The 233,717-nt window shown below is 22.3% G+C and overlaps 10 protein-coding genes across 16 annotated transcripts; 6 read left to right on the top strand and 4 right to left on the bottom strand.

Moving 5' to 3' along the window:
* The first annotated feature begins 14,402 nt into the window (after positions 1-14,402).
* On the top strand, positions 14,403-47,833 carry Eph (Eph receptor tyrosine kinase). Its single transcript, XM_011496606.1, has 14 exons — positions 14,403-14,761; positions 22,854-22,933; positions 33,490-33,775; positions 34,724-35,260; positions 36,069-36,229; positions 36,724-36,988; positions 37,264-37,452; positions 37,545-37,656; positions 37,776-37,846; positions 38,371-38,388; positions 40,466-40,648; positions 40,950-41,419; positions 41,540-41,877; positions 47,248-47,833. The coding sequence occupies exons 1-14, from the start codon at positions 14,665-14,667 to the stop codon at positions 47,510-47,512; spliced, it is 3,072 nt and encodes a 1,023-aa protein (XP_011494908.1). The 5' UTR covers positions 14,403-14,664; the 3' UTR covers positions 47,513-47,833.
* Positions 47,834-56,831: 8,998 nt separating this feature from the next.
* Positions 56,832-59,662, top strand: LOC105359875 (golgin subfamily A member 1). The gene is made up of 5 exons (XM_011496608.1): positions 56,832-56,971; positions 57,075-57,468; positions 57,560-57,648; positions 57,715-57,843; positions 58,948-59,662. Exons 1-5 carry the CDS (start codon positions 56,864-56,866, stop codon positions 59,497-59,499), a joined length of 1,272 nt encoding a protein of 423 aa, XP_011494910.1. The 5' UTR covers positions 56,832-56,863; the 3' UTR covers positions 59,500-59,662.
* A 4,636-nt stretch (positions 59,663-64,298) lies between these two features.
* Positions 64,299-89,147, bottom strand: LOC105359876 (long-chain fatty acid transport protein 4). Its single transcript, XM_011496609.1, has 11 exons — positions 88,868-89,147; positions 80,976-81,187; positions 75,152-75,302; positions 73,640-73,877; positions 72,034-72,256; positions 70,534-70,738; positions 70,277-70,469; positions 69,024-69,170; positions 68,804-68,941; positions 66,229-66,386; positions 64,299-64,905 (listed from the first exon to the last, which is right to left on the bottom strand). The coding sequence occupies exons 2-11, from the start codon at positions 81,152-81,154 to the stop codon at positions 64,597-64,599; spliced, it is 1,941 nt and encodes a 646-aa protein (XP_011494911.1). The 5' UTR covers positions 81,155-81,187; positions 88,868-89,147; the 3' UTR covers positions 64,299-64,596.
* Positions 89,148-96,404: 7,257 nt separating this feature from the next.
* Fatp1 (Fatty acid transport protein 1) lies at positions 96,405-125,653 on the bottom strand. Of its 6 annotated transcripts, none has more exons than XM_011496613.1 (14): positions 125,523-125,653; positions 125,164-125,279; positions 113,937-114,310; positions 110,861-111,011; positions 109,917-110,154; positions 107,728-107,962; positions 107,190-107,391; positions 105,753-105,945; positions 105,215-105,355; positions 104,953-105,090; positions 103,611-103,736; positions 98,729-98,886; positions 98,484-98,637; positions 96,405-96,647 (listed from the first exon to the last, which is right to left on the bottom strand). In XM_011496613.1, the coding sequence occupies exons 2-14, from the start codon at positions 125,236-125,238 to the stop codon at positions 96,493-96,495; spliced, it is 2,340 nt and encodes a 779-aa protein (XP_011494915.1). In that variant the 5' UTR covers positions 125,239-125,279; positions 125,523-125,653; the 3' UTR covers positions 96,405-96,492. The 6 variants fall into 6 exon arrangements, 4 of the variants coding, with proteins under 4 accessions (XP_011494915.1, XP_011494912.1, XP_011494913.1 ...); XM_011496610.1 differs by lacking the exon at positions 125,523-125,653 and adding an exon at positions 125,497-125,521; XM_011496611.1 differs by lacking the exon at positions 125,523-125,653 and adding an exon at positions 125,342-125,496.
* A 6,645-nt stretch (positions 125,654-132,298) lies between these two features.
* On the top strand, positions 132,299-133,430 carry RpI12 (RNA polymerase I subunit RpI12). Its single transcript, XM_011496615.1, has 3 exons — positions 132,299-132,597; positions 133,104-133,317; positions 133,395-133,430. The coding sequence occupies exons 1-3, from the start codon at positions 132,465-132,467 to the stop codon at positions 133,417-133,419; spliced, it is 372 nt and encodes a 123-aa protein (XP_011494917.1). The 5' UTR covers positions 132,299-132,464; the 3' UTR covers positions 133,420-133,430.
* Positions 133,431-133,967: 537 nt separating this feature from the next.
* Positions 133,968-175,196, bottom strand: LOC105359879 (dipeptidyl peptidase 4 omega). 2 transcript variants are annotated; one of them, XM_011496616.1, is made up of 16 exons: positions 175,058-175,196; positions 174,085-174,245; positions 163,888-164,116; positions 161,960-162,054; positions 159,783-159,857; positions 156,611-156,663; positions 153,678-153,877; positions 150,722-150,888; positions 146,174-146,407; positions 145,807-146,042; positions 144,296-144,518; positions 138,838-139,025; positions 136,681-136,875; positions 134,822-134,982; positions 134,291-134,502; positions 133,968-134,122 (listed from the first exon to the last, which is right to left on the bottom strand). In XM_011496616.1, exons 2-16 carry the CDS (start codon positions 174,109-174,111, stop codon positions 134,024-134,026), a joined length of 2,394 nt encoding a protein of 797 aa, XP_011494918.1. In that variant the 5' UTR covers positions 174,112-174,245; positions 175,058-175,196; the 3' UTR covers positions 133,968-134,023. The 2 variants fall into 2 exon arrangements, with proteins under 2 accessions (XP_011494918.1, XP_011494919.1); XM_011496617.1 differs by lacking the exon at positions 174,085-174,245.
* Positions 175,197-199,242: 24,046 nt separating this feature from the next.
* Etf-QO (electron transfer flavoprotein-ubiquinone oxidoreductase) lies at positions 199,243-209,246 on the top strand. Its single transcript, XM_011496829.1, has 8 exons — positions 199,243-199,282; positions 199,455-199,562; positions 202,989-203,337; positions 206,197-206,503; positions 206,710-206,948; positions 208,034-208,428; positions 208,579-208,800; positions 208,980-209,246. The coding sequence occupies exons 1-8, from the start codon at positions 199,243-199,245 to the stop codon at positions 209,141-209,143; spliced, it is 1,824 nt and encodes a 607-aa protein (XP_011495131.1). The 3' UTR covers positions 209,144-209,246.
* Positions 209,247-212,920: 3,674 nt separating this feature from the next.
* LOC105360055 (uncharacterized) lies at positions 212,921-214,624 on the top strand (the record flags this gene model as incomplete). The annotated part of the gene is made up of 7 exons (XM_011496831.1): positions 212,921-213,108; positions 213,175-213,319; positions 213,410-213,618; positions 213,720-213,866; positions 213,964-214,202; positions 214,276-214,452; positions 214,591-214,624. Coding segments are annotated over exons 1-7 (1,101 nt in total), but the record flags the coding sequence as incomplete, so codon positions are not given.
* Positions 214,625-219,863: 5,239 nt separating this feature from the next.
* On the top strand, positions 219,864-222,331 carry Hsepi (D-glucuronyl C5-epimerase). The gene is made up of 5 exons (XM_011496618.1): positions 219,864-219,877; positions 219,960-220,107; positions 220,221-220,349; positions 220,431-221,332; positions 221,762-222,331. Coding segments are annotated over exons 1-5 (1,713 nt in total). The 5' UTR covers positions 219,864-219,875; the 3' UTR covers positions 222,294-222,331.
* A 1,789-nt stretch (positions 222,332-224,120) lies between these two features.
* Rabex-5 (Rabaptin-5-associated exchange factor for Rab5) lies at positions 224,121-226,657 on the bottom strand (the record flags this gene model as incomplete). Its single annotated transcript, XM_011496619.1, has 7 exons — positions 226,415-226,657; positions 225,861-226,219; positions 225,550-225,777; positions 225,234-225,490; positions 224,953-225,084; positions 224,624-224,880; positions 224,121-224,544 (listed from the first exon to the last, which is right to left on the bottom strand). Coding segments are annotated over exons 1-7 (1,833 nt in total), but the record flags the coding sequence as incomplete, so codon positions are not given.
* Between the last annotated feature and the right edge of the window lie 7,060 nt (positions 226,658-233,717).

Here is a 233,717-nt window from a genome sequence, read left to right on the forward strand (position 1 = left end):
TGAACAATAGTAAGGTATATTTCGTTATAAAATAAAATAAATATTGTTTATGAAATTTTTTTGTAAAAGCTTAATCGAAAACGATTAAATATTATTATTACATGAACTGATAGCGGAGTTTAAGGGAAATACTATTACCTACTTATTCTGTTTCTTCCTGCTCAAGTGTTACTGTATATATTTTCAATAGTCAAAAATTAAATGACTTGATTCGATTTCGAACCAAAACTTAAATAAATAAAATTATATATAAAAAAAAAATTTTCAAAAAGTATAGCGAAATTCAGTTAATTTATTAGAAATAAATAAAATATAAAATACCTATGAAGTCTTTTTTATAAAAAAAAAACATTTCTTTTATTTAATCTCTAAAATATGTGTATATGAAATTGTATCTATTTTATTCTTCAAAATTAAAATGAAGTATAATCTATGAGTAAGAGACTAATACTTGATGCATGTGTTTTCTTGATCAAAGATAAGAAAATCTTGAAAATTGTTTTGTTTATTTAGTTGATTAGTTTCATTTAGATAATTAATAATTCTTATTTATGAAAATAAAAAATAAAGCACATAATCTTGTTTATGAGAGTAGAAATCTTGAAAACTGTCGATGTATAAATATCGATGAATAATCATACGAATTTGCGTAACAAAATATCAGATATATATATAAAATAAAATTATAATTATATAATATTTAATATTGCATTAATTGCGCTCATCATAGATTATTTCTTAAACTTTATAATTGTGAAAATATAATTTTATACTAATTTTCAAAATTAAAAAATTCATACTTAATTTGCTTTATAATTTATAAATTATACATTTAAGTGCAGTTTTCACGAGTGCATGTTAATTTGATTAAATTTCTATATTATTATGCTATTATTAATATACCAGAAATTTTCAATTAAAAAGGCTACCTTAAAATGTTTCTAAATAAATATAAAAATAAATGGGTATCTGCTTATATAAATAAATATAATCGAAATATAACAAATATATATATATATATATATATATATATATATATAATAAACTAATTGGACAGACAATAAGAATCCGTATATACGTAAGGTGTATATTACTAGTTATATATTCAAATTAATTGGTTGGACAAATGAATACACTTCATTATGTAGTTTAACCCACATGAAAGTTTATTGATAAAATGAATAAAGAACCAGCAAAAGTGTATGAACCGATATGAGTAGAATTATATTTATAATTGAGCCTTTTTTGTGTACCAATATCATTAATTAATTTTTTTTATATGAAATACACTTTATATATTCCAACATATCTAAAACTTCCACTGGTTACTATTTACTCGTCTTTATTTTACTATAGTACAAATTCTCATTTTCAAATTTATGAGCTGAACTTCTCGCAATTATAACTATTTACAAATTTTTTAAAAAAAATAATAAATAAATTAATTGAAATATTGTTGAAATCACATTTCTTTATATTTTTAATTACAAGTTATTAGTTTCTGAACTACAAAACTATTAATTTACTGACACAAAACTCTGCTGTTTTAATACTAAAAACCGTATTTTAACTTTGCATTCATGATTTACATATTATGTGCATGTTAATGTTAATGTATGCGCACTTTCAATTCAGAAATCATTTTTCTAATAAAGAATAATTATGATTTTTGTAAACTAATGTATGCTTGTTTATATACTTATATAATGATTAATAAAGACAATAGGTACCAATATTTGATTTTAAAGTTCTAAACAGACTTATGAAAAATTTGAATACCTAAATCAAGTGATTATTAGTTAGCATGTAGATAGATATCGCGTAGTATAATTTCAGTCTTAAAACAATATTCTATGTATTAGGCTATATATAATAATACATTTTCGACTATTTACCTAAATGCAGCATTAAACACGTTATTAAACATTGGATGAGATTTACGTTCGTATGGATTTTAAAACATTTTAATTTCTAATAGCGAAGACGAAGTGGCATTATCGACATATATATTAAACCAAATAAAAAAAATTAGTGATTTACAATAGTATTGTTTATACTTAAATATTTAAATGTAAGATATAATGTAATGTTATGTATATTTTAAGAAATTTAAACATAATAGAATAAAAAATCAAAATATTATAAATAGTTAAAGATACACTTTAGGCATATACGTATATTTCAAAACGAATAATTTTAAAACCTCTATTGGAAAATTTATATTAAATACTCATATAAAAATATTACAGTAATTTCTGGTAATGTACATACTCCATTTAAGCGAAGAAAATGTAAAATACTGTAACGATCTTATTTAGTATAATATTTATTGATATTAAACGATTTATTGAAAAAAACTCGTTCAAGTCAGTATGAAAAAATTTTCAATTTTTTCATGTATAATTTGTCGATGTACAATATTTTAGCTATATATTATTTATATATAATTTAGTAGCAATTGAAACATGTATGAAAAACAATGGAAATAATTAATTGTGGTGAATTTTGTTCTAAATTTTAATAGAAAATACGTCATAACAAAAATAAAAAAATTTCTTATTTAATTTGTACATTAAAACTATAATGAGTATAAAAAAATTATACATTCAATTATAGAACACACTTCAAGTCATATTATATTATTATGCATCAGTATCAACTTTATACTTTATTTGAAATATTTATTTTTATTGAAAATATTTTGTCTTAGATGATTAATATAATGAAGTTCGAGCTAATATTAAGTTAATTTTTATTGATTATAATATTTATGGGTTGTAATATAATTTCTATACTTCTGAGAAGTTTTGATTATATCTTTCGTCAAGTGAATAAAATTGTGTGGTACTTAAGTAAATATTTGAATATTTAAAAATTTTCATTTTTTATGATTAGTGAATATTGACATTATATTACAGTTTGTTAGTTCGTGGAATGTAAAAGAAATATTTTCTGGAAGTTTTTTAGTACTGTTTTGGAAAATAGAAAAGTGCAATAGGTTTCTTTTTGAAAATTAGAAAATTGTTGTAAATAAGGTTATATATTGCAGTTTGAGAATTCAATCTAAAAATGAGACAAACTAAAAGATAAAATGAAATTATCTATATGTAAATCTACAGAGAATTAAAAAGTATTTTATCGAAAAAGTCAAAAGAATCATATATGGCTATAATAGCGTAATAATAAGACTGAATACACCTGAAGGCATCATCCGCCGCAAAAGCACTACACTGTACCATTGTAACATTGCCAGCATCACATACATTGGAATTCGACGACATGCAGGGGCGGACGACACGGTATTGGCTCAGACCGAAGAAGGGGAGAGAAATACCGGTTTTTACTTCCTTGGTCCTTTCCTTTCTCACCATTCTACTGCTGCTGCTTCATCTCTACAGTCGTCGTACACTGACCCATGAAAGCACTAAGTGGCTGAATTCCATTGTTTGCAACACCTCGCTTAAAAATTTAAAGACGACTCGATGACAAAGACAAGACAAAATTGACAATGATGGTAAAACAGCAAAGAATATTTCGAGTTTAAACACCGTTAACATATTGTATATTGAATATTATTTTAAAAATTTTCTTTCAATTTAAATATACATGGACACAAAGCTAATAGTTTAGAAATAGAAGGAAACAAGGGTTACTTATGGTGCAAAATGATTGACTCAAGTAAAAAGCAAGTAAGTTTTGCCAAAAGCTGTCGTATTCCGTAAATTTCAGCTGTAGACCAAAGACATATGGATAAAACATAATGCACCTTTGACAAACAGTTATCAAACAACTTTCTGTGCATTTATGAATTTTACAAATAGTGATATGAAAACTGAAATTTATTAGGCTACAACCTGCAAAATTTTAAATACTTTTAATCAATACTGATTTAAGTATTTTCAAACGCTACATACATTACTATAAGCGTAATATATAGTAAATTATTGTTTAACAATATAAATTTTAATGAAAATGAATTTGAAACTGTTTACAGTAAATTTTAATTTAAAAATATTTTTTCTATTAATAAATAACTTTATATTAAAATTTTATTTGTAAGTATTTTGTACGCTTAGCAAAGACAAAACAGGAATTATCGTATACATTGGTTAAGGAATTTTATCAATTATTTAAATTCTAGGTTCATAATTAATTACAATTAATTATACAAAGTTACACAATAAAAAAGTGGCGTGATACTTAAAATTTTATAGTTTTGAATACTCACATAATAGAAAATGTATTATTATACCAATGCCGACAAAAAGATGAAATAAATAAAGGTCGAAATATTGTATACATTTTGTTTAGATTCTGGTTTGGTAAATATAAAATTCTTAATAATCATGAACGAAATGAAATAAACATGCAAAATAATCATGCAAAACAAACTCATAAACAGAGTAATATATGAGATCAATGGAAGCGGTACAATAGAAATAAGCTAATTATACAATATTAGTGTTCTGAATATCGTATGTTGATGTGTTTTGCTATGAAAATTAGAATTTATTTCGATCTAATACATTAACTCTAGTAGCTAATAGTTGAAACCATTTCGTATTTTTAGTAAATGCAGCTCTGTATGAAATTATTTGTTATCATTTTTAATAGCATATTATTATTCTGTTGCATATTACTAAGAATCAAAAGAAATTTACTATGGTTTCATGCTTTTTACGCAGATAAGGAAGCAAATAAAGAAGCAGAGCTGTTATTCTTTCTTTTGTGTTTTTCTAGATTTTTGCTGTATTTAACTTTATTAACAGTGAAACAATTACAACGAAGCTTTATTTCTTATAAACAGTCGAACCAAATGGAGGAAGTATCAAATTTTGTAGTAATTATTTTTTTCTTATCATTTGGTTTTCTTTCTAGTTGTATTATCTTAAATACCTACATGATGTTTATCACAAAAATACTTTTGTTCACAATATTTTTTTTTTTGTTATATTTTCAACCTTTTTAATCTTAAGTTTTCTATGGAATTTGTAGTTCATTATAACGTTTAAAAGTTTTCAAAGATAAATAAAATTCTACAAAAATTACACGTAATTCAGGAACTCGAAAATTTCATATTTGTCCATTTGATTGATAGTTTAAACATTTTTTTAGATTTCATTCTCTTTTATATAAAATATTTTCATTTAATCTTATTTTATCAAATATTTAAATTCTAGGTTCATAATTAATTACAATTAATTATACAAAGTTACACAATAAAAAAGTGGCGTGATACTTAAAATAAAAAATAATTTAAATATTTTATAATTATAATATAAAAATAAATTAAATATTTGTAGAATTATAACATTTTATTTAATCATATAGCTATTTAATTAATTAATTAGCTTATTGTTCTTGGTTTTATATATTATTTGTATTACTATAGTACATACATATAGTGATTGAAAGATTTAATTAAAGTACATTAAAGATATGTAAAACACTATTTACAGTAAATAGATTTAAAAACTTAAATAATTAAGATATAATATCCGACGTATATTGAAAATAAACAATGAATAAAATTTTGATTATTCTGTTTTATCAATGTCCATGCTCACATCCATATTTCTTTTTTCAACATGTTTTTCTTTTTTTTCCTTTCCTTAAAATTAAAATGAAATTAATTTAAATAAATTCTAAATAGAAAATTGTACAATAATGAATTACTATGTAATAAATAATTTACTAGCAAAATGCTATGAAAGATGAGTCAGTCAATAAAAAATAAAAGAAGAAAATGAGAAATAAAAATAGTTAGTACACGTTTGTATTTTATTTGTAAAAAGATCAATCATTGGTCCATTAAATTTAAAAGTAAAATGGAATGGCTAGTAAATAAACTATAATCATCTATTTTTTAAGAATTTGATATTCAACTATCTTTCTCCTCTTTTTCCTACCTCATTTTCTAACTACTTTCCTACATCCTTTCTGGAAGTTTTTCTTTCTTTATTTTATATTATTCTTCAATACTTTAAGCATTACACAAGATTATTATAGAAAAATGATGATACAATTAATCCAATTTAATAATTTTACTCTTTCACTATATATAAATATAACAATTTGAATGAATAGAAAATACGAAATTTTATCAGTAAAAAAGAATTTGATATAGACACTGATAACCAATTATACCTTGTTTTTTGTATGTATAACGACACATAAAAAAAGCTCGACATTATCTGTCATAAAGAATAGTGCTTTTTATAATGATTATATTTTTATAATTTTTTATAATTGATTAAAATGCATCTTATAATCAATCCGAGGAAATCGATGATTTTACTTGATTTTTTATATTTTAAACATATATAAAACCAAGGCAAAAGCTGTTTTTAAATTTTCTATACCACCATCTCAAACTTATTAAACTATCAAAATTGAAAGCAATATTTTTTTTTCGTAGACGAATATTTAAAGATAACTTTAAATTAACACAATTGACTTCACACTTACCTTGTAAGCTTTGTATTAAAACATATTTCATTTATTCAGTATATTGCATGTAATATCTGTAGAAATAATTAAAACAAGTTTAAAATAAATTTAATTTTGCTGTTTTTTATTTATATTAAAATGTTTACACTCTCTTGTATCGTTCTAGCTATATCATCAATTATATATAATGTAGTCTTATAAATTAATATTAATTTATTTGAGAGCAATAAAGTTACTGTATATACTATATACATTATTTAATGAAAACATACGTAACTACATTTATATTTATTGAGACATTATCCGCAAAGCTTTGCAAAGGATCATTTCTGCGACACCGTATAAAACAGCTCATACCTCAAATGAAATCAGATCTTATCAATAATAATCAGAAATATAAATCAATGTTTTTAATAATAAAATCAATATAAACATCAATTATTAAAATACTGTTTTATAAAAAAGGTTTATTTTAATTTGGTCTGTTGGCAATTTTATTAATCATTCTGATTAATATTAACCTATATTTATAAAAAAATTGCAATAATAAAAAAGCATATTTCGCATGGAAGTTGTATGCCATTTCACTACTTTTTTGTATACATATGCTATGATATTGTATTTATCAAATATTTATCAAGCCATAATTTTTTATTTTCGCAATACGATAAATTGACACTGCATCTACTTTTCGAATATTTAATTACCTAATGCTAAAATATATAGATATATATTTATATTCAATATGCAGAAATATATAAGAAATCAAAATTTTGAAAGTATGTTCAAATAATGCACTTATGTGCTATTATTTAATTACGTAAGAAGATTATCACTATCTTTTTTATCGGATATTTATATAATATTTATTGTTGCAAAATCTACATAAAATGAATACCATGCAATTCATACCAATATTTTATAATGAAAAATCGTCGTTACTTTAAATAATACAATGTGAATTATTCATACAAAAATACTTAATTGTAACACGTACTGAATATAATGAAATATATTTTTCAATCTTTCTATAGTTGTATTTATTGATATTCTACATTTGCCATATATATTTATGATATTTATTTATTAACAATATATCTAATATTAATTTCACTTAAATAACAAAGATTAGGTGTTTGATTGTTTGCTAACGATATAGTCTTGAATTATATTTAAAATTAATGAATCAGAAAAAATGATTATTGTTATGTTTGTTAAGTACAAAACTCTAATCAAAACATGAATCATTTTCTTTGACATGACAGATTTTAATCAATAAATTTTGACAATATTGATCAAATTTTAAATTTGATAGATAAACAGAAGAATAAAACCTTAAGACAGTTTTCGCAATGCGTTTTCACACGTCAGTCATTTGGTCCACTGTGATATTCGTTATCATTAAATTATTTTTTATTCTACATATGCCATGAAAGGAACTATTCTCTTTAAAATTATAATTCATGATTAATTTTTAAGATTTTGAAAATCGTAACTGATATAGATTTTATAATTGTGATTTCAAAAAATTCTTGCTTACACAAATGATTAAATTATTATATAGTTAGTAGAGCAATGCATTTATCATAAACTTTTTATATAAATTTACCAATATCATTTATTTAAATACATTCTTTATAATAAGATTATTAGTTATTGATATTTATCTTTTTTTTAATTAATTTTAAAGCTTTCAATTTTCGTTATAATCTAATAGTAAACAATTTGAATTTATTACATTTTTTGCATGGATTATAGTTTTAATGAAGATTATTTAATTATTTTTATTGCAACTCACATATTCACACTTGTATTAAAATGCTATCCACTTAATATAATACAAAAAATGTTCCTAAAGTTTAATTCATTAGGGTAGTCGAGAATATTGTTATTATTGTTGGTATTTTTTTTTTGTTTTTTCAATTATATATTATAAAAATATAGGTTTAACATATTAATATGCTAATAGTTGTACGGTCAATCTTTTTAGAAAAATGTTTTCTGAATGATTCTTGCTTTATTTTATCAAATGTTATATATTTTTATTATTTTATAATTATGTAAAATATGTAAGCATCACAATGCTACTTGTCTTTAGATAAAAATTTTTTATTTAGAACAGAAAATTTCTCTTCATTTGAATTGTCAATATTTATATATAAATTAAATTCTAATTAAAAAAATTAATATAATATAAATAGAAAAAATAGAAAATGGAAAGAAGCAAGCGGTCAACAAAAACTCATTAAAACAACTAAATGAGAAGTAGTATACGAATGAATAGAAATATATGAATCAAGTAAATGTTTAAATTCATATTGAATTAAATGAAAATCTTTCACATAAAATCAAAATCATTTAAACATTTATACTTTATTTATCGCCTTTTGCCCCTAATGTAAAATAATCAGCTAGATTTCTTTAATTTATGGTGTACCTTGTTTTGTTTTTGGCAATTCCATTTATGAAGGTTGTATTTAAATATCAATCTTGATATGCTCCACATTGACACCAAAGGAAATATTATAAACTAAATTTTCAAATAATAATATATATTGGAGATAATGATGTATTATAAGATCACATATTAATTTATAGTTACCTCGAATTTACAATGTTTGGCTGATGTCCATCTTGTTTTTTTAATAAATTTTACTTTTATGTTTATGTGAAATCCTTATCTCTTTAATATTAATCTACGTAAATAATTGTTCTCGATGCTCTTGCACGGCACTTTAACGGGCACAAAAACTGTTTTCCTATCGAGATTGTTATAACACCATATTACAGAAATAAAAATGTTTTTAAACAGGCCGTAAATTTAAACGTACCTCTGTTATCAACATATCTAATAAAAAAAATTATATTTAATTTACTATACTATAAAATAAAAATTTTCTTTTAATATTTTTCCTTTTTGTTCTTATATAATATACTAGTTAGTTTATTGTATACCACCGTAGTATATATAATTACATTATTATTATTTTTGTTCTCGGTTTGATAAAATTCAATTGCATTTTGTGATAGACAAACTATTTTCGTATTTATCTACTCATTTACATATGGTAATTATAAATAAATCTTTTTAACAACAAATAAGATAGCATTGTGTATATACATACGCTATCTTGAAACAACAGTAAATTCTTAATCCTTTCAAACTACCGAGAGAAGCCTTTACTAATTTAATTAAGGCATCTAGATAATTAGAAATTTTATGAACATATAACGGAATCTTACAAAATGAAAGTGTAACTTTGTAACTATTTTAAAATTACTTGGATCATTTTTTTATATTTTCAGTATTGATAGGTATCTGAACAATACCCCTTTTTCACTATCAAGTGGGTACTATTTTCAACAGTGTTTTGAACGATTTCATTATTTTGATTTTCACACTAGTGCAAGAATTTAAGTGAATGTTTGTAGTATTTGCAATTATTGTTTAATGTAATTTATTTTAAAATAAATGAAAGCATAAGGTTATTTTGAAAAAACTATTTTATGGATTATCTAGAGCAGTCTAAGAAATTTTTAATACTTATTGAGAAGAAAGGTCTCCATGAGAAAAAACTCGAGATTGCATGCGCACGATCAGAAAAAGTCTTTCAACGAAAAAATTCAGAGAACTATTAATTATTAATATCATTCTATTAATTCTGTTAATTCTGAAGCTGTTCGTATTCACCATAAATCTAGTCCCGCGGTATCAAGATTGTATCATTATATATGAGAGCACCCTTTTGTCCTTCAGAGTTTTTACTCGATTATCTGTTTTCTTTATTTTTGTTCATTTTCATTTATCAATACTGTTATCCATTCTACACGAGGTCCTCTATTAATGATGCAATATGCTCTTTGTCCTTCGTTGCTACACTCAGGCTGAAAAGTAAACATACGTGATGCGAGTAGCTTCATTTTCAACTTCTACATGTGCAACTCTTCTATTTAACTGATCTTAAAAAGTTTTTTATATCAGTCATTTATTATTCGCTTATATTTACTAAGATTTATCATGATATAATCTTTATTGAAATTACTTTATACAACCAAAAATTAATTAAACAAATATTTGATTAAAAAATATTTGATTTTATTTGAATATTTTTAAAACATTTATAAATCTAATCATCTCTTTTAAGTGATTAATTTAATAGTAATTTAGGCATTTTATGTAACTAATGAAAGATATGCATACGTATTATATATAAACTAATTGGAAATTTTCGATGAAAATAATTGATTTTTGATGACTGTGTAAACTTAATGGTAGTATCGACATCGAATCAACATAATTTATAAATAACAATATATTCTAAGAAATATAGAGACAAAATTAGAAATTTTTTTAACATAATTCAGTATATAGTGAAAAAATAAACAAGAAATAGGTAAAGATATAAAATAATAAAATAAAATATAAAAGTAGAAACATGTATAGAATTACAAAAAACGTACAAAGAGCTAAGTTATGCATACGAAAAAGGCTAGATTCTGTACGTAATTGTCTAATATCATGTCAATACTATAATCAATAATTTTTACATTATCACCATAGGATTTTTGTTTATTTGTTAATTTATCATATAATTATGATACCTAATATAGATCAATCTAATCGTTAGAACAAAAATAAAAGATTTATTATATTTAATATTTAATTTATAATAAATTATTATATATTACTATAAAGAAATATTTTGCAAAACAAATTATTTTAAGCATATAAAGACCATTAAAAATTAATCGGCGTATAAAATAATATTATAGAATTAAATATTTTGTCTAAACATCTGTAACGTTTTATGCATTCAAATATGTATTAAAGTTTTATAAATAAACAAAAACAAGATTCCACATATCTTGCCCTGAAAATTATGAATTTTTTACATCCATGCCCATACGTAAAATATTAAAATCAAACTTGTGTTTTATTATATTTATGTAGAGTTCTGTGACAAAATTTATCATCGATATTATAATTTAGATTTTTCTGAATATAGTTATTAATAATACATATACATCAAAATTTTTTATTATTATAGAATATTATTTCTTAATATATATACATTATTCGAACTAAAATTTTCAAACAATGAAAGTGTAAACCCATTTTTCGGCCTATAAACATAGTTATATGTAACAAATCTATTCATGTTCATAACATTTTATTATACAAAAATAGAATGGCAAAGATAAAATAATTATGAAATTTTCAATTATGAAATTATTCGACTATTATTCGAATATTATATTATGCAATATATATTATACAACATATTTACTATAAATAAATCCATTTTTAATAATATCTAATATTAGATAAATTATAAATTAATTTCATTATTTTTATTCAATGATAGATATATTCATATTCATACTTACATCGAAACACAATTTTTTAATTATAAAAATTAAGTTACGAAAAAAAAAATAATAAACTTAATTTTAACACAATATTGAAAATTAAGTATTTTCTTAATATAGTGTATATCATAATATTAAACTTCCATCAGGATATAGTCTGTCTATATATATATTTATAATCCATATATACAGTCCAAACAGTAATATATAATTCACTTTCATAAATGTTATGTATGTTTGTTAATATTCTGAATCACTGTTCATTTACTGCTTTATCTATAAATATGTACATATCATTTGGTTAATCTTTTTTAATTAAATTTGTTAATATTTAGAGATACTTGAATTAAAAACTCAAATTTTAAATTTCAAAATTTTGTTAACAACTAACATCACAAATTTTAGATTTGATTAAAAAATTTTCAATTATCATATTAGTACTTCAACTGCAATGAATCAGAACTAGTGAATGCTAATATTGTAATTTTAACAATTAAATTATTTCAAGATTTTGAATACATAACTTGTATATAACAATTCATTATAACGATTATACACTAACTATAATTGAATATTCTATAAACATAAATTTGAAGAGAACTGTAAATATTGCTACATGTACACATAGAAAATCAAAGAATATAGTATTGTTTTTTATATATTAAAATAATCTTTTAAAGAATTTTTGGAAATTACTTTTCACGTCGATGTTTAAAATAAAATTATATATTTATATTATATTATTATATTTATATAATGGTTATACATTCTAATTTTTATTAAATTTTGTCTAAATCTTCTATTATTGTAATCAATGCCTTTTACATAATATTTATTTGTATTTATTCTATTTATTCTATTTATTTATTGTAAATTATGTAGAAATTCATTATCATTGTTAGTAAATTTATTTAACCATATAATATTTTTAAGTTTTATATATTTGAAAAATCATGATAATATTGATAGTAATTCTGTTACTAACAATTTTTAGTAATAGTAATGATGGATAAGAATGATATTAACAATTGTAATTTTATGAAAGTTAATAATAAAAGGTTATTTTTACTGTTAATAGCTTACTTAAATTCAACAGTATTTTAACTTCTTAAACTTTTACTTGAATTATTCAATTAAAAATTTTAAATATGTATTTAAAATCAACATTTAATGTGACTCATCATCAAAAATGTTTATTAAAAAGTTGAATAAAAATTTGATATTATATTCAAATAATTGTGGCAGAAATTAGTCATAAAAGATTTTGGTTGTATATGTTATCTAAAATATGTTAACTATTGCAAAAAATTTATATTAAATTTATTTGCAAATTTGGGGATACAATATTCTAATTATTATCCGTAATGAAGATACTTACTGAAGTAAGTGAATGTTAATTTTTTCTTATTTAATAATTAATAAGAATAAAATTAAAATAATATATGTAAATATTTATATATTGAAACATTGTTAAATAATAATATTATGCAATATAATAAATTTATAATGAAATGTAGTACTTCTGTTGCATATTATAGTACAGTACACATTTACATTATTTATGTATATAGATATAGCAGTTACGCTATGTTAATTTACCAGTCACTCAAATAGTGTCAATGTGACGAAGTGTAGTTGATTAACATAAAAGTCTTTAGATTTACAAGAGTTAATCACTATAACAGTTTTTTTATTCTGGGTTTGGTGAAAGAACCAATTATAATTGGTTGGCAGCAAAAAATACAGTTATATATCATGTATTATTACTATATATTTTATATATACTAATAATGTTTATCTCATTTTGAAAATATTTAAATCTATTAAAGTATTTAAACAATTCAATTTTGATAGTTAAGCTATATGATTATTGTAAATTAATGTGCATTAGTATTTAATATTCCATTAATTGCAGAAATTATGTTCATAATACGGATATACCTATATTTTTTTTAGAACACAATAGATAATTTATTTTGTCGATATTAAAGGATTGAATACTTAATTACATATTTTCGTTTACTATAAGTACAAAATTAATTCTATAAAATATATCGTATTTATTTTAATTTTAATTAAAATTTATTAAATTTTCTACAAATTTTTTTATCTATTTAAAAAAAAAATTATTAGTTTAGTAGACTAAGAAAATATATAAAGTAAAGTATTTAAAAAAACTTCTATATTTAATCAAATATTATATATTTGGGAAAAAAGTAAAACTAGTATTTTAAACAATATTAAAATAATTTATGAAATTATTTATTATCCATTGTTATATATTATAACTATATATTATATTTATTATAAGTGTTCAGTGGACAAACTACAAAATAAAAACCTTAATGTAATATTAATTTATTTTATTAAATTTACGTCAGATAAAATAAAGTTATTGTTCTAATGTTATAATATAGAAAAAGATATAATTCATAAAATTAGTAATATTTGTGTATAAATTCTCGATAGTTTGAAAAATACCCAATCAGTATAAATATACTAAAAAATTAAAAATAATATTGCATTCATTATCAAATAGATTTTTAATATTTATTTAATTTATTTTATTTTATTGTAGTTCATCATAGTCTCGGAGGAACAAGTTAAACTGGCTAATACGTTGAGAGCAACGATATCGGGGACTGTGACGATACGGTTGACGAAATTGGGCCTCGGGCATTGTAAGGAATTTCCTTTGACAATGTTCTTATCAATGTGTTACTACCACTGACACTAAAAGTATCCCAGGGATGAATTGGCAAAAGTGTTAGACACCTATTACGGAGAGAAGACAGCTCTACGTCCCCCTGTTACAGATACCAACAGCCGCCGGCCCTCGTGACCATGGTGGAATCAGGGGCTTCCGCTGCCTTCCTCCATATACTGCTATATGCTCTGCTCTCATTACTGTTGAGCCCCGGGGATACCGAAGCCGACCAAGGTAATATATCATAATTTTATTTCTTTTTCAAGGCTTGCCTTTAAACTTACTTATGTTACCTCATATTCACCTTCAATTCTCGTGAAATATTCGCCTCTTAATTGATTAATCAAATTATACGATGCTTTTTTCAACCTTTTCGTACAACATTTCATGATTAATAATTTTACTTTTAAGAATATGTAACACAAAATAAACGAATTATGTAATTTAATTATTACAGTTTGGTTGTTGCGTCTTGGTGTTAGTTAAGATATTGAATTAATAAATATCCAAACAAATAGATGATACTATTGTAAAATTTGTACCTTAATACTTTATATCATTGGTGATTTCATAAACTTTGTCATTTATATTATGCCCCTTTGGAATTGATTGAAATTTAAAGAATCGGATTCAAGTAAAGTACCACGAATTTTAAATGTGTAATTGTTTTTAATGAAAACGTGAAAATTCATAACAAATAAAAAAGTTATTTTTTATAGTCCGTAATACCAATGTATCAACATTTCTATTTTCATTCACCCTATGCCTAAGACTTCCTACAAAGTACATCGATAAACTTTGTAAACTAATCTCGCTATTCTTATATAATACGTTCACATTTTTTATTTGCACGATATGATAATACTTCGGAATTCAAATAAATTCTCTGTGATGAGTCAGAAGCAAGATGAATACACAAATATCGTGGATGTTAAGTAACACTGTAGGTCATATGTACTTGATATGTGATATTAAATTGACGTCTTTGTTTACATTCTGTGATGCTTCATGCATGTTATAACTATTGACTACTTTTTATGATAAAAAATTCACTTTCTATAGTAAAAATAAGATTTGTACAATTTCCTATTAAATAATATAAATTAATAATGCACTTTAGACACAATTTATTTTTGAAAAAAAATAGCAATTGCTTTTTAATTTTATCACATGAATAGAGTTTTAAGGAGATAAAGTGGTTTCATGATTTTAATAAAGAAACAAAAATTTGTCAATACCACAGTAAAGTTGCATAAATACTTTATCTGTATACATACACATTAAACAGCAACTATTGCTAAGTAACTGTAAAATTTGGTTTGAACCCAAAATTTATTTGCAATAAACAGTTTACATTGTTCATTTTTATTTACAGTATTATTTATATATTTACAATACTATTATTTACAGTGATCAATAGTTACAAAAATATTTGTATTATTAATTTGGATACATTTTTTTCCCGAGTTTAAGTTATATAATTTAATTATGGTTGTTTGATATTAATTTACTAAAAACGACATACTTTCTTGCTTGATAATTGTATATTTATAGTTTATAAAGTTTATTCGAATAAATTGTATAAAAAAACTAAGTTATAGTATAACAAAAAACATTTTAACATTCAGATAATCAGTACGCTTAAATAAATGGAAATAAATAATTCCTTGAGTAAGATTCTTGTTCAATACATTCATTTATAGAATGTTATATTTTCGATTCATTTAATGCAAAAACTCTTCAGATATTTTATATTATGTAATTTTTATGAATTGATTGTACTAGAAATATTTAGAAACTATTAATTATAGTTACATAAAATTAAAAAGCAATAATCATTTTCATTTTCTAAAGTTATTAACACAAAACTCCATATTGGCAGAAAATTGAATAATCTCTTTATTTCATATTTAGACAAATAGGTATATAATATATTTAAATCATTAAAAATATGAATAAAAGATAGGCTCAATTAAAAATGGAAATATTAATTTAATCTAATCAACGAGCAATATAAATTAATTTCTAGCCTATAATATTTATGAAAGAACTTTTTCATATTATCATAATATTTCTATATTTAAGTTAACAAGTAAACTTTTATTATTAGGAAAAAAATGAATTTTTAAAAATAATTATGAGAAAAGAAATTTTTTATAACTTTAATTGGAATATCCGCATGATATTTATTTTTTAAAATATTTATTTGAAATTATTGGGATTTTAACATACTGCAAATCTTTATCTATTAACTTAAAGTGGTCAAATCCTAATAACTTAAATTACGTAAGATTTTTTTATCTATCATTATAACTTCTATGAATAATGAACTCGAACATTTTTATGAAAAACATTTTTTTATCTTCTAGAGTTATTATTAAAAACAAAAAATAATACTTAAATGGTAGTTTAAGCTATTAATAAAATATAAAATCTTTTTTATAGATAAGAATTATTACCAAATTTTTTATATAATTTCAATTATTAGGCATCAATTGACAGCGCACATCATTAAATGTTGTAAAAAAACTGAAAAATAACAAATGTTTGAAAACTACTGCTAAATTTAGAAATCAAGCGATTGTTATTTAATTCAACTACATATTAGTATATCTGCACTCAACTTTATTGAAAAATTTTTCGGATAAATCCGATCTGTTTATCTCATACTTCTCTGTATCACTTGCTTTTAATGCTTCTATGACTTTACCATGTTGCGGATAGTTACGCCATTTATTTATTTGCACTATATCTTATTATACAATGCATACAATATAACTTACAAAAAACTTTCCAATCCTCCTAAATAAGAATGTTAAATAATTACATTTTTTGCTGTTTTTATCGCATTTTTCTGTACTGTACACTATCTAAAAATCTTTTTTTCAACAGAGAAAAACACAGTAATTTGCTTTTCAAAATCTAATGGTGGTCATTGTAATACCTTTACTATCTTTGTTGAGATGTCCTTAACAATATCGTTTTAGCCTTTACTTGCAATTATAGTTCTATTGGAGTTTCGGACGTAATATAAAATATCAGTCTAAAGCCTTCATGTTCGGTCACAGATGGCGTTCTAGAAAGGGCTCATGAGTTTGGAAAACCCGACAGGGACGATGTTTGTTCGTTTTTCTCGTTTGCGCTTCAAACTGATCAGCTATATCGGCAAATGCTGCCGAGAAACAACAGATACGGCAACACTGCAAGAATGCTTGAGCGACCACCGTCGTCGACGCCACTGTGTCACATACCTTAAACCACGGCGGTCCCTGACTCAATCTAAGTTCCGCTTACCTGCGCCCGTATAAGAGCATTCCATTCTGTTGAGGCAAGGACGTACTTCTTCGTTTCTCTTAATCATAAAGTTGAATCGCCTTGGATGTCATATATATGGAACGGCATTCTTAAAGCTTAAATGTGTAAGCGTGTCATCTGTCAGGATACAACTGCCTATAAGGGATATGAATGTGAAAAAGTAAATGAGAAATTTGTCGAATGAACAAATGTAGATCAAAAATAAAGTTTTGGGTTTTTTTCTCTTATTTAATTTCACTTAATATTTTCGACTACATCTACTTTGAATTTAATGTTTAGTTAATTTTGTTTATGTGACTTAGGGAAATTACTTTATTTAAATAAGTTGAATTGCATCATCAATTTATAAATTCTGTAAATACTAATGTCTAAAATAACAAAAACCTGTAATTGAACACAAAACTAGTTCAATTTTTGCTTTTTGGACTAATTTTATTTATGTGGAATAAATAAAATCAAAGAATAAAAGTGGTAAGAGAAGTATTCAATTCAATTTAAGTTTAAGTAATTAAATTTAAACACTTTCTCTAATTTTAGAAACACTTGCTTAAACACGAATTTCACATAAATACTAATGAACATTGGTTATAGTTAAAAATGAATGCTTAATTATATAATTAAATTATATCAATTCTTTTTATATGGTTTCTTTTGGGGTGGCTTTGGGATAGCAGGTCAATCACTATGACTATAAAAATGAACAAGTGCATCGTCTGCAACGATACTATGAGATATTTTGTGGAATACTATGACGTCATACGAAATACTTTTAATAAATAATAATTGTGTATATAAGAAAATATGAATAGTTTATAAATCATCATTAAGCTGATGTTCATTTTAAAATAAAAATAGTAGTAGTAGTAACGCATGGCCCAAAACCTATAGTTGATTCTTATTAAAAAATTGGTAAATATAAATCAATGATATAAGAAAATAAGTAAATTAAAATGCAATAATCACGTAGCTTTATCAAAATGTGCTTAATATAAAAATATTCATAAATATGTAGTCAGTTCAGAAATATATAAACAGAATATATATACGCGAATTTAACAGTAATTTCTATTTCTCTTGTTATGCTCCGTACATACAACTTTTGTATTTAAATCTCCCTACATTCTCAATTTAGTTAATGAAATGATAGTTGTAGTAATCAAATTTGCATGCCACTGCAAGTAACGCTTACTTTTACTTTTCCTAATTCTAAATAAACCTGACCATACAGTGCTCTCCAATCAATAATGCAATAAAATCTAGAAATAATTTATATTGCATTAATTGTATATTTTATACATAATTATATTTCATAAATCAAATATCTTAATGGTACAAATATTTCTGTTATAATATATTTTTTTGTTTCGTATGGTATTCCATGACGTAAAGAATCTAGCAAAGATATTTTCAATCATTAACCACCATTATTTTTTTTTCATTACACAAGGAAGTAGCAACAATTCAAGAACCTTTAGAAAACCTTTAATTATTATAGAAATGCTCTGAATTGGATGTAGTTTGAAACAATAGTTTTATATAATACAAAATATTTTAATACATATTATTTTATTATAACTAATTTCTCTTTTTGTATACATTTTTATATTATCAGCATTTTAATTTATTATATTCTACATATTTGTAATAATATATTCATTTTTTAATTTACATTTGTTAATATTATAAAACATTATTATTGTTATAGAAAAATTATGTTTATACAAATTATGTTCTAATCGCAAAGTATGTTTTGTTAACACCAAATTGTTTACTAAGTTTTTTTATGTTTATCAGATTTATCAATAAACTTTACACTGCCTATTTGTAACTTTGCAAAAATATTAATAAAATAATTATGGTTTCAATCTCTTTAAGTTTGAAATCTTTTTGCTCATTTTATTGAACTTTCTAAAGCAACATTATCGACAAATTATTAGGTTGCAAGTACATTGCATTCTCGTATCGAGAGGTCAGCGGTATCTTCTGTGTAGCTCTCGCAACTTTTAACTTTATCGCGTTCGATGTGTTGATAACACGTTTTTTTCTCTGATCTTGCAATGTATGTTAATTTTAATATCTGTTTAAACTTTTAACACTGTTTAATTCTAATTAAACAGTAGTATTTCTAATATTTTATTAAAAGTATTGAAGTTATTGAAAGACTTTATAACTAAAAAATATTATGTTTAAAACCTAAGTATATCTTAGCTATACATTCTAGCCTTAATCTTCTGTTATTAAATATTATCAATAGAATGATTATTAATAAAAATATTACACTATTTAAAGAAAATAAAATATTTAATGAATAATTATTATCGTTATTCTTGCAAATATAAATTTTTATTATTTATTTATTCAAACAAACATAATAAAATTCATTGTTACAAATTTTGGAGTTTATATGCAAATAAAAATTGTTTAATGGTATGTATATTTAAATTTGAAAAAAGGGTATTGAATATTTAAATTGGGGAAGATTTATCATTTATCTTTATTTTTTATTTGTTTTATACAAAACAAAAAGGATAACACATAGATTATAAATATTTTATACATAATCATCGTTACATTAATACGTGTTATAAAAGTATACAAAGTTATAAGACGTGAAATAATTCTATTAATCAACAACGTAGACGCGTATTGGAATTTACGGCCATAATAAGCTAGAATCTGGTATATTCAATTAAATAAAAAAGGTCGATGTAATAATTAAAATGTCATCCATACACAAATGTGAAAAAGTTACCCAGAACAAATATATTTTGATAGTGTTATAAAATATTTTTGTCTGAAACTCATTTGATTCCAACTACTACACAGTGTTATCGAAGATTAAAAATGTTTCCACATTAAAATTTTTGAAGCTGCTTAGTTTTCGAATTATGTCGGACAGTTCATTGATTGTTACGTACTTTTGCCAAGAATTCTTGGGTGCAAGCAATGTCTCCTGTGTTAGACAAGTTAGATATTGAATTCTAAGCTATTCGTTTATTTTCTTTGCTTACCTTCTATTATATATGATCATTACAATCATAAAAAGAAGAAATTTTTGCGAGATTTCTCTTATTTTCTATTCTTTCATTTTCGCTCATTATGGTGGATGAGGCAGGGATAACATTTATATATATTAATGTTAAGTGCGGTTTCTTTATGAGATATATTATATAAAGATACATAAGAATAAAAGATAGAAACCAAAGCAGATGCAATGATACATACAATGTATTAAAAAATTGTGCCACTATAAATATACTTTTATAAGTAAAGTTTAATATAGTATAAATACAGTTTAATAAGATAAGTTATTACTTATAGTTAATTATATATATATATATATATATATATATATATATATCAAGAGAGAAATAGAAAGAGAACACATTTAATATAAATTTGTGTACAATTAGCTCAAAATTATAACATTGTAATGTGATGTAATGTATTTCATTTATATGTTAATAGTTGACATTTAATTTTCCTATATTTATTATTTCGCTATCTTGTAAATAAATGGAATCCTAAACACATTGACTCGATTAAAGCAAAAGTAGAACCGGTCTATATAGAAGAGTGAATAGAAGTCTGTACAGAAGAGAAGATACAAGATATTTTTATGTAAAAATAAACTGAATTCGGCATTCAAATGATTCCTATTAATTATTCGCCTAATTTACAATCGGTAAGAGTAGCTGGATATCTTGAACGTCCGACAAATTTTTAAAATAAATTCCATTATAAACTGCATTCGGATGTAGTATAATTTATGCGCAAGGGACATTATGGATACCTATATATGCTGTGATCTGCAAATTTTAAGATTTGAAGCAATTATATTGATGGTACTAAAGCCTTCGGGAAACATCAACGTCTTTCCGGGAGTGCTAAAAAAACTGAAGAAACAGATTAAAAATTGTTTCGTCTAAAGCAACGGCAGTTGTTACTATTGAGTCCATATCCACAGCTTTCGTTCAGACATTACCGAGCCTACGCCAATTCCCTCATAGATGTTTTATATTACATAAACTTATTAAAAAGTGTTTTCTATAAATATTAAAAATGCTAAAAAATATAAACATATAAAAAGATTCAAAATGTTAAAAATGTTAAAAACAATTCAACAGAAAAAGCATATTGTTCAATATTGTTTAATGTTATCATCTGAATCAATGCTGATTACTTGACTCAATACAAAGTTGTCACCTAAGTCCACATAGAATATTTCTTTCATCATAAAAATAACGAAAATAAAGTTCTGTTGGTACACCTTAATTTTGGTCATAAAGATATATTGGGACGAGTTCGATACATCAACATATAATAAGATAACATTTGGAAGGCGACTGGTTAAATTACTTTCGCTAGTTATAGGAGGTAATATTAGCCGACTATATTGAAAAAATTATAAATTGATTGTTTAAAATTAATTCTTAATATTAAAAAAATTAACCTGAGTAACTAATTATAAAGAAAATACAATTTTATAAGACGTTAAAAATTTTATTTAATGCAAATGATTTGATATCCTGAGCTATTTTATTGTTTCAAAAATAATGATATTTATTAGTATAAATATAATAAATAATGTGGGTCTCATTCGATAATTAAAAAATTTCATTTTTACCAAATGAAATCTGATTTTGACAATACATTAAAAATAAATTTTTAAATTAAAATTTTATCTTAAATTACATTAATTTAATTACATTAGATACAATTTAATTTATTAGATTTTAATATTAATCTTATTTCTTTACATTTCAATGGTATAAAAAACATGTTTATCTTATTTATATAGTTATTTTTGCAAATAATTTTTGTGATAAATTATTATTTATGTTCTGTGAACAATGTTTATTTTATATTCAATTTTTATAAGAACTCTTAAAATTATTTGGTAATAAATAAGAATTTATGATATATTCCATTAAATAAAAACATTATCGTTATTTTCAATAATAGAAAAAATAATATATTCATCGGACTATATATGATGATTCTTTTATAGTTGTTCTCTTGGATACAACAACAGAAGGCAGTCTTAAATGGACAAAATTTCCTTTCGGAAAGCAAGCCAATACACCCGGTGTAAGTATTTATATTTTATATTTTAGATAATATTTATAACATTTTAAAAATAATAATTCATATTAACAGGTTTCCATTTTACTTATTTTTTATAAATCAATAATAAATACTTTAATATTCTGATATGCAACATCTTTAATTGCAACTTTTTTTTTTTTTTTATTATTTCTAAGGACAATTTGACCATAATCAGTGAATAATTGGAATTTGAATTATTTTATATATAAAATGATTGTTTAATAGATTATAGAATATTACAGAATTGTTCATAAATTCTATATATTCATTTTGTACTCTGAATTACTAATTGAATTGGAATGTGTTAGTTTCTATATATAGTGTAGTAGAATGTATACAAAAATTATTTAGTAAATTCAGAACAGGATTATTAATTTTTATTTGTAAATAAAAATGAAGTTAGATAATAAATATTAAATATATTAAATTTTGAAAATAATAGAATACCCTTTTTTAAATTAACTAAAAATTTGGATAATATTAATGACTAAATAATAGGTTAACTGTAGTGAAATAATGTTCAATTCATAGTTAATTCTATATTATATATAATGATATTTTTTAGTTTTCATTGTAATTTCATTGTAATTGAAATTATATTAATATTAATTTTTTTGTTTTTGGATATATTGAATAGAAGATAATGTCATAAATTGAGATTTTCAATGTCTTTATAACAAATATTAATATGCATTAAAATTGTGAATTGTCAAATTAATAATTTCATAATTTTTCAATATAATTATAATTGCTCGAAACGTTATAATAGATTGGGAAGTAACAATAGCTTTTTACAAATTCCTTTTTAAATATAAGTATATCGGTTTCAGGTTTAATATAATACATATTTACAGACATGTGTTTTTCACATTTAGTAAAGTTTTTCAACAATTATCGTATAATAAACAATAGATTCCAAATTAATTTTACGACAAGTATTATCATAATTAAGCTATAAATAGTATATTTTTAGTAAATTACTATATTAAACAATAATAATTAAGTATTACATAAGAGAATCACCTTGTAACATTATTCGTAAATAATGACTTTGTATAATATTGAATTCAATTTTTATATTGATAATGGTTAGTATTTTTCCACATTTAGTGGACATATGCTTTTATAAATACACTCATGAATTTATAAAGTTTTATAATTATACTTGATGATAACTTTGCGATATACTAGCGGTAATACTTACGTTTCCTATCATTTTATGATAAACAATTAGTCCAGATCATGAAGCCTGAAATAATATCGCAATAACGTTTCACATGTTTGCTCCTTCTCTCCCCCACCACCACGTTGAATAATAATGAGTGGAAGATCAAGGGTTATAGAAAACAGTGGTAAGGGTACGTCAAAGAATATTGTTGAGATTCTCGTCTGAGGTACAACCTATTTTAATTATGCCATCGAATAACGGTAATAAGTGGATATCTGATAGTACCGGGTAATGAGGAACGGGGTACTGGTAAGACCGGTTAGACAGGCGGTGAGTCGAAAAAAGATACGGCTTATGGGCCTTTATACCTGTGGCACAACTTTGCTGTCTTATAGGGTTTACTCCGTTGGCGGTGCGTATATAATGCTGCGAAAATGAGGTTGGTATTACAAATCGTTTATATACGTTCCCACTCATATGTTTGATTTATAAGTTTTTTGAGCCTGCAGTAAGTGATTTGTTCGCTTGCCTGTGTAAATTAGAAATGCTTATTTGTAAAAGATGCTCGTAAATACTTATACAATATACTATTATATAACATAATATAATATGTATCGTATATATTATTAATTATATTCTCAACTCGTTAGCATAATTAGATTAACAGTCATTATACAAATATATGTTTTTTAATTTGTTATTATACATTTCATACATGGCTTCATATGATCCATCGCGACAATTCCTATATACAGGATTTTCATAATATAAAATTATTTATGGCTATTTATTGATCATAAAATCATTATTTTCCTTTATAAATAATATATAACCTTTGAAATCAAGACAGCAAATTTTATTCGTAACAGGGGTTACATCAATATTTTTTACTATTATAAAATGTTTTGATATATACGAATTATGTTATTTATATAAGGTCTATCAATCTTCTTATCAATCTAAAATTCTTTCACTTGCAATCAGTATTTTCATTAGTTTATTTTAAAGTTTATATTTGACATGCATTTGTATATAGATAAGTTTGCATAGAATTCACATGAATTATAACTTACAAAAATACTCTTATTAATTATACGACAAGTGGTGATTGAATCTATTATAAATTTGATGAAATCTTTTTTATTTATTCTATTATGAATTATCAATATAATATTACTTATACTAATATATCAGGTCAGTGGTACAATAACTAATCTTTTTTGTGTATCTATTGTATTATTTTATTTATTCTTGATATTTTATTATTGCTTTGATTTCAGCGATAGTTTTAATATATAACAAGAAATTTATTTATTGTTGCACTTATATTTGTCATATTTAATACGTTTTTTATTATAATAATTTTCTTTATATTCTTAAATGGTGAATTGTTATAGGTCTAAAGTTCCCAACGTTGAAGCTCTATTTATAGTTATCTTTTTTCTTTTTATTCTTTACATTTAATTCTTGATACAAGCAATGCTATTAGGTGAGTATTTGTTCATATTTTATCCACGTATAATGCATAACTTATTTTAATATAAAATTGAAATCTTATTTTAATTTCTTTATCACATGTCATAATATTTTTATTTAAATTAAATTGTGAAAATTTTTTGTTGAATATTGTTCGAACTTACAGTCACCCGGAGGTCGAGAGACCAAGATGATTGGATTAGACCGTACCCACCATTTTACTGATGGCATAGTGTGAGAATGAATGCGAGGGTAATGCTTCAATTCAGTAATCAACACAATTGGTTTTTGTGACATTTATTTCGTTTTGAGTTATAAACATGTAAATGCAATTCATCTTTGTTAGGGAGAATCGTTGAGACTGTACCACTCCTTGTTGGTAATTGCGTGGAATTAAGCGGACACTGCAAGTCGATGATGGAGGTTATAGATTTCCAGTTCCTCTAGTTGTAGTGTGCTTGCTGGACAGCAATAGAAGACCTCATTATGACGCAAAAGACCACTAAAGGGACTGCATAACTGTCCATCAACTAACGCAGGCTCACTCAGCGTACAAGAAAACACTGTGTTTTCTGCGTTATTTGATGGACAGTTATGCAGTCCCTTTAGTGGTCTTTTGCGCCATAATGAGGTCTGCTATTGGTTCAACCTCATCTTCTACTCATGATGTGTTGGCACAGAGTTGATCCAAGTAGGATTGATCGTACAATCACGTTTAGCTTGTCGTGTGCAGCTTGTCGTGTGTAGCTTGTACGTGGTTTTAGCTTCTGAGGTCTTCTATTTTCGAATTACAGGAATGATTATTGTTGATAAAGTTATAGATGGATCCTTGTTACTCTTTGGTGATTGGAACGTGGCTTAGTGGTGCCGTTGATATGCCTTTGATAATAGGTTGCTTTGATAATTTGATAATAGGGTTTTAAAGCTCTCGCAACTTCTTCGAGTACCACATAGGGAAGCTATGACTGCGTCGTGCCCTTAGGCACAAGCGGCTTTTAATTACAGGTTAGGCTCAACACAGTGTGGAATTAGAGCGGGGATGCAGACTTCTCGCGTCGCGCGGACACTACAAGGCGTAAATCTTTGATACTACTTGTATAGAGCCACGTATGGTGCTTTTGGTACGAGTCTCCTCTTGATGTTAATATATTTGAATTAATACCTTAGCGGATCCATCGCAGTAGGCATTTGCAGAATTACATACAGAAAACGCAATACCTTATCCGTAGTATGAAAGGGAAGATTCGTCTTGCAGGAGGCGTATGGCGAAAGCACAGAGCCTCCTCCGGAGTATGAAGAGGAAGACAGTAGTTAGCACTACTCTTCGTGATTGACTCAACAAAATGCCCTTGTAGCTGGTGTACCTTCGTACGGCTTTAGCCGTTCGCGAGAGCTTTGCGATCGTATAGTGCCTATCGCGGCTGGTGCATTCGCAATGAGTGCCGTACGAGGCTGGCGCGTACGTGCTTTCAATATTTGGTTTCTCCTTCGATAAATTCACAGAAATTCGTTGTCTTACCTAATTCTGCCATGAGTGCGTTGGTGGTGCACTTCTTATTAAATTCACTCTTGTAATGTAATCAGCACTCTAGACTGCTTAACTATGGCGCACTTAAATGGTTATAAATGATTGTGGTTTCACTGTTGGCTTACTAGTTTATTATTGTAGAGTCTGGCAAAATTATGGGCGCATATACTGTAAAATTGACTGACTGGTATAAGGCGGAATTTAGTTGCTGTGCAGAGTAATAATTGAAAACTGATTGATTGAGTAACTTACAGTGAGCCTACAAGCCTGTTGAATACGCGTACGAAACTGATGGCTTTGTCGCTCCGCGTCGGCTCTGATGAGATGTATTGACTATTCCATGGCGGTCCTGCTAAGACAGACCGTGATCCGTGCCATGGCGTCTTCACTGAGAAAATTATACCAAGAAAGCGAGCTTGTCGCGTGTACGCAAGAAAAGGCTTTAATATCATCGAGAAATTTCGGAGTCAATGTTTAAGATTTTGCGAGCTATAACGATTACAAATTTCAGAGAATTAAATTTCTTGTAAAATGCTCCAATCCTGAACAAATATATATATATATATATATGGTATACTTTAAATTTTAATCGACTTATGCATATATAATTGTCATTTAATGATCAATACTACATTAAATGTAACATTATACTATAAAATTATATATAAAATATAAAAGAATAGAAGTATAATAATAATATCTTTTAATATCGTTTAAAGCTTGTTATATGTTTTTATCGATTTTAATATTCGTTAATTAAAAAGCTGTAATAATATAGATAAAGCTCCTAACAATAAACCATGAAGTATATTTTTAAATTATATGAGTATTATGTGATAGAATAGTGGCTCCTTTAAATAATACTTGCATGAAAGCTTTTTTCTGGTGTTATTTTTACGGGAAGAACGTCTTATCCGACAATATATTCCTTCTTTACGCTAATGTAAATTTTATTGTACATTTTCATTTTTTTTATCTTATATATTTTATTCATGTAGATAAAAGTGAAGTTATTTTAAATCAATATATTTAATAAATCAATAATAATGAATAAATAATTAATCGCGCATTGAAGTAGAATATATCTAAATAAATTTGATTTTAATTTGCTCGTCAAAGATTTAGGATCTATTTTTATTTAAATTTCTTTTGCTATAGTTTATTGATTTATTTAATCAATAGTCGATATTAAGATGAATTTAGAATGACGAATTGTTATATTTGTAAGAACTATATATAGGAAGCATAACAAGAACAACTTTGAATGAGCTGATATTTCGTAAACATATTGCTAAATGTATTTCGAAGGGAAATATTTATGTTATATATTACAGAAGTCAGTATGTTTAAAGCATTTTACTTAAATTTCTCAAAATACAATAAATATGACAATCTCTGTCTTATTCCCATTGGCTACTAGATTATCTTATTTTATTGTAGTCTTTAATCCTTTTAACTATCGCTTAATTTATACGTTATCAATTCATAGTTATATGGTTAATGTCAGAAAGACTGTTATGTAAGTATACTTGACACTTAGGTTAATTTATGTTTGGCAATAGATAGCTATAATAATTAAAATATAGCATTGAGATTTAAAATAAAATTAGAATTTGAATAAAATCTGTACATTTTATGCGAATGAGAATTATGTATGTTGATTATTAATGGATCAGTTTTGTTAAAATTGTTTCCTATCTTTAAACTATCATATATTTTTTATTCTATATGTTTTGTTAATATTTTATGCGATATTAAAGTTATATTTAGTAAAAACAAGTTAAGTAGAATGTCTCCAAACAAATTCTGTAAAGTTGCTTACATGGTTGTTGTTATTTTTAGAGTTGATTTTGAAAAGTCTAGTTTAAAAAAACCTTTAAAATTTTAATATATGTTCAAGTAAGTAAAATTGAGTGTATATGTAAAGATAAATGCTAAAAAAAATAATTTATAAAAATAATTATAAAACAAAGTATATAATTAGATTAAAATTATGCTAATTACAAGATTGTTCAATATATAAAATAAATTTAATCTATATAAGAAACAGAGTAAAAATTTGCCTTGATATAAAATAAATGTCTTATTTCGTTACTATCAAATCGTTACACAACTGAATAAATAATTTGGTACTTATTTAAAAAACCATAATTTAATCATTTATAGTTAAAATGGAGTAACAAGGAATTGTACAAATATATAACTCACTTGTATATCTTAATAGAATGATGTTAAGGAATCTCTTAGCAATTGACAATTTCAAAAATTATAAACAGTATACAAGTTAAAAAAAAGAATAATGTACATTCAATACGTACAATTATACTAATCTTAAAATACATTAATCGGTGTGTACATGTGTGTCCGCTCACGGGCTTGTGTGATATAATATACTAATTGTTTACTAGTAACTAGAACTAGAAAATATAATTTGTAATTTTGAGAATTGTGGAACAAATTTTTAAGATGTTTATAAATATCACAAACTAATAAAAATAATCATAAATTAATAACTTTTTGATAGAAAATATTTATTATTTTGGATTTAATTGGCATTGAATTGGATGAAAAAAATTCATTTCTATTTAGACTATTTTATTTTAAATTATATCTGTTCATATTTAATAATAGATTATTTTTATACCTTGTTCCCCTTTTAATTACAGGTTTCTTGTATATAATTCCTTTAATCTATGTATTTTATTAGTTCTTCATTGTAAGAAAATACTGTTTCCATAAAGAGTATTTTATGGAACAAATAAAAAATTATGTCAAACAGTAATAATTAGAAATCCTGTATAAAAGAATACAAGTAGACGTAAAAGAGAAAGAAGGCTAGTATTATACCTACTCTTGTATTACAAATAATGTGGACTGTAATATTCCAGATACTTTGAAAAAGATGAAAAGAGTATTAATAGATTTATAAATGTATAAAAGAAAAGTATTAAAGAATTTGAAATATTGAACACATAAATTATGATATAAAAATTTTAGAGTGGTGGTAATAATTTACGGAAAGACAGGTAATTACGACTGACAGGCAATACGGTGCTTGTTTTTATTCTTTTTTGTATTGTCCTAATTCATATTATCATTTTTTTTTGTTTTTTGATATAATATTTTTTGATAATTACATGTATTATGACACTGGTGATTTAAGCAAAATCAATGTTCTTTCTCTCCCCCTCTCAGGATCTACTTATATATATATAAAGAAATAATAATATAAAGAAAATAAAGTTTTTGTTAAAAAAATTGGACAAGATGAAAATAAAATTTCAGTTACAATTTTGAAACAAGGCCAAGAAAAATCAAGTAACGCCTAATTACTAGAAACATTTCGACATAAATAAAAAAGCTTAAGAGGAGAACCATTATTATTCTATATGAACTCCTCCTTTGATAACATATAAAACATTAAATCAAACACTTTAAATAAGTAGACTAAGTTAAAAATATGCCCGTGTTATAAAAATACACTAGGAAAGATATGTCTTATATGTTATCCAACGGGGAGTTCATATAGAATAATAATTAATAATTAATAATTAATGAATAATGTTTAGACTGATATATATGAGTTATGAGACTATGTGACAGAATATGTGAACATTTATATTTATAATTTTTTTTTATCTAAATTGAATCGATATTAAAGGTTATTCAACAGTATTAAGTTTTAAATTCTTATTAGAAAATATTGTCATAGTATCGAATATACGTTAATTACATGTTGACATTCTTCAAAATACTGATACAAAAAATTATTTTACACGTAATCAACAAAATGTATTATCAACTTGTAGTTTTCCCCCTTGCTATACATCTATTCTTTTGAAAATGTTATAAAATCATATCGATTAACATTGAATGTATTAATATTATTATACTCCTAATAAATAAATTTTTTATTAATTAATTATATTTTTATATTATTTTATTTAAAGTTAAAATAAATTAAATAAATAATAATAAAGTTGCAGTTTGTTAATCAAGGTATTTATAGTTTGTTCGTATCTCCATTTTTCAAACGTATTGTATTTGAATATGACCCAAGTAATTTGAAGTGAAAAGAGTGAAAATTATAGATCATTTTTTCATAAAAGACTATGTTATCAAAATTATGATTCTATAATAGGTGTTTCTATATTAAGAATTTTTATAATATATTAAAATGAAGAAAAGCTTAAAGACGTAAAACTAGTGAGATATGTACATCGAATTCATAAATTTATAAATAAATTTCATTTTCTTTTCGATAGTTATGATTTTTCTATGAAATTTTTTCCTATTAATCATTTATTTATTAATAATAAATACGACACTTTATAATGATTATTAATTATTATTTAATTATATTTTTTCATATTTTTGTGCTTTTAATGTTATTTGCTTTTTAAAATTATTTTATTGTCGTTGAATAAATTTCGAAGTATATATTAAAAAATCAGATATTTTTATTAATATTATTTTTCTATACTATAAAAGCCAAATATTTTAAAGAATATTTTAACTAATTTTTTATAATATTCTGAATAAAATAATTTTTTAGAATTAATATTTTATAATAAATGTAAAAATTAGAATATTTTTACAATGCAAAATTTTATCTTTTAGAAACTTAAAATAATTTGGCAATGGTTGTGAACTTTTTATTACGTGGTATACAGTAATGCATTTATTACATTTGATATTATTACTACAATATAAGATAAGAAAGTTTATTTTCATCATACATTCAGCGAATTTTATCCTTCTGTAATGTGATGTATGTATTTTATAATATATTTTTTAGTTTTTCTCTCGATTTTTCACGAAATTTAGAATTTAAACTTTATTTAGAATTAAGAGTTTATTCACTTAATTTAAAATTCTTTTTAAAAATTATGTTGATATATGGTACATAGTAACTCTTTAAGATGATATCTATTTAGAATATATTTTTGAAGAATTTTTTTATTATCTATCATTATATTAATAATACTTCGGTTTTTATTATATATTTGTGTAAAATATATTAGGATTGTAAATTTTATGCTACGAGTAAGGTGCAGATAAAAATAAATCGTGTTACGATTTATGTTCTTATCAGTGTGCAGTATATTTTTGTATGACAAATACAGTAATCTCCCATATGTACCAAAGATGTAAGCTAATTAGTATGTAATAAATGGATTATCGGAAAATTCAAACTATCCAGGAAAAATTTTGTTTTGAAGTTTCGGAATATTTAGATAATTATATTTATATTGACCAAGTCGATTCTGTTACCTTGTTTATAGTAATATTATGCAGTAAAATAAGCTATTGTGTGGACATTAACACACTGAAAAAGTTTCATTATATGCTGATATACATTTAGATTATAGTCTAACCCCATTTATATATTTACATAGTAGTACGTAACTTTAAGAAAATAAAAGCAACAACATTTAAATACACCGATTTTACATTTGTAGTACAAAAGTGATCATGGTGTATTTTAGATTAGATTTTATAAATTCATTTAGGTGAAATTATGTAGAGTAAGATTAATATTTTAAAGTGAATATAAAACAAGGTAAGAAAAAGATAAGATAATTTGATGGATAATCTGTAGAAATATACTGTTCTTACAAACTAATTAATAGCGTATCAATATTTAGATTTCCGAATAAAATTTTTGAAGATAAAAAATTTCCAAATACATTTTTGAGTGTGGATGAACTTTTCAAAAATTTGTGGTTTTGTGTCCCACAGTTTCACTTTTCATGTGTTTGGAAATTTTAATTCCAAAAGATTAAAAATTAGCTCTTAAATATATTATAATTATACTCAATGATTCCTTTTACATTCAACTCAATGAATGCCAGATAATAATAGATAATAACATAATAATAATAAAATTCAAGTTTTATATTTTGGATTAATGTGAACATTCTTTTAACAATCTTAGTTACATTTATCATACATGTAAATGTTATATAGATTAGTTTTAATTTAATCTAATCAATTAAATACTATTCTTCACATATTATTATTCTATGTAACATTATAAATTTTATTGAATAACTATATGTTATTTAATTATAATAACTCTATTTTGAATAGGAAATATATATTATAAATATTGCAACAAGTTACGCGCACATGTTATTTATGTTTAAAAGATATTATGTTATTTTGATTTTAGATGTTATTCTAAAATATATTTCTATGTTTATTGTTAATTATGAAAATACTTAATGAATAATAGCTTAGTGAAAATTTTTAAGAACATTATTTAATATATTTGAAGTGTTAAAATTTGTTGTGTTAAAATAATTAAACATTTTGTAATATACTATTGTGTATCAAATGTTATACTTATATTTACTATTTCAGTGGGTTGAAGAGTCATTTACAAATTTTGACAAAGGCATCAATTGGAGGAGTTACGTTGTTTGTGATGTGGCATACAATAATGTTAATAATTGGCTATGGACACCCTTTATCGAACGAGGTCCAGCCAATCGAATGTATATAGAAATCAAATTCACAGTAAGAGATTGTTCGTTGTTTCCTGGAAATGCACTTAGTTGCAAAGAGACCTTCAGTCTTCTTTATTACGAATTCGATGCCGCAACAAAGGAACCACCGCCTTGGGAACCAGATAGCTATAAGCTTATAGGTTTGTAAATTTTCTTTTATTTTTTTTGCATTATCCTTTACCACTGTTCTTGATTTCATTATACATCACATCTTGCACGTCATGCAAAAGTACTATTATATCATTTTTTAAATATAAATATAGTCATTATCAAAAAGTTTTATAATCAATTATTATTATTATTAAGTACGATATAAATGATGTACAGAAGAGATTTAATTATTTTATATTTATTAAAAAAAGGACTTTTATTAAGAAATTTTTCTATTATAATTATTATAATTTATAATTCATACTATTATAAATTTTCTAATTAACATGTAGAAATAGTTTTATTAGTTGATAAAGTTTAAATGATTGTATTATCTAAAGTAATATTTAAATTAATTTAAATATAAAAATTATTTCAAATTTTTTCATATTTGACTAAAGCAAATAAAGATTTAACAATGGATGTAACAATATATCTATACTGATATATAAAAAATAAAAAAAATGAAAACTGGAAAATATGAAAATTAATCTACAACTTCTTAGAGATTCTATTTAAATTATAATCGAAATTCGTATTTTACGATTTATAATGTATAATTTGAAATGTATATAAATGTTTATAAATATTATATATACAAAGTGTAATATAAAATATAATTATGTTATTAACTAGTTTTCTGTTAAATGAAAAATTACAGTTATTATTTGATCCACTTCCAGTTTTTATTGTATAGCAATGTTATAAAATTTTTTAAAAATCATATTATTAATATAATTTAATTCATATTTATATATCATATACATAATTCAAGTAGTTTTATATATTATGAGAAGTTACAGTATACAATGAGAATAAATGCAAAATTTGATAATAATACAATACCATTGCTCACAAAAAAGCTTATTACTTGTGACAATAGAGCCTTAAAATTAATTATTTTTCATTAAGATTAAAAAAATTTTTCTATAATTCAGGTCGAATAGCGGCGAATGAGGGTCGTTTTAATAGCAATACTGAAGTGATAATAAATACGGAAGTAAAGTCAGTTCCAGTGACAAAGAAGGGTGTCTATTTTGCGTTTCGCGATCAGGGTGCTTGCATTTCGTTACTGGCTATCAAAGTATATTACATCAGCTGTCCTGAGATATCAGTAAATTTTGCTCATTTCCCGGCGACACCAACGGGTCGAGAAGTCGCCCTAATCGAGCAGACTCTTGGTACGTGCGTAGTCAATGCTATAAAGATCGAGCAACCAACATACCTTTGTAAGGGCGATGGTAAATGGTATCTTGCTAATGGCGGTTGTCACTGTAAGCCTGGTTATCAAGCCGATGTTTTTAAACAAGAGTGCAATGAATGTCCCATCGGTAAATTCAAACACGAGGCCGGTGAACATGTCTGCGAACTTTGTCCTGCGCACAGCAAGGCACCAGATTACGCTTTTACGGAATGCAGGTGCGATTCTGGATATTATAGACCAAGCAAGGATCCTAAAAAGACACCCTGCACTCGTATGTATAACTTATTTTTTATTCTAATATTACCATTGATAAATTCTTGTTAGTTTATCAGTTTACTTTTACACTACAAATCATTTTGTCTTGCTAGTTTTTTAAACGTGTAAATTTATTAACATAATTAAATTTTTGTTTCTTCACTTGTCACGAAGAATATTTACTAATTATAAAGTATACATTTGTAAAAAATTAAAAAATCACAAAGCAATATTTTTATATAATTTTTTAGATCTCTTTAACTTTATATTTTTCCGTATTTTCAGAAATAAAATCTATTATATAAAATTATATTTTAAATTATCACTTTATATAAAAAGCAGAAAACACTATATTGATAAATTAATAAATAAATTCTTTATTATATAATATATTTTGTAAAAATAAATTAAATTATTTCTTCTATGTATAGAAGCATCGCATATAGTATATAGTATAATTGGAATTATATTATTTTTATGCAAAATATAGTGTACATATTTTATGAAAATATATACATTTTTATGAAATTAACGCATAACTTCATATGTAACTTAAAATATTTGTTACTCGTTTTAATAAATTACTAATAAATTTGCATAAATCATTTTTTAGTCAGTATATTTATAATTAATCACGAAAATTTAGAAAAAAATAATTGAAGAATTAGAAAATACAATTTGTCTTAAAAATGAAGTTAGCAAAAATATCATTGTGATAATTATGTTTTACTTGATTTGCGTTTTCATTTAGAATAAAAATACAGAAAGTACTGTTGAAGTTACTTGATAATTTTGAGTGATACTAGTTATGTTTTTTGCTGCAGAACCACCTTCAGCACCACAAAACCTTACAGTTAATTTTGTTGATCAGTCAACTGTAATTTTATCTTGGAATGCTCCACATATATTAGGTGGTCGAGTAGATACGACGTACAGAGTGGTCTGTGATGCTTGCAGTTCTGGAGTTAAGTACATTCCTAACACTGTAAGTTGACTGATTAATTAAAGTACTATTTGTTTTACATTCTTATTCTTAAATATTATTTAATATAGCATCTAATTGCACATAATTTATCTATTTAACAGAATCTAAAAATATCTAATAAATAAGTCTTTATAATAGCAATATAATAATATAATTAGTATTTAATAGTAATCCAATAACATTGATTTAATAAAAGAAAATAGTTTACCGCCATGTAAACACATAATGAAGTAAATTTCATTAAATGGTTGGTATTTTACCAAAGTATACGGTTAAATTAGCAATTATATTCTACTGATATTATTTTAATATATATAAAATATTAAATAATATTAAAATTAACTCATGTATACCAATTTTCAGATTTAAATAAATATATTGATATAACCGTTTTCTTATTAAATATTTTTTAAGTTATAAAAAGTTATTAAAATAAGTAAATTAATAGTTGTAAAGCACAAAATATAAATATAAAATAATTTTTTTGATTACAGGAAATTTTTAACGATACCAAGATTACGATTACTGGATTAAATGCTGTAACAACTTACCGTTTCCAAGTATTTGCGGAAAATGGAGTTTCACCCTTAGTTGGTAGGTCCGAATACGTCGATATAACGGTGACAACAGAAGCAAGTGTGCCGAGTCTTGTTAGTAACGTTAGAATTACCAGCGTCAAAAGTTCTGAACTGAGTATTAGTTGGGATGCACCGATAAATGATATTGGCGGTGATAGTGACCTTGTTGAAAGATACGAAGGTAAGTATTTTAATTACATATGAAAGGCTTAGAAAAAACGTAACATTTAAAAAATTACTATTATAGAACGTAAAAGAACTGTTTTAAAAATTAATAATTGATTATAATCAATATACATTCGATTTATGTTATAATTTTATATTAGTTACAAACATTTAAAAAAATATATTTAAACATAATAATACTAAATTAGTTTAAAATAAAACAGGCTTTTATTTTCGTATCGAGTTCGAAACGTATGATCGATTTAATGTAAAATTAATTAAAAATTTCAGTCAGATGCTATTCTCGATTTGAGGATGCAACCAATGCGACTGTGATTCAAACATCCGATCTCTCATCAACATTCAAGGGTTTGAAACCTGCAACAGACTATGCAATACAGGTACGCGCAAAAACTACGCGTGGCTGGGGCGAGTATACACCCATTGTTTACAAAAAGACTTCTCACGCAATGGGACTAGGTAAGCCAATGAATTACTATAATTTATTTTAAATAAATATAAGCAACTTAAATCTTTGAAAATTAATTTGTATTCAATGTTTCTATTTACAGATTATGTCGGCGAAGATGATAACATGCAAGTTCGAATTATTGCTGGAGCAGTAGTGGCAGTGGTTGTTCTATTAGTAATAATAATTATTATGACAGTACTCTTTTTAAAAAGGTAATATCTCTTTTAATAGCTAAATAAATTTTTTTAAATAATTTCCAAATTGAATTTTTAAATATAAATAACACATATTAAAAAAAAATACTCTTTTTGATAATGCTTTTTCGATGTAGCAGGGCCTCGGATGAATGTAATAAGAAACAACCAAGCGACTGTGACACTTTGGAATATCGAAACGGAGAAGGTACCTTAAATATTATTCAGATCGTTCTTCGTGTTTTATTTATTATTTTTTTATTATGTAATATTCACAATCCCCAGACAATATAATTTTCACTCATAGTTGTTTCATTATCACATGTCTTGCAAAACTTTATTAAAATTATTTTTAGCTTTTAGCAAATGAAATATAAATTTTAGATTTAAATTTTATACGGATTTTTTGTAACTCAATTAATTTAATAATAAAATTCCATATTTTTTAAGTTGTATTACATAAATTTTTATTATGAAAAAAAAGGAATAAATTAAGGAATTGTAGACCCCTAGTCAATGATAACCAAAATAACATCTTAAAAGTTTGCTTCTTATATTTGTTTAATAAAAAAATCTCTGATTTTATCCTGCAGCTTAAGCATCAGTATCCAACTAAATTCTTTCGATTCTTTCTTTTCATGTGCGAATTCCCTGAACTCTCGAACCTGCCTCCATGAACAAAATCCAATTAAAATCCAATGATTCAATGTACACAATCGCCTGCTACTACAGGACTAGTTGTGACCTACAGTAAGTCTTCTTCCAACACCTAATTTTGACTTTCCATGATTCTCTATTAAATTTAGCCAATGTTAGTACTCCTATAGATAAAACTATAATGTGTTATAGTTAGTTTGTTTGCATGCATGCATCCATACATGTATTATACCTATATTGTACACAGTTATATAAGTAAAAATTTGTTTTTAATGTTCCATTTTATATTAATATAATATGTAAGATAAATAAAACTCTTGTGTATATTTATCAAATAAAATGTATGTCAACCATGGTTGTTATAATATGAATAATTATAATTTATCTATTGGATAATTATATTTGGATAATTATAATCGATAATTATATTTTATATGCATGAGTACATCATTTTTTCAAAACATTGATAATTAAAAAATTAACAAAATTTTCAATTCAGTATTATAACATTTTATTTTAATTATTTTAATTTTATATTCAAATTCGTATCAACATCTTATTACTTAATATTTTTACGTTGCATTTTGTGCAATTTGCTGTCGTGTCATTTTACATCATTTACATTAGATAAAATTGGTTTATATTTAGTATTATTTGACAATTAGTTTATTGTTTGTTATGTTATATCATATACTGCAGAATAAATAGTGAAATTTTAGCAAATCATAATTGAGTCAGTAACTAAAATAAGTTTTTGTGTAAGTTTTACATACTCCATTAGTTATTATTTTCAATTTACAGGAAAAATATAGTCATAATGAACATTTACATCAATGTATTCAAATAATTAAATTTTATGGTTCTACGATTTGCTTATATATCTGTGTGTGTAAATGACAACCTATTTGTAAGAATAATGAGTGATATTCGAATTCTGGAGAAACATGTATCTGATTCCTTGTACATTTGACTATTTTATAAAATCCCTGCTTGATCGTTTGTTAATCTTATTTTCACTTTTTTCTGTGCATAATAAACGTGCTTTATTTATTATTTAGCTTAAGTGTAGAATAACGCATTTGGTATTTATGTATATTTATTTTTTCTAACAATTTACACAATTTCATCATTAAAACCAATGTGTATGGATTTTAAAGTCATATATTTGTATGTTAAATTTGTATTTTTTAATGTAAAACTTTATCAACAAAGTTTTTAATGTTTATTATCAAAGTTGTTGTTATTTATTTTATTCACTATTAATTTAAATTATTATCAATACCAAATTATATATATGGAAAACTTGTTATTTTAAAGTTGAGTAATGTTCTTGCAATTTGTCATCGTATTTATATACTTTAGAAAATTAAAACAAAATATTTAATGCTTAATGGTTGTAAAATTTTATACATTTTTAATTATTTATATAATTTTAATAATTATTTATTTACTATATAAAATATATATAAAAATAGATTATTTATTTATACTAGTTTATAATACAATACATATAAAATAAATAATTCATTAAGTTTCCATAATTGAAATACAATTATTAATTGACCATTATTATTAATTAACATTTAATAATTTTAAAATTTAACGATTGTTCCATTAATATTAATATTAATACAATAATTGTTGAATATTAATTAGTTTTATTTGATTTTAGTTCATCACTTCAAAATGATTGTGCTTTACTGATTAAGAATTTTGCATGTATATATTAAAAAGAAATGAAAAATTAAAATCTGTTATAAAAAGATATTCTTAAAAATTATGAAGATATGCATTTTTTATTGGTATAAATCGATTTTTTTATCTTTAAAATTTATTGAAATCTGTATTACTATTATATACATGTAATAAATCAAGTATTAGTCTAAATGATGAAATTTTGATTATCTACTTACAGCTGATAATGTTTATTTAAAAATTATAAAATTGTTTTATCTAAAAAAAATAAAAAAATTATAGAAAGTAGAGAAAGAAAATTTAATAGAATAATTAGGATAATAAGATAAGAGAGATACACGTGATTAGTGAAAAAAGTTTAATAAGACAAATCAGGGAAATGAGGTAAATGAGGCAAATGAGGCAAATCAAAGCATCTACGAAAGTGTTATTTTTGTGGCAACATGATATGAACTCTGTTTTTGTAATATTACAGTGACCACACCGCTCTTTACACCTGCTGTTGGAGTAGCCGCCTCGAGTAGTGGTGCAGGTGGTACGAGTGGTGCCAATGCCAGAAGCTATGTAGATCCTCATACATACGAAGATCCGAATCAAGCGGTTCGTGAGTTTGCTCGAGAGATCGACGCTGGATACATCACCATCGAGGCTATTATTGGTTAGTATTCAACTGTTTTCTGTAAGATTATGATTTTTATGATTAATGTTCTCCTTCTAATCAAATTATCACTTAAGGCAACCATTTAAATCTTAAAAATGTGAATGGAATTTGTTCTTGAAATAAAATATTTAATCATAAAGTTTTAGAGTGATACACTGTTTATACATTTGCTTTTTAATTAAAATATTTTTAAATAATTTAAATTGAATTATAGTTTAAATTGTCAAAAAGCACATCTTTAAGTTAAATTGAACCATAATGTGCAAATAGAAAATATGTATTTGTTTACGTATCTTAGGTGGTGGCGAGTTTGGAGACGTATGTCGAGGAAAATTGAAGCTTCCACCAGATGGTAGATCAGAGATTGATGTGGCTATAAAGACATTGAAACCTGGTTCCGCCGATAAAGCACGTAACGATTTTTTAACCGAAGCCTCTATAATGGGTCAGTTTGAACATCCCAACGTTATATTTTTGCAAGGAGTCGTAACGAAAAGCAATCCTGTGATGATAATCACCGAATTTATGGAGAACGGTAGCCTGGACACTTTCCTACGCGCGAATGATGGTAAGTTCCAGGTACTCCAACTCGTTGGTATGTTACGCGGTATTGCGAGCGGTATGCAGTATCTGGCGGAGATGAATTATGTACACCGAGATCTCGCAGCAAGAAACGTACTCGTCAATGCAGCTCTTGTATGTAAGATTGCGGATTTTGGATTGAGCCGAGAAATCGAAAGTGCTACGGAAGGAGCATACACAACGAGAGTGAGTATATCTATATCACAAAATGTTCTTGAATTAAAAAAAGTAAAAATCTTTAAAAATAATTAAGGTAAAAGCTTGGTGTCAAATATCGTAATGAGTTTAATTTACTTGATTACACAGGGAGGAAAAATCCCGGTAAGATGGACTGCTCCAGAGGCGATAGCATTTCGTAAATTTACTAGCGCCTCAGATGTCTGGAGTATGGGTATCGTATGCTGGGAAGTGATGTCCTACGGCGAGAGGCCTTATTGGAATTGGTCGAATCAAGATGTGATAAAGTCTATAGAAAAAGGTTATCGATTGCCAGCGCCTATGGACTGCCCTGAAGCAATTTATCAACTTATGCTTGATTGTTGGCAAAAGGAACGGACTCATCGGCCAACTTTCGCTAATCTTACACAAACATTCGATAAACTCATTCGGAGTCCAGATACTCTCAGAAAAGTTGCTCAGAACAGGTAAACTAATGCAATGTCTTTCACCTTAATTAGTTTGAATTTGATCAGAACTATGTAATTAGATTTTACAATACCCTTTATATACTTTAGTTTAAGAGCCATTGAGCAAACAACTGTCAATTATTAATATTATTTTTTGTTTATTTATTTTATAATTTATATATAGTATAAATTTGAGCTATTTTATTCGTTATTAATAAATCTGATATAATAATAATAATTATTATTATTACTGTTATTATGTTATTATTATAGTTTTGATGAAAGTTTATATAATATTCACTGTAATCGAACTATTGAAAGATGAATTATACGATATTTGTAAAAGTTTATTAAGTAAAAATATGCAATGATAAGAATTAAATGTATTACACAACAATGAATATACATTAAATCGTCAAAGTATTACATATTATATTTATTATGCTGCATGTCACGTGAAATTATAAATGAAATTTGATTAAGCTATTAGATTTATAGTTGATTTGTTTTTATATATAAAGAATGCTTTATGCTCTGGCTTCATTTTCTTTTTGTGCACATTAGCTTTGATGTTACACTGAATTGCAACAAACAACTACTTTCTATAAAATAATTAAAAGCACATGATACGTGTGAAAAAGTCTCGATGTGTGCTATGTAATATTAATTACTTAATAATGGAATAAATCTAATTGGCATTACTGGAACGCACTCAAATCGAAGCAACAACAAATATTTTTTTAATATAAACGTGAATATCTTTTATTTTTACTCACAGATAAAAAGGATGAAAATATTTACGTTGTTATTAATTTTATATTTATTTATAATGGTTTTATAGTTATTTCTTCTACTCAATTTATATTTAGAAAAATCTGTTGTTTATGATATACATACCTTTTGACTTCTGTTAGCTATTTGCATTGAGGGAACAACAGCAGCAGTAGCAGCAGTAGCAGAAGAAGGAGCAATAGCAGCAGTATTGATGCAGCATTAATATTAAAAAAAAAAACAAAATTTAATTTATGATTATTAAAATTTTTTAATTTTTATAAATTTTGTTTTATTTTCAAGATAAAAAAATTATTTATACGTGGTGGCTTTTTAAAGCTTATAATGCTTTTAGCGCTTATGGATTTCTTGAACTCCCTTTTCCCAAAACACTTTCCTTATATTTTATTATAATTAAATTAAACTATATTTAAAATAAATTTCGGAATTTTAAATTTATTTTATATGTTGATTAATATCTAAAATTTCAATTATCAATATAGAATCATGACATCTCAATATATTTTGTCAGTTTTTATTGAACATTGAATAATGTAATAATTGCAAATTCTTTTCAAAATTATTTATTTCTGTATAATCATTTAATGCTTAAATTATAAAAAATTCTACTAATATTTTGTACACTTATCTAAGTTCTGGATCTTTATGATGAAACGTGCGAAAAGCGTGACTGAACATAACGCTAAAATAACATTTTAGAATATTTTACTGAAATAATACTGTTAAATAACTAAATAAATACCTGATAGAGTACCTTAGTTCAGCCATAAAACTTGCCTTTGTATTTTGTTTCTGGGCTAATTCTTTGTGGTTTTGGTTTTGTGGTGTCTTTGGTACCGTACTGGTCGGCCGCTACTGCTACTACGCTACTGCCTACTGCTACCGGGTGAACAACACAGTCTGAGGCCACCTGCTCACAATCCATACTACGTGACGACATCGCATGCCGCAATTGCCCAGGCGGCTGTCCAGGCGACGATGTCACATGCGGGCCACTCCGGTCACGGCTCGGCCGGAAGCCCATTTGTTGAAGTAGTGGCCCATCAGGCTCATTCAGCACTTGCCGTTCCAGTAATGCCAGCGGGAGCCGGACGAACCCTACACTATCACACGCATTCAGCCACACACACACTCGCACACCAGCCGACGCTCACCTATCCTAATTGGGTACCCTTTACCCACTTCGGCTGACCTTTTATTCAGCCTAAGCACTTTAATGATCCTATCTAAATGATGCTCACAGCTCCTTTAACGCTCCATTAACGCCTCTTCAACTGCTTATGCCATACTTTAGTTCTGGTTCAGTCATGCTAATATGCCTTTGAAGATAAGCAGTATTTTTAGGATTCTTTATACTGCTTCAACTGTGCTTTTGAGTATTACAAGAGTTCTTTTGCTCCATTATTCAATTCTATTTTTTATTGCCCTTCCTTTCTCACTTTTTCATTCAATTTTAAACAAATTGTATAATACATTATTTTGTACGTATATTATACGACAGCAGAAGACCGATTCAGTGTCAGACTCTTTCTTACACGTTATCGAAAGTGAAAAACCTGAAAATAAATACTATACTTACACGTTCTTTTATGCCCTATTATTCACTCTTATATAAGTAATGAATTTTAAAGACTGCGACTAAGTAATTATAAATGAAATTGTCGATCTCATTCAGCCGAGCATTAATAAAATGCTAACTAATGTTTTTACATTAAAAGTCATAGTATGATCTGATATTCTTCGTACTTAAATTTCTTATTTATTTCTAAAAGTTTCAAATCTCTTACTCTGATTTAATAAAATAGTATTTTTTTAATTTACGCATGTACCTGCGAATACTCGAAACTTTAAGATTTTTTCACCAATGGTAATAAATAATTTTTCACAAAATATGTAGTTTAAAATAAAAGATGAAATAGATTATCGATTATTGTAAAGCAAATTTCTGAATATAGGCAGCCATATTAATTGTATTAATCATTATTAGAGGACGATAACAACCAACGAGTAGTAATATAAATGTATGTAAGATAGCATTTAGAATGTAGAATTTAGATAGTCATTTTAAATCAGTGTCTTTTGGCTATTCATACTACATAATATTGCAATTATTAGCAAATAACTTATAATTTTTGCAAATACAGTCATTGATACGAATAAGTATGATATTTATCTTAGAAAGCATTCAATTAATAATGCGATTTATTAAAGTGATAAATAATGATAAATTAATTTCTTATCACCATTATTATTATTCTTATCATTACATTTAATACTATTGTTATAATGTTTATAAAATCGATATAATGTTTATAAAAAAAATTTTCTACGATTTTAAGAAATAACCATTCATTTTCATTCTGTTTGGGTAAGTTTTTATAAAAATAGTGTTAATTAATACTGCATATGCAGTTTTAGTCGAATCTCAATTTTACATATAACTTCTTTTATAATATGCATTTATTTATTTATTTATCATTCAGGAATAAAATTACGAACTCGATAATAATATTAGTTAGTTATCTTTAATAACGAATTCTAATGATTGTCAAAACCAAAAAAAGGATATCTTACCTTTCTCCCCACCCCATTCGTCATCTCGACAATCAACGTATTATTGAGGAAAAGGTAAAAAGAACAATAAAACTTAAAGTTGTAAAGTGAAGTGAGAAGTGAGGAATATTTTTTCAATTTATTCCACTTAAAAATAAAACATCAAAAAGAGAAATAAAAATCTTTGAATAAAGAAAGTACGTTAGTAATATAAAAATAAAATTCATCATAATTAAGTAGTATGATTTTTGATTTTATGATATAATTATTTCAAAATATTGATCAATAAATTTATATTCTTTTTTAAATGTATTTAATTAATGATTACGTTAACCGTCATGCCAAATAAAAAAACAATGAACTCGTATTGCTTTCTCTCATCTCACCCACAAAACAACGTATCAAATATTGTATACAATACTCTCCATCCATGTATACAGCATTTATTCTGCTTATATTATTGTAGTGCTTAGTTAATATTATATACTGCACGATTTTATTATCCAGATTAATTTTTATGTAAAAATCAATTTTTGTTTACTATTTAACAGTACATGCCTTATTATATGTGTGTTGACATATACGAACATGTGGACAAATACATATACACAAAGCAATATAACTGTACAAATATGAAAAATTATGTATATAGATGTGAATATGCAACTATACATATATTTAAATAAAAAATAGCATTGTAAATATAGATGTAAGTGTAATCGCCAAACTTGTCGTATCTACATAAATGTGTACATGCATGACACGTTTGTCGTAAAATGAACATATTGTGTAATATTAAATTATTGTTATTGGAATATATCATGCAAATACAATAAATAGTATATTGTTAATATTTACAAAAATTTATCACACAAAATACATGAAAGTATTATATTATAACGGACGACCGCATTTCCTGTATAATTATGTTGCGATCGCTTTTTGTAAAGTATATACATAAATTCGATATTATCCATAATTAAAACTAGAAATTATTTTAAATGCTCGTGCTTAAAATTGTTTAGAGTCGTATTGAGAACAATAGGATAAAATTATTTCTTATATATTATTCATTATTCTTTCTGTTTTTATATTAGTTTTTTATTTCTTTATTGTTTTTCTTTGTAAGTTTTTAATATTTTTATTATCTCCCTTTAATATTTATCTTAAAAATTTTTACTATATAAGCTTATATATTTTCCATTCAATATTCGCATGTATAGAAATTATTGAATAATTATATCAATGCAACCTTTTAGATTTATATTTATTGTATATTTTATATATCGTAATTTTATCACGTATCAACACGTATATGCGTGTACATACATGCACATATAGATAATTTATGTAAATACGAACATTTCAAAACTAATAGAAGAATAAGAAAAATGTGAAATTCATTACGGGTTACTCTTATTACGCATATGTATGATTAAAATGTTGCTTCTCGATGATTTGTTAAATAAATTAATTAATCTCACATTAATACAATTTCCAATATTTTTACGTTAGGTTAAAATTATTCATTTATTTATTAAGCCAAAAGATTTAATAAAATTTGATAGGTTTACTAATCTTATAATGTATAATAATGACAATAAAAAATATAATCAAATACAATAATATACAAAAAAATTGTTTCATTATTTTACTAACTTTTGTTTATAAAATGGAATATAAAATCAATTTATACATTTCATAAATTTCATATATTGTTTAATAAATATACGAATATAATACATAATTACTTAGATTCCTTAAATACCGATGCATAACAATTGACTTCCTTTTTGTTTAATTTGCAATAAATGCGTGCTGATAGAAGTTAGAAAATTATTTAGATTATAGAATCGTTGAGATTAAAAGAAATCTTGTCAACCTATTAAAATAGAATAATATAACTTTATTATTAATTGAAAGATTTCATTGAAAGTATAAATGCTAAAATAAAATAAAAGCTTGACAGTACATAACGTAAAAGAAAAAAACTTTAATTTTTACTCCATATTGAGAGCTACTAATATTTGTTTGATTTGACAGGGGCACGAATCCTTTAGCTCCAGATGCTGTGGATCTGACGCAGTTGACATCAGTGAATGAGTGGTTAGCATCAATCAAGATGTCCCGTTATGCAGAGAGTTTTGAACGGGCTGGAATAACAAATCTTGAAGCGGCTGCACGAGTCACTGTACAGGAGCTCACGGCTCTTGGTATAACCCTTGTTGGCCACCAGAAAAAGATCATGAATAGTGTAACGGCCCTTAGGACCCAGATGTCAGCGACATCACAAGGTTTTCTCGTTTAGCCTTCACTTCCTCGGTACTACAAAGATCTGTTGTCAATCTCTCTTGACTCATCGATAAACATTGATAGAGCTCTAATGGATCTATATCATCGAAAAATTTCAGAATAATGAAATTGATGTTACAATTCATTGACGCATAGTCATACATTGACTATTGAGTCGTGATTCTTGTGACAATATATGTATAGTTGAATTATAACGAAGTCGAAATGCTTGACATAACTCAATTATACATGCAAATTTTCATATAATTTATCACTTAAATAACTAGATAAATACAGACTTGAACAAGTGATTGGGAGCTTAATACTTAAATGTTTAACTAATTGAATCAGATGATAACATGCGAGTTAACCACTTTTTTACGGATTTCATACGTAGAAGGATCTCGGTGTGATTCGCTGTAGTGTTATTCTTATTGCGTATTTTAATAAAATTTTGGACTTTAACGCTATTTCGATAAGAAAATAAATATATACGTATGTCGGAGTGTATATATTCATGTGCATATGAATATGTAAGTATGAGTCAGAAAATTTGTTTTCACATATGTGTATTTACATAATTCATGCAAATATTTACCATTTGTTAAAAAAAGAAACGTGCCAATGATGAAAGCATGGAACAAAATATCAACAATAATAAATAAAAAAATATCACAATAGACAAAAGAGGGGAGATGCAATGAAAATATATTTTCAAAATTCAGTACGATTCGCTCTTATTCTATTGCTATTTTTAATTTGTCATCTTATTGACTAAAAGAACTGAAAATTATATACATAAGACGAATTTTATCTGGGTCTTAGCTATTAAATGGTAGAATAATTAAAAATGTGCTATCTACCAATAGAATTTTTTTATTGTTTTACTTTTATAATCATTACATTTATGGTTAAGTTTAAATAAATTTAATACATAAAAAATTTTTTATGGCAAATAAATTTACGACACATCCGTTAACATTTTAACTTTTTAAACATCATTAAAAATAATAAAAATATAATATTGTAAAAATTAACTTAGTTTAATTCAATGAATTATAGAGTATAAGTTATAATTTTTATTGACTTGTTTATACAAGTTTCATTTATACAAAATACAAATTTCAATGGAAAACATATAAGTTTTTATGTTTTAGGCAATTTTGTTTGCCATGAAAAGCATTATTCTTTGCTTCATGAATATAAAATTTAAAAGATAAATGCATATTTTCTTATTGATTATTTCTGAAATTAAATAAATAAATGACGTCAAATTTTTTGTCAGTATTAAAAAATTTATTAAATAAATATAAGTATTAAATGAAAGTTAGCATATTTATTTATCGATTTCCAACAATATACATTTTCAATAACAGTAACAAGAATTTAAGACTATAAATTAGCCTTGTCAGTCTGCATACCTCTTTCTTCTTCCTGTGTTTTTGATATGTAATAAATATATATATATATATTTCTTTTAAGAGACACAAAATGAAGAAAGAATTATAAGCTAATGAGTATTTACTTTCATTGAATACATTAACGCTTATTTATCAGAGACATCTGGCTGAATAAAAATACTTTTTAATGATGTTTAGATTAATCAGATTTTTCTTTTCAACCTTATTTTTGCAGCATTCTCATCACAATATCATCGTTTTTAATTTATAATTTTTTAAATAGTTTAACTGATTTTTAATATTTAACTATAAGAATTTACCGTTGATATTTATTAGTAATATGTATTGAAAATTTAAGAGATCTAATTTAATTCAAGATTTTTATATAGTGTCAAAGCATATATGATTGAATTTTGATATCTTCTAAGTTCCCAATGAGATATTGAAAATTAAATATTTCAACCATTTTTGTTGATAGAATATCATAATTCCAGTGAATATTTAATATGTATATATACATTAAGTGTCTTTGATATATCCTGTTATCATGAACTATAATATTAAGTTACAAAAAATTATAATTAATTGTTTAGCTCAAAAAATAATTAAATTCGGGAGTTTTATTTGCTTGGTAAAAGTGTAATTTCATAACATCTTTTAGGTGTGCAATTAAAAAAGTAGTGTTTATTAATAAACGTATTGATATTGATTTAATACATAAGTCAATATCTGGTGATGAAAATAGATGATTTTAAATAGAAACAGATAAGAGGAAAAGAAATAGGTATATTTGGTTGTTTTCATTTTAACAAAGCTTTGTGTCGCCCTGCTCAACACTGTGAACTATCGTCATGCTAGATTGATATTGTCAACGATTAATAAAAATGTCTTATTTGAATGTAAGTTATAGATTCAGAAATTTCTTTAATTAGATAAAAAAATTAAATAAATTGCTTTTAATTTAAAAGTGGGTTCTCTACTTTGCAGCATGAATCAAGTCTGACAATGAAACAAAGTAATATCCATTCCAATAAAATAAGCAATATAAGCCAATTGAGGCAACTTAAATTAAATAAAATGTAAAATAATTGGAGAAAGAATAAAAAGTAGAATAAAATCGGATCGTTCAATTTATAATTTTGTCCATAGTAAAGCTTTCTTAAACACTTAATATCATGCATATATCCAAATGTATATTAAACATAATATTTTTAATTTTTGAATTAAAACATTAAAATACTGTACTTTTATCTTCTTTATTTTGGGTGGGCTTGCATACGCGCGTCTAGGAGTTAATGTTCGAAGTTTGTTACTTTCATTCAATTTGTGGATATAGAAAGTTAAATTATTTCTTTATAATTTTGTAAACTTATATGAATGTAAGGAATGAATTTAATTAATAACCCTGTATTTTGGGTAGTACGTTTTTCATTTTATGAAGAACAATAGCGAATGTATATTAAAAGTTGCTTGATGCGACAGAAGTTATGACCTATTGATAAGAAGTTTGTGGCTAGAGATTAAGATTAAATGAGCCAATCGAATATGAAATATAAAAACAATGATTACAAGAAGCAATAAATGAATACATGCAAATATTTATATACCGAATGTTAAATTTTAAATAATATTAATTATTGAATAGCGTTACCTTAAATATTCATATTAGAAATCAAATGATCAATCATAGATAAAATAGAAAATATCGCCAATTTCAATGCATCTATTTGCAATTGAAATCATAAACACATCAATTTTTAATAATTATTTAAAAAACAATTTTATTTAATAAATAAATTTATTCATTGTAAATATAATTTTCGAATAAAACTAAGATATATTTAAGTTCTTTGGGTTGTAATTACTTATATCTAATAAACATTCGGTCACTATCAATTTTGAACATTTTGTATAGTTTAATGTTCATAAAATATCTTTTTCTATCAGTTAAAGGAAAATAATGTTATTGTGTGTTGTAAAAAAATATCTGTCTTCCTTCTGTCAAATTACAATTTTTTATTAAAATAAAATATTGCAATATAACGATTACAAATTTTTATTGTATAAACAATCACAACTACAACTGCAAGCGCACGCGCGATATCTGATAATTATCTTTTTAATATCTAAAACTTAACAAGCATGAAGTAAGCTATAAATAGATTAAAAAATGTAAATTCAAATTTATTTGAAGAATCATAGTAATGTAATGTATTGTATAAAAAGTAATTAATTAATTTAATGAAAAATATTAAACTATATGATAAATACAAAAAATGAAATAAAATAGCAAAGCAGGGGTATAAATTTTTTATTCAGTTTCTTAGTAATTGTCGTTTTTGTATGATTAATTATTAAAATAAAATTTTTTTATTTATTATTTAATAATTTGACTAAATTAAATGAATGTTTATTACATAGATTTATATATTACTAGTGTGAAAAAGAGAAGTAAGAACACGTATTTTATTTTTTAAAGTTTTAAAAAACTTAAATAATTGTAAAAAAAATATAATAGAAGCAGAACAAATATAAATATAAACGGATTGAAAAAATATGAATATCAATCGATAAATAATTTATAGAATTAATTCCGCGACGTGAATATGCATTCTTTAATATCTATACTTTATACTACGTTAATAGCCAGAAATATTTGCCAAAGTACCTACTTCGAGAAACAATTTTCTAAGGTAAAAAAAATAAAAAGTAATAGAACAAACAGCTACCGACCCATATGTATCGTTTATAAACATTATTACGTAGGATATAATTTGAATGTGCATATAGACAGTTTATCATTGATTCTTTACTTTATTAGTACACGTTTACACCAAAAACAGACACATGTTTGTAAACATATTAACATGATTCGTATTAATTTTTTTATATAAAATATTATAAACATCAATATAAATTAATAGAATTCGGAATGCAATATAGAATCTGACAACAAAGTATTAGACCAAATTTAAAGATTTTTCCTTCGATGTTGTCAAGATAATGTTTAATGTAAATAAGATATAATAAATGACATACCTTATATATGTATTTTATTATTTTATTCTTACTGTTTCTTTACATCCTATTATTTTGTCCATGAATTGGTAGTAAAATAAATAATATATTTTTTCAATTAATAAATATTTTAATTATATTAAATAAGAATAATCTTTGATAACATTTTAATTATTTTTCTTTCATTTCATGTTTTGTTTATTTCAGAGAATATATATTATTAATTTTTTATGTAGTTCCTTATTATCGATATTATTATGTATAGAAACATTAATATTGTTATAATTAAAAAATGATAAATGTTTATTCTTTTAACTATTAATTCCGAATAGTTTACTTGCATCGTGTTCCTAATTTTTCAATTTTTTACTACAGAATTAAAATAATAGAGTAAAATAAATATTGTTAAAAATTTTTTAAGATTAAAATTGAAAATTATGTACGTTTAAATACATAAATTATTTTTTACCTATTTTTTTTATCATAAGCCATTAATAATTTTAATTTTTTCTATTTACAAAAATAAACAACTTTATAGTAAAAATAGAAAGTTTAAGAAATTATATTGAAAATAATTTTTATAAAAATCTTGTAATTTATACAAATTTATTATCGATAGGTTTTTTAAATGATACATCATAACGGAAATTATTTATTATTTAACATAATTTTAGCATTTATGATAAAGTATTTTATTTGATTAATAGATTAAATAAAGATGGAGAATTTATTAATTATATGAAAATCAAAAGAGATAAGTAGAACTTGTACGATATAACACGCTTTGTCGTAATTTCTTAAATATAACTTTAAAAATATAATTAAATATAATATAGTATAATTATACATATTAGTTAATATTTGACAAAATTTATTTTTAATTTTAATTGATAAAAGTATGAGTATAATTTATTCACTGTTTGTGTGTATTTTATGATATTTGAATTCTATTAATTAACGTTATTGTGCTAAAAATTTTAGCGATGATGTAAAATAAATATTTTAAACATTATTATCTTCACTTGAAATAATATTAGCATTATACAAAATTTATAATAATGTTTAAACATATGTATGTAATTGATTATTATAAAAAAACATTGTTTATTAGGTGACAACATTATTTATGAAATTAATACCTTTATTATTTTTCACAGTGAATTACACTTTTAATTTACTTATTTACACTACACTATTAATTTCAACTAATTATAATATTAAAAGCATTTAAAAGTTTGTTTATAAAAATTTTCTAGTTTGAAAACAATGAATTTATATACCGTAATCCCTTTATGTGGAGCGATATTACGCTCCTCGCAAGATAAGTTTAAGATTAAGCAGCTTTGTTTGAAAAGTTGCTAAAGGTTGTTGAGCTCAATCATTTTTTAATATTTTCAAAGTTTTTTTTTTAATTGCATAGCAAATCGTTTAATAAATCGTTTTATTAACAATTAGATGAATAATTTCTTCTTATTTAATTAATCTTTCACATTTCTGTGTTTATCTTAATATGTGGTTTAAAATATTATAGTTATTTAAATATATTACTTAAATATAAATTTTATTCGTTAATAACTTAGATCGAATTAGATTTAAGCAAAAGTTTATTTAATACAAATAGATTCAATTCATTACAATAAGTTACAATCTATTATAATTTATTATAATTAGTTACAATTTACAACAATAGATTTTATTTTAAATTACTAATGCCTGATGAGAGTTGAATATGTAGTTTGCATTTTGAAAATTTATTAAGGAATATTTGAATAGAGTTAGAAGTAAAATAGTAATTAAAATAATGTTTTTTCTAATTTGTGCAAGATATATATAAAATATTCGTAATATATGTTAACTATTTTATTAAATAAGATCTACCCATTTTTTAGATTTTTATAATATAAAAATCAAAGTAAGTGATATCTAGAATCTGGAGGTTAAATTACACCATCTTGTAACAATGTTTATTTTTACAATCTTAGTATTTTTTTATCTTATAGAGATTGATAATTCATTAGTGATGATAATTTTTAATAAATATATTGAAAACGTCAAGATTTTTCAATTAAATAAAATTTATAATAGAATTAGGGGAACGTTCAAAATTGAAGATATATATATATATATATATTTAATCGATGAAATATTAAAAAAATTATTTTCTCAGCAAGTTTAGTTTTAATCTAGTTCAAATATGTTAAAAAATCTGCATCTGGATTCTACTATATAGTCTTATTTACAATTGTAAATGTATTACTAGCTATGTCATTCTTTTCATATTGCAGTGCAATCTTTCGGCGCTATATAAGAAATGTCGCATTATGTCATTTTTTATTTAAAATGTGTATATATACTGTTTCTCTTTGTTTTAATTTATGTTATCTCTTACTTAGTGTTTCTTTTTACCATATAAATTATTCACTTCCTATATCTTGCATATTTCCGTGTATGCTCTACATTGTTTCTAGCTATTACTACAATTTTCATATAATATACTACTTATTTGTGTTTAACATATTTATAACCATATGTACTATCTAAATAAGTGATGCTATTCAATGTAATAATATAGTTATATTAAGCTATTAATATAATGGTATATACAATTATATTAAACTATTAAGATAATATAATATAATAATATATCTAATCAACTATATGAGAATAATATAATTATGTTATAGAATACTATTAGGGTAATATAAGAATGTTGCTTTTTGATAACGTTTTTCTGTATTATTTTATGAGCCAAGTTGCCGATTATTGCATGTATAGAACGTATTAAAGTTTTACCATTATTGATTAATTTTAACTTAGAATAATTACAAAATGATTTATAAAATCACATACGTTAAAAATATGTTTCAATGAGATAACATTGATGTTCAATTTCGGCTAAACTTCTAATTCTGATTGACATTAAAGCATTTATTTACTATTATATTTTATTACGATTTTTTCAATATAGTGAATTTTATTTTTCAACGGATGAATGAAAATCATATAATTGTTGCGGTGCTAATTTGATTTAGCTTGTCGTATTAGACAGTATTAAAAATTGTAAGAATACGGGAATTACATGTAAATAGTAATATATAGTATAGTTCATCGCTGGGAAAAGGTTTATTTATATTATTATAACCATAGATGATGTCTTTCATAATTATTAGATTTGTAAAAACCATCAATTTCATTTGTTTTTACACTTCATGTTCTATAAAAAATACACGATATTTCACAAAAAACGGAAGTAAACTTTCGAGTAGTCCATGCTGATATTTTTTTACATTTCATCTTTCACTGTCCTTTAACATTTATTTCAGAAAAATAAAATTACATAACAAAATTATTATTATTAATTATATTATTAAATTACATAGAAAAATAAACTTAACATAACAAAATACCGAAATTAAAATATTTTTTAATAATTTTCATTTTTTTTTAAATTTATCTGTAATATTCTTTTCGTCGAAGTTTGATTTCTTTTAATCGACAAAACATCTGAAATGTGTAAAAACTTACATATTTATTAAGTACTTCATTATAAAATATAAAAAAAACTTAAGATCTACAATAACATTATTAAACTTGATTAAATTATTAATTTTAATCGATTATAAATTTTCTTTTATATAAATTCATAATAATCAAACACTATAATTTTAATATATTATGATCAATTTATAATATTTATTTCAATTTATTTTATCTTATTTATTAAATTTATAATACTTAAAAATAAATTCAATTTATTAGAAAATTTAATAAAAAATAAAGGCATGGTAAAATTAAGATTTTCATGAGAAAAATCTTTATTAAATGTATGTATCAAAGTACAATTTTTTTCTGCGTTAACAAAATGGTTAATATGATACAGGTGAAAACGTAAAATTCATTGACAAGATTTATTAAAATATAACTTTATATTTAATTTTTTAAAATATAAAAAATAATATAATTATTTTTTTACATTTTGTAAATATAAAAACTTCAATAACATAAATTGCAATGATATATCCTTTTTTATATATATTTTATAATCTTCTCAGATACATATATATTATTGGAGATTAACACAATTTCAGACACAATCTCTTTGTATTATTCACACATTCTTTTTGTATTATTTTTTTTTTATGTTCCTGCGTTATCATTTTTGCACACAGTATCGTATTAAAAATCTAACAAGTTTGAAGTAGAATCTGAATTGCTTATATGACAAATTGATCTAATTGTGTTGAATACTTTTATTTTATTTAAGCACAAGCATAATTGAAAAACGTAATACATTTTTGAATTCTACTTTATTAAATGCTTTTACAAAATCTTGAGAAATAATTAATAATACTGTAAAAGTATTTATAATAACTTAAATATTACTTTAATGTAATGTTGTGATTTTTAAAATTATACAAAATAATATGGATTCTATTAGCCTTTTTTGGCTTAAAACTTCATATTTTTCTATCAAATTTTCAAATTTCCCGCAATTGCAATCTACCAACGTTATGTAGATAAATTAATGACATATTTGCAACTTATCAGAAGAATTTGCAATTACACGTATTTGTGCATATAACTTAACATTTGACCAATTAATGTATTATTTAAAAATATAAAATATGGGGAATAAAGGATAAATTCGAATGAAATAATATATAACAATGTGAAAAGTAGGGTAAGTCCTATATGATTAACATATATTGATAAAAATAAACGTTAATTCTATGGTAATAAGCATTTGCAATTTTCAATGTATTTTCTGATGATAGCCTGAAAAGGAATTCTTTGTGAAGTTTATTATATGCCATTGTCTTAAAAAGTTGTCTAGATCTTGTTTAGTATTGCTTGCACAAAGTTAGGCAAAAATATTAACAAATGATAGAGCAATGATCTAGTTTGTTTTATTTTGTACTTATCACTTAATTGTTACTTTTAAAAACATTATGTTTGCTAATTTGAAAAACAAAATTAAGGAAGAAATTGGTAATGATGTAACAACAGTTATCAGGAATGTAGGAAGTGTTCATACTCTAAATAGACATCTTTCTCAGGTTTGATATACATTAACTACTTTCTTATTTTGTCAGTTATTATTATTTAATATTGATTAAAAAAATTATTAATACTATTGAATAATTTTATTTCATTGTATAGACTGTTTCAACAAGTAGCATCAGAGGATCTCAATTTTCATTAGATGAATCAAAGGATGATGCTATTATATGTCATTCACCTTCCATTCATATAAAAAGAGAAAATAGTTTTGATCTAAAATTTGATAATGATATTATGTTATCAGCTAAAGATATTAAATTATTTGAGAATAAAGAAGATGAGTGGAGACGTAAAATGCAAAAGAGAGAAGCAGAGCTTTTAAAGAAAATGGAAAAAAAAGAAGAAGAATATAGAATCAAATTGTTTGAAAGAGAAAAAGAATGGAAGAAAATTATAGAAAAACATGAAAAAGAAAAAATTAAACTTATTGAAGATAGATTAAAGGCAGAAAGTACAAAAAATGTACTAGAAATAGCGTTAACTGATGCAGAAGGTATTGTATTAAGTTCTATATAATACATTATTCATGAATAAATGAACATTTTACATATTTTGTATGAATAAATCATATCAATATATTTTAGAGTATAAAAAAAAATTTTATAGTATTCAAGAAAATGCAGAAGAAATGGAAGGCTTTCAAACTCAAGAGATGGCCAAAATAAAGCATCTTGTAATTTTGTAATATATTAATATTTATATTTAAATATAATAAAGACTAAATATAATAAATTTGTAGTTACTCGTTAAAGAACAAGATATTGGAGATAAATCTCAACGTTTGAAAATGGCAACATCTGAAATTGAAAATTTAAAAACTGAATTATTAAGATTGAGGCAATATGAAGATAAATTAAATAATATACAAGTAAGCAGGATAGAAAATTAATTTTTACTTATTCAGTTATCTGCTTTATATATGTGTAAACATATATATATATATATATATATATATATATATATATATAACATATATATTTTTATCAAGTCATCGAATATGATTTTGATATGGCACTTAATTTAAAATCATTTTTTGTATTATTCATATTACTCATCAATATATTTTTATTAATATGCAATACTTTAGTTTTAAGCATTTTTCTAGTTTAAATTTCTTTGCTTTGTGCTTTGTCATAGTGTGTTTTCTCTGCACTCTATCCTCTATACATAAATTTCATTAAATTATGACCATATACGAACTCACATACATTCGAGAATTTTTGGAAATATCACTTAAAAGGTGACAATGAATAAAATGTTCCATAGCTCAGAAACAGTTATACCAGATATTTTTAAATAATGATTAAAAATAAATATATTTATATTTCAACTTTAATTTCAATTTAAAATAAATATAAATTGTGGTAAACTTATTAAGAGTTATGGATCATGAAAAATTTGTAGCTGAATAAACATGAATGTGAAAAACGCATGAAGAATTGATACATTTTAAATTTGAAGAGTATTGAAGAATATGTACAATGGAAATTACTGCTTATTTTTTGGTGCTACTGCTAATACTTCAGGTATGTCTTTACAGCTTAAATGATATTTTACTTTTATATTTTTTTCAAAATAGCATATAAACTCTTTTAGAAAATATATGCTGAAATAGTATCATTTTTTAAAAAAATTATTTACAAAAATACTTATTAAATTTTAATACTTTTCAATAGAATCTAATTAAAAGAAAATTATTATATTGCAAATTTGGATATTTCTATTGCTTTTTAATTTACAAGATATATTTTTTCTTATTTCACCAAAGATATTTTGCTTACATTGTGTAGGAGATCTAGATATTTATGCATCTAGATACTTTTATGCATTCAAATAGTTTTCGATGCTTTATATTTTTATTATTTTTAATTAATAGTTAATTTATGAAATTGAATTTATAACAAATATTTTTTAACAATTTTTAATTATTTTGTTAGATTTATTAGTTCTAATATTAACTAATAAATTTCAGGATGAGATGGAATTTTTACGTCATTCTACACAACGTGAAAAAGCTCAATTATTAAATAAATTAGCACAAACTGAAGAAGAGGTAAGACACTTAAAAGATAAAATTTTTATTCTTGAACAAAGAGTAGCCTTGGAATTAAGTGATCAAGTAACAGTAGATGATCGGGTGGCAGATCTAATGCGTGAAAGAACACTTTTAGAAAGAAAATTAGAAGAGACATATCTGCATTTATCAGATATAAAAACAAGCTGGTCTAGTAAAATTTTGAGTTTGGAAATGCAAATTGGTAGGTTGAGTAAACAGGCCGGTGAAGAAGGTCTAGAGAGAAAAAGAGTAGAACAAGAAAAAGAGGTATTGAGAGTGAAAATAAAGAAACTTGAAGCTAACATTGAGGTGAACAGTGTTATAATGGCAACAAAAGATGCCAAGCTGTTGCGAATGGCAGAGGATATTGATGAAATGGCTATGGAATTAAAAGAGCTCAGAGTCAATATTGATGATGAGGTTGAAGAGTTTAAACAAAAAATTGTGAGTTACCGTGACATGCAATAATGGTTGATGTGTATGATTTAGATCGAATTTTCAAATGGGTTACATGCCTAGTAATGAATATGTGTAAAATATTTGATTTAGATTGTCAATATCATAATTACAATTTAATTTATTTCAAATAGAACATTTGCTTGAACTTTACATTCCTCCCATAAGAAATTATACCATTAATATATTTTTTTTTAATTAAATATATTTATATACTTTCAAATAATACATTAAAGTTATTTATTGTTTTCTTAGATAATATAAGTTACAGAATTATTTTGTCATATTTTTGCATATGCTTGTGATTTTTATGCTCACTAGTTTTTTAATTTCTAATTATTAAATTTCAAAGTATTATGCTTTTATTATTTTTTTCATAAAGCATGGTGAAAATAGAAGAGATATAAATAGAAAAAAACACTCTTCTGTTATATACTTTAATATATTATTGTATTGTTTGCATATTATTTACCTAATATTATGATATAATTCTTTTTTTTGTTAAAATATACTTTTTAAATCAATTAATATGTATATTTAATTTCATGAATAAAGAGAAACAATATTGTACATTTTGTTTATTTATACCATTCCTATTATTTTATTTGTTAAATTTTAATTCTAATGTTACTCTTTTTTTCAGATATAATTTTCTAATAACAAAAATATTTATTTATTCATTTATTTATATATATTTTTATTTTCACCTCTATTGACATTTATACACACCTGAATATTTCATAAGTTATTTTTGAAAGATTTAAAAATTGTTGGAATTTACATTATGAAATCTGAAAAAATTTGTGTAAATAAATAAATTGATCATTAATTTGAAAATAATAATTTTATATATTAATAGGAACGTTCAACATATGAAATTACTCTCCAACAATCACTTTTAGAAGAAATGACATGCATTTAAGCACAGAAAATTTGAATTTATTGAATCACAATTGACTTTCGATGAGGAATTAAAAAACTCGTTATTGCAATTGGAAGTTGATAGATTAAAAGAAAAAAATAAATATGAATTTTACTCTAGAAAAGAAAAGGACCGAAAAAAATACAGCATTGGTTAAAATATAATTGATTTCTTAAGAAGTCAGCAAGAGACTAAGGCACAACAACCGATAAATATAGAACTACAAAATCAGTTAAATAACCTACAGAAAACTTTAAGAAGTAAATATAAAGATTTCGAAGAAACAAGAATAAGCATGATTGAAGTTTTACGAAACGTTCAAGAAATTGAAATATTAGAAGAACATAAAAAAATACTACAAACAACTTTATCACATTTAGAAGAACAACTAAATGATAAAAATAAGCTAATTTAAGATAGAAATAATTGAAATTGAATTTAGAAATCGAAATAAACTTATAAAATAGACTAAATAAAGCGTTTTAAAAATTATTAGACATATTAATCTTCTTTTTCTTTTTCATATTAACAAACATAAAACATAGCTGTTTTACAAAAGTATTCAAGTATTTTAATAATTTTGTATTTTGCAAGAAAATATTAAAATTATTTTTAATGTATAATAATTGTATTATGAAATTGATTTTATTTTCTATCGAATCTATTTTAATTTTTTAAGTTTTTTAATTATACATTTTTATCCATTATAAAATGAAGACTAATTTTATTATATTGTAAAATAATTAAATATTATGTAAAAAATGTTAACGTTTTTCATCTACATTGTTTTGTAAAAATTTAAAAATGTTCTTTAAATTTATATTAAATGTTTTTATAATTTTTTCAAAGTTTATAATTTAATTTGAAGAAAATAATAAATAATATCATGAATTATCATAACAAATTATCTTTAAGTAAAAGTTGTTTCATAAATTTAAAAATTAATATGTGCCTTGAATAATTTATTTAAATTACAAAGATATTTCTTGTATGATTATTTGTATTTATTATATTTTTCTTCAGACTATTAAAAATTCTTCATTATCGATTAACTGATATGAACAAAACTCTACATAGAGTTAACAGTTCCCTTTTCATTACTGTATAGTGATAGCGAACAGCCCATAACAATTTTTAATACTTGTTCATTGAAAATGATTACCTCCAAGACTAATAATACCAAAGAAAATGATATTAGTTTTAAATATCATAAGCATGTCCTTATGAAGTTTTCAACTAGTATATAATACGAAGTTAGTAAATACTTTCAAATTATATACAAATTATTTATTTATGAGTAGTTATAAATATTTAACTATTTCAAAATAATATAATTATACATTTATTTTAGAGTTTGCATTTAATAAAAGCAGTTGTAGCGCTTTAACCTTTTTATTTTAAGAAAACTTTTACAAGAAACAGTAGAATGGAAAATATCTTGGTTTGGTACTAGACCATTCCTGCGTTTTGGACATATGGCAAAGTCGATTAGTTTCAAGTTGACAAGAAAATACATTTGATTTGTAGATTTAAAAATATTTAAACTTAATTGTACATGTAGAATACTTGGTGTTCAGTGAAAAGAAAATTTTAAAATTCTAGTTTATAATTACATTGTATAAATCTGTGAAGTATTTATAATGTATGCATGATATATTTGCTTTTTTACGAATCAAAAATATTTACTGTTTTCCTTAATAAATTTTAATATCTACCAATACAGAAAGTTATGGATGAAATCTAGCTTTCTCAGAAAATATTTTATACTACTTAAATTACGCCAAAATCAATATTTTTGTGAACAATTATTCAGATTAATATTTATTTTTCTATTGTTTCTAAAAATTGATATTTATTCAATTATATAAAATAGTCTACCCCCTTACTTTGCATGGAAATATAAAATAATTTTTTTATCTTATTATGTATGGTAGTAAATAATAAATTAATTATATAAGATTATACTTATAACTATCAAGATTTATTAGTGAAATTGTTCGAAATAGTGATGTATTCTTGGCTCAAATTTCAAACAGAAATACTATTATTTAAATAATATTGAGTAAAAAACTATTTTAAATATGAAATCTAAATTAATTAATAAAATTATATACAAAAATTTTTAATGTATAAAACAAGTATTGAGAATTTTCATTCCTTATATTTCAAAAAGTTAATTTCTATATAAATAGAAATGATAATTATGTTTACAAAATATACCAATAATCATACAAATATATTAAAATTTTGTTTAAACAAACATTATAATGAAAGATTATAAGAAAATTTAGTTAAAAGTTATAGTTTAATGTTATAATATGCATCACATTTTATACATGGTCTTTTAGTGATTTGTATAAATAATAATTTATAATAAAAAACATTTTATTTGGGAATAATGATGTGATTTATAGTTAATTTATTAAATATTATAAATGAAATTATAAACACTGAACATGAAATTAACATCATAATTAAATTGTTCTTTATTTACATACAACAAAAAAATGTCAACAAATCACTCACAACATTCAGTCTTACCTTACGTACAATAGTTTATCTAAAGTATCCATAAATTACCAGAAACCATGTCATGATTTGAATTACGAAACTACACTAAAAGTAAAAGGTGTTATTTTATAATGTAATATCATGACAATCAATTTATTGATAACAATTTCAAAAACGTACACTGTATTAAATATTTATTCTATTTTTATTTTTAATAGTTTTTTAAGCTATGTTATTTAAAAATGATCATTTTTTCATATTTTATAAATTTACGCAAAATAAAATAAATTTAACATAACTATAAAATTTCTTTCTTGTTCATATTATATATTTTTATTTATTCTTAATGAGTAAATTTTAAATCACTTACAAAAAATTAGACTATATCAATAAAAATTTTGAGCTTTATCTCAATATATCTTTTTTCCAATTATTGTACATATATTTGCAAATTCCTTTGTAAGGTGCACATATGAATATACAAATATGTTCTGTGTTACTATAAAAGCCTAATACATTTCTATTATATCGTAAACAAATGCAATTATGCAAATTTAGTAACGCGATAAAGTAATTCAAATATTTATCTCGCATTTAAATTTATGTTTATTTGAAAACAAATAAATGTTAGGATATAATGCTCGATAGTAAGGTATTAATACAATTTTTGTGAAGTTGATAAATTTTTTTTTCAGTGTCAATTAAATGAAAAGTCATTGATAAGATTTTTTTTTATTAATTGTATCTTTATCTGTTAACAAAAAAACAAGAATTTAAATAATTTTTATCTTATCAATACCATTACTAAAAGAAAACTATGCCTTAAATGGAATTTTATAAAATATACACTACCAACTAATGCACCATTAAATAAAGTTCTTTTAAATATGGAAATATTTATATGTGTTATAAATGTACGAATTTTGTATATTTTATCACAAATAGTAGTATAATTAATGTGAAGTTAGTATAATTCCAATTTGGATTAAACAAAACAAAGTAATTCTAATATCTTGACCAAATATTTTATAACATAAAATGCCATAAAAAAAAAAATATATAATTTCTACAACAAATCCGTTTATTTTTAATATTCTTTCGCTCGACAATTAAAATTACTTTCCATTATTTCAGAAAAAACGCCATTATAAAATTAAAAATACGAAATCAAATAAACACGAATGCGCGATCGGATACTCTTTTATAAAAAAGATTCCTGCTTGTATACGAAAAGTTTGATATTGACGTTTTTAAAATTTGAAATATTTCATTTTTATCGTCAATAGACTATTGAAAAATTGTAAATAATTTGTCCTATTCGAGTCGAAAGATTTCTAAAAAATAATATACGTAATGAAAACCTTATTTATATATTTTTTTAATTCCTGCTTTTTTAGCCTTCATATTTTTTATTTTCTTTATCTTTTACGTAAAATATCACACAAAACACATCACAAGAGCTTATGCTGCTCAGCAGATTCAGGACGCCATTGATCTATTTGTATAAGAAATTAATTTTATTTAAAGTCCTGTGAGTATTGCTTCTTTCCGTCCACGCATACACGTACGGGTGATGGCAATAATCTCACCGATAAGCAAAGAAAGCCCTATTATGTATGTTTATGTGTATTTTTATGTGTTATTATTTGTGAATTTTGGATTTTGTATGATCTAATTTACAGTTTTGCTGTACCGGATATGATTTCTTCGTAAAGCTCAGGTGTGACTTCAACGTATTCTTTATTTCCAGATCTAAAATAGACTTTATCCTGAATTTTATTAGGATCAAAGCCTTCATTTTGCAAATTTATTTTTTTGAGCTTAAATGTCCCAGTGAGCTCCAATTCTTTTACAATACGTAAAAATATTGGTCTGGCGTAAGATGGCAATGATTTATCGAGACCTTCAGCAAGAGCTTTAAAGTCTAGAAGACTATCCGGATCCACAATTGCTGCCATTCCGGCTCTGCCCTCCATTCCAGGTACCTTAAAAACAGCATTAATAATTGATGTTAAGAATATTTTCAAAATACGTAAATCTATTCAATAAAAGTAGATATATCAATTTTTACTAATGCATTTGATTAAAATTTTAATTTAGTAGCAATCTACAATGTATTTTAATTAATTAAAATTCTTACTTACAAAAATTTTACTGTTCACTTAAAAAATACTAATCACAAATGAAATGCATTAATATCTTTTTATTATTAAAAATTTCTAAACATATCAAGTATAAAAATTTTTTTCGATCTAAAATAATGCTATAATTTTTCAAATACTTTAAGAAATAATGTACCAATGGTATTTTATTAATTTAATTATAACTTTAATTATAAATGTGGCATACTTAACTTATGTTATTTGATTGAAAATGAAATTAGTCAATTAATAATATTTTAGTGGCAAACAACAAGTGTAAACTACTTCCTTTATTTATTATGAATACGCAGGCATTGAAGCTTACATTTGGCTGTCATTTTGAATATTTTATTATGAGAAATCTTTGGTTGCAATAGAATATGTATAAGGAAAACCTTCTGGCCATAAAGTTTATATGAATATATAAAATACTTTTAATTTATTTAAAAATCTGACAATTATAAATATACTGTTTCTTTTTTTTATGAAAACAAGAGCTTTAAAATATTGTCGACTTTTTTATCACTATTCATATGATTCATGTAATCACGATATGTACAAATATTTTTATAAATTTTTCTTATTGTTTAGAATATAATGAAAATATTTCATTTGAATCTTTAGATAAGTGGATCCATTTTGCAGTTCGAAAAATTTCATTAAGTTTTTTTTAACTTTGTACAGATGATTTGAATTTTAATATATCTGAATGATAATATATCTAAATCAGATCTAAAGTAATTTTTAAAACATATTTTATGAAATTGTTATTAATATTATTAACTAATATTATTTTAATATTATTAACAATACATATCCATTCAAAATATCAAAATAACTATTTTTTTAATCAAAATTTAATTTAAACTTGTAATTACACAATACTATTTATCCTTGTATATAACTATACCTACACTAATTATATATTCTTGTTCAAATTTATTTAAATGCCTCAAATATATATATCTATAAAAAATATTCATATTACAACTTATATTATATTGATACTTTTGTGAATTATTTCTTTATTAATATTTTTTATAATTACAAACATTATGAAGTAAAAATATATCATTTGTATGATACAAGTGAGTATAATTAATCAACTGTGTTGGTTTCTTATGTTCTAATGAAATTAAAGTTTTGATAAACGAATATAATAGTTACCTGAACACCGTAAACTGTAGTATCTCTATACCCTGCTACATTACTAACTACACCTTCAACTTCAGCAGTTGCCACATTCTCGCCTTTCCATCTAAAAGTGTCACCTGTTCTATCTTTAAAATAGAAATAGCCATATTCGTCTTGTACCAATATATCACCTGTAATTATTCAAATTTATAAATTGAAATTAAATCTATTAAAATTAATATTAATATTATATTTTAACATAGTATTAGGAATAAAATATTAAATATTTTTACTCCATAAAAATAATTTGATATGTTCAGAATTATAATTCAATTTTGAGTATGTTTGTAACGATTTATCATACGTTGTATATAAATGTAAATAAATATTTAAATCCAAAAATCTAAATAAATTATATTTGTTATTATTTTTCTTATGTATCTACTGTAATAAAAATATAAATGAAGAATGGAGACATTTTTAATTTATGGGTATTATTTTTAAAACGGATTTTGCAAAAATAAATTCGATAAAACTTGTTATTACCATTGTCACAATAAAAATACGAATACTAAAGATCAATGTTGTCATTAGAATGATTAAGTCAAGGAATGTGACACTGTAGAATAGAGGTGCTGTACATATAAAATATAAAAATATGTACAAAGAAATATTTACACAAAAAATTTTTCTCTATACGATAGAGTAAGGCACAACACGGTAATCGCACGGTAATCGATAAGTAAATTTTAATTCATATTTTTTATTTATATTTTATTCATATTTTTTAATTTTTAACATTTGTAGGAAGTATATAATATTATGATATAAGTTAAATAAAATATTAAAAATTAATTATAATATATTAAAATTTCAGATTTTATATTATTTTATAATCTACAATAATAATAAAGTATTTCTAAAATCAATTTTTATAATTACTATGAGTAGTTATTATGATTCTTTTTCTATAAATTTCTATAAATTCTATAAGTACAAAATCATAGAATAGAATATAATATAAGCTAAACAATATTAATTGCTATATTCATTGCTCCTTTAAATCTTATACAAAAATAATTATATTAAAATTATGCTTCTATTTTTATTAGAAATACGTTTGTAAATAAAAAAAATTTACAAACTAATACATATTTGTATTGCATATAGTAATTTGATTAATAATTAATAATTTCTTATTGGTTATTAATAAATATAATTACTTGAACACTATGATATAAAGCGATTCTATATTAATTAGCATGGAAAAAACTTGAAATACTAATAGAACTTTTGTATATAATATTTTATGTAAATTATTGTAATAATTTTATAATGACTGTGTAAGATCATTAAGCACTATGAACGAAACTTAATTGTCAAAAAACATAATATAAACCTAAAAATTTCTATAGTTCAATTTGCACCCAGTTTAGTATTGAATTGCGAGAACAACAAAATAATTAATCACTATTAACAGCATAAAAATAGGTCTAAAACGATAAAAAATTATTATTGTACCTGCAAAAAAAGTTAGATACAAAATCGATTAGTTGCTATACGGTTAAAATAGGCATTAGTGTATTAGTTATATATTATTTGTAATAAATAATTATATTAATTGTAATAAATAAATTATGTGGGAAATCTAATATAGTCATTGCATTCAAAAGATACCGGCAAACATAATTTTTCGCTCCTGAAATTATTAGATTATAGATAATATAGTAAAATATGTTTATAGAAGTATTCATGTAATACAAATCATTTGCCTTTATACGAACAGGTTCAGTCAGTCGTATAAGTATATTATAATACAGTTTTGAACATTATTATTACATTCAGATACTACATGTAATATATCTAAGAAGTATGGAATAATATAAAAAAGTACACAGTATTTCAATATTTATTGCAATTACTTAAATATTCTAACTTATTATTTACAAAGCTTACATATATTTATGTAATTTATATACTATTATAATATCTTGAAAGTTTTAAATATTATTATAATACATACTTTAAAAATTTTTTGACGACAGTATTTTATAATGTATTAGAATTTATAATTTAAATCATTTATAATCTATAATTTAAATGTAAATACGAATTTAATCATAAAAATTTATTTCAATAATATATTTAAAAAACAAATTGATACAATGATTATGCATAATCTAATTATATATAATAGTTAATGTCTTAATTCTACATTAGAATTTATTATTCTAATTTAGATTATTATTATAAAATTAAATTAAATTATAGAATATTATTATAGAATGAAATATTATAGTATTAAAGAATTTATTATTATAAGAAATGTATAATAAAAAGTAGCATCTATTCACTTATTTTTAAAATTATATATGTTTACAATACAAGTTTACTTAATATAATATAAGACCTGATATATGAATCTATTAAATATTATAATTTGAGTTTAAATAAGTTCTTATAAAATGAATTGTTTGTAATTTTTAAATAAATCTCACTTAAAAACAATTTTTATGTTATAAATAATACCAAAATATTATAAACAACTTAGTAATCAATTAAATTTATTTTTTAAAGAAATATTATATGAGTAAATCAATCATCTTACCAGTTAAGAAAGCCTTATCTCCTTGAAGAAACACATTGTCTATTGTTTTCTTTTTTGATGCTTCTTTATCCAAGTAGCCATTAAATTCTCTAGAAGCATTGCCTTGTTTTATTAGACCAATTAGCATACCTGGTTCATCTGCCATTAAAAAATAATAAATTGAAAAATAATTTCAAATAAATTTATTAAACGTAAATTTATTAAATGCCACTTTACGTACTTGGTTCTGCTCGTAAACAATAACCATCTGGACCTCTAATGGGTTCACATGTTTCTGGATTCACACGAATTATTGCAACTGGATGAAGTGCCTTTGGTAAAATTGAAGGTACAAAACCAACAGCACCGACAGTATTATCAACATTTACTAAAATATATCTTTTTTAAACAAAATACTAATAATTTAATATTTAAAATTTAATATTTATGATTTCATACTAGTTGAATATATCTGATTTAATTATTTAAATAAAATTTATGAAACTAGAATATTAGAATTTATATATTAATATGTGACAATTATATCTAAATAGATTTATACTAATTACAAAAATAGCCAAAGAATTTTTATGATAATTTTTTGGTGTTAACAAAGCTATTCTTTTATACATTTAATTATAATTTTTATTTTATATATGCTTCATAAATATAGAATATTCAATATTAAACTAGTATTAAAATAATTGAAGAAAATTTTCAATTCAATTATCAATGCATATATACATATACATCAACATTAAATTTATAACTCGAAATTACGTTGACTAATTTTTGCAAATAATAATGAAAATAATAACAATTTCAAATATTCTAAACTTAATTTTATTTTAATACAAATATAAAATATTATAATTTAATTAATTGTTTTATCAATAATAGTTTTCTAATAATATTCACCATTATATTTTAAATAATTTATATTTTAAATAATGCGATTTTTTATATGTGTAAATATATTTTATTATAAATTATATTAATTGTATTGATCAATATATAAATATTTTTTTTGTTTCATAATTTTATTTTAATAGTAACTTAGACTTATTAACTTTTAAATAATTTTATTTGATTAAATTTCGATTCTATCCTAGTATTCTTTATTTATAACGGCTTTCAATGTTTTGTTTTAATTCAGTTTTAAATTAACGCAATCTTAAAGAATATAAAGAATATGTTCTTTTATTGAAAAATTGTTCTAAATAATTTAATGAATCAACAAACTCATATATAAAGAAACAGATAATGAATGTATACATTAATTATATTTATAATTATATTATGATAAAAAATGAATATATAAAAAATTTATATTTAAATCAATATTTTATCATTATAATTATATATTATCAATATTTTCGATTTATTTTTTAATATTACGTTTTTCAATAGTAAATTTATATTATTTAAATATTTTATGGCTAATCGTTTATTGATAATATAAGAACTATAATTAAAGTTAATAATATAACTTACTAATATTTGCATTTCCTTCACTTGAACCATAGACTTCATTAACTTGCTCTATTTTAAATCTATTGACAAAGTTGCGCCATATTTGTGGTCTCATACCATTGCCAACCATTAATCTTACAGAGTGAGTTCTATCTTCTGGACGTGGTGGTGCGGATAATAAATATCGACACATTTCTCCAATATACTGTGATATCTAAAAATAAATTATAGTAGGTAAATCGAAATGCATATTAAAACATTTTTACGGCTTTACAAACCGTGCAATTATACTTGATACAATCAGTCCAATAAGCAGTTACAGAGAATTTTGTTCTTAAAACACTAGGTATTCCTTTAATTAATGCACAGCCAGTTCCAACTATTCCTCCAGACATATGATAAAGAGGAATAGGATTATAGATAATATCAGCATTTTGCTTTAATCCAAGCATATGATACGTCGCAGTTTGTACCAATAAATATCTATGTATTAAAAAATTTACAGTAATTAAATATTGACAACATTTTTTAAAGAAAGAGCAATATTTAATTAAATTATACAAAAACTTATTATTAACAACTGAACAAAATAAACAATCAGAACTTAATTGGATTATGAATATTAATTTTTAACCAATGTTATTAAGACAATATTTTTCTAAACTAATGATTTATATATTTAAATTTAATTTATATTTTATACAGATTAATAATTTTTATTCCCTATTAGCTTCAAATAATTATATAAATAATAATAATTATTATTATTGTTATACCAATGTATGTAATATTTTCTAGTATAATCTTATTTTGCTAATGTGAACTCTTGACAAGATTCTAGATCTTCATTATTATGGGTATCCAACGCTGCTAATAATAAGTTTACATACGTTGAAATTATTAGAATTTAAGTGATAGCAACTTATATTAATAAGTTTTAAGACAATACTTAATAGTTTTAACACAATTAATTTTAGTTCCTTTATTTATAAATTACTATCTAAAATTAAAATTAAAACTTGGACTGTTTATAATTAAATATTTTAAAATTCTAAATGAAATCTAGATATGAATTCAAATACTTGAAATAAATTGTAAACATTTTACTATAGTTCTATACTTCTGTAAAAAATTTTCCAATCAAATATTTACACTCTTAGATTATTACTGTTAATTTTTTATTTTTAGAAATTTTATGCTAAGAGCTACAAAAAATTGAATTGTAATATTTATAAAATAATTTATGCAATTTAGTTTGATTTTTTCAATTAAATTATAGTAAACTAAATTATAGTTTTCTAGATCTTTTATTGAACATGCTAAAAATATCAGACATCTGATATTTTTTTAAAGATATTTATTATTTTTCATATACTCTTATTTATTTAATATCAAGATTAATCATTCAATAAGCAACTATTCAGTAGAAACAAAGTGCAAAGTAATATTTAGATAACTTCTTTAATATCACTAATCTAACTCTAAATAAAATATATTTTTTAAATAAAAGTCTGATTAGTTATTTAATTATAATTACATTGTACTAATACATATATTAAATAATTGATCTTTAAATTTGTTTACATTTATATTGCTCGTCGTTGTACATGCATTAAATTGTAATATATTTCAATTTTTTTTAGATTTATAAGATTTCTGTTTTAGTAAATTTATAATACTCAGCTTTATATAATTCAATTATTAACGTATTCTTGGAAATTAAGAATTTTCATTAATATTGATATTAACAATATGTAATTAATAGTAATTCAATATACCTTGAATTTGGAAATAATGCTGCCTTAGGCAAGCCAGTGGTTCCACTTGTATAAATATACAACAAATTGTCTTTATAACCTGGTTCTTTATCAACTAGCGGTTGTTGATCACTAGCTTTGGCCATGATATTATTTAAGTCAAAAGCACCATCTGTACATGGATTATCACATCCTTGTTTATATCTTTCAATACCTGGTAGAGAATCGATGATATCATCAATAGCTGAAAGTAAAATGAAATTACCTTAAAATTATAGTTAAAATTAAGCTTAATATTAATTTTCTTTAAAACTATTCAAGACGAACATAATATCATCATCTCAAATAGTCGATCATTTCTGAAAGATAAATCAAACAACTATTGTCGAATCTAACAATGACAATCCAATTGCCAGACTAATTTAAAATAGACGTATTTTTTTATCAAATTCGTTATAGTTCAAGGGATAAAATATATCATAACTTTACGATATCTCTGAAGTATCAATTAATTAAAAATAAATTCAATTTTTGAGAAGCATGAATTCATTACATACCATCTTTTTAATATCAACATGATATATGTGTGCCAAATAAAAGAAAATCATTTATCTTTAATCTAACTTAGGTCGAATTTCTATCTACTTTATTATTTCTTGTTAATCTCACAAGAATGTGAACTACTTAATAAAACAATCAAAAAAACGTTTTTTGAAGTTATAATTTAAGTAATGTAATTTAAAATAAATATAAAAAATATTTTACGAAATATAATTAATATAAAACAGCTAAAAAAATTACTTTTGATATAAAAAGTTATATTAGTATAAGTTAAAATTATATAAATTATGTAAGTATAAGATCACTTTACTTAAACAACAATAAAGTTATTATTAATTTAATAAATTATTTATTTATATTGTAATTGAATTAAATATATATATATATATATAGAATAATTCATTAAATATGATAAAAATATATTTGATAATTTAAAATATAAATATAAATAAAAAATTTTTTAAACAATTTTTTTTAATTATTTAATATGGAAATGTGTTATTAAATAATAGTTAAATCGGATAATACATTTAGTTAGCTCACATTTTATTTGATTCAAGTATATTTAATTACATTGATAAGTATTTAAATCATAGGTTTGTATATAATGGAACTATTAATTAAATATTGTTACGAATAGATTTAATTACATTTTATGCGTGTTTTTATAGTTAGTTAGCTTTATTTCAATTAAATTTATCAAAATATTCAAAAACAGTACTTATACAAATATGTTCATTATATTTTGTTGTTTATTTAAAATTTCAAGAGTGTCTAAATACTTTATTTGTTATTTTTAATTGCATTTTTATTATGTTATTCAATTTTTAAGTTTGATTTTTAATAGTTACTTAATATTATTATATATATTAGTCACATACATCGCTTATATTGAAACAATTTCGTAGATATATTAAAATATGAAATTAATCGATTATTTATCATGGCAATCGATACGTTACTAATTCTGAAGGTATGGTTAATTAAATTCTATTCTAAATAAGATATCCACTTTGAATTACCTCTAATTATACTTATTTATCTATAGTTACAATATTTCTCTTACCAAATGCCAATTCATCAGCATATATAACAGCTTTAACTTTGGCTATAGTTAAGCAATGAACAAGCGATTGCATACGTAAATTCGTATTGATGAGAGCTGTTACAATACCCAGTTTGCCAAGACCTAACCAAGTTGCTATATATTCCGGCTTGTTAGACATGAACAGTGCCACTGCATTGCCTTTAACATACCCTGCATTTTTAAACACTGATGCTATTCGGTTACTGTATTTATCGATCTGCAATAAATAATAATGAATTAAACATTTACATATTTATGTACATATTTACTAAATTATTATTTATTGATTGTATGTTAATACGGATAATGAGGGAAGACAACTTCTTGGTAAATATCTAATTTAATATTTATAAATATTAATAATATTTAGTTATATATTAATTATATTTAGTTATATATTAATTATAATGTGGGTAATAACCGATATAAATGAGAAATTTTGTTAACATACTGATTAGGCTATGACTATTTTCAATTTATAATCTTTCCTTTCAATAGTTAATATTTTTAAACGTAAAGAAAATACACAAATTCTTAAATTTATTGTGTACCATTCAATAAGTATTGATGTAGTATTGAAAATAGTATTTATTACGATTTTAGATTTTCAATTTAAATAATTTTGACTGTATACTATACCGTTAAGTAAAAACTTTTATTTGGATTTTGTGCATCATAAAACATCTAGAAATATCAACAAATCCATTTTCTTTATTATTTTTTAATTTATCGATGAAATTAAATAATTATAATTGATTAACATTTATATTTAAATAACATAGAAAAAAACTTAAGTATTGATTATGTAAAAAATAGAATACCAATTTTTAAGTAATTTACATTATTTTAGAAGACTTTTTATTGGACTTTATTGTGTATATATTTTATTCTTAAGTAAATATTTAATATGTTAAACACGAGGATAAGCAAGTCAAAAAATAATTTTATACCAAAATATTAAAATAATGTTATAAAGAAAAAGTAGAAACAGTATTAATTTCTTTTTTTACAAATAAAGGCGTTTACTATATTCTTACTATCGTTTTTATTTTAAATCACTGTATTAATCCATTTATTTACATTACATCATGTGCTAAAAAAGAGCTCGGTATCATATTGACCAATTTTAATTTGTTAAATCTTTAACATTAATCAGTTATAATATAGAAAATAGAACAATAAAAGGTAGATAATATAAATGATAATAATATGTTTTAAAGAGTACATAATACTATGCATTCATTAAATTTTTTATTATTTCATATTTTTTTAACATTATACAAGTGAAAATACATAACAAGTATGAAAATACAAGTCGTGAAAAAATAGAAAAGCAGTTAATTAAATTTATTACTTAATAGCGTCTATATGCTATCTAGAAGCCAAAAATGTAGTAAATTTTTTTTGGTTTTTACAAATATTTTCATGTTTCAAAATCGATTTGTGTGTTAATTTGTTTTTTAAAAACTACTGATTATCAACATCACTTACATCGGCATTTGTCCAAACACGATCTTCATAGATGAAACATTGTTTATTGGGGTAGGATCGCGCTCTTTCTTTGAAAAGTTTCATTACCGTGGAATCATTTTTCATAAATTGTCTTGTTTCTCGATCAGCCCTGATATAACGATAAAGAAATCTGTAAATGAAAAATTAAAGTATTACTTAATCCTAGATATTCCAGTCACAAGTAACTATGACAATCATAGCTTAGAATATTTTAAATTATTATTTTATATTGTCGCTATAGGATGTATGAAAATGAAGAATATTTATCATAAAATTTAGAAAAGCAACAATTTATTAAAAGTATCAAAAACTTTAAAAGTATGTATATTTAACTATTATATTCATTATATCATCTATTTTTCCAGGAATATAAGTTTTTATTTATATTTATATTATTAACTCAATAATTAAAAATTATTATGATAATAATGCTTATCAATTTTCTTTTGTGTTCCTTAAAATTTTATTTTAATTGTAAAAATACGAATATATATTTACATATTTAAAATTTAGAATATCGTAATCTAAACTTAAATCACATACAATCCGTTGTCTTTTTAGTGTTGAAATAGTAGTATACTATTTCAACATTAATCATATAATATACTATCACAGTTAAGAGATTTTGAATATTAAATTTTAAAGAATATATAATTAGAATACAATTTGTTAAAACATTAATTAGTTTGTGGAAAAAATTAATTTGTGGAAAACAAGTTAAGCAGAAAGGCATTAAGTTTTCAATGTGCTTTGGACAAAAAAAACTTAAATTTAAAAAATAATTATCAGTATAATAACTTTATTAAATAATATTACATTTTATTCCGAATAAAAAATATTGATCTAATTATAGTATAATTCTACAATCCTAGCTTAACGGAAGGATACTTAAATAGTATCTTTCAAACAAACGATAAAGCTGGTATTAGTGTTATGTGTAAATCCTATAATATACCTATTCAATGTTTTTAACTTAAATTAAACTTCAATTCAATTCATGTTTTAATATTATGTTTTGATTACGCTGTTTTATGTATATGAATTTTAGCAAAATGATCCTTATGCAATTTCATATAGATCATTTAAAAAATTCATATTTTATAAAAATATGTAATTCATTAACAGTGCTAAGCTAGTTTCTTAGTGAGACAATTTTCATTAACAAATTTATTATGTTTTGTATTTATTAATTCTTTATAACTCTGCAAATAATTGTCTCTAATGTAATTTTTAATGTTTTATCTATCTCTATGTTTTGTTGATTTTTCATGATACAAATATACAAACTTTCAGTTTTAAAATCATGTTTAAAATCCTTTTTAAATATATTCATCCGTTAAATTAGATATTTAATGTTTCATAATTATTAAACATTTCATCACAAATTTTAATTCACTATAAGTATTTTTAATAGATATAATTTTTTGTCAATAAACTAAGAATTATAAAGACATTATAAAGACATATTTAAAAGTCTATTCTAATTAACTAACAGAATACAGTAACATCTCAAAAAATTATTACCTATCCAGACAACGAAACCGATATGAATTAGTAAGGAACGATTATTACTTTGAGTTATTACTTTTCATTTGCAAAGTATAGTAAGCGATCGTGGTTTCATTAATAGTTATGGATCAGTAAATATTTAACTTATTTCGTTTAAATTATTCCATTAAAGCTTTAAAAAAATTAAGTAATGAGAAATTGTTTTAAAAAAATGAAGCTATAAATGAAAGGAATAGTTTTTTCTAACTAGTTGAAAAAGACGAATTATTCGGTTCAAGTTTATTTTAGCATTTATTACTAGAACTTTTCAATGACATTGATGATTGTTTCGATTTTAGGGTATTCCGAATATTTATCATCAATAAAGTGGTTAGAATAATTTTTTAATTTAGTAGTCTTTTCTACAGTCGCATAGTTGAAAAAGATTTCTTAAATATCTTTTAATATAATTTTAATTTACAATGAACATTTATTTTTATACAATCCATAACTATCCAAAATATCCATATCTGATATCAATTATTATTGATTGCATTAAATTTGGTTTTATATAGTAATATTTAGGTTCTGAATAAATATACCATACAAGTAATTGAAATATTAGATAATTAAAATTGTACTAAAAATAATAATAAAAAAATATTTAAACTATTACTAAAAAACTTGTATTTTATGATTTTATTTCATAGAATAAAATATTGTTTATTTAAATTGTTACTAATTAATAATATTAATTCACGTACATATACTATTAATATTACATGATTTTGTTAATCGAAATTTTGGAATAATCTAATTAATAAAATTATAAGTTAAGAAAAAAATTAATTGAAATTTACTATTAAAAAGTTACCAATTTAAAGATTTTTATTTAATATAAAAATAATAACTAAATATTTTATTGTTTAAAGATATATTTTTTATTATTAAAAATATAAAAGTTAAAGAAACACATTCATTTGAATAGTCATCTAACACTAAATTCAGTAATTATTTATTCTTCATTATTTATTCCTACTTTTTATATTATGTCAGAAATTGTATTTTTTAATCATATGATAAAGGATATGTATTATTAAATAATTAGTAATTTTATTATAATACTAACTACAGGAATATTTATAATTGATTGAAATAAATAATTCTTAGGAATATTTAAACAATATTGTGTTAATGTTTCTATTACTTTCCTGGATAAATTCACAAGTTAAGAATTACAAATGTATAATATCAAATTATGTTATAACCCTTCAAAAATAATTTATTGGTCATTACAAATTTGTATACTATGTCTAATTTTTATTTAATATTCAAAATCTGAAAAAAGCATAAAAAATATCAAAATTATAGTTATAAAACGGTATGCACTATTAGAATCTGAACTAATTAAAAAAAATTTCATATAAAAAGGTATGTTTTTTTGTTAATTTTATTTAAATTTATAAAGGGTATATAAATATATATACTATCACATACTGACATGTCAATAAAAAATAAATGATTAATTCTAAAAAAAACTATAAAAAGGTATTATTCCAAATAATAAGCAAAACATCAATGATATAAATAATAAATAATTATAACTGTAGACAATTATAACTGATAACTTAAAAATAAATAAAAATGTTTGTGATTCTATCGTAGTTTCTAAAAAGTAATGTATTCGTAAAACACGATCGAAAATATTATAATTTATATTTAATTACAATTACCATGAAATGAAATAAAAAGTTCATTTATTTTGAAAAACAAAGGACTGTGATATTATAAAAATAATTTTGAAAACTATTATTTAGGATTACTTAACATAAAATGCAAATACACTTTAAAGTATATTGTTAGACGAATATATATATTTCATTTTATTAATTTATATTATATACATTTAATAAGTCCATATAATACTACATATAATAATTCTAAATAATAATAGCGTATATTTATTTATTAATAATCGTCAATATTATTAATAAAATTTTGTTTGGAAAAATAGATTCAAATAGAAAATTTTTTTATTTATTTGAAATTATCTTTCTCATATAGAGGTTATTTTAACGAATGGAAATTAAATATTATAATTTTGAGGCTTGTTTCATGAAGAGTTTGTTATTATTTTACTGAAATATTAGTAACATTGAAAATAGCGGAAATCATTAATCGTGTGGATTGTTAACGACCTTTTACATAATATTTTATGCATAATATTACATAATATCATCAAAATCAACTTCTATTTTATTTAAATGGATTCAATTAATTTAATTATATTATTCTAAAAACAACTAAAATTAATTATGTTCACAGAAGTATTTACAATACTATTTATATACATACGATTTAGAAATATTTCTATCGTTGTTTTATCCACAGCCTTATTTTTTAACCAAATAATAAAGGTAAGTATTTTAACGGTATTTATTCAAATTAATAGAAAAATTGAAATTTTTAATTTAAAATTCAATTTGATATTTACAGTAATTCAATTATAAGCAATTTTATTTCAAATAAATATAGGCTGAACATAGAACGTTGAATTAGCATTTTCTTTTATACCTTCAGAGAAATAAATCGTGATTGTAACAAAATAATATCTTTATTCACATGGTATCAATTACATAAAGTCATAATAAATTTCAACTGCGAAATATTCAAGAAAACTAAAAGTTATAAACATATTATAAGGATCTAAATACTCAGTTTTTTTAATGATTGTCTCCAAGATTCTCAATTTCCTATGTTCCCAGAAAATTGATGTTTTAAAGTTAGTAATGAATTATGAAAACTTTATATTTACAATTTTAACGTTATTACTTAAATTTATATTTGTTATTTGTTTACTAGATATATTATTTAATATAGCAATAAAAAGATCTTAATTACTACAAATTTTCATGGTATTAAGTAAACTAAATTCATTTCAAATTTATTAAATTAATATAAAATTCTATCCTAATAATTTTTTTTATTATTTTTAGCCATCGGTGATTAATACGGACACTTGCAAAATTAAGAAATGTAAAATGCAAAGTATTTACTGTTATTACAATGTTATCAAACAAAAAAATATATTCTTAAAACATCTTTTTTTTAATATATTTTTATAATATATATTAAGTATTTAAATTATTAGTAATATTTTTACAGTACAAATATAGTCAGTCAAACAATTGTCAGACTTTAAAAATAGTTTATTGATGTGTGAATATCAATATTTTCTGAAACATTTACTATGATAGATCAAATAATATGCATCATCCAAAATTTATCGAAATTTTTAAAAGAATAATTTTCGTACAATTTTATGATAAATAATTTTATATTCATAAATATCCATTTAATAATAAAATTCTTATTCATACTTATAAATTTGTAAATAAGTTATGCCTTTAAACAATAAATGTATGAAGATCAAATAATTTTAAATCTTAAATTGATACTATTTTAGAATATATATATTAAAATTAAGAAATAAACAATGTTAATTGTTAGCATTATTTATAATTTTAATATTTTCATGTACATAAAATATAAAATATTAATACAAAATAAAAAATATTTAGAAAATGTATAAAAAATATTGTATTTTTTATTACTACATTTTACTATTTTATTAACATATTGCATTGTATTTATTATGAGATAATTTACATATTGAATAAGTTAAGATCGAATGGTGAAAAATGTAGAACAAATGATTTCATATAGTTATTTTATAATAACTTTATAATTATTGATTTATACTATAAATAATTAAATTTGTATCATTATATAGGTATATATATGTATCATTTTTAAAATATCATTAATTGAATCTGAAGAAAATTTAAACAAAATAAAAGTGATAATACCTACTGCTGTCATTAACCATAATAACTAGTTGAGATTATTAAAGCTAAACATTTTGATCTATTTAAATGGTTTGAATACTTTTTACCCGTAGGTATGCATTGAACTAACCTCAATGCTTTATTCTCAAAAGTTAATTAATCCAAAGTACATTTTGAACAAATAATTCAATGAGCGAAAAAAGTAAATGTAAAATCAAGTAACGTTAAACATATTGTGAAGATTTGGTGGACATGTAAAATGTGTAAAGTTTAACAAGTGTTTATCTACAAGAAAGAAATCTCGAGCAACGTTTATGGATGAAATGAAAATGAAATTCAGTGTTGTCAATACAGCTAAAATTGCAAAGGAACTATGAGTTAATCGTTAATCGGAATCATTATTGTGACAAGCAACTAAGAATGGATTGGTTATTATAGTAACAATGTCTATAATTATATAGACTTACTTGACGTCCCGGGGTAACGTTCTTAGAATGATGTAGATTCTACGTTGGTAGGTCCAGATTAGTGGTAAAATGGCCGCAGCAAAACCAAGTTGAACGATAAAACTGAACCTCGAGTTCAAGCCAGCAGCCATCAGACTGCCAAGAATTGCCAGCACGAGGAGCGCGAATCTGACTTCCATGCCGTGAAGCGGCTCCGCGTTCCGCTGGCTGTTCTGCAACAAGGGGAAGGCATGCGCGACAAGTCGCGCACCCACTAGATTAGAAGAGACTTGCGCAAACGTATGTGCTTACTTTATCTTCTCAGTACACTGATGGACAGCTGCTCGAATACTGCAGTTTTCACATATCATAAGTAGTTAAAGCTACATTAATTTCTCTTTCTATTAACCTAACGAAGCTTAGTATCAAAGATTGGTATTTTTCCTATTTGTAAAATATTTATATTTTTTTATTGTTTCATGTCTTATATTTCCATCAAAACTTTATATACATATACGGCTAAATTATTTTTTTTAATAATAGTCTTTTATAGCTTTATACGCACAAATCTAATTTTAGATACTTAAACGATTATAAACTTTTAAATATACTAAAATATAATCTTAGTCTACCATTAGAGATAATAAAAATCAAATAATTTTGAATGAACCTGAATTTATAATAACTTTTCTTCCCTTTTATACATGCATAATGTATTTAGCTTTTATTTTTGGTTTTCTGGAATTATAGCAAATTTAGAATTCTGGTAACAATCATTTAAAAAACTGAGTTCTTGGATCCTTCAATATGTTTATCACTTATAATTTTCTTGTACATTTCGTAGTTAAAATTTATTTTGACCTTATGTAATTGACACTATATGAATAAAAATATTACTTTGTTACAGTCACAATTTATTTCTCTGAACGTATAAGAAAAATGCTAATTCAATGTTCAATGTTCATCCTATATCTAATTGAAATAAAATTGCTTATAATTGAATTACTGTAAATATTTGTAAAATGTAAGCAATGAATCATATATTTTTATTACAATAAACATTTTAAATTGAAATATGACAACATATATCATTAAAAATAAATTATTTATTAAATAATAAAATTAAATATGCGTAATTATTTCTATTTGCTACTTCAATAAATATATACATTTCTATGTATAATAGAAATAGTGAATATGAAAAGTCATTAAGCAGAATAAAATATAGGCAATGTAAGTAATATGTAGAATAGTATTTTAAAATATTTCAATTGCAAATTATTATGAGATTATTCATTCTTTTCCATTTAATTTTACATTTTCTTCTTTACGATACTTAAACATTTTTTACCATATTAAATTAATATTTACTTATTAAAAAACAGGGAAAATAATGATAATTTTCACTTCAAATACAGTGTTATAATTTATCGTTTTACTTGAAATCTAAATTATTAAAAATTATGCACTTTTTATATATTAATGAAAATTTTAACATTTCTTAATATAAAAAATTTGTAAATGAGTAATTAATATTATTAATAATTTTGTTTATTAAAATAAAATTTGTTGTTTAGAAAGAAAATTCTGAACTAATACTTCATACTTATCTTGACATTTTTCATTAAAAATAAAATAATAATACATGACATCAAAATATTGTAAAATTTGAAATTTTACATATAAATATTGCAATAAAATATTTTAAATATTTTCCAGTACGAAAATAAGTTTTCATAAAATTTTAGAAACGATGGCTTTTTGTCTATGTTAATTTAAAATAGTTTCTATCTTTATTTTTAGTACACAAAAGACTTAAAGTATAATTACAAATAAATTGCTTTATATTGATAACAAATGTCAAATTTATATCTGTAAAATATAAGATATATAAAATCTATATATTTGTTTTTTATTGTTCTAAATTACGTTAAAATTTATAAAATAATGAAAAATTAAATATAATCGCCATATTAAATTATATGGTTTTTACTTGTATAATTACAAATAAAAAGAAAATAAGCTTTGTATAATATTAATAACTCATATTTTTAGATTAAGCATTGCAAGTTCGAATTTTCCTATGATGTCATACACTAATTAACCTAATAATAATGAATCAAATAAAAAATTCTATATTTGTAAAATATAAAGAATATAGATATGATTACAATATTTCAATTTTTACAAATTTCTATTTTTGTACAAATGTTTGTATAGATAATACATGACACACGCTATACATTTCCAGTAACTAAAAACGAAAGTATATAAAATAAAGAATACTAAACTTAAATATATATCATTTTAAAAATAAATTAATGTAGGCATATGTATGAATGAGATAAGCAATCTTATTTAAAGAATATCATAATTTTTATTTTAATAATCAATGTATAATAGAATCTCTATTTCTGTTGATAGATGAATATAATTTACTTTGACAAATTTGTGCTTCGCAAAATTAAGCATCATTTCATTAAATGTCAATATTCTTTGATAATCGTGTATTATTGCAGAGCACACGGCCAAACATATTGTTTATTTATCAGTTGTATTCAATGAAAAATATATAAGTGTTGATAATCATGTTCCAAAAATAATAATAAATGTTTTATCTTAGCTCTAATTTTCTTTCCTTTTATACGGCCTTTGCACATTTGATTATGACGTTTATGAAATACTAGTTTCAATTATGAATCTATTTTATTTCAAACGATCCAAAAAATTAAACAATTATTTTTATTCTTGCTAAAGATTGTAGTAACTCATCTCTTAGTTTTTATACTCCGTGAGATACTTGACATAGTTTATAACTTTATTTTTATTTAATTTCTTGAGTGCACATTTACATATTTCATCCCTGCTCTTAATCAGGTTTAGTCTGTAGTAATGATTTTTTTACTAATTCTGTACATTTTATTTTTAATATTTACCATCTCATTTTTGTCATACATACTCCCTGAAAGAGAGTTGAAAATAGTAATTTTATAATTACAACTCATTAGTATTGAGTACATTCAAAATCTTTAATAGAAGAATCACCACTACTATAATTTATTTGTTATAAAATTAAAAAAAAAGTTAATAACTCCTGGAAAAATTTCTTCACATATGTTTTTGTATTAAGTATTGCTAAATCGTATATTCAGAACTTGTGAAACTCATTACGTATAGATTTTTTAATATAATTCCAGTTTATTTCTACAGGACCTTTATAACAAATTTAAGATATGCATGATATAGCATGGAAAATGAAAATTATTTTTTAATATTAATTTTTTAGTATACTCGGTTCTATTACTGTATATACTTATGTTTTCCATTTTTCCTTATATTTATCATCATGATTAATTATTTATTTTGAACATTTTCTTGTACTTGAGTTTGAAACATAATACTAAATAATTCATTTAATAAATTCCGATATAGGGATATTAATAGTCAAATCGTGGCTTTTAGTGTTAGCAAGATTCATTCTTAAAGGGTTTATATATATATAATGTAAAAATGACGGCTAATGTTTGAAATGAGTAACTTTTTGGAGTTAATCATTTTTATCTTCTTGCATCAAAATATTTTAACATTACTTTTCCTTACACTAATATGCAACTCAAAACTACGCCTTACTTGTAATAAATTGGATACATTTTAAATATTTTTAGTTTCCCATACTTGCTTCCTCTTCATTTCTCTATTTTGGCTATGTTAAAACTACAAGAAATCGGACAAAAAATTATAAAGTTATGTATACATTTAAAAAAGCAACTAATAAAATTTTAAAATTAATTTAAGATTTAATTTTAGAATTATAATTCTAAATTTTAGAAAGGGAAGATTAGAAATGAAAACAGTATTTTTATTAAAAGTAAATATTAATTCAACTTGCCATATAGATTTAAAAATTACTATGAAACTCAGATAAGTTTCTATTAAATGCATCAATATTTCGCCAATTTAAGAAAATTTTTTTTCAATAATTTAATGTAAAAAATACGTTTTTTATTATTATTGATTGTAATTATTTTATTTAAAAAATTTAAATATCTACACTTCTCATATTTAATTATTTCCTCTTTAATACCTAAAAAATATTTTTTTTGTCATTTTATATATGCAATACTAATGTTCAACACATGTTTTTGGTATGATCTATCAATAATGTATTGGTATAAGCAATCAAAGCTTTGGATATTATTTTTATTAATTCATTTAATCAGTGTTATGCACATTATTTTTATTTTTACCTACCTTTACATTTGTTGTTACAATATCCCGTAGTAAAACCAGTTAATTTAATTTTCATTTCAGCATATTAGTAACTCGTTCGTGTGCAATTTCGAAAACGATTTGAAATATTGATTGCGTATTCCTTGCCTTTCTTCATAAATGTATTGATTATTATTTGTTCCTTTAATAGCTTTTTTGTTGAATTTATAATTTTTTAAAAATATGCCCCAATTCAGATAAATTATTACCTATTTTTATCTTTATTTGAGCTATTTCATTTAAAGAGATAGCTTATTTGAACTATGTATAGAACAATTTTACGCGCGAAGACAATATTCTTAAGGTACGATTTCTAGAAAACTTGGAAAGTAAGGTATCAAACACTCGTAGCTGACTCTTCTTTAATAAAAATAAACATTCGTTTATTAGTATTAGCATTACGCCATAAATTAAAAAACTGTCGTCTTAATAATTAATTGGAATTTATCGAACATGAAAAACGATGTCTCAACAACTATTTCAGTATAATCAAAGTAGTCGTATTTTACATTTTCTACTGGATAGTATAATACTTATTTCAAAACTTGTACGTGAACCTTCAACGTATAGGATTTCATCAACATGATAAAATCACAGCCCGAATCAATATGAAATTACACATTATATGTATTCATAAACATGTCAAAGTAGTATGCTTTTTTACATTGGCACTTTGATCTTATGCTTAATGCATTATATAGAATTTTTCCTTAGAGTTTGGAATTTCTCAAGTGCTTTTTAAAGCCATACAAATATTATCAGTAACATGTGTATGTATACTAGTATTAAATGTAAAAATAATTTAAGTATTTATAATTTTGCCTTATTCATTATTCCGCTGTAAGTACGACTTGGGTATATTAGCACATGCCAAACTTACAATAAACGATAGGCAAAAATATAGATATTATGGAATTCAATTTAAACAAATATATTTTTTACATTTCTATCATTATAATTAATAAATTTTTTTTTAATCGTAATTTTCAATAAATAATATCTATATATTCAAATTATATTTCTAATACTATAAAAAATTATCAGAATATTGGGTTAATTGGTGAAGTAGTATTAAAACAATTATAATAGTTATTACATTTTTTTAAAACCAAACTGCTATATATATATATATATATATATATATATATATTTATTTATTTATAAATATCAGAGCTCTTAATAAATTGTATTATATGTAAAATATCTAAATATCAAGATATATAAAAGGTATATTATTTACAAACAAACTATATTCTTTATAAAAATATTTTTTTTATTCGACATTTCACTATATGTATTACTATAAAATTATGCATTTATCCTCTTTCAAAATCAACTAAATACAAATTAAGATCTGCTTTTACCATTATTTATCAGTATTCATTTTAATATAAGAATTTCTGTTTTACGAAGATAATTATAAACGTTTAAATCAAAATAATTCTAAATTATCATTTTTGCACTTAATAATTATTTATTTTCATATGAAAATATGTATTATACAATAATACAATTTATGGAATGGTAGCGATATATATTTTAAACAAATTGGTTTAATATATATTTCATTAAAGAAAGCTCAAAATCAATATGTTGTATGCTGTTCATATATCAAGGAAGTATATTTTAGTAAATATTATAAAAAATATAAAAAATAAGAGAAAAGTTGAAAATTTCATCAAAATACATGTACTGTATGCATATACAGACCAATCATTTTTTCTTTTACAAGTTACATTTTAAAAATAAAATTTTAATTTATTTTCTACTTCTATTCCTTATATTGCTCAAATTTTTAGACAAGTATTTATAATTTAAAATTTTTTTTAATTTTATGTTCATATATTCTGAAAAAATAATCTTTAATTTATTATTATTATAATAAATAAAACTACTTCATATATTTTTTTACAATAATCTTATTAAAGATTTATGGATTTAGACATTCGAAAATTTTAAATATTTATATAAAGAATAATAATAATTATGAAATTAATAAATTCACACACATATATTTATATATACATGTATGTATACGCGTGTATTTAAATTAAAAATAAAAATTTGATTTTAAGTCTTCCTAATAAAAAATGTATTCGTATATCATTGAGATTTTTATTTAATCCAATTACATATACTCTTACATATTATCTGTAAGAGTTTTAGGTATTTATAACATCTCATCATTACTTCAACTTACCTTATCATTACGAAGGGATAATAACAATAAATTTCCCTTATTATATGTTCTGTAAATAAATAACTTTTCTTGTTTTGATTTTAATAAAAAACCATTCTTTTAAATATAATTTATAAACTCTTTTGCAAATGGATTATGTAGAATTAATGCGTCAGCTTTCATAGGTGTCTATTATCATGAAATTGAATTTTATGATAAAATGATTGGTTTCTATTTTCTATTTTACCTTTTTTATTTTATTAGGAATAATTTTAATTTTAATAAAGAATTTCGCAATTAATTATTTTTACGTACATTTATTTATTATTGAATTAGCAATTTGACGTTGATATGTATTTTTTTTTTATTTTATTAAAAACTCATATTATAATTTTCCCTGTATAATACAATCATACTTAGTCGCTTTAGAAATCTTTAATATTACACTCGGGATTTTTCCCCTTCACAAGAGTTCCGGATCTGAATTTATAACTCTGGTGCATTTTAAACGAATGCGTGTCGCGAAAATTTAAGCCTTAATAATATGTTATGACAAAGTAACAATATTTATTAAAAAATTGAAAGCAATAACACCCATTTCTAAATAATACATACACACATACACACACATTAGATTTCTTTTATATTGCTTAAACTTTATAATACTTAAAAAGTGAGCTTCTATTTTACAATTAATTCAAGATATAATAATTTAATATTATATGCGTAACTATCAATATAAATTATAATGTTTAGAAATGAAATTATATAGTTATTCAATTGAAAGTGTGTTTATGAATTTATATTCAGAATTATTTAAATGTAATATACTAAACCAACAAATGGTATAACTTGTTTTGATGATTTTACATTAGTTTTTATCGATATAACAATAATATAGAAGCAGATACTTATAATTCTGATTGATTAAAATAATTAAATTAAAATAATATTAACATCATTTTTAAATATTATTAAATTTTAGAATTCAAGATAGTAATTTACCATAATTTGTTGCACATTTACATCGATGTGCGCATATCTATAAAAACCCAAGAAAAGTGTTCAATTAAACAAAAAGTATATTTTTTATTTAATTTTTTGAAGTTTTACTTTCCAAAAATATTTAAAAATAAAATACATTTATAGTATTTTTTTATTTTTCACCATAATTAAATAAATCGAAGTTTTCATATTAATTATGTACGCGGCAATTGTTGTACTCTACTACAATATCGATTGTATTATGCCAAATAACGGAGGGTTACAAGGTACAGCTATTGCTTGAGAATGAAGTAATGTAAAAAAGATTCACATTTTTGACTGATTTTTGACAGATAATCTATTAATGCAACCTCAATTGTAAAACTTGACTGACTCGTTATCTACATATAAAATAATGCATCTAGTGATATTATGTTTAGTTACTAAGTCTAAAGTTGCATTTATGAAATTTCTCACTTACTATTATCGCTTAGCGGGTGTAGAATTTTCGAAAACGTGGCGCTCAATGTTAAGTACTTGCGCATAAGACCGATCGTTAATCACGCGCAGCGGCAGTTTAGGCTAAATATACTTCTATTTTTTAGCGAATATAACTGTTACTCAAATGCACGATCAAGTAGAACCCTCCATCACCAGTACTTCAAGCCACAAATGATCTAATGACACAGACTTGGGAGTGGGATTTGGAAGTTGGAACTTGAAAGTCGTAGACACTATGTGTGCGCAATGCGCACTGCGCACAGTGCAAATCATTTGGCGCTAGGCTCGCCGTTCGTATGATTTTCAACCCCCTCTTTTCCGCGCTGTGATGTGATCAGCCTGTACTTTGTAGAATTAAAAGCATTCTTCGATTAATTTATTGTCTTGTGATCTTTAGAGATCACAATATTAGGATCTTTTATATAGATAAGTTTTTAATATATCTATTTGTATAAAAAGCTTTGTGTAGTTATATTGATTGTAATTACTTTTTCATTGTTATAAGCTCTCGGCCGTAAACTTCACATTGCAGTTATAAAATTACCAAAATATACATTAGCAAAATATATTGATCCCCATTAATGTCATTACGCTTAATTTTATCAATTGAATATCAGTTGTTTCTGAGTCTACTTATATGTACGTTAAAAAGCACACTTTACATGCTTTGAAATTCTTTATATTTATTCAAAAAAATTTAAATAAAAGATTTCCATACAATACATTTAGCACGAATATTATTTTTCTTGATGTACCATCATTTCGATTTTATCGAATCAAACATGATGTTTCATATTTTTACTGATATAAATATTTTCTGATAAGCAATCACACATATACATTTCATCTTCATTAGTTATTATATTCTTTATCATGTTTGTTATTGGCTATGCATAGGGCGTATTCGCGGGATTTAATGTATTTATTTCAATTATATATATATATATATATATATATATATAATTGTACATATAGTCTACTTTTTAATATTCTTATATAACTTTAATTTAATATTATTGTAACTCATCTGTAATAAAATTCTATAGTAAAAAATTATAATATCATATATTTGAATTCCAAATGCTGTAAAAACGATTAAATTTGTTTGTAAATTATACTATTTAACAATATTTTTATTGGTAATTTTTTCAATTTTGTATTTTATATATTGGATTAAATATTTCTTGAATATTTTGTTGAAAACTATTAATATTTCATTATTTACCAATTATTTCTTAATTAATCATTAACAAATCTGAATTTATTTATTATTATTTACTTCATTGAACCAGATAAAAATAATTAAAAATGATAAGTAATAGTTATAGTTTAAATAAGTATATTTTAATATTGTAAAAAATTATAATTTATATCAATGTTACATTCCTTCATTGTAATAGATCTATAATTAACATTCACGTAATGCAAACATTTATTTATTTAAATAAGATTCAAATAATCATAGTTCTGCATTGATATGAATACAATACGAATTAAAAGCTCTACATAGGATGAATTTATAAATAGATAAAAATTGTCGAGTTCAATAATAACAATCGTATATATTTATACCTTAAAATTAAGAAACGTAACTATTTTACAAATATTTTTAAGTACAAAAATAGATACAATATATTTAAATCGATAAATTTTCGAGAAAAATAACCTTAAAATTTATTTATCGATCGCAATAATTTGTAACGTTAAAGAGTATAAAAACGAATTAATTGTATAATAAACATAAATGAATTATGAAATAATAAATTTTACTTACATAATAAATAAAATAATATTCATATTTTTTATTTAGTCTGCAATTCAACATTTATGAATTTTAAAATGAATTAATTTGTAATTAAAGAATTAATAAATTGAAAAATCCATTTTACAAATTAATTTAATTTAGATATTTTTTATTTAAATAACTTTTTATTCATATTTGAACATTTAATACTTTAATTTTATTACATAGCAAAATCAAAATTAATAACTAATTTTTAAAAATTACAGTTCAAAATTAGATTTTAATATTAATTAGTTAATAATACACTAATTACAAATTTAATTGTAAAGAACTAAAAGAAAAAATTTCATTTTTGAATTGAAACTAATTTTCAATTATATTAATTAAAAGCTTCTAATAATATTCTCATAAATTTTTTAATCTAATATTCAAATTAGTTTTGTTCATGATGATGGAAAATAGATTATTATTTTAAACCCCCTCCCCCCACACATATATATGAGTACATAATAAAGTAATATTAATTCAATATTTAACAAAAAATTTAGTCTAAATTCTTACATAAAAATATACATAACATAACATATGTATTATTATTAATGTTATTTACCAAATTTCAATACTTCTAAAACTGTTCAGATTTATATTGATTTCTATAAATCTTGGCAAAACTTTTTTTATACAAGTCATTCAAGGAAGTCTAATATAAATTGATATTGTTTTAAATAAATACATTCAACTGCACTATATATTCTAGAAAATTAAATTTTAATATCAAATTTAATTTCAAATTATTCATTGTTAAATTAGTAGATTATGTATATAACATATTTCGATTGATTGATAGTATAAAAATATATTAATGAATAGAAAACAATTTGATATTGTTTTAATATTTGAAAGAAAAGTAGACAATTTTATTAAGATATTTTTATTTAGATTAAAATAATTTTTTTAATTATCTATAGAATAATAATTATAATTAATAAATTATAAATGAAGTTATATTTTTGAGAATTTGATATATAAAACCATAATTTTATTTTTACCATTTTCACAAAATCGAGGATTTAAAAATAATTTGTCAAAAATGAATGAACAACTTGATAATATAGTTTCATATATTCAAATGTGCCAGTTTTTGTATTGTATACATTATTTTGTTTATACTATTTATCTTTAGAGGATCCTAAATTAGAGATAAAATTTTAGCATAAGTAAATATATATAATATTTTTGTATATGTATTTATAATTTGACAAAAATGAATGATATATTATTGTGATTAAATATCAAATTAAGATAATAATGTGATTTTAAAATATTTGCCTAATAAACTTTTAAGACTCTCAATAGTTATATAAGTTACTACGAATTATTTCATACTGGTAAATATTTTGTATTTAATAAAATCATATATATTATGTGATTAAATATTATTAATCATTAATAAGTTTGGAATTATTTAGAAAAATGTATGCAGCCTAATAATTTGTTTAAATTATATATAAAGAACCTTTGAGAACAATATAATCCATTTTAATATCATAAACAAAACAATTAATTTAAATTCAAATTTTGAATATTTTTAAGTTAAAATTAAAAATATTATAATATATACAATTTAACATAGATTAAATTATTTACCTAATTTTTAGTAATTTTTATTATAGGATATTCATTGAAAATATAAATAGTTTCTTACTTGGCATAAAATAAACAATTGAATAAAATTTTAAAAATTTATTACTTATACATTCCACATCATTTGTTTATAAATTTTAAATGAATAAAAATAATTTTTATTTTATTTACTATATAAACTGGTACAATAAAATATACAATTAATTGTAAGATCATATAAACACACTGAATAAAAGGCTATTTTCATGCATATACATGCTACTTATTTTATACCATTTATTATTTATTCTTATATCTAAATATTAACAATAATTTGTTTTATATGAAAGAATGATTGTAAATTTGAAGTTAGATCGAATAGCTAATAAAATCATGCTTTTTGGTTAGCTTGCCAGTAAATAATAAAATTTAATGGCATATCATTTTTTAAATTATTCATATTGATATTTTATAATCTGTATTATAATTTTAATTATAGATTCATTAAAAAATAATAATTTGCATGTATTAACAAATTAAATAAATATTTATATTTTATCTAAATTGTCAATGAAATATATACTTATTTCTACACTTACAAGTATATCATTTTTTATAACTCTTGGATTTATAAAAATATTTCTTGTACAATAAGTTATAAAATTTATTTACAAATGAATTTATATTTCCATACTTAAAAGTAATACATTTAAAAACTGTATTACGATGGTTATGTTGAAATATAGTATTCATCATGGAAAATGAATCTGTATTTTTTTAAAGCTGTAATTTTTATGTTATTTAAAAAATGTAATTTTCCATTGCATTAATAAGTGCAAAATTCTTAAATAAATAAAAGTAGTAAATGTAGGAAATAAGTTAAAACACAAATATTAAATCTATTTATGCACGCGTTTTACATAGTAACGCGCATTAAAGGATCGCTTTTGATATTACATAAAATATTGGCTTGAAAATATAGATACGCTTAAAAAATAAAAATTAATCTATCGCCACATGCATATGTAGTATTAATCAATCGAATCGAACTTAGAACAAAGGTCATCTCTTATGTAAGTCCTCATTTATCTACAATACAAGCATGTCCTATGTGCATAGGCGAAATAGTACGCCAATGTAAAATGTACGGCGCGATAAACAAAGATAAAAATATAAGACAAAAGATCTTACTCTTTTAATAATTTCCTAAGTTTGTAGTTTACTGTTGTCCGTCAATCTTAAACATGATATGATAGGTGATTGGCAGCAAATCAATATGAAATGAAATAATCAAAAAATCAAGAACAAAATGCTTGAACAAATGCACGCACGTCAAACCTTGTTCTAACGTAAATGAGAATTAACAGTTCACTGGCAGACTTAGGCAAACTGTAATTGATTACTGAAATTATCCAGAGAAGAAACTCACTCGGTCACTTATGACTGTTAGTGTTAGAATTCGAGGTTCGAGTATTCGACAGACATTAAAATAGAAATCCTATATTAGCCAAGCGCACTGCGAATGCGACTACTTTATGCAATAATTATCGTATCTAACTTACTTTACTTCAACTCTCTTGTTTCTCCTTTAGTATTTCCAAGCTAGGTTAGTTTCGCGCCCATTGCTGTAGTATTGTTTGCTCCATCTATAGTCAGGAAATTGAAAATAGCTAATTATCTGCAACGCCTATAGGATTTTAATTTGAAATAATATATTTTAATATTATAAACAGTTTGTTGCATAGTTTAATAAAAAATATGTGTTTTACAATTAATACAAAACAAATGTATAAAAAAATGATATGAGAATAAAAACATTATTTTTTAAGCCAAATACAAAAACTTAAATATAATAAAATAATGCAAACTTAATTACTAAATACAATTAATAATAATTAATACGTATTAATAATTGTTTTTGAATAGTCATGTAAAATTTTACAAGTATTTGTTTGTGTTTTCGATTTCAATTTGAATTTATAAAAAGTTTTCTTTATTACATATAGTTTTTTATGAAATATGCCAATTTATTTAAAAGCAAAATTATATAATTGGTACCTGATACCATAATTGATTATTAAACATTCATCTTGGATATCACTACGATCAGTGTTTTTGACAGAGAATAAATACTTTATTGAAAATATGTTTAAAAATATTGGATATATTAAAAATATGGAGCTCTTTAATACAAAATGTAAGCATTTATTATATTTATTTTTATTTATTGTATATATATAGCATTTATTATAAGATTAGAATTGACAACATTTTAATTTTTCAATTTCGATAATCATTTTCATATTTATTCAAAATGAATTCTAAAAATAGTTTTTCATAATTTATAAAAAAATCGCTGATGCGATTTATAAATCCAGATATATATGGTATAAAAATTTCAAAATTTACCAATTCAATAAAATGATTATTAATCACTATAATTAATCACTTGTCAAGAATGTTTTTTGGAAAATTATTAAATTGAATTTTATTTAAAATTTAGTCATTAATAAATTTCTTTTTTAATTCCAAGAAATTTAAAACTATATTTAGTATATAATGTTTAATAATTTAAGCTTCAAAATAAAAATTTTTTTTCCAAATTTGATATACATCTAAATATTGACAGAAATTATTTCATGTTTAAAATAGAAATTTGTAGTAATAATATAATTAAAATTTTGATATATTTCCGTACTTGAGATTGATTTTATGGATTAACTTGTTTTGTATATAAATTTGTAATAAAGGTATGAATATTATTTTTATTAAATTATATATTGAATTATATAAAACTCAATTAGTTATTTCTTCGTTTTATTTTAGTACAATAATATCAATATACTTTAAACTATTATAAAATTAAACTGCCATAAATCTTCAGCTTTTCATAAAATATTATTTTTGCTGTTACGTTTGTAGTTGCAAATTTGATAGAATTATTAAAATGTACATGAATATGTCTAAGTACATTAAAAAAATTGAAATCATTTATATATATAGCAGTTAACTGCTATAATAAAATAATATTTGATGTATAATTTAAAAATTTAATATAAAATTAAGGTAAATATACATAAATAATGAGCAGTATAACTTAAATTATTCTAATACCATCGTAAAACTGTTATATCAGTATTAATAAATTTGTTGTATTTATTTTTATTAAAACTAATTTTGTTGGTTTTTTTCATTCACTTTTTATAAAAGAAAATTAGTGCAATTCTATTTTTATTCTAGTTTAATTTCATACACTTATGCTTCACTTTTCTATGTTAATTTCCAAAAAATATATGTGATATTCATCTTAAATACTTTTTAACACAATAATTTTATTTTATAAGTGATGTAGAGTAGTTATTTGTTTTAATTAAGAAAACAAGCATTGTAAGAACATAATGGAATTTTAAAAATTCTATTTAAAGGTAAAATTCCAATATCATAAATCATAATAAATAAAATATTATTAATAAAAATATCGTATATTGATTAAAGTATAAGTGTATACACATTTATGCATAATAAAAAGAAGAAAACTTGGTAATAAATTTTCGTTTATTTGTAATAATTATACATGTTTAAAACTAAATTTGAATTTGAAGTTTGTATAGATTAGTAAATTGTTACCTTTCAAAGTAAGGATTGATGGCCAAAACTAATCAAGTAATGTAGATAAAATCCACTTTAAATTATGTAAATTCCATATATTTTGAAATTATTCATTATTATTATTATTAATTATTTCATGTTGAATATAAGGCATATTACTGTTTGATAAAAATAATTCATAAGCAAAATTCATTAATTTTATTATATAAGAAAATATACATTATTATATTGAACGTTAATAAATGCATAGTTCACCAACTATTCATACATTAAAATATTAAGTGATGATTGGCAATATTGCTTCGGCGCTTTTGTTTTGTCAATGATCTATTATTTTTATTTTGTTATATTTGCATGTGTATGCACATTTTGTTTATTTAGTATTGGTTTTTGTTTATTTTTGTTAGTATATTATTTACAATGAACAATATAAATAATAAAAATGCATGAATGTAGCGCATTAAGTAATTATTAAGGGTAGCAATATTTTGTGCATGTTCATTTTTTTATTCATATATTTTTGTTTGGTGAATTTTTCATCTTTTATTTTCATTTATGTTTTTTTCATATGTTCCTTATTGAGTGATGACATGTAAAGTAGAGTCCTCGCATGTGCATATATTGCTCCTTCAAAAACGAATTCTACCCGTTTGTATTTGATCATATACATCTGGTGTTATTAATTGATATCCCGCTTTTGGGTCCATGTAATACAGCTTGTCACGTATTATTCTTGGATCATAACTATCAATTTGAAGATCCTTCTTTTTTAATTTAAATGTGCCTAAAAATATTTGTTTTCATTATTGTCTATTAAAATTTTTTTTTAATTTGAATTATTAATCAAATTTAAGTAATTTAATAATTATAAAAAATTAAAAGTATCAAAGATTTACCTTAATTTGTAAATAATACTTTACATATATCTTATAAAACGAAATAAATTTATAAATAATTTCTGTATATTTATCATTTTATTTAAACTTTTTATGATTAGTTTTTATATTATCAAAAATTAAAAGCATAAGTTACTTTTAGAATATTTAAAAAAAATAACATTATAAGAAAGCTATATGAATATTAAAAAATATACGTTTTTAATAATATAAATAAATAAAATTTACAAAGTTTGTATTATTGCTTTTAATATGAAATTTCTTTAATTCTGATAGCTCATTTTTATAAATAAATTTTTTAAGAAGTTAAGTTTTTTAAGAATAATAATTTTTCTTTTGTATATAAAAAAAATTTTATTAGAAAATATTATTCATAGTTATAGCTTAATTACAGCTTTATAAATTCTAAAGAAAAATAATTAACTATATAATATAATTATATAGTGTAATTATTATATAAAAACTATATAATATATAAGTAATAGTTAAAGTAATTTAGTTTACATTTGATTGTATGGAAGATAAAATTTAACTTTCAAATTTTAAGAATTTTCTTTAAGACTTAATTTAAAATAAAATTGTTACTAAGATATCTATGTATCAAACTATAAATAATTTATTAAATATTATTTTGATTTCGTATTAATCGATGAAAATTAGATTTTTTATAGAAATATTCAATATATTTGAATTAATCCATGCACTGATACCATGAACAAAGAGGTAAACATGTATAATGTTGAAAAGATTTTATTGAATTTATATATTCTTTAAAAATGTAATTAACAATAATAAAATATTGATATTACTTTGAAAAATTGTATGCATTTATAATTAAGATTGTAATTGAGGGTATAATATCCCTCATCTCGATTCCATGTAATAAAAAATCTGCAATAGCTAGCAATTAGCTTTTCAACATGTAAAAATGCAAAAAATAATAGTCATACTTAGCATTTTACTGTTAATTATCAATTACAAATATTATTTGTAAGTAGTATAAAAATGATTCAATTTTAATTTTAATTAATTCTTTATTGGCAAATGAAGAGATTGTCTAGCGAAAAACAAGAATCAATGACTTGAATCATTGATATAATTAACAAGAAAACCAGGATGCTTGAAATTTAAAGTACTGGAGTATGAGTATGTAAACAAAGGACATGTGATAGTAATTTTATGTAGCGTATTTTTTCTTCTTTATTTTATCAACATAGATATAACCAATATTTCATAACTATATTTATTTTGTAATAAACTTGTCTGTTTAGTCTTTGTAATGACTATCCATTAAATTAATTTGATATTAAATGACGTAACCTATCACACAATTAATTAAAAAATTCATATTAAAGAATTTAACAATGAATATATATAGTAATAAATTACTTTATACATTCATAACTTTAAAACATTGTTTCAATTTTATTGTAAAAGCGTAATTTTTTGAAAAATTGTTTTGATTTAGGATTCATATACTTTTTGCATATTTAGTTATGCATTAAAAATAATTTATTACAGTTATTTATTTAACTTCAACTTATTTATAAATAAAGCAAATGTATACCAAGTAACTTGATAATATTTAAATCAATTTTAATTTAAGCAAACAATTTTTTTTATATAGATTAATATAAAACCACACATGTAATTAATAAATTTTATAATATCAAAGTACATTATTATATAGCAAATTATAAAAATGCGAAATAAAGCAATCTTACCAGTGAGATCGAGGTTTGTTAATATTCTAATGAATTGCGGCCTTGCATAGACTGGCAATTGTTCCTTAATATCAGTTGCTAATTTTTCAATATTTAATGAACCATGTACATCGTAGATAGCTGCCATTCCAGCTCTACCTTCTATTCCATATACCTATGATATAATACATAGATTTAATACAAGATAAAATCCGCATCCATATGAATATGTATGACATGAAATCAAAGAAATTAAAAAAACTTACCTCCACGCCGTAAACAATGCAATCCCTATAATTTATGAGATTACTAATGATACCTTCAATTTCGGATGTCGAAACATTTTCTCCTTTCCAACGAAAGGTATCTCCAGTTCTATCTTTGAAATATAGATAACCAAGTTCATCGGCTACAAGAATATCACCTGAGACACATAATATTTTATAAATATTAATTTCTTTATATAAATATTTTTTATTATTTTTAAAAGATATTAATCTTTTAAATATATATAAAAATAATTAATGCTAAAAGGTAGGTATTATATATTAAATAAATATATTATTTTGGCTTGTTCTGGTGAATAAAATTTACACATGAAATAAATCAAATAAATTAAAGATGGTAAAATTAATATTATATTCTGTAATTTTTAAAGATAGACTCAAAATATTAAAAATTTATAATTTTACTTAAGATATTTTAAAAGCGTTATTATTATTAATCTTGCAATATCATTAAAAACATTAAACTTTCATAATCAATAACGTACAATTGTATTTTATGATATAAATGAATGATTATATTTAAAATATTCATTCAAATAATTAAATATATAAGTTTTGAAAATACAGTAAAAATATTAATTTTATAATTTAATTTGATCGAATTTGTATTTTTGCTTGTTTCTAGTAATAGTAGTATTAGCTAATTACTTGTTGCTGAAGCTAAATTTCTAAAACTTTACACTTTAAAATTTCTAATGTTTAAAACTGAACTATTTTTATATACCTAATATACACTGGTAAAAAATGGCAAGATATAAAAATACACATAATCAGTTTATATATTTGTTTTCATTTTTCAGCTTCGAAAATTCTTAAATATGAAGTATAATACGATTTATTTATATATTATTTATTTTATTTTTAATGTGTTAAATATCATTAAATATTTTCGAAGAATTTTTATTGTTTTAAATTAATCAAGGTTTGAATGTTATATTGTAAAACTGAAGATAAAAATCTTGAAAAATGTTTCAAATTTATGTTTACAATGAGTAACAGAGTTGTTTTACTTTTTTCTTATTGACCAACAATTTTACAAATAATGATATAAGCTCAAAATTATTTTATTTGAATACAATTTTATGACTGTTTAATTTTAATTATCATATTGGATTACTAAATCATAAAACTAAACAATTTAATTTTTGTATTCTTACATTTTCTACGAAATTATATTTTAATAATTAATTTAATATGAAATTTTCTTTGCTGAAATCACATTTTTCAATAGTATCCCTTTAAATTTTCTGGATGATCAAACTAAAATGATTGAAATAAGTTTTAAAAAGTTGGTATTTCTTATCAAAATCAATCTAGATAAAGGGAACGGCTGTGGTTTATGTATTATGTATCTATTTATATATTTGTTTATCTGTAAGGTGTCTTAGAACCATCAAACTCAGATATAAACGCTAGTTTAATAAAAATTTTCTGCAAAAATACCTGATTGGCAATGGTTTAAATAAAAATAAACTATAATTTATTGCATTCGAAAATGAATTCAAAATAAAAATTTATTAGATGAACTATGATATCAATAATAGCATATTTAAGTGATTTATAATTGACTAAATGAACGAATTATAAAGTAATAATCTGCATTCCGAAAATCTTTTACGAAAACTGAAGTTAGTACACATGATAAATGTATGCAAATATTCGCATGTTTTACATTCGATTATGCAAAATTAAAAATATATTTTTATTTATAAATAAATAATACTTAATCCTATGCAATAATCTTAAACTTTTTATTCCTAAAAACTGCATTTTTAAAATCGTAAGCAAACTATTTATTCAACAATAACCCAAAATGTTGCGTATTCTTTTTGAAATTCTCTGGGTTCTCTTTTTCCATACTACTAATATCAGAATAAATAAAATACAGCTGATGATTATTTACATTATTTTCTCGTGTCTTATTGACATATAAGAGCATCTTGCCATTTAAAATAGATGCATATGTCGGCTCCCGAGCGTTGGTTTTTACAAGACTTGATACAATCCAAAGATTAGAAAAGAAAAGAAGAGACAGGGACAGTAACAAGAAATTACTATCATAAAGTATGTAGAGCAAATAGTATTCTGTTGATACTGAGAAGATTTAAGTGAAGATTCCACAGTAACTGACACTTCTCAAAATTTGATTGTCTCCTACAGAGATGAGACTGATTGACGATATAGGAGCCACATGATCTCTTGCCCTGCTGGTATGAACTGACGCCTCTTACCGTTGATGTAACACTATTCGATTTAGATCGAAGCATTCTATTACTTTTTTTTATTTCGACTTATTTTTTCGGTTTCGACATTTCCATTCTAGTAATTGTATTAAATTTTTATCGGGATGATTATAAAAGATCGATGCTGCGCAGTGATCCGCCCGCCTTTTTAAAGTGACGACTAGCTTTTACGTTCTTAGAGGATGGGGAATTGCTTGATTATTTCCAAGAAACCACCTATTTCAAAGCGTCAATCAGACAAGCTGTCCACCCTCGTTACAAGGGAGGAGAGAATGAAGAACTGTTTATTTTTTAAAATCTGCCTCAGTCTAAGGCCTTCTTCAATTTCTATTAAATTTACTTTTATAATTATTTCTTCAATACACTATTTTGTATGTGATCAATATTACAGAATAAAATTACAAAAGATGCTTTGCGATGATCCTTTTTACGTGAAGTGAAATAATCTGAAACAGATGAATAAATAAATATACATAAATAAACAAATTTATTTTATATAAAATTTTCAAAACGTTTATCGAAGGATTAAAGGCAAAAATAATTAGAATAAGATTACGAATCATGAAAATCAACTTCAAATTTTTGTACGATAATTTTTTATTTATAAAATTATAGTTATTAATCAGAAAAATATTTTTAGATTAAAAACTTTTGAGTTAAGTAATTAACAAAATTATATAAGAGAAAATATGAGTTTTAACTTTGAAAATGCAGTTTTAGAGAATATTTATTGAATTTTAAACCATGCACATTTAACATAATAAGTATGTTTATTAGTCGTCTTCCATTTGATTTTGACATAATATATCATCTTTTACATAATTGTTTATTATGTATATCTGTCAATTATAACATTTTCTTTTTTAATCTATAGGCATTCAAACTGAACTTATATTAATAACATTTAATGTGATTAATACAGACATCATGATTTATTTGAATAAACAGGAACTAAATATTTATATAAGATGCTAATATTGGATGAGAAATTTCTAATGTAAACGAATAAGAAAAATAATATTTTTTTTTAAGGCTGAAGAATGCTTTACTTCATCATACAAACATCTCTCGGTACAAATATGTCAAAAGAAGACCTAAAACTATCACTATCTATTATTTAATTCTTCAGGCTTTTCTTACATTTTATTACAATTTTGATAAGGAATTGACGTTGCTAAGTTTTGCTATGAATGTGCTATTTTTCATCGAAAAGTCGTTGCACGAAAAAACTTCACTATTCCTTACGGTATTTATGAATATACATATTTGTAAATATTTTTGTCATATTTTTATCATTAAATATATTTAATGTTGTACTTTTTATTTATGCAATCAATTTTTTAATAGTATTTTACAATATTTTGCAATACGATATTATAATTATAAATGCATCATTTTATAATAATCATTTATATATTCTTATTTAAAATGAATAACGGTAAAACTATAATTAAAATGTCATAATATTCTTCTAATCTCATTAAAAATATAAAATAAATATCAATTTCATAATTACATTTTACATAAGTATATCATAAAACATGCTCTAAAAGGGAATAATATAAATGGGTCCAAAATTAAACAATTTATTTTAAAGTAAATTTAATTTTTATTGTCCAAGATAATTAGCAAAGTATTAAAGTTTGTTTAAAAACATTTATAATGCAGTATATATAGCATTGGTGAGTAAAATCGGTTTACGATTTAAGTTTTCAATACGTTTGTATATTCAATATATTTAAAATATGAATAAATAATAAAAGTATAACAATACAAAAAATGTATTGCTGATATTTAAAAATGAATTACAACTCGATTAAGGATAACGGAAAATAACTATCTAACTTATCGATACATTTCTACTTTTATTAACTAAATATTTTTCACAATAACTCAATACACAATAAGATAAATAAAATATCTCTATTCATTCGTATAATGCATATTTATAATATATACCTATCAAAATACAGTATTTTCTTAAATAATTAAATATTAGATCTTTTTACTTATTTACTGCTGTTATTACAAATAAATATTTTCTTAGTAAATATTATTCTGAATTTTATAAGTTTCGAATGAACCTATTGAATTATTAAAAAACACTTCTTTAAAAGTCCTCTATTTTTTTTCTTTATTGTGCTAAAATAAATTTCTTAACTATTTCATAATAGGTCATTAGAGAAGTAGAATCTTTTGTAAATGCTTTCATTTCGTTAACATGTAACTTCGTAGTGTCTATTTCTATTTTGTGTATCTCTGTTATTTATACTCTAAGTTGGTTTTTATATAATATATAGTATATAATTATATTCATTTTAATTTTATTAATGGGGTGTGTTTAAAATTTGAACATGTATTTTGAAGATTTGAAAGTATTTTATTATACGAATTCTCAATTTAAAATGTTTTTTTTTGTCATAACATTTTCTGAATAATTGAAACATATTTAAAGATTTTAAAGAAATGCAATATCTTTTTCTAAAGTGACTTAATCCTCTTTTTAGTTTTTAGATACTATTAATAATAAGTAAACACAATACATTCTATTGATATTAATATACAAATAATATTGATTTTTTTTCAGTCTAAAAATAAAAATAATAGATTTTTAGTACCATTTTTTAACGGTTTATGCTGTGATCTACAGAAGTTCTGTTTCTTCACTCTGTTATTTTTATTTCCGAGTTTGTTAACTACTTGTCCATTTCTTGCAAGTATACTTAATATTGTGTTGTTCCATGCTTTACATATTTAATACTATTTACTCAAGATATATAAAAAGTGCCAATAATGATGCATAGATTAATTAAAAATAAATTAATATCTGTAAAATAATGCTAAATAATTTATTAACATAATACATTTATCCATTGATTCTATTTCTTCTAATCTACGTTAATAATTAAATTAAATAATAATTAAAAATGTATATAAAAATTACAAATTTCTATATTATAAAATTATTCCTAATATTGAATGAAAATCGATATGAGATGAATATTTTTGATTATTTTCAATCCAGATGTTAATGTAATTGTGAATTCCTGTAATTATATTTTTAAAAAAAAAAATAATGTTTTAATAAATTATAGTAAGAAGTGGTTTTTTCAGCCAAAACTATATTAAATATGAGTTTTTCTCAAAAAAGAAAAAAAAGTAAAACGTGAAAACAAATACATAAAAAGAAATTTTTTAACAAATTGTTATACACAAATTAGATATATATTATTTTAATTATATATAATTAAGTATGTTATAAATAAAATATATTTTAAATACCATTATATTATATTAATTGAATGTTATATACACATTGAATTATGATACTAGATAATATGAAATACAGCTGTAATCAAGACTATAATGAGTGTACTAATATTCAGACAGAAAGTATAAGAGAAAAAGTACTATAGATGTAACTGATTTAATTTTCTCATTTATTAAGGTAAGTTAATCTTAAGTACAAATTTAATTTATGCAAATTAATGTCATTTTGTAATATTTGTTTAATCTAATATTCTTTATCCATTTCATATTAAACATATTTGTTAATTATTACATTTTTTGTAAAAGTTACATTGATTTGCCTTATAACTTTTTCTTTTTTCATAAGTTTCAAACGAAAATTTAAATTCAATAATAATAAAAATTAAAATTAAGACATTGATTAATACGTGATTGAATACGATTTGAAGTATTATTATCTTCTACTTATGATTAATAACTGTTTAAACTACAAGTATATAAATCAAATAGTATTACAACCTTTTTAAAATTTTCATATTTTAATAAATTAAAAAAAAGTCATAATTTGAATATTTAGGTACACTTAAAGATCTTAAATATTTTTTATAATTTTCAATTTTTTTTTAAAGTAAATTCATTAAAAAAATATAAAGAAATATTATAATTGTTAAATCAACAAATAAGAATTTATTTACTAAATTAGATTCTTACCTGATAAAAATGCAGAGTCACCCTTTGAAAATACATCATGAACAATTTTTGTCTTCGATGCTTTTTTATCTACATATCCTAAAAATGCTCTAGAAGGATTATGTGGAATAATTTTACCAATAAAAACTCCAGGTTCATCTAAAAAGTATATATTAAATATGTTTAATAGAAATAAAAATATATTAAAAAATGAAAATTAATTTATTTACAATTATTATATAAAATTTGATAGACATTTATATAAATAATTAGCTACACATACTTGGTTCGCATACTTGACAAAGTCCTTTGGAATTTCTAATTGGCTCCCCATCAGCATTAATTTTGATAATTGAAATGGGGTATATTGCAGGTAATATGCGAGATACAAAGCCTATTGCTCCTATTGTATTATCAATGTTTACTGCAATGAATTGAATAAAATTAAAGTATAGAATTTATCTCATAATATATGTTACATCCTTTAACACATAAGATCATAATAATTAAAAATATATTGTTTAGAATTTAACTAAAATTAAAATAGAATATTTACAAATATGTATTTAAATGGTATATATTGAATTGTTTTTATAATAAAATAATAAGAAATTTAATAATAAATTAGTAATTATCTAAATACATAATATAAAATGTTACACAAATGAAAATTGTTTATCTTATTTAGTGTTCATATATTCAAAATCAAAATAATGTATTAATTAATTTGAATTTTTTTATATAATAATACTGCATGAAGCACATCTAAAATTTTTTAAAAAATTGTATAAAATTTTATTTAATTTTTTATTTGTTCTTACTTATATTTGCATTGCCTTCAGTAGCACCATAAAATTCACATACTTCAGGAATTTCAAATCGGGTGACAAATTCATGCCAAATTTGTGGTCTTAGACCATTTCCAAATATAACGCGTATATTATGTTTTATATCTTCTGGACTCGAAGGTACTGCTAATATATATCGACACATTTCTCCAATATATTGCGATACCTGATGTAATTAAAAATTTTTTTTTATATTAATATTTAAATTTAAATACCATGAAAAATTATAATTTGTAAGATCACCTAATGTTATTAAAATTCACAATTATCAGTGATCACAATTAAAATAGTAGATACTTCAAAACCTTAAATAATCTTATAATAATAATTGAAAAAAAATTAAAGATAAGAATAAACACTTATAAAAGTTTTGAATACATTTATTGTAAAAGTATGGACAAGTATTCTTATTTATTTTTACTATAAGATATAATGATCACAAATATTATATATAATAAATATTACAATTACATATCATAATATTTATTATTACGCTATAATTTTGTTAGCAAGAATTTAAAATAAAACAAACATTTTGTTAAGATTCAAATGTTAGATCATTCATTTCAAAGATTTTTTTTAGAATCTACAAAATTTTATGCTTATTTTCTTGATTAATAATTGATTACATATTAATATTTATATAAATATTTAATATATTATCACATAATGTACTTATATATAGTTATTTATTGAATATTATTAATTTCTATATTCTATGTATAAATTTATATATAATGTACTTATATGTATATATAACTTTATGTATAAGCAATATTATACAATTACTATGGATTATAAATTATTTAATTACCAAAATAAAAATATTTAATAAAGTAATTTAAATAAAAATAAAAATTTTCAGTGAATTGAAAAAATTGAAAATCTTATCTTCCTTTTTTAATATTACTTGTATAACTATTATATACCATTATGAATTAAATATAATGATCTTTAAAGAATTAGCTAATTGAAACTCATTGAGGAATTTCTATTATTATACGTAACAATTTATATAATATATTTAACATAATTTACTATTTTAAATTCTCTGTAGATTAAATCTTTGTTAGTGCAAAAATATAATTAAAATGACAAATGTAAATGTATAAGATTTCTTAATATTATACAAAACTGTATTTGTAATTAAGTGCATTTTATTAAAAATATATATTAAAATAGGAGAGTACCTAATGCAGATAGAGTTCATATTTTTAGTATAAGATCTTGAAAAATTTAATTGAAAAATATTTAAAGTTTAACAAAGCAATATTATCTAATCTTTATTAATACATTTAAATAAATATGTTAATAGCTAATGAATATTTTTTAGATATAAAATATTTAAATTTTTCAATAATTTTATAAAAATTTAATTTTTAATTTGATGTAATAAAAAAGTAATTTCACCGTGCAGTTGTACTTGATACAATCACTGAAGTACGAACTAGCAGAAAATTTTTTTCTAATAACAGTTGTGGCACCATGCAATAAACTTTGACCTACAGACATTACACCACCTGCTGTGTGATACAATGGTAAAGGTGTATAAAATCTATCAGAGTTGTGAAATCCTGCTAAGTAATAAATACCACTAGCAATAAACATAAATCTGAAAAGAGTAAATAATAAATTATTTTATGAATCCTAATATACTAATAAATAGGTAACGTTTCATTCAATTGCAATAAATGGAAATTTTGTTCTTACGCATAAAGTATTTAATTTTTTAATTTAAATATATTAAAATTTCTTTATTTTTATAAATATATATATTGAATTCTTTATTTCTTTAAAAATAATATGTAGATTAATAATATTGTTAATTTAATTTTAATCTAAAAAAGCTTCCTTTATTATTTAAGATTTATAAATTTGTTTGTAGATATTTTTAATCGTTTAAAATACTATTTGAATATGAAAAAATATATTGCGTTATATCAGATACCTGGAATTGGTAATAACCGCTGCTTTAGGTAGACCCGTCGTACCACTTGTATATATATACATAAGTTTATCACTATAGCAGCCTTTGTCTTTGACAACTGGGGGCATACTTGGAGCATCAGCCAAAAAATGACCAAGCTCCTTTGCTTCTAATTCATCCTTCGGTGTATTTACATCATCAGACAGTCGATATAGAGATAACTTTGAATCCAGAGATGGTGCAATGTCCTTTACCGCTGTGACATGAATATAATTATAAGATAATCAGTTTAGTATTTCACGTTTTGAAAAAATTATTTGCTTTGATGCATTATTCAACTAAAGGAAATATATAAAATATTGCAAAGGAAATATATTTTATAATGATTAATATACATACATACATATATAATTAATGTTACTATTTATAGAATATGTGAACAAGTTTTCTTAAAAAAATATTATTTTAGATTTAGTTTAAAACAATTTATTTTATTTTAAGAGTTATTGTACATAGTCATATATTCATGTGACTTTCATATTTATTATTAAACTAATTTTGAGTACCAAAAATTTCATTAAAATATATACTTTTCAAATTTCAATTTTTTTATAAAATTAGAATTTTATATTTTGTCACAACACACACTCTTTTGTTTAAATAGAATAACAAAAAAAATGTATTATTTACTTTTAGTTTATTATAGAAATAAAATTTTAATATAAGCAATAAATAATTTTTATTTATTTAATTTATATTTATATTTAAATATGCAATCTAAATAATATGTTTTTAGATTTCAAGTACTATTACAGTATTCTTAATAATTAAAAATTTTTTAATAAAAATTTTATTATAATATATATTAAACTTTTATTGAATGTATTAGATTTAGTTTAGTATTTTATACAAAAAAAGACATTATTTAAATATATTAAAAAGTGAAACAAATTCAAAAATATTTGCTAGTACCCAATTTATTTAATTTATCTTATATAAAGTAGTGATATCAGTGAACTAATAATTTAATAAAGTTTACATATTTTGTGTCTTTATATCTTTAATACTGTATAATTTATTTATTTCCAAGTGTCTATTATTCATAATATTTATTTAAATTATGAATAATATTATGAATATATATTATGAATACTTATCATTAATAATTATAGTTTCCTAGAATTATACAAGATTTAGATTAAAAAACTATTAATTTTATTATTAGACGATTTTTAAATGTATTGATCATTTGTCAAAAATAACTACTGAAATTCTAAATAATTTAAAAATCTTAAATTAAAAAAATGCATTATATTATAAAAATTAAAAAGTTAATTAGTTTATTTCTAATTAAATATAAAGGATAATTAACAATTTTTCTTAAACAAATAATATAAAATTTTGCTAGTAAATTCATGTATTACTTTTGTACAAATAAAATTAATACTTACTGTATAAATTAGTACTTAGTATGCAAATAAATGTAATCAATTAAAAATATTTTTAGATTAATTTAAAAATTAATTAATATGCACTGTATTATTTGAAATTGTTCTAAAAGTATGAAACCATTTTAAAAACCTATAATAATACTTTTCATATAAATACTTAAAAATTGTTTAATTTTATTAAATAAAGGCTTCCTGTTATGTACAAATTATTTTTAAATTGAATGCAATGAACACATTTATATATGTTTGTACTAAATATATGTACTAATAAGTAACGAAATACAATTAATAATATGATACTGATTTTTTAAATCATATAGATGAATACAATAGAATTCATATATTATTTTTTTGAAGCTGAAAAACTATTAGAACTTAATAAACTTTCTATATTAATAGAATTTTACAGAATATATACGTACACACACACGCGCGCGCACACACATACACATACACATATAAACTTTTGCAACTTGGAATTTAAAGTTACAAAAATGTTTTAATTTAGGGCAAACAATTCTTTTAAATATTAAGCTTATATAAATAAAAATATAAAGCATAATTTCCAAATTTGAAGACTAATTCCTTTTTTAATTTTTAATATGTAAATTTAATATTCTAAAGAATTGGTTTTTGATATAGATTTCAATACTTTTATGATTTTGAATTCAAAATTTTGTAAAAATTAATAGTTTAAAATGAACCCCTATTAATTATTTATATACATATACATAAAAATAAAAATGTAATTTTATATACCTTCTGCTAAATCAAAACCATAAATTAATGCTTGGCACTCTGCTACAGTAATACTATGAAGTAGAGAACTTTTTCTTAAATTCGTATTGATAAGTGGAGTAATTATGCCCAGTTTACTGAGACCCAGCCAAATAGCAATATATTCAGGTCGATTTTCTAATAAAAGTGCGATTGCATCACCTTTTTTGTAGCCATGGGTTTTAAATACATAAGCAACTTTATTACTATAATCTTCAATCTGAAAAATACATTTAAAAAAATATATCATTTATCTTAATAATTTAAATTACGTTTCTTAAATTAATTCTTTTGACTTCTTTTGTTTGTTTTTTATATTATATTTTTAATTTTAATAAGTTAGTTGTAATAATAAAAATATGTTTATTAGGTACTCAAGAAAATGCCAAATTAACCTAAATAAATAGTAGATAAAAATATATATATATTAAAAATATTAAATTATTAAAAATTTGTAATAAAATAAAAAAAATTAATTTATGTAATAAATTAATTTTATTTGAAATATGTATTTATAATAAGATATATTTAAAAAAATAAATATGATGCACAGTATTGAGTAACTATTTATTTAATTATTAATTATTTTGTCATTTAAAAACTATTATATCGTAACTTTATTTTTAAATATAATTAATAAATTAAATATTATATATTGATCAATAAATTTATAATTAACAATTTCATATTATCCGTTTATAAAAATTGTAGTAAAGTCACAGAAAACATAATGAAAATGATCTAAACTTTCATTGAAATATATATATTTTAAATATCCCAAGTAATTATATTACTTAATTAATAAATATTTCATATGATATTAGCAATTCCCATAACTTTTATATTCAATATAATGTAATCGACCATATAAATTATTTGATAAAGTGCAATTAATTTGCTTTTAAATTTATGACAAATGTGTATACCTGTTGAAATGTCCACTCCTGATCTTCAAATATAAGACATGGTTTATTAGGATTGTGAGCAACATGTTGTTGAAATACGTCAGCGACGCTCCGATGTTTCTTCTCATGATCTTTTATCGCCCACAATAAGCGACTATAACGACAAATTGCCCTAAAAATAAATTACTATCATAGTTTCAAAAATATCATATGCTTTTAAAATCAATATATTTTATTGGATATAGTAACTATGATATATTAATTTTAGATTGTTTTAAAATAAAAAATATTAATATTTGTTTTAAGGTATTTTCATATTAAAATTATGATTTAATTTATGTAAAATTTATGTAAATTTAAGTAAAATTAAGATCTATAGTCAATTTTACTAATATTATATATTGTGTAATATACAAATAATTCTTAGTGATGAAAATATTTCTAAGTGGTTTGTTATTTCAGAATGTGAATTATTGAAGTAATCAAATTAATATTTCAATAATTTACAATTTATGAATATAAAAATTTTTGTACATATTTTCGAATTTATTAAAAAATTTTTAATCATTAAGCTAATTTTTTATTCTCATAAATAAATTCAATTAAGTGAATAATAATTTAATAATTGGCGAGAATAAGGAAAAGCATTAAAAAATGTCACTGATTACTTTTGAAATACAGTTTTTAAAATAAAATTCAATATACCCTAAAAGAAATGATACTCTTTACGTATTGAAAAATAATTTAATATGGGTGTACAGTATTTCTATGTATGTAATAACTTATTTAAGCTGACAGATTCTTTTGCAAATATCAATATTATTTAAACTAATTTTTTGCATCCAAGAATATTAATGTAATAAAATTACAGTTAAATTATAAAATTATGTTATAAATTATGTTATAAAAATATTATCTAATAAATGTATCTAAATCAAAGAAACATTATAAGTAAAATTTTGAAAAATATTTCAATAAATGTGTTTTAAAATATTGAGTTTGTTTGTAATAAATCATCGAACAAAATTTATTTTTTAAGCAAAAAATCATTTAAATAGTATTATGTAATATTAAGAATAACTAAAATTATAATTTGTAAAATTCTTTTGTAAAGTACTTATACTTTAAATTTAAATTGTAATATTTGTTTTTTTTTTATAAAAAAAGATACAAAAATATTTTATATTTGGGAATGTTTAATTAAAATTTCTGTAATTATCAAATTGTATTGAACAGTTTAAGTATACATTTGTATTATTATTTTAGACCACTATTATAAAGTCATAATAAATTTTAATTATTGTGGGATCATGTTATCTAATTAATAAGGCCCTTTGTTAGCTATATTTGAAAATTATTAATTTAAATATTTCTGTATGAAAAAATGATTTTATTTTAGTTTTAACTTTCAAGTAATTTATTCTATTACTTTTTTAAAATGATCTTAAATTTTAAAAACCTTAATTATTCCCATTGTATAATAATTTTGTAAATAAAATATAAAACATTTATTAACATTGTTTATATATTTATATAATTTTATATAAAAGATGTAGTTAAATATTAATTTACATATTTTTTATTTAAAAAGTTAGATCCTTTATTAAAATTTAGAAATATATTATTTTAAATATTTATTTAAAGTATATAATTAATGATGGACTTAAAAAGTAATAAATTAAAAATAAATTGTTTTAAGAAATTCTTGGTTAATAAAATAATTTTTGGTAAATATGTAAAGATTAATATTTGTATGGAATCATAATCTAAAGATTGGAAATCATGAAAGTATATTAATATGTTATGAATAATTTATATGTAATTAAAGTAAAATTGTATTTATGAGCGAAACACTATTTTGTTGAAATATACTAATATAATTATGTAATTATTTTTAGTACTTTTTGTGAGTGAAAGTAGGTTGATTCATTAATCCAAAAGCTTATATGCCTGGAAACAATATATAATAAATTAATGAATTAATAATAAATTAATGAAAATATAAAATAAACAATATCAATAAATAATGGTAAGTTAACTTGTTGAAATCAAGAATTTTGTTTAATTAAAGATTGTAATTCTTAAAAAATAATATTTTAACGTTTTAATAAAAATTATATTATTTGTTCAATTTTAATGTGTCAATTTGGTGAAGTAAAGAAAAGGTATTATCTATTTCTCTAATACAATAAACACTAAAGTATAAAATATGCATAAGTAGTAAAAAACGATCAAGCTAATGAATTTAAAAAATGTATATTTTATGCTAAACGCTTTACGTAAGAATTAACAAAAAATTGTCACCAACTGACCTTTATACTTTGAATACAAAACAAAGGATAAACTGAAATTAAAGACGAAAATCGAATAGAATTTGTGTTTACTATTAATTTGATCATAGATAGGGTATACAGAAAAACAAGAATTAGAAATTATTTCTATGAGATTGCTAATTTTTTTTGCGAAATATATAACATACATTATATATATCGTAAACTTTTCGATTTAGAAACTAGAGAAATTTAATCAAATTTAATGTTCATCGTGAAATTCAAATTTAGGTAATTTGGTTGTTAATGCATGTTATATACAGAGAAAGTACACTTACGCACAAGAGAGAGAAGAGAAGATACTTCTAGCGTTTTCTGATATGATGTGTATATTAGGAGAAAGTGAGAATGTGGCGTGTAGCGATGGTGGCGCGAGTGATGACGGAAGATAGTCTTGTTTCAAAAGTTATGAATGTGTCGAAATAGCCACTGATGCAAAGATAATATATGAAATACAGAAAGGTCAGTACTTTGAAGAAGAAATAAAAAGAGCGAGTTACTGGTTTAATGGCATATACGCTTTTCTATGATTTGTAACATAACACACAATCACCCACAATGAGTGTATATAATGAGTATATTACTTATAGTATATATATACATATACATTACTTTCTTTTTCAGTATTTTTTAAAAGCAACATAATTTGTAATTGAAAAACGAACGGAATTAAGATTAATTTATGAAACGCTGATAGGCAATGTCCCTAAGTTATGTTACAAGAGAAGTCCAAGTGATTATAGCATATGCAAAATATTATTACTTACTTGATATCACGCGGTGCTGTCTTGAATGCAATGTAAAACCATCGAAGTCTACCGCCAGCGACGAAATATGCAACAATAGCTACTAAACAAAGCTGAACAATGAATAGCGAACCCATGTAAAGCCAGAGGGCGGTGAGTGCGGCTAAAAGGCCAGCCAGTAGAAACATCGCTAACAGCAGACACCGTAGCAGACGGGTGACTACAGTCCAACGGCGAATGGAAGATGAGGAACTAATGCTATCACCTCTGCCACCAGGTGCTACTGCTACCGTTTCGCAGTCAAGGGAGACGACGGAGGTGGCCCCCAAGATACCCACTGAAGGACGCCCCACTATGTGCGAGGTGATGTCTTTTGCTTCCCCCCTTTCAACGTCCTGCGAGCATAAATGTAAACCGGCTAGTTAGATGGGCACCAAGCTCAATCAATGCTGCACTTAAGTACGAAACTACAAGCCCGTCTTCGGCTGACGACTAGTGGCGCTTTTCATTTTGCTGTACCAGAACACGGATAATAGTAGGGAGTTATACGTGATTGTAGTCAAATTTTGACTTTATTGCTGTAGAATACGCCATTATCTTTATTTATCCTGTAATATATATATATCAGAATTGGATAAATATGATAAGATTTCTAGACAGAGGAAAATTATTTCTATTTGTTAAATCTAATTATTGATATGTGTGAATTTGTTTCTAATAAACGGTTATACCGATCAATCAACTCTTACTTTATAACCTTAACTAATCAACAAAAGCAATTAAATGGCTATCAAAACAGTTGCCTAATGCATATTACTACTACATTCTTTTGAATAAATTTTACTTATAAAATATTAAATTGTATACGTATAATTAAAATACTATCTACTCATATATTACAATCCAAAAACACAATTATTAATTTTTTATTTTTTATTGACATTTAAGTATTGTATATTATTTTATGTATCGTGAAATTATTTACACAATAACTTTTCTTTTATAATCCATAGAATTATTGATTAATTTTTGTTAATGTATGAAATATGTTTTCATTTTAAATATTTATTTTATGACAATTTTGTAATTGTTTTATTTATTATTAAAACAATAAAGCTAATAGATAAAAATATCTATACATATTAATTACTTATTGGCTTCATTTTTACATATGCAAGATAAGAAGTGGAACATTAATATTAATTTAAGAAGAATAATAACAAGATATATGTATATGTACATACATATCTATAATAAAAAACTTTTTATACAATAGATAAATTTAATTCTTGATACAACGTACTATTCTGTACATAGTTTTTAGAAGATAGTATATACGATAATTATTACTTTCAAATATTTTTATAGATAAAAATTATATTATATTTTTAAATTTTTCTTAAAAAATTTAACAAATTGTTTATGAATAATAGTTAACATAATATTTTTTAATAAATCTATTAATATAGCAAATATAGTTAATTTATACTTTTTATTTTTTTTTATTCATATTTGGTATAAAATTTATATATAGTTTAGTGTATTGGAGCTTAGATATTTACTTAGAAATTTGAAAAAAAATCCAAAAATATTTTATTTGATAACTAGGATTAAGATAAATTTAATTTAAATTCCATTAATATATAATTTGTTATAATAAAATTTAAAGATATATTTTATTCAATTTGACAAAGATAGATATCAGGAACAATAATCAAACACTTATGAATACACACAAATGTAATTATACACAAATTCATAAATATTATATTTTTATAATAAAAACGTTTTAAATGTAATATAATAAATATGTTTTAAAACATTTTGGATTGTAAGACAGCATGAATATTTTATATATTAGATATTATTTTAGACATTATATGTTGTTGTATAATTTTATATATAATTGTAATCATTAGCTAGGAAACTGATCCCACTTCCGTAAAATTAAATATATAAATATTTCAATATAAATATATTCAAATTAAATATTCTAATTTGTATAGAAAAATGTATATAATATATTGATATATTTAAATATTCTATTTTTTTCTATTTTTTTCGAATTATTATATAATAGTAATTAGTAATTAATTAAAAGAAATTCTGTTGAAATAGCATACTTAATATAAACTAATCAAAATTACATCAAATTGTAGTTCTATTATAATACTAGAAAAATTCTCAAATATCATTAAAATAATAATATTAAATATGAACTTTACATTATTGTATTCGTTTTAAAACATTAATAAAAGATTAAATGAAAGTAGTTTCTTGTATAAAAGTTTATTTGTTATTGAAGATATTGAATAGTAGGTATTGAAAATAAATTGTCAATAATGAAAGGAGAATTTTCTATTGAAAACTAGTTTTATAATTTAAAGAATTTATTTCTTTTTAAATTGAACGTGTTTTATTATGAATGTATATTGATATTGATATTTTATTTTCTTAAATCATGGACGAAAAAATATGATTTTTTTATGAACCTTAGCCTATAAAAAATATACGGTACGAATATTAAAAAATACCATATCGGCCAATTGCTAAATATTTTTATATAAAATCATTTACTTGTAGTTAACATAAGATGATATGGAAAAAATCAATGAAATCTATTTAAAAATGTTTCTTATTTATTTTAAAAATTATGTAATAATCTATTAAAATATTGCATCTTAAAATAGTATTTAATTTTTATTAATTAAATAAATAATTTTTCTAATTTAATATGTACAGATGTGTTTTTATAGTATATTTATTTTATATAATTAATATTGTTGTAAAAATGTAAAAAACAGAAAGTTTATAATTTAAATCATATGCTTCTGTATATTAATTAAAAGTTTTACATCTTCATATTTTACATAATACGTATTGTACATTTATGAAAAAATTTTAGAAAATTAAAACTGAATTTTTGTATGATCGCGAATAAATTAAATAAACAAGTAGTTTATAAATTTTATTAATATTGTTTGCTAAGACATTACATTTATTTTATTTCATAATAAAAATACTGTTTGATATAATACAGAATACGAATATTATGTGATAACTATCTGTAGGTACATTTTCTTTGTAAACATGATATTAATGATTAAGTTAATATCACAGATTATAAAAAATCATATAAATTTTATTATTAGTTTTTGTTACACTTGACATATTTAGTATAAATAAATCAAATTTCTCCATTTAAAATTGTCACATATCGAAAAGTGAAAACATCGGTTGTTATATAATGAGTAAGAAAAAATTTAGTTATTTATTTTGTCAGGAACAGGACATTCTATAGATAATATTTCACAAAACAAATGATACTGCAATAGTATAGAAGAACCTTCATCAACTAGATTTCAATATAGAGTTTATTATTTCTCTCTCTCTCTCTCTCTCTCTCTCTCTCTCTCTCTCTCTCTCTAACGGGCTATGTAATTCTAATGAAATGTTAATTTTGATAGAATAGTGGCTATAAGTTATAAACTTGATTAATGTTTATTAGGGTTTAAAATGTGGTTTAAAAACGTTTATAAAAATACTTGAGTACAGAATAGTATATTGTCCACATCTTGGAAACATTGATTTTATTATGTGTGTATTCAATAATTTAAAACAATAAATATTATTAATAATAAAAGCTTCGAATGAAAAATATAATAAGAAAATTATTATGGAATTGTATAAATATTACGTAATCAAAACCAATTTTCTTACTGCATAAATATAAATTAAAATAATGTATACTAAAATAAAAGTGAAACCTTAATTAAAATTGATAAACAACATTGAAAAAATACACATGTTATGATATACAATTATAAATAATTCAACGTGACAAAAAAAATTAACCATGCTTTCAGTCAAGGATAGAAATACATAAAAATGATTAATTATTAACAAAAATCGATGCTATAAAAAGCCAGGATTCTTTTTTGAATGACGTATAGTATATATTTCTAACATATTACTCTTATATACTGATTACATTAAGTTGTATTTATGTTAAAAAACATTAGAAAAGTAAAAAATTTGTTGCACGTTTCAATATTTTTTTTAGTGTGTATATTGAATTGATAGATAAATAATTGAATTCAATTTGTAAAAAGTATTTACATAAAAAAGGATTGTATATGACTGTATGAATATAAAATTAAAAATAAAAAAAATTGAATTTAAAATAAGATATAACGCAAAAAAGCCAAAATATATACAGTTAATCACTATATACATATATATATATATAACTATATAACTATATATACAGCAAATAACAAACTAATCACATCATAATGAGATATTCAAATTACTACTAGAATTTATTGAAAGATATTAGATCCAAGATTTTCATGAGAAATTCATTAAAATATAAATATATGTAAATATATATATATATATATATTTTATTTTTAATGATTTAACAGTGATGTTCAGAGTTTTGTGAATACATAATTTTTAATAAAAAAAGTAAAATAAAATAAAAAATATTTAAAAATTGAATTTAGAGTAATCTATAGAGTAATCACGTATAACAATTTGAATTCTCTCTGACTTTCAACTTTAAACAAGATTGTATGTGTTAGTGAACAATATTTTCTGACAATCACTCTATACTTTATCAGTGTAAGAAAATATTGTTGTTGTACTCTTTTTCTCCTTTATCATGACTTAGTCTTATCGAATCATATTATCTTCAGAAACATTATTAGCTATTTTTATAGTATTTATTCTAATAATAAATATTTCCTGAAATAACGTGATACTTTGAATACTGTTATTTACAATACCCTTTGTAATTGAAGTAAGAGGCTTATAATCACTATATTAAGCGAAGAACTATTTTTATACTATATATTTTTGCAATGTTTACCGAACCTATTATTGATATAATTTAAGATAGAATATAATATTAAACAATTATATTGAAAACCTATCAAAAAATTTCTAGCAGCTCCGTTATGATTTATTTCTCCTATAATATAATTCATGCTAGATAGAATATTTAATTCTCAAATGACCATATTTACTGCTTTATAGAAAAATATTTTTATATATAATATAATATAATAAATATTATCATATAAGTAAAATGTTAGAAACTTTTGCAGGCTTTCCTTAAAAATTAATAGCGTTTTCTGCGATACAGTAAAATTTCGTTTAATTTAATTTTATTGACAAAAAACAAATCACGTAGTCTGGTTGTATAGTAATACACCCTTTCAAATAATATCATACACATAATACCTATTTTATCTATAAGATAATAAATTATCTTGGAATTATTTTACTGTGCAATCTTAATTATATGATCGCTTTCATACAAATACATTGAGTTTCCTGCATTAATTGTAAAAGAGGTTTGCTTTAATTTAATGTAAAATATTCATATATTTTCTGTGAATATTTGTAGTTGAAAGTATAAATTAAACAGGTCTTAATTATCTTAACATGTACTCAGATTATCAAGTAGAAATTGAATACCCACCCTTGATCTACGTTGTTTTATAATCTACATTTCTATATTCATTTCAGAGATAGTTATGTGTGCATTAAAGTCATTATTTTTTGTTATATGATTTATTTATTATTTTTATTACTAATAACGTTTAATTAGTAAATTACATCGCATACGACTTTAATTGTAGGTATAGTTATTTAGCTATTTAAAAATATTTGCAATTTCAAAAGTGGTCATTGGCAACAATATTAACTTTCTATAAAACTACTATAATATTTTCTACCATTTGTGCACTAAAGTTGAATTTATATCGTTGGCGCGACGTATATTATAAGAATCATTTATATCATTTTAAGTATCTAAAACACATGATTAATGATAAAGAATTATCGAATAATGTATCTGAGTTTTTTTTATCAAATATTTAAACAGTATTGTTATATATTAGTAATAGAAAATTAATCAAAAAAAAATTTTTTAAATATACATTATAAATGCTTAAATGATTTATCTATTCTTAGAAACAATGTATATTTATAATCTTAATTTATACACAATCGATAGTATTATCGAAGATTTAATTAAATAATACAATAATAAGTTAAAATAACTACACAGAAAACAAAAACAATCATTTGGATAATAATAAATTAACTAAATAAATTTAAAAGAAAAAGATTATATGTTATTTAAACAAAATATGCAATTAATTTAATTTTTTAAATGAAATACATTTTACAAGCAGAATTCTATGCAGAAATAATCAATATGCAGAATTCTAAATGACCTTTATAAAATATGCAATAAAATACATACTATTTATTAATACGTTTTAAACAATAAAGCTATAACTTAGTTTATTGAACAATAGTTGTTGATCGATTTTCAACTTACCTACTATAAAGTACGATTCAAGAATCAATTTTAATCTATATATATATATATCTAATTATTATGTATAAACAATTAAAAATATCTAATGGATACGCAAAAAGAATTTACTTAATAAATTAGTTATAAACTAATTTTATTATTTTTATCATAAACCTCTTCCTAAAGGAGATAATAAAGACGAAATTTTTTTTATAAACTATAATTTAACTGTGATTTTTTCATGAAAAAGGAACATGATTTTTTTTTTTTAAATTAATGTTAAAAAAAAAATAACCAAATCATTCTGTAATATAGTAGAGGATGAGAATCATAACCAGGATGTTCAATTATTCATTTATATTATACGATTGCCAATTGATACTCCTTTAGTTGTTCCATTTATATATCCACTTTGCGTAACTAAAATTACCTTTATTATTACGTCTGTTTGAAAATAATTAAAATATTGGTGACATTGCATATACTTCGATACGTATTTAAAAATCATAATATTATAATTTAATATTATTTTGTTAATTACATGTATATAATGAAATTGTTACATTTTTGTACTTGTATTTCAATTTTCAACTGAAATTATTTTATCATTTTTTATTTTTTAATAGGAAGATATTCGGAGAGATTTAGTCATTTTTTTAATCTTCTTAAAGTCTAACAGTTTTCTCAACCTATTATAGAGAGCTATATCAACTATTAGCTATTAATACGATCTTAATTTACGGTGGTTCGGAGAGTTCAAAGGAGTATGCAGCTCGCAGTAGCTCCTGTCAATTTTGTGTACTTTAAAAGAAGGATTGGACTTTTATGTTTTATTATCTTGAGAAGACGGTTTAATTTTTAGGAGTGATTATCTTGAAAAATGCAGTATCTATTTTTCTCAAAGTAGTAGAATATATTCTGAAATTCCACTTCACAATACTTTATTTACTATGTTTACTATCTTCCCCAATAACCGCACAAAACTTTAATATTGAACTATCATATTTTTTAAAATTTCCAATATAATAAGCAAGTTTAAATCGAAGAGATAGACTTTAGATTAATTAGTCAAGCTTATGCTTCATAAACATCTCCGTAATGCAATATCAATGTGCAATATACTTGCACATATGGTGAATTCATAATATCCTGAATCTGATTTTTGGAACTTAAATTACTTATTTCTTTTTTATAATTGTTACTTTAGTAATTACATTTTTATTTTTTCTTTGTTAAGCTCATCTTTACAATAACCAGCCATTTCATTTTATTAAAACATTCTTGGATTTTCTATAAAAGAATGTTTTATTGAACCTATAAACATTTCTTATAAAATGTATTTATATAAAAATTTGTAATAGTATTTATTATTCTTAATACTTAAATTAGAATTAATTCAAAATAATAATTATATTTAATAGTTATCTTTATTATAGATAATAATATTTATCGATAACTATTAACTTTGTCATTATACATATTTTTAATATATTTATTTTAATTATTATAATTATAATAACTTATTACAATTATATATTATAATAAAATTCAATTCGTAATATAGAACATCCATATTAGGATAAGAATAGCATAACTAGATTATAAAACTGATACACACAGATTCTGATTTGAATTTATAAAACAAGTATTCTGAATCAAATAATTGTTCAAATCAAAATTTTAGTTGTAAATGCTTTCTATATCTATTATCTGACTATTGAGGCTTTTTGTGAGTTTATCGACAAAGACTTTAATATTATAGATATTTAAATTTTCAGTTTAGTTTTTATTTTAATAGTATTCAGTTTTTATAATTAATACTATTTCATAGTTAAAAGTTTCATTTTAAGTAAAGTCGTTATCATAATATGACTATTTAACATAAATTGGCATTAAATATTTACCCATTTACTATTGTTGACACCAATAACCTGTTTAATACCATCTACATATACGGAAGTATAAATATCAACTCTTTCAGATTGATTTGTTGTATGTCTGTTATTTCTTTTATCATTTCTTTAAAATAAGTAGAGGTTATTTCGTAAGTTAGTATTTTATTATTCAATAAGTTATTAAAATTGTTAAATATTTCTCTATGTATATATCGAATGAGAAATGTATAAATTTTTATAATGTTAAGGCAGCAGATATTTCTGTTGTTTACTTTACCAACAGAAGAACGCTATATAACGCTATAAGAACGCTAGTCATAACTATTGTTTGTTGAACTAGTCATTATTTTCTACTTGAAGCAGTGTACCTTTAATGTTTTCTACTTATTCTATTAAGCTGTTATTATATAAATCTTTTAAGGCTATATTACCGTATATATTATCATGATATGTACTAGGTTACAAATAACAACGCAGTGTGGCATTATATATTCTTTAACTACTTGATGCGTTAGTGATAAAGTTTTCTACTTTTATCATCATAATAATAGAATCTATGCAAGTATTCTTTCCGTATAATCAACTTTTAAATAAGAAAATTATGTTAGCTTCCTTGACAAACCAAATATTTTCTATTATTATAAATTATTATAAATTATAAAATGTACAGCTGTTAATTATGCATAATATATTTGATTAATTTTAATCATATTCTATTGCTTCTGTATAGATAATGAGTTTTTTAAAAATATATTATATGATTTTTAATGAAATTTTAATTTATATCTAGACATCATAAATAATCTGTATATAATTTTCGTAGTATACACATATTTTTTAATGAGCAAATCTTTTTTTGTTTAGTTAATTTTTTTATTGATCTATTTTTCTATTAATATATTAAATACTCTAGTAATACCAGCGCTAGTTGAACTGATAAATTTAAAAATTATTTATTTCAAAATTTATATAAATTATTTTATAGAAGATTCATTAACCTTTCGAACTTTATCAAACCTCTTGAAAAGTTCTGAAATTTCTTATCAATTTATTACAAACATACAAAAATAGACTGTACACAACAAATTAATATTTATCTTTTAGAGAAAAACTCACATTAATAGATGTCTAATTCAATACAAATGTTCATAAACATGCATATTTTAATATATACGTTTCAAGTATTCAGTTAATTTCAAAATATTAAAAAAATTTTAAATATGCGTTTTAAAAATTCATAGTAGATAATTCTGTAACTTTAACAGTTTATTTGTAAATTTCATCGAAGTATATTTCATTAATATTTAAAAAAAAAATTTTTTTTCGTATATTTTATTTCAATTATATTATTAACTACATATTTATATTCAAACAATTAATATCGTATTAGACATTTTGTTATTTTCTTGATTTAAATTGAATTATTTCTAATGAATACATATTAATAATAAATAATTATGTGTATTATTGGAATAAATCGTACAAGTATGTAATTGTATGTATTAAAGATATATTTTATTTATTATAAAGTAAATTTAAAAACAAATTAATATATAATTATAAATATAAGCTTTCAATTTAACATCAATTGAGCACATGATATACTTTTCAGATAGTGGTGTTTAATCAATAAAGTTAATTAATTTATTAGTAATAATTATTATAAAAACAAATTAAATAAATTATACGCATAATTAATAAATACAGTTTTACAATAGTTTAAATGATGTTTATTAAATTAAAAAAATATATTTGTCCCAAACAATTTATAAAGACATTTTTAAAATATTGATATAACTATTTATTTTGCAGCTATGTAAATAAAATACTAAAGTAAATTCAGAACAAATTTTAACTAATAAAGCTTCATATTGATTTTTTGATCCATTTTAAATAAATTAGATTATACAAATAATTTTATTGTAATTTTTAATTGTATTAAACAATTTTATTTATTTAAATTTGTAGTATTAACAATGAAAAGTATTTATCAATACTATTATGAATAAATATTTAATATTAGAATTTTTTAGTTAAAATATTCGACTTTAACTAAACTTCTTTTTATTTTCAATTTAAAGTACATAATATTTTGTATTTCTTGAATGATAACATTTTTAAATACATGTATATAGTAATTTTATTTAAATGCAATTTCGTAAATATGCAGCTCGTGTTGGTATAACATTTGTCAAAGTATATTTTCATTTCTAAAAATGTTTAACTTTTCTTTATATGTAATTAGAATACTTCAAGTAATTTTTTTTATTATATAAAACTGTCATTATTTAGTGTGTATATACATCGAAACATGTGTTGGAATATTAAAAAAAAATGTATTACCTAATGATTTCATCATCTTTTAATACTTTTTATTTATTTGTGCACTTGTAATCAAGATTTATTGTTTTGTAAAGTAATCATCGAAAAATATTGATAAATATGCTGAGTATATTGTAGCAACTTCACGTAAATTTCACGTCTACTCGTTTCTTAGGTTTTCTTAATTCGTCCTACTTAATATGTATGTTACGATACCACAAAACATGAAGAATGTTTAAGATTATATATACATTCTATGTATAATAGATATATATATGTATTAAAATTATCATCAAATATCAATCGTCTTATGAATATTAGTGACATAAGTGAGCTATATAATTCTTGCATTAAATAAAAATTGCCTTTCGATAGAAATTTTAATATTGTTAGAAATTACTTTGTTTAAGAACAACTATTTCTTTTTTACATATGTTTCGTACAAGATTATACAAATTGATAGTATTATCCTAAACTTTCCATTTTTATTCTTTTTTCTTATTAATTTCTCGAAATTAAAATTTATATTAAAACCAATTTTTTGGTATTTTGATCTTTTTTTAATAATTATTGGTTTTAATTTACATATACGATTTTTCACAAAAATTAATAATAATCTTTTCAAGAAAAAATCAACGGTCATGTCTATATTGTTAATTTGTCACATAAAATATTAAAAAAAGTGTACTGGATTTACTTGATCTATATTGTTGTAATTGATTTGCGTAGTAAGTGCGTTCGATAATTTGTTTTCATTGCTGATACTGCTCATGGTAGTCTTCTTCACAAGATCCGATATGCTTACTGCTACGCCTTTGTAAAATCAATTCTTACATATAAGTTCAAGACGTAAGCATGTAAACCAAAGAACTTACAGTTTACTTGAGTGATAATTTGAAATCAGCAAGATAATATAATAACATTTAAGAATAGAAATCACGGCGATCGTATGCAACCTTTATCCGATTACAGCTTCACGGCAATAAGATAAATAATAATTAATTATGAATTAATAAATAACCACACATACACTTTGTCATTTATAAATCCATTTACCGCATTTAATCACTTGTAATGATTCGAGTACAACTTTAGATGCCGAGCGAAATTCAAGACTAAGATTATAGACTTTTGAAACCAGGCCTGTGATGAATACTGCAAATGCATTCGAATAGACTACATTTCTGGCCCCCTCCAATTCGTACTCTTGCTGTGATACTATTGCTATCTGTATGGATGTTACTATACAATTACAGACTGTATCTATGTTTATAATCTAAGCTTTGATTTTAAGGTCTAGTTAACTTATTGAAGGACAATTTTTTTATTATTCGTAATTAATAATTTTCAATTTAGCCTTATTTTTTTAGTTGATTATTAAAAAATAAGTGAATTTATTTTTAATTTATCATAATTAATTGATTAAGCATTTATGATATTCACATCGATAAATTATTATGAAAAGTATATGATAATTCAGTTATTTATTGTATGTGATATTTTAAAATAAATTATTCGAATTCTATTATAATAATGATGCGAAATGGCCCTTATCAAATAAGAGAAATAAATAATACAGTTTAAAGAATTAATATATATTGAAAATCCATTCATGAGTATTATTTTTTATTACAACATACATAAATATTAAACAATATTTTCATTAAAAATTGTATTCATATATTTCCAGTGTTATACATTTAATGCATATACAATAGTAATAATTATAAAAGTAGTGAATTAATTGTATGTATTAGTTGATTTAAGAAATAATGAATAATGAATATTAAATAATAAGTACTGTATAATTCTTCCCAGTTTCAACTTTTAAAATTCTTTTTGGAATATTCATAGAGCGTGCATATTAATGAACACAACTAAAAAAAGGATTATCTAGGATTCGCCCTATAATTGTATTCAATTCAATAATAAAATTTACGTAGATTGGTATCTATGAAATTTTATATGTTTAATTGTGCATAAAAGCACAGTTCCCAGTTTAATTTCTTTATAGCCTATAATATTTTTGTCATTTAATATTATATTAATTAAGTGAAAAATTTATGCCTGTAAGTAAATAATATATACATCTATGCCTATAATAAATAATAATAGATTGCAATGATTATATTTATAATTAAGAGAAAATTCAGTTTAATTCGTGATACTTACATCTATTTTTTAATTATACCAATAAATATATTCTGAAATACAATTTTGTGTTCCAACATAAAAAATAATAAAGATTAGAATATTATATTTTATATATGTAATAATCAATATATCCTTTATTGAAAAGCACTTTTTTTTCTTCCAATTTTATAATTTTATAAAAATGAGTTTATATGGAAATGTAAAAAAATTGTATTATATTTAGAATGTCTTCAAATTATAACACTGATTTTCTACGAAAAACATTTATCTTTAAAACCTACAACAACATTTTATATGCTCCAAGATATGCATTTGTATCATCTCGATAATCCAATGGTTTTCACTGTAATTTAATAAATTTGCAGTTACAAGTTGTATTTCCCAATGAGAATTGCATACGTTACCGGATATTAAATTTTTTGAACAAAAACTTGATATAGTCTTTTTAGAAAGTTATTCTGTTATACTAAATAAAACAAATATGAAAATAGAATTAATTAAGAAAAAATTAGAAAATAATAAGAATTAAATTTTATTTAAGTGATCTTTAATTTAAAGGAATGAAAACAATATTAATTAAATGATTCAACTTATTTATAGTATATCGGAAATTTCACTAACTAATTTTATCTAATGAAATTATAAATAATTCATACTATTTACATAATATATAATTCTTGTATAATTAATAAGAATACAAACTTATATTATTTTAATCATATAACTTAATTATACTTTATTATTATTGATAAAATTTATATTTTAATATAAATACCATTTGTAAATATTTTTAAATATATACCTTATATTGAAATAATATTAATCAACGAATTTGAAAGTTAAATTTCAGTACTTAAATTTTTGTTTGAAATAAATTTTCTTTCGTGTTTATTGTTTATAACGATAATTTATAATAGATAATTTTTTATTAATTGATAAAACAATAAAATAATATTATTTTTTAAAAATAAACGAAAACACATTTATTTTTTCATATTAAATGACTTTTTTATTTATAAAAATCTGGAGTGTAATGCCTTAAAATCATTAAGTGTTTAAGTAAAGAAATTTAAAATGTTTAACTAATTTATAGATATTATAATTAAGATATAGTATTAAAAAATATTTTATTGAATTTATGATTTTAGACAGGTTGAATATAACATTTTTTTAAAAAGTTGAAATTAATAACATTAAAAATGTAATATATATTCAAGATGATATTACCACTTATTTTGATTACTTATAAATTTTTCATAAATGTAATCTTTATAAATAACAAAATTTTAAACAGTTTTTATATAATTATTAAAATATTCGTTAAGTAAATTTATACAAGAAATATGGAAATTGTATGAAAAAACAATTAAAGATTATATAATGAATCTAAAGAACGCTAGAGTCAAATGTTAATTATTGAAATTTGTTCTGCATATGTATAACATTAATGACAATTCATTTAATACATAATGATAAGTATATAAAATACAAAATACTTTTTTAAAGATATATTAAAATAAATGTCTTTCAAATCAATATTTAATTTAGTTTAATTTTATATTGAACTTATTTATCATCATGTAAATATATGATTCATTTAATATGATATAATACATTATTCCTTTGATTATTTAAAAAAATATTTTATGATTTGTAAATATTGTAAATTTATTATATTCTTTTATTTAAACTGCAGTTTTAAAGCAATGCAAATTAGAACAAATAGAAATGATAAAATAATGCTTAATAAAAATATGTTGATCTGATAGAATTTTTTATTTATTTCAATTTTAATTTATTAAAATAAATTCAATATTTAAAATAAAGATTAAATGAAATTTATCATTGTATTTAGAGTGTATAGAAATGTATAAGCCGGAAGATCTTAAATGTATAAGATTGTTAGGTGATAATATTCACTAGTATAAAGCAACTTGGGTACGTTAAAAATATACAACAAGATTATAATAAATTAGAGTAAAATATAATTATTGAATACTAGTACTACAATTACCTATGATTATGAAAGTTTGAACTTCTTAAACAATTGAAATATTTTTTAACGTTATTTTATTAAATGTAATAATATATATTTATTTTTTATTTAATGATATGTTGTGATGCAGTTTAATTGATGCAATTGATTAATGATTCTGCCTAAATATCTGATATGTAGAGATAATAAATTTAAAGGAAGGATAGTTTGCATGTAAAACTTTCTTGTTTCTTAATTTAAATTAATTAACATCACAATTCTAATTATTTTCTTGATACTTGAATTCTCACTACTTATCTTCAAAATTCTTTAAATATTTTTTTGTTATTACTTTACTACAGAAAATTTTGTTATTATGCTATTTTAAATTCTTAAAAATTATTATTTCTTCTTTTGACTTGAAGTCAGTGGGATATTATAGTGACAACAGTGGGTGTTATAAGAATAAACCTCAGAAGTATAGTATACCTTCTCTACCTTCTTGAAGTAAAAAGAAGCCAATTAAGTTTTTTGTTACACATTTGTCATTTAAAATAATTTTTCCTTCTCGCTGTTAAAAAAATAAATAATTTTCATTATTTAAGTATTATAAATTTAAAAATTAGTATTTAGAATAACTATAAATAAAACCTAATTAAAACATAAATAATTATATTTATTTATATTATTATATTAATAATTATTTATGCTTGACTTTATCCTATTTATTTATCTAAATCAATTATTAATCTAAATTTGACTCATCTAAATCTTGAAAAGCTGCTTGTATTGTCAATATACTAATTGTTTTTCTAAAGTCAAATTTATACGAATAAATCCAGGTTATCAATGCAATTTGATATCACGTATCTTATTATAAACTGTACCTTGATTATTTTATTAGATATGATTTTATTGTAATAAAAGCACGAAGGTAATCATAATTTTTCTCTTTAATAAACGAAACTAAATTAGACTAAGTAAACTAATTTTATATATTCTTTTTTTAATTTAATTGAATAAATCTATATAAAATAAATTAACAAAATACAATAATACGCGCCAGATTAGTTAATAACATACTAAACATTTAAAAAATATTATATTGTCTCTACTAACTATGGAAATAATGGCAAAACTTATATAAAATACTTATAGTATCATTTATAATATTTTATAACTTATTTATATAAGACACTTAGTAGCAAGCGTGTAATAATTAATCCCTTAATTATATGATTATTTTTATTATAATTATATAATTATTATATATTTATATTAGAATTAATTATACCCTTAATTATTTTTTTACTAACATATATTTATAAATAATATAAAGCTGAAATATATTGTGAATACTTGTTCAATGTATCTAAACTGATTTTTATTGCATTAGCTTAAATTGCACAAAATATTCTTTAACCTTAATTAATTTTTTATAAGGAAGGAGCAGCGAATACGTTACAACTTTAGATAAATATATTAATTATTTATAAACGCGAAGGTTATTAGTTTTTATGAAATATAAGTTGATTTTATAAGTATGTTGAAAAAATGTCATTGTTATAAATTTTTAACAGAAATATTATTCAGGATATATTTTCTTTAAGTAATTTGAGAAGGAATTAAAGACATGAATTAGGATATGTTTCAAACAATTTTTTAAATTTCACGCACTACTATATATAATTATGAAACGTCGATTGATATACACGTTTATGATAGAGTTAAGATTCATATTTTAATAATTAAAATATATCTATTAAAATTTTCTATTTTGTATTTCTTACTATCTAAAAATCAAATAAATAACGTGTATATGCTACTGTTATTTAACAATATTATAAAAGCAGTATAATAACATTACACATTTACGAAGTATTGTTATTAAACTGAAAAATAATTATAATAAATATTTATCTATAATTGATAGAATATTGATTATATCTAAATAATCTATTTATTTATTGAATAATTAATAATGAGTTTTGATTAATTTCTAATAATGAATAAAAATCAAGAAAGTCATGATTTGAAATAACAAAGGTAGTGGAGTGCACTAGATTGCAGTTCGAAATATTATATATAGCGAGATAAAATAACAGTGTGGAATTACGTCAATAAAACCGCATTTTCTGAAATAATTTCGTCTTCTTAGTTAGTAACTAGTTTTTGTATATTTTAAAGTAAAGATTTATAATCGTAATTAGAAATCTTACTGATTTGTATTTTAATAAAAGTCACAAAACGTGTACAATTGTAATGCGTTATACCATGCATGCTTATAGAGATGGATTGATAGTTAAGAATTATTAAACTCATTTAAATTATAATTTAATTACTTAATATATAATCTATAATAAATCGTTTTTTATTATATAAATAATAAAGTATTACTAGCTTGAAATGTAATTGCAAATAGTTATGACAAAATGATTAATAATAGATATTTTGAAATTCTAGTAAATTTTTTATTTTTTTAAATTCTACTTTTGATATTATATAGTTTTACTTCACTATATAATCGATGTATTGCGACGAATGTTGTTGAAAACCCTAGAATTCTCATAAAGAGATAACTTCAATATTATTTGCTTTGTAGATTTATTAATTCTAATAGATATTTTTGGTATGTAAAAAATTATTCTTTTTATAATCTAATTTGTTTAAATCTATAGATTTAAACAATAGCCATCCTTCATTCTAAAATAATTTATTGTATGTTTTGAATAAACTGAAGTTATTAGATTATTATATAGTTTAATGCGTTATTGTACACTCAATTGGTTTTATACTAGATTTTATATTGTTTTATATTACAAAATTTTTTAATATAAATATATATTTACTATACATTTATATATTTAACTATATTTATTACTTCTCCTAGTAATATTATAAGTAATTAAATAAATATTTGGATATAAATCCAACTATTAGTAATAATAGTATTTTGTAGAAGATATACGAAGAATGTGTTTAAGGAATTCAAAAAATATTTGAATATAAATCTATGTAATAATATTAATGGTAATAATAGTAATATTAATAAATAATTAGTAATAATAAAAATATACAAATTCAATATTTCAATCAGAACATTAATTACTAAGTTATTTAACAAATAAGATCTCGTAAAGAATATTTAGAAGATTAGAAGGTATTAAATATTTGCCCTCAATTTAATAATTAGTTTTTAAAAAGATTGGAATGTGTTTTTTTTTAAATGTGTACAGTATAATTTTGGCATTGTCTTTGCTAAGTAGACTATTAAATTACTGATATTTAAATATTATTTAATCAAATGAGAAAGAATCGTAAATTGATTTTGAAATAACCTCACACGTAATTCTACAAATAATTTATAAAAAAGCTATGAAAGTTCGTTAAAAACAATATGAGAAAAGTATATAATTTATTATAGAATAATAATAGTAATGTTTTTATTAATACTATTTAATATTTTATTTATATATATAATGCTTTTAAAAGTATACATTTTAATATATTCGTATAATTTAACAACTTATTTATAACAAAAACGTAGCTATTAAAAATACGTGATACAGGTTTTTATATAAATTTATTTTTAATTAATGAAAAATCTTTTATAATTATTTCGTTAAATAATCTATCACAATATTTTTCATACTTATCTTGTAGAATATATTGAAATTAAGCGTTTTGCGCATGTCCCAAAAAGAGTTTTATCAAGGTTAGTCTCAAAAGTTTTAATGTTTCAAAAAGAGTTTTGTCATTTAAGCAGGCTAGATGATTTTGAAAATAATTTTTATAATAATTAATATTTGCATGAAACAACAAAAATTAATTTTTTTCTTGAAGACAGAAAGTGTACATATAGAACACAAATGGATATTACAAATAAAGCATCATTTATTACCACTGCAGGTTTTTGCCCCGATTGTGGATCAATATTACCACTGCTTAATAACCAGCGAGGAGTGACTTGTTATTCATGCTCGCGAAATTGGGAACCTGAAGGTTTATACTTAACCTAAAATTTTTAGTATTAATAAGTGAATTTTATATTTAAATAATGTTTAATATAAAATTAAACTCTTAATATGAATTTAAATTTTTTTTACATTTTTAATTAGAAATATCAACACATTAAGAGAAATAGTAAAAAATTATAAATTTGAAATAAATAAATTAAAATTAAAATAAATAACAAATATGCTTTAAAATTTTTTAAATAATAATATATATAACAATCACTGTTTTTTAATTTTAAAAATATTCTTCAAAATAATATACTGATATTAAAAATACATATATATACAATCAATTTATATGTGTAATTTTATATATAAAAAGTAACAGTAATGAAATTTATTTATTAATATATTGAATTAAATTTAAATGTTTCATTGATAGTTTTTTTATGGTTCAGTTTAATTGATAATTTTATGAAATAAATATTTAATAATCCACTATTATAGTTTTTGGATATATCAATATTATAGTTTTTCAATATGTCAATATAGTTTTTGGATATATGTCAATGATATATACAGTTACATTCAATAATAAAGATACATATACCTCCGCAAAACAATTTGGTAATATTGAAGAACTAGAAGGTCCTATTATAAATCGACAATGTCTTCATTGTAACAACAATAAGATGTCTTATGCAACTTTGCAATTGCGTTCAGCCGATGAAGGTCAAACAGTGTTTTATACATGTACAAAATGCAAGTAAGTGAATAGTTTTTCAGAATAAAAACTTTATTTAACTATTTTGATTCTAGATTTCTAATTTGTTTAAATTGCAGATACAAAGAAACTGAAAATTCATGATTTATATTAAGACATGTGCTTAAGAACTTTATACTTTATTTAATAAATTGATAATTACATGACACGATCCAAATATTTGAAAATTAATTTTCTCAGATCTAGAATTGGATATACTATAATAAAATAACCATATATCTACCAAAATTAAAAAACTGAATATTAATAATTAGTAAGGTTTAAAAAATAAATCTATTTTGATTATTCATAAAAAATAATATTAAATTTTGAGCTTGCAAAAAACTTAAAAATAATTAGCAAACAATACATGTTCGCATACATCACTATATATTAATAAAAAATTTTATAATGTAAACATTCATGATAATTATACTATTATTTTAATGAATTTAATGGAAAAATGTCAAATATCGAATATCAATTCTATGATCATCATTTATTACTTTCGTACATAGTAGCTACAAATTTTGTAATTTTGTGATTCATACAAAATATTCATATGAAAATGGTTCATTAGTTTTTTATTAACAATTACAAGTTTTATTATCTCAATAACTCTTGAATTTGTTATTTACATAATCAATCTTCCATATATCCAAAGACAGATTATACAATATAATTAACAACAGTTTAACTTATTTTACAATTATAATGATGGTTTAAAACATTCATCTAAGAAGTTTTCCATTGAATGGTATAGATGAAGTCGCATTCTAGCAATATCGTGGGTTTCATCAGTGTAAGTCTGAAAAATAAATTTAAAATTATAGTTATTATAAATATTTTTTCATTAGAACCTTTTCTAAATAATAGGTTTTATATTTTGTATTAATTCATATTCAGTTATAGAATGTGATGTTATCAATATGTGTACTAAATTTTGTTAATATATGTACTATATAATGTATTTTACCTGTTGTCTAAATAAAATATCTTTTTGCTCTAAAATCTTAGCTAGTAGCATAGATTGTTGATAATGAACATTATCATCAAGGGTACCATGAATTAAATAAAACTCTTTATATCTGATATTGTCAACCTTATTAAGGAGTTGGCTTTGATCATAGCCCCATAAATTATCACTAGCATTAGGAAGGCCCATGAACCTTTCCGTATAAATGGAATCTATAATGAAAATGGATTATTTGGAAACACTAAATGTTTTTGAAGGAATATATATATATGTAATGGAGGCCTTCTTAGAAAAAATTTTTATTAAGTTATAGAATGACTAATTTCTACAATATTAAATTATTTGCTAAGATAAGTATAATTGATTTCTCGTAAACATACTTTTAAATCACTCAACCAACCCAACATTTAGTGTAAAATCTCTTTTCTTAAATATCACGACAATAAAAATTAATTTACTTTGTTTTTAAATCGGTTTGTTTAAACAATTATTTGTAAACAAAATATAATAAGTTTAAAATTACGGTTTTACCATAAAGTGTCCAATCAGTTACAGGTGCAACTGATAAGCCACATTTAAAAATTCCATCATAGTCCTTTGCTAGTGCCATTCCTGTAGCATAACCTCCATAACTCCAACCCCATATAGCAGTTTTTGTAGCATCAATGAAGGAAAAATTGTTCTGTAAATACCTATAAATACACAGATTTATTACAGAACTATGTGAATATTTATTTTCCTAATCAAATATGTTTTGTATATTGACAAATAAACAGATTAATTATTAAAGTTACTTTTTGTAAAATTGCATATATATTATTTTTATAAGTATAAATAATTAATTCACATAAAAAGTTACATTGATGTATTCAAATTTTATTCATGAACTGATGGATAATACAATTAATAAAATGCATTATACTTATTAGTACATATTTTGTATTCTTTATATAACATTCTTTAAGAATTATAACATTCTCATTATGAAAAATCATTACTTTTTTGGACGTAACATTTTCACTTTATTACTATTGAATTGAAATAATTATTCTTAATGCAATTTCATGAATTACAAATACTATTTTAATATTTTAATTATTATAATTAACTATCGCTCAATTCAAATATTTTATCATTTTGAACCTATTTTCAATATATTAGAACTGAATTTTATGAAGGTAACATTAAAAAAAATGTATATTTATAGTACATTGAATAATGACATAGATTCGATTAAAAATACAGTTAAAATTCTTTCTTGTTAAAATCTTCATTTAAATCAATTTAACATACTCACTGGACATTCACAAACTCAATATTATGAAATAAAATAAAAAAGTTAAGAAAGTAAAACATTTATAAGCATAATGTTTATTGATTTTTTTTACTTTACAATCACGATTTTGTATATTACTCATTAATTTATATATTTTTAATTTGTATATTTTATACATATTTGTATGTATATATTTTTTATTATTATATATAAAAGAATTGATGAAAATAAAATATATTTTTTCTTAGGCACAAAAATAGTCTCAGTTAATTAATTCGTGATAACACATACAATATAAATTACCTCCTCTAGAAATAATTAAATAAGATCGACTTACTACAAACAATGCTAATGTGTATTAAACGAAAAAAGTTTATAATTTCTCATAATATTTAAAATGTTTTTACTTTTATAGAAATATAAATTCAAGTTTTTGTATAAAAAAATATGTCTGATATTTAACTGTATAAATTAAAAACAAATTCGTTTTAAAAATTAATAATAATATTTATAATCATTTTTATTTAATTTTTTTGAGTTTTTAATATTGATGATTTAATGAAAATTTGAAACTTTTATATATATAGTATACAATTTTAGTGTCTAATTGAGGATACTTAACAATTTTAATTAATAGTCAAACATAGTTAAGAATTTAAACAAATAGAGATACATTTACGTTATTTATTATTGGTTTTAAATTAAATTCTATATTTATATATTAATTTCTAAATTATATTACACTAAATACAGAATTTAAATATTAGAATGAATAATCATTTAAGAAAAAAAACTTAAAAAAATATTGTAATATTTAAAATTTAAATAAGTTTAAATTCTTTAAAAATAATCATAAATTTATATTTATCTATTAAATGAAATATTTTTTATAATGTTGATTAATCCAAGGTATAAATTATTAAATTAAACTATAACTAAACTGAAAATATAAAATATGTTAAGATAGAATAATATAAAATGTTCCTTTTTCAAATAAATTAATTATATTTCAATGAATCATGTATATAAAATTAAAGTAAATAAATAATTTATTTTTCAAATAAAATCTAGTATAAAACCAAGTTTAAGTAAAATATTTTTATAAATATCTTACCATGTTACGTTTATTTGATCTGTTATTTCAACTGTTCCAAGATTTCTATATACTGCAAACATTATTTTGTTGCCTTTTAATCCCGTACCTCGGCCATCAATCGACGTATATATTATATTTTTGTTAGTTACCAAATATGTTCCCCAATCTATATTAAATTTTTCGGTTACTTCGTTTGTATCCGGCCCGCCATATCTGTAATAGAATATATAATTATTTGTTAAATTTCATTATTTCTTTTCAATATACAATGTTTATATAACATTTGTATTTTCAATATTTAAAAATTTTTTAAATTATTTATAATCTTTAAAATATATTTGATATAAATAGTCACTAATTTTTCATATCTAGAATATCAATTATTTAATAGAGCATTACTTTATTATTAGTTAGTAACGTTATATTATAATATATATATATATATATATATATATATATGTTTTCACTGTATAATATTAATAAAAAATAAAAATCCTTTTTTACATACGTTCAATTGGAGAAAAATTTCCAATAGTGGTAATTATCAGTAAAATAAAATGTCAAGAGTATCATAGCTTTTATACTAGTATAAAATAAATAATCGTAATAAAAATACTATGAGAAGAATTTTAATATTCATACTATAAAATATTTAGCATACAATTTATATCAATCAATATGAATACTTAATTCAATTTAAACAGTTAAGTGTTTCCAGAAAAAAAAACAAGTTTATATTTACATATTTATTAATTTATTTTTGCTTTTATTATATATACAAATATTCTATAATCCAATTAGCATCATTTTTTTATTCCTGTCCATATTATTTAAGAGAAGAATTATACATGTTTAATATTAGTTCTGTACATAACTAAATATTATTGAAAATGTAGACATAATATTGACTTTAAAAGCTTTATTGCCCACTATAAACTATTTAAAAACATAAGTTTCTTTTTTAATCTAAAATTTACTAAATAGTTTCTTATTAATAATAATCAGATGCTCAGCCATCTATAGAACTGTGGATTGCATGTATTGTCAGTGACCTGGTATGAAAATTTTAATTGGCTTTCGAGTATATTCGAATACAGTGTGAAGACACAAATCAAAATTTGTAAATGCATCAATACTGAATTTCAATTATGTGATAAGAAAGTTTAAATAAAAGATTTATGTAATTAAACTATGCTATATCAAGGTACTTATGGCAAGTCATTTGAAATTGTCACGAACTCTACAGGATATATAGTTAAAAAGAGGCCGAGTGACCGTTACAAATAACAAATTAATTATTAGAACACACCTTTTCTGATGTGGAAATACATGGAAATCAAGAAAGTTACAGCAGCTTCAAGAAAGATAAAACGGGATTCCCCTGTAATCCAGTCACACAGCCGAATGTCTGTAAAGAAGTTGATAGATAAACTAAGGTCCTATGCATCCATGTTTATGAAAGATGATACAAGTTTTATGGCTACCACAAAAAATTATATTTCGAAATTTCTACAGACTGCCATCGGTTAAATTCGTAAAAATGTATAATTTAATACTATATTTTAATATTTTAAAAGTTTATAAAATTTTATTTTTTTATTAATTTATAATAACTTCCTACTACATATAAATATATAAATATAGTACGGTATACAGAATTATAAAACAAAACAATAAATTATCTGTAAACATGTAATTAATTTAAATAGTGATCGAAATACTATACTGTTGATATACTAATTGATACGGATACAGACTGGTTACGTATATATATATAACTGAGTCAACGCATATAGTTTTCTTATCTTGATTCATGTGCTATATATAGTATATGAAAAGCACTTTCTTTATAATAAAATGTTTTTATTTATTATATTAATATATATTCATGTTTATTAATTTTTATGTATAAATACTAATTTTACTATTTTTATATTCATAATTTTTATATTTAACACAAAATTTTGCATACAAATGTAAATAATAGAATAACGTAATAATATAAACTTTATTGTGTAACAAATCAAATCAATTAATAAAAGTGTTGTATAAATAATTTAAAAATGTTATGTTATATACAAGGTGAACACAATATTGTATATTAAGATTGAATATTTTCAGTAAATTTTAAATATTGCTATTAATTAATTTAAAAGGCTTGAAAATTTTACTCACACGTAAACTATCATAGGATATTTTCTTTTTCCAGATAAATCAACGTTTGGTGGTAAAAGTAATTTAACGTGAGCTTTAAAGTTTCCAGATAATGGTACTGTCAATCTTTTTATGATTGGACGAGATTTTTTAGTAATATGTTCTGCAACATTTTTGTTATTCTCCCACGTGTAGAGCTTTGTGACATTCTAAAAAATTTTAAAAATGAAAAATTTCTATTAGAAAAATGAAATGTGTTAACCCTATATAAATGATATAACATAATATATATAATTATATAAATAAATATATGATTTTTACAATTTCACTATTGTATTACAACGTTATTTAGTAATATTAAATTGCATTACTAAATAAAACATCAAAAGAAAATTGAAATAAAATTTGTTGAAAACCACAATTTTATATTGCATTTAAAATCAATGAAAATCTTACTAAATATATTAGTAGATTTACAAAATTTAGAAAATGAAAAATATTGGAACTACGCTAAGTAAATTTAATATTAATTACTAGGTTATTTTACATGGTGACCAATATACCATTAATTTACTTGCACTTAATTTTACGTATTTGTAAATAAAAGATTTGAAAAATTGTAGTTGATTTATTTAATTTCATTAATAAATTTTATTTTTAATAAAATCTTTAAATATATTATTTATACAATATATTTATTTCATAACGCAAGTTAATATTATAATTTTGCAAAGTTTGTAAAACGTTTTTAAGTTATAAAAAATGTGTTTTACATATAAAGTATAAAATAGTTTAAAAACGATATTAAAATTTTATGACGATTACATAAAAATTTTAAGAAATTTCCACGAATTCACTTATAGGATTAAATGAAGCTAAATATTTTGAAACCTTTGTATTTTAATTAAATTTTTTGCTTTTAGATATAAGAATATTGAAGATTAAAATAGTTTTCAATATCTTCTTCGTCCTAATTCTATTTTATATCAAACTAAAAGATATGATATGCTAAAAATTTTATTTATAATACTTTATAATCGCAGGTTTGGATCTATATAATAAAATAATATGTAAAACGTGCATTATATCATTAGAGTTTGCTACTTATTATAAAAAATATAATTAACAAATGTTTATGTTGGAATTATAAAATGATGTTTTTAACAAAATTCTACAAAGCATTCTACTGTTATTTTTGTAACAACCATAATTACATAAATTAAACATTATTACATAATCATTAAAAATGTTGATATTGAAGTATGTAATCTTTGTGTAAGTAGCATTAAGCTGTCGTGGTATGCAAACAAATAGATTAGCGACCAATATTTGTAGATACCATTTTATATTTTATATTAATATATCATTTTATATTAAGTCCAAACACAAAGAGCTTAATAACGACATGCCTTTTTCGAAATAAATGCTGAGACTATCCAGCCCAAAAATAAATATTGATAACCAAATATAACAATATATGAGTGCTTCGCACTAATTCGAATAACTGTACTTATTAAAATAAATAATCCACAGCATTGAAAATAAGTAAGAAGCAATATTTTAGTGTTATGATACCTTGCAACTAATAAGTGGCTATCATCAGGATTAGGAAGACCATAATCAAGTAAATTAAAATAAGAATAAGTGATATTGATTAGTCTCTAGAATATATTTGGATTTTAAGTTTATCTTTATATATACTTCATCGATACCTTGAGATTTGTCAACGCAACAATTCTACTGTCATTTGCATATATATATATATATATATATATATATATATATATATATATATATACATATCAAGACTTTTGGAGCTTGTTATATTATTATTATTATTATTATTATTATTGTAGCTGTTGTTGTTGTTATATAAGAGTATTATTAATAAAGCACACATTCTTATTCAATAAAGCATTATTTACAAAATATCTATATCTGTATCAATATATTTTTTATGATTTTTTATATAAAACAAATATTAATGAAGTTTTTAAATATTTTTAAATAAGTATTTAAAATATCCTTTCGTTTCAAATAATATGAAATTTATTATTAAAATATATCTTATATTTTATCCATCGTTGTAACAGTTCACTTCTCACTAGATGACAATAAAAGGTCCCACGTTTTAATTTGCTATAAAGTCAAATTTATATACATTTTAGCTTTTGTGACTTACTGAAATTAGACACTAAATCGTTTAAAAGTTATTTTTACTAAAGATACGGAGTCAAACTTTGTTTAAGTCTTAGTCTATTTAAATACATGATGAATTAGTATTTTTTGGTTGAATTGAGAAGAATCCTCAGTATTTTATTAACTAACACAATGTTGATTTGTCTATTCATTTTAACTTTTAAAAAATACATATATGTTTTATATATTTTATGCATTATATATATATATATATATATATATATATATATACAATATAATTATTAAACCATTTAGAAGATAAATAATCTAGATTTTATCTTCGAATGGAATTTTCGACAATGTACAAGAGATTATCATAATATTTTCTGTCTTGGGATTACGTGAAAGATACTATTATGAAATTGAAATGTCTCCAATTTTATTCTATCAATCTAAATATACTTCCCAATTATATTCGTAAAATTTTGTTTATTTTTATGCTTATATGATGCAATGCTTAAGTGAGTATATATTTCGCTTCTCAAACTTTATTATTTTTACAAAAATAGTATTATTAAATGATTTAATAGTGTTATATTATTCAATCGTTTCAGGATTATGTTGAGACATGGGTAGATTTGTCTGAATTATGTATTCATTAGAAACAAATTTACGATTATAGTTTATTTTAATTTTAGTATAAAATTTTTAATTTAAAATCTTAATGAAGTTTTATATTTAGATATACTATTTTTAAATTAAATTTCATGTTTAATAAGTATATATCGTGTATTTAATTTATATCTTACTTTTCTTATTTATAATATAAATGAAATTTCAAATATATAACTTTAAATCAAGACATTTTAATTATATTTATAATAATGTTTATTAAAAATCAAATCATGTAGATTTTAGATATATTCTAGATTATCATAAATAAGTCTTCATTATAAAAATAATTTGGACAATAATATATTGTCAATTTTTAAAGCTCTTGTAATCTATTTGTAATTTTAGTATTATTTAATTTTATCGTCATAAAAAAATTAATATCTATATATAATTTTAAAATTTAAATTTGACTTCTGTATCAGAATTAAAAAAATATTTTTATAATTAATTAAGATTTAATGCAGATTTAATAACAGTTAAATATTTACATTAAAATATGAATTAACGATAATTTTTACAGTTTTCATATGAATTTCTTCATAAGAAATTTATAAATATATATATATATATATATATATATATATGGACTAGTACAATAGTGATAACTCACGTTCGTATATTTTATATATAGTATTTATAATACGTATTTATTCGGATCTTATAAGTACAATGTTGTATACGCGTAATTGTACGAATTGTTTTCGCGTACAAGATTTCAATCGAATGTAGACTGTATCAGTATTAGGGATATTGTTAGATCTGTCAGCATTCACAGTCAAATTTAGAAACAGATTAAAATAAATATCTTTCAGTAATATTACAATGCTAATTTTCTTTTATGATTTAAAAAAAGACTTCACGCAAAAAAAAATTAAACAATTCTTATTTTATATCAGAAAATTTTAATAATTCTTATTGCATAATTCTTTCAATTTTTCATTGTAAATTCCTTTTAAAATATTTATTTTAAATATCACAAAATAATTTATTGTGCATTTTTATTTTAGTCGTTCATTCTCAATTTTCATTATTTTAATTCTGAGGAAAATCACTATACCAATCAATCAGGATTCAAAGGAGGAAAATAAAAATATCCACATGTTTAGATAATCAATGATTTTTATTTTCCTACTACTTTGAATAATTCGAGACTATAATTATAGTACTCGCTTCTTTAAAATTTGTATCGGTCTAATTCTATTACCATATTTATATTTGGTTGTCTATATTTATTTTTACAACCTTATTGCACATTAAGGCCTTCGTGATGAAACTGATGATTACAAAATATTCGTCGCCCTAATAACAAAAAATCGATTAAATATACAGAGTTACTCAGCTTTTTGTTTAGATGACATTGAAATTGTAATATTCCTTGTATCTATAGACTTTTTATTATTAGCTATATTTGCTAATTATATTTATAGAAACTATTAATACATTCAAAGTTAATTATTTCCATGTCATGAATTAAACTATTCTTTATATTCATTCTACATTGTGCGTTAATTACAAATTTTCAATACAGACATAAATTATTAAAAATTTATTAAGAACATTACAATTTCATATAAACATGAAAATAGTAAAAAAAACTTAATGTGTAAATAATTACAAATAAACAAACAATTTAAGAAAGTATAGAATTAAATAATAATGTATAGAATAAACATAAGGCATAGTCTTATCGACTACAAAAAAATGATGGAATAGACCGGTTAAGTTATTGCTAAAGTATTTTTGGTATCAATATTAATAATAATAATTAATAATGATTACTTAAGATAAAATGATTATCTAATTATTATCATGTTTCACTATTTAAATTAATATGATATTGACGGATAGATAACTTTATTTGAAGAGTAAGTCTCTTATTCCCGCTGTTTATTACAAATATAATTAACTTATATTTTTATCTAGAAATTAGTTAAACATTGATAAGAATTTCTTTATTGCTATTATATTTTTAAGATTTAATTTTCCCTGATTGTTAATAAATGATTATGAAATATTGACAAAATAAATAAATTTTTTATTTCAAGAGCATAGCATTGTTGAAGTAAACCGTTGTACATACTGAGTTACACTTTTAAAATAGATAAAAAATAGATTATACATAGAATCAAATTTTATGGCTAAAACAAGACTATATTAAAAATTTGTATTGTGTTTCTATAAAAATATTTGTCCATTTCAATGACAATGATTGTAAAAAAATTTTCTATTTATATATATTTATTAACAAAAACTTATAACTAAAATATAAGTCTATAAAATATTAGAATAATAAAATTGAATGATTTCAGTATGCTGTTTAAAAAATAATTTTAAGTAATTTTTTTAGTAACATTTTATATAAAGTGTCTAAATTCAAATACAAATGATCTAACAATTTAAATGTAATGTAATTCAATTTGATAGGTATATAAGATTTTTTAAGATATTGAAATATTATTTCTATAATATAATATAATACTTTTATATTATCGGATAAATAAAATTCGAAATTTATTTATAACCATGAAAGAATTTTGATAAAATAATAATTTTGTGTATAGAGAATTGAAATGTAAATAACTACAGGATATAAATAATATAAAATGAAAATAATACAAAAAACAAGAAAATTGTCTATAGTTCTTAGTATTTTACATATTCTTACCTTATTATAGATTGTAATTTCTGGAATTCCAGGTCCTGCACATGTAAGAACATAGTGTGAGTTATCCTTAGAGAATTCGGCTAAATTATACAGACAATAACCGCCATCGGATTCATTCACGATTTTGCAAGAGAGACAATCAGATGTACTATTGTGATATAGTGTAGAAACTCTATATAAGTGCTTTTGAGCAGGATCCTGTTCACTTGTTGCCAAATAGTAACTACAAATAACATAAAAAATCGCTAAATATTTAATTTTCAATATGATTACGATTATGTGAATAATTTAATTACATATTAATATTCATATGTAATTTAAATTTATTCATGTATATTCTAAAATTTTCTATTTTCTAAACATTTACATAAATAATATACATTTATATTACATAAATAAATAAGTATACACAGCAGTGTATTATAAAAAAGTATATAATTATTTAACAATGTTATATAAATTTATAATGAGCACAAAGCAACAAAAATTTAAATTTTCATGTTGTAATATAATTAATTAAATGCATTATAATAAGTCGGTCATTCTTCGGTCAATTATTTGTTGTTATCGATTATCTTAACCGAAGTAAGCAGAAATAAAGTTTAAGATTGTTAGTTGAGAACACCTATTTAAAATAAAGTTTTTTTGATATCAACTTTGTTATTTTAGTACTTACATGAAAAAATAATACACAAAATTTCATTCAACTTCAAGTTCAATGGGGAATGAGGAATTATAGTCAATTTTTACTGGCATTACTTTCATCTTATAAAGTCAATTTATATTTATTAATTGTTGATATTCATTAGAATATGTAGTTATAATATATAACAAGAATAAATACTACAAAGATAAGATATTTCTTAAAGAAATAATATGTATTCTTTAATATTTATAAAGTATATACTTAAATATAAAGATATGGAAGTAAATTTTAATAAATTACTATTTTCATATTACCTTTTCATATTACATTTTCAGTTTAGAAATTTGCTTTATTTAATAAATTAAGTCAAATATTAAATTGATTTCTACGATATGCATATACAAAAATTAATAAAAATTTCAATATAATATATATATGAAATAAAATTTTTATAATATATTTACTAGAATATAAAACAAAGATATTACTTTATATACTATATATGATTTCTGAATAGTATTCAAAGTAATACCATTTGAAAGATCTGTTCAAATAAAATAATCATGATATTTTTATTTCTTATATATACTTATAATAATTAAACATGTTTTTATTTTAAGATTTTATATAATATATTTTACTAAACATATAGAACTATGTAGGGTAATGAACAATGACATATAATATAATATATCGTAAATATATTTTCAAATCTCAATTTTTTCATATTTCCCAATTGTTAATTTGTTAAATTAAATAAAAAACTTTTAATTTCGTAAAAGATACATATTTATAATAACAAATATAATATAATATTAATTAATATAATTTAATATTAATAAATGTATATATTATATTTTCTTACACATAATGATTCTCTTCGTCCCAAGTTAATATTTCAGTAACGACGAAAAGACCAGAAGTTAGTGCAATTATTTTTGGAGAATTGCTTGTAACATTCTTGACTAAAATTACATGTCTCCAGTCACCGTAATTACTTTGTTTTTGAGGCAAAATTAAAAGAAACGACGTACCATCTTTACAATATAAAGGAGGCACAAATTGTTCTACCCAACCATTTTTTTCTTTGTATGAAAGAGCCTAAAATTAGTGAAATTTTTAGATTTAATTACATTTAGGGTTTCAAATTTTATTGATAGAAAAATAAGTTTAAAGTTAAGATATTTAATATGCAATTTTATTTAATATAAAATTATTTTTATGCGACTAACCGTTATACAATTTTGATTTGTAATATTACATATATGAAAATAAACTTCATTTTGTATTCTATTCATCCAAACAGCAGATACGAGATCGTCAGTGGGAAATGACACTGCAGCTAATATCCTTTCAACGTTTGATAGTTGAGGAGGATATTCAATTTCAATTAAAGTTACATTACCTTTAACAATTTTTTGTAAATCAACGTAAAATAATTTTACAGTTGGATTTTGCGTTCCACTCTGAAATTAAAAAAGAAAAAAAAATTAAACTGTCGTTAACCAAACATATTCATGTATATGTATGTAATATTTTTAAGATACGAAAAGTTTATAATTTTCAATATTTACGTTAATAAAGCATTCGATTTAAATAAAAATATTTTATTTGCTACATCAAATAACATATATCTAATTCAATAGAAGTTTGGATTTATTGAAGTTTATAAAATTGTATTGAAATTGTTCTTTGCATATTTTGTTATAAGTTTAGTTTGCGGCTAGATTATTTTAGATCAGAAATGATTTGATTACCGAAGAAAGGTTGATATAGTAAGTATTGAATTATGCTTTTGTTTCTAAATTAAATAAATTAAAAATCTATTGAGAGCAAAATCGTAGGTTCCAACTCTCTGTGATCTAATAGCAATCAACAAAGCAAATTTAAATTATACTGAGTTCTTTAATTATTTTATAGAGAAATTAAAAATGAAAGAGTGACGTAGCTGAAATTATAACTAAATATCAAATTTCAAATGTTTACGATTTTTATAAGTAGTATAATAAAAAATAAAAAAATACACTAAAAATAATTTAAAAATTTAGAGATGAGTGTAAATATAACTTTCGATCCTAAATGATTAATATACATTATATAATTTTTGGAATCTACATTTCAACATCAAGACTTAGCATGTTAAAACAAGAAAATATAAAACAAATTTTAATTTATTTAAAGAAGGAATTAATTTTGTACGTGAAAAAAAACAAAGTAAACAAGTCTACTAATTTTTGAGAAAATAGAAGCGCTACACTACATATTAATTCTTAAGGTTCGGATAATTAATAATTAGATAAAATTTATCTAATTAAATGTATTAATATTTTAATTTTTTATAAGTACGTAAGTGCAAGTTTTATTCATGTGCCAAATTATTTACTTTTTATTCAAAATTGTTTTTGAGTGATTGTAATGATGTATGATTGTCGTGTTGGTTATTTAGCCTTTATTCCTTTATTATTGTTGAATAAGTTTGAAATATAACTACTATTATTAGTAAAATAAAATTCAGAAATAAAAGTAAAGTATAAATACTTAAAAATTTTACATCTATTTTTGAATTTTTCAAATTTTAATAAAAGTAAAGCAGCTTCATTGTTTCATTAGAATAAATAAAATTTTTACTACGCCATCGAATAATAATTTATTCATTCGAAAGTTTGATCGTATTGTTAAATAAATTAATTTTGTAAGAATATTAACATTTTAGGAGATAATATAAAATATTATCATCAGAATTTCCGAATTTGATCACATCATAAAATACTTCAAACACGATTCATGTTTTCACTTGTGACTTAATTAAATTATAAAAATCATAGTGGGTTTTTAAATTCGAATCATAATTAAAATAAAATATGTAAAATTGTTAGTCATTACTATTTTGATAATATTTTTTTATAAATACATAATATATAATATAAATAATAATATATAAATTTATAAATACAAGTAGAAAGCAAATAAATGCTGTAAAAGTAGAAATTACACTTTTATTACTGTTTCCATCAATAATAACAAATTAAAAAATATTTATCTGATTAATATTTTATAACAATAATAAAAAATTTACAATTCATTTGATTTCTGATTATAAATATAGACATCAACAATTTAAAAAAAGAGAATACAGACTTAATATTTCATTAAAATAGAAATATCAGGATATTGAAAAAAGAACGCATTTAATTTATAATATGCAACCACGAACTTCTAATACTCCAATACTAATTCAACACCGTTGAGTAATAATGAAATTTGTTTATATTGTAATTATCTAATTCACATCGTATTTACTATATTAAGAAAAAAATTATTTGTATCATATATAAAATTTTGAATTCATTTTTTATATAAATTATATAGTAGAAATTATTCAAATGATTTATATTCAACGACCTATTTCAAACGAATATGAAATTTTTTAAAATAATTAATTAGTTTGATGCCTATAAATTGAAATAATAAATCGTACTCTAACAATATAATATTAAAATATCTCGTTTTAAGATTACAATTGTTTTAAACTATCATTCTCAAAAAAACTGCTAATAGAAGAAAAATATATTAACCTAAAATATATGAAAGAATAAAGATCTAAACAAAAGCATGAATCAATTTTTTTATCAACTCAATGTTAAATCTGTTAAATCAAACAGCACGCAAACAATATTTGAACTTTCAAACTTTCAAATGATTAAGTGATTTTACAGTTTTAATCCAGTTATTTTAATCAACCATACCCGCATATTATTAAAATGTTGTTTTTTTCTTAACTCTCTGGATTATTCTGGTATCCGTTTGTCATCGGAGTGACAAAAGAAATTTCAAGAATGCATTAAAATTTGTAATATAATGGAGGCTCAAAATAAAATCATTCAATCAAATTCAAATAGTAACAAAAGATATTAACACTTATATTAATTTAGTGACTCGATGCGTCATTGCTGAAATTAAACTTTAAAAATATTCTAATCTATATTTATCTTCTCAAAATATAATTATGAACTGTATATTTCAAGTAATAAATTGGTAAAAATTTACTCGATAAACTAAAATTAATGAAATAAGAAAAATTATTCCCTATGCATAAGAAAATTATGAATGAAATTCTCATTATCAACTAAAAATTATACTATTTAACCCAAAACAGTAGGTAAATTCAAATTTTTACTTTATTTTTTATTACATTATAATATTTAATTATAAATTTAATCTAGAAGTAACATTCAAATATTTATAATATTTTTTGTTGATTCATAACAGAAATAAAAACTATATATAAATTAAAGTTAAAAAATAAAAATTGTTTTTTTATTTTATAAACTGGAAAAACAAGATCAAATTTAAATTGAATTTCAAATTATTCACAAACTAAAACAAAATGTAAAAATCTCTTTTACTACAATTATATAAAATCAATTAATTAATTTTAAACATATAATTTCATAATTAAATTGTATACTTAACTGTATTCATTAGTTGTATTACATATTATGTGCAATATTATATATTAATATTATTTCATTAACTCTTATGTTAATTAATTTATTAATTTATTCTTACTAAAAAAATAATATCTTTTTTATATATATTTTTTCATTAAAATACATTGTTATTCATTTTCTAAGTGAAATCTATACAGCGATGTAAATTTAGTAGTTATGTAGCTATACACAATGTAAGCATTCGCCCCGTAGATTATTAAATAGATCTTTTAATAAACACAAAGATCTCATTATTAATCCTTTCATAAACATTTATTATAGTACTATCTTCATATCACGAAAAATAATATCACCGGATAAAAATTTGATCATAACACCCTGTCAAGAGATTACTAATTGTATTAATTATTACTTTATAAAATTAGATTATCTTATTAAAGCTTTTGTCTATGGGAAAACATACATACAAAATATATGCATCTTTTTTGTGAAAATAATACTATTTATATAATAATTGAATTGAATTAAATTTTGAAATATAATTTGAAGTTCAGATATTTTTTACATTACTACTAATTTTTAAAGCACAAAGATATATATTATACAGAAATAAAAATTATAACCAATTACACATTTTAATCAAGATGTTGAATTTACATATCAGTGAAACAGATTATTCTTTCATCAATAATTCTGCTTAACAGATTTATATAGTTTCATAAAAATTTGAATAATTTATTCAAATTTTTTATTTTCAGTATAGCAATCAAATTTAATTAAAAAAACTTTTTTTAACTTAAAAAAAAAATTAACGTATATTTCAATAAAATATTCATCCATTATGTATTTGTGTCACGAAATTTTATAAAAGTCTTAAAAAGCTTCATAAAACTGTATATCATTATTTTTATTTTGTACCTATTAGACTTTTGTTAACTGAATTAGATTGAAAATAAATAATTTCATATTTGTAATACTAAAAACCAATCTGAAATATCTAAATTATAATTATCATTTTAAATGAGTCATAGCTGTTTTGTATTAAGATTAATTATTTTTTCCAAAACAGACATCATTGTATATATATCATTGGTAGTATGATTTAATTGATAAGTAAATATATGAATTCCAGAATGGCTTGTTTATGAAATAAATTATCCATCATTAATCTAGCATTAAAATATTATTTTATAAATAATATAATTATGATTTTATTTTTATATAAATAAAAATAATTGTTTGCAGATGAAGTGCTAATAAAACGACAATGTTAAAATTCTGTGAAATATATAATATATTTATAAGTGAAGAAAGAACTTATGTGATTACCTTCGGATAATGAATCGGTATTGCTGTGGGATATTGAAAAGTAATTCCTGGAAAACCATAGTAAGGAATATTCATTATGGAAGTATTCGTGTCATCAAAGTGTCCGAAAACTAATTTGGTACCACTTGGAGAAAACCATACTGCTTTATTAGAACTTAATACTTCCTCTGAAAATGAAAGTTATATAAAAATATTAAAAAAGCATATTTACCTAGTTTTTAATAAATTAGAAACTGTTCTGAATTTTATACTATGAATGAATATATTTATTTTAATTATAGAAAAATTTATACAAAGAACATTTAAAAACATTTAAAAAGAAATACATTCAAATTAGTATACTTTGTTTTATTTGTATACTGTTATTTAATTATTATTTACTATATTTAATAAAGTGAATCGATTTCTTTTGAAATTCTAATTTTATTTAATTGATATATATTTTGAAAGCGAAATTTCTATATATTACGTATGAAATAATAAATTTTTAATTTGTTAAAAATCCATGTGATTTTTAATTTTGCTTAAGAAGCTATAATTAATTATTATATTAGGGCGAACATCTATATTAAAATGTCCTTACTTTAAAGAGAACAAATTAATATAGTAGCTACTTATGATTACACTGATCCAACAGAATTATATTTTATTATTTATGACAACAAAATCACAAAAACAATGCTATAGTTAAGAATAAACTACCGATTGTAAAACCTCCCTTTTGTATATACATATATGTTATTATAGTGATAATCAACTTTAACATTAATGATGTTCCAATAAGTTTTTCTTTATTTGGTCTGTATTCGTTTCCATAATATAATTCTTGAATCGCTTGCGTACTATAATCGAAGATTATAAAAACTATAAAAAAGACTCTAAAATATATAAACTAGTAAATTGTTTACGGCAACTTAAAGTATTCATTCTATTTGAATAGTGCAGTAAATATATTGCAAGGAAGCAAAAAGTCTTCACTAGTAGGATGTAATATTTTGTATTAGTAAACTGTTTATAATTAGTATATGTTTATAATTATAAATATATTCATCATTATATCATTCAAATAATATATATATATATATATTGTGTAATATATTGTGATTATATAGTGTGATTTTATCTAAAATAACTTAAATTTTGTTTTGATTTTAAAACAAATATTGAAAAACCTTATTGAAAAACAAATAAGGACCTTTTAGCAAATTAATCAAATTTCTTCCCACTCATTAATTTTTATTGTTTTTTTTGGATATGCAGGTAAGTATAAATGTTTTCCTACATATCATTCTCAATGGTTTTATAATATTAAATATTATATAAATAATTTATTTATTGTTATTTTTATATATATTTTCATTGTATTTCCAGTATACTCATATCTATGGCTTTATATATTTTTGTATCTATAGCTTAATCATGAATTACTTATATGTGCACTTTTACTGAATTTAAAACACAAAAAAAATATTTAGATTGTTTGAAATGTTTATGATTTTTTCTTATTAAATTAATTTTAACTATTATATTTTAATCATCCCAAATATTTTCACTATTATTACATTTATTTTAATTTCAAAACTATTATTTAAACGTTAGTAAAATAAGAATTGTAATTATATTTAATGTAAATTACTTATGGTGGAAGATTATTCATTAGGAATATTTTTGTGTTTGTGTCTTCTTTACTAATATACAGTTATATGTATATATAACATTAAGCTATATGTAATGCATATATAACAATAATGTTATTGGTTATTAATATGGATATTAATATTTATTTTGAGATTTTATTATATTAGAATGGGAAGTTTGCATTATTGTATCTGTAAACTTATTTAAATTGTAATTCAAACAATTTGAATGTAAGTTACTATATGTCTACTATGATTTTTTATTAGATGGATTTTATTAGAATTACTTTGTCAATTAGATACTCATTAATTAGAAATTAAATTTAAAATGTTTCTGTGATATATTAACTATCACTTTCAATCTTTCCCTCTCATTTGCTTTCGTAGGTTCTCGAAACATACAGTTTTGCTGAAATTTTTTCCTTTAATAGTCAGTACGAGGAGATATCTATTGATTATAATTCATATTATTAAAACATTTATTATTATTAATAAATATAAATTTATCATTAATCTTGTGGTATTCCCTACTTTTTTATTCAACAGCTTTACTTAATTTGTTTCAAATCTATAGATAAAAAAATATTTATCATTTTTTCTGTTTAAGTTAAGTAAAAGGGAAAGATTAAATAAAGTAACACGTGTTTACATCATTAGTTTTTAATATTTTTCTACGTATTGAATCGGGATAATAAAATTATTTAATAATTTCTTCATTGGTTCATTTTATTCATACGCATTCATTTGATTTGGTTAGAGAATCAACTACATAGATTATTCAACAAAATCAAATAAACAATTTTTCGAAAAAAAAGACTCTACTAAAAATATCACATTTTTTCAAAATACTCCTATCATTACTTCCCAAATAAACACAATCAATAAAAATAATGAGCTTCGTTAAGGTTCACAAATGATTTCTGAGTACATTTTTAATATTACGAAATGTTTGTCTATAATATTTAATAAAATTAATGCAACATTATAATCTCACTGATAATTAATATTTTGAATATTCTAATATATTATATTAAACAAATTAGATAATTTATTTATTAAGCAGTGATAACATTTGAATGAAGTAAAATAAAAATACACGACAATGAATAAGATAATACGCAAGTCATAGCGGACCAATTACTTTTATAATTGGAATACTTCTTTTAATACATGTTGGATATCTTCTATTTTCATTTTTCTTAAAAACATACTATATCTATATATTTTTATTCAAAGAATTATAACAGGTTTTTGGTTATGTCGTATATTTAAGATTTCATTATATATAAAAAAAATTACAAATCGTCATATTAACTCACCTTCATAAACCCAATCTGGTACCCCGTTATAAATGGTTCCAAAGACACCATTGTATGTTATTTGATAATCCTCGGCTATTTCAGCATGGGGCCGATAATAAATATTATTTTGAAAAATATAAATCAAAGCATTACCTTGTGGAGCCCACACTACTAATTGTAAGACTGGCGAGTCATTTTCATTTAGGAAAGTTTCGTGCCTGAAATGTTTTTTATAAATTCTATAGCTATCAATATGAAACCATTAATATCAATATTATTTACACTAAAAAAGCAATATACAAAAAAATATAATAATTGTATTTTAGTTAATATATATAAGACATTAAACATTTTAGTTATAATGTTATTCAATCTATAACTATATATATGTATATAACTTTATATATATATATATATAACTCCTACTATAAGTAAATAAATAAAAGCTTATAAAAGTACTGCAAAATTATTTTCTTATAAAATTTAGAATTATTTCTTAAAAAAAAGCAAAGTATTATTGTAATATCAAAAATAATAATAAATAATAATAACAACAAATTAATGAAATATATAATTTTAAATTAAGCCTTTCAATATTTCACATACAAACATTATATATATGCATATATGTCTATATAGATATACAAACATGTGTGACAAAATAGAATTAAAAATATAAAAATAAAATTAAAAAACAACTCATCTATGAATGGATATTTTCATACTGATAATACATCTAATAAACCATAAGAATAATACAATATAATAATACAACATAAATATATAAATAATATATTTTGAAATGTGTAATGATTTAGCCGATCTATAATTCTTAAAATTTTTTATTTCATTTTTCTCTCACTACATACTTTCAATCAAATACATAACTCTTAATTTTAATATTTTGTTATTATGTAATTAAAATTTTATATTATTATAATTTTCCAGGTTAATTTAAAAAAAAATTGTATTATACAATATTTGACATTTATGAAATTATAAGATATATAATATTTTTTCATATTACTCAGATATATAATCATAAAAATTGAATTTTTGTCTTTATATACTCTTGTACCTATTAATCACAAAAGTGAATAGTATTAATTAAAATCAAAGTATGTAAAAGTTATGAAGAAATTGTTAAGAAGATTTTGTTTGATGAAGAACCAAAGATTATTCAGTTACAATAATATTACTACTACATTATTTAAATTTAAATAATTTTTATTAACATGGCACACTGTTCTTTTTTAATATTTTACAGTTGTTTATATTTTAAATAACATACTAAAGCTTTAATATAAATAATTTAACATTTTTAATTAGGTACGTTGTAATTATATTTTATAAGTTAATTGCTTAGTAGCAGAATATTACGTTCGTTCCAACATTTATTTTATATTATAATTTACAAAAGAAATTAATATATTTGATGTGGTAAATACAAATTTTTTTTAGATGCTTTTAATCTAAGCTATAATTCTTGATATGGAGACACATTATTTTTATTCAACTTAATTATCGTTAATCTTTGTTGACTCAATATTGATCCTATATACTAAATGTAATAATACAAATTTAATAAAATTATTACTGGTCATAATCATTGATTTAATTTTGTTGATAATTTTAATTAAATTATATTGTATATTAATTATAAGTAAAATTTATGCAAAGCACCTTTATGATGAAAAATACATTCGATGTTTAAAATGTATTTGGAAAATATATTAAATTTTAAAATATAAATATTTAAAAAACATAAAAAAATGAGTCCACTGTATTTTGAGCACTAGTAAATGTACAAGAATAAAACAGTCGATCAGAGTTATTAAAATATGTATAAAAGATAAAAAATAATAAATTTAATAATAGATTTCATTTGCCAAAAAATTTGATTGAGTTAGTATGTCATATTGTATCTAAAAAATTTAAGGTAATTAAATAATTCAAAATATATCAATTTTCGTTTTATCTAAATGTTTTCTATACTTATTTAATTATATAAACTAAAAATTAAATAACCTTGAATTCGAAATATCAATTTTCTTTATTGTTGCGACTTGTGGCAAATTTTTAAGTTCTAGTCTCTACATGTACGCAGTTACTCATATATATGACGTTCATACACTCATACTCTATGTATTTATTTACCCCGAAATTTATGATTTTACAATTGGAGCTGTTTTTAATCCACCTTGATACTTGTTTAATACTTGAATGTTTCATTATTAACATGTAATTCTGATATTATTAACATTTCATCTAAATTGCTTATTAATTTCACTCAACTATTCAAAACCTTTTAAAATTCATATAAAATGTCTTAATTTTGTTAATATAGTATTTTAACTGTTATCATCAAAACATTATTTATTATAAATGTATTGTCTACTGATAATCTTTCGTATGACAATAGAATTCTTGTTGTTAAGCATCTTCCTCTACAGTATTAAATTACAACTTTCTGCATTGAATGATTAACGTTTGAATATTTATATAACTAATATAAATTAAACTTTTTTATTTGAAATGTTAATGATTTTCGAAAAAATATATTAAATTTTCGAATTGAGAAAATTTAAGTCTAAACAGTAGTAATAGTTAAAAGGAAGAGAAAGATATGAATGCTATAGTACTTAAGAATAAATAATGTACACTGTTCTAAGTTAAAATTTTCGAAATAAATAATTGTTCTTGAAGAACTTACTTATATTGATTTAGAACATATATGTTAATTTATTATTAAAAAAGCTAATCGTTATAAGACAATAAAATGTAAATAATAAAAAGAGCTATTTTCGAGTATGTAATTCTTTTTCAAGCAATTTCTTTATTATCGTTTCATTTTATATTAGAATATTCTGGATGTAAATGCAAATTTTTATTTTCGAAAAAACATAATTTAAAAATATTATCACATACGTTGTATAAATTCATGTACTTACAGAGTCTCGAGATTTAAAATCTTGTAGTGGGCTAGATATGTATGACGGAAGAGCTAAAACATAAATGTTAAAATGTTTCTTTATAATAAAAATAGATCACTATACGGATTATTTCATCCTGATCACTTATTCGTAAATAAACACAATTTTTATTATTGATTTAATATCTTATAATTATATAATTTGATTTACTGTTTTATTATCGAAGGTTAAGTGAATTTTCTGTAATTTATTTATTTGTGGGCTCGTGTTATTATTAGTTTTATTATATACTTAAAATATTTAAAAACTGAAGTATTAATAGTTTTAATATTAATAATATGTATATTAAATATAATACAATAATGTAGATTTCTATTAGTTATAAAAATATCTTAATGATTTCCAACTGAAAGAAAAAAAATCAATGCTTTTAGTAATATATACCAATTCTTATAAGATGTGGAATAATTAAAAACAGAGTAACTTTCTAAATGAAATATTATTGATTAAATTTCACAATACGATTTTGTGTTTCTCCCATATTGTAAGAGCAACAATACACAATAGTTCTTACCTTCTAATATATTTTTGTTTTTTGTAAATAATAATATGACTCTATTTTTATGGTCTTTCTTTTTAAATATATAACGAGTAGCCTAACTATTATTTTAATACAATTTTTATGATATTAGACATTACGTATCTTTTTTTTTTAACGCGATGAATTACAATATGATAAGATGTACATAAATAAAATCCGGATTTCAAAATACTCCCAAAGATTATATTTTATTACATTTTTATAATAAATAAAAATTCTTTTACATTTCGTAATACATATATTATTCTATTTATCTCAAAAGCAAATTTACCTCAATCATACATATACTATCAGTACGTATTATCATTTAGAAATTTTTTATTGAATTAAAAAAATTAATTAATGAAATAGATTTGATAGAAAATATGTGATAATATTTTTATATACATGCAATGAGATTTATTTTTAATTATGTATCAATCAATAAGTAAATCACATGTAATTCTAAAAACTGTTTAGTAAATATATAACAAAATATTTATAAAATTTTAATACTTTTTAAATTTGTATTATAGTTTCTAAAATAAAATAAATAAAAAAATTCAATAAAGATATAATTAAAGTTCCTGAAATACAAATTTTTTTTGATAAGAACTTTTATTCAAAGTGTTGATATACTGTTGATAACATGTTATTCTATATTTTGAAATTGACGAATTTATTAATCAATTATTAAATACATTAGATAGTAGACTTTAGAATTATCTTTGTTCTGATTAACTTATTTGAAAATTTTTAATTTATTTAGAAATTATTTTGTATAAAAAGTTAAAAGACTTTAATGGAATTATAGATATAATAAATTATTTTTCTTTTTCAAAAAATTGATGTAATATATTTAAAATAATATTATCTGATAATAATTATTTATTTTTTATTTATATTATAAATATTATTATTATAAATTTTTGTAATCAAAGTACTGTTTTTTATTTAGTAGAATATATTAAAAAATTAATTATATAGCGTTTGAACAGAATGTTACTTAGCGACTTTAATCTTTTTTTCCTTTAAAACAGGTTATTAACTTTGATTCGAAATAAATAGTCATTTTTCACAAATATTTAAAAATACGATATTTTCTTTTACGAGCTTGTTTAAAGGACTCAGTAGAACAATTTTAGTAAAATATATTTATATAAAGTATGTTTCAAATATTTATTTATGGTGAAATGTCTTGTGTAAAGAACAAGAAGAAATTTTAGTATTATTATTTTATATTAAAATTATTCTCCATCTTTGAACAATTTTTTTTTTAATTTTAACAAATTATTTGAAATGTGTAATAGTTAATTTTAATTACTATTAATTTTAATAACTAACAAATTTATTTGAACTTTAAAGTTTATATACGTGCACACGCATTCAGGCACACATATATCGTTAAGTTTTAGGAATGTATAAATTTCCAATTATTCTAATTTCTAATATACCTAATCCAATTATTAATTAAAATTTGATTATAAAATAGTTTGATTTCCAACAGGCTATAGATTCAGAAGACATTTTTACTGGATTATATCATTCGTAAGTGTAATCCATAAGCAATAAATAAATTAAACTAATTTTCACTAACCTCACTGCAGTGATATTATATCCAACTGCCTTTACATATGCAGTAAAAAAACTCCTCGGAAGCTGCCTTTTTTAAAACTCAGTACGGTAAAAATTATTTTTTTGTGTTATAAATTTCATTGTATTAAATATTGTAAAAAAATAAACTTAGCTAAAAGTGTGTACAATTAATGTTATTGATTAGCACAAATAACATGAAAAATAAATATTACACTTGTAGCGAATGAAAAATTAATATAGGAAAATATGATGATTAATGCTAAAATACTTTTTTAAACAATTCTTTTTTTTTCAAAAATAGAAAATTATTTCAATGTTATATTATATAAATGCACAAAACACAAAAAAAGAATATTTATATTGACAGTTTGATATAAGACAAGAACAATAAAAGAAAACCTTTTGTTTATTATCTAAACTGAAAACAATAAGCAATTTTTTAAAAAGCAATATAATCTCCAATTACGGTGTTAAATCGATTACCATTCTAGCGTTTGAATAGAAATAAACTACTAGTACTTAAATTTGTCAATAAACAATAATAGTTATTTTAATAATCTATATATATATTGAATATATTATCGTATTTAGAAAAATAACTATTATTATATTTGGAATTAAAAATTTGGAATGTTCTATTGAAATATAATAATGTACATAGCTCTTACAACTTTCTATATTTACATAAGCTTCTTAAATGATTAATTATAAATTTTTTTCAACGTACTGGACTGATATTGTGTTCATTATATGTATAACACATATTAATATAACAGTCGTTTGTTGGTTTACGTCAAATTTAATATTAACATCTTTTTATCGATCAAATATAGTTTCTGATAAATTTTATACATGTAAAGAACTAATCTACTACTGTTTTGTATAACTGTAATGACTGTTAAGCAAAAATATTAATAAATAACTACTTTCAAAGTAAATAATTAGACACATAGTTGCTACATCAACTGAACATACTACCATCATAAATATATTACCAATATAAAGTTTACTCACTCTTTGATAATTGAAAGCTAATAATAGATACTTGCGGTCCGCAGAGAATTGATGGTCAAAGCTCGTGATAAAAATCTGCAACAAACAAATAAAATAAAATAAATACACATTATTAAATAAAATCACCTTCGAAAGATTATAAGCAATATACTCTACGTTTTCAGTAGCTTAATAATTGCCATGAAATACTTTATAGTTATGAAGCCGTTGTCACAAATGCTTAATTAATATCAGAGTCAATTCATTCAAATGAATAATTAATAAAATGAATATTTAATAAAAACCATCCAATATTCTAATGAGCACAACATAAAACACCCATAGAATAACTAAGTACAGATAAAAATATATAACCTATCTAAGTTAATGAATGATTTAATCTATTAAAAAGCCAGTTGAAATAACTGAAAGTGATCAATGCGTTATATGTACAATTCATTTAAATTAATATATTAAAAACTGAGTATGGCATAGAGAGAATTAACTTATTGTTCCTATTATAAAACTAAGATATGAAATCGTTAAAATAATATTTTTTTTAGTGACTAACTAAACTAGTGACTAACTTCAAGAGCTTACTCATCCAAACATAATAATAGAAATAATAATTATTATTTAAAACCTTTTAAAAACTAAGTCATATTTTCTAATAATGCTTACTAAACAGTTTCTTTTTTCATATAGGCTTATAAAGATTTGTTATACATATATATTATTTTAAGCTAATTAATCAATCTCATTATTTACATCTCATATACTGATTTAATATTTAAACAAAAATTTAGTGTTTTCGATTAATTTATATCCAGTTCATTCATTGAATTCAAATCAACTTACGATTTTCTCTTGTAATCATTTTATATATATATCTGAAAAAAAACATTACAGTCGTAAATGTCAACAAAAATAGAAAGAATATAAATAATGGAAGGGTTCAAATTCTTAACGAAACAAATTCTAAAAGATAATTGAAAAGCTATTGGTTTGAGAAGATAAGATTTTACGAACATTCATTTTTTTCAATTTTGCATCTTATTAGTAACAAATATAGGAATTAATTCATATATACTAGATATTGGAATTATAAAATTAAAAATAACAGTTTAAAACTATATTTCAAGTTTGTATTATTAGAGAATTTTATTGTAATTTATGAAGAATACAAAATACCGATGATATTTATAAACAATCTCTTAATAAAAAACAATTAATTTCAATAAAGTTATATATATATATATATATATATATATATATGTATATATATTAATATTATTTAACTTTATAGAAATCTGATTAACTATTGAATATTGATATATATATATTTAGAAGTTGGATGAAGTAAATAAATTAAAAACACCTAACTATTAAATAACTAACCATTAAATAACAAAGTATTACGTAACTAATTATTAACTAAATAACTAGTAAATACATAAGTTTTCAAAAATATTGCAAGTTATCCAAATTTTTATTATATAATTTGTATATAAATATGGAGTACTACTATTTGTATTTATAATAGTATTGATAAAAATTAAATAAAACTAAAAAAATAGAAATATTACAACAATATTGTTTATGCAGATTTATACGCGTCAATGGCATATTCATATATTTGTATGACGATTTTATTAATGAATAACGGTAAATATAAATTGTATCAAATTGATTAATTCTTTATAAATTTTATTCATTAAGTAATCATAAAATATTTTATAAATTCGAAGATTAAAAACTTTAGACTTAATAATAAACTTTATAGTATCCGAAAATGTATAACGTGTAGAACAGAGATTAATATTCAAAATCATTTATTTATGTGAAAAAAAATAAAGAAATTAATTATATTAATACGTAACTTAATTATATAAGAAATGAAAATTGAAATATTCTTTAGTCATTTTATATAAAAAAGACTTACAAAAAGTTAATCACGTACAATATTAATATAAAAAAAGACATAATATTATTTATATTATACTAAATAAAATAATTTCTATTAATGTTGTTCACAGTATTGTATACAACAACCACATCGAATTTATTTTATACATTTTTTTTATGGTAATTATAAAGTATTACATACTGAGTTATATTTCTGTGAGTATACGGCTACATAGATTGTTTTAATAGAAATTTTTAAGAAATTATCCATAATGAAGAAAAATAATCCTTACGTCGTTTCTTTCTCGAAAAACATTATGACTTTTTTTTGCTGATGTGTTGAATATCATTAGGTTGCCTCTGACATCTTCATAGAGTATCTCATTACCTGAAAAAATTTTTTTTAAATGCAATTAACGAATTTTTAAAAATTAAATTAAATATGTTTAATGATAGATTACAAATAAAAATAATACATGACTAATAATTTGTAAAAATTACGCAGATATACGTATAAAGATTCATGATCACATATTCACATTTATTCTCACTTTGGCATCGCTATAAGATCTACAGAAATACTATCTACATAATTTAAAATCATAAAATTTACATTTTAAACTTTAAAATAAAGAAATTAATTAATCCATTTTAAAAATGTCTTCAGACGAAATAAAATGTTGTGAAAAAAATAAAGAGTTGTGAAACTAGTGAACTGTGTATAATATTTGCAAAAATCCTTTTGAATTACAAATTTATTTAGTAAGAATTTCTAACATATATATTTTTACAAAATTTCTAAATGATAGATAGTAAATTTTAATGTATTTTATAGTATTTCTTTAATTTTTCATTATTTCTTTTACTTTAATTTATAAAAGTAATAATAAAAACACAAAATCTTAAAATTGGAGCTAACATGATATAACAGTAATTCGAAATAACTCTACAATGAAAATTACTAAAATTCATGCAAAAATAGTTCAACTTATTCTTTCAGCACCTATACTTTAAAAAAATTTATGTTTTCGCAAAAATTATTGATTTAGAACAGAAATATTGCTTGTTTATTTATTTAATTATATTTCCCTATTATTGGATTTCCCTATTATTGGTATATCGTACACATTATAGCGTTATACTGAAAACATAAATAGAAAGACTTTGTATAAATTTAATTTTGAAGAAGTTTTCATAAATGTCTCGCAACAGGTTGTGTTAAAACATTTTGAACTATCTATGATTACACTTAAAAAGTGAATGTGTACAAATAATATATATATTCGTGTAAAAAATGGAAATAATCATGAATATACGATGGTAATATACTGAAAGTATTATAAGCATTTGTATCTTACATACACTGAAGCATTAAAGTGAATGTATAAAGAAAAAAAAAATTTATTAATGTATTATTATATATTAATGTATATAATAATATACATTATAGAAAAAAAAACAAATTTCATTGCTTCAAATTTACTTTTATTGACATTTAATTTTGTAATTCTAAAATATATAATAATAATTTATGTGCTGTATAAAAAAATATACCTGTTTTTATTATACTAACACTATCTTAAGCTAATAATAAGTGTATCTATTTTTTAAACAAAAAAGGATGATCTAATGTGAATGAGGATGAATCTAATATTTAATGCAGACTGTGAAAAACTTCAGCTATCTGTAGATTTTGTGTCACATTTTATTCTCTTGGTTTATTTAATAATAAATTATATCACAATGTATATAGATATTTTTGATTTATGCTAGTACTTTATTATTTTATATTGTTATATAATCATCTCATTTACAGTCTTATATATGACTTAATCTTAAATATGATTTTCTGTTGTTTTCCATTTAATATTTTAAAACTATTTAATTTTGGTAGTCATTATTGTTGTGTTTACAATTATCGGCTATAATAGGTTTTCTCTACCAATAAACATTATACATTTTAGGAACAAACAAGCGTTTCATCATTTTTCTCATTCATTATCATATAAATATCTGAATTTCACTGCACTGTTGCTTATAGTAAAAATTATTATAAAATTTTAAGAATTAACAAGATAACCCAGACTCACAATTTTTGTAACTGAATTTTTTACCTACTATACTTGATGATTTTAAATAATTGTTGAGTATATACTACCATAAAGTTCTGCTAAAACAGAAAGAATATGTATGTACATTTTTATAGAAAATTTCGACTTACCACTAAGCCAGGTGCCGTTAAAGCTTTTAGTAGATAATGAACCACTAAGCCAGTCATGGAGTGAGATACCATAATTCTCAAGTTGTTCATTCCGGAATGTTTTACGGGTACGACTTGTGAGTAGAACAGTTACTGTTGCTGTTATTATGAGCACTAGTACAACCATCATAATTAGCCCGATGACCAACAGCCGACGCATGTTACACCCCGTGCCCTTTATCATCAGTTCCTATAAAAACAGATAAATTGATATACATAAAATAAATTTCTTTAATAATATAAAATATCTGTTACATTTTTATGAATATACCTTCTATTAAATTAAAATTATAAAAAATATTTTAATTTATATCTATTCCATAAAACATATTAGATATATGAATAAATTTAATATTTTATCTTTTTCTTGTAATAAATACAATTTACTTTTAATTTAATCTTTTCCATTTTAAATAGCTGTCATACTACAAATATATCATAATTTGGATATATTTAAGATTTATATGATTATTGAAGAAATAAATTAGAAAATATACTTTGTATAAAAGGAAATAATAAATTTCTAAATTCTTATACATCAGGAGATATAGATGATACATCAAATATACTTTTTAATAACAGACAAGCTTTATCCAGATATAATAAACATGAGTTCATAATAAATACAGAATGAAAATTAAAACAAAAAAGTTCCAGATTAATTTATACTAAGTAAATTTTGTATCAATTTCAAACATAATTTAAACCAATTTATAATTGAAACATTGAAATATTTAATAAATCCGATCTAATAGTGATTAATAATTTTGTTTTAATTTTCGGTGGATTTAAATCAATGAATACCTACCCAACAAAAGTAATTAACACTTGGTATTAATAAATGCCTCGTTTGCATAGCGTTTGCAGAAATCTACAATTTCCTTTTAAATTTACTCTACAGTGTAGAAATTGTGTTATCATTAAATTATTCGAACGACACGCAATTTACATTAAGAGATGGTTTCATTTGTAAAAACTATACCTTTCAATTATTTTTGCAAAATGACAGCAGTTTATACATGGATAATGGTTTTATATATTCTGAGCTGATAGTAATTTGCAATATTATGAACGTAAAAAAACGAAAATGTTTGAGTATTTTTATGTAATTATATTAAAAATTGTTTAACAACATGTAAAATTTATAATTAATATGAATATTTTAATATGGTACATAAAGAAAATTATTTACACCACATGTTAAAACAATGGTATATTAAAAAATTTACATAATTTTTTACAAAATTTTTTTATCTAATATAATTATTATAAACGAATTATATAACGAATTATATCATTTAAAATTATCATTAAAAATTAAGATTTAATATCAAGATTAATTTATAATCAAAGTGAATTAATGTCGGTATATAGAGCAAAAATCTTTAAAAATTTATAAAAAATATAAATTCAATAAATATCATTTTAAAAATACTACTAATATGTACTTGTCACAAGTGTAAAATACTGTCTCAATAATATTTTCAGTTAGAAAATCAGCTATACATATAAATATTTAGTTTATATTAAAATGTATTTATTAAAATTGAGTTTGATTTAAAATTAGATCTGTATCTTGTTAGACCTTTAAACAATTTCATTTTTTAAATATTTAAACAAAACTAATATTTAACATATATTACTTAGTATATATTATAAATTTATTAAATTCAAATTAAATTGTATTCATAAGTTTATCAATTATTAAGAACATATTAATCAAATAAAATAATTATGCATTTTATATTAAAAACTTGGCTCAAATTACTAAAATACAAAATAAATCAGTTAATAAATAAAAAATTACCAAAGTTTAAATCAAGATATAAAAAGAAATAAGTAAAAATAAATAAATGACAAATAAATATACTTTACATAAATAAATGTATGAACAATTTAATTAACTAAACAAGTTATATACAATCAATTTCAGAAAGAATCTATAAATAAGTTACATATTAGTCACATTTTTCAGTGATTTAAATGGTACATAAATTAGTTAACATTCATCAAATAAATCCAATTTTACATAATCTATATGTACGTAAATAAATAAAATAAACAATTACCTAATTATATTAATTATCATATCAATAACTAGAAAAAAAAAATTTTTAATAAATAATCTAGTAATTAAATAAAAAATACATAAAATTTGTTCATCAATAAAATTGCCAGCAAATTGATTTTAAATTAAAAATAAAAATTTATAGATAAATAAATTATAATAAATAAATTATATAATAATCAAATTATATAATAATTAAATTATATAATGTTCATGAAATTATTCAAACTATATAAATAAACGAGTTAAATTTTTTTATAAACAGCGTAATTAACAAAAAGTACAAAGAAAAGAAAATGCTCGATCCATTCCGTTCTAATAAAAATGATTTGATCCAAATTAAAAACAAATTGTTTAATTTTATGAGTTAAAAAAATAATTGAACCCTACAAAACAATTTATTGTTGTCAGCAATTATCAGAAAATGATGAAAATGAAAAAATTGTTTCAATAAAAATGGTATAGCAAAAATAACAGTCTGATCGGCAAATTTTTAAAAGACATTTAATAAAATTTAAAAGACAAGTATGATTAACCATACAGCAGAGAAAATTATGTAATTAAATGTATAAAAAATAAATGATGAAAGAAAGTTTAATAAATTGTTAATAAATAAAAATTTGAAGTTTGAATGATTTACATACATTAGTCAGCTTCTAAAAGAACTAGGCAATGAATATTATCGAAGAAAGAATATTATAAAGAAAGTGTAATAAGAATTGTGAATATAGTGAAGATTTAGAGAATAATTTTTTTTTTGAAAAAATATCTACACAAGAATAATAGATAACACTTATTAATTTCATCAGTGTGACGTAAACGTAAAATAAAACTGCCTTACGGATATGTAACCGGTCAATGATATAATAGTTGATATTTATAATTGGAGCCATATTATATATTGAATCGTAAAAGTCATAGAATAAGGAAATATTTTAATAGAAATCAATAAGAATAAGTAAAAATTTAGAAAACTATTGATCTTTCTGTAGCAACAGTTTACTAACGTATATTATGGCAGATAAGTGCTTAACATAATACGATCGAAATTATGATAATCAACTTTTCGATTTAATATCAGAAACCTACAACTTCATGATAGATTAATACTATTCTTGCATTTATTACTGTATATTTTTATTTTCTAAAATAAAATAATGTTAATCAAACAATTAAATATAATCAAAATAAAAAAATTATTTCAAAGCGTCAACTTATGAATTAAAAATTTTTATGTAATAATACAGCTTGTTCAGGATTGAAGCAATTTCCAAGACCGTTGGCTCTCGGAATTATTAATCTCACTAGCTCTAGAATTTGTGTAAACATTTGGGTCCGAGAATTCTCGAATATATAATGTTCTATTAATTGAAACTTAATGTTTAATTAAATGTTTTATTATTAATATATAATGTACAGCTTAGTTTTTCCAGAGTTCTCGAAACTTCTAAAGCTATATTCTCGAACGTTTGAAAGTTAGTCTAGTCTCTGCATAGCAACATCCATCCATTATTGCCATCTACCTAAACGGTCGCGTGGATATATAAGGCAAGCATGTGACGAGCCTCGCTCTCGCTCTCTCTCTCTCTCTCTCTCTCTCTCTTAGTGAAGACGCCACGAACACCACGTGGAATACTGTCTGTCTTAGCAGAATCATCACCAGGAACAGGCACTCTATTAGCATAGTCGCCACGGAGTAAACACGGCTTGCACTTCGTATGCGTATTCAACGGGCTACTATCATCTGAACCGCCAAGGACGCTATCAATTGTACAGGCATTCGACAGTCACACCTGCAAGAAAAGGGTGCTGAGCATCACAGCACCCTCCATTCCTACAGATTAAGGGAATCTCGCGTATCTTGATCGAGCACAGTCTCTGTCTCCAACCTTGACCAGTAATCCCAAAAAACACACAAGGCATTCAAAAGTAATCACTAACATGATCATCACACACATTATTTCTGCACCAAATGCAACCCTGTTTTGCAGTACAACCCTCGCCGAACCATTACGCAACCCTGTTTTACGGTGCACCCATACACTCTTACACTCACAAGACACCACCCAGTAGCACTACACCAAGAGATAGAGAGATTTACGACCTCTCATTTCTCAGTGTAGCAACCCACCACCAATCGCGCTATATGAAGAGGATTCGGAGATTTATAACCTTCTACCTCGACATGTAGTGCATGATACCACCAAGTGGAAATCACCAAGGAACTGCAAGGATCACAACTCTCATTACCAACTGAAAATCATTATAATTTAATTGTAAAATAAACGCAACAAATATCACAAAAACAGATCTGTTAATTACTGAAAAGAAGCCCTTCCACTTATTCCATAATCTAATCCAACCATCCTAGTCCTTCGATGACTAGATGACTGGGATTCTAAACACAACTATTATCTAGTAAGCTTAAAATTTCATTCGTTAAGTTCAATTATTTAACAATATAATATACATAATTTAAACTGGAAAAAAAGTTTATGAAATAACAAATACAGGTTTAAGTATATATAACAATGTATTTCCATGATATGTTGTATTATTTTTGTATTTTATTATCTCAATTTATACACGTAGTATAAATAATGTAAATAAAAATTAAAATCTTTAAAAAATTCGCTTTTTAATAATAATAAATTATTTTAATAGTCATCGAAATAAATATGAGTGAACTTGAAAAGTTTAAGAAAAAATATGTAGATTATGTAAAATTGAAAAAAAAAAATTTAATTTTTTAGAAAATGGAGATATAAAATATGTAAATTATAAAACGCATACTAATATTTCAGGTAAAATAAAATACTAATTTATTACTCAACAAGCTAATACTCAGTGAATTAAATAGAGATTAGACTTATGTATTTTATTGACTAGAGAATGTACTTCAAGATTCTTCTAAATTAATTACAGAAATTTTTAATGTATGTGAATTTATATAATGAATATATATTTGTTTATTTAATTATTAAAAAATTAAGTAAATATATATTTTAAAAATGAGGCAATGTTTTTATTTTTAAATTATTAATTATTTAGAATCCTTTAAAATTATAAATAGATTGATTAAATGAATAATTATTTTAAATATATCATATAAGTTCAACAAATTATATATAATTATAATTGATATACGTATTTAACATTTTTACAATTTAATTTAGGAAATATGTACAAGCAAATATATAGAATATCCAAAACTTTTTGAAATTGTAATCGCAATCGTGTTTTTAGGAACTTTTAAAATTAATAATACTAATACAGTAATAGTTATATCCTTTCTCATACTTAACTATTAATTTTATATATGCTACAAGACTAGAAAGTATTATGACGTATAGAATTAAATTAATAAAAAGAAATATATAGTAAATTAATCAGTTTTATGTTTGATTAATAAGTTTGATTTTGTTATTATATAACTTGTTGAATATAACTTATTTTATTTATATCTAAAATAAAATATATAAAATTACAAATAAAAATTATCTTATAAACTCTCAAAAAATTGATAATTGAAAACGAATTTTTTAATTCCTAAATAATATATAAAACAAAAATTTCAATAGTTTTTTAGTAATAAAATTGAACTTATTGATCATAGTTCATAATTTTTTATTTATATGTATATGATTTTAATTTAAATAAATAAATTGTCTGAAATTGAAAAATTGTCGTTTGTTCGTATACACATTAGGCCTGCCAGACACAGTGGAAGGCAGTACATCCGTAAAGAACACGTGGTCCTATTCCACGAGCTATCAAGCAATAAGAAAGAGACAAAGACGGCAATAGAACAGGCAAAAGAGCAGGGACTTCAAGAGCAAAGAGAGCCAGTTCTCTTCGTAGCTCAACGTCTCCTCGACTAAAGTCTGAATTTATGGTAAAAATGAATGCTCAGGCTGAACGTATAAAAATTTTACAGAGTCTTGCCGAAAAATATGCTGTACCAGAGCCTGACGTCACAGCGGAGGAACTGCCCGATACATTTTCGCTCGTCGAAAATATCCACAAAGCCTTCAATAAAGAAAATGCGTATCGAGAGATGATCTGGCCCGTTACTCAAGATAGTGAAGAAAATATTCCAACCGATATCTTATCAAGGGAAGCGGCCCAATGTGTAACCAGCCGAGGAGTCATTAGTAAGCTTCACCAAGGGCTCAAGGTTGAATGCAATGAGCAACAGCCCACAACATATTCAGCAAGAACAAGCAGGAACCGGCTACCAATGATTAAGCTACCCAAGTTCAGTGGAAAACAAGAAGACTGGGACGCATTCAGCGATCTCTTCGAGGCACTCGTCCTAAAAAGCAAAGAAATTAGCGAGGTGGAAAAATTGCATTACCTCTACACTTCAGTTGACGAGTCTCAGACTCTCATTAACCAAAGAATATTTAATGTCAGCCTGGGAAATACTCAACAAGCCGTTAAAAAATCCACGCCTATCAATCCGTTCCTGTCTTCTTAAACTTTTTCCCCCGATAAAAACAGTAAAGTGCAGAGACCTTGGAGCTGCCAAAAGATCGCAAGAGGCAATAAAACACCTTCTTCCCCTGAACATACTACCAGATTTGTGGAATTACATTCTTGTACACCAAATTACATTACATTTTGGCCGCACTACAGTTGAGCTATGGGAAGCTTCACTAGGATTATCCACCTCCTACCCTCGCCTAGATCAATTGAAGATGTTCCTCACCACACGGGTGAGATCTCTTAAACAAGGCGAACAGGTGACAACAAACCCAGCATATCGGCAAAGATCACTACCTACACGGTCTCAATAGATGCGGCCGTCTTCTTCTTCAAAGAAGTCCTCCAGCTGTTATCAGGTATGTGTTAAAAAACCTCTGTCGAGTCATCCTATATTTCAACATGAAGGAATATGGTGCATGTGCTGTGACAGAAGACATACGATATACCATTATGAAGGATTTAAGAACATGTCAGACGCAGGAAGAAAAAACCTGTTAGAAAAGCGAGGAATATGCGTAAACTGTTTGTATCGTCACAAGGGTTCATGCACCGCACCCCCAAAATGCACAAAATGTCAAGGCCACCATAACATAATGTTGCATGCATAAAATCGAACACAATTCAAATTATATAAAAAAATGAATTATATCCGTGATTCAGATGAAGATATATTGATAAACTATATTATAATTATGATAAATTAAAAATTAATAAGTCATCTATAATAACATGAAGGACATTGCTTACTTTAAAGAATTATATAAAATTAAAATAATATTTATTAATACTAATTAATGTACAGCAAATATTATTAATTTAATACAACTGTATCTTGATGATATTATGTATTAATATTATGTATTATACAACTGTTATTATTTATTTATTCAATATCATTTAGTTAATCGTTGACTTAATTTACTTAAGAATTGACTTTTTGATAAATATTATAACTATGTTTTCAAATATTTACAATCATAATTGACTTTCGTAAAAGATTAACGATGTATAATTAGAATAATCAAAGTACATACTTTATTTGTACATCTTGTACATATTATACTTTATTTATTCTTATATACCTTGCAACATTTATGATTATAAAGAAGAAATTTCCATGTATGCATAATTAAATTTTGCACTTATTAATTATTTCTTCGTTCATTAATTATTGTCTTTAGAAAGCCTAGGTATCCGCAATACAAAGTCGTAAAATAATATAGAAATTTGCATTGTATTATACATAAATTTGCGATGCATATAAGATTTTTAACGAAGTACTTCACGATCGTACTTTGAAATATTATTCTTTTTTATAATTATTCATTGTTGTTTAAAACCTTATTGTTTAAAGCTTCTTTAAAAATAAATATTTATAAAAAAGTAAATCATATATAATAGAGGTTTTAAAACGTAACTTTGCCTAATACGTATTTCTTTAAAATTGTTAGTTTAGTATTTTTAGTTATGAAGTCTATAATATTCTTTTAATAATAAATATTTTACTTAAAATAATTTAATAAAAATAATTAAAAATTTTAAATATTAAATTTTTAGATATTAATGTAAAAATATCATTTGTTTTATTTAATCAGAGATTAAATCAATCAAACTACACTTAAGAATATGTAGAAAATTAAAGATACATAAAATATTTGTATTCAAAAACTAAATTTTATTTTATCTTTAATTCCTTTTTTATTATATTTATATATTAATTTATGTATATTTTATTAATAATATATTAACTTCATGTCTTATATATTAATTACACATTAAAACAAAAATTTAATTATAACCTCATTATTTATTATAAAAACTTATGCATATCTTCAATTTAAAAATTAATGTATGTTTTATACTTTTTTTAATTTAATATATTACATATTTTATTTTCTATTGATTTATCAATTTTTTTAAACAATAAAATGTATTTGAAAGAAGATTTAGGTATGCGTAAAAAAAATAATATAAAAAAGTATGCCTAACACTCTTTTCGTTACCTTTCCCTAAGCTGACATAATCACTTTTTATATGCACGTATGAAAATATGTAAAATAAAGAGATAAGAAGAGATAAAGAGTAATATAGTTATAATTAAAAAACAATTAATAGTATGGAGCGTTGACAAGTTCAATATAAAGAAATAACCAGTTAATGCAATAAAAACGAACCATTAATTAAAAAACAAACATAGATAATCAGTTTGTAATATATTCATGACCTCGATTCATAATAGAATTAAAGTTAAACCTATAAATTAAATTAAAAATTTGTGATATTAAATAGTTTTAAATTTATTATACAATATATTAATTATTATTTTTAATTTTTTTGTCAATATTCCTCAAATTAATAGTCTGATAATGCAATATATATTATAAAATATAATATTCTTCATAAAACTTATATTATTATTGAAATATTTTTTAAATAATCTTTGAAATTTTATAAATTTAGTTAGAATAAAAGATAAAATATTTATTTATTTTACTTAATTTCGTAATTTAGAGATGTCAGACATGTAAAATTTTTAATTATTCGCGTATAATTAGTATTTTTTAAAGTACCTGTCAATTTTTATAGAATTATTCATATATATTAAAAAACATGAAAACTATGAACTAAGAGAAATATATGATATAATTGTTTAATATATTATATATATTACTATTAAATTTTAAATAAATAATTGAAATTAATTGATTTGGAACAAAACCTGTATTCGAACCATTTAAATTCAAAGAAAATATATAGAAATTTAGTAAAATTATTTTAATAATTAATTAATTAATTGTCATAACTTATATAAAATATATTTAATATTTCGTGTGTTTGAAAATCTAAAAATCAAATGAAATACAGAGTAATTCATTGATATAATTCTTTGGAATTTAATAAAACTTGCAAGTTTAATCCGTCAAATTAATCTCATCTGGAATTATTATAACAAAAATTATAATAAAAAATAAAATTTTATATAATTTAAAACACACAATTTAATTTTAGACTTAACTTAGTATTTACATTTTATCTCCGCTTGTACCAATGTGATATAAAAAATACATGTAAACTCTAATCAATTTAATTGTGTATGATTTTATAAGGACAAATATGTTATACTTAGTATACTTATTATATAATAAGCTAGAAGGTAAATATTATTAACTTAAATAATGTTTATGTACAGGAGATATTCTAAAAATTTTTTTATATAAAAATTGAAAATATTATCCTTATTTCTTGCCTTATTGACCATTTAAAACTTTTTTTATATACACTTTTATAAGTAATAATTCACAGTGAAAAAATTTTTCTAATACGTTATTAAAAATTTATTTAATACGTTTTATCTGCAATATATTTCTTACAAGCTATTAAGTGAATATGAAAAATAATGTAAACACAAATATGTGTCATAAAAATCTAATACAAATATTACTGAAAGTGTAAATATAAAATACAATGAAGTTACATCTATAAATAATTTGACAAAAGTAAAAGTATTAAGGTTGTACCTTTCAGATACTGCAGAATAATATATCATACTTGGATGTGTAAACGTGCTCTTGACATGTATAATGAAATTTGCACATACTTACGCTTACGTTGAATACGCTGTCCTTCATAATTTGACTAATGCTGATATTCTATTTTTCTCACTCTGTGAGAGTTAAAAGCTCATCAAGTTAATTGGATAGCTGGGTCAGTTACAATATGACTATATATTATTTTTCCAGTCCTCCCTCTTAAGAGACCAGAACTGCGGAAACGAATTGTAAATAACATTCGCTAATATTATTACTTCCCCCATGAAAACTATATCTCGTTTGACAAAAAAATTATAGTTTTTGTATCAAGAAATTTCTAATTTATTAATAGAATAAAGTTTAAATCATGTTAGTCTTATCAGAGAAACTTCTTAAAACTTAAGCAAATAAAAAAATCGAACAACATTCAGAAATAACTAAATACTCACACCCAATACCAAATTAAAGGGAGAATGATAAAATATGGCATTAAGTATTCTAAAATATTCGATCGATATTCTAAATAAATCTAATTTTAAAAATGTTTATATTTACAAGATGGCTACTTCGATTTCATACCTGATCGTAAGAATAATCGATAGCATACTGTATCTATAATTGTATTTCATTTACATTAAAAACTTAATTAAGCATTTTGAAGTACAATTATTTTATTCTCTTGATTTTGCTTATTATGGTGTAAAGTATATTACTTATTCATTTGGCTTTTATAAAAAGAAAAATATTTTATATAATTAAGGAATGTAGTTCAACAATTTGAACTGTAGTGATGGTTAAACCTTAGAGCTACAATTATATAAATAATACAGGAAAATTGAAGATTTGTTTGATATTAAAGAAGACGTTACAGTATACTAATATGTCAGCCGGAATTATTTAAAATTAAAAAAAATTCACATTAGGAAAAAATATAAGAATTATTTGCTATATTTGCCAATGGATCAAAAATGAAAGTCGGAGCTTATGTTCTTTTTCTTGTCTAGCGCGATGGTAATGCTAAGAATGAAGGGCAAAAATGACTCACGAGAGACATTATTATGATACAACCATGATGTCCAGACGATGGCTATCAAAAAATATTTAGCACACAAAAGATAAAAAGTCAACATGAGATAAACAACGATCGGCACTCCACTAAAGTAAGGAGTAACTGCACTTGAACACTTTCTGTTCATCTGTAATATTTCCTCCCACCTATTCACTCTCCCACTTACTCTCTTTCTTTTCCCTCTCTCCCTTTGACAACTACTCACTATACACGCTTTTTAAACCCACACTGCCAGACTTATACGTACGTGCTCGCGCTATTGAAAATTTCTTTCCGGGAACGACGCACCGTAACAAACCTGTTGAATATTCTTACGTAAGAATAAAGATATAGAAACTAAGACCATAAATTAGGAAGTAAAGAAATTCGTAAAGAAATTTATTTTCATACTATGCTAATTTTTAATTATGAGAATAAGATCTTGTAAATTTTAATTGAATCTAATTTTGTAAATTTAAGCTTTGTTTTTTGTTTGATGAAAGAAAAAAATTCTAAAGATTATATTTCCCTACGTAAGTTAGGATTTTTATTATACGCTTAAGTTGTTGTGTTTTATTCAATTTCAAAACAGTTTCATTATTTAATACTATAGTTGTATTGATTTTTTAATTTAAATCATTTTATTCCATGTAATATATAAAGAATACATGCAAATGGCATCAAATTTATTTAATACAATAACATTTAATTTACGTTTAAAATTGTATTAGAAAAATAGTGCTTGATATTTTTATTTTTATTTTGAATACTTTATGATCTTTTCTATGTATATGAAAAAATATAACTTAAATACAATATCAACTGACATGTCCTTGATTTTTCCATTTACACGATAAGAAATTTCTTCAATTATTTATTTGAAATTTGTTATATTCAAAATAAATTAATGTTCGTATATCCAAATAAATCCAAATATAATTTGATTCATATTTTAAGTATAAATATGAAAAAATAAATAATAAGTTATTTCGTAGAGTTTTATTAACTCTAATACACACACATATATATAAAAATCAATATACATAAAAAATTAAAAGACATAATTATAAAATAAAATCCTTTAATAATGTAGTCATTTCATGCTATCAGTTGAATAGTTCGTAATATATTTATTTTATAAAAAAATGAAATGGGGCCCTATAAGTACATAAATTAAAATACAATGTGCAGAAAATCGTAAATGCGCATGCAAATTTCAATGTGATAAAAATCAAAAAATATTTGATTTTGATATCAATTAAATATTGTGCAAAATTGTAAAATTATAAAGCTGAAATAATTAAAATTTTAAATTGAATAGCAAAATCTATAATGCAAAAAAGATTTAAAAATGAATAACACATTTTTCATAAATATATAATTATTAACGTATTTTATATGTATAGTATTTTATATTTTCTTAATTTCGTAAATTTTGAATATCTAGATATTAGTGTTTAATATATTATACACAAGTAACAACGAATTAAATATAATTTTAAGATTAATAAATGATTATTACTTTTCTATATTAACCACTATTCTTATAAATATTATCTTAGAATTTATGTATTATTTAATATCTATTACTTTAATAAACTTTAATGTAAATAATATATGTATAAAAGAAATAGATTTTGGATAACATTATTGTTCTTTTATGTAATATTATACTGTTAATATATTTTGCTATAGATGCTACACATAGTAATTTAGAGTTGGAATGGATTAAGACGAAATTAATAAAATGTGAACTTGATACTAGTATACATAAGTATATCCGATTAATACTAGTATACATAAGCGTTATTATATAAATTATATATATTAAATATTATTATATATTATTATATAAATATTTATTATATAAATATATAAATTAAAACTAGTATACTATTAATACTAGTATACATAAGCGAATATCCAATTAATATTCGCATGTTACTTATTACTTGTGTTACCAGCATGTCTTTAAAATATAATTTTAATTCATTAGAGTATATTAATTTATTAAATACAATCAGTTAAAAGTTTATCTTCGAACCTATACTGTTTTTATCGTTTTCTCTTATAAAAATTGACATCTGAAATTTCAAATTGCACATATGTGACATTTCTAGTTTCATAATATTATTTAAATAGTAGACTTTTAATTGATGAAAAATATTTAAACAAGAAGTGAAAATATACCATTTATTTAATACTTATCGATTTCTAAAATATAGTTTAGTAAAATATTACAATAATGAAAGTAGTTCTTCTTTTTTCTTTGATCCGTTTTCCAACTTTTTATATGTTCTATGTATTTTATATTATCTATGTAGACTGTTATAAATATATAATCTGTTATATATATATATATATATATATATGTATAAATAAATATTTAAACTATTATGAATCAAATATTTATATTTGAAATGTTTAATTTTTTTTTTATGTTTAATTTAATTTGTATTTAGTATGTTATCTGAATAGTTGTAATTACACCAAATATATTTAACATTCATAAAAAAATATTGTTCGAATTTAAGTGTTTATTTTATGGCTCGAACTGCCAATTCAATAGTTAGGTAGCTTAGGCTCTCGCCAGAGCAATTAGGAAGAAAAAAGGCACAAGTGGAAGGGCTGAAAAATATAATGTAATGTATTGTCAGTGTAGCTATTGTTTATTCTGGTTATGAATTATAATAATATTGCACGTTGTTGGTTGCTTTTAGTGAGATAGAGAATTATTCTGACGTCGTTGATGCTATGGAGATTAATGAGGATCTTCAATGTCGGTTTTATGCTGATGTTGTAGAGATCAGCATGAGTAGTCAACCATGCTCTTCAATTAGCATGGGAAGATGGTAATGTTACTGGTGATGACAATCAATAAGAATTCGTAGAGAGTGCAAGCATACTTAATAGGTGGGGATAAGGCATTCTTTGAGGTAGTTGTTACGTAACTCGACGATACACTAAAGGAGAATGGTAATATTAGAGTGTAAGTCACACCCAAGAATCAGAAATAGTTCCTTCAAGGACGGAAGGGACTGCTCACTAACCTTGAATGACTGAACTGTAGCCTTGACAATGTAAGTACATGTAGAAGGTGAATGTACGGTCTCCACCCTGCTTGGCTTGAGAGCTTATTGTTTCACCAACCTTAGAATGACTGAATTCGAGCCTCAACAATGTAATTACATGTAGAAGGTGATCTTACGGTCTCAGCCCTGTGCGGCTTGTGAGAGCGTATTGTGTTACTTTTGTAAGTTTTACGCGTGGCGTGATTCGAGCGAGAGTGACTAAATTTGTACAAATAATAAAGAGGAGGAACCTTATGAACTACCGTCAAGGCCTGCTGCCTGCGTATCTGGCGCACCTTATTGATTACGATCCCAATAGCTTCACTGTTAGATTGCTCTCTATTTGCAACAGATTCTTTGAATGTCGCACATATGCCTTTAGATCGATTGTCTGAGATGCGGTTGAATTTCGTGCTGGCGCCAGTGATACTAATACTATAAGTATGTGAAATGCACTAACTAATAATAAAAAATCAATGAGTGAGGTGTAGAATTACAGTGAGTCATAACTGAGTTGATAGTAAAAACACCGTGAGCCAGGTGCATGGCGACTGAGTGGATGTTAAAAGAACAGTGGCACGGTGCGTGGCGCGCTGCTCTTAAATATTCGCGTAGTAGCTTGCGACGCCAGCAACAGCGCCGATGCCTGTTGCTATGCCGAAAATCATCGTGACGTCAGAGAACGAAGCTCTGGAATGTTCTAGAAGCGTCAAAGGACACAGCCTTGGAAGGTTCTAGAAGTTTTATCGGCGTAGCTATGAGGAAATATTGTCGTATATTTGAATTTAAGGCATAGAAAAATTCCCGGATTCGCTGAATCGTATTTACAAATATGAGCGTCCGGGAGCTTGTACTTTTCCCAATTTTAAATTCTGCTTAAACTGCTTCAATCTCGAACATTCCGCCCGACATCATAAATTTGTTGATGATGAAATTTATTCTTCAGGGATTGGTATTACGACAGGTTTATAAATTATAAATATAATTCTAGTAAGGGTGTGGGGAAGATGTGTCTTGAACTGAGTGAGCATGTTTCTGTCAACCTTTCTCGTGATGCGCGAGACTTGATCCATGTGAGAGTTCTCAAGAAGTTCTCTGCCTTTAATAGTGTTTCCATTACCCTTAAAGTCCTTGCTCCTTCTTAAAGCTTCCCTTGATATATGGAATGTAAGCGACGGCTCATGTTTTTTTTTTTTGTTTAACGGGTGATGAATTTAAACAAATGGCAGTCCTTCTTAGTAATTTACCCAGCGTTGAATGTCTGTATTATGTCTCAGTGATGATTTGATTTAGTTTCCGTCGCCAATAATGTTGTACCGGATCTTGCTTCTAGTTGACATTGTTTGTCATCCAATGTAGATTAGAATGGTGATGATTCTGGCGATTTGTTCCGTGGTGGTCCGGTCCACCACAATGAATGTTCTTGATTTTATGTTGCACACATGCCCCGTGCACCGTCTGCTGGATTCGATGTTCCAGGGGCATCTCCAGTGTGCGTTTGAAGTTCGATCTTAAATGCTGGCAACCCTGTTTTTCACGTATTTCTTTCATCTTGATAGATGGGACTTTATCCATGTGATTCGTGAGTCAATCCAGAGATGGGTTGCCTTGACGTCCATTTTCAATGTGGCGAGGACGTACTATGTGAGCTTCAAAGGAGTAACGCTGCAGCAAGCTCTGGTCTTGGGATTGTCGTTAGAGTGAGGGGAGTCACTTTTGTCTTGGGACACATTAATGTAGTCATTATTTTATTTTGGTCGTGTACTGATGCGTACATGACTGCCGACATCGCCAATTTTTATACATCAGAGAATCTATGTAGTTCTCCATGTTGAACCACGTGATATGTAAGATTTGCTGAATCGTATTTACAAATATGAGCGTCTGGGAGCTTGCACTTTTCCATAATTTGAAATTCAGCTTAAACTGCTTCAATCCCCAACAGATATAAATATATTTTTTCTTATTAAAATAAATTAGATTATTATCAATACTCTCAGCACTGAAACTTTTAGAAATATTTCTTCTGAATGTTAAATAAAGAATTAGTATTTCTCACAATTTTGAGCAATTGTTAAGAGTATGTACTGACTGCTTAAAAATAAATTAAGTGGACAATGAGCTTTATTATTATTATGAAACTTATATATATATAACATTTTTCATAGTTATATTAATAATTTATTGAGAGTTGATAAAATTTAAAATAAATAATCATAATAATGAATATATACATATTTAAAAAGCCATGAATGTATCAATTAGAAAAATTTGTTTATTAAATCAGATAAATTATTACAAAAGTATTAAACAAAGTACTGACTTTTCTCAAATTAAATAAATATCTTTTATCTTTGAACTCTTTAAGAAAATATATTTGCTAGATTAATAAAATTAAATGCAGATATTATGTAATATAATAATTGCCTATCACTAAATTATAATAATATTATTTTAATAAATTATCCCTTAAAGAAGGTACTATATAAAAAGTTTTAATAGTCCTTCAATCGTGTATAATTTGATTTTCTTTAGATACCATATTTATTATTTTATAATGCTATATTATAATTTATAAATCTTTTTTTCAATTATTTGAAAAGGCTGTCCGTAATATTGGGAAGTGTAGAAAAATCGAACTTTAAATAATTTCTATTTCTCTTTACAAGTATTTGTCTATTTTGAATTAGCATATTAATGTAGGCGCATCTTTTTTCAAATATAATAAATTAAATATCTATTAAAATATAAAAACTTTATGGCTCATTTGAAAATACAACTAAATATTCTCTATGTTATTTTGCTTGTATGTGCATATATAAGTATATACATATACCTTAAGTATATGCATATAATAAAAACACTGTCTTCAAATAAATTTATTTACGTCTATTAATAGTGAATATCATAAAACAGTCGCGTTTCAACATAATTTTATTGATGTTATTCCAGCCATAAACGTTTCTTATGGTGTTGTAATGTGATAATTAAATATAGTTTTGTACTATTGAACAAATTTATTTACCTTATATTAACTGTATTTACAAGTTCGCAAAAGATAACTTTTTTTTTTAGATTTTATAATCGCATTTTAATAATCAGATATTTTAACATATAGGTAGTAATATATTTTTTAAAATAGTAAATTTTATAAATAAATAAATATACTAGTTTTAATTATCTAATTTTGTTACAGATTGCAGCAATTTTATGCGAACAACAGGCCTAACCTCATCACACGCGTTCCATCGACTCACTGCCTACATAGACGTCACGGAATCATAAGAGTCGGTGGACGACTAATGAATGCGGCAATATCAAAAAACAGAAAGCATCCAGCCTTCTCCCGAAACCATCGTCCAACTCAGACTCACTCAGTGTACAAAAAAACACTGAGAAGAATCATTAGGCGAATCCAACAATTAAACGAAGTTCGAATGATCAAAGAATATTGTCATGACAAAAACGTCCTACGGCCAGCAAGGACGCCAAGGGATCACCATATGCACGGATTGTCAACAACAGCATTCTGTGACTGCATTCCCCAAATGTAAGCAATTGTCAGTCACAGAGAGAAAATGATTCAAGGAAGAGCAACGACTATGGTCTAACTAGTTGCGTATCACACAACTTACAAGTGCATCAACCCAGAAATGGTAACAGATGACCTGGATGGCATCACCACTGCACTTTACCAGTGACGTTACACGGGCGTTCACCACGCTCATTCGGCCATCCAATGCTACTAAGATCGAGTCCAACCTAAGCAACTGTATGTCATCACTAACCTCACTGAAGAGATAATCGTTCAAAGACAGGAAGAACGTCGGTGCCAACCTCGGAGGACAGAAAGAAATGTCAAACGCGGTAAACGGAATCCACTGACATCGCCCTAAGCAGACACAAGTTCATGAGACCAACTAGGATCTACAAGGAATCTATTGGATCGACAATCACGCATAGTAGACATGTCATGAATCTGGAGATGAGAACACGCCGCACTACAACTGGAACCAACTGCAGAATCGCGGCATGGCGGGCGGTTCCAGTGAGAAAAACGGCAATTAATTCATCGCGCTGTCCTCGTCACAGATCAATGACAACCATAATGTAAGTGGCCAATCGCCAGAGTCATGAAACTGCACCCCCGAAAAAAATGGACTGACCAGAGTGGTAACATTAAAAACCGCTTCTTGGACAATCACAAGACCAGTTCACATCCTTGCAGCTCTGCCAGTTCCCATCGAAGACACGAATATTAAACATCAATAAATTGATGATGGCGGGCGGAATGTTACTGATTGCAGCAATTTTATGCGGTAAACAAAGTCGGAGAGGTAAAGTCGCCTATGTTTAGTTAGAAAAACTTGCGCCGAGTCATCAACAATTCTGCGAACTCGAAAGGCCTCAGTACGCAGAATAGTCGAATGTACGACCATAATTCTAGAAGTATTAACACGTGAACCCTACAAAGCTATGCCCTATTGACGTCACGAAAAATAGCGCTGTCGGCGCATCGAGTTGGTCCGAGAATATTTAAGAAGCCGCGCTTGACGCTCTCGCTCTCTTACTAGTTCAATCAAGCATTCATCAAGATCGAATCGCCGTCCTACAGATCGAACCCAGCTCAACGTAAGCCAAGCTAGTCTCGGCCACCCAACACTGCACAGAACGACTCCAGCCCAACGGAAGCCAAACTCACTAGGTCCACCAACGCTGCAGAGATCGACTACAGTCAACGAAAGCCAAGCTCACGGCCTACCAAGCTACTACACGGAAGGACTCCACACACGTAAGCTACGCTATTACACACGTTCTTACGGATCACTGATACACGGTTCCCATCAACTAAGTAAGCAGCAATATTAATAAGTGGTATTCGGTACGAGGAACACTCCCACCTGTCAAGCAGTATATCCTCCCTCCCACTAGACCGTTACAGCATGCATTTCGCTAGCGGCAACGGCATCATCACTACCCTGCATCAGTGACGTCACACAGGCGTCCCCCACTCAGGCCGCTACAGCTCTTCTCGGCAGCGACAAAGGCGGCATCATCGCTGCCCCTTATCAACGCGAATCTCCCACTACCACTGCGAGTTCATAACTACGAGTAGGAGAATCAGGAACCAAGCTACCAAGAGTACACTTACAGGATTCTTGTCGCTCATATTAATTAAAGAAACTCTCCTCTACTCATTGTATCATACATTCATTTCGACATCCATAGATCACTGACTATTTATTATATTTATTATATTCAATAAAGGGAAAGACACCACATTCTATTGGCAGTATTGAATTATTACATTGCCCCTTCCACTTGCCAGCAAGCCTCCATCAACCATCACAGGGAGGCTTTTAGTCTGATCCCAGACAAATTTTATTTCATTTTTATTAAATAATAATGATATATATTTCAAATAATTAATTTTTTTAGGGTTTTTATAATATTCTATATTTTGAAGTAATTAATTTTGATTTCATGAAAGTGTTAGTTTTCTTTTCATTATATAATTTATTTAAATGTAAATGGAAAAATAATATGATATGAGTAAAGATAATCCTGAATTACAACATATTACATTTAAATCGCTTATAATTATATAAATACTTTAGGAAGTTTTGGTTTAATAATTTTGATTATACTTCTATTAATTATAAAATAAAAATATAAAAATTAGGATAATATAATTTTGTTGCTTATTATTTAATCTTTCTAATTTTTTTACTAATTCAACGTTCAAAAAAAGAGATTAATATGATTGTTGGAATAAGAAGAAAAGAAAAAATTGTAAATATTATATATCACGATTACTAATGTAAGCCTGGAATTTTAATATTTAAATATTTTTAATATTTCCTAATTTACCGAAATATTAAACAAATTCCAAATCATTGAAATATTTAGAAACTGCTTCAGTTATTATTTTTAATAATTAATTATTTTTAATCATGCATTATTATTATTTATACCTATCTCCATTTAAATTGACAGAGAACTTATCTGTTACTACAATCAATTTTTGTAACCCGAAATATTTTAATGTTTTATTATAATTAATAATTTAATAATACATATAAACACAAACTCACACACAAATATATATATATATATATATATATATATATATATAAATTATTAAAAATATTTAAAATTATATATTTTCATTATTTTCATATCTGCAAAGATGAATATTGTAATATACAATATAAAATAAATATTGACACTAATTTTCGAAAGTAGCGAATCAAAAGTAATACTTAATTTTATTGTAAAAAATATTTTTTTATTATTATTCCTCACTAATAATATATTTAAAACTACACATATTTGTCGTATTGATAAAAGAAAAGTAAATAAGATTTTTTACATGTATAACACACATAATACTGGTTGTAACTATCATTAAATTTTTTTAAAAGAAAAATATGTGTAAAAATTGTTTAGAAATATATGGAGGTTTAGAAAAATAGATCAAATATGAAAGAAAATCAACAAAAATAATTGAAGATGCTTAAAATAAAAAAAAATAGATAAAATTATATTTATAATAAACTAGTTTCTACTTAGTATACAAAAAATGATTGGACTCAACAATAAAATACTAAAAATATGTTACTTATTTATGCAACATGTAGGCATTATCAAATTTTATAATGAAATGTAATAAATAATTAAAGTAACCAATAGGATAATAGACGGTTCATTGAGATCAAAGCTAATAGATTGTCAATATAGATTATCAATTTATCAGATTAAAAATGACAATTTTAATTAACTATAAATCAAAAAGAAAAAAATTATATAGATCTATAAGTCAACGAATATTTTTGAAATATCTATTTGAAAAGTAGAATTTTTATTTATAAAAATAATGATAACAATTCAGAAAATTAATGTGTAAATAATTATGAAACATAATTGTTACATTTTATGTAGAATTAAGATTCTAGAAAAAGGATTAAGAGAAATGTTATATTCTAAAATAAATTTCTAATACTTCAAGGAACATAGTCCCAATAATACATCATGTCAACAAATTATTGTATATTGATTTAGATAATTCCTAGCTCGAAAATATGTTACGAAGCAAACTATTTACATAAAAGATGAACCTCAAAAAAGAAATACAAATTTAAAGAAGCACGTTAGTACTTTCTAGGAGATGATCGCATACAGTTAAGATATTGCAATAAATACTCCAATTTTTTGTAACTTATGTGAATAGTTACCAAATTTATCTTGATTTTATGATTCCTCTATTAATCATTTAATTTCACTGACAAATGGAATTAAATAAAATAAAATTAAAAATATTAGCTGATATGAAACTTTTATTTTACTTACTGTAAGAATTGTGTTCTGTAACTGTATAATTACATTAAATCTATCCACAATTAATGTGTTATGATTCTGATTCGACTTCAACTGGTGTGCCTAATGTTGTGTGTATACTTTTTATAATTTATTTTGTGAAATTATTTGTTTAGTCTAGTTAAAGGTTTTTAATTCAAATTATTGGTATATATCAATATATTTTTCGTACGTATTTATAAAATCTTATTAATTAAACTATAAAATTATATATATTTACTTATTTATACTAATATATGAAAAGATTAATATATAATATAATAATATATACGATAAAAATTCAATATCTATATATGTATATATATATTAAGTATAAATCTAGAATATTTTTAGTATATTGAAAAAATATACGTTACTTTCATGAATTCTTGTATTTACATAATCAAATACAAATTATTTGTTCTATATAGTAAATTAATTATGATAAAATTATTTCAATAGAAACAACGTTTCTCAAAAATTATGTACGAACCAACTATGATAAAATAGACGATAAAATTTATGAAAATATTTTATGAGATAACAGATACGAGTCATAAGTTAAATAACACGATACAAGTTAAAGAAACATGTAAATAGTAAAAAAGTGTAATTTTGTATTTTTAACTGATAAGTAAAGTTCTGACTTACGCTACACCTCAACTATTTCACAATTTTGTCTCATATGCATAAACAAGTTTTTATGTTAATATAAAATTATGGTTATCTCTTAAATAGAAATAGAAAAAAAATATAAAAAATCTAATATACTAATTTTCTATGAATATTTTTTTGTGTATTTAATTAAAATGTAATTTTTTATATTGGATGCATATGAAACTTATTACTAATTTATTTTGAAACAAAATCATTTATATTTAAAATTGTTATGAAATTTATATGAAAATTGTTTATATATATATTTATACACATTGAAATATTATTATATACATAGGAGTCTTCATACAAGGAATTTAATAAAAATTATAATTGTTTTTAAATTGAATATCGTATTAAAATTTAGATACTAAATTTCGTATAAATATAAAAAAACGTGCTTAATCTCTACTAAAGATATTATTTACGATGAATTCATTTTAATGAATTACGATCTGCAAAACTAAAGTAAAGGTCTAAACGTCATACGTAATAAGAACAAAAAATACTTACTCTGCGAAGATCCACTAGTGTGATTCTATTTCCTCGTACATTCTTGGATCTTCTCAATTGTCCAATAAGTGGCAGGCGATCAATGGTAATGAATGAAGTATTTGAATCCTCGACTTCCACGTCAGTTGGATCATTACATTCTTGAAATACCTCTTTCTTTAAATCTTTCCTCTTTGCTAACTAAACATAACGGATTGTCATGCTTTCCGAAATATGCGAATACGTACACTAACACATGAATACCTTTAGCGACGAGATCAATTTTCACTTATATATATCAATTATAGAACGATTAGAAAAGTAGACAACTTTTTCGATAAAACAGAAATTTTTATTTGAATTACTGCAGAAATTCGTGTGTATCTATCCATTTAGTAATCTATTAATTTTATACATGACATTGCAAGTTTCACATCGTTTAAAAAATAAAAATATTGCAATAATTATAAATACATAATATGGTTTCATTTATGTTTTTGAAAATTTATATATTTTTAGACTAGTAAGGTAAATTCTTAGCAAAAAAGTAGTTTTATTCATCTAAGAGAACAATAACACTGTTACGTAAAATAACAGAATACTTATCTTTAATTTTATTTACATAAATTAACGATTACAAATTAAATAAAGTATTTTCATTTATTTTTCTTCTTGTTAATTCAGTTGTTATTATTTAATTAGCTTATGTTCGTTTCTTCAATAAATTTATTGATTTTAATATGTGACATATTGTACAAAACTAAATTGTTAGTAATTATTTGAATATCTATATAATTTCCTTCAGTGTAATTATATATATATATATATATTTTTTTATATAAATTATTATTTTTATATATTTTCTGAAGCACGAGTATACTTTCCATATAATACTTTTTTAATTTATAGTGCGCTTTCAATTAAAAATAAATAAAAATAAAACATATAAAAAGGTAAGGCAAATATTTATTATAATTTATCATAATCTTATTACCACATTCTTATATTTTGTAAATGAAATTCGTTCAATTATTTTAAATATTAAAATAATCTAAACATAAAATTGAAAAATTAAGAAATATGCGTTTATATAATTTTTATACTCTTAAAAGTATGGTGTTACTTGTAGTAAAATTGTTATTTTTGTTATCGTAAATTGTTATCGTAATATCAATTCAATGATACTACTATTAGATAAGAACTAATCATAAATAAAGAAAAACATTAATTTTGCAGATTTTCTAATGTAGTATTGCATTACATATATTAAATGCAATTTACATTTTCTAAAGCTATTGATTTTAGCTATTGATAAAATTTTTTTAGTGTAATAATATTGATATCTCATTTTAAATACTCCTATATATGGATATGATTTATAATATGTTTAAATACTTTACCTTGTAAGTAAATTTATTTTAAATTCATTAACATTATATATCCATATTGAACCTTAGACCTTGTGTAATCATATATATATATATATATATATTATATACGACAGTAAACTATATAGAGTATCATTGACATACATATATAATTTTATTAGTTTATTATCCTACATATCATTTTTTGTATAAATATTAAATTATAAATAATTACAATAAATTCATACATATTGTATTTTAAAAATTATCAATTTTCATTCATAAATATAAAAGCATATTACCTCTATTCTCAATTCCTAAAAAAGTGTATGGATGATGAATTAAGAAGTTATCATTCTATTTTCTACTATTATTGTTCTATTATAAAATAGTACAAGTGCAATTAAATATTTAATAGAATAAAATAAAATCTTACAAGTAACTATCTATTTCTTATTTTTGATAAAAAAATCATTCATATAAACACTGATTACAGTACATTTTATTAATCATTCCTATTTCATATACAATAATCTCAAATTATAAAATAGATGTGCTAAAAATATATTATAAAATATACAAAATATTATTCAATACAATGCTGTTTGATAATAATTCAATATAATAATGTTTGTTCAATCAAATGTTTTACTAAATTAATGATTAAAACATAATATTACTACTTTTATTTTAACAATTACTAAAATATAAAATATTTATTCATTCAAGGTAATTCTAATACTCAAAATATTAATAAGATAATACAAGCCTCCGTTTGTAATAGTAAAGGATATTAATTTAAACGAAAAAGTGAGGAAACATAAAATATCATGAAAATAAAATAAAATGAATAAAAACGTATATTCAAATTAAAAGAAACACAGATCATTGAAATAAGTTTCAATATATCTTACTGTATTTATTAATCAAAAGTATATTTACTTTTTTGCATATAAACTACAGAGTTTGAAATAATTTAAAACACTTTTATGAATATAAAATTACCATAGCTGAAATATAAACATCGCCAAATCAAACACTTTGTCATTTACATAATTAGCTTCAGCACATTTTAGAAAATACGAGATTGAGTGGGCGAACGACATGCATTTAAAAATGTTTATTTAAACTTTAATTATATAAATCTATTATTAAATCAATGTTTTAACATATAATTTGAATAAGAATATTAATATAGCAATATCCAATATATAATAAAAATGATAACACATTTATTAATAAAATAGTTAAATTAGTAAATTTCAAATTTTATCTTATAATTTTACTTTTATTTATTTGAAAGTCAAATAATTAATATAAAAATATAAAAAATTATTAAATAAATGCACATTTCTCTGTATAAAATTTTGATCAAAGTAAAAAAAATGTAAATTTAGAAATCTATTAATACCGCGACTTCTTTTTTATCTTCTAGCCTAACATGTTAGTTGAAATATTGTCTATAAATTTTGGATTCATTAACTCATTTATTTATAATATTTATAATATCTGGCATGTAACAGTCTAGGTTTTATTAATCATTCCAAGAACTGGAAATCGTTCAAGAATTATATGGACCTATTTGATTTGGGCCATTTTTATCTAACTTCATACCTTTAAATAATATTTTAGCTTTTCTCTAAATATTGAAAAGAGCTTCAAATTTATTTAATCAACTCTTTTATCCATTCCAGAAATACTCTAAATTACTTTTTGAAATAATAAAAGTATAGTAAATATATAATCAAAGCTGCTCATGTTCATCATCAAGCTTTATTTAAACACAATCTTGTTTAATTAATTTCTTATCGTTGCTTGTATTAGGTAGGATAGTGAATACTATAGCTTATAGTTTGCTTAATACACTAACAAAAAGCTTTCGTATACTAAAATACAAACCACGTATAATGTCTCATTCTTTTTTCTTGTGCAATTCATGCCTCTAACCTAATCAAATCAAAACATTTATAAATACCATGATAATAATTGTATGTGATATGTTACTATCTACTGTCTTGATTAATTAAAAAAATCAATTTTATTCGGTACGTACTTGTTTTTAAATCTTATATAAATCTACTTTTTATATATTATTTTATTTTATATTAAAAAGATCCTATTATTTCATATAAATATATTTTAAAATGTTTTTAATAAAATAATTTTAAAATAAGTTAAGGATATAACTTTTTTAAATTAATATAAAATTTATTTATATAATATTTATTATAAAAATAACTAGAACTAACCATAATGTATTTTCTTAATATATATTATACAAAAAAATATTTAGTAGATATTGTTGTTAAAAGTGCCGATAATAAGTTTTAACAATTTAAAATAATCAGGAAAAGTCAAGGAAAGCCTTAGTTTTGTCTGTTTAACACTAAAGTGGATACTTTATTACTTAATTCCTTAAATTGGCTAACAATTCGTTAAATTCAAATTAATTGTTTGTCAAGCATTGTTTGTGCCTTTGTCAATAAAGGCTTATATTTGTTCATTAATGATATAGATTACGAAATATAGAAAATCATTATATATATAAAATAAACTTTGAAATTTAAATTAATGCTATAATTTAAAAATTACTGTCTAGTTTTAGAAACTATTATGATTTTATATAATGATCAGCAGAAACAGGTTTCTGAAATCAATGACCTACTAATGTATAACGCTGTATATGTTATGATATAGATAAAAATCAAAAATTAAAATTAATTTGAAATTCTCAAATAGAAATATAAACTTTTTTTATATAATTTTTTAAATATAATTTCATAAAACAACCAAATTTTATTAAGGTGATAAACTTGAGTTTCCCTTTTTTTGGTTACGGTGTATGCGGTTAACGAAAAGAAAGTAATAATACATAAAAACATATATAAGTGTATGTGACAATGATGGGTATGGATCATACTGAATGGTTATGTACATAGTACAAAAACAGGAACGGTAGGTTTTCGAAACTCTTTGATTTTCTGGCTCAAACTGCCAATGTTTCGAAAGTTTTATAATAATTACCGCCCGCCCTAGCAGAGCTTGGAAAGGAGTCAAGTGGAAGGGCTGTAGAAATACAGTGTGTGCTTCATCGATAAATATGATTTATTATGGTTTATTTACAATTACATTATTGATGTGTTGAATTTATGCGATGGAAAGATGTACCCTATGTTTAATAATGAGGATGAAGTTACTTGGAACTGCTACTGTGGTGAATAGTTTATCTACAACTGATTAGGCATACTCTTAGAGTATGAGTGTGCTATCTTCATATCTTGCTAATCTTGTAAGGATTAGCAATTTATACCTTAGACTTGGTGTACTCACAGATATATAGCCTTGACCTGCTCTGTGATGATTTGTTTTATCATCCCGTATGCTACGTGTAGATGTTGAATTATTTCGCTATCCCGAATGCTCCGTGTGGATGAGGATTTATTTCGTATGAAGGAGATAGTATCAAACCCTTTTATTGCTGCAGAGATAAATTGACGCGTCTTCCTTCTGTTGTGGTGAGTAGCTACCGACTAGCCTTCACAGGTAAATAGCATGACTGACTGCGTCAAAAAAAAATACGTCAAAAGAAACAATGGCTGCGACTGTGGTGCGAGAAACAATGGGGGTGATTGTGCACTTGTATCATTTCGGATGTGCCGGATTTTCCGAATCTTCAACGACAGTTGGAGGTTTTTATAGAAATTATAATCGTTGAAGTTTACCCCGAAATGAAAACTGTTCGGGTTTTTCAGAAATGATAACATTCGAGAGATTCTCGGAATCTCGAACAGTAGGATATAACAAAAGTAGTTCACTTCTATTAGAGGAATTGAAAGATACGCAAAATTCCTTGCGGAGAACGTCTGTTATTTTACAGATCCAGAAGAGCGTAATGTTTGCCACTTTCATTTGGCGATTACTAATAAATTTAAGTAATTTTGTTGCATCTCCTAGAAGAGAAATTTAAATAATAAAATTCTATAAGAATCGTCTCTGTGGATGCATTAAAAAATTGATTTGATGTTATTTACTAAAAACTAGGAAGAATACAAAGAGATTTCCTATCGATAAGTTAAATGACATGTTTGGCTAGAACGATTATACCACTTAAGAATTGAGTAAATTTTGTTACATAGCACATATGCGATTAAAAAAATATATTATTCAAATGGGTAAAAAAATTTTTAAACATTTATTGTATATTATTACAGTTAAATGTTCCTTTAATCTTTCTGTAATACAATATACTATAACTTCAAGAATTTACAATCAAGATTTTACAATTTACGTGAAATAAAATAAATTTAACATGGATATGTTAATAGTGTTCATGAAAAGTTTTATTGTTTTAATTAAATATATGAAAATGATAAATAAATTTTATAACAAATTTTTTTTACAAAATATTATTATATTTAATAAATATTTAAATATTTTTGCAATAAAATTACTTTCTGTCCAATAGATACATTATTTAATAATATACGGATTTAGTAAGTTTATGTTTATATTTTTACAAATTTTTTTACTTTTAGCTATGATATTATTTTTAATTAAATATTCATTTTATATAATCACACACTTTTAAATAAATAGTACACTATTTAATTTTAATTGCTTAAATAAGAATAAAATTTTGTTTTATTATAATAATTTTTTTAAGAATTAAATTATGTAAATAGAATATATAGGGCATGATAATTATAAGAATCGCGTTTAATTGGTTTTTGTATTATATAATTATTATTAATAATTTTTAATAGTAATATAATTACTATTTTAATAAATTAAAAATAGATTAATTTTTTATCTGTTAGTACTTTATTATAGTGATCAGTCTAGTTTCATAGTTCATTCAATTTACTAAATTTTTTGCCTATAATGTTAAACAATGAATCTTACATTTTTTTAGATATGTCAAGATATTGAAGAATACTAAATTCAGAACAATTTTTTATGTTTTATTAGCTATATGGCGACATTATTCATTATTGAGAGTATAATTGCTGGATTATCATATGTTTAAACATAGAACTTTACTTTAAGTTATTCAGTTATATTTATTATATATATTATTTAGTTATATCTATTATATTTATATTATTCAATTATATCTATTATATATATTATTTTGTTATATCTATTATATATATATATTATTCAGTTATATCTATTATATATATTTTTCAATTATATCTATTATTAAATTATATTTATTATGTATAACTCAATCTCTTTAACAAGCATCGTATACAGCTATAAAAAAGTATAATTATGTGTTGATTACCTTTAAGATAATGAATTGAATTTAATTAGAATTTTTTTGATAATGTTTAACATTGTTACGGATTCAAAAGTTGAAAGTCGAAAGTGGGAGAGGTATGAACGCGCAATTCAGTTATTTAAACAAAACACCAGCAACGAATGTTCCAGGCTTTGCCCTGTTGACGTCACAACCAATATCGTCATGGCAACAAACACCGGGGATTAAGGAATAGTACAATAATATTTAAGGACTGCGCTTCACGTGCAGCAATTCAGTTTGCCTCAGTCTAGTAACAATTACACAATTATTACACTAACGCACTATACATTATCAATTCATCTACAGTGACTACAGTTTAACGATCTACATACATAATAATCAATCAACTGAATAATCTAAGAAAGAAATAGTGACATTATATTCTATAATTCATTAAACTAAAATTAAATTAATAACGTATTAGTGTTAAAATAAAACAACAGTAAAAACATAAAAATCATATTGAAGCAACTCATAGATAAGACCGACGTATCATAGGCGCGGCATCAAAGTATAACACAACATCAACAATTTAATGTATGCTAAGATAGCATTTATTCATTATACAACAAAAAGGAAATACATTCATCAACACGTAACAATATAAAATAAACTTTATATATATTTAATCTATCATACCATTATTTATATACTTCATAATTATTAATTATTTATTATATTATATTAAATAAAAGGAACAACAATAAACATTACAAGTAGTCTTGAATAATTGCACTATCCCTTCCACTTGCCAGCAATACCTCCACCCAACATCTAAAGGAGGTTTTTAAGTCTGATCCCAGACAAACATGCATTTTGATATAAATAGATTTGTAGATCCTATTGTAGCATTTTGAATTATGTAAATGTATTATAAAACCTTATATATCTTTTTCTGTTTTGTAATTGAATTTGTAATAATTTAAAAGTGCTTTGATTTTGTACATTTCAATTATATTCTAAATTTCTGTTAACAAAACAATATAAAATATTTAAATTATTTAATGTTCTGTTACTGTAGTACTACTAAAATTACCAAAGTATTATTATTTTTATTTTAGATATATTTTTAACAAATGAAGTTTTTTTCGCTTGTATTTAATTAATTAATACAAATGACCAAGTACTGAAAAAAATTAATAATATTCTGTATTAATATATCTGATGTAAATTTGTTTATTTATTAACAAATCAAAAAATGTTCCTGAAAATTTTAACCGTCTCCAAGGGTAAACATCCTTTGTAAGTATTTGATATATTATTACATAATCTTATACGAGTTAATGAATGCTCTTAAAATTATAATACTAAATAAAACAATTAAATATAATCTATACATAACAGATATTAATTAATAATAATACTTATCTCAAAAATGAATGTACAAACCATGTACTTTAATCAAATAACAATGATGTAGACCTTTTAAATTATCACAATTCTGAAGAAATGGAGCTTTCATCGTTTTGAATGGAGTAATACAAACTACATGCAATTTAACGTGAGAATATTGAAGTGGCAATGATACAAAACATGAAAATCAATCTTAATGTTTTAGGTAATATATATAAGCAACTGTATATGGATAACTTTACAAAATATTCTTTAATAACTAATTTATTTAATATAAATTCTTTTAAAAATTGTTATTAATTCTAACATAATATTATGTTACAATGAATATTTAGAGAATTAGTAAAAAGTTTCTAAACATGAACATATGCAATAGTTATTATGAATTTTGAAAAATGATGTTAAAAAATATTTTCTCATATAAAAATAAAAAATAATTAGGAATGTATTTTATCTTTGCAAATATTAATTGTTTTTTCATTATAATTATTGTAAATCAATTTTTAAAAAATTCATATTAATTTTATTCCATTTATATTAATTATCAATAGATGAAATATTTGTTAAAAAAAAATATCTAGAGTATCTTGTTTATATCACAAAAATTCTCTTTGAATTCTATACAATTCAATATCTTAAAAATTATTCTGACAAAAAATAATAAAAACTAATAATAATAAAAAATAAAGAAAACTATTGTTAATTTTGATTAATTAGAAATTATATTATAAAGATGATTTCTATAAAATTTTTCTTTAAATATTAATATCCTTATATTATTTTTCAAATATTTGTTCATTATCTACATAAGCACAATCAAACAGTTTCAGATTTTCTGTTTTACATTTTGTCTATAAAACTTAATACTTGTACTGTTAAGAAATTTTTTTTAATATTTGTAATTTAAAATTATACCAACATGAATATTTGTTAACACTCTCTTGTAATAAACTATATTTCTCAGAATTTTTTCTAAATTTTTATATAAAAATAATTTGTTCTTTGATTAAAAATAATATTGATTGATTTTTTAAGGTTATTCTAAAATTTTACATAGCAATGTAATAATTCTTTTATTTAATATATAATTTTTGATATTTATAAACTGTAATATTTGAACTGTATAGTGTATTCATTATGTAAGATGTAATTTTAGTTCGTTATATAAAAAACAATTTTCTTTGCACATCCAAAATTGTTAGAATCACAAAGAGGATAATTTATTTTCATTAAATTAATTGCTCTGTTAAACTTCTACAAATAATAATTTTTTCAAAGGAATTATTCTTCATATTAATTTAAAATTAAAAATATTTTTAAATTTCCAACATTACTTATTCTACCCCTATTATTAGATAATTTTAAATTTAATCTTGTTAAAATGTAAATGAAATAATCTCGTGTAATTTCTAAATTCGATAAAATATTATTAATGATTATTTAATGAATATATTATATTTAAAATGTCATATTTTTCTTATCTGAATTATGAATCAATATTCTTTTTTTTACATAAAAATACAGCTGCTATAATAAATAATTCAATAGAAATATATGGATTTTCCACAATATTTTCACATAAATTAATTATATTAATTAAGGATTAGTAAAAGATTCTGCAACAGTTATAATTTCTATTTGTAATATTTATAATTATAATCATGACTATTATTATAATTTATATTACAAAATTTGACCATATTTATTAATAATTGTATAATACTTTATTAAATATCAATTAAAAAAATTTTTTTTTAATTTAAATCAATCATTTCATATTGTTTTTTAAAATAATTGTTACTATTTATACTGCATATAAATAATTGGTTAATAAAATATCTGTTTGATCTGTAACTGAAAAAGATAACTGACTAATTTAATTTATTGAAATACTTTTATCTTTTAAGTAAATATGACAATATAACTGGTTCTATAGATATAATATGAAATTTATTATAAATAGTCTATAAAATCAAATTATAAGAAATATAAATGTTCTCCATTGCTTTATTTATAGTATAAAAATTTTATCAATTATTACTTCTCTGTTAATGTATTCAATGATGCAAGATATTTTATATTTTACATAATCTTATTTAAGTGATTATATAATATAATCTAGAGAATCAAATAATATACATATAGATATATATTTACATTACAATTATTTTAATTCTTCATAAATATAATTTATATTTCTTCATTATCAACTATTTAAGTATCTATTGGAATGATCTAACCAATAGACTTTTTTGAAGCATTCAAACTAATAGCTATCACATTAAGACTTCATTCAATAGTAGGCCATATATATAATTGAATCTGTTTGAATGAATAAATTCCATGATTTTGAATGGCCTAAAAATTTTAATTCATTAATTTTTGTTACAATATAATTATAAAATAGTCAATAATTATTTATTTATATTTATAATTATTAAAATTTCTTAATAAAACTAATAATTGATTAACAAAACTATATTTTTATACAAAAAATCTTTTAATTACAAAGGATAATAGTTATAGTTAAAAAAATTAAAAATACTTGTTGTAAATAAAAATTTTCAATTATAGTCTTTTTACCATTTTAAATAAAAACTTCAAAGTTTAATTACATAATTTACAATTTAAGCAATTATAATTATAACCTATAGTTATTTACTTTTCATGTTTTATGTATTTATTGAATGATACACATTTAATTTTATCTTTAAATAAATTAATAAATACACCCTCAATAATAATTATTTTACAAAAATAAGAAAATAGATATTTTTTCTAAAAATTAGTTTTATTACAATGATAAAAATTATTTATGACTACTACTCTGTGATTTAATAAAATTAATATAATTCGTTTATTTATTTTAACTATTATTTATTCAAACAAGCTTTAATAATGTTGTACTTGATTAAATTATGTACTTATATTATTTAAATTAAAAAAAAAGACTTCAATATCCTTATTTGATATATATTTTTTAAGTAGAATGGAAAAATTACGTACGTTCGACTATTTTGAATTTTGACATTTTATCACGTTATGCACATTACGTTTAATGAATAATAAATATTTAAAAATAAATAAAATAAATTAGTATAACAATCAGGAAAGTCGAATAATACTTGTTTGTATCTAGTAGTGGATACTAAGGCACCATTACCTAATATCAATTTAATATAATATAAGAAACATAATATTTTAAAATAAATAACAGTTTAGTTATTTTTTCAAGTAATGTATCGAAAATAAGTAGCATATTAAAATTTGGATTAAAATCTTTTTAAAAAAAGTATTAATATAAATCGTCGATATAAAAATACACATTCTAATTTATAAAAAATTTTAATTGATTTGTATAATACATATTAAAATTCATATTTTCTTCTAAAATTATTAAAACTAATATTATTAATATGTTGTGTTAAATTTAAACAGTTATTTAACTATTAACTACCTATTGAGACATTTTCGCTTGATAATAAAAAATTATAATTTTAATCAATAAGATATATTGCATCTAAACAACAGCATTTTATTTTTAATTAATTTTGTAATTATTGATAAATAAATAATTTTGAAAAATGAATTATATTCAGATTTAGTATTTGATTTTAATTTGAAATAAAAAATAAAATTTTTTGTAAATTAATTATATTTGAAAGGATATAGAATATCGAAATTTTAAAGAATAGTAGTGTTTTTCTAAAATAAAATTGGATTTAATGTAAACATTTTCGTGCTTTACAATTCGTGTTTTTAATGTTGGACTTAAAATACTGACTATATTGGATTGATCATATAAATGACGTCGCAAAGGGGCGTGGATTAAATACAAGAATAAGAATAAGATTTAAAGTATATAAATACATATTAGTTAATAAATGATATGCAATAATTTACCAACATCTGTTTAAATTATAGGTTTGTTCCAGATTAAATTAACACAAGAAATTAGTGGAACAATAACAAGATTTTACGAAAAACGTATTGCATGTGTAGACATTGCTACTTTATTATTGTGTGAATTAAAGCATGGTTCCTACCATTTTCAATGCAAAGAAAATTGGTGAGATGAAAACATTATTTTACTTTTTTTTAAATTATATTTTAGGTATATCAATACCATTACTCTATTAATTAAGTTAAATAGACTTGTAAATTGAAATAATCTCAATGTTATAGTCCAACCAAATCATTAATTTTACTATTAATTATTCTCTAACAGCAAATAATTGTTATTTTTATATTTTATTAAATAGGAAACATTAACATTTATTTCCAAATATTGATTATCAAATAGAGAATTGGGAACAGAATGTAGTTGTGTAAATTTAATTTGTTTTTCTTTTATTTTCTTTATATTAAAGTATAATAAATATTTTAAGCAAACTTTATTATCAATTGATTAATAAATAAATATGATTTCATAAGCAAGTTTTTTATAGACATTGCCGCATCCATGATTGTGTCAACATATTTATTATATAACTAACACTATTAATATATAACATTTTAATTTTTTATTTTTTTTTTTAAATATATAAATTCATAGTTTTAATAAGAAGATTTAAAGAAAAAATGTATATATTAAATAGTTCAATATTACACTTTCCAATCTGTAAAATTAAAAATAATTCTAGTTTTTCTTTATATCAATAATAAGATAAAGAGCTACATTTTTAAGTATAAAAATACATTAAATATATGAGCTTCAACTAGAATAAATACAATCAATATAATTATCAAGTACAATATGATAAATTTAAACATTTTTTTGCATGTGCTTATAGTGACAACTTTAAAGCATTGGTTTCCAAGAGCCTATTCTGATGCTGTGTTCCCAAAAATTACAACACATTACACTGTGAAGTCTCGTAAAAATGATCCAAGATGGAAGGGTAATTGTGATTTATATCAGAATATAAGAATCTTTTATATAGATCAATTTTTAACTTGAAGCTTAAATAAATATTTAGTTGTAAAGTTAAATCTTTCAATTGTAAATTTATATATTTATAAATATTATTTATTAGTTTATAATACTATTTTTACTTGAAGTTATAAATCATAATATAAGTTTTTGTTTCAATTGTTGAATTTGTTGATAACTTTTATGTATTGTTGGTATTTTATAATTCATAAATAATTTTTTCTTTAACTGATCAAGTATTATTTGGCCCAATTATGAATCAATTATTCAGTCTAATTATTAATCAATTATTAATTAGAACAATGCTCTGTATCAATTAATGGCAAAATTTCATTTTTAGTAATTAATGAATGGTTCAATTACTTTCTAATATAATTTAAATCATAATCACTGTTTTGGTATCAGAATTTGCAAGCTTCGCCTGTAGAAATAATTTAATAGATTTAGAAACTGGTGATATGTGTTACCTACATTAATGTTAACTGAGTTTTATAAGCAATTTATAAATGACTCATATGTATTAATAACTTTAATTTTGATAGCAAAATTTTTGTATTAGAGATTGAGACTATCTTTATGATTATGATATGTAGGAGCAGAAGATATTATATTAAGGGTTTACATAGTTCATGAATCTATAAGGAATTTCTAGTGGAAAAACTTTTTATTGAGACTTACACATCTGTTAAAATTAATATTGTACATTTGAATTATTTAATCAACTATAGAATTTTGTCATTCCATAGGGTTATTAACAATTATCTTCTTTTTCAAAAGTATCATAAAAATTGTTTACAAATTTTAATTGAAACTTGAAATATAACAGGTTTCTCATTTCCATGTATTAATACATACATATAAAAATTAATTGGATGTTTAATGGTATGTATGTTGAGCCCTGACATTACTTGAGTAATTAATGACTCTTTATTATTAACTGATTTTTTTTTAATGTTTGATACGTTATTGAGATTATTATCTTGAATTAGTTTTTGCTGGCTATATAATGTACATAATGTTTGGTTCATAGCCGATTTTTATAAGTAAATAAAATAAATATTTTATTATTTTATTTAACTTTCTAATATTTCCCATATATCTGCTCAATAAATACACTTAATAACGAGGTATCAACTACACATGTACTCATCTTTCGATTAAAAAGTCGTCAACTAAATAATTTCTAGCCAATCAATTTATTATTTAAATCAAATTTTTTAAGTAACCGATATTTGTTTAAAAGAAACGCTTTTTGAATTATTACAACAAATACAGACTAATTTATATATACGTTTTATATATTTATAAAATTGCTTTTCATTGTTAATTTTATGCTTTTAAAGATTTATATTGAATTAAACTAAAATTACTTATTAATGCAATGATGGAAGTTTGAGTGTGAGATACTTTTTAATTTTATTTTAGTTAAGATTTTATATAGACTATCTTGATTTTTAAATCAAAATCTCTTTACTTTTATTAATAAATAAGAACAAGCTAACAGTCTTTAAATATTTAAAAAATGTAAGTAAAAATTAACTTTGAGTAAAATAAAAAAATCTTAGAAAATATATAACTGTATCCCATTAAATAATAATTTAATTGAATAAAAAAACAAATAATAATCATATGATAGTTATTATAAGAATAATGAGTCTTGCAAGAAATCTGATGAAATAACATTAAATTTTGTAAAACAAATATATAATAAATTAAGTCCAAAATATTTATTTATTTTTATTTATAAAATATAACACGATCAATCATTTAATTCTTTAATGTATAATCTACGTTTAAACTTATCCTTAGTGATGGTTAAAAATTTATGAAATATATAGTTATAATTGTTTATAATTATTGTAGGTATTATTATTAGACTTTAAATGAAAAAACCATTTTTTTTAATTTATTATAAAATATAAATTACACAGCAGTTAACGTATACGTGATTAGTATATAGATATACCTAGACATGAGCGTTATAAATGTTTTAACTAATGTTATTAAAATATTATTAATTATCAAAATTATTATATTTCTACATTACTTTTCATACTATAGTTAAGAACTAAAAACGTTGTGAAAGATTGAAAAAGTTTAATATTTAGTATACGGCATAAATGCTCTCGTTGTACTGCATCTATATACGTGTATTATAACAAATATTATTTAAAGCCATATTTGTCTAGAATACTAAAGTATAACTGCATATACATAAGTGCTTCATTGCTTGATATGTAAATTCACCCATCACTACTTTTTCTATGTGAGTTTAGGTGTGAATGTTTATGTTTTCTATTTCTTAATTTAGGATTAATGAAGTTTTTTAAGTAATGATATTAATATAGAAGTTTTACAGTTGAAATACATACATAAATATGGGTATGTTAATAAAACACAAAAAAAATTGATAAGTCTAATAGTATACAATCAATAATTTATCGAACTAAATTGTCTTTCAAATTTATTTTTCCCACTTTTATAATTATTTATCTAAAAATGTATATTCTAATAAAGTTTTTGATATGTTTAAATTGTTTATTATACTGACAATGCATTGTGTTAAATAATTTATTTGATTATTATACTCTATACGTTAATCAATTTACAAACTAGAAATCAAATACCTTTATATTATACTACTTATAATACATTGTCAAAACTAATCTTAACTAATAAAGTAATATAAAAGAATCAATTTAAGTATAATTGCAATAAATTATTTATAAATTCAATAAAGTACTTAAATTTTTTATAAATTGATAATTGAAAAATGTTTTAAATACAATATTACTTTCAATATTCAATTGAATTTGATGTGATACATAAATTTAACTTAACTAAGAAGAATAATTAATGATAGTTCCCTATTACCTTATAATTCTTTCGATATTCTATAAAAATATATTATCTTATTAAAAAATTATCCATTTGCTTAATTCTTAAATGATTACATTTACTTGGTAAAATATTAAGGTTTTAAATTTTTAACAGAAAATAAAACAAAAACAAAAAAACTATAAATAATATTTTTTACAATAGGGTTAAAAATAATTAACATTATCCAGCAAATTTAAATCTAATGATTTAAAATAATACAAGTATTTGAAAAAAAATTAATTAAATGTTTTGTTGATACTTTTATAATAATATTATTACCAACATCGTACTTTAGTCATATGCAATTAATCGTATTAATTGTATGCAATACATAAATCCTCATATCTGTATGAAATGAAATAAAAAAATTAGAATATATAAATATCAAACTCCTTTTAGGATTAAAAATTAATGTGAATAGTCATTGTGTCTTTAATATATATATATATATATATTAAAGTATTATTGTCATTATCTAAATTATCATATATCCTAATATATACAAATTTTTTAGCAATAAACATGGAAAGATATGTTGACGAGACTGACATCCTAATAGTAGGTGGTGGACCAGCTGGAATGTCGGCAGCTATTCATGCTTGCCAATTGGCTAAAAAATATGGTAGAGAATTCCGTGTGACACTCGTGGAAAAATCTGCAACCATCGGAGGCCATATACTCAGTGGTGCTTGCATAGATCCAATTGCTTTGCAAGAGCTTTTTCCTAACTGGCAAGAACTCGGGGCTCCACTTCTTACGCCCGTTACAGTAGATAAATTCGCTTTTCTTACTGAACATTCACGCATACCTATACCAATTTTTAAGGGAATGCCCATGTATAATCATGGAAATTATGTTGTCAGGTAAGAATATTACTCGCTTATTTTTTCCTCTAAATAGTACTTCCAACAAATAATATCCTCTAATAATTTTTAAATTATATTGAAAAATTCACTAATTACATTTTTATTGTAACTTCAATTCGAAATTTATAAATATAAATTAAATTCTTTTATTAAAAATAGTATGGAAAAATAGATTTTCATAATTCAAAAAATAGTAATTATAAAAATAAAAATAATATTTAATAATGTAATCTTTTTTTTTATATATTAAAATAAATAAACTTTTTACTATCTTTTCCGAAAAAAACGAAAAATAATTTGATACTAAGAAAGTAAGTTTTATTTTATTACTCCTTTCATTATTCCCTTGTAATGATAAGAAGTGAGATAAATTAACTTTACAGCTTATTAATTGGTCTCTAAAATCATGGACTGAAATTTTTTTAATTTAGGTGTTTAAATGAAATAATGTGATCAATTTTCTTCAACTGTTAATGTTATTTTAATTACGCCTCTAGATATCCGAGTATGTGTGAATGAATTTAAACATTTCTATTTTTTTTATATAGGCATTGAGTTGTTATGTAATTTATTAATATAAAGCAATCTTTTATATTAATCTTTTATAAAAAATCTTTTATAATTTTTCTTATTTTCGTATACATATTTATCTACTAATTTAGTATCTTTATGAATTATTTTATATAATTTGTAGCATTTCTAATATATCCTTTTTCTTTTCTTTTATTTCATTGATTTGTTTTATTCGAATTGCTTTTATAAAGTATTCTTGAATTTAGCCTAGTATCTTTATCTTTTTTGTAAATAAATAATAAAGCGATAAAATATTATTTCATTATTTAAATTTTCATTTAACATTATAATTCATCTTGTTGTCTAAACTTGTAGAAAGGAAAGATATATAAAATATAAAAGATATATATATATATATATATATATATATATATATATATATATATATATACGTTAATAAGAATTTAAATATAAATAAATTATTAAAATCTTATTATTTAATGTATGCAATTATTTAAATTTTGTTATTAAAACTATTACATTTATTATAAATAGCATTTGTTGATATTACATTCTTTAACAATTAATTTATTACTTTAATAAGAATGTTATTTATCGAACCAAATAAATCTGTTGCAATAATAATATTCAATAGTTTAATTAAATAATATAATATAGTAATAATGGTTATCTTCTTTATTGTGTTGAATATTTACATCGCATGTATGAAATTTTAAAGTTGTTTTCACTTATTAAATGTAAAACAATAGGAAGTATTTTATGTAAATTCACATATTGTTATACTTGGGACTTAACATTTAAAAGATAGTTTTAGGTCTATAAATTAAAAAATTTAACAGATTTACCTTATATTATTGTTATTTCAGTAATCTATAGCAATAAAGCCAGATACAAATATTTGTTTAAACTTTGCAACATTACTTGTAGTAAAAAAAAATTTAATTTATGTATAATTTATATATATAATCCTACACCTTCTGTTTAATCTATCATATATGTAAATTTTGATAATTAAAATAAATAATCTATAAATATAAAAAATAAAATTAAATCCTTTCATTGATATTATGTATTTAAAAAAAATAACTATAAAGTTTATACTTGACTTAATATAAAAAATAATTCAAATATATTTGAAAAATTAATATATAAATGCAATAAAATGAATATCATAGAAAGTAATCAACAAACATTAACTTAAATAATTTAGTCACACATTAAAAATATTGATTATCATCTATTACTCTTTAATTTTATATAATACAGTAACATAATATTTCAATATTTATTTAAATTTTTTAATATATGTTTTTATAATCATATCGTATTCCAAAATACAATTTAAAATGGAAATTATTGTAATAGTTACATATACCATTAGACAGTTTTTTCATACAAGAACAAATTCTAATTTATATATATTGAATTTGATTATATTTATTTTATTATATAGATCGGATTGCATAATCAATTAAATATTAATTTATTAAAATTTTCCACTCATTAGTAAAACATGCTGTTGTCTATTGAAATAATGAATAAAAATATTTAAAACAAAATTAAGATTTAAATTAGTACATTAATTAGTATAACAATATAATCTATATATATATTTTCTATTTGATATTATAAATTTAAATAATTGATTTTAAATTTATACAAACTAATAAATTAAAAAATACAATTTCTTATATAATAATTATGCGAAACCTATAAATTTATACTATTCGCGTGCGAAAAGGATGCATTTCTGTCATTAAAAAATTGAATTTATCCTGGTCATTTAACAATAACTGGGAAAAATGGTATTTTGAGTTTTCAATATTACGTCCCCTTGTCTTCATAACTGCTTTCTATTAAAATTCTATATATTCATTTTGCATAATTAAAACATTATTTTTATTTAACATTTATTCAGCTTAATCAAATTTAAGGAATTATACAAGTAGGATATTATATAAATTATAAACGTTGGACCAATAATTAATTTTACAATTTTAGTATCAGAACATAATATTAAGAAACTTTTATAATAATTTATGATTATTAGGAATTTTTAAGCATTCAGTTTTAACATGTACTATGAGCGCAAATGTGCGGATATATTGTACAGAAAATAAAATCACTAGAAAAACAATAGATCATAGTAGTTAGACGTTTAATCCTCGGACACTAAAATGTTTTTTTTTCTATGTTAATATATGTTTTGAATATTTAAATATTCTAGCATATCGTAAAAATTACCAGATCAGTTCTATATTATTTAATTTAATTTATATACAGAAGAATAATATATAATAAATTTTTAATGCTTGATTATAGATTGGGTCATGTAGTCTCATGGCTTGGAGAACAAGCAGAGGCGATAGGAGTAGAATTATATTCAGGTTATGGTGCTTCTGAAATTTTATATCACAAAGATGGCTCCATCAAAGGTATTGCCACAAATGACGTAGGAATCGCTAAGGATGGGTCACCTAAAGATACTTTTGAACGGGGTATGGAATTACATGCTAAATGTACAATTTTTGCTGAGGGTTGTCATGGACATTTAACCAAGCAAATCGTAAATAAATTAAATCTGAGAGAAAAATGCGATCCTCAAACCTACGGAATTGGTATTAAAGAAGTAGGTGTCATTTTTAATTGTTTAAACTAATGTCGTTTTAATAATATTCTTAACTGTCATAATTTAGTTTTTTTAATTACTTTGCTTCATACTATATATTCAATATTAATAATTGAAATCAGTAATATTCAATCAACTCAACATTTATAAATAAATGATAATAATTAAATCATATTTTATACAATTTTATTCTTTTTATTTTATAGATTTGGGAAATTGAAAAATCTATGCATTCCCCTGGTAAAGTTGAACATACAGTTGGTTGGCCTTTGAATAAAAATACATATGGTGGATCTTTCTTATATCATCTTAATGAAGTTCCTTTGATAGCAATTGGTTTTGTGATAGGCTTAGACTATACAAACCCATATTTGAATCCTTTTAGAGAATTTCAAAGGTTTAAGCACCATCCATCTATTAAACTAACTCTAGAAGGAGGTCAAAGGTATATCAAATAAATTTTTATATTATATATGTATCTTGCAATATATTAAAATAAATCTATATAATATAAATTTTGTTCTATTAAATTAAAATTTAATAATGCAATTTTTAATATATTTAACAATATATTATATTGTGATATATATTAAAATAAAATATAAATATACAATAAGCATTAAATTTTATTGCACACATAATAGATATTTAAAATTTTTAGCTTTTATAAATACATATATTTCAACACATACACATAAATAATGACATTAGAATATTACCATTTAAAAAATGTTATGTTTGATATATGTTCAAATTAAATTTAAATGAAATTTATACTTTATATTCATGAATTTACTGCAACAACATATATAATCAGTAATGCTAATAATAATAATTAGGATATTAATACTTTCTATTTTCTTTGGCAAAAAGTTAAATAATAGTTGACCTGTTTGAACATGTTGAATACCAATTAAATACACTAATTATACATTAATTGAATAGATATGCATTATGCTATTAGCAAAAATATAAATATAATATGTCACCACTCTTTTAGAGTTAATTCTAATGGATTTTTCTTACCTTTCCATTATTTTATTCTTGTTTAGTTTAATAAAATTTATGCTCCTCTTTATTTTCTCTTATTGCAATGCACACATCCAAGTTCAGTGCTGTCAATATCAACGATGTATAAATAATTAAACTAACTCTTGTAATAATACTTTTTTTTTATTTAATAAAATAATCATGGTTTGGAGAAATAAACTAGACATTGTATATAGATTTAAATGATATCACTTAGCTTATATATATTTATATGATTTAATATTTACATAAAAGGAGTATTTATTTATTCTTTGCTCTTTTGCAATATAACCCTATTAAGTTATTTAAGCACAAAACAAAATGAGAATTGAACATTGTTTATATATATAATCAAATCTACTTATTTTTTAATTTTAAATTTTGTGCATCAGTTAATGATATTAACATGAATTAAACAATTTAATTTATTAATAATATTATTATTGACTATTAATGTTAACTTTAAAATAATATTATCAATTTTAATAAATAATATAATAGAATAGCTTATGGTGCAAGAGCTCTGGTAGAAGGAGGCTTTCAATCCATTCCAAAGTTACAATTTCCTGGTGGTTGTTTAATTGGATGCTCAGCTGGTTTTCTAAATGTTCCAAAAATTAAAGGTACTCATAATGCAATGAAAAGTGGAATGCTAGCTGCTGAAAGTATAATTGAGGCTATTATCGAAGCCGAAACAATACCATCAAAAACTCAAGGTTTAGAACCAAAATCATATTCTAATAAAATTAGAAACAGTTGGATTTACAAAGAACTGAAAGCCGTTAGGAATTTTAGACCAAGTTTTCATACGCCACTAGGCTTATATGGCGGTATTATATACTCTGGATTTTCTATGATCTTAGGTGGCCGAGAACCTTGGACACTGTCACATGGAGGTAAAGCAGAATAGTAAATAAATATTATTATTGTTTTAATATTACATATTCAGAACTTTACAAGTAAATAAAATTAGGATAATTTTATTTTTAATATTATAATATAATAATAAAATTTGAATAAATTTTTTTTTCTAACTTATAACACAGAACCAGATTATAAGACACTAAAACCTGCAGTTGAATGTACACCAATAAAATACCCAAAGCCTGATAATATCATTTCTTTTGATTTGCTCTCATCTGTAGCCTTGACTGGTACAAATCATGAAGCAGACCAACCACCACATCTTACACTTATGAATGACACTATACCTGTTGAGAAAAATTTATCTAAATTTGCAGGTCCAGAAGAAAAGTTTTGCCCAGCTGGTAAATGAAAGTATTTGAAAGTAATATTCACTATTTAAAATGAGAAAATTATGCAATCAATTTGAACAGATATAATTATAATTCTAATGAAATTATAATTCTTACATATGAAAACAAAAAACTTAAATTGAAATATCTTATTTTTAATTTTATTTCTAATTTATATAAATATTTTTTAGGAGTTTATGAGTTTGTACCTTTAAAAGATGGCAATGGAAAAAAGTTACAAATCAATGCGCAAAATTGTATTCATTGCAAAACCTGTGATATAAAAGATCCTAGCCAAAATATTAATTGGGTAGTACCTGAAGGAGGAGGTGGTCCAGCATATAATGGAATGTAATTATGTGTACAATATGTAACATTAATAAGGATATAATTTTAGTGTATTTGGTAATGTGATTTGATGATATCGGTAAAATTAAAAAAAAATTTTATACAATTTTTTTATCGTTTAATATAAAATTTTAATTGCTTTCTTAAACAATAGGTTTTTATTTTTTGTAAATTTTTTAAATAAAAAATTAATTATATAAAAAGTAAATAGATTAATAAATTTGATACAAATATAGTTTTTAAAACTGTATACAAATATATATAATTTAAAAATTATGTAGATCTCATTGCTAAAAAAATATTTAATATTTCGATACTGCTTTATAATGATTTCATAAATGATCCATTTATAAAAAATTTTTAAAAGATTTGTATATGTAAATACAAATGATTAGTTATTCTATAAATAAAATTTAACAGATACAAAAATTTTAATTTTTCTAAATTTTGAATAAATAGAATATACTCATTTCTTAATAACTGTGTATATAATATTTCAAATGTTTAAATTATACTATACTTAATAAGTTAATAAAGTAGTATAAAATCAGATTAAAATCGAACAAATGATATATTAATAAACAGTTTGTAATTTTTGTAAAATGTATACAAAAATAAAATGTATATAATCGTTGGAAAATAAAATTTATCTTAAAGTTATAATAAATTGAGTAGTAATTTATTAATTACTTAGAAATTAAATTTATCTTATTTTATTCATTTATACTTGTAATAAAAATAATAAATCTCCAAAACGACAAATAATTAATAAAATTAATAATTTCTGAAAGATATAAATAAATAATCCATAAAATTATAAAATATATTTGATTGAAAAATATAGTGGACAATTATTTTTACAAGTCATAACAAGTGATGGACTAATTTGATATCAAGCTGTTAGATTATTTACAAAAGCTTATTGTAATTTAATACCATTATTTAATTTAATGATTAAATAACTTGCTTATTCTATAATTGTATTATTATCAAACAATATTTTGGTACAATTTTTAAAATGACAATATAGAATAAAGCTTTTGTTGTTCTATTAATTTTGTAACAGAACCACTTAATTGTTAATATACAATTACTGCTTTAATAATAAATTTTATCAATGTATATATATAATTCTTTAAAGTAAAATTTTAAATTTCATAAGCATACTATGAATTTGTATTTGTCAAGCAATAGTAATGTGATGAAAAGTTACCAAATTATTATTGTAAGTTTATTACTATGATATACTCATTCATAGTTAATATAATTAATAATTTTTAATCATAATTATATTCATAGATCTTTAAAAATTACTTTTCTCTTAATTGTATGATAAATAATCAATATGTTTATTCTTACATTGATCATTTGTAAACAAATATGAACAGAGAAATTAATATTAAGACTAATAATTCAAAAAATCAAAAAAGTAATTTTGTCTATGATGGTGATGGTTTATAATTAAAACATAGATTCATAGTATTATTATTCATAGATTTATAGTAAAAAATTTAAAGATCACTTATAAACTGTAATAAACTTACACTTATAACTGAAATAAACTGTATTTCATGGGTTATGAACATACAATTTGTACGGCACACTAACAACTTCTGAAATATTAAATTTTTTAGAGTACTTAAGCATTTATTCAGAAGTATATAAATTATTTCCATCTTATCTTGAATAAGTTTAAAAATTTGATCAGCTTAACAGTTTAGTAACTAAATACAGATGTGCCATTTCTTTTTATCAATTCATGTATAAATTTTTTATTTGAAAAAAAAATAGAATAGCTATAATAAATGTTTTATAAATAATACCTATGAATTTGAATATTATCAGAAATGAAGATTTTTGAGTCTTCATTTAGAAATATTTAACGATACCTTAGGCACCATATACACAAAAGTGAGATAAAAATGTTTAAAAAAACAATCTTATTTTTCTCAACTTAATTCTATTGTGATTTTGTTTGAATCCTTTACTCTTTTAATTTGTTCATATGACTTAATCTATTAGCTCTGTTGATTTGTTACAATTATTTTTAATGATATAATCACAAATCATTTGATGTCAGTAATTTTTGTTAATTAATAAAATTGCGACATAGGCCACAGTGCTTAAATATAATGAATAGTAAATTCTTAACTTATTGGTGAATCTGGCACAACTTCTTGTATTTAATAATTTATGCAGATTAATTCTTAATTTATATTTTTTTGTGAAATCAACTTCATTGTTTAGTTGCTTATTGGTATTATTATTTACAGTTTTTTTTATAGTGGTTGCTTTTATAAGTATTTTAAATGTGGTTGTGTTCTTTTAATAGTGTTTGTCTCACTCATATAGCAACACATTTATAGATTTTTGTAAACATTTACACATAAATAAATTAAAAAAATATATTGATTTTATACATGCAACATCAAGATATGTTAGTTAATTATGCATTTCATTTTATTCTCTGACATTGCGAGTAAAATCGTTTGCTATATGGTATTTTTTTTCAGTGATGTATTAATCAAATTAATCAAATCTAAAGCAACAGTTGAAAGTAATTAAATGTAATTTTTCGCAAAAATACGTGAAAACCACCGAATAAGGTTTTTAAAATGAAATGTTTTATTAAATAAAATATAATTTTAATTTATTTTTTAGAAATTTATATATTTACATTTTTATTTATAGAAAACAAAATTTTCTCATCTCATTGATTATCTCAACTACATTGTCAATTCTGCAATTTGATAACCCACTCTCATGTAGTTCAATTTTAATTAAAATGTTGGTATTTACTTCCCTTCTTTGCCTTAACAATATCATAATCTACATTAAATTGTAAAGTTTACTTTTTCTTTATACAAATTCAGTGGCTAGCAATAATTAGTTTTTTTAATTTGCTTATTGACATATGTACTTCATAAATTATTCACAAATCACTTTGTCTAAAATTTTAGACAATGATAATCTGATGTTTTGTTTGATCTAGATGCATCCATTGATAAATAGATCGCAAATCATAAATAGTATGTAATAATTTAGCTACTTTTATTGCAACCTTTAATTTCTTATTTGAAAAAGTTCTCTACGTTACAGTAAAACCATTTTTAAGATATATATTCTTATTTATAATCAAACATTTTTGATTATTTAATTTAGGTTAATAACAAGATAAGAAATTAATAAGCATACATATATGAATTAATATACAATCATAAAAAAATTAACGCTACTTGCTATGATCTATCTTATTCATTGTTTTACTAATTATTTTATTTATCTTATTAATTACCGGTTTAGGCTATAATTGTTAAAAATTCAAAGTATGGTTAGAGATTAGCGACAAGACATGTGTTTTTTTTTAGGTTATCTAGATAAAAAATATGCAATACAATTTTTTTACGAATGCTTGTCTAACCCAATATCGTTAAAATAATTCAAATTTTCATATACACAAGTTTGTATCTAGATGGAACTAATGAGCCTTTATGAATAACTGAATCTTTTAATAAATTTGAAAAAAGTAATGTATTGCTTTTATTAGCACTTATTAGAAACCTTGTAAAATTTCACAATTTTGCATTATTATAAACATATTTTTACAATATTTTAATTGATTAAAGATAAATTTTTTACATATATTTATTATGTACATATAATTTTAAATTGATTTTCTTAATCATTACAAAATATTTACATTTAAGTTAAAATAAGTTTGTAAAATCAATGTATATAAGTATTTTTTGATAAATGACACTAATATTTTGAATGTTTTTTCAAATAAAGTTTAGAAGCTTTGTGTATGTATAGAAATATAAAATGGAGCCAGAAAATCTTCAAAGTGTTCTGCAAGAAGCAGGCATACAAGTTGATATGAAAAATCTTCAAAATCCTACAGAAGATTTCATGATTTATCTTATAATAGAATATTTAAATAAATTTCATTTTGATGGACATGAAATATCTAAGGTAAAATTTGTAAATATAGCGATATTTATTAATTTTATAATTATATTATAATTAATTATTTTTAAGTCAACAATGGAGCAGCTCCATTGTGTTTCTTGTATTGATTCTGCATCCGATGCTATTAGAGTTATAAATTTATATTCATCTTTATCAACTGTATGCAATGAAATTTTTTTGAAAGATTTATGTCTTACTGATATAACAAGTCCAGGTAATGATTAATCAATAAAAATATTGTGATAATAACAACTTTCTATATTTAAAATCTATTATATAATTTCATAATTCATAACTTTTATAGGTCCTAAAAGAGCACGTAAGCAAATCAAGATTTTATTTAATTTTTTTGCATATGTTAGAAATAAGATGGTTGAAAATGAAATGGCATTCATAGAACTTGATAATCAACAAAAATCTATGGAAACAATGATTATTAAAAAAGATTCTATAATTGCAAAAATAGGAGCAATATTAAATAGTAGAGAGAATAAAATGGAAATAAAACAAGAGGTATAATTATCTCAAATTTATTGATTAAATTATATATATATTTTTTCAATATTTATTGATTTTTAACTATATGTACATAATTTTAACATTGCATATTCTAGTTACAGCAAGAAATAAAAAAAATTAGTTTACGCATTGATGACAATAGTAAAAAATGTAAGGAATTAGAATATCAAGTTACAGGAGTCATAATACAATATCAAGATGCTTATAAAAAATGTAATGATCTTAAAAGGAATGCTATAAAGGTATTGCAATAAATGTATTCAATAAAACTATATATATCATACATTATTAGATATTTAATGTAATAAAAATAATAATTCAGTTCACGTTTTTATTAAGTTACATAAAGTTACAAAAGAATTACAATCTAAAATTGTGAAATCTCCAGAAGAATATGCAGCTCGATCAACAGAATTAAAAAAAGTTCTTGAATTAAAAATAGAAGAAAGACAAGTTCTAAATGATTCTATTACACGTAAAAAGTTACAAATTAAAAACAATGAATATGCTCAAGAATTAGTGAAAAATCTTAATGATAAAATTTTAATTAATACAAATGAAATATGTAAACAATTAAAGTAAATAATAATAAATTTTTTGAAATTCATAATAAAATAACCATAAGTATTCATATTTAATTCAATGTTGTAGAGAGACTTCAGAGAAACTATCATGTGTAAAAAAAGAATTGGATTTATTAAAAGTAGATATATCAAAATGGACAAAAATAGAAATAAATAATTCAGCAGCTGTTTTAAATACTAAAGATGTAAAAATATGTGACCAACTATTGTTTGAATTGAATACTCATTGTATAAGTATAGAAAGGTGCTATTTCATTTAGTACTTATATTTACATCTATTACGAATATGTTAATAATATAAAATTAAAAAGTTTATTATAACATGTGTGTTTTTATATCAAAACAGGCATACATTTCTTAAAAAAAATTTTATATTTTATAGAGAATTTTACTTACAAAAAAATCTTTTGGAAGAAATTAAAGCTAATTTAATACAAAAAAAAAAAGTATTAGAAGATGAATCGAAAACTATTTTAATAAAACAAAAAGACAATGCAATTTGGATGAAACAATATATAGAACATTTTGAAAACGAAATATTACAGGTAAAAATTATATATAAATAATAAAATAATTAATAAACATTTTATTAAAAATACTTAAAGATTTTAATTACTATTTAGGAATTTACGCTACGTCAGGTAATAGTGCATACAATATTAAATTGACAATAAAAATGTATATAACTACTTAAAATATAAAATATTTTTAAAACTTATGTATGTGGTAATATTTGTATACATTGTAAGTACATTTTAAATAATATAAAACACCCCTTGCTGTTTTTTCATAAATTAATATTATTTATTTCTATTTAAACATTAATAATGAACTACAAATAAAATCAAATCTGGTTGATGAATTTAAATGACTATAATTAATATATTTTAGTATATCAAATAAATATTGGGTATAAAATAGAATTTATAGAATCAATAAAATTTTAATAGATTTTGTAATTTCTAATGTAATTTAAATAATAGTTATGTATTTGTTTACATGTACACTTGCGAAATGTATAAATAGTAAACAAAATACTAGAAATAATATATGAATTGAATGATAGTGAGTAACAGAAGCAATTTTTTCTGAATCAAACATGTAATTTAATGTATTTTAAAATAGATTTAATATTTTAATATTACTTCCCCTCTAAAAAAATCTTTATTAAAGAATTAATAATTTCATATTTGCTACATTATTATCACCATAAAATATGTAATGTTTATATTTGTAATTTTTTATACAATATAAATCTTCCTGTAAAATGATATTTTAAAATTAAGGAAAGATTTTGTAATTAAATTTACATTGTAAAATTATATTTGAATCTAGATTATTAAATTAGAAATTAATAAAAAATATATATTTAATTAAAAAATCTATATTACTTATAAATATATGTATTTTGTCATTTTGGGATTAATTAATAAAAATTGAGTATATATTACATTAAATTGATTAATAATTTATAAAGATGAAAATTTATAATATGTAATAAAAATATATTTAATAATATAAAATATTATGCAAATATTCGTTTTGTATTATTAATATTGTACTTTTCCATCTTTCCAATTTTTTTCCTGTATTTTATTTATCTACTATCAAGTATCTGCAATTTTTATGGTAAATTTTATTGCATTTTTTTTTCAAATATATATTTTTTGTATTTGTATCTATCTCAATTTTACAAATTTGTTGTATTGTGTTAATTTCTTGATTGATAATGATTTTATCTATCATTCTAACAAATTCGCAGAGTACAGTCTTTGATATTAGTTTTTAATTTGTGAGCATTAGATCCTGAAATTTTAATATATAAATAAATGCTGTATACCATATTAAATCTATTCATAAATTCCTTAAGCAGTTTTAACTTATCAATTACTTAATTTATCAATCAGTTTAATTTTTTTAGATTTATACTAATCATTTTAAATTCTTTTTGATTATTTTTTATTAATTTGAATTCATCCTATTATTTATACACAATTGCAACAGCTAATGTAAGAAATTCAGTAATTATTCTTTTTAATTATTTAATTAAAATATTTGTAACAGAAAATATAGAATCATATTAAACAATTTTAATTAGGAAATAAAAATTAAATAAATATAAATAAATTGAAAATAAAATTTTTTGTAAAAAAGTAAACAAATTACTTTGTGCAAAAGGGTGAACACAGATATATTACAATGAATGTACAAAATATTTTATAAATAAAGGATTGTTTAATATTTATTCAAGGCTATGAAACATCAAACTTATTCTATACTTATACTATATGAGACGATTTGATACAATAATTGCTTTTAATCTTGATACTGTAGGCCTAAAAATTCAAACGACTGCTAATTATACGAATAGTGTTATAAAAACTATTTTAAGAAATAAAAAATGTAAATTAATGAAAAAAATAATTTACATATATCACATTTAATTTTTTATTACGGTAGTGTACTCTGATATCAATGCATTATTATCGCGTGTTTAACTGAAACCGTTAACACGATTGACATGGTGTAATTGCACTGTTTGAATTAAAAAAATATGTATAATTATTTATTGTAATCATTTCGATCTTTATTTTATTACTTTTTTTATTTATTATATTTAGTTCTTGCTGTGGTTTGCATTTCCTTTACTTCCAGTTATACCATATTTCTGACCTTGATTAACAAGTTTTTATAATTTCACTCTTCTAATTATTATCGGCAAACCTTTACATCTTAATCTGCATTTTTACTTTGATTTTTCTATTCCTCAATATTCTCCTCATTAATATTATATTTTTTTCTATTATAACCTATAGTTTAGTTAACTTTTCAAAGAAAGTTTATTATTTCTTTTTGAATGATTTGTATATATTATATAAATTTAAAAATTGTTTATCTATAAATAGATAATTTTATTAAATTTTATTACATTATTCAATATTTTTTATTAAATTCTTCACATAAGATTTTTAAGGATATTTTAATATTGATATAATATATGGATATAATAAATATATATAATTAATAAATATAATTAATAAAAATAGTAAACAATAATGTTTTAGAATTTAAAGAATCAATATATTCAATAAATGTTTGAGTATAAATATATATTATAAGTGTTCGATAGTTCATTAAATTAAACTTAAGGGGAAGGGCTGTAAAGATATACAACGTGTGTATACTTCGTTTCAAAATGGTTTATTATAGTTTATTGACAATTACATTATTGATGGATTGGATTTTCTTCTTAGAGGAGTGTGTCTATAATATATTCAATAGTTGTATTTGCTGATCTTGTAAAGATCTTGTAAAGATGACACTTCGCATTAAGAAGTGTGTCTATACTATGTTTGTTCGAAAGTCCGAGAATCTCTCGAATGTTATCATTTTTGGGAAAATCCCAACCTTTACAATTTCTGGGAAAACCCCAACTGTCGTTGGACATCCAGAAAAAAAGCCGTTACATCCGAAAAAAGTGCACAATTGCATCTATTGTTGTCACCACTAACTAGGCTGCCGCGTGCGTATTTAAGCAATCACTACGAGAGAATCTCTTTCTCTCCCTTAGCAGGACTGCCACGGAAGGAACACGCTTTCAGTTTTGTGTACGTATTCAACTAGATAACCGGCAGGGTTGGAAAAGGTGTTGGTAGAATACATCAGCGGTGTCATGATAACGTATAATTCAGTTCGAGAAATATTCAAGTGAGATAGTAACAATTTTCACAAGTAAATACTGACTCTGACCCTTACGCATAGTGCCCGAGAGCACGAAACGGTTGCAAGGAGAAATCAGCAAGTGTTCATTTCCACGAGTCGGTGCAAGCAAACGCCATACCAAGGTATCAAGCCATTTCTTGCACCACATGACATCAAGGAGGAGGCCAGCAATCAGGTGACCATCACGTGGCTCTAGACTAAGAGATGTCCAGAGATTTACGGCCTCACATTTTTCAGAGTAGTAATCTACCACCAAGCACACTACGTCAAGAGGATCCCGAGATTTATGACCTCCCACCTCCACATGTTGTGCATGCTAATACCGCGTGGCAAGAAGGTGGCTAAAGAATGGCAAGATCGTGTCATTTTAATGATATAATTAATGCAATTAGATTAAATGAAATCTTATTTTTCTTAAAAGAAATTCCTTAAAAAATGAGATGTTCGAGATTCCGAGAATCTTTCGAATATCATTTCTGAAAAAAACTCCAACCGTTATTATTTTTCGGAAATACTCTGCGCTTTCGGGAAACCGTTTCGCTCTGCCTTAGCAGGGCCGTCTTGGAACAAGCCAGTAAGAGGGATGCAAAATTAAAGCTATTGATACTATCTTCTTCTTATGAAGAAAAGCCAGACTACAAAAACATAACAAGACAAACTCCAATCAAGCAGTCGACACAATTCATAACTGATCTTTGCAAAATCAGCAACAATTCATCACCATCAACAAAGAGTATTCGTGGTGGTGAATCATTTATCACAGGATCAGTTCCAAGCAACTGCATTGTTGTGATTGAACGTAGTATATACTCTTCCATCACATAAATCCAACACATCAATAATGTAATGGTAAATAAACTATGATAAACCATATTAAATGAAGAAGCGCACGCAGTATTTCTACAGCCCTTTCACTTAAGTCGTTCCTGAGCATCCACTAAGGCGGGCGGCAAAATATTATAAAGCTATCGATTACGAAACTATATTAAATTTGTATTTTTTATTGTCACAAGTTTTCAAATTAAAATTATATGTTTTCATACAAACATCAACAAAATTTGTAACAATTTTTCAAACAAAACGGAATATTCAGTATTTGATAGTATAGATTATTTATAATTATTTATAATTATAAACTGATATACTTAAAAATTTTACATTTATAAGCTTTTAAAAACTGTTTATAATATCAATATTCTATATGAAATCAATTTTTAGTCACCAATATTATTTTTTAAAATGGTTATCTTAGAATAGAACAAATAGATTACAATATTTTAAATTTGAACAAAATTGTGCCCATACTAACTGTGTAAACTCCCCGAGTATTAATAAAAGCAGTGCCAATATTTACAATGAGTATTTAAATTAATAAGTAAATACAAAAAATAAAATATTTTATAATGAATATATTTTAATGTTAAAATCAATTAATTTTCAACAAAATAAAGAACACCTTTTAAATAATAATATTAGTCGCGCCCTCTACGAGAAAATTGATTTCTGTATAAGTTTGAATAAATTACAACGTAGTCGTTTCCTAATGACATGAAATGTTATTGAGAATCTCTAAGTTTTATAGTTCATATGGTATGGATTGTGTGAGTTCGTAGCAGACGATTAGTAGCAAATTCGAATATATGATGAATGTTTTGAGTGTTGAACGACATAAATTTTTGGAAATGGAAATTATATTTGCTCAGAATTTTCTATTAAAAAATTTTGGCTACTAACTATTTTTCTTGTATCATGGTAATTTTTTAGACTTATACATCGTTAAATACTAAGGATAAACCAGCATACAATTTAATTAATTATTCCAGGTTAATTGAATTAAACAATAAATTCATCTAAATGAATAAAGGTTTGAATTTTGGAGCTATATATTTTATTTAAATTTCATGGAGGCTTTAGAATAAATTAGAAATTTAACATAAAATAATCATGTATGAATTCGTATTTTTATTACTACACTAATATAAGCTATTTTCATAAATGAAATAAGTATAATTTTGTTTTCATAAATAGGTTGTATATGATGATGAGAATTAATTTTAAAACATTTGTATTATTAGTAATTGTTGGGATTTTAAGTTCCGTATTTACATCATGGAATAATTGCAGTAGCTCATTTTTTATTAGGAATAGAGATTGGGAATCTCAGTTCCGGCATAAAGTATGATCTAATTTTATTTTAGCTTATATTTTTTTTATTTATAAGTTTATAATTATTTAAGAATATAACCAAATATGTGTAAAATAGATATATATAAAATAAACTTTTTTTAGGAACATTTGAACAATGACCCCGATTATCAAGAAATTGATTGTTTAATCAATGGAAGAAAAATAATTACTTGTCGTAAAGAAGGAAATGAAGTTTTTATTCCATTCTCTTTTATACATAAATATTTTGAGGTAAAAATTTTACTAATAAATATTTTTAATTTTTTATGTAATACATTATGTTATATTATATAATAGAATATTTCTAATTAGATATATGGAAAAATAGTGATAAATGATGGACTGGAACGTTTTGATTGGTATCACAGTTATTCTAAAATTACAGATAGAAAAGTAAAATATGATTCTAGAGGAGTATTTATGACTTTTGAAAATTATAATGTTGAAGTGAGAGAAAGAGTAAAATGCATAAGTGGTGTGGATGGCATACCAATATCAACACAATGGGAAAGTCAAGGTTATTATTATCCAACCCAAATTGCTCAGTTTGGTTTATCTCATTACAGTAAAAATTTAACAGAACCAGAATCTGTCACAAAAATTATTGAAGATGCAGATAAAGTAAAACAAGACTGGACTGTACCACAAGGTTGTATAATGAGTCGAATTTATGACGAGCAAGTAAATAGTTATGTAATGAAATATGCAACTCCAGAAAGTAGTTCTTCTGGAATTTCTATAAAAATAGATCATGTATCAAAATTAATGCTAAAGCTAGATCTATGTATTCGAAACAATGGTAGCATTACTATCGAATTAGAAATAAGAGAAAAAAAAGATATATATTATCTGCATTATGTTACTAATAATCTAGTATTACATGCATACAATAATCACATCTACTATGGGATAGGACAAGCTTATAATCATTGGAAACGCTTAACTAGGGATTTACTAATTGACTTACAAAAAGGCCTTAACCTCATTAATAAAGCAAAAAAAAAATTATCGAAATCTAAATTAAAAGTTGTTAGAGTTATTTTAAATGGTTTAGGAATGATTGATAATATAACATTAGCAACAAGTGAACATATGGAACAATTTTATGATGCAGCTCGCTGGTTCGTTGCTAATCAAAATATTACTTCTGGTGGATGGTCTAATCCTGTTAAAAGAAAAGTTGCTAATGGAATGGCTATTCTTGAACCTGGATGGTATGATGAAATATATTTAAAAAACAATATAAATATCATTATCATTGAATGTTACATTCGTAATTGTTTATAATAAAATGAAATATCTTATTTTTTTAATAATTAAAAAAATATTTGAGTAATTGGATTTATAGTTTTTATCTAAATATAAATTATTATATTGTATATTATACGTAATTTAATTTTATAATGAATCATTTAAATAATTAATATTAAAAAATCTTTTATTTAAATAAAAGAATATAAATCAAAATTATTTATATTCTTCCTTTCGATTGTTTTTGTTTGGCTACAAAATTATTTTAATAAAAATATTTTAATTAACAAAAACATTATAAATGTAATGAAAGAGAAACGAATAATGTTAAATTTGTTAAATTTTATGATTTTCAGTTAACTGCTAGAGAATTATTTTATTATTATTTTTAGGTATTCTAGTATGGGTCAGGGACATGCAATTTCTGTATTATCTCGTGCTTATTATCATTCAGGTGATGAAAAGTATTTACAAACCGCCGTCAGAGCTTTACGACCATTTAGAATATTATCAAATAATGGTGGTATATTAACATATTTCTTAGATAAATATGTGTGGTACGAAGAATATCCTACAACACCTTCATCGTTTATTCTTAATGGTTTCATATATTCACTTATTGGTCTGTATGACCTAAAAAGTATAGCATCAGGTAAGGATGCAGAAGAAGCTAAAAAATTATTTGACCAAGGTATGAATTCTTTAAAAAATATGTTAACACTATTTGATACTGGATCAGGAACAACTTATGATCTTCGTCATTTTACATTGAAAATAGCCCCAAATTTAGCTCGTTGGGATTATCACTCAACACATGTTAATCAACTTCTTCTACTGAACACTATTGATAATGACCCAATTTTTGGTACAACTTCTGAGCGATGGATTGATTATATGAGTGGCAAAAAGGCTTCTCATAATTAAATCTGTAGTACTAGATAATGATTTTTAATTTTAAAGAATGGTGGATTCTAAAAATTATTGAATAGAAAATTTTACTTTAATATAAGAAATTAATTATTACAATTATAATATGTATATATTAACTATTTAATTTTTTTACTAATATAATCCTACCTTTAATAATAACTTGTTTAAAATATTTTTAAAAATATTTACAATATAATTATTTGATACAAATGAATTCATATTTGTATTGTACAAATAATATTGTATTTAAAATTTATTTAGTGGCTGATTTAAAAGATAGACATTTTTTATTAAAAGGACATTTATATATTAAATATTAAATAAGTTCTCTATTAGTTATTTAATATTCTCATATTAAAATACATTTTATTCGCTTTAAGTATTATGATTAATTTTTATAATCAATACTTATGTCATAAAATTAATATTTTTGTTTAAATAAATTAAAGTACTTATATGTTATTATTTGCATATTTTCAAAACAAATCTGATCAATCGTAGTTTATTAACCTAATTTCTAATCTACATAATGAATACATTTAATAAGTTTACTTACTTACTCTATTATATTAACTATTTTTTAATATTTTTCTTATACTAATTACAAACAAATAACTTCAATTTATAATAAACAAAAATTTATTAATTCTATAAAGTATAATTTAAAATTAATATTGTGTCATTCAAATACAAGGAAAATCATTAATTTTATTATGAATATTTGTTGCTTTAATTTACATAATAATATATATGTACATTTTGTATAAATTATCAATTTTATTCATTTTTATTTCAACATAAATCAAATACGTACATAGTTTACTGTGTACTTTCTTTTTATAATTTACTATTGATTACAGATATTTAAGGCAATTCAAAAATTTGGTAACATTTGCTCTTAACTGTTGAAATAAACTATTGAAGTTTATACAAAAATAATATTTAATATTATTATTTATTAATATAATTATTTGTTGCTTAAATATTGAATTATTTGTATTTGAAAATCTTTCTTAATAAGAATTATTTATATTGTATTTTGCATTTCTAGCCTTAAAAGCAATTTGATGATGCTAAATAAGCAATTTTAATTACAGGGTAGATATAAATATTCGTTATAATAAATTTACAAAATAACATTTAATGTAAGTAAATATAGAAAAATGTATCTACTAAATATGATTATAGCGTTATTTATAATCAATATGTGGATTAACAATAAAATTTATATTTTTGTTATGTATTAATAACATTCCAAAATATATATTATGTAATGTATTTAAAAAAAACTTTAAATTATCATTGAGCTTGAATATTTGTATTTATTTTACAAAATAAAATTGTATTAAATTATTTTAGTGCTCAAAATAAATTACAAGAACTACATTAAAGTATAATTTCATAACTAATTATAAATTAATTTAATTCTTAATTTACTAAGAAATTTTTATATAAATATAAAAATATAGATATAAAAGCTCAAAAAATTTATTTTTACAAATCCAAAGAACTATTTTTTAAAGTACATAGTATTGCTGTATTATATTTTGATACATTATTTTAGTATTTTAAGTTTAAAATAAAATATTGCCTTGTAATTATTACATATATACTTTTATTCATTATAATTATAATAAAATATTCATTAGATTATAATTAAATATATTTATGTACATAATTTACACATACTATAAATAAATATACACTTTTAGAAATCTATTTCATTTTATTCATTTCTATTGCATATAATCTGACTTGTTATTTAATAATTTAATAAGCTGTATTTGCTTAAACAAGTTTTGAAAATTATTAATTATTTTGACAATAGTTAGGATAATTATTAGAAATTTCTTCTGAATTTGAATTAAATAATAAATCACCAGTATTACAAGGAATGATAGGAATAGTTGAACCTTGAATGGAAAAACCATGATAATCTTGTTGCATTGAAGTTGAGGGCTTGAGTGGCGAAGGTAAATTTTCACTGTTATTTTGTAAATCATCTAATAAATTAATTGATGCAGTCTCTTCAGGTATTTGAAATTCATTATTTATACTATTACTGTGTAGATCTAAACTAATAAGGCTTGTATTATCATCTCCCTTTACAGATTCTAATTTATAATTATCTTCAAATAGGCTAAAATCAAATGTTGGCGAAGGAGTGGAATATTCTTTTTTTGAAACAGGATTTAAATTGTGCTGGTTTGTCAAGGAATTATAATCAATTTGACTTGTATATTGGCTGAAAATCTGCAAAAAAGAATTAATAATAAATTATTATTTTCTTTTAAATTATTATGGTTATATGTATAAGAAAAAACTGTTCATTTACATTGGGGATTAATGGTGTAGGTAATTTAAGACATGCTTCATTGTCCAAGTCTAAATTCATTTGAACTTTTTTAGTTTTTGAAATAATTAAAGGAGATTTTTTAATAGCAGCAGTTGTCTTATCAGTTATCCTATGATGAAATGTGATTATATCCTCTTTTAATTCAATAGCTTGTTGTAGTATTTCATTATTTTCAATTTTTAATTCTTGTAACAATGTTATATTTTCACACACTAGATGTAAATTCTTCAAATATGTGTAATATATTAGGATAAATCTTGCATTTTAAATTTTATTTTAATTAATATACAAACTTACTTCACAAATCATAAGAGCTGATTCCCATGTATTAGCTGGAACACGTTCTCCAGACATGTATGCATTAAAATCGCTTTTAGTCATATTTAAGGACTCTGCAGTTAAACATTCAATAAATGATATAGCACAACACTAAAATATTTAAATAATTATAAATATTAAGAATATATAGAATCAAAAATTTATAACTAAAATTTTTCTACATTAAATATTTGTATATTTATTATGTATATAATTAATTATTAATATAGTTAGAATTTAAATTAAACACTACACCTTACCAAATTTGTAAAATAATAACCACCTTCTCCAGTCATAAGTCGACTAGCATTACAAAATCTTGTTATAAAATTAATATTGCTTTTAAGTCTTGCTGGATTTGCTTTAAGAACTATAAATATTAAAGCTGGCAAGAATTCATCAGCAGATGCTGGTCCACCAACAGATTGTTGTAACAATAAAAATATATTACTGCAACAATGGATAATGCATGCCAGTTTTTCTTGAGGTGCTTTAGCTGCATCCATATTCAATAAATCTATCACAAAATGATAAAAGTTGTATAATTACACGTATGCTTATTTAATATATACATACCCATCATTGATGTATAAACTAATTCGCGTACTTCAACACTAGTTTCATGTATTTTACATTCCAAGTTTTTGCCACTAACCCAATTCAATTGTCGTATTCGTTTTTGAATATCTAAATCTTTTTCTTCATCGTTAGTGTAGTGAGGGCAAAATAAAATGCTATATAATAAAGTCATTGAATGTTTTTCAACATAATCAAGAAGTTTTTCTTTAATATCTATTGATACATCTATATCGATATTAATATTTAAATTTAGATATAATTTAGTTATATATTTTCTATAAAGAAAATTAATTTTTTTTAAAAATTACCTTTATAAATAGAATTTTCTTCCATTGATTTTGAGAAATTTTGATAAAAAGTTTGAGTTATATCAGATAACTTTTCTATTCTTTTACTATCTTTATATTCCATAATTTCATTTAAAAAATGAGTTATTTTTTTTATAACATCATTACCAATAGTGGTTTTGTTAATAATACAAAGTAGATCAGTAGAATCTTTTTCAATATTTTGAAAGTCAGATAATGTACAAGTGTTTGGTTCTTTTAATAATACTTTTGGTTCCTGATCTTTGTTTGGTAATTTTCGTAGTCTAGAAAATGCTGTCATTTTTGACTTACTTTTATCTAATCGACGATGTTCATTTTCAATATTACTTATATTTTCACTAAAGTAATAAAGCTTTTTTTTTTAATACAACAATCATTCACAATTATAAGTTATAAAAATAAAGATAGTGTTTCGATATACAATATAATTATAAATAATATAAATAATAAAAGGTAAATTTTTCCTTAACATATGGTAAGTTTTAAAAATAAAAATTAGATATTAAAAACTTTAAATATATATAGATAATTACCATTCATGTGTTAATATCAGATTGTTAACTCGCTCTTCTTCTAAAGCTCGTTGTTGCAATCTGTGACATACACTACAATACCCTTGCCAAGCAGCATTACCGTAATAATTACAGCCATTTTTACATTTTAAATCGGATTCTTCAATGCGATACTTGGGAGTTTTAGTTGAATACATTCTCTTTGGATATTTTAATATTACGGTGTTGATTGCTAATATTTACTTTTTGCAAAAGTAGATTAATTTTTTTAATAATTTTATAATGTTTAAAATAACAGTTAATTTTATAACCATAACCTTTTTAAATGTAACTAGCAATCATTAAAAAATTGCATGTCAAATCAATTTACCTACATTTTATCAAATTTTCTTAAAATATAATATATTTATTGGTGAAAACTCAATTTAAAATTTATATTTTTAATTTTTTATCCTTTTTATTTATATTCTATAAAATTTATTTTACTTCGTATTTAATACGGAATATGGATCTGCCAATTATAAAAGGTTAGATTATTACAGAAATGTAATCAATTGAATGAAAATAAAAAAAATTAATTCATAATGAAATATATCTAAATATAAATAGTAATTGTAATAAATTATATATTAAAATAAATATATTTTATTCAATGCAGAGATAATTTCATATTGAAATTTTTTTTATTAAAGGTAAACTTAAAAAACTACTAACTTTAAACAAATTATTCTAATTAAATCACGATAAATAATATATTAGTCAGTTACAAAAAAAAGATTTTTACATATACAAATTAAATATTTTATGTATCATTAAAGTATTTTTATATAAAAGAACATAAGAAGAAATGTTAAAATATGTAATCCCATATTTTTATTTTAGTTTTCAAAAATTTTAATAAATTATGGTAAAATGTATTAAATTACTTAATAAGTTATACTAATTAAATTTGATTGTGATTTCTAAATAATTGTCATAAAGATATATCTTTTTATTTAGTTACAGATATATGTTTAAAAATATTAATAATTGTACACTTACTTAATACTTGTTTTTGACTTGTCAGTTTTATACATAATAGCATAAGAAGAAAGACAATATAGTTAGTGATTATTATAAATTGTAAATAAAAAATTATTAAATATATTACGATGAAACTTAAAAACTTGTACAATGCCCTAAGTTGGATAAAATTTTTTATGTGAAATTAAATTAAAGGCATTAACTGCAAGATACAAATTTTATAAATGAGACTGTATATTTAACACCTACAAAAGATGGTTATTATTGTAAAAATAAATAAAAAAATATATTCCAAAAAATATAAGTAACGTTGTAATGGATCTGTTAAGAAAGTAAGTATTAATTTTTACCACTATCAGGGAAATTTACAACAAAGAGAAAAAGAATAAAAAAATTAATAAAAATAATAAATAGAATTACTTTTTCTGAAACTATTATAAAAATAAAACTATACTATCTATTGTTGACAAATAAATTTAATTTAATAATGAAGTAGTTGCTTATTTATCATATCTCATTTCGATATTATTTTCTTATTTAATATATTAATATTAAGTACTAAATATAATAAAGACAAATATTAAGTTTCATTGTATTCAATTTATTGTATAAAGAAATGTAAATCTCTACAAGATATTTCAATTATAATTATAAGGATATATTATTAAAAAAAATTTATTAATTTATTTTAAATATTATTATATGTATATATATTATATAACCATAATAAAATCTATTTTTAAGAGTTATTCAAAATTTACAGAAAATCAAAAACTTCGTTTTGTTTAACCTTCTTAATTAATATGTTAAATTTAATTCTTTATAAATTCTTAACATAATGCAAACACTGTGCTTGAACAATTTGTATTTAATTAATTTCAATGTTGTCAAATGTGTAATTGCAGTTTAACTTATTGACTCGTAAATCTGAACAATTTTAATATAGAGCTCTAAATATCAATAACAAATATCAAAAATTTTATTATTGATTTATTAATTTATTAAAATATAAAAGATTTCACTCAAAATATATATAATTTATAAAAAATAATAAAAAATAATATATCAGAAAATATTTTGTAATAATTTAAAAAAATCTTTCTAACTTTACGTGATGCCGGAAATTTTAATTAGTATATTTTAAAAATATTAAATATAATATATATATATATATATATATATATATAACAAATAGTAAAAACTGTATAATATTTTTTAGAATTATCATTGACTTTTCTAAAAATTTACGATTTATAAGAATTGTTATACATTATTCTTTTAATTATATAATATTTAAATAAAAATTTTAATCTGAATATGTTTTATTTTGGTTAATTTACAATAAATTTATATATAATTTATAAAAAAATTTTATCTGCAAAATAATTATTTAAATTTAAATATTGAAAAAATTATATAATATAAATTATATATGATAATTATATATATTTCACATTGTGAGTTTATAATCTTAACATATAACATAAGATAAGTAATATGATTTAACATATCTTGTGCATATTATTTCGAAGAATTCTCAGACAAAAATTATAGAAATTGTTACTATAAATTTATTTGCCTTTTTAATAAAAATGTATATGGTGTAGTTAAACTAATATATTATAACTATTCTTGACATTTAACTGAGTCTGATAGTAATAGCATTCAATTTATTGATATGTTTTATAATGATTTTCTATATTCCAATATTTTCTTAAATTTGGAATGAACTTACAAAATGATTTTTCTTAATTTTGAATATAGAATTTATTGTGAAATAACTAAGAAATTTATTTCAAATTTTATATTCTGAATTATAGTATATTTATTTGCTATAAAAATGTATGAATTATAATAAAATAATAAAATTCAGACAGTTATTAAGAGGTATATGATATTTTAATAATTAAATGTTTTAATACTAGATGTTTGTTATCCAATATTCTAATTTTGTTTATTTCAATAATAATGTCAATGTATATATATGTGTGATTCCATCGAAATTAATATTTAATTTTATTTTACATTTTAAGTTTTATAACTATAATAATGGAGTATATACTATAAATGAGTTAAACATGTAACTTTAGCAATTATAAAACTAATTATATAAAAATCATTTAAGAATTGATTGTCTTGACATTTCTGGCATCAATGACTACTCATAAATACAAACAAGTCCAAAATGGATAAGCTAAAAAATAAGCTAAATATACTATTCAAACTAAGAAATATGATCTTGATTAATAAAAAATTGTATAAATAATAGCTGCATACAATAACTGCTATTAATTATTTAAGTTTATATTATTTTTTATGAAATACAGTATGCACATTACTATATATACATATTATTGGTGAAATATACTAATTCGATAGGATTATAAAATGTTTAAACCATTTACCTTCAGCCCCATTAATCCTTTCCAATTCGTGCTTAAATCTGCTGTATCGAGTCTTCATTTTATGATATAAACAATTCATATTGAAGTTTTCTTATTTATAAATTCATAATATCTTTTATTATATAATTTCAAAATTCTAATCATCTATATATTTTTTTTAATTTTTTCATACAATCTATTTATAAATAGATACTTTTATAAAAATTTACATTATTCTTATTTGATTTAAATGATTTTCTTTTAAAGTTAGTAGTATAATTTTTGTGATGTATATACTTGTTTTCCACACCTTTATACACTAATAATAAATCAATCTATGATTTTAATGATATTGCTTAAAATAGTTGTTCAATAAATCTTTTTTCCCTTAGCTAAATAAATACTTCAATTAAAAATACAGTAGACACTATAATTATTTTTAAGAAAAATAATATATCAGCTATTTCTATTTGAATCGAAAATGATAATTCGATTAGAACATTAAATAAAATATATAAAAAATGTAGAAAACGGGATACACACGATTCAACTATTTGTCAAGTTATATTACAATGATCGATGGGGGTTGTAGGATTTCGTAGAAAAATAAAAATATACAAGGCCGAATTGTATATTTAAAATCACCTTATAGTACCTACACAGAGTTACTTCAAACGATTTTCGAACACTTGAAGATGTACAATTGAACCCTTTCACGTATATTACGCGTATATTTTGTATGTATATGTTACAAAAATTTGTACTAAATATATGAATTATAAATTTTTTTGTTTATCAATTTTGATTAAAAATTAAGTAAAATTAAAAATACATGAATCCGTATATATATAATTATAGTCCAAAAAAACAGTTTTATAAATGACTATCATAATGAAACTATTGATTATAAGCAGAGCTCTACACATTTAGAGATTAGAGAGCAAAAAGAATTAAATCAAATAGCGATCAATAAATTGTACCGTTTTAAATTAATTTAAAGAACTTTAAAGAAACTTACGCATACATGAATATATATATATATATATACTCGAAACTTGAAAAATATTTAAAATATTAAAATATTTTCATTTTCAAACAGTCAATAAAAACAAATGGTGTTTTAATAATCCTTTGATAATAAATTTTTAGGAGGGTTATTAAATATAAGTGTATTAAGAAGCAGTTATTGAGAGAAGAACTTGATAAAAAATAATATAACGATTAATATTAGTACAAATCAGTTATTTTAGATCTAGCTGTGGATTCGAGTTTATATAGGTGGTTAATCACTCCTGATCTTTCTTTAAAAATTAATAAAATTAAATCATTATAAATTATGTAAAAAGCAATTATATACAAGATAAATATTATAATAATTCAGATAATGAAATAATAAAATCAATTCTTTATAAAATAATTTAAAGTATTGAGCAGATTTAATATATAATTTATTTAAAAAATCTAATTGCTATAAATTAAAATTCATAATTAATTCATTGAAAATTAGTATTTTATTTTGATTCTAACAAAAATGAAAAAACTTTATGATTTTTTAATCATTTATTACTTTCAGAATACTTATTTTTTTCATTTTCTTATATTTATGAACATTTATAAATACAAATATTTTTTATATTCCTAAGAAAATTATTTCTTATAAATAAATTTATTTTATTTTTACTTAAAGTATAAACATTACGAATTGAATTTTAACTGAATAGATAATAATAATAGATAATAATAATAGATAACTCAATATAATTGAATTAAATATAGAATCATTATTTAATTATCGAATTAATTATAGAATAATTATAGTGTAAAAAATAAATAAAAATCAAGAATTAAAATTTATTCTTTGTAATAAATAAAAATTGATTTCTCATTATAAGTTTGCTTATGAATTTACTGATACTATTGTATGTTCAATGCAAAAAAATACTGTGTTTTATAAATGTATTTTTTTTATTATTACTGACCATGTCTTTAACTAGATAAAAGCTTATATATATCATTACTAAAATAAGAACTAGAAAATAAGCTATAACTTGTAAGAAGTAATGTCAATAATTTATGTATAGTAAGAATTTTAAATATCGATGAATTATATATATAATAATTTATTTGTAAATTTTTAAACTAATTAGAAGTAAAGTTAATAGTACACTTTGGACAATTATCCTTCATCCTTTCATCTGTTACAACTATTACTGATATTAATTTAAAGGAGTTGATAACAATTTTTAAAAAGCGGCAAGTTTTACAATTTTACAATTTCGTTTGATTTTTAGTATAAAAAAATTAATTTTTCAAATAGTATTTAGAAATAATTGTATGCTCAAATATTGATATTTAGGAATTTACACTATTTTCTGATCTAACCCATCTATGAATAAATGCTACTACGATATATTCGACTCGCGGAGGTACATAGGTATAAATAGCAAGGTCCGATAATTCAGCAATTAGTTTCCCTCTCTGTACATTGTATAATATGTCTTCAATTAATAGATACGAGTTTCTCGTTATATACTGCAAAAATTTATCCGGTTTAACAGATCAGTTTCAATTTTTATATTGGGTCCTCTTACGCTTATTATGACCTTAGTTTAGTACAATACTAAAATATATTTTTAATATCACCTTTAATTAGAATTAGCTTTAAATTTTTCACTCAGAATCGGTAGGGAGAATGATAAAAAGACATAAAATATCATCATGTGATTGTACTTTATGAATTAGTAAGTCATTTTGACATCAAATAAAGAAATAACATAACCAGAATTAATAACAATAAGAATACATTCGTGCTGGATTTTTTAATCGATATGTGACATTTCAGTAAAAAAATACAGGTGACTGATGTATTGAAGAGTTAACGTTATTTGCGACTATAGTGACAGCAGCATATACATATTTGCTAGATAAGGACGATGATCTAATCTTCAGTAATGACGTGTTTACCGCCTACGACTTATGTATATTCTGTTGACCATCGTTTATAACTAGTTGATTCATTGGAAATGACTTTGAGAGCAGATTTTGTTCTTTTCTATTGTCATTATTTTAATTTTTTTTCTTCATACTTACTTTTTTATACTGGTATCGCCTCAAAAAATGGAAAACTTAGTGAACATTAAATCAATGAAGATAAGAACTACAACAATGGTAAAAATGTGAATAAAAGGAAGTCGAAGGTAAGATATTTTAATGACGAGGTGGTTGAGTCTTTCCATTTTTAAATATATTTACGTATAAAGATAAAACATTTAATGAAAAAATACAAAATTTATTGCAAATTAATGCAAAATGAATAGATATATTAATCTTTTATTAGTAATTGCTATAGTAATTTGTCACTTGTATTATAATTGATGAAATTGTAATATTAATGTATTGTTTTTATTAAATTTAAGAAAATAAATAAAAAATATTTTATTAATATAATTAAGTAAAGAATTTATACTTTATACACTAAAACTTATTGTGTGTTTATTTTCAACAATTAATTTATTTTTTGTAAATTATTTATTCTTTTATAGAACAACGCTATATGCTACGTAGATAAAATACATAATAAATTTTAAGTTTTTAATTAATAAAGCAATTAGATAAATAAATTTTTTTCTTAAATGTATTTTAATAAATATGAAACAATAGAAGTTATACACATTGAATACTAATAATATACATTATAAGTAACTTAATGGTAATTAAGTAATTATTACTTAAATTAGTAATTTTTAATGTTTAATCCTTTTATGAATTATATTTGAAATACAGAAACACTCAGTTAAACATAATTGTCCATAATTTCAAAAAACAAGTAATATAGATATTGTATCATATTAAATAACGAATGTATAATTTAATATTGGACATATATTTATAAATAAATAAAAATAAATTAATAAAAA

This window comes from Ceratosolen solmsi, unplaced genomic scaffold (assembly GCF_000503995.2).
Source record: "Ceratosolen solmsi marchali unplaced genomic scaffold, CerSol_1.0 scaffold29, whole genome shotgun sequence".
Classification (NCBI taxonomy): domain Eukaryota; kingdom Metazoa; phylum Arthropoda; class Insecta; order Hymenoptera; family Agaonidae; genus Ceratosolen; species Ceratosolen solmsi.

Bases quoted from the DNA above. Each gene is read 5' to 3' on its own strand.
- Eph (XM_011496606.1), top strand. From the start codon at position 14,665: ATGGTGGAATCAGGGGCTTCCGCTGCCTTCCTCCATATACTGCTATAT. The intron at 22,934-33,489 runs GTAAGTATTTAT...TTACTATTTCAG, and splicing joins AGCAAGCCAATACACCCGGT to TGGGTTGAAGAGTCATTTAC. The intron at 36,230-36,723 runs GTAAGTTGACTG...TTTTGATTACAG, and splicing joins TTAAGTACATTCCTAACACT to GAAATTTTTAACGATACCAA.
- LOC105359875 (XM_011496608.1), top strand. From the start codon at position 56,864: ATGTTTGCTAATTTGAAAAACAAAATTAAGGAAGAAATTGGTAATGAT. The intron at 56,972-57,074 runs GTTTGATATACA...TTCATTGTATAG, and splicing joins TAAATAGACATCTTTCTCAG to ACTGTTTCAACAAGTAGCAT. The intron at 57,469-57,559 runs GTATTGTATTAA...AATATATTTTAG, and splicing joins AGCGTTAACTGATGCAGAAG to AGTATAAAAAAAAATTTTAT.
- LOC105359876 (XM_011496609.1), bottom strand. From the start codon at position 81,154: ATGGAAGTCAGATTCGCGCTCCTCGTGCTGGCAATTCTTGGCAGTCTG. The intron at 66,387-68,803 runs GTAAGATGATTG...GAATAATTACAG, and splicing joins AGATAAGGCTTTCTTAACTG to GTGATATATTGGTACAAGAC. The intron at 64,906-66,228 runs GTAACTATTATA...GCTGTTTTTAAG, and splicing joins CTACAGTTTACGGTGTTCAG to GTACCTGGAATGGAGGGCAG.
- Fatp1 (XM_011496610.1), bottom strand. The intron at 111,012-113,936 runs GTAAGTAATAAT...ATTTATTTTTAG, and splicing joins ACAGCACCGCGTGATATCAA to GGCAATTTGTCGTTATAGTC. The intron at 98,887-103,610 runs GTACTAAAAATC...TATGTGTCTCAG, and splicing joins GCATAAACCGTTAAAAAATG to GTGATATTCTTGTAGCCGAT.
- RpI12 (XM_011496615.1), top strand. From the start codon at position 132,465: ATGGATATTACAAATAAAGCATCATTTATTACCACTGCAGGTTTTTGC. The intron at 132,598-133,103 runs GTTTATACTTAA...ATGTCAATATAG, and splicing joins GCGAAATTGGGAACCTGAAG to TTTTTGGATATATGTCAATG. The intron at 133,318-133,394 runs GTAAGTGAATAG...TTTAAATTGCAG, and splicing joins TATACATGTACAAAATGCAA to ATACAAAGAAACTGAAAATT.
- LOC105359879 (XM_011496616.1), bottom strand. From the start codon at position 174,111: ATGAAGGACAGCGTATTCAACGTAAGC. The intron at 134,503-134,821 runs GTAAAACCGTAA...TTTTCATTATAG, and splicing joins AACTGATTGGACACTTTATG to ATTCCATTTATACGGAAAGG. The intron at 134,123-134,290 runs GTAAAATACATT...TTTATTTTTCAG, and splicing joins ATATTTTATTTAGACAACAG to ACTTACACTGATGAAACCCA.
- Etf-QO (XM_011496829.1), top strand. From the start codon at position 199,243: ATGTATATATTAAATAGTTCAATATTACACTTTCCAATCT. The intron at 199,563-202,988 runs GTAATTGTGATT...CAAATTTTTTAG, and splicing joins AAATGATCCAAGATGGAAGG to CAATAAACATGGAAAGATAT. The intron at 208,429-208,578 runs GTAAAGCAGAAT...CTTATAACACAG, and splicing joins TTGGACACTGTCACATGGAG to AACCAGATTATAAGACACTA.
- Hsepi (XM_011496618.1), top strand. The intron at 220,350-220,430 runs GTAAAAATTTTA...ATTTCTAATTAG, and splicing joins TTATACATAAATATTTTGAG to ATATATGGAAAAATAGTGAT. The intron at 221,333-221,761 runs GTATGATGAAAT...TATTATTTTTAG, and splicing joins GCTATTCTTGAACCTGGATG to GTATTCTAGTATGGGTCAGG.